Source organism: Solea solea, chromosome 4 (assembly GCF_958295425.1).
Source record: "Solea solea chromosome 4, fSolSol10.1, whole genome shotgun sequence".
In the NCBI taxonomy this organism is placed as follows: domain Eukaryota; kingdom Metazoa; phylum Chordata; class Actinopteri; order Pleuronectiformes; family Soleidae; genus Solea; species Solea solea.
Genome location: NC_081137.1, coordinates 14,953,357 through 15,241,714, shown reverse-complemented (window position 1 = coordinate 15,241,714; position 288,358 = coordinate 14,953,357). Strand labels below are relative to the sequence as shown.

Here is a 288,358-nt window from a genome sequence, read left to right as displayed (position 1 = left end):
ATTTTGTAATTTGCTCCTTTCATATTTCATAAGAAAAATTCTACATGGCAGGCACAACATCACAACACTGAATAGAGATGATTGCCCCGAGGGTGGAAACAAACAGGCTCTAAATCCAATTACATTTCACATCTTAGTGGAAAATACACTGAGACGGGAAAACTACTTAGCACACAGACAGGAAACAATTGTGCACTTAGTGAGTAATAAAACAGAAAATTGGCCACAGGGTATAGAGAGTCTTGGTAGATGTATGTATGCTGCAAGTGTTAGATAGTGATATAGTCTTCATATGTACTGCTGCAGTGGAGGATTGGGGCCAGCAGCTGGTCAGTCAGACTGCTGTATTGATCACTGCCTTCCTAACACCTACCACCTTACCTTCATCCCCAAAGTAGAGCACACCAACTCAATAATGGAGCACAGCTGGTTGCTATGGAAATACATGGCAACCAGTAACAGCATCTCTCCAAAAGAAGCAGATACGCCTGCAGCACTGTAAGGAGGAACACACACACACACACACACAAGCGAGCCAAGTGAGAAAAGACAGACTTGTCATTAATCCTGCAACTTACAGGACAGAATTTCAATCAACCGATTATGCAAGTTGCATCAACCCACACACAACCCCCACACAAGCACTGACCACACCTTCTACTAAGTCTCTAGCAATGCTAGTGCCATGATTACTGTTGTTTACCACGACCTGCTCCTATGAACAACAAACAACATTTGCATATGGGGAGTTGCATGCCTACACAGAGTGGACAGAAACACAGCTAATACACAGTATATTTGTTTGCGAGTACAAATATCAATATTGCCATGTTTAAGTTGTCACTTCAATATCCATACCAAAAAAAACAAAACATCAAAGGCATCCCAGTTTTGTAACATGGATAATGAATCCCATATTCATAGTCATTCAATGATACAATTTATGCCCATTGTCCTACACTGGTATAGGTTTCAACATTAGCTATATTTACATGGACACAAGTAATAACAATAAAAGCCTGATCAGAATAAAAATAATTAAAAGTAAACATGCCAATCGGAAAATGTCCATCCTATACACCAGCCCATTGAGAAACAAATGTATTTTGTTTACTATGAGAGTGGAAGTGAAGCTTCTTCTCCTTTTACTTCCGGAGAATTCAACAATCCAGTGCATGTCAAAATAGTGTCTTCTGACTGAACGCTTGATTCATGTGTACGCACACCACTGACAACTGGATCACTTCATTTTGTGCCCATGTAAACGATGGAATTGTAAATTTCAATTGAAAAAAATCTTTTTTGAAGGAAGACATTTTGCATCATAGCTAGTGTTTCATATAAATGACTCCTGTAATACTCAGATATATCCGAGGACAAACAAACACAATGAAAACTATTTGAACTTTTTTTGACAGGTTACAGTGTTAATCATCAAATTAATGATGGCTGGGTTCCATTTCGCCTTCTCAGTTTCAGAGTCAGGTTTTCTTACCTTTCAAAGTATTCCTCTTCTTTGATCATCCAGCTGAGCCACATGACCATCAGCTGCTCCTGCTCTGGAGTGCTGGATACAGACACACAAAGAACATCTCCAAATTCCATATAACGAAGTTTAAAATGCTAAAAGACACAGATTAGGGCTGTCATGATATTTGCAAAAATGAAATACTGTGCAAACCAGACTTTCGCAGAGGAAGGCAAAATATAGCACAACCACAAATTACTACTAATTAGTACTACTGCTCTGTACCACAAGTACAATTTTTTCAATCAGCTATAAATACACTTATTTTGTTTTGTTGTCATCACAGCCCTGTATTACAGTGAGTTGGAGGGGGGCTTGCATTAATATCGAACACCACTGTATTAAGCCACTTTAATTTACTGGGATGAAAGTTCCTTTATTGTGACAGCCCGAGTATGTATTCGCAGAAAGTGAAAATGTAAAAACAACAAAACAAGACTTCCCCTGGTGGACTTCAATAAGATTAGCTGTGTACCTGACTAGAGTAGGGAAGGCGAGCAGCTTGCAGAAGGACAGAGAGACAAAGCGAACACCTGCAGGAGTAGCTGGAGGCCTGCTGGTCATCAGCTGTAGCAGCTGTTCTGCCTCTTCATCTGTTGGTCTAGAGAAGGGTCACAGTAAGTATTTCATCTATAAGACATGAGTTTTCAGAGCTCACAATACTACTGACTGTACAACATTTTAGTTACCTGAGACCTGCGATGCCCATTAGGGCACAGTACAATCGGAGCAGAGCACTGGCCTTCACCACATGCTCCTCTCTCAGGCCAGAGTAGCATGAGCTGCCCTCCCCCTCCATGTCAACATTACTGGGCATGTGGGTGCTGCGTGAGCGTGGCAAGATGGCCACCAGCTCCAACAGCAGCTGTCTGCGCATCTGCCACAGCACGGAGCTGCCTTCTCTCTTTCGCTGGGAGAAGGCAGAAAAAGAGAGGAAATTACATTTTAAATAAGTAAATTAATTGAACAATCTGTTAATTAAAAAAGTTAAGTTGTTTAATTTACTCTGCATCAACTGATGCAGAGTCACTGATCATTACAGAACCAGCTCAGATGCAAGTTATTATGTAAATAGAAAGTATAATTTAGGATTAAACATTTCCCCAATTCTACAGAGAAGCTTTGCATTCAGCTGAAACGGGGCTTTAGTGACTAATAAATTATTTTTATTTAGGGGAAACATAAAACATTGATGACATTTTCAGTGATGGGCTTATTGTGTAAATCAGAAATGGCAGCACATGGTTAAATATCAGATTAACTTTATTTATTTTTAAATTTTGGACAGAGTAATAATAACAGGACAGAATGGAGGTGACACAAAAAAACTAGCAGAATTTAAACACATGACCTGATTAAACATAACTCTTTCTATCATTTGTTTTAACATGATGACAAACTGGTTAGATGTCATACGGTTGCACCTCAACACCTGCATTGTCACCTCACATCTGTCCTCTGCTCAACATGATGCCGATATCTTTTCATGCCTTAGCCTCTCACCTGTTGTCCATTACGAATGAACAAGCTGAACCATGTGCGGACTTTGCTGTTGGTACCCAGCAGCAGGCCGCTCACATAAGAGACCAGAGGACTGACCGCTTCATCTGCTGTATCTGGTTTATAGTCCAGAGTCAGAGCCACACCAAGGCCAGGCAGGTGGCACTCCTCCACCTGTGGACACAGGAGTCACACACACACACAGCACACTGTATTAAACGAGGGCATTTCTGCATGGGGTTTGCATGTTCTCCCTGTTTGTGCTATCTATCATCTTGTGATAGATAGAGAATAATAGTAGTGTAACTGACCACCATAGCTCTGATGTTGAGGGCCTGTGAGGGGTTCATGTGACAAAGCTGCCTTAGGGCTTCAGTTCTGCGTCGACCGCCAAGACTCTCCTCATCCTGACGCTCTCCATTCTTGATCAAACCTCTGCAAACTATAAAGACACACATGCACATTCAAGAAAAGCAGCAGGGTATAATATGTACAATTGTGGGCACTGGTTTCTTTTTTCTCTTCATTTGGTTATCTTTTCCAGGAAAAGATAACCAAATGAGCGATCATCAAGTTAATGTACATTTTTAGTTTCTTTGCAACTATTAACCTCATCAACATTTGCAAGGCAGAACCAGCAGGAGTAAAGCCATCATCCTACACTCAGTGAGAGCAGCTGTAACAGGAGAAGCTGCTCATGCTCTGACCAAGATCACTGATGCCAGGTTGTGTGCCTTTTAAAACTATTGCTATTATGGCCTTGCTTTCAAGATGTTTGGGGTCTGTTTTTTGGGAGGACTTATAACACTTGTTGGAAAGCTTTCATTGCATTTAACGCAAGGAGAAGTCAACCTGCCTCTCCTCTGATCACTTCCATACGTATGTCGGGAGAGCCTACAATCACATAGTCAGACCCTAACCCAGAGAGGAAAGAAGAGAAACCCTGCCCTACCTTCAACTACCTTCAAGCTTTTAACACTAAGCTTAAATGAAATGCACATAAATTAGGTAAACAAACAAAAGTTGGTTGTTTTATTTTTTTCATGGTAAGAAAAAAACTGAATTTCCTGGAAACACATTGAGGTTTTCCTGGTTTTCAGTATATCACACTGACTGACAGTAATAATGTATAATTACTCAAATGTCATGGCCACAGTCATCATTAATTTATTTGTCTGTAAATAAAATGTAACAACCATCACAGGACATCATTTCATACAGCTTTATCCCATTTATCCCACTGACAGCAGACAGCTTAAAAGGCCAAATATTGTCGATAAGCTGACACTGTGACTCGTACTGAAATAATATTCTCAATAATCTTATCTGTCAAAAAAGAGCCAGTTGAATTAGGGCTGACTACCAATTTGTGTTACATGTAACAGATGTGGATGCAAAGCCATTTCCCTCACATCACCCTTAGATCAAATCATTTCACATTCAACTCAACTGAACAAGATCTTTTCCACTAACTAAAAAAAGGATTCTTCAACATTGATGGCCATGTAGCACACTTGAATAAACCATTGACTTAGCTTTGACCCTTTGTATGATAAGCAGGCACAGGAAGCAGTGAGTATTGTATGAGTCCCTCAAAGCACACACTGCACTCTATGAACCAGAGCAGGACAATAATGTTCATCATCTGTCAAAGACAAATACACGCCTACTCAAACCTGTGGCAAGGCTAGAATTATGAGTGGAAGGTGAAAACATGCAATGCGAACTCAAGAACAATCAGCCTATAATTCCAATAAAACTATCACAGAAAGCTTTTTAAGTATTTTGTTTAATAAAGGTCAATTTCAGCCACAGCAGGTAAACTCTGTCACCATACAAAGCTAGTATGAGCAATTAAGCAGCAACTCTATCACACATTATTAGCTAATATTCTGTGCAGTGTTGTGACATTGGTGATTTACCTTCACTGAAGCTGTCGGGGACATTGGCGACAAGCAGACATAGAAACCAATCACCATTACGTACATGAAGCAGAGCTTCAGCCACATCCACAATGGGCAGCAGGGAGGGCAACTCTAACAAACAGACAAAAGATTGCACATTTTATAAGCACATTATAAATTAAGTGTTTGATTCCTCATACAACACTAACATTTACTTGCATATTTGTGCCTCACTAATTAGCTAAATGTATGATCTACATTCTCAGACTGCTTTCTTATTTCCACTTTTTTTCACAACTGCAAAAAATCTTTCTTATCTTTATCTAAAAATCTTATCACATGGCATGTATTTGTACGAATGTGTCAGATGCAATTTGGCAGTGAATCAGACTAAATAAAATGTAATTACCATGGCCTTAAGAGCCAAATTTGAACACAAGATCTTAAATAAGCATTCTTAAAAACAGTACAGCTGTTTGATGATGTCAATTTTCTGAGATGTAAAAACCATAATATCTACAAACATGTGCAGTACATATAATAGCCCCAATTTATTTAATTCAGCATCATGTCACTTGATTTTCCAATCTCACTTGCAAAGCACTTGTTATTAAGATTGTTTAAAAGATGAAAGGGCTCGGATACCTGCTTGTAAAATGCAGAGGACATCTGCAACCTCATCCAAGTAAACAGGGCTTTCAAAGAGTTCAGAAGACTTTAAGAAAAACTCTCCATTTGAGTCTGTCACCTGAGAAATGACACGGGGAAAAGAAACAGGCAGTGTGGTTTAATAAGACAAGTCATCATGTTCAGTGAAGTTAAAAGTACTGAACTAAAATTCCAATACAGAGGAACATTAAATTGGTCAACGTGAGAGCACCTGCCATAAATGTGAATTGTTACTGCTAAGCTTGGATCAAGGAAACTTTTTTCTTTTATGTGAGAGCAATTTCAATATACAAGATATTATTAATTATTCAGTAATTGTACTGAATCATTAATGCTTAATTATATGTATATATATATATATATATACATACATACATACATACATATACATATATATACATACATACACACACATATATATATATATATAGACAACTCTCAATTCAAGCATCAATATCTCTTTTCACTTCTCCAGCTGCTACAGTCCCTAGTTATGTAGCGACTTAGTCAGTACTACCTTTATGAATTTATAATAAGTGTTTAAATTCTGTTTGTATTTTTACAATGCAATTTCATTCATCATTAATTGCATATTCTTGTTATAATATTTTGTTTTGTAATGTATTTCTAAAGAAAATAAGTATTACAAATGTCCTGTGATTTCCTCAATAATGTCTGACTGTACCTTATTCATGATAGCCAACAGTTCACTGAGAGTCAGGCGGAGTCTCCTGAGTGGATCACTGTGTTCAAACTCCAGGGTCAGTCCATGCTGTAGCTGTGACACCAGGATGCTTTCTCCATTAGAGCCACCAGCTTTGTGCCTGGCAGAAGGAGCACATAGTATGGCTAAAATTAATTCCAAATATCCCACCCCAGACTGTGGAATTAGTAATGTAATCATGTGTGAGACAAGCTATACCTGAGCTGCTGCTCCTTCCGTGCGTCCTGCTCCAAGGCATGAAAATCAACAGACAAAAGGGCTACAATGGAGTTTACAGCCTCGACTCCAGAGAGCAGGCGAAGGATGAGCTTCTTGTCCTGTGCCCAGGACTGGCTCTGATCAGCTGGAGCACATAAAGCCATCCTCACTAGGCAGGGAAGCAGCAGCCTCAGCTCTGGGTCACTTAAGGCAGCCAGACGTACCACATCCACCTTCTGCATGGCTTCAAAAGCATAGGCGCTGACAAACTGCAGTCCTGCGTTGTATGCCATCTCTCTGCACCTGTACCTTCTGAGAACAGACAAATCTGACAGTTTAAAACGACAAAGGTAGAATGAGCATGAGAAAATGTGCTAACTAAGGGTTCAGCAAACATTAGATAAACTCCACAACACCTGGTAAGAACAGTTAATAAATAAAAATAAAAAATAAACACCTAATAATAACCAGTCACAAAGGAGTTAAATCCCAAGGTAACTACTTTTTTGCCTCTTTATATGTTTACTAATTTGCATGTTATTGTAGTTATCTGTCACAAAACTAAATGCACACATATATATAGTTTATTACAAAACAAAAGAAAGAAAAAAAAACATCAAACAGTACGTAAAAAAAAAAAAAAAAAAAAATCACACTACAGTTTCAACAGGTGAAAAAAATAAAGTTTAATCTTCTTTCAACTGCTTTTAGTGGTCACCACAGTGGATCATCTGCCTCTATATTGCTCTATCCTTTGTGTCCTTTTCTGTTACTGTCCTGGTGTCCTCCTTCACAACAAGCAAGATCCTTCTCTGCGGTCAACTCTTTTCCTCCTGGCCGACAGCTGCATCTTAAACATCTTATGTCCAGTACATTTACTATCCCTCCTCTGCACACGAACAACCATCTCAACCTTGCCTCGCTTAGATTATATCCAAACATTCAACCTGTCCCAGGTCCTGTCCATCCTGGTCACTGCCAATGAAAATCTCAGCATCTTCAGCTCCACTGCCACTGTCTGTAAGTCATACATCATGGTCTCACCCCTGACACCCATCACCATGCATACCTCCACCTCTCCAGACTGTCTTCCTCTGGTCTCCTACTCTCACTCTAGATTACAATATTATCTGCAAATTATCTGGATTGCCTTCTCCGGGTAGGGAATGACTCCTTGCCCCAGGTGAAGGAGTTCAAGTATCTCGGGGTCTTGTTCACGAGTGAGGGGACGAGGGAGCCGGAGATGGGCCGGAGAATCGGAGCGGCTGGTGCGGTACTGCATTCGCTTTACCGCACGGTTGTGACGAAAAGGGAGCTGAGCCGGAAGGCAAAGCTCTCGATCTACCGGTCAGTCTTCGTTCCTATCCTCACCTATGGTCATGAAGGTTGGTTCATGACCGAAAGAACGAGATCGCGGATACAAGCGGCCGAAATGGGATTCCTCAGGAGAGTGGCTGGCTTTTCCCTTAGAGATAGGGTGAGAAGCTCGGTCATCCGGGGGGAGCTCGGAGTAGAACCGCTGCTCCTTCACATTGAAAGGAGCCAGTTGAGGTGGTTCGGGCATCTGGTGAGGATGCCTCCTCGGCGCCTCCCGAGGGAGGTATATCAGGCACGTCCAGCTGGGAGGAGGCCTCGGGGTAGACCTAGGACAAGGTGGAGAGATTACATCTCCACTCTGGCCTGGGAACGCCTCGGGATCCCTCAGTCGGAGCTGGTCGATGCGGCTCAGGAAAAGGAAGTTTGGGGTCCCTTGCTGAAACTGCTGCCCCCGCGACCCGGCCCCGGATAAGCGGAGGATGATGATGATGATGATGATGATGAACATTGCCCATGGAGACAAGGGGCTCAGAGCTGATCCCTGTTACAATCCCACCTACACCTTCAACCCGTCTGTCAATCCAGTTGCACACTTAACCATTCATCCTCATACATGTCCTATAACACCTTTACATACTTCTCTGCTTCTCCCGACTTCCTCATACAACACCACAGTTCCTCTCTTGGCATCCAATCATACGCTTCCTCTAGATCCAAATAGACACAGTATAACTCCTTCTGACCACCTCTGTACTTCTCCATCAGCACCCACAAACATGCACACTCTCACATATGTATACATGTGTATACAGTACTTGAAGTGGGTAGGTACTGTCCAGAACGCAGTACCGGCACTTTTACTATTTGAAGCACTTTTATTTGAGTACCAGCACTTCTTACAAGATGCCGGTACTCTGTTGACATCATCTGTCCAATAACCTTTCACAAATGCTTCGTTATATTCACTGACTTCTTGCCACATTTGTGTTATGGAGAACAGCGTAATAACAGGACACCAAATAGAATAAACTGGGTGTTTGAAGTTGAAATATTTTTTTAAATATTAAGACTAATGTAAATATACACATTAGCTAAATGTGAAACAAGTCCAATTTGTATTTATTTGAGCACGTACACAAAATTTAAATAAATACATTTAGTGAACTATCATCTTGTATCTTTTATTTGCTGAAAAACTTCATAATTTAGTGATTTGGTAATAGACATAATGCGCCTCATATGGATGAAGGGTTAGGCACTTTTTACTTCCCACTTTACAGTCTGTATACGTGTGTATATTTTATAAAACACGCGTATTATCGTAAAACAGGTTAATACAAACTACTAGCCGGCTCGCTCACAATGCTTACAATCTCGACTACTTTTAGAGCGACACTTTGCCCACCGTTAACCGCTGATGCTAGGCTAGGCTAGGCTAGGCTAAGCTAAGCTAGTCTAACAATCAGACTGATACCACTGGAATATGCTGTCCGGTCCGTCTCATTCGTAAAAGCACCTGGCAGTAAATGTGCACAAATTAATCCAACAACAATTATCTTACCTCACGAATTAGGACGATGTCTTTACAAAACAAAATCACCATTGAGGCCTTGAGACCTCGGACTCGGGTGTGTAGCACCGGGCTCTACAGAGGAGTCCTAAGCCGAAGAGAGAGGGGAAAAAGGCAGTCCTGACATTTGCCTTTAAGTTTATGGATACATTTCTCAGCTTAAATATCTGAAGTGCCCTGTCTATTATAGTTTCCGCATGTCCACTGAGGTTTATCTACACTTTATCTGACTTATACACAGGGACAACTGGTCCAGTAAGTAGCATGTAGCAGCAGCAGCCGCGCTGACAGCACTGACACTACAAAGCTCCAGACCTGCCCCCAAGACTACTGCAGCTACAGCTGCAGCACTCTGTTCACAAACCACATGGACTCAGCTCGTGCTGACCTATCATACACAGTCTGCTCAAAAGGTATTAATGCTGTGAAATCATTTAAGCCGTAATCCTGTGTCTGTGCATATGAAAAGAAGCCAACTGTATGTTGGTTAACCCAACATACAGTTGGCTTCAAATAGCCCGAATGATTGATTGATTGATTGACTGATTGATTGATTGATCCATCCATCCTATTTCAACAGTATTTTAAAATAAAGGACCATCATATGAGTTTTTTAATCTGAGCAGATAGTATACAGTACTTCCATATACTTGGAAGTATTGTATACTCATCCTGCTTTGCATTCAGCAGAGTGTTTTCATCACAAGCTGTCCCTTTACTTCTCCATACTCTTCTTCCATTTATACCTTTTAGACCACCAAAATGTGAACTTTTGATTATGAATAATTTGTGAACTCTTTTCTGCACCATAGATGATAAAATAACAAAGATATCAAGTCCTTGTTGCAGGTGGTCATAGTGATTAATCACTATAATAAAGATTGATCCATCACAAAATGTACAAAATAGAACAACCGGTTGATTGTATCTATTTAGATCTCATATGCTTTAGTGCTTTAGATTTATACAAACCCCATCATCAACACATTTAAACAGTAAATTCCACTACATTTTCAAGGTTACACTGACCATTGTTGCTCTGGAAGAACAGAGCAGGACCTCTGTGAATACAAAGACTGCTGACAGATGAAAGCAGAGAATCCTCAAATGAATGAATTGCCAGCTGCTACTACATGACTCCAGGGCAATTTTGTGAGGTTATTGCAATGCTTTCCCAGCGATTGTGGTAACAAGCATGCAAACCTATAGTATAGTACAGTAGAACCAGAACCCAAAAAGAAAACATGGCACTGGACTTAAATATATTTCCAGGGGTTTATTAAATAGTCTATGTATTTATCTACACCCATAAAGATTTTATTACATTTTCCAAGCCAACATTTTTATGGCAAATAGGCAACAGCAAATTTCAATAGTCAAAAGTAGTTTTCCTCTGAACAGGAGAAATCCAGACTGTATACAAACACTGCATATCCACTGAGATGCCATCTATATTTGGGTTTAGGTTCATTAACACCACACATTTACTTTCAAATAAGTAAAATGGAATTGGTCTAAATGTATCCATAACCAATCAGAGGTGATGCCTGAAAATAATCTAACTGCTACAGTAAACTAAATGGATGACATGCTGAGAAGGACACAGCATTTCCATGTCTGCAATTAAGACATGAGTTTTGCGCTCATATATTCTTCTCATAAAAAAGAAAGAAAATCAAACCTGAGGTCAGCTACTTCCAAGAGATTCCAATAGTTCTTCCTCTCCACTACTGGTGACCTTGTCCAATTGCACTTGACAGCCCCCTCCCCAACGCAATAAACACAAGCACAGGGAAATAAGTTGACGCACTTTATTCCTAAAACAGAAGCCACACCATCAACTGCTGGCATGGTATTCATATATAATTATTTATATACATATATGTATATATGTATATATATATACATATACATATATATATATATATATATATATATACATATACATATATATATATATATACATATATACATATACATATATATATATATATATACATATATATATTGCCGTTTGGTTTTTGTGTCTAAATGTGTGGTATAAAATACTATATACAACAATGTACCTCTTTATTTGAACACAGTGAAGTTCATTGCTGTACAAGTCCTCTGTAGCTACAGCTTTGCTGTAAGTCCTTCATGCTCAAAGGCATGGAACATAATTTCCCACTCTAATTCTTCTGTACATAGTGACAATACAAATATTCTGTCTCCATTACAAAAAAATAATACTCTAAAAGCAACCTACTGGGACTTTATTTAATTTTTATGTGATTTTTTTTTCCTGGTTGTTTTTCTTAATTAAGACGATTACATATATCTTAGACCAATTGCTTTAAAGTAGGAAGGTGATATGAACCTTCTCCATTTTATATATAAAAGAGGTTAAGAAATAAGACAAATTATACATTTAAAAACTTACAATAAATAAGATAGATGCAGGCATTTCATTTGGATACTATTTCATCCAAAGCAATAAAAACAAATTTCAGGTCTTAAAACCAAAGATCCATTCTTGAGTTTTTTTTCCTTGATCAACTATGTCCCTTTTCTTCCAATAACTTTACAGACAGATTCGTCTCTCCAATACAGACTGGCCAGTGACTGTGCTGCCATGCTACATACCATAATAACCAATCTGTCATTCTCTCACGTTCATTAATTGCAACTTCTGGTTTCCCCCCCCCTCCTCTATTTTCCCTTGTCTTTATGTGCATGTCTTTAAATCACAGAGGCAGGACTGTGTGAACAGCCGCGGGGGACAGGAACGTCTAATCCCATCTCGGTGCAGGATCCAGCTCCTTGCCCGGCTTCTGCTTCTTCTTGCAGTATTCTTCAGTCTTGATAGAAACTCCCTTTTGGAGTTGTTGCTTTCCTCTTCTCTGAAATGTTTAGCCTACATCCCTCCTGTAACAGGCAGTTGGTCACAACATGTTCATGATGAAGTTGTACATCTGGTTGAGCACCACAAAGTGAATAGGCAGGCATGATCGTCGGTCCTGTGTGGCCGGGTCACACGTCAGCCAGGAGAGGGCGTTGTACTGCTCCAGCACAAATCTGTCCAGGCATACGAAACACAAGAAGCTTGTTTATTATTATTTTGACATATTTAGCAGTTGACTCACTGGGGTTTAAGTACGTATTTTACTCATCTTTGACTTGTCATGGCAGTTTTTACCAATACACTAAAGAAACTGAGTGTCCACAGAGCACTTCAGGCTAATGTTTCGTCATCATTTGTATAATATTTACATATGAATAAAAACTACAAATGCAAAATTCGCCCTGGAACATTTGATCAGTGGTGGAGTGTGTTCTTGTGCTGTTTACCTGAGTACATCTGAGGTCTGATTGGAGTCGAGGGGGTGGGAGTGTTTGCTGTGCAGCAGTTCATCTGATTGCACTGAAGACACATGGAGGTGCAAAGAGGCCTGAGAGGGGGAGCACAGGGAGACAATCGGTGTCAGTGGTATTATGATGAAGTTATTATTGCTCTGTTCACAGCAGTGTGACACCAGAGTCTATAGCTGAATTCCTGAAGCGATGGATAGCCCTGCGATTCACACTGAGTGTAGCAGTTTTCTTGTGTGTGCATATTGTTTACACCCAAGGGTTCAATTACGCCTCTGCACCTGCTGATGTTGGGTCACATAAGCAATATAAATGCTACAGAACAGATTTGCCGTTGATTAATGGTGATGTCTAACAATATTTACAACGTCCAGTGGGGACAAGCTCATGGTTTATATCTTAGGCTACATCTATACTAATATGTTTTCATTTAAAACATTTTTAGATAAAAAAAAACAAAAAAAACCAAAGGAATCTGTGGTCCATTCTAATATGCTTAAAAATGTATATAATTAACTATAAATGACAGAACCACACATCTTTTTCTCAGTTGAAACTTCGTACATTTGCAACACACAAGTTTTATGAAACATCAATAAGATACATTTCACCAGATTTAGACCCATTCATTTACTATCTAACAGGAACAGATGTGATGCGTGTGATGGAAGTGCCAGGAGACGTGTAAAGAGTAACCCTCGGCAATGACTAACACAACTGAGATGTATCTTTATGTAGATTTTATTTCCTTTTTCCTTCTTTTTCTTATTAATAAAATTAACTTAAATAGAGTATAACTCACAAACCAGATCCCCAACAAAGAACTGGAATACATTTGGGGGTAGAGGGAATTTCAATTTGATTTACCATGTTTGTTCAATGCATAGTAGTATAAACAACACTGGTGTAAAAGTACAAGAAGGGAATTTAACTGACAATATGGTGACACTGTAGCTTTTATTCACAACTGAGAGTCAAACCGTGGCTGATAAGAACCAATCAGGAAGTTAATATGGGCAACTGTGTCATTGTTTGCAAAGGTCTCTGTTTCTGCCTGTCAACACTAAAATACAGTTGCTGAGTTTTCAAACTAAAACCGAGGAGGCAGCGTTTTTAAATGTCTCCTTTTTATAGGAGCTTGAAAACACATCAGTACGTATACGGAGCAGAATTAAAGCCTTTTTAAAGTGTGTGTGTGTGTGTCGTGAATGTACTTTTGAGGAAATGCACTATACTGTTTCAGAATCAGGACTAATTTGTATACTGTGGTTGCCTTTTTATAGTTAATTTTGTATGAATCTCTCCTCATTAAGCACTTAATTGTTTCACTAATTGGTCTCGCTCTCCAACCACAAAAAACACTAACAATTATTTCAGTATGGCTTTGTCTAAAAACAAAATCATATTATGATGAAGGTGGGCCGAGTCTAGTACCTTGAGAAAGAGTGGACACTGATTCTGGGCCTGAGGACAGGCTGACCAGAACCAGTCAGGTAGTGGACCGGCTTTAGCCGTGGAGACAAAGTAGCCAAGAGCCAAAGGCTGCTGCAGGAGATTAGGGACCTCTTCATGAGACTCCATGCGGTCCGTACTCTGGCCCTGTGACAGGACAGGAAACTCAAGGTTAGCTCAGTTTATCATGTCATGTAACACACTGTACTTTTAAAGACATTTACTGTATGTGTGCATGCACACGTCTCACCTTACTGCCATCACCCCCGTGATGGTAATGAGAGCCGGGGGAGTGAACTGGTGAGGTGTTGGGTGAGATGTTAATGATGTCTGGGTCCACCAACTCATTCTCCTGGTCCAGCAGGTCAAAGATATCAGCCCCATCTGTGGAGAAGAGGAACATAATTCAGTGGCATGGATTTTATTTTTAATTTTTTTTTAGCTCACTGTGTCTCTGAAAACATGTAAAAAGCTCTTGGTATAGTTAGTATATATACAGTATCTTTTTGTGGTGATAAATTGCACATACAGTTCAGAGACTGTAGCATGGGCAGTGGCTTTAACCTTCGTTGCAATTATGGCCATAATTTATTTAGCTATTTAGTGTGTATGAAATGTGAGTGAGCATGATTCATACTCCACTGGCACCACATACATTTGCACCAGGGAAATAAGCTGAAGACACTTGAGGGTGCTGTAGGTGCACTAAGTATATAAACAGTTGTGCTACAGCAGACTCTTAATAGACTAGAAAAGTCACATCAAAAGGAAAAACATTAGTAATTGCTGCTGTTTGCTTTGACATAAGTAGGTTTGCATTAGAGCTAGAAAATAGTACGAGTCACACGTGGATTATAAACAGAAGTCGGATTCCAGGGAATGACTGAGAGATTGATGAAGGAGGGCTGCTGACCCGTGGTGGCGTTGAGGATGTCGATGTTGGTGTCGATGTTGGTGTAATTGGAGCTGGCCACTTGGACGAAGGCTGAGGTGGGGAAAACCAGGATGTGGGTGCAGGAGGTGTCCTGTGGGGTGCTCAGCTGGGACGTCTGCATGTTCAGAGTGGTGCTGCGGCCAAACACTGAGCCCGTTGACACAGAGTCTGATGGGACACACAGAGGATGGAGAGAGCGGCGGGTCAATAACACGGAAACTGAGCAGAATGAACCAATACAGGCATTTAATTTACTGTGTTTAAAGAAAACATCATTAAACTCAGGTTTGAGAAAAGTCATCTAAGAATCATGACTTCTGTCATGAATGAAATTGAATTCTTCAGAAATCAGTGCTCAGTAACATTGCATCAATCAGTTGTGATGACCACCAGTAAGACTACATGCATACTACATGGAGAAGTGGGATCAAAACAGCAACCCTGAAACCCTGACTGAAATAATGAGATCTGTCAAAAACATTTCCAGCAACCATGGACACAACAAACAGAGAGCTGTAATATATTCTTCCAACATATCCCTGACTTTAAGACTCTGTGCTCTGTGTCGAATAACATCCCAAGCCGTGGTTTGGCATGTTTGTACATGTGTGGTTAACGCTGCCTTTCTAATCCATTTCAGCTTGAAAAGCTTTTGAGGAAGGAGAGGTCCTCAGCCAGCCATCACTCAACACAATCCTGGTATGATGCACTGACGATCCCCCCACTCGTTTCCCAAAATAAACCCATTGATCTGGCTCTCCATCACACTGCATTGAGATCAATGGGCATATGAGAGATTGTGCTTTATGAGCGAAAGGTACATGATCTTGGCTGCCATCAATCTGCGCTGGACAAGGAAGGGACATGCTTTGAGATATGCTGCTGCTATCCATCACTACACACACACACACACACACAAGCCCCACTGCTGCCTTACTAGAGTAATGGGAACTATAATGAGAAATGTGTACATAAAAAAATAAGACTATTTGAAGTTTTATTCATGCGCACACACTGTACCTGGCATGATGATAAAGGATCCCTGGGGTTCCATGGCGACCAAGCACACACTGAGGATGCTGGGAGTATCTGAGGCAGAGATACCACACATTCGACACATTTCCTTCAGACGGCGACTCAGTGACTGGAGGTTTCTCCTGCTCAACAGAATACTCCAGTCTGGAACATGATAAGGGGGAGAGTTACAGGGGTGAACCAACAAGTGATACACAGCTATAGAAAACACTTCTTAAATGCTCTAATTTTTCTCATGAAAAGGCTTTTTTGGGGATGACAGTGCTCCTTACCTTTCAATTCTCCGTGCCCTATCCTGCCCAGTCGGCCAATCACCACCCTCCAGGGGACTGAAGTCATCTGCACCAATCCTAAGCACCAATCCCACAGCTTCTGTAGACCAAGACGCCGCACTGAGCCCTTTTTCCTCCGTGCCCTGTGGAACATAGACACAAAACAACAAAACAACCTTTACTTGACTTTGACAAAAATCATTTGTATGCTGCATTCTTCATCTGCAAACTGGCTCTGTCAAGCAATACTATCAGACATGACTGAGGGAGCATTTATCTGTATTTAGCAACAGGGAGGGTGGGGACATTTTGAGCAGCAGAATTTACTTCTAAATGTGAAGTTTCATGGGAGCTTCTTTGTATTTTCAGCCGTACTCGGACCTGCTTGCAGTCGTCTCGCTTTACAAGCAAAATGTTGCTGTTGCCTGTCTGTCTTGACAGAAAATGAATCACTTCCTGCCTGCAGCATGGGAATGTTGCCAGGCGACACAAGATCTAAACACTGCTGTACAGTGAAGCACAGAGAGCGCTGTGTGGAGCTGGACTCATTTGACAATGGTTTAGAATGTAAAATACATCTGTTTATATTTCAAAGTCATGTACTACTGTTTAATGTTGTATGTGTAAAAAATTGTCAGGAATGTTATATTATGCAAAAAATTGCTTGCAATTCTTTATAAGTGGGTCACCTTAGTCCAAGCTGTTTGAATTGAAGGCAAACCTTCTCTCAGAAACGTGTGGGCCTGTGCAGATTACGTATGATTGACATTTATGTGACTTCCCTCTCAAGTGCTATTTACATTTCACAGTTTTGACATCAAGCAGACACATTTTGAATATTTGCAAAAGCTGCCAAGGACCTTCTCTGAGGTCCCATACATTTGTTGTGCAGCTGTGACAGAATGTGTGATATTCACAGAAAAATATTAACCAGTCATGAGTGTGTAAAGAATGTTGCCAAGTCACTCTCAGACATCTACGGGAACAGCCAAGCAAAACATATCTGATATAAATGATGAAGCTATGTGTAATGAAACATTGCATTTAACTACTGGATGACAGAACATGTCACTAACACTTGATGACAACTTTGCATGGCTTCATTTTAACACTTTTAGTTTGACAGCTCCCAATCCAATCCAATCTAACTTTATTTGCAAAACCCTTTAAAACAACCATAGTGGCTTCTGTAATGTCATTGCAAACCTCAACCTCAAAGCATTATTAAGAAAGAAGGAAGTAGGTTAGTGGTTGTCCTACCTGTTGGGAACATCAATGTTGATGATGCAGGTCTCTAACAGTTCCCCATACAGGTCAGTGCATGTGGCCAGAAGCCAGCGTTGGTCATGGGACAGACAGTATCCTACGAACAGCACGTTGTACTTCTGCGATGCCTCCCCAAATGTCTCCCCAAGCTCTGTCTGCTTGTCCTTCACTGGTGCCAAAATGAATGGAGGCGTGTAGAGACGCGGACATTCCGGCCTCTGCAGAGAGGGAGGTGAAGATGTCAGGATTCAATGATACAGGCTCAGCATTTATAAACAAACAACTAAAACAATGTCCAGACTCCACGTGTGCTATTTGTAAACCGTTATGAATTGCTGCTGTACAATCACAGGAAATTCTTTCTTTTAATCCTAATTCCTGCGGAGTTCATATTCTATTCATATTCTATCTGCTCAAGTCAAAGCATCCTGTGTCACTCCTCCTGTCCCATTCATGTCCCAGTTCCAGGCGCAAGGCGCCACAAGGATCGCCAGTGTCTTACAAGGGGAAAAAAGGTAAGGTAGCGCTGCAAGGAAAGAAGTCAACTGAATTAGGCCCTGATCTAAAGCGCCCTTTTGTCTAAACCTGCAGTCAGGATCCCATTATAGAGGTCTCAAGGAGCTAGCCAAGCAGATAATAGAAAGAAAACTCTCAAGAAGAGGGTTATGACTTCCCTTGGTCCTGTTCCAGAGGGAAAGAAAACATGGATGTTTGGTTCTAAACTCTATATCTCATTGCCTTCTTTCTTTTTACTGGCAGAGTGAACATGGCCAGGGCAAAAGGGTGGGTCATTTCAGGTCAGGTTCATGTCTGGCTGAAGAGCTGAAAGCAACTAAAATGCTGTTGCGAGGGCCATAGTGCCAGCCTCTGTTTGTATATTGATCACAGGACAACGCAAGGGCGTGCTGATGAACTACAGAGCGGAACAGCCGATAGAACAACTGTGATTTTATATATAAAATATGCCAAAACAAATGTAAGTGGAGCTTCTACAGCTTTGCTTTGTGATGCATTTACCTCTGGGCTCTTAAGCGCGGTGTCAATGGCCAAGCCGGGGCCGAAGCCAGTCAGCGACTTGACATTGGTGGAGGTGGGCAGTGGCCGTCTACACTGAGTGAAAACAGAGAAGGCTAGGGATTTTAGATGCTGTGCGTAGATATGGCGGTCTTCTCTCCGTACTGGCTGCAGCAGATACTGGCAGGGGACAATCTGGAGGGAAAACAAAAGGAGGTGATTAGATGTGGCCAACATAAGTGATACCATTCAGTCTAAACCTTACATCATTGAGAAGTAATTGACACGATGAATCTGGACATGTAATTGATTAATTTCCACTCAGAATTAATGTTGTGACGGTAAAATACATCACAGTCAGCAGTAAAACATAAGGCTCAAGAACTTTACTTGCCTGTACAGAAATAGAATTGCGAACATGGGCGGGCAGAAACTGAAGCATTTCAAGGTAGCACCGTAGCAAACCCAGCGTCCACACACTGGACTGGGCTGGAACGGGGCCCGAGCCCCCGTCGGCTTCCTCGTAGCTGAAGGGGTCCACAATGTAAACAACGATGGCAGGTGGATACGTGATGGCGTGGGACTCCCCGTCCGTGGGCAAACCCACCTTCTCCCGTTCCAAAGTGCTGGGGATAGAACAAAATCTTTTTTTTTAAAACTTTTATAAAGCAAAGTTTTTATTTAAATGACAATAAGCTCTTTTTGTGGGATGTTCCTCAGTTATTATTTTCATAGGGCTAGTGTACATGTTACATTATAGTATAGTAAACCATACTTCATTCTCATCCTTGTTCTCTCTATCACAAGGTAGGGTGGACTTACGTATACAAGAAGGAATATCATCATAACATCTCACACTGGGAGCTTCCAAACTACCTCACATCTTCTAGTGTCTACAGAGCATAATCCAATGACTCCTTAACACTGGATATCCCTCATGTGTGCTAATGTTGGCAGGACTCATTTCAGGTACTTTGCACCATTTAAATTAAATGATCTTCAAACTGTCCTCAAAGTGGGGTGTTGCATTCACAGTGGAGATTATCTAATGTGTTTTATGATTCTTGGAGCTGTTTTCCTAAATCTCCTTTTCAGTTCTGTGTCACTTTATTTTCTTTATTTTGTTGACTGTTAATAATTGTTGTACCTACCACCCTTTAATAAAAAAAAAAACTTTTTCATTGAAATGCATACTTTGTAGTTTTATATTTATAAAGTTTCAAATACAGCAGGTCATAAAATTGTGTCACTGAACACTAAACAAAGTATTCAGTTGCTGAGCTGATGTAGTGAATGAGTTTGTGTACCTTTCTGGAGGCTCTGTAGGTGCCTGGGTCTGGCTGCTGGAGTTGTCCCCTGAGGTGCCAGTATTCTGGGAACCAGCCTGCTGTCCCAGGTGTCCACTCTGGGGGCCACCTCCCTGGCCCTGACTGCCCATATTCCCAAACGGGGGAAAAGAGCTGGGCTTGGCAGACAACAATCCGCTGGCAGACTGGCTTGAGGTCGTCACTAAGCTGTTGGATGATGTAGAGCCATTTCCAGATCCAGTGTTGCTGCTGCTGCTGCTGTTGTTGTTGTTGTTGTTGGGAACTGAGGAACCTGCAGCATTCACTGAGCCCTGCTGGCCCACTGAACCGGAGGCGGAGCTAGACAGTTGTGTGGAAGAAGACTGGCTGGACGAGGGCGCAGGACTGGGCTGTGTGAGGAGGGAACTGTCCAGTGGCTGTGATGCAAGGTATGGAGCTAAAGGCAGAAAGAGAAGCACATCTACATTAATACCACAAAGCATTCTGCAAGAAAAAAAAAAAGATTAAAAATAAATAAAGAAAGCTTATTCCACTTCAACTTGACATTGATCATTCAGCTTTTAGCATTTCAAAAGTGTGCTCTCTTTTAAGCAGTCAAGTCTCTCTAGCAGGCCTTTTCATAACAACAAAGCCAAGAGGTGTCAGAGGTGGAACTTCAGCAACAAATGTTGACACTGCACTGAGCAACTGAAAAACCTGGGGCCATGTAGGATTAAAAATGTTTGACAGTTAACTTGCAGGCTGTAAATGACACGTACCGAGGTTGTGGCGGCACACTTGTGCATAGAGTTTGAGCTTTGTGAAAGCGTCGCTGTTGCCGCTGGCAGCCTTGAGGAACCAGTCACTAACTGGCTGATCCACAAGGCTCTTGGATCCATTGCCGCCGACGAGGACAATGCCATCAGGGTAGCCTTTGGAAATGGGCCGGTGCTGGCCAAGTCGACACGACTGTGGAAGAACAGTGAGACCGTGGTGAGGACAAACATTTTATAGGAAGGTAGATCAGTGGAAATCAATATGGAAATTAGTTCAAGTCTGGAGGCCTGATTGTAGCTACACTTTTTCACGTTTCATTTTTTTTACAAGAACAAAAACTTAACATACTTTAATATGTTTCCAATAAACATTTTTCCATCTGGAGACATAATCTAGTTAGGTAATAAAGGCCCAGAAGTCCAAACTCATTGAAATTACATATTGAAATTAAGATGTGATCCATTATTTCTTGCCTTTTAATGTAATTAATTTGCGTGTTAATATTGTTAATATTGACCTTCAATATTTTTATATTATATTAATATTATGAGCAGATGTGCACAGCTGGGACTATATGGGAGCATTCTAAAATCTTCAAACTGATTGACCAATTTCAAATACCAAAAAGCAGGTCAGTGGAACAGAGTAAGCTTCTTAGGCTTTAACCTTATTTTCTCTTTCTTTTTACAAACACAATTACTGAAAACAAGCAACACGTTTAGACTCCACATTTCTTCCAATGAGGTGATTTTATTTCTCAACCTCAATGTCTTGCAGTTTTTTGCATTGTACAAATCTAACTCACTTCGAGTTAGACAGGATAAACACGTATTGCCCCCATCTGCCTCTGTGCTTTAAATGTTAAATATTGATTCCTCTCTTGTAAGTCGCTTTGGATAAAAGCATCTGCTAAATGCTTAAATGTAAATGTAATGTAAATATAATAATATATATCTTCCAACCCGAAAACAATATTACGTCTGTATGGCACAAACACTTTGCACCCTCCCTCAGAGCCCCTACCTCGTAGACAGCTGTGAGGTCTCGGAAGAAGCTCTTAGCGCCGCTCAACAGCGCCTCGTTGTCGGGACAAACCACCAGGTACCCAATGTCCCGCTGGGAACCAAAAGGATCCAACAACAGTTTCTCCCAGTAGGGCAGACCAAAAGGAGACAGTACCACAAAGTCATACTCATAACCCACCAGAAAGGTGGGGATGGGAAGGGGCTCAGGGGACTCATCTGTGCCTGTTGGAGAGAAGCGAAGGGAAGAGGAAGAAGAGGGGAGGACAGAGTACGGATGGAAGTAGAAAAACAAAAACAGAAAGAAAGAACAGTGAGTGAATGGTGTTAACAGGTAGGGTGTCAGACCTGCTTTCTTCCCCTCTCTGTCTCCGCTGTGCATCAAAATGTGAGGTCACCAAATAATGTGACAGCTCCTCCCAACAGAGGTGACATCTAGACCACAGCGGAGGGACCACACTGCTCATTGATCTGACAACATCCAGGGTTTTCCTAACTCAAGACACACACATCCCAAAATGTCATGCACAGACCAAGACCAACTATGGATTTTACTAGTAAACCTTACAGCAAACAAATATTTTTGTGGTGAAGATGAAAATAGTATTTTCGAGTTTTCCTTTTCATGGAAACACTCACTGACCCTGGGTATTAATACAGCTACACTTAACGGTGGTGAAGAATTAGTCAGAATCATGTACTGAATGGGATTATCTTCCCCAGTTTGTTCCCAGATTTACCGTAGGAGCCACGTCCAGCCATCTTGTGAAACTGCTGCCAGGTAAGAGGACCCTGAACCCCCCACGACCGCACCGTCCTCTTCTTCTGGATTGCATCCTGGAGCACAGGCTGGAGGGACATAAGTGCCCGCAGCACGTCCTGAGAGCATAACGTACTCACATCCACAGCTGCAGAACAGACAGGAAAAGGGGAAACTACAGATTAATTACAATGTGAGAAATGAACACCTCTTTTAAAACTTAAGCCTTGTTTTATCTCTACAAAAAAAGATATGAATACATATCAAAATCATGCATATTTTCTTGTTCTCACCGTTTTGTTTGCCCCAGTGGTGTAGGCATGTGCTTTTGACCAGTGCCTCATCCACCTTGCCGCCTGACATGTTATCCATGAACTGCCTGCCATGTTCCAGGGCCATGTAGCAGTCGCTGTGGTAGTCCTTCTCCTCCACCCTCACACATGGCGGTACAGCAGCTCCACTTGCTGTCCCTCGTGACACGATGTCCTGCTCCAGAACCGATATGGGTGAAAAGGGGTTGGTGCACTGGTCTTGCAGAAGAAGAATCAGCTCATCTGGGACACCGTCGCCCCTCCCGACTCCACTTCTCTCTAACGAGGAGAGCCGCAGCTCCTCAAAGCGCTTTTCTGCCTCTCGACTGACGTCCGAACCCCGGCCGATTATATCCAGCTCATCCTCAAGGAAGAGGCCCGAACCATTTCCATAACGCCGGTTGACCACGGCACTGAAACCACAGCTGCAGGGTTCCTGGGCCTCACCAATGGGATCGCTCAGGTACACGCCCACGTCGGCTCCTTTGATGTTCATGTTACACACACAGATGCAGCAGCTGTCGAAGTTGCAGTCCTTGAAGAGGTTCATGACTGACTCAGACAGGATGAGAGTGACGTAAAGACTGTGTGCCTCAGGGATGGAAGGGACTGTGGCCGGCTCCACTGAGTTGAGTGGTCGGCAGGTGGAAGGGGTGGACGCTGGCGAGTACAGATCAGAGTTCTCGTATTTGACTGAGCCTTGGACACTGGCAGGGCCCCGAGGAGTGCGCGGAGTGCGTGGCGTACGTGGTGTAGGTGCAGAGAATCGTGGGGTGGCAGGTGAAGGCAGGATGCCAGCGCCACTGTTACTTGGTGGAGCACTGTTTGACATGAAGGGTGTGTGAGTCTGAGGAGTGTATGTCTGGCTGTAGTCCTGGTCCATGGTGCTGCCCACACTGGGGATGTTACTGTAGATGAAGAGATCCAAAGACATGAATGAGAATAGGCACCACAAATAATGAAGTGATTACAGCATCATTACCAGAGGAAACACAGTCACTTTTAAGACGTCTGAAATGGGGCCAGTTGGGATAACAAACAAGGCAAAAATGTGGATGATTACAAGTGATCCTACTACAAATCACATGTTACAAAGTTGTGGTGATAAGTGAACAGTACTTATAAAAACTTGTTTTTGCCAATAATAATTAGCTGAAATTGTTATTGCAAGTGTCTGACAACATCACTAAAGCACTAGTGTCATGAAACTCTCACTCTGAGACTTGACAGTTGTAGCAGGAAGACAAAGCAGCAAATGAGAGTGAGAGCAATAACAATTTGAAACATATGAACAAAAACAAATATACTCATTAAATGAATTGACTAATAAAACTAATTGTTTTATAAATGGGTGGAGCTAGACCCACGACAGTCAGCTGATTGGCCGACAGAAAAGCGTCACACGTTCTGTACTCAAACACCATTTTATTTCCTTTAAATCACAACAATGTGCTGTTAATTTCTTCCAATCACAACACATCTATATCCAGATGTCTTACTGCATTTGTAAAGACAGAGCATGTAACAAGACTTTTCAATTGCAAAAGGAATTCAAAGAGGATTGCACACAACAAGAATGAGGTGGAGCAAAAGAGAGACCGAATGAAAAAAGTGTAAAGAAGCAGAGAGAGAGAGAGAGAGAGAGAGAGAGAGAGAGAGAGAGAGAGAGAGAGACATTCAATAAACATTTCAACAAGCGTCCCTCTGAGGTATGGTTTATTTTGGGGCAGGCAAGCAACTGTGAGGAAGCACGGAGAGTGTATGAGAGAGCAGGAGAGAGGGAGGGTGAGCACATCATGTCCCTAGCTGTACGTGGGGAACGACTCCTGGCACAGACCCATTAGGAGGAGGGAGGAAGTCCCAGCACAGTTCTCTCTCACTCTCTCTCTCCTGCAGCCAACCACATTCCAAGCAGCACCAGCAGCATATTATAAAACCTTTACCAATGACTCTTTGGACACTGGCCAACATTAGCTGAATCCAGACACGTCTCCTTCCCTACACTCTACCGTAGCTAGCTGTGGCTCTTCAATTACACACTTATAAATAATGAGGAAATAATGAGTCCCGTTATTAATATTATTGCAAATTATTTGTGTTCTGCTCTACATTCCAGTCATGTTCCAGGGCTTTTCTTATACAGACCAATGAAAAGTAAATGTTCTAGTATTTAATCCAGGCCAGTTGAAGTTCAGCTGTTTTATGTTATTATTTTTTTTAAATGTATAATAAAATTCAACAAAGACATAAAATGAGGTTGACCAGACATGAATTATCTTAAAACCTTAAAAACAAGTGAATTATGCTAAAAGTTTCTGTTCAAAATCACATGATCTGATTACTAAAAGCACCAGATTTCAAATTCATTGCTAAATGATACATAAAAAATTAAAAGTCCATACAAATGTAATAAGGGTCTACTGCTCAGATTATAGAAAACCACAAAATCAATAGAAGAAACCTGAAAAACTGAAATTCTCATGAGCACACTTAAGAAAAGCGGTGAATGTTAGATTAGAGATCGACTCCAAGCTGCAAAGAGCAGGCATGGTGGCATGGAGTCACTGTTTGGGCCCGTGTCAACACTCAAGGGATCGTCAGTCCTCATATTTAACCAAGAAAGAATCATATTTCATTTCCCTGCACTGCCTGCAGCAGTCATGCACAGGTAAGGCTGACAGCCTGCTGAGAGCGTGAGAGTGTCATCAAAACAAAAACCAGAGGGAGGATGTGTATGTGTTTCCTTGCACACAAAATGCAAACCAGCCAGCAAAGCCTTGACATGTCTTCTGCACATCTTAATTACAATGCCTCAGTGACCCTCTTCCCAGATCACCTGTGAATGAATGACTAATGCTTGGAAGTTTTTAAAATTCACAAAAACAAAAACTCAGCCATACCTGTCTTTGTTGAGGAAGGTCATCTCCCTGCCCATGGTCCAGCTCGGCCGGTAGTCCTCTGGTATTTTGATAGGCGGGAGACACTGACTGGGCAACATCTTCAAAGGCGCAAACATGGAGCAGCCGACAAACGCCTGGCACAGCTCTGGCTTATACACAAATGAATAGTCCTACATGACAGACAGGAACAATAAAATGAGTCACACTGACTTTAACTGATGCAAGATCACTAGGTAAATATTTAGGGTTTGACTTCACTAGTCGTGAAGGACAGTTTGTGTCTGGAAATGCTTGATTTAATTATCTACATGTACTGGCAATAGATTTCACCTCCTGGTTCGGTCAGTTTGTAACAGACACTGCAATTACACCTGACAGATTAAGTCTGGACCCACCTTGATCTCAGATGGCTTTGGGCTGCAGAAGCTTTCCTCCACTTCGATCTTAAAATGGCCTCCCAGAGATGAGGTGCCATCCAGCGAGGTCATGCCCGGGTTGGCATCCATGCTGCCATAGTCCTTGCTGCACATGTTCATGGGTGAGTAGCCCATGATGTGCTGCTCCAGCGAGGGAGGTGTGGGAAACATCTGGTGCAGGTCTGCTGAGCCTGGAGGGAGCAACGTGGGGCAATCAGAACATGTGGAAGATACTGTACGTTTATGGAGATAGGAGTGTAAAAGAAATGGAAAGGTCTATTTGAACTCAGTAGCCCTTATCTTACAGTTTACACTGCTAAACACGTTAATTAGATAAATGTGCATATATACACCAGTATTTTAACTGTACTAAATGTAGCACTTTGTGGCTTACATAACAATTAAGATAAAATCATTTTTTTGTATCTATATAAAAAGTAATTATATTCTAAAAGCCTGAATAGGTCAAAAATGATGAGATCAGCTGCAGCACTGGGCCTTGATACCGCTTTGAGTGGCATGTAATTATGTGACTATATGCAGCACATTCACACACATATGCATATAAGTGGAGTTAAATGTAACTCCTTTAAATAACTGTTTTGTTTTGCTGTTGTTTTCTTTCTTGTAGAGGATAGTGTATCATACACCTGGGTGGCTGGGATATTACTAAATGTAGAAAAATGGGTAAATAATATGCGCAATGTTAATGTTCATCATATTGGGCAACTGTTATAATTCCAAAATAAAAAATGATCTAACAATAAACGTTTAAATAAATCATATTGATGAGTCCACAATGTAAGATGAGGTCTGGTGAAGTTGACTAGTAAGTTAATGCAGGATTGTCAGGGGTTTTCCTAAAAATATTTCTGACTTTTGAAACAAATTCACCCCTCACACATTTTTTATGAACTATTAACAGTAAGGGGAAAGGCATGATCCAAGGTGAATGTGAATAAAATAAAGAACAGCAGACAATACACTGTCTCTAATTATCCATGGCCCTATTGAAGTGGCTCCATACCAATGTTTTAGGCTCTACTGTATGTTTTAAAACAAACACATACATATATAATAGTGTGAAGTAAGCATCAGTGTGTAAACCACTGACAAAAGTCGGCACTAGAATGAACAGGTTCAGTGCAAACATGTGCAGTGAAAATAAGGTGAATATCCAGCCTCCCAGTCTTACAATTTTATTAGGAAATATACTTCATAGTAAAAGAGCAGACACTGTGACTGAAAGTGATCTATTCATAAAACTGAGGGCAAAAACGATTGATTGGAGACCAATTTGCTTCCCAGTAAAATATGGTGTAGTGTCATTCAATTATCTTTACTTCTATATTAGTGTCCCTGAGCTCATTAAACAATACACTTCACAGAAATGGGTGGTTCAGTTGTGTTCAAAACAACACCCTGGGTGTATCAAGGCAAGATACTGGTGTTAATCTGAAGTGTCTGCTGTGTAGTTACAAGAAGACAGGACAGCAGCTACAGAATGACTCGAAGCTGTGTCAGGTTTATTACTGCCATATTCTTCACCACTAGGTGGCAAAGCCAAGTGTGAGCATTAATGACGCTTGTGGAGGTAAAATCCTTCATTTTATTTAATGGACTGAAGGAGATAATGCCTTTTTTCCTTAGCTAACACGTGTGGAGGGGAGGGTTTTATTTTAGGAAGAGTCTGGATTAACACTTGAGTCAAATCTACACTTGACATCAGTGACATCAGAGAGAGAGAGAGAGAGAGAGAGAGAGAGGAGAGAAATTAGTGGACACAAGTGTAGAGATACATACTGATGCAGGATACAGGGTCCAAAGTTGATTGCTTTGGTTCCTTGTTGCCAAATTTATCGTCAGTTCCATTCACCGGTCGCCGAGAACCAGGCTGTGGACAAAGAAAGATAATTTAGCACCTGGCCATTTTGGTAACTCAACATGTCAATTAACAACACAGCTCCACACTCATTCCTGTTATATGCCTTATGCCTTACACCCACGGGGCCTGCAAGTCAAGATAATGCACATCTTAGAGTAACTGCAGCGGTTATTGAGAACTGTCTATGAATGAATGACGGGCAGAGTGGAAACACAGCTCTGGCACGAGTGCCAGTGGAAACACACACAAACACACACTCACGATACCAGCCCACGCTTTATGTAATGAAATATGGACTGTGGTGTGAGCCAAGGTCTCTACTAACCGCCAAATCATCTTCGTCCGAGTTAAAGAGGTTGTCCAGGTCATTGATGGACACCACCAGGTCCGTCTCATGGATTAGACTGGTAGAAGCCATGCGGTTGTGAGCAGCAGCCCGCTGGGCATCTGGACAAACACACAGATATAAATATACCTCATGTTAATGCAAAAAATATCAGGTTTCCAACTGTTTTCTTCACAAGTACATTCTGGTTGCTTAAGAAATTAATGAAGAGTAAAGTCTTGCTTTGAGCTAACACATTATCCAGACTGGCTTCAATTTACTCTCCAGTCCAGCAAGCAACGGAAACAGATTTTCCTCTAAATTCAGTAATCAAAATGCATGTGGTATGACAAATTTGTTTAATGAAATATACATTTAGAAATAACTGAAAATTAATTGTGAATTAAAAAAGTAATGATTGTAGTTTCTTGAGACATATTGGAAAGATTGAATCAAGTGTTAAGTGTTTCTTTTTTCAGCAGCAAGTTACAATGTTTAGCCTCTGGCTTCACAGTCTACATTTTATGTGTTTGTGTAACAGCAAGCAAGCAAGCCACAGAAGAAGAATTAAGGGACTTCTTACCATCTGATGGACCTGTTCCTCCGTCTTCACCCTGTGGGAAAAGAGAAAGATAAGAAGGTCAGATGAAGGAAGAAATAGACACACAATCAATAACACAGTGGATATTTCATTTATCATTGCACAGACTTTTGATTTCAGACAGATAAACTGTTTAAAAAACTACAATCCCATGTCCATGAAGAAGGTCCACTTGTTAATATACTATCCATGTCTGGACAGTCTGTTTAATTTTTTGGTTAAATTGTAGGTGGTTGAAAAGTTTCTGAACTTTTAACTATGTTTATGAACTATACATATATATTAGAGTGGGCGTGAGTTGAGATATCACTCAACAAAAATGAAAATATACACTAAATAAAATCTGCAATCAAAATCGACGAACAATAGAAGTTGCTTTCTCCAATGCAAAAGAAATTCAAGAAATTACAGTAACACAATAAACAAGAAAAAGAAAAGAAAAAAAAGTGGCCAGAAATGGATGAACCTAGAAAATAAACTGCCTGTGCTGTGGCAAATGAGATTTCCAGTTGGGATCACAGTGAAATCAAGATCCTAGGAAAGGCCTCTAAGGCTCATACCAACACATCAATATCAATATCAGGACTGACCTCCTGTGTGTGTGTGTGTGAATGCTCTTATGACAAGTTGTGTGTACACTATGTGCAGAACAGTTCTAACTGGGGAACAGGAATGTTATGTTTCAGCCATTGATTTCAGAATGCTCCGGGGCTTTTCTCGGAGTAACACAGGATTTAATCTGTCTCTCTGAAGGACCAATCTTACAGCAGAGCACAACATCCGCTCCAAGGCCACAATCTATAGGTGGTAATGATGCCTTAACCCCTTATCAATAACCTGGCCTTAGGTGGGAAACTGTGTATGTGGAGTCTGAACATCCTGCAAAAAGCTTCTTCCACTCCAAGGCTGCCTGCATGAAATATACATATATATATTCCCATCTCATTTAATTGACTCGTGTGTCTGAGGCATTTTTCGTGTATATAGTGTATCTTACTTATAGTTTTGTACAGCAGATTTTTCACAATTTTAGCAGCAGACTCAATATGTCAAATTCTGATGCTTGAAGGTGCTCAAGTTCATATTCAGTCTATAATGATAATCGCTACCAATAAAAGTCACAGTAGTCTGATGAGCAAAAACCCACACTCACAAAACTATAATATCAACCTTCTATCTCAATAGAGTAAATCTAATAAGCACACAGCACATCATTCAGGTAAGAGGTCTTGTATCTTAAGATATAAACAATGACAAGGATTTTTGAGTAGTGCTTCAAAACTATGAAATCATTAGTGTAAAATCTAAGTCAGGGAGCAGAGAGAATCCACAAGTCTGCACATTGGCACACAAACAAGTGGTCAGTTCACGTAGAGCACTGAAAGCAGACAGACAGTGGCATGGCTCCATTGACTCTTTAGGGACTCTCTCCCCTCCACTGAGAGTTGCTTTCATCCTTATATTGCTAAACAGACCAGAGGCGTGCAGCTGAGCCTTCACCAGACAGAGAAGGAAAATATTTGAGTGTGCCTTTTCAGCTTAATGCTTCAGTGAGCCAGGTTTGTTGCTGTGGTTCGACTCCAGGATCCGTGAAGCCCTCTGCAAACATGCAGACCAGAACACATACACCCACCCATCCACACATCACAACTCTCCCTTTTCAAGCTCGGGGCGACTCACAGCTAACAGGTGGCTCCTGTCTGGAACCAGAGCCAACACCTTGCAGAGGCAGAGCAGAAGTACAGTGAGAAGAGGAAGGAGGCAGATCAAATAGGAAAACCAAAACAACTAAGGGAAATTGAACAGGCTGAGTATTTGGTGTTCCACTGGGCTCACGTAACAATGGAGATTCAGGGATGCCTTCCTGTTCATGTAGACTCGGGCAGTGAAAGCGGATGTACACGGAGAGCGGTCACACTGTTATTTTTAGTGTGGTATTGCTGAGGATGTTGATGTCCTATTTTAAACCTTCCCCGTTCCCTGATCTTAAAAATCACCCTAAATCTTTTCCTGATTTAAACCTGACAAAAGTTTAAATTATGCTTTAACCATCACTAAGCATTTTTTGCTAGATTGAAAGCAGCCAACTTGGAAAAGGCACTGGGCGAGGCTGATCTTTAGGAAGAGCAGAGTACTTTTCAAAGATGTTATAAGTTCACTGTGAACAGTTTTTCAGATCAACTATTCACAATAAACTCCACTGTGCAAGTATTGTGCTTCAGTAAAGGTGGCGGTGGGAGGGTTAGGGTTAGAGCAAGACATTTTGACAAAATAATGGTCAAGATTAAAGCAGAACAGGCTGAAATATCCAAGCAGTTATATTTATAATGAATATCTACTGGATTCAAATTTTTTCCAGGATAAATCTGGACACAATTGCTTAATAGATCTTTCCCGGCCCCACAGAGCCAAAGAACCTTCAGTGCAAACAGAGCTGTTTAGATATTGCAACATAATCTGAACTATGCATATGATTTATTAATCTAAGATGCAACATGAGGCTTACTTAAATTTAGTAAGCCTCAACATATTATATTATCCTATTATCTTTAATAACGCAAATTATGTGAATTTAAGGCAATTCATGAGTTGCAGTCACAAAGATCAAGATTTCATTGATCTTACATTTTAAAATGTTGAGTAAATGTCACCCATTAGAAGTGTTTAGTAGAAGTTAATTATGTGAGTTGAAGAGTTGGTATGAAACACTGGCTGGGCAATGTGGATATGTAGTTGAATCTTAAAGGAGCAAGTGAAGATAAATAAATATATACCAACAAAGAGAGGGACAGAAATGTTTTTCTTTAATTTGCATGTGTTAAAATTTCACACGGTCACATGATGATCATTAGGCTGTTTCAGTGGGTTTGTCGTTAAAAATACTTCCTTTGCTTCTCACACACACCAGCTCTATTACTATTAACAACCTTGACTCAGACATGAGTGATGATGAGCAAGCATGCTGCAACAAGACTACAAGTGCAGGCAGGGAGAAACCTTACTGAGCCAGTGAAGAGGAAAAAGTACTATTTTAAACCACAAGAGCAAATGTAGTACATGTGTTTTTAGCATGAGGGAAATTCTATACTGCATGCATGAAATGAAGGAAACGTGGCCCCAACATTGCAAGCAACTCTACACTTGTTACCAGGTCAACACCGTTTGAGCTTGCAACTTTGAAGCTGCACAACAAAAGCAAGAAACACAAAACCTTCAGTGACCCATGCACTGACCCCTACTCCCTACTTAGTTGGGAGTAATCACTTAACAGAGGAGGGTGTGACCAAATCACGTGTTGATGTCCCCAACTGAGAAAGCTGACAGTGTCAGTGTTCACGGTGGTGAAGTTAGTCTTTGTAAAACTCTGTGTCAAAATTATTGGACCATGGCCATTTTATCTGATGCCCCCAGGCAACAATGAGCACAGATTCAGGAAATTCAGACCACGTTAAAAACAGCACATATATTTAAAACTGCAAGACAAAACTGGACAAGTGATATTCTAACTAAGAATCATTCTTCACTCCTCGATTTGGGCTCTCTTACCTTATGTTTTTTGCCTGGCTCACGCTCCCCGCTCGCTTTATCCTTCTTGTTGGAGAATATGAACTTGACATCACCATCCTCAAAGGCGTAGGGGTCCACCTCCGGCTCGTGATCTCCGTCGGTTATGGCAGCGGATAAGTACTGGTTTCTCCTGGCTCGATACATCTGAACACGCTCTTCAGACACTTTTAGTGGCCATTTAGATGAGGACATGACCCTAGGAAGAGAACAATGCCGAGATGTGAGGACACCGGAGTAGATGACCATCAAAATCTATTGCTCACCGCCACTGACATCGCACAGTATGAGCACAATAAGTTGGCATATGACATTTTAAAAAGATGTCCATGTTAAATTCCGGGAGCTGGAACATTTCCTCAGCTGCGCTGTTTTGACCTGATGCTGCCTGATATCATCTGTCAGCATAGCATTGTTATCTGCAGTAACAGAAATGGCAGCCATTGCAAACAATTCTGACAGCTTTCATGCAACACAACTGATGCATCATGTTTGTTGTCAAATAATCACATCTGCAGCAGCCTGATGGAATCACAGTGACTGCTGCACTGACTGCTCGAACTCACACAGGCACATTTACCACCTGTTGCTGTGACATGGCTCATCAGAATCACTCATGTTGCTACAACGGTATCCCCCTTGTTCCTCATATGTAAAGGAACAGGGGAAGGGAGAGAGGGGAATTAATGGAGAAAAAAAACCACTGGCTGCACAGCAAGAAAGGAGGGGACTGAATGACCCTGCTCACGTGTTATCTCCACCCTTCACTGCTTCCTACATTTTCTGTGCTTGTGTCCTCTCGTCATGCCTGTCCAGCTCTGATGTGAGGTGATGGTGTGCAGTGGCCTGGGCCTGAGATTAGTGGCCATTCAGAGCTGTGGCTGGAAGGATTACAACTCACTAGAATAGTTCATACTCCATACAAGCAGTTAGACTCTTGGGATTGCACAACCTTTATGATAATTCCCACTATGGCCACACGACAGTCAGCTGCCTGTCCACATGTAACTCTCCTTTATTCTGTCCACTTGTGATCCTCTTCCCTACTTCCAGCTTCCTTTTGGTGCAAGTCTCTCTCCTGTCGCTGGCATTTCTATTAGTTTCAACTTTACTACAATAGCAAAGGTTTATCTTCTGCCATTACTCTTTCTACCGCTTACCTCCACTGTGTGTGTGTGCTTGTTGTATATCATTGTGAGGACAATTTTTATTTCTAAACCATAAGAAGCAAGAATATTTTGTGAAAGTGAGGAGATTAAGGCTGCTCCTTACTTCCTATCACACCTTAAACGGACTGTTTATGGCGGGGTATCTTAATTCTGGTCCTGGGGACCATTTGCCCTGCATGTTTTAGATATTTCCCTGTTCTAACACACCTGATACGTCTAAAACATGCAGGGCAGTGGATTAAGAAATACAATTTTATGGGATAACACCTGGTTCTGAGATTACGGGGAGGTTTAAGTTCTTGTCAGGGTTCGGCGTTAAGTTGTGATTGTTAAGTTTGGAGTAAGCGGATACAGAATGCATTACTTTATGTCCAGAAGTGCCATCACTAAGATACCTGTACAGAAATGTGCGTATGTGTGGTTTTGCGCTAGGATTCAATGAGTTGTACTGGTTCTGCAGAGTGGATATGTACGATGCCAAAAGGGCACATAGCAAGAGATTAACATACTGTGTGCAATTAAGCACAATACTGAATATTCTGAATCTGAGGGATAAGGTGGGGGATATGTAAGAGAAAAAGAGAGTAAGAGAGTATGTGTGTGTCTGTGTGTGAGAGAGAGAGAGATTAACATCAAAATGTGATACGAGTCGGCAGGTGTAACTCACTCTGTGACAGACGCCACGTTGTCCAGTGACGCCGAGGCCTCCTCTCTCAGCTTGTCCCCTGGCAGCAGTGGCGTGGACAGCTCTGCTTCTTTCCTGCGGGGTAGGTTGAATAACCGCCATGGAGCATTGGAGATGTCCTCCTCCAGGTTGACCGCTGATCCCACGTATACAGTGGGCTCAGGCGGCTCGGAGTAGACAGAGACAGGATGGGGGTGATGGGAGTGGAAGTGCTGATTTAGGCCCTCTGGTCCTCCGTGCTCCTCACCGCCACCCTTCACCCCAACCAAACAGGGCTCTGGTGGTGGCTGGTAAAAGTGTTGACTGTTGGGGGTTGACGGGTTCTTCATGCCCTCACCCGACTCCTCGCCACGCTCGCAAGGGTGGGGGCTAAGTGGTGGGGGTTGTGGGGAGTTGGCCTGGTCTGATGGCCCCGCACTGACAGCCCCACTGTGGAGCTGGGGGGCTTTTTGGATGGCAGACACATCTGCAGACCGAATACTGGGGAATCTTCCTCCGTCCTGGCTCCTCATGCCCAACCTTTGTCCTGCAGATGTCTCTGTCTCTATTGAGGCCTCTTCGCTGGTCAGGCTGCGATGATGGAAGGGTGTTTGAGGTCTTTTCTGCTGCTTGTCACCTTTCTCTGGCTTCTCTCCTCCAGCTTTGTGCTTGGTAGGAGGCTGAGAGGGCTGGCCTGCTGACTGAGGTTGGCCTGGGGTGCTGCCTGTTCGCTGCTTTACTGATTTGTGTCTGCAGGTGAGACAAGACACAAACAGGGAACATTATGTTTTTGTTGACAATAAAAAAATGGTAGCAGAGACTGTTTTACTCTGTCAACCCATGAGCTGCACACTCAGGCTGAAAAATGAATGGTAATAATTTGAAATTACAACAAAGCCGAATGCAATATCCAAATTTGAAGAAGGTGCAACCTTAATTTGCCAAAGTACACAAATATTCATCAAACATAAGCGAACAAGTTAGACCTAGGAATATAAAAATCATATCATGATAAATATTATTCCTTGTTTCTTGTAATAAAAATGAATAGTAACATCATTACTCATACCACAGTCACTTCACAACACCTAGATAATTACAATATTTTTTTAGGTTTTCATTACATTTAGCCTATGTTCTTTAATTTAGCCTATTAAAGAACACTGAGGCTTTTCTTTTTCATGTTCATGATGTGCAGTGATCTTGTGCAGCTTATGTATAATCTCCCTCTAGACTCTGCTTCTTAAAAACATCACTTACCTCAATTAATCTTATCTACAAAACGGCAGCACAACTGATTCCCCTCAAATCAATAAGCACGAAACACATACTTCAAAAAACAACTTAGGGTACTATACGTATTCACACTTTTTTATCGCTAAAGGGGAAACTACCTTTCCCTTTTCCCCCTACAGACATAACAATCACAAAAAAAAATCAACCTTTACTTGAGCCTTCATTGATGGGACACCACTCAGCCTACTGTTGTGCTTACAAATTAGGGTGCTGTTGACGAGTCTGTGCCTTTATAATGGCTGGGTTACGCACATGTTCTGACAATTAGATGTCAAGATAAGGAGACACATGGAACACTTCCATCTACTGAACAAAGCTAATGGCCATTAAAACTGGCAACGAACAGAGGTTCCATCTCTGTGTCGCCAAAGTACTGGGTGGCTTCCAACAAATTAACATGCTCCAGCTGACTGGCCCAATCCACTTTGCTCTTGCATGTGGTCCAAGTTGGCTCTCCTTTCCCTTGGCCAGTTATCCGTTTTACAGCACTGGCCCACTACTGCAAAATGTGCACATGTGCAATGTAGGTAGGTGCACTTTTCCCTTTATAAAACTATCCAGAACATATGCATGGGGATGAACCAAGGCCCACGCACAGTATATTATACTGTATAGTATGTAATGCTGTGCAGGGGCGATGATATAATTCAGGGAAAACATTTTTAAACATTAATTAACAACTTGATACAGTTCTTTGCCATTGTAAATTAGAATAACCTATCCTAAGCCATAAAAGGTAACTTATTTTGGCAGTTAACTGCAGGAGAAATACAGGGGGGGAAACAAAGAAGCCCATTTGCCCATTTGAACTTGGTTTTCACAATTACAACCATGCCATCTCACCAGGTGGTGGTCGCGATTTGTTGTGCTACTGTCTATGTCCTTCTTATAAAATCTAAATCTCTTTTTTAACTTGACTTGTTGCTGTTGTTTTTTTAACTCAGTAACTCTACATAAAAGCTGCAGTGCGTAACTTAAGGTGATATTTTTTTGTTGCTGGTGATGTCCTTGTCCTGCATCTGCTCGGTATTTGTGAACATAAACGATGGAACATAAATTTGTATGCCATATCCTTCAACTGAAAACAGGCCCTGTCAAGCAATACAATCAGACCTGGCTGAGGGAGTGTTTGAGTACATAATGGCAGTGCATGGGAGGGCTAGGGTAAGAAGAGTTTATTGTTTATAGTTTTTACAAAGTTTATAGTTTTTTTAGCAGCAGAATTCACTTCTGGAACTTTTGGTGGGTGGTTCTTTGTGTCATACTGTAACTTGTTTGCATGAGTGTCACTTTACTAGAGCTCAACTGGAACTGCAACAAATCACTTCCTGTGTGCAGTGTGGGACTGATGCTGGGCAACACGAGAGCTAAACGCTGCTATGCAGAGAAAAAAGAGAGAGTCACTTGGAGCTGATAGACTTAATCAGCAAATTGTGTGAACTCATTTGACAATGTTTTGAATGGCATAGTAATGGCATACAACTTTAATGTTACGGTGACACGTCTAATGCTGACAACTGATCTTTTACAACATTTGAGTTTGAAGACATTGTGTGCAGACACAGAAGCAGAGCAGCTTTAGCAGCCAACTGATTCGTGGGCCATTGACATACTCACAATCGATTAGATAGATCTAAGGGTCTATAGTGTCATGTAGTCTGAAGTCTTTTGTCAATTTTCACTGCATATTGGTGACTTTATGTTAAACCCATAATTCAATATAATGAAGACCTCTGCTGAGCTTTTAATTCAAATACGATATATGAGAAATGAAGACTGATGGTGACACCTAGCCAAGGTGAGGAGAGAGAGAAGGGAGAGAAAGGAACTAAACTTATCTAACTGACTATAAGTTAAAATTGATTTTATTACCTCTAGCATACTGCGCACACAAACAACCTAGGTACGACAAGTTGGGCATATCTGTGTCTGTCATTCAAGAGGTTGCTAAGGCAGCACACTAAATAGAAAGGTAGAGGTACAAAGGAACCCAATTACTCAGTAGAACCTTAGGTTTCTACTATATATGTATTGTTTTTGTGTTCTTGGGGCAGCCCATGGCCAAGTGGATAGGGAACTTGGTGAGTCCCCACCATGCCAATAAAGGGCTGGGGTACCCCTGAAGGTTGGCATACCCAACCCCCATTCCTCCCCCTGGTGCTGCTAAGTGGCTGTCCGCTGCTCCTAATTCTAGGAAGGTTTCTAGTAGAGGATGAGTTAAATGTAGAGAAGGAATTTCCCTTACAGGACTAGTTTATTTAAAAAAAATTAAGCACACTTACAGTAAATTAACTCATTCAGTTTGTTCTGAGTTCATTGCTTTCACAGCAGTACCAAGCAACACATTCTTTTTACCACTGCAGGATCCCTCAAGCAGTCTATTTGAGGCTAATCTATTTATTTCCCTCAAAATATTTCAAACAGCGCAGGAATAAAAAAGTCTGACTAACAGAAATGCACAGAGCACACAGCTGTCACTTTCACAAATAGTAAAAAAATGTGAAATATTATTAATATGCTTGTCAAAGTCTAAACTTGGGTATAACTTACAGGCATTTTGCTGACTATGGCCCCCAAGTGCCTATATTCCAAGCTCCATAGACTCTGCCTAACCTCTTTAAAGTGTCTCTTATGTTATAAGCAATACCTGCAGATACTACACATCTCCATGGACTGGGACTGACCTGGAACAGCTGCAGTATGGCCTCTGTGAAGACTCTACAAAATCCCAGGATCCTACTTTCTCCATCAGCTCCTCCTCACAGGTACCGTTGGTTGCAGCCGAGAACTTCCGCCTAAAGAAGAAAACAACACACGACTTTAAAACACAAGTCTCGCCACTTCCTCAGCTATTTTTCATGACATGTTACTCATGTTAAAAGCAAAAATACTCTTTTTGCATATATTTTCTTTCAACGCAAACGCTCAAAAATGTGCCCTCCTGGCTCGTGTTTCTTCTGTACATGGTGGCGATTGGTATAAGCTTAATGCTGTGGCGGATTTCATTGCCTTGCTCGAGGCAATAATGTTTAGGCTGACAAGCCCACAGCTAACTACAGCCGACATTCTGTGCTTGGTCAAGGGGCAAGAGATCCCAGGCTGCTCCCAATGTGTCAGATTCACTGATGTTGAATAAAACAAAAGACCAAGGGACAATACTGCAAGCTTCCTCTTACTTTAATTACTACAGAATGTCATTGCATACAGTTCTTTTTCTGGTTTATAAATAAATAATAGCGGATGGTTTTTGACTCCTAAGCCAAGTCCACACTTTCAGGGTTGGAGGATCGCTGAACATCTTACACTACACAATATACTGTCTTGTGATAAGGAGTCTTTGCAGTCATTGTGAGTTCACGCGACATGAGTGGCCGGCTTCTCTGGCTAAACAGAAGAAGTGACACAGGGAACGATGGAAGAAACCAGGCTTAATTTAATTTGGTTATATGTAACAGATCTATCAGTGAACTTGTCCTGAAGCAGTGATGGCTGAGTCCTCTGCCATGTTGTGATGTTGTATTTGTCTTCCCTTCTCCTTTGTCTTTCAGCTGTATTCCTGGTCAGGTTCAGCTGCCGTCACCCTGTCATAGTCTCTGATTGACTATGGTGGCAGGAACTGTCAAATTACCAGCATGTTGGAAGTAAGACTGGGGTCAGTGACCATCGGAAGGGCATCAGCAGGTATCTTTGTGCTTGATCTTTGAATATTTCTCAAGTTCTGGACTCATTAGGCTGAAAATCCTGTATTGTAAACGATGCTTTGTACATGAATATAGTGACCACCGTGCAGATTTGCAGTTGGATGGTGTTAGAAAAAAGGCAAAAGTGTTGATGAATACAGCAGTGGGAGGAGGGAACTTTCAGTTTTAAACGGCTTCACTTCAAATGCATCACACAGACACCCCTTGTCACACATTATTAAAAAATAAAAATAAAAAAGATAAAAATGCAGAACCAGTGCACAGCCTTGGACTAACTGAAGTACTTGGCTTATACAGTATAAATCAAAGTGATACTCCCAATAAAGTATCAAGTACTTCAGCACTGCCACACAACCTCTTTATGCTACTTATTAAGCCTAGATGTCATGTGCCCATAAAATAAGACAAAAACGTTAGTCTGGGAGATTTAGAAGCTTAAACTCTCAAGACTACGATAAAAGAACCTTCACGTGGTTAGATAATTTATTTGCTTGTTTGCATTAGATTTTATTCTTAACATAAAGATGAAATTGGCATAAAATTTGAATAATATTGGTACACATTTTAAAGAGCAATAATCATAGACATCTTAAAGGGAAAAAAGGACTTTGGGGGAGAAAAATAACCCTCAAATGATAAATCTCCAAATTTTACCATTATTATTTACCAGTATTATTATTATTATTATTATTATTATTATTATCTCTCAAGTATGACCTCTCTACAGTGTAGTTGACTTTGAAAGCTATAACTCCACATTAATCTGTGCTACTTTCCAGACAACAGCAACAGACTTACTTGTTCCGGGCTCGGTTGATATTGCACTCTTGCCATACGCGCTCCACCACCTGAGAAGCTAACCGGCGTGGAATCTTGCCTCCATGGTGACTCGTTCTGTCTATGCTGAACACATCAGATGACGAGGGCACATTTACCCACTTCTTGACCGAGTGAGAGTCCACTGGAGAGGGAAAGGACTTGGTTAACAAACCATTTCACCAAAAATTACCTTAAGACTTTATTTTCTTTCTTTTCTTGTAATATAAATGTGGTGCATGTATCACTACCTGTTTGCGCTTCCTCGGGTGATGTAGGAGGGGTGAGTGTCACCAGAGAAATGGCGGGTTCACGCTGGGAAGCAGGCACTTGGTGGCCACCCAAGTAGACGGCAGTGCAGTGGGAGGACCCCACAGGGGCCACAACGGGGATGTCTGATTGGGGCACCAGCACCAGGCAGGCCGGGTACACCATCCGCACACCACCTATACACCCACACAGTTAGGTACCAAACTTAACTGTTAAACCAAACATATAAATCTACATACTACTGAGGTAAACTCATCAACAATAACTTGATATATGATATACTGTATATTTCAAACAAAAACTGACCAACGAGGACCTCCACAGAGGCCAGAGATTCATCTTCCCAATCCATGTCCTCCGTCTTGTCCTCCGACACACCCTCCTTAGCACTGGGACCAATGGGATAGAACTGCTTCCACTCCTCAATCAGCTTCTTAGTGGGTGGGTCTGACATCTTGAATGACTGCCCGGTCAGAGTCCCATTCAGGCCGAAAGGACTCAGGATCACTAAAGGGAGGGAAAGGGTGGACAGGAGAGGAGAGGAAGAACCAAAACAGTGTTAGTTGGCAAGGGTATGTCATTTAATGTAAACACACTTACTGCTACAGAATGTATTTGTATGGCACTGACTTCAATTATTCTTTAATAATAAAAATACCAACACCACACCATCTACTTTTTTCCAGTTTCCTCAATTTCCTCACTCTGTTCTATGTGATGTCTTTCTATTCCCACCCCTCTGAAAATCTAATTCTTCTTATCATGATCATCTATCCTTTTTTACTTCTTCCTTATGCTTTCCTTACCCTGCGATTCTGTCATCTCCGACGGATTCAGCAGTGACCTTTCCAGAGCACTGCTGGACTCAGCTGGTCCCGGCTGACTCACCAAATACTTACAGAGCAATCCAGACGCCAATTATTGGCAAGCGGTGGCCTCACAGAGCCCATAAACAGAGGCTTATAAAAAAAAAAAAAGGGCCACTCCTCGGCAAACACATTTGCCTGCACAGACATGTAGGAGTCACAAAGTGAGCCCATCAGTCTGCTTACAGAACAGAGCAACAGTACATCCATCAGAGAATGGAAATTGTAGCATAAAAGTACATGCATAATTCATATATATGAGCATATGAGCACAGAAACCATATGCATATCAAGCTGACATGTATATATGAGCATAGAGCCTGTCAGCTCGTAATGCTTCCATTTTCTTCCTCCCCGTCTGTCTTCCATTTGAATGTGAGGACAGGCAATAAATGGTTCAGTGAACACGCTGGCTGGGTGGTTGGTTGGGTGTGTGAGGAAGCATTTGTTAATGTCCTCCTCTGCTCTGCTTTTCTAGTATGTCATTACTAGACTGGATGGCCTCTGTCTCCAGGTATTGATCCTAGGGCTGGACCACAGAACGGATTCCAGGATGGTAAAATGGAGGAAGACAATGAGAAGAAAATGGTAGGAAAGGGAAGACAAGATGCATTAGCAGTGTTTCAGTAAAGAGGGGTTGAGAACTGGGGAACTTTCTGACAAAAGATCCAGCAAATGGAGAGCTTCACCACCTAAATCTTCTAACAGATCCACCAGATAAGATTTAAATAAAATAAGTTTATTGGAATCCATACACAGTATTAAGAGTGCCTACTGATTCACAAGGAAAAACAAATCCAGTTCAATTTCACTTCACTACCAGCCTTACTGTTTACCCTATTTACACTGTGTAATACACAGTATTAAGTCACTGTTAATATAAACCAAACATTTCACTGCTACTGTTTCATATTTTACGTCTTTGACTGTCAAAGGGCTTTGACTGTGAGGCGGGCACACAATCTATTTGTATGGTAAACAAGCAGCTTTTTCCGCAGAATTCTTCAAAGTCAAGAACATGTGCGTGATCTGATCGCAGAGAACATTATACGCAAGAGGAAATCTGTCCTCACATGACTGCTACACATGCAAAAATGCTGCCCCGATAGAGTGGGGCTGTGACGAACACAAGCTCAACCCTCCGTGCACGCTCGCAAATGCATCAAAACAACACTCACTGTGCTCAGATTTTGCTCAGACCAATTAAATGCCATAGTAAGGAGAAAAGACAGGAGTAGACACAGTGAAGGTGACAGGCTCCATACCTCCACCTTTTCTGCAAGGTAACCAACTTCACTGTGCAGTGCAATTGTACTTCTGCCAAAATAGCTCCTCAAGGAGTGTTTTTCTGTGCTTGCCGTTACCATGGTAACCAAGAGTGTCAAGCCTTCGAACCATCAAGTTTGGAGACTACTCCTCTGAAGGAAAAATGTGACTTGTGGTTGTGTTAAGGTTGTGGTTGACAGGTAGCAGTTAAGGCTAAGTAACACAATATCAGCACAACTGAGCATTAGCAGGCAGCGTTAGAGATAATATTTTAACTAATGAGGCATTTTTAAATCTAAAACAAGAAACGGGTCCTACATGCCCTTAACCACGATGCCTAACCTTAACCTACTGCACTTTACACCACTATCTCAGCAAAACATCTCATCAGAGAGAGAACAAAGGGTTGTTCAAGCTGCAGTTCACCGCAACATCCAGCCATGGCCAATCATATTAACCTTAATTAAATTTAACCCCAATCCTTTTTCCTTTCATTTTTGCATTTCTTAAACCTGAGGTCAGTTACAGAGGAGATCAAATTCAGCACAATTATGAAAATGGTTTACCATTTTTCTCATGTCACCACTCCCTCCCCTCACTCCATCCCTTCTGCCTCTCTCTGCCTGTGAGTCTATCTCAGGCTCCCTGAAGACATGTCAAATGTGTTCAGATCAGTGTAATGGGCTGAGAGTTCATTACATTCACTCTGCGCCCTTTTATGAGGTCACATCCTAGAGAGGTCTGCCCGCCGGAGCGCTCTGCCGCACAGTAAACCAAGCTTGGCAGAGGTAAGGGGAGGCGCAGAGGGGAGGAAGGTTGTTAGGAAGCTAGAGATGTGCTGTCATGGTGAAAACACACACCAGCTGACAAACACACAACATACTGAGGTGGAATTCACCAAACATATTCACATTTCTTCACTTAAGAATCAATGTTCTCATCATGGGTTGCGGGTGCCTCCAAGATCCCCACATCAAAATAAGAATACATTTAATTTTAATAATTCAGTGACAATACAACTCACTGGAATTTAGCACACAAGCAATTTAACTGAAAATAAAATGCAATCTCATAACAGGCAAGGAGGGGGTTGGTGGTTGGTGATTGGTGATGAGGGAGCAGTTTCATCACCTTGAACAACAAGCAATAGCCATCATCATCATCCCAAAAGGAATTTTTAGGATCCAATAATTGTTTTATTTCTATCAAAAGCAATAGACAGGACATTATGAGCACTGCTGAGGAGAGCTGTATCGCCAGGAGGAGATGTGGAGAGAGGAGTGTATCACATCAAACTACCTGTACATGAGAAGGTTAAAGGAGTAAAACTTTTCCTCATGTGACACTCAAAGCAATTTTTTCAGGCAAAGATTAATTTTTCAGTCTCTATTCAAGAGTCCTGCTTTGCCAAATTTCATAGCAGCACTCTTTTTTTATTTAGCAAGCAAAACATCTTTAATTGGGCTCAGGTGGTATCTTTTTATTTAGTTACAGAATAGGTTTATTTATCTAACTACAGGCAGGAATGCTCATGGGACATTAAAAAAACAGTACGGTGTACCGCAGGGTAATGCTTGATGCAATTATACATGGCTTAATACCAACTGGATATGTGTGTGATATCACTTTGATGTAGTTATGTTTTCCAGGAGAAAATTAAGATAAGATGATAAATGTCTATTACAGTCATTGCGTGAGGGGGGATGTTTTGGGTTTTAAACAGTGTTTGGCTTGGTTTGGGTCGGGACAATAAATTTAGAGCCAATGATGGAATATCATTAGAGCCACAGACTTTTATATCGGCGGTACACTGTAATTTAAAGTGACTACAGAGGCTTTTCTTCATAACTGGCGGGAAGCCAGTGTAATGAAAGACAGCCTGACAGAAGGGTTGTAAATGCATTATCTTGGCAACAGCACCCAACACAACATACACCAAGCTTATTAATACATTTCATTCATAAAAAATTACACTACACTGATTTTTAACATTTTGTATTAGGGGAAGAATATGAAGCACACTTATGAAAGCATATTTCCATTATATGCTCTTGTATACACCTTGTCCAACACTGAGCTTAATGACACCTTTAAATGCTTATGGTGTACCTGTATGGACGAGGCCTTCTGTCACTCTAATTATGTTCAGTAAGGATGCAACAAATACACATCCTTTAAATCCTAATACAGACACTGTTACTTAGAAATATTGGGTCATTTTGAAAGTGTATATTAGCCCTATTGTTATTGATCCGATTAAGCCATCTTTGCTGGTAACAATGGCACAGCTAGATTATATTCAGTTTAAATTTTAATTTGTTGAAAATGGGCTTAGGTGTAGCTCCTCAAAGGTCTTTCAGTTCATGCAGGCTTGAACCTTTTTCTACCTGGCAACCTTAAATCTCTGGGGGGGGGGGTGGAGTTACATATCTTACAGTAGGCTACGGATTACGGATAAAGAAAGACACATAAATCAAGGAAATAAATAAAAGAATGTAACATGAATGTGACTTACAGCTATTGATCACATTTTCAGGAAACATGAGAATATTGACTCACACTGAACTGAACAAGATGAACAGGATGATGTGACACACAGGTTTTAGCTGTGTTGGCGAGAACAGTACCTTTGTGGGCAGCACAGGATTCATTGCTATAAGCTAAAAGGTGTTTCTGACCCACCTTGGAAGGGACTGGATGCTTGCTGAGCCAGAGTGAGGTGCTCCTCCGTCAGGTGGTAGACGGGCTGGTGCTGGTTGATCTCCACACTGGTGCACACATTGCTCTCACCGTGCAAGAAGAAGGTAAAGGCGCAGGACAGGTGCTCACTGTGTGGAAGAAGAGAGAAGGAGATGAGTCGTGTGGAATTGCACTGCTTTGAAAGGTCCAATAGAGTGAGAGTGACTGCTGTAGAACAATGGAGCAAATCAGATGTACTGGTTCACGTAGAAAAGGGAAGATACAGACAGAAAGTATGATGATTAAAGACACTGCCTTTTTGTAAAAGGCTGCAATGCAAACTTAACTCTTCTCTCACGCATTCAGCTTCAACATGACATGACTTAATAGGAAGAAGGAAGCTAGAGACAGATAAAAGGCAGAACTAATCCTTGCACCCCCTGGTCATATAAAATCCCTTATGTGCTTGCATCAAATTGATCTGTCAGCTGGCCAGTTATTTACTAAATAAATTCTTTACTGATAATTGAGGATCTCATGCATCTCTAAACTACAACCATTAATAGCCATAAACAGCACTCCAGGATTGACCTTCAGGAAGAAAGTCAGCAACACAGAGCTAACAGGTGCTTTGTGTATGTGATTGTTTTTGTGCATCTGTCTGTCTAGTGTGGATAGTGCTGTAAATAAAACACAAGGACAAACACCCTCGGCTACAACTGTAACTTCACCACTCAGCCACGTAGCTTATAATGATTCCTGTCTGTGACAGTCTGACCTCAGCAGTGCACAACAAAAGTTGTACAAGAAACGAAAAACAAGGACAAGGCAGATGGAAGACGGCAAGGCAGAGCAAAATGCAGACCCTCGTCTGTCGAGTCTCCTCTCTCTTTGAGTCTGGTCGCATCCAATGCATATGCCCACAAATACACACAAAGACACACATACGGGACACACAAATACAGAGAGAGCAAGAGAAAGCACAAATGACCAGTGACCCGGCGAAGGGGTGACTTTGGAAGTGGATCAAAGACAGCTACATTCTCAGAGGGTCTGCTTCAGCAAATATCAGCTTTCTTGTCCCATCTTTGTCTGGCACACCTAGTCTACAGAGGATTAAAGAAAAGGAGCAAAGATGGCAAGAGAGAGAGGGCACACTTCAATATTACCGCCAATCTGTGGTTGACATTTATTTTAAACTTAATTTTGGATCAGATAATGGAGTGCTTGTTAGTGTATAACTAAGTCAAAGCAACAGAGATTTAGATTTCAGCAGTTCAGAACTGGTGGTTGGACTGCAGCTGCCATTAAGAATAAAGGACACGTTTCATACAATTCCTCATGCTCCAATACAACAAGTGAATTATTGGTCAATGTTATGATATTAAAGCTTTGCAGGCTAGATTCAAGCTGAGGCAGCTGTGTGCAATTGTAAAGAGGGGACACAGACATACAGATATAAACTTCACTACAATGTCAGTGGTGGGCCAAAGCCGGCCATCCTCCTCCTTTGAAAAACTCAGCCACGCTGCTGTAAAGCTTAAGCAGCCTGACTCACTCGCCACTGAGACAGCAAAAGACCCCAGTTTGATTGAAGCTACAATAAAGACTTCATGAGCTGGAGCCACACAAATCAAGTTAGCCATCTTCCAAATCTTTTTAGAATTAAATTCCATCTGTTTACACAGTCCATTTTTGCTCAGCAAAAGGGGAAACAGAAAGGATTTTGTACAATAAAGACCAACTTTGACTGACTTCTTGATTTGTCTGAGGCTGCACTCAAAAGACATCGGCACTGTTGGGATTAAATGCATTTTCCTTATCAATTCCAATAATGCCACCACACTGATACTTTGTGGGAACTAAGACGGAAGGCCCCTGAAAAACGCAGGATTTTGCCAGAATAGCAGAATAGGGCTCTCACTGTATTGATTTTTTTCCCACAGTACAAATTTGCAAAGCCATTGACACAGCTGTGATAATGGCCATGCTGTTAAAATAAGAAGCACTGAGTTTCTCTGACATGCTGACAGATGACAATACAATCTATTTGTCAGACAAGACAATACATTTGTCTTTGTGTCTGTCCATGCATACATAGCTGTTGCACGAGGGAAGACAAACTCACAGAACCATCATGTTCCTTAAGACCTATGTCCTCTCATGGTGAGAAAATACACAGAAGAAAGCTGACTGCAGTATGTATTTATAGTGCCACCAGCAAACAATCTTTGTGGAAAAAAAGGATTATTATCTATAATCAATAAAAGATATTTGGAGATTCCCTTGTGCACGTCAATATTTTTTATTTTATTTTTGCAGTGGTGCAACAGTGCATTTTATTCCATGGAGCGCATTATAAGATGGTATGACTGCTGTCCTGACATAACTGCAACGATTCAAGTGTGTAGTAACATTATTCTATGTTTTCTTGTTTGTTTTTTTTTTACATACTAACAAGTACAGCTAGTCAGCTTCCTTCAACCGTTTAATAAAAGAAAAACTGACAGGTGAAATGACACAACACACGCTTACATACCCCCAATGACAGGTACACAGAGAGGGCTGATGCGGAGACAAGCCCAGTAAAAACAGTGAACACTCTACTGAACGAAAACCACTGACCCAGCCAAATGCTATTAAATTGTCAGATAGACATGGGAAGATGTGAAAACTGTGGTTGGAGTCCTTTCACTACAGAGTTTGTATCCGCGTGATTATTCACAAAAGCCTGACTGATTACTGAGAACAGATGCTTGCAGCAGTCACCAGCAGGAGAAGCAGTGGATAAATGCAAACAGAAGGGGAAAAAAACCACTGGTGAGCAGCCAGGTGAGGTTGTGAATGGAGGACAAGGGAATTTGGCCACATGCTGGCACAGAGAGCAAAGACACTGTTGTAAGAAAATGTAATATGACTGCATTGGTGCTGGAGTTGTATATTAGACTTGTCTTCTTAAGTTCAATTTACACAGCCTCTTCAGTGCATGTATCATGTTAATAAAAAGAACAGGGAAAGTGGAGACATCATTGTTCCAACTTGTTCCAAATGCAGAAATAGTCACAGAGTTAGTCACAGAGATAGATTGACTTCTGAGTAAAGAGAAGGGGCCAATATGGTGGGAGTAATTCCAGAATGTTGGCATATTACCGTAAAGGCAGCATAATGAGAGGTCTTCAAGACAGTTCAGCACTACACCAAACCTTCTGGACAGTGAGTGAGGAAAAAACAGCAAAGAAATAAGATTGTAGTTGAATGTAAGGCAGACACGGGTCCTTCTTATTATCAAAGTATGTAGCAAAATAATGGAAGATAATAGGGAGTGGTGGTGGGGTCATTTGAGGATCTGTTTTTTTCTTTCTGTGCCAACAGGAAAAGACGGGAACTGGCCAAAAAGCAACAAAGGGGAGGAAAGAGAAAGCAAACATGAGATAAACAGCAGTGGAGAGGAACTACATGTGTCGCTGTGTTCTCCAGACATCCACAGAACTGCAGTGTATCATTCACCTCACACATGCAGAGAAAACCTTACACTACACATTTCCACACATCTGTGCTTCTAGGATGTAAGCTTGAGGTAGAGGGCTGCCATCTGTGGCTCAGGAGGCAGAAGTACAACAAAACTTGCTTACTTTCTTTCATTCTCTTGGTATCGCACCAGATTCAAATTCATTCTTCATGTACGTATGTGACGTCACAGATTGCTCCACCAGTGTCAACCCATCCATTACTTGTATTATCTGACATGTCAGCTGTCTCATACGAGCTGATTACATTGAATCCCAATTAGTTGTTTTAGGTCATTCTGCATGAACATATGAACATAATACTGAAACAAGATTTCATACATCTAGTCCAGTGGAGGGTAAAATCTGTTTCTACTTTCCACATACATGACTTTTCGAGGACGACAGGTAATCGCGGGCTTTACTCAACAGGTGCTTTTTTTAGCACTTGGCCGAGCAAGAACTGTGACATCAACACAAACATGGCCACATGACACATTCCCTCATCACCAAGTCTCTCGCTGACACACACAAAAGCAATGGGATTTAGTGAAGCTTAGGCTATGACAAAATGCAGCACAAAACGGGGAACCTTTGTGTGTGTGGCATCAATCCAAGTTCAATTCTTCTGCAAACATCCACAGCCTGTTAGTGCAACAAACACAACCACTTCAGTGTGTGGGCTTGACACACACCTGCAAACATCAGCCGTTAACCATGGCAGGGTGAGTGAATGTGGCAGCTAAAAAGAGGACAGCAGGTCAAATGTAGGCACAGACAAGCCACATCAATGTATTTGTTTTCCTTTACATGATTACACAAAATAGAAATGCACATAAAGGACTGTGGGTCTATGTCAGTGCAATGTTCCATGCATGCATGCTAGGGCTTTGTTTAAAAAATAGATTTTATGATGCATAATGATATTTATTTTGAAGATGCTATATTGACTGATAACATTTTTCAATCAATCTTTTAAAATATGCCATTTCCTGTATCCTCTTACACCATGGTTCTCAGTGGTATGCAAGCTTCCTCTGGTGGTACATAGAGGAAAACAGAAATACTGTACAGTATATACCAGGATATGTGATAGTAGTGGAGCTAAGGAACTTTGACTGGAGTGCATAGAAAGTGAAACAAATGAGTGAATTAAAAGTGAATTAATTAAATAAATAATAATAATAATAATCAGTCACGTTATCTCTTGCTTATCTCCATCTTCATCTAAATCGACTAAACCAGTGTCTGAAGTATATGTGAGGAAGAGGTGGGTGATGAGAGAGCAAATTATCTTATTGGGAATAAATCTGCCTCCTGTGAAATTGTCCTGTAGTCCTGTTGGGCCTCACAGATGTGGAAAGTATGACCTGGGCCTTAAGGTGCATCCAGTGGCCTGATGGTTGTCCATGGTTTAGTTTCAGGCTGGGACTTTTGTTTCTCTCTCATTTCCTCTCTGTATTGTAAACTGTCCTGTAGAGGCTAAATTCAGAAAACGAAAGACAGAACACTGGTAGAAATAGTTTGACACTTTAAGAAATATACATGATGTCAAGATGAGAAAATGAACTCATACTCTCACTGTTGTATGGTGAAGTAAATCTACAGACAGGTGGGCTGGAGAAAGGCTAGCCTGGCCCCATCGTAGATTAACAGAATATGCCTGTCAGCACCTCCTTTGACCTTTCACAGAATGTTTAATATATTTTTTCCTGTTAGAAAAATGTAAGTTTTCGATTTTAGGTGGCAGCAAGTCTAACACCATTCCTTAACCAGGTGCAGTGACTTCCTGAAGACTTTCTTTAACTGAAGAGAAAAATCCCTGAAACAGTCCCTTGTGTGCTTGACCTCTAAATTAAATCCTAATGAAATTATGATTTCATTTGAAAACTATTTCTTACTTTGCCTCAGGAACCCCCTGAAGGAGCCCTCAGGGGCTTTATGCTATGACACATTGAGTTGATAAAGTCTGTCGATCCTGTCTCAAGACTCAGTTGTCAGGGATTTTAGAATGTCATCTCCCCTGCAGCGAGATACTGTGAGCAATTGAAAAAAAGGGGAACCAAAACTTGAGGCCAGTGTTGAGAACCAGAGAAAATTGGGCACCTGTATGATTTGAACTCCACCTGTCAGCAGCAAATGTACATGAACCAACACAGACAGAAATGCCTTTTAAACAACTTAATGTTTCTCATCCCGTTTTTGTTTGCTCTATCATTATTGTATCCAGCAGGCTGTATCCAAAGACTTAGTCCACCATCCTCCAGAAAGAGCAGATACTTGCCGGATATTAATTCATTAACTAGATTTGTGGGCTCGCTCGATCTCTCAGTCATGTTGAGAGCGCATGAAGGAGGGAGGGCTACTGTTGTAGCCTGACAAAAAGCCACAAGATCTTTTAATCATCTGTTCTACCTCTCTCTGTCTCCACGTTTTCCCCCACTCTCTTCTGCTCTGCTGTTAATTTAATGACTGGCAAATAGATAGTGCTTCTTACTGATATGCTCTCTCCTTTCCCTCTTCTTGCCGTGTGCTTGCTCACATTGCCCCTCTAAATATCCACAAAGGCACTCCCTGCTCCACCTCTCACATGCAAATGGCCCGGTGGCTTTTGCCTTGGTACGAGGACAATAAGACAATCTAGTATGGATTTGGAGCAGGGCCACATACAAAGGAGGGCAGGTGGGCACATTTGCCTTCAGCTAGCATGCCATGGAAAATAAGGTGCCAAAGGCCAGCGGCGACAGCAAGGGGAGACCAGTGGGAAGGAGTGAGCCACACACGGCTGACCGTCTTGCTCACAGTCACAGGGGTGGTCTGCTGTGAGGCACACAAACAGCTGATCACCACCATTTAACTTCTATATGACCTCTATGTGTTTACATAAACTGAGAAGCTATTATTTTTACATAAAACGGGCAGTCCACCCCAACTCAATTTGGAAAAAAACAGTAGATTAATGTCTTGATTAAATAATTACTCGAAAAACAATGTGACAGCTTACATTTTTGAAGGCATCATGTTTAATCTCCGTTTGCACTAAACTGCACCTAAACAACAACAACAACAACAACAAAACACTGACTGTTTCTCAGAGTAAAACATCTCATTATCTTATATGTTGTCTGCATTAAGGCTTGCCAGCAGATAAATGGGTGGCTTGTTGTTACAGCAAATGTTCACCAATGTAGTCCTAAAAGGGGAGCGAGCATCCAAATTCATTCCATGACAGTTCGAGCTTTGTGAATTAATGTGCTTGGAAATTTTTGTATCTATCATGGGATTATGGTGTTCCTGCCAAATTTTCATGCATTAGTGACTCTGTCATTGCATTTAATTTTCCAAGGCCCATCAATTTTTGTGACACTATGTGGTTTTGTTGTTAAGTAATTGTTAACCAACAAAGCTGTACCCCCAGAGTGACATGATTATTATCAGAATTTTGTTTTCGGGATGGTAATCTTTCGTTTGCTTTATAAGTAATTAAACAGGTTAAACCCACTGTGAAAGTATGAAAAGAAAAAGTATAATATTTATTACACCATTGTTTTATTGTTATTGGATTATTGTCATTTATTCACTGTTTTTGCAGACAATATAAAACAAATGGTGAGAAAACCATAAAAGAGGAGAGGAATCTGTCACTGACCATTAGCTGAGTCTCTCTCTCTCTCTCTCTCTCTCAAACACAAAATGCCACACGCAAAAATTTGATAGGACCACCCAGAATGTCCTCACAATACGTGATTCGAACCAGAAGCTGTTCTCACAACAATGGTCCGTGCAGGCTCACATACTCACTCACATAAGGTTGCACAGATAATATGGAACCTGGTTTGAGGTGAATCATCATCAGAGGCCATGGAGTCTGAGGTGGTGAGAACAGTTCAGAGGATCAAGAGGGGACAAGAGGGAAGGATGCTGCAGGGCTGTGACATTCCATAGATGTTTGTTGGGCTTAAATGGTCGTGCACTCTGAAGTGAGCTTCCGTTTGGCTGACGTACAGTTCCCCAGAACAACAACAACAACAACAACATTAACAACAGCAGCAGCAGCAAGTGTGCTTTCCAATGGGATACTCTCTTCCATCTCTGGGCATGCAGCTGTCACCTCTGGTGTATCATGGATGTCTGCCATTTTTAGCAGCTTGTTATAATAATTTGGAACATGTAAACATGTTTTGACTAGTCGTGTGACGGGACATACTGGCATTGACAGTTTCTGACACAGCATTAATAAATAATGTTTCAGGAATACGGGCTCACAATAACAATCAAACACCATGAGTAAAAAGGATAGAATTAACTGTTTTGACTACAGTTGACGCAAGAGAGATTTACCAACTCACACTTTCCATCAAAACATGGTTAGTCATTAATTTCTTTCTTTGGAGGAGCAGTGTGTGGTAGAATTGGTTACACAATGCCTGGTACATAAAAGGACAATGCTAAATTTGTATTAGCCATGTTAGGATCACACACAGGACCATGGCAAAGTGTAAATAATTATCAACAAAACCTTGAGGACATTAAATAAAAAATAAACAAGTTAGAGAGCACATATGATCTCCACTATTGTCTGGCCACCTGACCACTGGGAAACAACAGGACTGACTACTGCAAATGAAACACAGACACACAAAGCTCTGAAAGAAGCACAAGCTTTGGCTTTAGCACACATTTCACACTAGAGAAGTAGGAACTAAAACTTAAGGCCAGTGCACACAAACACGCACAAAAAGCTCTATTACTTCAAATTGATTTCTTCTGCCGCAAATGGAGAAGAAGTTGAGACTCTTTGTACTTGTCAGATCAAACTTGGAAGGGAGAGAGAGAAATGGAAAGAGGTGGAACGACGTGTCCATAAAAAGAGGAGAAATCTGATCGTCTCCAAGTGTGTGACAGACACAGATACAGCCAGAGCCAACTAAAGATAATGCTGACATAACCCTGACATCAAGTTGGGTTCCAGCTCCCTCCACGTTTAGTCTACAGATTACACACAAAAGCAGACATGTACACTCACATGTGCACACCAGGGTTCCTCTAATATACCTCCTGTCAGCGAAAAAAAAAAACCATCATTCTAAATCTGCACCACATCCCTTTACTCTTCAGGAAAAATGTTTTTATTAATTATACTCATTACCATGTTCACATAATCACTCCGCAGCTGCATCCTAATTGTAATGTGACATCTGTTTCTTCCTCAGGAAAAGGTACTTGTGTATCCCTGCAGAGTAATATACATTTAATTGTTAAAGTTTTGTATTCAAAGTATTCACAAAAACCACTTACTTTTTAACACATCTACACACCTGTGGGTTGAAAACTCAATATGTTATGCTAGTATGTAATGAGGACTGTATTTTAAGCCTGTTTGAAGACATTAGGCCATGCCATTAGTAATATAAGTTGTGCAGTTGTTATAATAAAGCTTAATTACCCAGAGCCATGGCCAATTAGTCAGCCTCATCCTGTATTAACGCTGTGTGTCTCCAGTTACACCACAAAAGGAATGTGCCACTCTTGCCCTTTTTTCTTTCAAATTAGCAGAAATGCTTGTTTAAAATCATGTTTTAGTTACTGTGGTTTGAAAGTCTGCCGGCTGCGAGCTGCAACACATTCTGTACAGAAATATTAATACGCTCTGTGGCCACATTTGTGGGCTTTATTGAATGTAATCCAGATGAATGAGGACAGGTTAACAGAAGGACATGGGCTCTTTGTTTGACTGAACAAGTGTATTAACTCGCATGATTTGATGTGTGAATAAATATCAGATGAATGGTGAATAACCGCAGAGGAATTTGACTTCATTATCAGGTTGCCACCTCAACTATGAGTATTTGACCTAGTGTAACACAGCCAGAATGACTAATCAGGAGTAGGCATGTGCTGACAACTGATAACAAACAGGTGCCAGAACTAAATTGGTAAAATGATGCACTGATAAGATCTGATGTTATTGATCCTAGTCTATGTAGTGGGGAAAGGAAGTTCCTAGAGGGGTTTGGACATTTCTCATATTTCTCATATGCCCCAGCAGCAATTTCCTGCAAAACACAAACTCGCACACACAAATTAACTTGTAATGTATGTTCAAAAACCTATTATTAATACCCATAAATGAACTTTCAAACTAAATTTGAAACTAAGCCAACTTTGAAAATCAAGGATGAATTTAAATGTTTTATCTGATGCCTCAGAGTGACATCTATAAAAGAAAAGGAAAGGGCAGGATCAGTTACAACTCCTTAATCCTGGGCTCTTTGTGTGAATTGGATGTGCTGTAAACGCCAAATGCAACTAAATAATTCTTAAACTGCATCACGAGCCTAAACAGTGAATTTAGAATGAATTACTAATACTAATAACTGATGTTTCAGTGCATGATTATTTTCTTGGAAATCTTTTTAGACTGGGTCAGTTTACAATGCAACCTGCTTCTACTCTAACAGTGATGAGGGGAAATGTCTAATACCATATTAGGGATTATCTTTAAATTATGGCCATCTGTCTAAACCTCTGGATTATAGACAGGCCAGCAGTTAGTTGGAAAAAGACAGAAAGTGGAGGTAGGGGCCAGGGTAGAAGTGACAGATAACAGATTAACTATAGGAGGACTACAACATACACTTGGCCCCATACTCTTCCATAGCCTCTGGACTCATGGGAAAATGGGAGGAATGGGAGGAATGCAGACTGCACTGGCAGACGAGGTGGTAGTTCACAGAGAACAGGGGAAATGAGACGGTGCCGACAGGGGATTCCCTCCATGAAAACTGTTTGTGATGCTACCCTTGAATGCCACTGTTGATACAAGTATGGCTTCTCACTGCTACAGTAAATGAAAAGACAAAGATGTCTCTTACTTTGGTAATGACAGAGTTCTTTGTTCTTAAGGGGCCTCTAGCTGGCACTGGGGGAAATGAGGGACGCATTCAGGGAGTGGAAATTTGGCGGAATAAACTTGCAGCGAGGTGCGACAAGTTTCTGATGGTGTCTCGTTTCTTCACACTCGTTGAAACACTCTAGGCGCTTTGCTTGTTTAACTCACAGTGTCATGAAAGCTAAATCATATTCATATTTGCTTCTATTACCTCATTCCCTTGCTCATGCTGTATTTTGTTCACGACCAAGATAGAAGATCATAATAAATTCTTGTAAATTGAGTGGTACAAATTTGTTTGCTGAATTGCTTTACTGTATTTCCTTCAGGCAATAAATTTATATATAAATACCGCTTAACCAGTTCTATCAACATAAATGACTTGCCTGGAGCATGTCAGATCAAATATAGCTAGTAATTAAAACTGTGTATGTGTGGACAGCTACAAATTGTAGGGTCTCTGAAAGGTCAATGGAACAAAGGACTTTGCTTTAAATGGTACCACAAGATAATGTAATGGCAAATGGACTATTAATAATGTGTGAATGTGCAGCAATTAAGGAGGTGATCCATACAAATGAAAAACCATGGCATTTTTCTTTAAGATCCATATTTGTCTTCTGGGCAGTACTCTCTAGTAACATGATATATCCAGAGCGCTGGGTCACATGGTCCCATAGCCCAGTCTCCCTGGACTTCTTGTTGCTAGAGAGACTGATTAAGTACAGGGAACAGTAAAGGGTCAAGTTTTAAGGTTATGCAATGTGCGGTAGATTTGTATCTAAATCAGCACTCTATGTGCACACTTAACGTTACATTTACAGCAGCTCTCTCCTTTTGTTTAACTCCATTAATAAAAAAACAGTGTGCTCACTCGCCGACTGCCCCCAGTGTGGACTGGCTCACATGCCGACTGTTGACAAGTGTGTTTGTACACCCATGTCCCTGTGTGTTTGAGTTGTGCTGGGAGCAGCGAGGGGATAAATTTAGCGCTTTAGCCCCAGACTGGAGGCAGTGGCCCTTTATCCTGCACTGTCCTACTTAACAGAGAGCTGCTCTCTGCTTCCGCCTGCTACAGCGCACCACAGCTCACACGTTCACCTCCTACTGTCAGGCCAAAACAATGGACAAAGAATGTGCTCAGCCATATATCACACAGTCATGCAGAAAAGTGCAGTCGCATTAGATTATGCAGGCATTTAAGTCATTGTACAAATTTGCATTCAGTCATTCTTCGATTACGACTTGCTGCACACTGGCTTAATTTCATAACAGCCTGATTTGTTAACAATGCTTTCAGTCTCAACACACAACAGACAATATATTCACAGTCGAGTAGTGATCTAATATTCTTTTATAGCACAGCTGGTTTATACTGTACACCCTGCACATGCTGCTTCAAATACAGAGTGCACACCAAGCAGATGAAAAAAAAACGATATCCCCTTTGTCCTGATCACACTGAAACATCAAAGATTTAATGTTGCACTGAATTTCGGTGACGCAGCCAATTAGAAGCAAGTCAACCAGTTAGCTGACCAATCGAGCACAAGCATCCCACTTCACCTTGGAAACACTCAATCCCAGGGTGCATTTCCCTGCTGCCATGACAACCAAAAGGAGCTCTCCCTTGCTCGACCCCTCGCTCCCCTTCCATCCTCCTACCCTCCCTTGTGTTTTTTTGCTCTCTCTCCCTCTCTCTCTGTTTCCTGAAGCAGCCAGTCTACCTCGCAGCAAAAGGTTCTCAGAAACACCCAGGCTGCAAAACATGCAGCCGTCTGTCCTCCAGACAAAGAGAACTCCTGTCAGCTGTATCAACACTTACTGCTGCATTTGCAGGTCGTGTTAAAAACAAGAGAGACTACACAATCAACGTGTGCTCATTTTGTTTTCACAGTTTTATTTAAATAAGAGTATTTATTTTACTTGTCGATTCACACAAAAAATGACATCCCCTGAGATGAAAAGAGTTCATAGACAGTTCATCATTCAGAGTGTATAGTGTTGTGGAAAGAAGGTGATACTAGCAACTGGACACACGAGACAGGTAATCATTATTAAAGATTCTGAAAATTCTGTTTGCAGCCTGCTGCTTACCACACACATCAGGCTAAAATGAGACAGGAGGGAGGGGGAGAGAGATGATGTAAGCATTTCAACACAGGCTGAGGTCTGGGGTTATGAACACTGTGAGCTAGCAACAGCCTCCACCAACTGGAGACTGTAGATGCTGCACAGGATTGATCCAATGATCAGAGGGAGAATTCAGTGTTTCCCCTTCTGTGCCGATTTGTGCAGAGAAACCAAAAAAAAGATCTTGTAGAATTTATCATTACTATCTTTATTTATTTATTATTCATTATTCAAAAAGTGTATTTGTTAGGGCAGATGACTGATGAGGATAAGTGCGGTATGAAATCATGTACAGCTACAACAATTACCTAATTGACTTATCAATTTATAGAATATATAATTTTTCATTAACAATAATTAATTTAAAGCTGCAATAATTATTTGCATGTTCAGGTAATATGAAGTCATGTTTCTAGTAAATTGTTCAGTTGAACCCCAAAAAATGTTAACTGGACAAAATAGTAGAATCTTTTGCAGAGTTGCCAAATCACATAATAGACTATGAGTGCCAAAAAAAAATGTTAAAAACTGAAGCTGAACAGGGATCTGTGAGTAAAACCAGGAGGTGTTAGTCAATGGCAGGATCCCACAAAGTCCTCTAAGAAAAAGTGGATTTATAAAACCTAAATTATCAAATACCTTGACAAATTCATACAAATGCTAATAACAGTTCAACTCTTGGAAGTGATTTGTAGCATATTTAAACTTTATCTACTGGGTCAAAGTAACACATTTGTATTTTTTACAAGATTTAATATGTTCAACCCAGACTACTTTATTCATTTCAAAGTTCAATTTGGAAAGGCTTACAGAGCAATTTTCACTAAATTGAGTCATTTTCTGGTTGACCTACAAACTGAATTATGATTTGATTTGTACAGGAAAGAAAACAGACAAGAAAGCAGACTGATCAATATTTTTTGTTTTCTGGCAGCATCTCTGAAAACTATTTTTGTTTGATGTGATAAATCCTAGTTCAATCCAAATCCTAGTTCTTTAACTCTTTTATTATCTTGATGGTACAATAAATAAACTCTCAGTGAACGGTGTGGTATTTCCTGGATATAATGTTTGTATGACAACACCTCTTTTTTTTTACATTTTCTTAAGAGAACTACAGTATTTTATATTACAAATATACTTCATGAGAATTGAATGGTCATGCTAGAGAGATGATATGGCTTTGCACACAGTTATGCTTTTTCTTAATCCACTTGTGATTGAGAAGGGTAAACAATCCTAAATAGTGCCTGACCTACTAAACCTGATGAAAAGTGAATAAGGTGCTTAGCAGAGGCAGATGAGAAGATGTGTTAGCAAACCTTGTTAACTAATATGTTTATTGTTGTGTTTCTGTATTCGGGAAAGGAAGGAAACATATCTAACAATGGCAACAATGAAACAATGTACAGTTAGCTACAGTATTCTCAGGACAATACGAGTGGGAATTCCCTGGAACTTTTTCATCCTTGTGGAATCAGCTTATCTCTAAAAAGAAGGTAAGTTGTCAGTGTGGATATAAAAATCACTACACCGCCCATGAGAATTCAGTGTCCCTGTGGGGGTGAACATTCAGTTTGCTGTCAAAGTACTGACAGGACAGAGCTGAGCGTCTCTCAATTAAAGGACATAAAGATGCTAGGCGTGCTGGATCACATGCAAGCATAAGGACCAATTACTCTGTACACAGAATGTTTTTATCATGCAGAGGAATGAAAGCGTCTAAAGAGTGTTTCATCAGAGACGGTGACAATGAACAAAAAAGCTTCACTGTCAGATCAGCTGGTCCTGAAGCAGTAGCAACATAACACAAACACACAAAACAGTTCCAGTAAACAGTTTGAGGTGCTTTGTTTGTCAAAATCCCAGCATAGCCGGGGCACAGCGAACACACCAAAAGGGAGAAGAAAAACATCCTTGACGACAACTAAGATTCAGGGTGGTTGCACCACTATTTATAACCTGCCCAGTCTGCTCTGTGACAGCAGAGGGGGACGGAGGGGAGGGGAGGAAGAGAGAGCAAAAATGAGAGAGAGCAGAACGAGGCAGACAGAGACAGAGGGGGGCATGTGGATTTCAGACAAGAGGAAAGGACCATTGTTATTTCCTCTACACTGAGGCTCTCTGTGTTTAGCATACTAGGTAAGGACGCAATTGAGTTAAAAAGAAGGCATCCCTATAGCTTAGGTTCTCCCACATTATTCCATCAGATGTGAGATACTATCAACAAATACAAAGAGTCTGTATTAAAGCTGGCAATTGTGATCTGCCACTGCTGAAATGAATATGGTCAAGCTGAAAAGCAGACAGAGTTCTGACCATTTCTAACACATCTGGCCATCAAACAAACAAACAAACAAACAAACACAGACTTTCACGTGTCTGTGTGCACACAAGATTATGTCACTGCATTTTACCGTGGTCACCTGACTGGAAAAGCTGGTGGCAACACGAAAACAACTACAAAAACAATACAACACAGACACCTACACATGTCATAGAGTAGAAGGTTCCATAGCTGTTAACTGACTAATAAAGCTTCTTCACAATTTAGAGGCTGCTATCGCTTTGGTAAATGCTCCGCAGTTGTTGCACATACACCAGCATTAAATCTGTCGCATCACACACTACAAGTGCAATTCAAGAGGACCAAAATTTAGAGAGGCCTCTATGTGAGCTGTCAAACACCAGCAGCCTGTCTCACTTTCACCACGTCTCCATCTCTTATCAATAAACCCAGACACAGACGGTAAGAAATCCAGCTCAGCAGATAGTGAAGAGGAGGTGGTGGATGTTTCACTCACACATAAATACACTTGAGGGGAGAGAGAGGGAGAGAGAGAGGGGGGGGGGCAAACAGACAAACAGTGCTGGCACTTGGCAATGGCACCCCTTTCAGTCCTCTTTAAAACTCTTATATCACAGCAGTTATGTAGTGTATTATATGGGGATGCCTCAAGTTGATCCGCAGGATCAGGATAGGGGCCACTTACAGAAATCTGATACATCAGCTGTGATATATAAAGCTGGATCCTTTTACAAGCCTTTGTTTGGTTCCCTTGTCACAGTTCAGCAGGTGTCAAACGTGTGGTTCTCTGTTTAAAAACAAACTGCAAGCAGTGACCTGCAAAATAACTGCGGGGCATTCCAAATAAATAAACAACAGCAGCAGTAGCAGTTTATCTATCGGTTACAGGTAAACACCTACACTGACTGCTACTGTTGGCTGAGAACTGCATTTGAACATCAGCATTGTGTTGAAGCAAGTGATAAAGAATCCCACAAGAGTTCAATGCCAGTTTTCTATGAATGGTTTCCTGATTTGTTTATCTCATGCATGCAACAAGGACACAGACTACTGTGCGAGGGGATTTGTATGTAAATATGCTGGTACAAATTGGTTTGTTTTAAAATATTTTGCCCCTTTTTTACTTGACTTCTGTTTGAAAACGCTTTAAAAAAATGCTTGTGGAGGACAAAAATTCACTTGATAAGTTTGATAGGGGTGTCAACTTTTTAGTATTTTATACTATTTTGAACATTTACCTTTAGCTACCTTTCAATCCACGTGTCATTTTGTCCCTTGACAAAATTAAATAAATAAATAAAAAAATAAAAAATAAACAAATGTGTGCTTTGTGTCCAGTTATAAACATTAATACAAATGTAAAAGTTTTTCCCATCAGTGCAGTATGTATGGCTTCAATCTACACGCGTTTGAAAGGTGACATATGTTGTCAACACATGACATTAACCAACATTTAGCCAAACAATGACATTCATAACAGTGGCTTAAAGCTTTTGCTTTTTTACGTGGAGCACCTGATTTGGCCCAAGAGCCAGTATTCATCCATTAATGCTTTCAAATAAGCACACACTGTGCAGCTTAACTTTAGGAAAGAACAAGCATAGATGTGTTCAAACAAATATTGTATTGAACACAGTATAAATCATTTCAACTAGGATCCGTGGCAAAAAAAAGGGGAGATCGCTGATAGAATAAATGCTATACAATATCTACCCCTGTCAAACAACCACATGAGTGTGTACTTGTGTCAAGCATGTGGCCAGTGGGAATTAGAAGCCCTAACTGTGTTGGTTCAATAGACTACACACTGAATAACACATGAAAACTGTAACCGTGTATCAGTGGGAGCAGTCCTAAACCGCTGCGCTGCGCCAGACCATAGCTCAGCCAGCAACAACAAAAAACCAAGACAAGAGAGGATAAAATAGCCTTTCCACAGTGCAGGTACATGTGCAGGAAACTGCCATAGAGGAGCGAAAACCTCTGGACAGGAATTGGACTTAACAGGTGGGACCAGCATACCTTTTATTGATGGGCTTCTCATCCTTCTCGTACGGTTTGACAAACCACTTCCCGATGCGAACAAAGCTGCGATTCATGAGGCAGCGCTCCAGCAAGTTGTGGATGGCTTTGAACAGCAATGTACGACACTCGTAGGAAAGGCCGTTCTCCCACAGCCCATCATCCTCGGCTGAAAAAAAAGACAGAGAGAAAAATGTGAGTGGTGTCATTTTTGAAAAACCAGTAAGCACCCTTTGTGACTTTACAAAAAAATTAATTTGAAGATACAGTGAAAACCGAGCGTATCACAGCTGTGGCTGGCAGAGGCAAAGCAGCCTTGAACTTGATCAGATGGCACAGTCACTAATAGGGATATTCATCAGTGTTTGCAAGATTAAGTGCGGGAGCACAAGCTGTCAAACCCAATATAGTGTCACATTATATTTTATCAGCAATGTCAACCTTTGAATTGGAAAAGTTTTTGTCACCATGCTTTACCCTATTTGAGGTGAGAATGGGACTCATAAAAGGTCAAAGGAAGGAAATTTCATTTGAGAAAATAGCCACATTCCAACATACTACACATAAACCTTTCCTGACTACACACACTCCTGTATTGGTGGATGAAAATGAATCACTTTGCAATAACAATATATGAGAACTTTCAAGAAATGTGTATATAGCTGTCACCAACTATATCAACTTATCAAACATGAAGGTAACTCAGGAGAGGAATCCGGTGCATTCACAGTGCACATGATCCCCTACAATCCTAACACTGTGATAAGGCTACTCTGTGAGCATAAGGAGCCATTTTCAAGAATGGTAACACGCAACACCCTGAAACAGAGAATTTCACGTTTCCTGGAATGCAAAACAGACAGTCATATCTGAAGTGACATCTGAAAATCACATCACATAAATATGACAAACAGGACATGTGAATGCAAACAGGGCTGTGCTCGCTGTGACAGAGAGAGGTGAAACAGAAACCTGCTGCTGCTGCTGCTCTAAGGCTGTACAAGTTTCAGGTGCCTGGTGCACATATTGAGTTTTAATGCCAGTGTTTAGGAGTGTGACGGTACACAAATTCCCAGCCCCGGTTTTATTTTCAGTTTCGCTTTATTTTCGGCACAGCAGGGGAAACCAGGATTTAATTTCTTGTTGTTGTGTTGTAAAAGGTAATGCACGCAAACATTTGCCATCTGTCACTATTTGGCATTGCAAAAACAAGACTATGCACAAGTAGAAATGTTGTATCATAGCTCACACAATTCGAACATACAACACATAATTAGGGCTGGGCAATAGTTCAATTAGAACACATTATGAATTGTTAAATCACGTTCTTTTCCAATGATATGAAGTGAACAAAAGATAATAGAGATAGGACATATTTAATAATTTTAACAGTTTGACCTGACAGTTTGTTTGTTGTTTTCTGCACATAGTGACATTTAAAACCACAATTAACTGATTACCTCAAATTTAGCTCTGGAACAAAAATCCATATTTTATTGTCCGACAATCTTGAGAATTAATTATAAATATTGACAATTTCAAACGTTTGTATCGTGACACAAATTGCCTGATAGCTACTGAATTTCTTATTTATTGTGATAACATTTTTTATCACATTTTTAGCCTTGTATAAATATCATGTCATTTATGTATTTGACTTATTCTTATCTGGTAACACAGCACATCTACTGCAGTAATCTTATGTGTGACATGACATCACTACTGCAATCTCAGTGTTGTTTGTGTGAGCAGTTGCTTCAACTCTGTGGAGTAAAGTACTTGTAAATCTCCTTCAGTCACAGATATACCTGGGCAAATGAGATAACCTATATAAAGATAAAACTACTTCCAAAATCAAACACTATGCTTCCTAACTTGGCTGATCAAAGGAGATGCTCAGTTTCTGTCCATTTCCCAAACTTGAGACACAGCAATCAATAATTGTTAAGGTGATGCTTTTGCCTTGTTATAGTCTGAAGAGGTTTGTTGAGATTGCATTGTTGAGATAACAGTGACAAACACTTACACTTACTTACAAAGTGTTTTTTATGTGTTTTCATTCAACACATGTAAGCAGTACACCTGTAGTCTAACAGCTCTATAATTATGGAGTTCAAGTGATGTACCAAACAAAAACAACTGACATATTGAAAATGGTATCAAGCTGTTCAGGATGAAGCTTTTGTTAAACCCATATCAGAGTTGCTTTCTGAATCACATTCTGCGCTGGCCTGGATGCTGGTTTAATCTCATTAACAGCCACTGCTCACATCTTACAGGACTTAAGCTCCTTTCTGTCAAGTGTACAGCAAACATCTCTCCAAGTGTACAGCCTCTGCCTGAGAACAGACAAAATAAAGCCGGCTGTGACCCACTCTTTGTGTCAACTTGGCATGTGCCAGCTAAGCACAATCAAGCCCAGAGGCAAGTTAATCAAATTTTATTGAATTATTAAGTGAACCCTTGGAATGTGAGGAAGGATAAAGATATTTTAAATATAGATGATCCTAAGGCTATCAAAATAGGAAATTACATTGATTTCCTTCCTTGAACAATAGAGCCACCCATGGCCGTGTGCCAGCCTGCTGGGTTTTAGAAGGTTGTTTAAGGTGATGCTGAGCACTTACAATACTTTTCCCAAATTTAAGCAATCAGCCATGTTGCAAGGGTGCAATTATGAACATCTGCTGGAAAATAAAAAGTGAGTGTCAACTTTAATTCCAAAAAGGGAAAAAAGGTATCCCAGCCACATCAAATCCAATTTTAAATGCCACAGCTCTAAAAGACACTCCCTGTTCAGCTGGCCTTTAAAACATTACATCAACCAAAGAAAAACAGCTTCAGGGTAGCCGCCAAGTAAAGGGGGTTACATGCTTGGTGATTTTAAGAGCAACACACTAATTCATCAGGTGCGCATACATCTTGAGAGATAAGATCAGGAGCACAGAAACAGGGCAATGGCAGGAAAGAGGAGGGATAACAGCAATTTCCTATTAAAAATGAAGTGCAAGCGCAGAATAAAAAAACAAATCAACATTCAAGAAAAGGTGTTGAGTGAGAGAGAGAATGCATGGCTTCATGTATGTTTTTTTTTTTATGAAGTCTGAAAAAGACTTGGCATGGGGAAAAACTAAATGGGATTTAGGCCAAACTCCCAACGCCAAACAACATATGAAAGACAGGAAAGAAGAAAAAACACCACATTTTGAAACTGAAACCTGGAGCTCTGCTTCAGCCCTCTGTTGAATGCGATGCTAAGACGGGCAGAAAACTTTCCTCCACCTTATTTTATATCAACCATCATGGCAATCTCATCTACTCCCCTCTGCCAAAAGCACATCTGCCCCATACCTCCTCATCACTGTCGCTCATTCATCCTCTCTCTCTCCCTCTAGCCCCAAGCAACTCGATAACAGGCATCTGTTTTCCATCAAGTGTTCCTGAAGACTCCATCTTCATCGTGTAATACGTGCCACAACACTCCCCGTTTTACACAGACATAATGTTTAGTCATAATTTAGCGTTCCATACAATGTGAGCTATATGATGCTGCGTGCAAAAATGGCAATGCAACATTTTAAAACCAGTTTTCACAACAAAAGCAGCTGGACCATGGTAACAACATCAGACTGCAGTCAATTTTCATCATGTACAAAATAGAAAAGCATGACTTGAATGAGTGAGATATCTTAAAGAGAATCTAAAAGAGAAGCATCTCAGAAGGTTGCTCTAAACAGACATCTCAAAGATATTTTGCATATCCAGTGGGTGGTGAACTAAAAAAAGCATGACACTTGATCTTTGTACAGTCATGTTATTTTCATGAGTCATTTAACTGCCAGTAATTTCCTTGATTAAATGACTGATTGTTTAATATGTAAATAATGGGAACATAATTTAGTCGTAATTTCTCAGAGCCCCAAGAGGCATTTTAAATCTGTTTGTAGGATTGCACAACTGGTCAAAGATAATTCAGTTTACTCTGTTGTTGACAAAAAAAAAAGCATAAAATTCTCCCAACACAAACTCTCACAAGTGCAGTTAAATCAGACACTGGCAAGTGTCGACATGGTTAACACACTGGCACACACATGAACAATCAAGACCCTTCAGAGAATGTGATTTCACTTTGGTCCACACAAACTCTAGACTGGTTCCTGTAGCTAGGTGTGCTTTGTATTCTGGGATGTAGCAGGGCATGCAAACTCCAGGCAGCCATTTCCTGGTAGTGGGAGCAGCTCCACATAAAATTATTACACGGCAATGTTTCTTAAAAGAACATGCAACAGTACACTGGAACTCCTTCCTGTATTTACTTTCTTGTTTCCGTTTCAGAGACATCTGAACAAGTGGGACAAGCTTGAATTTTCCTGTGTTGAACTTAACAAGCTAAAAACTCTGTAAGAGTGTAAATTTGTACCAGAGCGGAAAACATGAAAAACAGATAAACTACCAAAAACAGTTGCTGATTAATGTCATTCAACTGTGTCGATTCAGCTGCATGTGCATATTACATTTATCTCCTGTTTCAGTGTGTCTTGACCTAGTGTGTCTAGTGTGGTAAATAATAACATAGAATGCATGTACCACAGGATGCTTAAAAGAGGTATTGTCTAATAAAAGATGTCAACCAAAAATGGGTGCAAGTGCATAATGCTTAGAGTATGTTTAGGAGGGTGGGTCATGGTGTGTGGCAGTCGGTACATGGGGCAAAAAAATGAGTGGCCTCATTTAGACAAAGATTTATGGGCTCAGCTCTTGGTTAAGACACCTTCATGTCCCTGCCTCATGTGCAGCAGGCCCAGATGAGCTGACCTTTGTAAGAGATCTTTCGTGGATGCACAGCAGTTCTGTCACCAACACGCATACAGCTCTCATAAGTAGACAATTTTGACGTGAATGCACACAAACACTTTTCCTTGAACATCAATATACAGCTCAGCTAGAGTCACCAATCTAAAAAAACAAACAAACAAAGAGCCCACACAAGAATGCGCAAAAAAACAAATCACAAAATTGCATGTGGGTGTTTCCGAGGTCCATGAAAAATGTGGAAAAAGCCCCACCTACCCAACCCCACCCTTCTGTGTGTAAGCAATTAGAGCAGCAGTCAGTCATTGAACAGCAGGATTAATGCTTTGTGATCAACTGTGCTCAAGGGGATTCTACCAAGCCTGGCCAGAGGGTTCTCTCCTCTCTTCCTCTTCCCTCCTTATCTGCAAGGGCGGAGAGTGAGAACCAGCAGTGCTCTGTAAAGTCTCCATTACTAATTAATGACTATTTCTTGAGCAGAGAGGGAAAAGAGAGACAGATAGAGAAGAGAGGGAGACGTTACACGTGGGCCAGAGCTGCATGCATGGCTGAGTTCCTGCACTGTGCCAGCCAGTGGAGATCCATCATAGAGAGTGCTGGAGAGAGATGGAGCAGGGGGAAAAGGGGAAAGCAGAGGGTGGTTCACAGGCAGGAGATAAGCCCTCAAAAATTGATCCCAAAGTACAAAGCCATTGGCCTCCTCTCCTCGTTTCCTCCTCAGAGCTTGTCTGGATTTATCTCTCCATCATCCTCTGCATCACTCACTGGAGTGAAGAACTATTTTTCAAAGAAAAAAAGCTTAACCAAGTCTATCACTAAATAATTATCTTTGATGCAAACCCACAATCGTGTGAATACACTGCTGATTACCAAAAAACCTATACCTTAAGTGGTAAATTCAAAGGTTATCTAATATATTAAGATGAGAATAAGCCATTGGCTGGGATCCATGCAGATGAAATATAGTTTCCTGCCCCAATTATGTATTGTATGCAATTTTCTCCACCGCAAACACTTAATGAATTGAACTTTTTGGTCACAGTTTCAAACCTTGGACTCACTTTGTCCATGTGTATCGCATCAGTGTGGAGTTTTCAGTTTTTCTCAGTCAAAGATTCTGTTTGACTTCGGAGCCTGTCCAAGTCAGTAACATTTAGAAAATTCTAAAGAGTGAGTGGCATTTCTCCTTTCTGAATCCTTGCCTGGGGCATTTTACTGGGCTACAGTGCTTGCAATGGGCCTTACATCATTGTGAGACTAAACATGTATCACAGTCATTTTGTTGTGACATCATTCGTGTCACAGTATAAATATACCATTACTATCTTTTGAATATGATCGCAAGTGCTAAATCAAATAATCACGGCATACGTTTAGATATTTTACTTTAGGAATATGTCTGTTCTTAAGGGTCTTCAGGCTTAAACAAGTACCAGGAAAGCAGTCAAATTTAGATATCAGTAGACACCAATTAAAAAAAGATGAATTATTGAAGTTTTAAAATCACAGTCATCTAACTGAGATTACTAAAGATGTCACACAACCAATACATCAACCGAGTCCCTTTAAAAGGCCACTTTTCACCAACTGCGCCATGCTTTAGTCACATGGAAAAGATCCTTTTGCATTTCTAAAAGAGTATGATTGAATTAATCTGCAGCAGTTTTAGAGTTTCCTGTATTGATATAAAGGGACAGGAAGAGTCTTATGAGTATTTGGAAAGCAGGAAATGGATATGTCCATTCTCACCACAGGCTCACTCATGATCAATGCAAGCTTGTACCACAAAATGTCTAAGCATCCCAAAATGCCCATAAGCCAGCCATCCTTTGATGGGGGTTTTTTAACAACAGCCATCCTTTGATGGGGTTTTTTTTAACAACATCCTTCCCCTTTTATGAATATTTGTTGTCACTGGACTTTTTTTGAACTGCAGGTACTGCTACAAACAGCGTCTTTCATTGATGTGAGGGCACTTCAACAATTTTGAGGTTGGGATGTTTTTCTCAAAGGACAGGAAAAAAGACACTGACAGAGAAGAAAATGTAAGTTTCAGTCAATACATCGTTGACATCCTACTAAAATATGCTCTTTGGAGCTGAATAATCTGCCCTGAGGTGCAAAGAATGGTTGTTTTTATTTCACCTTTAATTCAAGTAGGCATGAAGGACAGGGGTCAGACAAGAACAAAAATCCTCTGAAGTTGGCAAAGCTAGAAAAATTCCAAGAATTACTGCATACCAGCAGAAACAAAGAGGACTGTCAGAAGATCACTGTCAACACAAGAAAGCTACTAAACTGAGCTATTCTTGTCATCATCAAGTGGCGATGGAAATTTTTCAATGACCTCTTTCTCCACCACTTCTTTTCATAATTTAATAATACCAATCTGACCAAATACCCAAAAAAGAATAGATGTGTGAGCTTCGACGGGATGTCTTGTTGATAAACTATTCTGGACAGCAGATGACAAACTATTAGCTGTTACCTTGCCGCTCAAAGACAGGAACATACAAGAATAGATGTTCAACATACGAGACAGAAACAATTCAACATATTAATCAAATCAGAAAATAAGATCCCAGAAATGTCATATAACTGTCTTCGTGATTTGTTTCCTCCTCAACTTGATTGTAAAGGTAATATGGGCCTTAAACGTGTAGTCCAACCCTCTAGAGGGAACAATGAGCTCCAGCAAAATCCTATGAAGGCATTGTGATGCAGTGAAAGCCTCATGGGGATTTGCAGTGCAGGAAGAGGGACCCAGGGAAAATATCAAGGTTACGTCCACACTAATGTTTTCATTTTAAAACAATCTCCATCCGGGCCACACGGTGGTGTAGTGGTTAGCACTCTCGCCTTGCAGCGAGAAGACCCGGGTTCGAGCCCCGGTTGGAACAAGGGCCTTTCTGCATGGAGTTTGCATGTTCTCCCCGTGTGTGCGTGGGTTCTCTCCGGGTTCTCCGGCTTCCTCCCACAGTCCAAAAACATGCAATGTGGGGATAGGTAAATTGAACACTCTAAATTGACCATAGGAGTGAGTGTGAGAGTGAATGGTTGTTTGTCTCTATCTGTGTGTGGCCCTGCGATGGACTGGCGAACTGTCCAGGGTGTACCCCGCCTATCGCCCGATGTAGCTGAGATTGGCACAGCACCCCCCGCGACCCTCTGGTGGAGGATGAAGCGGTAGATGATGACTGACTGACTGACTGACAATCTCCATCCAGCCTTGTGTAACAGCTATATCAGAAATATTCTTAATCCATGCTGGCACATTCACAACACGTGACCATTGACATACAGTGGCAGGCACATGCCCACAGGAACTCTTACAAGTTTAAGTAATAGCTCCCTTCTGAGCCTTATGAAGTGCAGAAATCCACTGCGCCAATGTGATAGAAAAGAGCACAACTTAGAGCCAAACATCATTTCAAGTCTTGTGGGCTTAAAAAATTCCAAAAATTTTGATAATCCAAAAATGCAAGCATAGGGTACTATGACAGGTGCGGAAATATTGAGATGTTTAGATGTTTTCATCACAGACGAGTGATGAACAGTACATGCTGCAATGGCAGGCGCTCACATCAAAAGGCCTAGAACAAGATCTTCTCTCGGATCGTCACATGACTGAGACTGAAGTTCATTTTGTGATGTTGTGGGACACTACACTCACACATTGGTTTGGACATATTAGTACAAATGGCAGCAAGCATATGCGTTATCAGCGTTGGACAATTTACTTCCTTGTAAGAGGTCCCTGGTCCCAAAAAGTTTAAAGTACCCCTTGCATAAGTGAAGTGTAAAACTAAAACACATGAGTGTGGCTGTAGCTTTGGGCTTATGGAGAAATGTACCATAGAGCAGTTACCCTCATTAATGACACCGTACAGTATAGTTCTTTTAGGATGCAACTCGTTAGGAGACCCCACTCCCGCATGTGAAGGGAGAGGGCAATGAGGCGAGTGGGGGATTTGCATTAAAATATATGTCTATAGTCGACAAATTGAAGAGGAACGCAAGCAGTTCATTTAGCAAATACATTCTTTTGTTGAGAAAAATATCTGTACATGTCCAGGAGAAGATTAGAATTGGTTTTCTCATTGTGTTATGAGCAAGGGCGGTTTCCAAGAGTGTAGAAAAGGGACTTGGTGGTTAGTTACCCTTACATCTCTTCAATGGTGATTAAGTGCCAGACCCTCAAGTTTTCTGCCCTTCACAACTCTCATCTCTCGAGCTCACTCCTTTTCCCCTCATCTCCTTAGAGTGAAGGGATTACTGGAACGCTGGTATACAGAAATGGCACTTGCTCAAAATTAAAAGACTTTCACAGGCTGCTAATCTAATGAGGATGGAAGAGGGCGTGGGGGTAAATGAGCAAGCACCATTTCAGCTGACAAAATGAAAGGAAAAGAGTAGATTTTCATGTTTACCACCAACACTGAACTAAAGACTACAAAGAAGCTGAAAAAATAAAAGTAAAGCAAGCTTTTCACAATTCCCAAGACAGACTGGGACCAAAAGGCAAAATAATAAATCGATCTAGTGGCAAAAAGGGCAGAGGTTAAAAGGCAACAGCAGTTCTGACATTCTAGCTGAGTGAGGCTGGTCCTGCCATGGTCTTCCCTGCCACTGCAACATGGTATTTGTTGATTCACCTTTCTCCACATGCAGAGCCCCTCCAAGAGTCCAAAAACACAGCAGTCTGTGGATCATTCTACTTCAGTGGCTACACAAAGCCTGCCAGAACAGTGATCTCCAATCCTGGTGCCTGACCTCTATTGTAATGGAAACACAACCAAAACCATGTAGGATCGAGCCGCGCTGAGGCGAGGTGAGCTGGACCATGTAGTGGAGACACAGCATAAGTTAACCCTGGCTCTTTTTTTAAATCACAGTCATCTAAAGTGACAGCCATAACAAGAGGTAGGTAGGTATCCTGACATTGTTCTATCCCTGTTTCAGGTCTTAGATGTCAGGACAGGCCATCCAAATTGAGACTGATGAGCAGCTGTAGATCAGAGGTTGGTGGAAGGAGCCCTCCAGCTGATTTCAGATCCATCTAGTGAGGTTGCACAGCCTCATCTCACCAGCAGAGAATCGCAGCAGCTACAGTAGGGGGAAATATGTCTTATAGTTAAAAGAAGGGAGCCGCACCCTCCAAAATAGGAAATAAGTTCATGGCACTGTCCACCTGCCACCGACAGAGACAGGGAATAGAGATAACCTGCATCATGCATCAGAACAAATTAGGGGAACACAATCTAAAATAATACCCGACAAGTGTCAATGTGAATCATCCAGTATTTCCAGTATAAAACATACACACTGTTTGTTTGTGTGCACATGACACAAGCACAAAGAATCCACAAGCGGGAAACACCTCAGAAGAGAGCAGTTATGTACCATACAAATGTGGTTGAGCACAAGCTTGGAGCTGCTCAAAATTCACTTGCTCAGTGTGTTGACATCTGAAGGATGAGACAGTAGCTGCCATCCCTGCTCTTTTGATTTACTGAACATGACTTCTGATTGGTCATTAGGTTTGATCGCTGACGAGCAAAACATCTTGTTCCACACTACAGACATCCAGTCCAGTCTGCCACAACAGTACGACATGGAACATCAAAACATCCATCCATCTGTGCATCCCCGTAACAGGCATACAGTTCTCACCAAGCAGGGAGACCTCAGCATCAACACGTGTACCTGTCTATTGTCACTATACATTTAAATCAAATCAAATGTTTTTACTGATAACTCTATATATTATGACAAGTATGTGGCTTTAAAGTTGTGGCTTATCTTTGAATAACCATGGCTTGTTTTTTTTAAATTGTATTTTGGTTTTATACAATTGTATTTTGTAGGTTCAGTTATTCTCCATATCTTTATGACTCGATTAAGTAAAAATAAACTGATCTGCCACATGAGGAAAGCCAGTTATCATTAGAAAGTGTGGGACCATTTGTAATACCACCACCAACAAAACAACAATAATAGAAATTGTAATAATCAAGAAAAAAAAAAGCTCAGAAAGTCTAGAAACGAAGAGAAGCGTAATATCTAGAAACTAATTTGGGAAACCTGAACAGGCTGACCAGACGATAAGCTATATTTGCGTCTAATATGTCCAGGCCTATGCTGCCATGGCATCAGAAGCAGTGATATATTTAGCTAATGAAGAAGGAGATATAGAAAAGGAGAGCAGGAAAATACAGAGGCAAGACTGACTGGAAACAGAGAGAGCTGTATCCAGTTATTTATCTGTGGAAAAACTACAGTTACAAAGTTTTTGTTTCTTTATCATTTATTTCACAAGGCCTTCCCACCCTCAGCTACCAACACAAGACCTGCGTAGGAACACAGCAGTGGCAACAAAAATCCCAAACATAGATTCTCCATACCATCCATACTCCTACTTGAAATGTAGCACACTCCATTAGAGGGCCTGTGCCAGATGCTTCAGGTTATTATCAAGACCCGTTAGGCCTGAGTGAGCTGCCCATCATAGCCTTCAGCTCGCATTTTGAGCCCACTTCAACCACAATGTCCCATAATGAAGGAGGGTCACAAAAAGACTGTGCTTGGCTCAGACACCAAAGTTCAATCTACATGGCAAAGAGCATTAAAAAGGATGGTCTTTTTTCATCTTCCACCACAAATATCACTATGACTGAAGAGGGAAAAGGAGAAAATGGGGGGGGGTGGATGAATTTGCCTAATTTCTGCTTGGTTGTCCCTGCACACTGTGCTTCTTGCTCAAGTTATTTTAAGACTGAACTCAGTTTCTTTCACCTTAATCCCTCTGTAGTTCATCCACTTCAAATGATTACCATGTGGGTTTAGTTTTTCCTCACCAAAAATAAAATGCAAGGTACTGATCTGCTGCAATTATTACAATATGATAACACTCAGACTCACATACAATAATAAGACAGTTCCCACTGCCTCCAGGGTAAGGGAGTTTCCTTACAGGTGTTGGCACTACCAGCCTTCCTGGCTCACTGATCAGCCTGTATCAGATTACACTGATATTGTCACTTGGTGATCCTTGCCTGACAATGACTATGAAGACTATGCCATTCATGTTATTATCCATTGTACAATCAATACAACATCTTTTGTGATGTCGTATTGTGATCTACGAGTCCTCTACACTTCCCATTATCTTTTACGGTCCTCCTTTAAGCTACAGTATCAAACCTTGAGTGAATTAACAAAAGGTGCATATATGCGTATGTCATAGGTGCCCTACCTGCAAGTTCATGGTGGATGAGATCTGCAAAGTTAGGGTCATCCCCCCACCAGAAAAGCCAAAGCTCCCTTCGGCCCGGCCGTTGACTCCGCCGCCATACACTTAGAACGTCGGCTTTCAGGCAGCGGCTGAAGCTGCATAGGATGGGATCCTCCTCTGTCACAGGGAAAAGGATGGGTGCAGAGGTGGGCCCCTGCCACACAAACCTCTTCCATTTGATCCCTGTCAATTCAGCCTGCAACACAAAGGAGGAGAGAAAGAGAGCGTTATGTGTGCGCAGTTGCTGTTTCAGGATCCACTCGGCAGCATCTCAGCATAAAAATGCTGAGCAGCGTGTCAAGAGTTTGTACTAAACCTCCCTTTACACTCTGCCCCTGAAACTCTTTGTGCCAAGAACTGTACGCTTATGCTTCAGGTACTTCCAATATCAACATGAACAACATGTTCAATACATAATATGAAAAGTAGTGCCAGTAAATGAGGTCTCGCCACCTTAATCCTCATTATTGGAGAGTACTCTGGGGATGTGAGTACTTCGCCTTTCAATAAACACTGTGTGCCTTTTATAGAGAGAACAAAACACATAGGAAAAAGCCTTGTAGGCAGTAAATTACTAATAGGGCTGTTAAGTGTTAAAGCATTACACTCCACGGTTAGTAGCTACCACTGGTGCCTATCAGCTGAACACTAACAGACTACATAGCAACCTACAACGTCAACCCAGAACACTCACTGACACACACACACACACACACACAAAAACGGATGCTGCAGTGATGTTCATAGTCTGATACAACTGTCGGAAATGCCTCTGGATCCAGCCGAAGATGCCAAATCAGGCTCCAGCAAGGACAAAAATCTATGAAATAATCCAATATCATGCCTTATAAGTATATAAAAACTGAAATAAAACAGGATTCCCCCCCAATCTCCTCTTCCCCCACATCAATCCTTCTTAACAGCTCCAAAACAGTTGTATCACTGGCAATCAGAAGTGTATGCAAGATGTTCTGTGACTTAAGTATTTTATTTTTCTAAAATGCTTTTTTAAATGCATTGGAATTTATTCCTATTTTTTTTTTTTTTCATTTGCAATTGCACTGTTTTAAACTGTTCTGCTTAAACTTTAAACTCTATATAACAATGACCATGAATTTTTTTGCATTGTTATATTGGAATGGTACACACTATCAGCTAATACAAATCTCAGGTATCAGTATCAGGAAGTAAAGATGGAATGGAAAAAATGTCACAATGTCTGCTAGTCTACTTTGTTATCCAAAAGAATAAGTCCACACTAAAAATGAAATGAATGAAAAATGAAACTTCAAGGTCTTAGAAACATTTTTAAAAGCAGCAGATACACTTGGCGAAAAAAGATTTATCAAAGTTTCTACACTATTTCTAGGTCGACAATAACATTTGTGACAATTTAACTCTTATGTACAAAAAGGGCAACATCAAGACAAACGTCAGGAGGATTTGATTTTCTCAAAAGAGACCGCATTAAGTAAATCAACCTGATGCCAGTGTTCACCTGTTATACCTGAGGCTGCATGCCTGTGCCTCAAACCTTTAGCACATCATTAGTCACTGAGTGGCATAATGACTGAGAAATGGCAAAGGGAAAGTGTCAGACAGCTGAAATGACAGATGCAATTTAGGTTTCTAAAGAACACTAAAACAGAAACAGATCAAATCTATACAGAGTGCCTATCAGGAGATTAATATGCATAGGTTAGTCCACAAAGAGACAGAAAACCACCTTCATAACAGAGGGCTATAAATTAATATATCTATATAAAAAGGTTGTACATTTCCCCATTGGGGGATTAAATATTTTATCTCAGATACAGATTTTGCTAAAGGAAAACACAAAGCTTTACAAGAACTAAATCAAGATCAAAGAAGATCAAATTAGTCTTGAATCGGATGTCCCTCCTCAAGTCACCTAACTTTATTGATTATAATTTAAAGGGAAACTGGCACACCTAAAAATCTAGGCCATCTAGTCCTGTGCTAAAAAATCAATTCAACAGTATATTGTGAGGTACTCCATGCTGATGCATTTAACAATCAATTAGATTTTACTGAATTGATTCAGCAGCAAATGCTGTGACGGTAGTCTTGGGATGTAAACATCACCGAAGGTGTGGTGTGGAATAAAGCCAGTGGGAGGCAGCAGAGGTCAACTGACATGATGCAAAAATCTCAAACACCCCGAGCTGTTAAAGGTAACTAAAGCTGCAGCTGTGGTAAATTCTGTGTAGGATATCAAATCATGCTGATGTACTATGGGATGTTGGATGTTGTCCAAACTTGTGGAACTCATGCCAGCTTAGGTGAATGCCACCATGAAATTCAAAAGGGACTTCAACAATTAAACCAAGTTATTATTTATAACGAAAAATAACAGAGAAGAGTAAAATAAAATAACTGGTAGAAATGTAAGTAATATATGTAACAGATCAGTAATCTGTGTAATCTAATCATTTTTATGTCATCTATTCATTTAGTCAGGCTGAGGTGGCAAGCTGTACCTCTGTATATTCAATCAACTAATCCATTACGGTTCAGGAGATATCTTAACCCGAGTTCAGATGCACTGGGCCTGAACAAGTGATTACGCATGGTGGTGGCAAAGCGGTGGTCTTTCGCCTCACTAGGGATAAGCTGAGAGATTTGTGGAGTTATTTGTGATGGTGTTGAGGGTAGGGAGTAGGCTGGGGTTTGTCAAAACAGAGCATTGTGTGGTGTCAGCAGGAGCAGAACTGGATCACAACAACAAGTTAGACATATTGGCCTCACACAGGTTGACAAATCAGTAAAAATCTGAGGTTAAAAAGAGTTTACAGTACATGTATGGCTCTTGTATAAATCCAAGTAATACATCAGCAGTATGCAAGAGGGTGTTATTTTGCAAATTAGTATACACCGTGTGCTTCATCAGTAAACATAAAGCATGCATTTAATTTGTTCTCCACCACTAACTCAAGCAAAGCCATGCCTGGCAAGCTTATAAACGCCCAATATTGCAAGATAGTGTCAGCACATCAGGATGTATGATCAAAACATCATGACAACTAATGAACAGTGTGGCTTGTAAGGAACACAAAAGCTGTTCCACATGCTGAGAACAAATTCCAAGGTGCAACTAGCAGAACTATAGTTAGTAGCTACGCTTGTTTGTAACGACAGAGCTGCAGCAGTAGCAGCAGTGAGGCTTCTCCTTCCTGCTGGAGTCAGTGTGAGAAACACTACATCACACCTGCATCTTGCTCGGAAACATCTGTGCACACAATGCAAAAGGAAAGGTTGGGACAACGGTTAACTGTGAAACCAGATCATAAGCAGTGTAGAGAGGCAATTAGCAAAGGAACACCCCCATCTTCTTACTGACCATGGTGAGTTCCCAGAAGTATTAGAAGTGTGTTTCACTGTATGAAAGGTTCTGCTCATAAGTGCCTGACAGATTTCATTGAAGCCCCCCACTCCTCTACATAGATATTGGTTATAGACTTTCAGACATGATTATGTGCTGCTCAGAGTTATCCAGGCATCAAGCTGTTCACAGGGGACTAACACTTTGAAGTAACTCTTATTCAAATGAGTGTTTCACTACCTGTTGCTTATGGTAACTGTTTTTTGTTTCTGGGTTTTTTTCCATTTGCATTTGATGGCGAAAAACTTTCTCACCTGTTTTGTGTGAGTTCAAAATGATGTATTTATCACCCCGATCATGAAAAAACAACAACACAGAGTCATGTGTTGTCTTGACATGGTTTACCAGTTTAATTAACAGTGTGCCTGGAATCAGCTGACTTCTAAAATGGCACGCAGAGAAAACACTGACATGCTTCTTGTTATTATCTATACCAGCTGCACTGCAACTGTTCATAAGAGGGAAAGTGAACTAACTGACTACATCCTGTGACCACTGAAACTTTGACCTGGTTTGCATCTCCAGTTTAGCGACTGCAGTGTCACTAAACGGCTAAAAATGTGATGAATGGTGCCGCAAGAATGAAATAGAGCAGTCTGCAAGATGTACAAGAGCAGAAGGCTGAAGTCTTCATCTTACATCACAGTTCTATCCATCACATTCTCACCAACTGTTTCTGTTACTATCAAGACGTGAGCAAACAAATTCTCAACAGCAACCTGCGTGTACGGGGAAAGAATTACTAAATGCTGAAAAAGCAATTACCGACAATAATAAATGACACATTGTGTTTTATACTTGATTCTACTTCAATCTCAACATCAAACCTATTCAAAAACGGGAAAGGTTATTTGAACGATGCACATTCTCTTACAATATTGAAAAAATATTCTTAAATCTAAGGCTGCAACAATTTATCAACAATCAATCACATATTAACTACTATACAAACTGACAGCTACTCTAATTAATTGTAATGTATCTGATGTCTGCTTTTTAAATGTGAATTTGTTTGTTTAATCAATCCTCTATGACAGTGAGCTGAATTATTCCTGTTTCAACAAAGCAAGACATTTAAGGGTGTTCCCATTTTGACGTTTGGGAGGTACCATTAAACATTTTATGAACCAAAAAACTAACCTATTACTGAAAAAAATAAATAACAGAATTCTCAATAATAAAAAAATCAGTAAACTGTCTGCAGCTCTTCTAAAATTACATGTGGCCAAATATTGACCATAAACTCCCACTCACACTGACTGCACTGACTCATTTAAAAAGTTGAGGAATGTTACGTGACACACATAAACACCAAACAGCAGCTCAGTGGGAAGATATATTAAGATTATTTACAACACATACCTCAAACTGTGTGAGGTATTAAAACCCACATTTATCACCAAGATTATTTAACAAGAGTATATTAAAGGAATTCTATGAATATATCAAACAGGTGCATCAGTGGTTGAGGCAGACACATTCTTGTGTACGTTATGACTTTGTGATGATGTGATAAAGCATTGCTTGGGTATTACTGTCTGGTCACATGTTGCCTCATTTCATCTACATTTTTGGCAGTGAAACAGATAATCTAACTAATCTCTGTCTGTCCGTTTGTTTGTCCTTCCTTTTGTTACTTTGACAACTGCTCATCTGTTTAACTTTAAACCTAAACTTTGTATTGGTGGGGACTCAAGGAAGAGCAGTGTTGCTAATCAGGTTTAGGTTTTTTTGGATAAGCAGTTCTTGAGCAAATGATGGCTGTGTTAGGGCTTGGTACAAGGCATTAACAAAACAAACGTCATTGATTATGCAGGAAAGCAGTTCCAAAACTTAACACAGCATAAAAAGCAAGAGTATTTTAGAAAGAGACATAAGCTCTGTCGATTGCCGAAGGCTTATCACAGCAGTACAACAACCATGCACGGTCACTTGGAGTGAAAGCATCCCGGAGCGCTTCATTTAAGATGTAGTGGCAAGCGAACAGTATAGGTCTGTTTACAGTTTGCCTGCCACTGAGACAATATATATTAGGATTCCTAATAGTAAGTGCATTCAATTTAAAAAATGAATCATACAACAATGGAATGGTAGTCAGCTATGGCATATTTTCTGTTTCCTTCAACGTCTATGAGAAAATTAAAAACGGCTCAAACTTTCACCATTTCAAACATTTTCCTCACTCTTACAAAAAAAACTTTTGCTAGTGATTTTCTTAATTGCATATTACTCTAGTGATTAAATAAATCCATGTCATTACAGTTTTAAGTCTTAAGTAGTACTACAATTAAACTACACATTCTCTACTTCACAGAAGGGGTTGTATGACACACAGTCATTAAAAGTGTCTACACTCAGTCGACAGTTTAGTCGGTACACCTACATTATGTTATTATAGAAAAGTAAATTTATATTGAATCTGTTTAAGAATATGTTGATTTATTAAAATGGTCATTTTTGGAGGATAAATATTTAGCACTGTTGAACTACACTGGATGGTACTGAGACCTGCAATGTTTTTCTATTCAATTTATATAAATAAGAATATTAGGAACACTTAAAAATATAAATCCCAGTACCACTAAATACAGTCAAGACAGTTATCACTGCAGTAAAACAACATCTCTCCAGCGACAGTGGCTGAGTGGTAGAGCGATTCGTCTTTAAACATGAAGGTCGAAGGTTTGACTCCAGACTCCACTAGACTACATGCCTATGTGTCCCTGGACACTTAAGACACTTAACCTCAAGTTGCTCCTGACGGCTGTGGGTAGTGAATGGGTATGAAAGATGTGTGATAGAAAAAGTAGTAAATAGATGCGTTGTATTAATGTGTGAGTGAATCGGTGAATGGCAAAACTGTTGTGTACAGCAGCTTTAAGTGAAGAAAGGCACTACATTAATACAGACATTTACCATTCACTCTTTCAAACAGATTCAATAAAAAAAATATTGTTGATATTGTTATTGTACACTCTTACTAAACTAAATATTGTTGTGCATTGCTATTATTGCAATAAAATAACAGCAGTGACATGAAAATTAGATGATTAGATTATTGAATAAAACATTGGTCTGTTAATGAGATAATAAGCATTATAGTGTATTGAACAGCGACTACACTTTAAAAGGACTGTTGTTGTATGGATAACTGACACAGATACTATTAACAACAGAATAAGAGGTGCATGCCGTCCAATAAAATCAAGTAATATTTGTATACTGTATAAAAAGTAATGGACACAATGCCAGGCGAAAGGCAGTAATGGACATAATGACATAATGAATGTAATGACAATTTTATAATATTGACCACCTGCGGTGTGTAGTTAACAAGTGTCTACTAACATTTATGTTCATTTTTTGTCTTCTGCATAGCTTAGCTGTCAGAAAGCACTTAAACAAAAACACTGCTGTTGTGATGCTGAGCTCAGTACTGAGGATGTTGTGACAATGTGTCACATTGCAACTTTCTACATTTAAAAGAATCAAGACTTGACTTTTAGTCGGGGAATTGTTCTTACTCAACACAGACCACTACCAGGTTTTAACTGAGAACTTGAAACAGCTCTAGAGTTGAAACAGACAGTACAAACACTGCATAACCTTTAAACATAATGTTAAAGGCTTTTTAAGTGTCTACTTCTGAAACAGGTAATGTCTACTTCTGCATAGATGAGCAGCAGCCTATATTATTAAGGAATTAACATGTGTCTTGAATTCAATTTGCAGTAGCATTACAAAGTTACACAGTCACATATTACACAAAATGCATGTGAGCAAATGAAAGCAAACTGTGCGCTGATTCTTGTCACAGCTATTCATATGAATATTTACTTATATCTCTACATACTGAGCTTGAGATGGCATAACTGAACAGTCCCTATGTCAACGATTAGAGACATCAGCATTCCACTCCTCATCAAGGATAAATGTGCACCCTGCTGCTGTTCTGTATGTCCTTTCAAAATAAATTGCAAGCAGTCAACGTGCAAAAACAGAGGGGGCCAATGATAGCTGTATTTCCCTCCAACTTGTGTTACACAGTCTGCATGTGTAACACAAGTAAGAGGGAGCCCAGGATATCTGTGTATTTCCCTCTAACTTGTGTTGCACATGCAGGCTGTGCGCACAACAGTGCCTTAAACACTGTGTGCACTACTGTTAATCTGCTAAGAGTTCTCTCTTTCTGTGACTTAGTAAATGCAGGACCAGCAATGTGGGCCATGGGAAGTTTTATCTTTCATATGCTAAAGCCAAAACTCACACTGCTTCTGTGGGAGGGAATCTAGATATGGGCAAGAACTCTTGATGCAATGATGCGTACTTGGGTGGGGTTATGACCCCCGATTATGCCAGCTGCTCACCTTCCCTCCGGCCACTTCTGGTTCTGGGTCTCAATAGGGAACACTGTTTTCGAGCAGCTGCCTTCCTGCCTTTTTAAAACATGAGACCAGTAACAGGTGAAGCTGCTCAAATCATGTCGCAGATAAGTCGCTACCAAGTCTCTGTCACTTTCCTGTCTGACACCACTCCCTGTCATGGAGCAAACACGAAAGTAACAAGTGCCTGTTTCCATTTTTTGGTTGAAAAGTAATGTAAATTCAATGATTAATTTGAAGTAATTTAAACATTCTTCTCAGTGATTTATTGTACAATGCTAACACCAAACAGAAGTGCATTTATAAAAGGTTGGAACCCACTCCGACATGGACATGAACGGCAGCCAAAAACTACAAATTTCAACCCAGCTGCATACGTTCATAATAACACAGGAGCACATAAACTAAACTTTCACTCCACGTTGATTCCAACAAACCCTTGCCTTAACATACTAAAAAAAAAGTATGCAACAAGTAGTATCATACTCCAGAAAGGACTATTGGCTGGAAAACGGAGAGGGGGGGAAGTGCCACAATGTGTTCACATTCTTTCACCATAAAACCACAAAGTGGAGTCTGTTCAGTGAGTGAGTCATAACAGCAGTGGTGTTATGCTTAGTCTCACTGTGCAGGAAAATGTCAGCCAGACAGGCACAGCACCACAACTACCAGCCTAACCCTCGCCTGTCCACTGTAGCCAGAGCTGCCTCCAAGTGCTGTCATAAACATTGTAATTATGAGTTCAGCACATACAATTGATCCAAAAGCATGGTACTGAGAGTGGGGATTTTCTGCAATGAGATGTTGCCTTTAGGGGGCGGACAGCTATGAAGCTGCATCAGTTTGTGATGAAAGCAAAGTAGTATTTTACTGTATTATTATTATTATACTGGATTTTATGTCAATTGCTACTAAAATTCACAAAGACGTATTAAGAAATCAATCCCCACGCTATACACTGCAACACTAACTGATTCTGTGTCATTTAATCTATAAAATAATCCGCTTTTTCCTGAAGTGTTACCTTTCAGCACTTGACAAATCATATTAACAACTTCCCAACTGTGGAGGCAAGACGTTAAAATGAGCACATTACAGCGGCAAGTGTAATACTTGGCGGCTGCGCCTTCAAGTGAAACTGTAGTTAAGCCTGCTGACAAGCCACTTAACTGCAACAACAAACACATTCAGACCATGTTGTTGATTATCTGGCCAGAGGAGGGACTGTTCACCTGAGCTCCACCTGGACATTCACTCTAGTGTCAAAGACTCTGGTGTGGACAACACAGTGGGGGCTCACTGAGCTGCACTTAGATCAAAACAATACTTGTGAACTTCAAGTGGTTTGATGCACAACCGCACGCAGACTAGTGGAGTCTGGATAATCTGAACTGCCCACAAGTGACAGCGTGATAATGAAAAAGATTCTCACACGCAGACAAACAAGGAAACACGTTACACGCTTCCTTTCAATCTACACTGTAGCCTATAGAAGCAGACACATGCAGCTGAGATTTGCAGCCACCTCTTATATTTGTAATGTCCAGGAATGCATGCATGCCACAGATTATATAATTCAGCCTAGGGCCTGTGTCCTTGTTGGTGTGTGAAGATGATAAAATTAAGTCCTTGGAGATCAGAGTCAATCACTGACAAACAAGATGATGACACATTAGCGTCTGCAAACAAATACGGTTACAAACAGTCTCGTTTCATGCTTGTTAGTGAAAAGAGCTGTCTAGGCAAAACACACGAGGAGTGTGTGCAAGTTAGACACTGACATTCGTCCATCCTAGAGTCACTTGTCACTTAGATATATACAAAAGAATAGTGAGCAGTAAACGCACCACGCTCTCAGGACTCCCTAAAACTTAGGGCTGAAAAGTGAAGTGCATTTAGTGGGGTTTTGTTCGGGACACTCGCCACTTGATAAAAACGTAAGCGGAAACGTCACGAGAAGCAGATAGTAAGTTTATAAACAAGCGAAGAGGGGAACTACAACTACAAACTCAAGTGGGAAACACCAATGCAGTCAAGCATTCAATGAATAGTTCTTTCCGTGGTCATGTCAAATAAGTGGCATCTTACAACGAGCGAGTGGAGTAGAAAGGAAAACAAAAAGTAAATGCGGTGCCGGAAATAACGTTTGTAAACATGTTACAACTACGTGACAAAGTGTTGTAACACTAACGAGCTGGGATAGCTTGTCCTGAGAAGATGTCAGCTCGACAGGGCCGTAAGCCTATAGCTAAGCTACTATCAACTGATGCCTCAGTGGCTAACGTTAGCTTAGCCCCTCTTCAGCTAGTTAAAAATGGCTGCTTTCCTTTAGTTTTAAATCTCTTACCAGACAGAATAGATTGGAATGGCAATCCTCCAAGCTGGCCCCGTTTGGTACAAAACAAGAACTCATCCTTCTTCACTGCGAGATCCAACTCTCCATCATTTCACGTCCCGGGAAATAAAGAACAATTCGCGGATTTTTGTGTTTTCTTGGGATGTGCAGGCTTAAATCAAACGAGAAATATTTTTTGTAACATTTGGCTGGAGGATAGTTAATTCAACAACCTTCCCAATGCAGTTCCCCCGCCGAAAGCGGATAAAAGAAACTGTGAGGTCTTTAAGTCCACATGTCAAAAACACACAGTGGAAACAAATAGTGGGAAGCGACAAATGTTCATAAAACAAAAAGAAAAGGAGAGCAAAGAAGCAACTCTCCCCCTCCCCCTTAGCCCCAAAACGGTCTCTGCTTAAAAAAATAAAAACGTCCTGTCTCACTCCTCCATCGCACAATCCGGTCTAAAAACCAAATACATCCTGTAAAAACCCATCGAAATCCGACATCGGCCTATATTTCAACGATTATTACGATCATTTTTTTTCAGCCTCGGTTCCTGTTGGTTTCCATTTGAATTCATGGATTCCTTTCTTTAATGGCGGCCACAGGGACAACTCTGCCTTCCACAGCCTATTGGCTCATTCGTGGTCAAAGCTTTGTCAAGTTACAATAAGAGACACACACACACATCAAACAGCAGACAGCGTTTCCGGAAAAGTTAAAATACAACACTTTGTTTCTAAATATGAAGACTTGCTACACAGATACTTTACAAATAAAATAAAATAAAATAATACAAATAAAATACTTATATTTTACATGTAATAACTGAACGGTTTGATTACTGTTTTTTTTTATCTATCATTTTAAAATAATATATAGTTTTAAACAAGTATTATCAGGATCAGAATCAGTGTTATTGTCATGAAGTTTTTAAATACAACTAATTTGCAGCATAACAATGTTGATAAGCTCTAAACTTTTTTTTTCCTCGAGTGCCCAGAGAGGCGCCTCCAAATAAAATTTATTATTATTATTATTATTATTATTATTATTATGATTATTATTATTATTATTATTATTAATCGGTAAACATTAAGGTAAATTAATTTAAGCAGATCTTTTTTATTATTATGAAAGAATGAGCCAGAAAGATATTTATCATTTTAATATTTATGTTATTTATTATCAAACTGTCAATTACACTGAATAACTTTAAATGGTTATTATATTTACTGTATTATATTTATTGTGTCTTAATTTATATTTTACTATTACTTTTAAAAACAAATGTCACACATTCATTACTTTTATTATGGAATCACGCTTCTCTGAAAGGTACTGCAACGTTTGTATGTTTTATTTTGAGAGTGATGGCTTTAAACTTCCGGCTTGTACTGCAGCCAACTTGACACTGTCGTGGTCATGAGGGCTGTAATAACACAAGACTGATAGGTATTGCCGCTAGGCCAAGCGCAAGTGGCGCTACTGAGCAACAGATTTTGTTACTAATGATCAACCCCCTATAAACTTGCTCACTTACACAGTGCACCACCTAGCGCATGTGATGTTGCACTTGCAATTGAAATGTACAGCCATGATGCACTGATTCGCCCTTTCTTTTGTGTTGTTTCAAACCAAATACATTCACTTCGCCTCACTTCACCTGAGTGTGCAGTAAGTGACACAAGGAAAGCAGCAAACATCAAACATTTATAAGGTGCAAGGCTGCAAGAATAAAGCATGCATAGTATTGAGGGGGGATATACAGAGCATGTTATATCAAGAGCATGTCTATTTGCAGCCAATGCTGGGATAACAGAGGAGGGACCGGTGTGCAGCAAAGCCTGACAATAAGTACAAATCATGTTTTTGGAGCTGAGGCGAAATAGGACCAAAGCAAATGTATTGCAAAACAGGCAGTTTAACATCAGTAAGGCCAAGCCAAGTTTAATCTTCACCAAATGATTCTCCAACATTTATGAGCTGCATTTACAAAGGGCTCAATCCATATGTGAATCTTATAATGGACATGAACTTGTTGCTCTGAGGGAGTTCAGGGTGGTGAAAACAGAGGTAACATAAAAACGAAGCAGTGCATAAATATTAAAGCATGTTGTAAAGGTTGGCTCATGATTTAAGGGAAGCAGCACCAGAGCAGAGCATGACCTCCCCGTGTCATCACTTTGGAGGATACAAGTTCTGTTCTGTGGAAGTCTTCAACATTACTGCCTGTTTTAGATTTTATTCCAGGTTTTGGCTGCAGCTTGCATTTCCCTCTAAGTAATCCCTGACTGTATGATTTTTGCCCCTATAAAGAGTCCTATATTGTATAGAATCATCTGGAATATTGTAAAATCCTGCACAACTGAGCGCTGCACCTCTGAACTTACGCAGCCAGCATCCAAGCTGAGGATGGGCCAAACCAAAAGGCTTAATTTTGATCAACATGTAAGAGAAATGTGGCAAACAAACAAATAAAAAACTTTCTCCATCTGCATTACCCATTAAATGTAATATTCTGGTTTGTACAATCATCCCTTCAGGTACTTCAGAGATTTTAGTCCTTTCACCATTATTGTGCAACACCTAGTAATTGTAATATAATGTGTTCCTTTTTAGAAAACCTTGTTATTCTGTGATTCATTAATGAGTATTACATTCCTAAAAGTGGAACTATTGATCTATTTTTAATGTTTATATTATATTCAGCCGTCGTAAGTGACTCTGAATATTTTTGCCATGTAATCCTGCTACATATATGAAGTCACTGCTGCCGTGTCGTTTCCTTTTAAATACAGTGCAACTATCTAGTTGTGTGTACATAAATCAGAATTACGCAACAGTCGGACAGTTCTTTTTTTTTCTCTCTTGCACAGGATGAGCAGAGGTAACGCTTCCCAATTGTAATGTTTAAAGAGCTTAGGAAAACCAGGTCATAAAGTCGGTGATGACAGCTGGGCCTGAGGCCAAAAAACAGCTTGCCGTTCCTGCAACACTGATGGATTCATAAAGGTGTGGTAGCCTGAAGAGTAACAACACAGTACCGAACAGCAACATGTGAGAAAATGTGATTGTTCCAGGGATAAGAACACTTACATCAGGCATCAAAAAACACCACTTGCCCTCTCAAATGTCTCATTATTGCACCCATTTGTGCTGGGTTTGAACAAGAAGTGGTGATTATAGTTTAAACGGCTCCCAAGCCAAAGAAGCACCTGGTCCTCACATGGAACAACACGGGCCACGTACACTATTATAGATGCAGAATCAGTGTATCACAATATTTTGTGCTTGTTGTGTTGAGTCTTAGGGGCCTAATCATTTACCTGTGTGTCTTTCTTATCTCAAACGACCGAGCACCTTCCTCAACCTTAAATCTCACCATATGAATGAATGATGATCTCACATTCAGTGCTTCCCACGCTTTATCATCACTCTTCTTGATACAAAAAAACAACGGTGTCATGATACCATCTATATAGGATTGTTTCACACACACAAAAAAAACATTTAATAGCTCAGCCAATGAGCAGAGTTGTCAAAGCAGCGTAACCGGATTGTTATCATTTCTGCTGATGGCTTTCTCTCACTTATCTCATGCTCCTTCTTATCTAATCCCACAGAGACACCCTGTCATATATATTCTATCACAGCAGCACTCTGAAATATTAGGGGACATGAAAGTGTGTAAAATGTGGGCTTATACAGTAGCCTTAGACATGACACATGAAGCGGGAGGAAAGGCTCCTGCTACTGAGAGAGCACAGGAATCACGTGACATATTTGAAAAGCTTTCTGTGGATCAATAAAATTGACCACACATGCAGAAAAGGTTTTCTCTTCACCGGTAGACAGATCTGCAGCATTCAGCAGTTAAGAGAGCAACGCCGAGGTCCACAGTTCAACAGTGTAACTTGTGTTTACAGAGGCTAAGTGGTAATATCCCCCTCTTGGCCTCTGCAGAGTAGGAATAGCTATGGAGAGGTCAACGAGCGTGCCATGTTCAAATAAAGTAGCCATCCTCCCAGCGCCCGCGTTAAAGCACACAGAGATTTGCTTTATTGTCTATTGTATATGCTTTTCCTCTTACCCTTATGTACACATAAATAAACAAATGCTTATCGAGGACCCGCAAACGCATCTACAAAGACAGAGCAGAGATTTTTAATTCTACTGGATACTTTAGTTTTAATTCATTCACATGGCAGCACTTGGCACAGACTGTAAATTAGTTTATGCGTGAATCACAATATTATGTTAATTACCATGGCCAATCTGAAATGTAAAAAAGACAATTACAGTATTTGTTTGATATTCTCTGGTTGGTAATTACCCATGTTGTAAACAGTGAGTGAAAGCTGAAAGTAAATATCCCACTCAGTGCTTTTTGTCCTGTGGCACAACCACATTAGTTCAAAGTGTAAGGTGGATTCCCTTTAAAAGAAGGAACCTAAGAACACATAAAAATAAAAGCTTATCAGCACTAAAGTCTGCTGAAGAAGCTGCATCTGGGAAAGGGCAAGAATGACTCAAACTTGTGTTGCAACATAAAACATGTTGATGCAGTTTGCCAGAAAGCTGGACATAAAACGGGATGCACAGCATGAAAATGTCTCGCTTGGCTTGGGTTCAGGCATTTTCAAACTTTTATTACATCAGTTTTCAAGGAGACCAATAAAAAAGTGAAATTATCACTGTATAACTAAGTCATCATTGCATTCTGGAATTGTGCTGTGTTCACAATGACTCAATTTAGCATTTTAAATTAGAAACATGGAGAAACATATACTGTAGTCATATCTTCGTAATGATCAATGCAGAGTAGGCGTTGGTTTGCTTGAATAGTCATTTAACAGGGGATCCCATCATAGGTGAATGACTGGAGGGTTGGTTGGGAGTGCTTTGCTGTGATTGTCTGATCTTGGTCTGTTGATTGTCAGGTGCTCAGAGAAAACTTAGAATCTTTTAAAATTTGTATGGGGTGAAAAAAGGAAATCCATCATCCACCCTTCCATTTTCTACTGCTTTATCCTCCACATGAGGGTCGCAGGGGGTGCTGTGCCAATCTCAGCTGACACAGGGCAACAACTGGGGTACAACCCTGGACAGACCGCCAATCCATCACTGGGCCACATGGAGATAAACAACTATTCACTCTCACATTCACATCTATGGTCAGTTTAGAGTGTCCATGCAGAAAATGTTTACTCATCATTAAAATCATACGCAATTCTCCTGGCAGAAACAGCTGACATGACCTTAACTTGAATTGGGAATCTTCCACATACTGAGCTACAACCAAAAAAATATATTTTGTCCTGCAAGTCAACAAAGTATCATGGAGTAAATAAATAAATACAGCTGTCCGCTGTCACCACGCCTAATGGGGAATGAATAAAGCTTCAGTTTTTCTCTTTTTTTCAGCTGACACCTGCTGAAATCTAACTCTACAACCTGTTTTGTGCAGGGCCAGTGTGCTACAACACGAGTCTCTTCAGAGCGACGTCAAACAGTGTTATTCAGAAGCAGTTAGGCAGAGAGCTGCTCTTTGTTGAATCACTCCTGTTGTTAAATAGTGTGAAGTGCTTGTCAGCCCCGTTGTTGCAACAGTGCTTTGCTTCTCCATCTGGGGTGAGGTCTGGCTGAGGTTAACCCTATATGTTCTCTGCCTTGATGGAGCTGAGGGTGAGCTGTTCAGGAGCCGGCCCTGTGCATACAGCAACATTCCAGGCACTCAAATAAAGCCATAGCTGTGCTTTTGTTGCAGTGCTGACTAGACAAGGGCCTTTCTGCAGGGCTGCTGCCTTTAAAAAGACGAAGTCGTGCATCCCCGCTGGTAAATGATCTGACACACTTTTTCCTGCTGCAGTCTTTTCACAAGCCCTTGTTGTTAGGCTGTCGTTGTTATGCTCTCCTCTCCCTTCCCGCCTTCTTGGTTCCTTTGCTACCCTCCACCCCCCAACTCCCTCCGCCCCTCTCACTTTTGCTCACACACATTGTGAGCAGATGGAGGAAAAAGGTGTCTGTATCGAAAGATATTTTCCCCTTCTTAAGCAGCCTTTCAACCCACAGAACCAGCATGGGATTAATAAATTCAATATGAATTGAAAGCTAATGAAATGTGCAACCACCCCCCCCCCCCCCACACCTCTCCCTCCTGACTGCCAGCCACTCAGGAAGGCTGCACACAAAGCTCCTTGAGAGCAGCAGTGAGAGGGGGAGAGAGAGAGGGAGAGAGAGAGAGAGAGAATGAGATCATTGTCACAATTACACTATCAAAAGCAGCTGTCAGCAAAACCGTAAAACTGGCCTGCAGTCAGGAGTCTGACCTGAGTGACTGGCTACAACATGCCCAGCATTCCTCTGTGACATGGTGCTTTGTCATTTTCTTCACAGTGACTCTGTTAGGAATAGGACACATCCATGAAAACTACATTTACTCAACGACTTTCTTCGTGGCATAACTGTTCAGCCTCTACAACGCTGTGTTGTCAGTTAGTCACAGCAGTTTGTCAAGAGGGAGCTTTGTATGTTTGAAAAACAACTCATGCAGGAGGCTTCACCCATGTGCGAGTGTGCATACATGTATGCGCACGCAGATAGTGGTACAGCGCAATCCCCAATCTGTGCAGTCCGTGGATTACGGCAGCTTGCACCATAATAAAGGACACAGCAACCACGGGAAATACATGCAGGTTTGCAGACCCTGCAGTTTTCCCACCATCCACATGGACTGCTGCAATTAGATCATAGAGAGAGTGAGTGAGTGAGTGAGTGAGTGAGTGAGTGAGTGAGTGAGTGAGTGGGGGTATTGGGACATTAGAGTTCAATTCAAGGGCATACAGTATGATGGCTGAAGGGCTGTGGTAGAGGCCCTTCCCTGTGCAGCAGGTCCAGCTATGTTTCCAATTAGAGCCGCCTTGGCCCCTAATTGTTTAATTGGAGGCTGTGTGTGGGACAGAGGAGGCTCCAGAGGCCGTGTGTTCACCTCTCCTCCTCATGTGATTGACATGGAGGTCTATTAACCACCCCGTTGGCCTCTCCTCCGCTCTTCATGATTACATTGGATTGAAACACTTATCAACAAGCCCCACCCCCACCTTAGCTTCTTACATTGCACTCATTACATTAGTTGATCGTACTGTAAAAAAAAAAATTGCAACACTTGCAGAAATGCTGGAATTGAAGTAGTGATGTGACTGATGGTTATCGCCAACCTGTCATTTCAAGCAAACAACAGATGTGAGACATGGTGACAGTTGTTTGAGTCACTTAACTCATTCAATTTTCAGCTCATTAATGTTAAGGTCTCAGCTCCGCTTTGGTGACCCAAGTCAAGGCAACTCACAAGCTGATTAGAAAACGAGTCTTGATGTCATGTATTACGTATGTTATACACACGATAAAAGTGACTATGATATGACTGTTTTATGAATTGTAAATGCTTTAAAAGGGGATCAGAATGCAATACTGATGCAGTCAGAAATGATATGTATCTTCATATTTCTTCCCTATATCTCCGGTGTATTGCTGATAATTTATAGACATTTCTACGACCTTGTAAATCAACGCTTCAACTGAAATATTGATCTACATTCTCCTACTTTTTGACATTTGATTATAAACAGTTCAAGTGATGGGGAACGTGTTCTCTAATCTGAGAAAATTGAACTGATTTAACCTAAATGATTACAGGAGATGCATAATGAAATCCATTTATATGAAACTGGAAAAAGTTATTCGACATCTCGGTGAGAAGTGTAACTTTAACTTTAAGAAACACATTGGAATCAATTGGGTCTGTAAATGAAAATCTCATTTGAAATAAATAACAAACTGCTGAACCATGAAATGATGAAAACAATTGAAGTTTTACTGCAGGTTTGGGAGGCTGTTTCAAAAATAATGCCATCACCAGGTCCTAGCCATACTCTCTCTGACCACAACTTGCCAGGCTGAATGACTTTTTATATTCAGGTGTTTTGTTTTTTACAGATAAAGATTCTAGCGATCATGAAAATACATCTTTAAAAAGTTTTATCTACATCCACAGGAAAACAAACAACACACCAAGGATCCTGCACGGCACACTTATCAATATTTGATGGGACACTGGTCAATATTCATGAGCAGAGTTTATTTGAACAAGCTAGTTACTGTCAATAAGTTTGCCAAGTGCAGCATCCAAGGTCTGTGCAAATAGACTCATCCCAATAGAGAATACTGACAAATACAATATCCCTCTCTGCTCTGTAATCAATACATGTATTACAACAAACCTGTTGTAAGTCCGTATGTAAAGAACAGCACAGGCAAGGCCTCTCACTATTTACACTGAATAATATTGACACAATCTAGGGAGGTCTGTGGTTTCCACTTCTATTAATGCATCCAGTAAGACTCTGTGCATGTCATTACCTGCTCTGTGTAAGCTGAGCAGGTAGTGAGGTACAGGTTAAGAGCTGCAAAAGAAGACATCCGTCTGTGCTGCCCGCAGAGACAAGACTGTTCAGTGCATGTCTACAGGCGTGGTGTGTGTCTGTGTGTGTGTGTGCGTGTGTGTGTTTGGATTCATTATTCACAGTACAATATGCCATAAATACTCTCGACATAGCACACTCACGTCGCAACGTGGAGACTCGCTCAGCCCTCATGCATAATGCATGTCTGCATCTGTGTCTTACATTTTCTGTGTGGAGTGTCTTTTTTTGTCGAGGGGCAATCTGGTTAGGATCATGTGTGTGATCAGATTGTTTAGCATGGAAAAATACAGCAAGATTGAGGCAGCAAATCTCTTTTTTTTTTTTTCCTTGAATGAAAAACGTGTCATTCTGTCACTTTCTACAGCTTGTGGCAGAAGGCAAAAGCCTGTATACAAATTGTAAGTGATATCATGTTTTGTTTTAACACTGAGGGTATTTTGGTTTTGCAGATCAGATATGCCCTTACAAGTGCTGTCATGATACCACTGTACAAAGCCTGGGAAGAACACACCCTCCTGATGTGGCCTCATTATCCTCACCACAGCTTTGACTGGACCACTGCCACCAACTCTCAAAGCTGTCCGGTCAATTGACTGCTGGATCTTTTACTCCTCACAACAGGTAGTGCAGACAACACCAGTATATTTACTGGAGCCACGCTGTCATAGATGACAGATGATAATACGTTGCTATAATCTCTTTGTGTTCATATTGATTAGAGATAAACATCTGCCCAGTGGTATCAGCCTCAGACACTCAGCATTGATGTGGTTTTGAGGACATATTAAATCCTTTCATTGCACTCCTGCACACACACACACACACACACACACACACACACACATACACGATTCACTCTGGCATTTTCTCTCTGATTCATGGGCCAGTGTCTGACCTGATGAGTCAGAGTTGGCCATATGGGGGCTAAAGCTGGTTAACTTTTGTCACTGGCCTTTAATCCTGACAACAGCAACATGAGAGCATGTCGTCCAACTTTGCTGTATAGTGGAAGTTAAATGATACAATATGCACCGCATTCCAAATTATTATGCAAATGATATTGTTCTCTGATTTTCCTAAATAGGAACGCGGTGTATGACTATACTGACATATTATGTGCTTATTGTTTTGTGTAAAGAAAGACTTTCAAAAGTAAGAATTTCCCTGCCTGTTCTGAACCACTGTGTTTTCACTGAGTATATGACAATATGCTTGTTGAATCTTGACGCTATTGCACAGTTTTCCTCAGATGTTTGTCTTTTTAAGAAGTCCTTTCATGTTAGTCAGCATGCTGAGTTATGAAATTTACCATGTTGCTGCAGCGTCACCTATAGGTTAAATGCCATCACATTTTTATAGGATCACTCAGTGTGGACATACTGTGCAAGTAAATGTTTGTACACTTGTAGCATGTAAAAGAAGAATAAAAGCAAAAAGAAATCACTACTTGTGTGTTATCTGATTTTGAGTGAAAGCCAAAAATAAAAAAAACAAGACGTTAACTGTTCTTATACTTTGACGCAGGGGTTTTCATTACACTCCTTTGCTAGATCACAGTGGCAGGGAGGGGGAGGACAGCAGCCTTTAGAAAGTGTGTGAATGCAATTTCCATGTTTCTCTTACCATCAGTAACAACAGGGGGTCCACTGGACGCCCACCACCTGTGTTCACCAGGCTGAGTTCCTGCCTGAACCAAGCTCACAATTAACCCTTCTCATAGAGCAGAAAGTGGCCTTTTAAAGGCTGAATTAAAAAATTCTTACTCACTCACTGGCCTTTTTGTCCACCTTTGTATACGACTGGTAATGACAAGTGTAATATTGTTGTTCAATAAACTGGGGGATCCAGCCTTATAAGACATTCTAAGCAATTCCTTAATTGATTATTCTTATTCATAATATATGAGTAATAATAAAGGTTACCTGGCATCTTCTTCAGTAACATATTGTTCAGGCATTTATAAAGGTGGATCCATATGATTTTAGTGCACATCTTAGCATGTTAAAAAACATAACACAAAACAATTGAACTCTACCGAACATCAAAATGCAAACATTTTCTTTGCGAGCTCCTATGCTGGCATTACATCAACAATTTCAACCTGTTGCTATCAGCTGTTGTTTTACATTCAGCCCCAGTGGGTATAGAAATAGCTCAGCGAGGAGAGGCAGGTGTGAAGCACTTTTTTTTTTTTTTTTTTTTTTTTTTTTAAATAAGGTAAAAATGGAGGTGAGCTTGCTTCTCTGAAGAAAGTATGTCTTGCAGTTTTTATTTCTTGTAACAACTGAGGCTGCTGCTGTTACGTCTTTATGTGTGGCTGATGAATACTGATGCATAATGATATGGAAAGGGATTTCTATTACATACATTCTTGGGCAGCTTTGAAGGAAAGTGACAGACAAACATGTGTTTTTGCAGTGGTGCACATAATTAAGAGGTTATGTAAACCTCTTACTCGTCATCGTAGCACCTTTGTACTGTGTGAACAGGTAAATGAAACACCGGCTGTCAAGTCCCACTGGAAATAGCCTCACTGTTAAGCTTACAAGTTCAATTTAGAATACTATAATTAGGCTCAGATATTAATGAGTGTTAGTAGTGTAGCTAAATGTGTAATCTTAGCTGTCAAACATGCTCTAGTTATTTCACTTCTGGAACAGTAGCTTCAATTTCGCTGTCAGTGAAAGAAAAGAAAAACCCAGACGATCAGAGGCTGCATTTGGTTAACAACGCTCCCAGTCACATTTCAGGCTCGCTGTCACTGTTTACAGATGGGTTATTGCACATTTGCTCATTGCACATTCGATTAAAGGTACATTAACTGGTTTGTCGACTGTCTTTTGCCTCGGGCTCTTTCCTGTCTTCCTGCCATGTTCCTCCAACTACACAATAAATGATCTAAATATACACTCGATAAATATGAAACTGGCCTTTTTCAATCTCACCCATTTAACTTGTGTCACCACTCCACCTTCATGAGACTAATGTCCCATCCCGCTTCATCACTCCACACTAAAAGCCAAACGGTGAACAAAAACCTTGCGCACTTGCCTGTGTGTTTTACAAGTGAAGGTTTCTGCAGCAGGAGTGTACGTATGGGTTAAATTAGATTTGCAGTGTGCCTTTATTTATTTATTTGCCTTTCAACATCTGATTAGTCTCTTGTGGCCCCGGCGTTTCATGCTAGACTTAGCATTTCAATTCAGCACACATCTAGTTTTATCCTGGAGCCAAATAAGTGTCTGTCTCCACTGGGAGTTTCAGCCCACAAGAGCGCAACCACTTCTGTATTGGTGGAGGGGTGGGTGGAGTGGGTGGAGAGGGGGGAGGCACTGCATGCTCACTCGCAAAGATGAAATATGACAATGAGTGAGGGGAACGAGATCCTCTGGTGTCAACGGCATGGCAATTACAACGGCAAACTGGACAAGACATTAACACCCCTTCTCCTCTCTTCTCTTCTTCCTTCTCCTCTGCTCTCTACAACACAGGCCCAGAAGCAGCAGCAGCAGCAGCAGCAGCAGCAGCAGCAGCAGCAGCACAACAACTAAGGGGGCTATTTGTAACAGGAAAACACCTTACCAGTACATCTTAATGACAGGTGACAAATGAGCCTCAAGTTCAACTGGGTTATTCCCTGTTCATAAATCAAGACAAACTGCAGACTGGGGTGTATGTAAGAAGATTGGTTTACTCACTGCACCAGAACAAACCTAAATGACACCAATGAAGCAAGCAATCTAGATCACAGATGTAGGCACGGGGAGGTAAAAATTCTGCCTGCAAGCACTTTGTCACATCGACAGTAGCTCACCTTTTACAGCCTAAAGAGTGCAGGCCCAAGTAAAACACACTATTGTACCAGTGAAATGTTCTAATCAGTGGACTGCTGCCAGTACAATTTCAGGCTTCTATTCAAACTCCAAAAGTGTGACCATGGGAATTTAAGGGAAAAGAAAAGTGTTTTTCAAGTTACTAAACATGAATCCCTTCTGAATCATCCAAGAAGTTGTCCTTTTAATCACCACGTTTGCCTGCATCGATGATGAACCTCTGGAACACACATCTCTCATAATTGCCAAGACTAAACAGGCTAAAGAAAACCTCGCTTGTGATTTGGGCCCAGTTCATTTTGTCATTTATTCTCCCAGAGCTCCATTTTTACTCTTTCCTTGTCCTCTTACTCCAGGCTGTGTTGCATGAGACGAATGCTTTTTGCTGGACTTTTCATTTGCCAGTGAGCTTGGCACAGGAATAATTACCTGTCTCTATGATCAAGTACCTGATTACTCACCAGAGACACGCAAGATGTCTGGAGAGCAAAGCCTGGGCCTGTGCTGTGGTGGAGGACGGGAACTGCTGCTGCACTGCCTGATCAGTGCACATACAGCGCAGACACACAAACACAGACACAGTAGATGGATTAATATGTCTGCAATGTATGCATACAAAAATTAATAGATAAGACAGTAAAGATAGACACACTCACACAGGGATGATCTCATTTTTGTTCTCCTGGCAGCGAAGCATCTGACAGCATCAAGGACACGCTGACTGATGAGCTATTGAAAACACAAGGAAATCATTAAGAACGATCCTGAAGCACAAAATGGAAAGAAAGCATCCCAGTGTGAGGCAAAAATAATCCCCTTAAACTGCCTTGTTATAATTGAGATATGTTTGCCTAAGAGAAATACATGAGGAGAGGATAAGCTGTAAAAATGAAGCACTAGATGATGATGCTATGTGATACTGGGATATTATCCCCATGGTCCGAATAAACATTTGCGTCAGATACTCATTGTGTTGTGCAAGGCCCCCTCATTGTAGTCCTCATGACATACAGCCTGACCTCTAAATAAAAAAAATAGATACACAGCTTCTAAAGAGTGATCATCCACAGACAGGAGCATGACGTGCCCTCTATCCACCGCAATGTCACATCTAATCCCACACATGGCACACTCAGGTAACTTTATCTCATGCTTGGCTGTGAAGAATACATGTGCAGAGACTTTCCCTTAAGCCACCAAGACGGAATATTTATTTGTTCACAGTTCATATATTTGTGTTCTGCTCAGCATGTGACACAACTCTTACTCGCACAATAAAATATCAATAACAATCTGGCCTTTCTCTGAGGGGATCACATTATACCATGTTTTGGGTTAAGCATTAGTGTACCAGCACGGGTGAAGTCAGTTGCTGATTTTCATGTTCAAACATCAAACATGACCGTGACTAAGTGTCCAGCAAACAGGAATCACCACAACAAGGTGTTCTTGTTACATTTCATCTGCCTCCTCAGCAGTGGAACAGCCTAAAAGTGACAGTTTGTCAGTGGGTCCATTTTTTGGACGTTTGTTGGTGTGTTATGACAAGTAAGAGACATGAGTGAATAATCTGTGTTTATGTAGAGCTTATAAAGTCTTGACACATTCATATACATTCAAACATCTATGTGCAGCACTATTATCTATCACACATCTATAACAGCCACTAGGAGCAATTCAGGGTGACACGTCTTGCACAAGGACACTTAGAGCAGAGTAGATGAGCCAGGATCAAACCTCCATCCTTCTGTTTAGAGGATGACCTTATACCTACTGATCCACAGCCGCAGAGAGTGTTCATTTTAAAATGCTGCAGTACTTTGGCAATAACACCTGTTATCTCTTTACCCCAAAACTAAGTCGAACATTAAAGGAGTTCAAACAGATCTTTGAAAACATTTTAGACAAAGTGCAGGGTCACTCTTTGACTTGTGTTTTCTCTTTTGTTTGGTCGCCGTTTCTTTTTTTTAATGTAAATGCTGCTTTTATTTTGTTTGAATGAATAAACCGAACTAAAACTAAAACTCAGTCAACTGAGAGGCAATGGAAGCTTCAGCAAAGCCCTCTTATGTAATCACTCCTGGAGGAAACACAGTATCCTGAATAACTGAATCAATATTACTCCTGATTCCTAAAAAAGAGGAGCTAATGATGAATCAATACTTGAGAAGTCTCTTATATGATATAAAAGAAACCGTTGCTCAGATATACTGCATCTAATAAATTTGGTCACACAGACAAACATCTGCTCAGGTCAAAACTATGAATAGCTCTGTTGGGTAATGCAGAGTGAAAACCTTGAAGACGACTGCTTTCATCAAATACCAACTCTGAGTGGCAGAAAAATACACATACTCCCCCATGGTCGTTTCCTCTCCTCAAGCAGACGCCATATTATCATAATGTTGTCTGCTTGAATTCCTTTGTCTCCTCACAATTACGGCTCCCCACTTAGTCTCGTATGCTACTCAATAAAGCCACGGCAGCGAGTCACAGCCAGTCTCTGTGGCTCACGGATATGCAGATGTTATGATTCAGAGGTTCACTTACTTCCCTCTGTGGAAGAAGCCATTGACCTTTTGCAGTCCCTCCATGTGTCACTGTAAATAACAACAAAGCAGCAGCGCTACACAGAGGCACCGTGACCCAGACATCATCATTTATGTTCCACTCAGGAATAGATCATAGAGAAAGTACTGTCAGGTATATGAAGACAGGGGAGAGGAAGGTGTTATAAAAATGAAAACAAAAATCATTGAGATGTCTGCAGTGAACCCTGGAACCAAACACAGCCTCTGGGTAAGAGAGCAGCTTCATAGCCTGCAGGTTGCTGGTTCATTTCTGAGGCCCAGCCGTAAAGAAATGGTTTGGTTTTGAAAAAGTGAATGAATAAAATGTGCTTTGCCCTCTCAGAAAATATGTGCAAGGATGGCTTTAAATACAACAGTGAAGCTGCTCATTCAATCAACTGTAGAAATTCTCCAGCCATTTTACTGACATACAGTAAATTGAGCTTGTTAATTGTTAAGCCTTTACATTAAAAAAAAAAAAATGTATCAGAGGCACGAAAAAAAGTCACAATCCCACATACCACCACTTATTCATACTTAACAAATGATGTACATAAGTGAAATAGACGACTTCTTAATTAGAAATAATAACGCTGATTAATGACTTATTAACCTTCATCACCGCTGGTTGTGATTGACAGCTGAGAGTGGTCGGACGAATAATGATCCGGCAACCACATGATTTGACTACTATTGCTGAAGTCTCATATTAATCTAATATAAGAGGCAGATATTTCTTCAGGCACAAAGACAGGAATGATAACTCTTGCAAATAAATGAGTATTGTATTTAGATGGACAAACCTATCCTTTAATATCTTCAGAAGTTGAAGCTAAACTCCTGAAACTCCTGACACGATCCACAACAATCAAATAGTGAAGGAATCTTGGTGTGGATGGTGCGCAGCTCTTCAACTGTCTCTTTATAAAGGTCATCCTGTAAGAGACAATGGACAATTCATCATAGGAGAGAGCCGAATAAACACCATCCAACCTCAAAGTCTATTTTGGTTTTATTATGACTCATTATGACTGTATTCAGTAATTACATGATGCTTTCTTATAAAGTAGCACCAAAAAATATTTCACCTTACAGAGTGATGCCTTTCAAGATAAAAAAAAAAAGGCAGAGTGGATGTCTTAACCACCAGACTTCCCCCCATGTCTTCCCCATTGGAACATCAGCACTATCCCAGCACCTATAACTTAAATGAGAGTTATTTTATATAAAGAAATCCCTGCTTCCCAAAGAGCTGTATGGCTGTCAAAAGCCTGTAGAGTGGGTGGTTACTATTACTATTCACCACACAGTAATTACAGATCTTTCACTACTAAGCCTCTCTACGGCTACTCTACCTTTCTTTAGAGAGAGCATATTTCCAGACAGCTCTTTTGATCACGCAACACAAACACACCGAAGAATCATTTCTGCATGTCGGCTACTATTATCATTTTAAACCCGGCAGCGCTGCACATTTTCTAAATGCAAGCTGTTCTGTCGTATTTTTTATTTTTTTTTTTGCTTTTATGACAAGCTGAATTTCACTACATCTTAAACATTTCCCCCACCTCCTCTCTTGCAACCTCGCAGTAAAGCATGTGTCTAATAATCGTCAGGATGGGTAGCGTTATAGTAATGGATGCTGTGTGAGTCATTGCAGTTCCACAGTGAAGGTGGTGATGCTTAATTATACAGAGACCCGGGAAGAGGTGAGGGAGTGATGTTTGGCGCCTGTTCCATTGCACGCTGCATGCTTTCCTGGGAGCTGTCCGCCTTCTTTGACTCCTGACACTGTGTGTGTGTATGTGTGTGTGTGTGTGTGTGTGTGTGTGAGATGCCAACGGGAGAGGGAGGTGGAGTCAGGAGGGAAACAGAGGGGCGGGGGTGAAGGAAATGGTAGTTAGAGATGCAGGTAGAGAGTGTGAAGACAGGCAGAGATAACAAAGCGGTGGAACACCTCCTGATGTGGCGAGGCTCACTAATCACTTAATTTGATATATAAAAAAAAAAGATCTTACTGTCACATTGATTAACACCTCTACAGGGATCAGCGTCTGAAGAAAGAAATTGTCACTGATTCATAAAAAAAAAAATTAGTCCAACATCTGCTGGATAAGCTTCCACTAAATATCATACAAGCTATTGGGTTAGGCAAATATTACATGTTTAAATATGATGTTTGAAAAGATGTGGGCATAGTTTCATGTGTTTATAAAAGGGTTTGAGAGCAAATAATGATGAGGAGGAATGAGCACTTACCAATGCAAACCTTGCAACAAGATTAATATGAACTTAAACACCTTTACTGGTAACTGGCCCTTAAGAATTACACATAAACTCTTTTTTGTGAGTGGTTTGTATTTATTTTTAGTTTTGTGTTCCCTTTTTACAGTTGCACCCCATTCCCACTGGTCAAAAAAACCTGTTTAATCCCAGGTTAAGTGCTAATGAGCAAATTGTAATCTAAGAGTTTAACTAATTTAAAGTGTTTATGTGTGTGTTGTTGTTGTTGTTGGGTTTTTTTGGGTGGGGGGGCAGTTTGGTCTGGAGGACAAGACAGTTAAGGACTGTTAGCACAAACATACAGGCAGCTGCACAGACAGATTTCCCCCCTGGCACTGTTGGTTCTGCCTGATTATTTAACAGGGGGCAACTGGAAGTGGTTGACATGGTTTCATGGGCTTTGTGCAGTGCACACTCCTCAATTATGGATGGGAAAAGTGACACTGTGACAGCTGTAGCTCTCAGGGGGTCGGCGAGAGAGCGGCAAAGTGAGAGACAGATAGAGAAAGGAGGAGGAGAGAGAGAGAGTGAGTGTATGCAAGGAATAATTCCTTCCTCCTCAAGCGGGAAGGCAGAAGACAAGTCTTCGGTGCAGACATCACATGCACACATACACACACACACACACACACACACACACACACACACACACACAAACATAAGCCCTCTTCTTGTTAAATTAAATATGCCCTGAAAATGACGGAAGGGGTGGGGGTAATGAGGAAATTATTCACAATCCTTGACATGCTTTAAATCAGATTATACTCTCTGCCTGCTTCACCAGACTAAAGACAGTCCAATCCATTCCTTGCTTAAGGCACACCACCTCCTACACACACGTACATTGAAAGGTACAGAAAACCTCATCTGCATCCATCTCAGCCAAAGACAGAGGGAGAGAGGGGAAGTTAATTATCCACAGCTTGCTTTGTGACTGGATGCAAAGTGGAAAGTATAGGCTTGGACCTGCTGCCATCTTGGGGGAATTATTACACCTGATCCTGGAGGGAGTCGCTCTGCTGCAAGAAGAGGGGACGCACCACGAGGGCACGGTTCCCCGACAGCAGGCTGTCTAATGAAATGCATATTAACCAGCTGAAAGGGAGGGAGGAAGACAGGGGTAGGGGAAAAGGGGGGTGAGGGAGATGTCACTGGCTGCAGCCCACTCCCCTTTTCACCAGCTCACATGCCATCACAGTACATACCTCCGCAGAGGGGCCCATTGTTGAGCATTTGGGGCTCTTATACTAGGAGACACATCTTTGCCAGTGCACCCTGCAATTATGTGGTAATGAGACCTGTGCATTTCACAAGTCTCCCAGAGCGGTTACAGTAGGTATATGCAAGGATAGCAGCATTTAGTGCTATAGAGTGTCACAACATCTCCACTGGCTGCTCATGAAATAAGTCAAGGCCACACAATAGCACCTGTTATCCTCCCATTTAAGTAAGAGGCAGTGGTTCAGCAGTGACCTTGCAAGAAGCCTCAACATGTATGATCTATGGTAATGTATGTAAATTGAGACCAGTGATTGCATAAATTAGAGCACAGGGCATGTGTGTGTATGTGATGTTGCTGTGGGCGCATCTTAGGTTAAAGCCTATACAGCTATAGGCACTGGATGAGCCAGGTCTCAGAGGCAACAACAATCAGCTTATACAAACAAAGCGAGGCGGAACACACGCACACACACACACACACACACACACACACACACACACACAGGTGTAAATACAAATGCATGTTTAAGTTCACATACCTCGCTTCATTTTTGCTGCGTGGGCTCATTTGCAAACACACACACACACAACCTCAGCCGACATACACAGTGCATTGCTTCTGTGCCGAAAGTACAGGTGGTGTATTTCTTTACACAACCCACACTGAAGTGTTACCCTCACTCTTTTGTTAATGGGATGGTTCTCAGGTCTGTTGAAATTAATGTGATTCATCTTAAGCCACACCAACAGTAATGCTTACAATCCTGTTCACCAGTGTTTTCTCAGCCTGTGTTTGTCTCCAAGGATTGAGGCGGAGAAATAAGGTAAGCTGTTATCTCAACAATATCTACCACCACAGCTGAGACCAAGAGCAATATCAACAACTGTGATGGAAAGGATGGTATAGACAGAGAGGGACTGAAGGATGGGGATAAATAGATGATACAACTAGTAGAGATGTTGGAAAGATAAGACTTTGGATGTACAGGTGTAACAGGGAACACATGGCTTGTTTTTTGAGGGGAGGTTAATACAGAAATCAGGTAAAAAAAGGTAAAAATGATAACAATCCATTCAACCTTTAAGACTTTGGGGTAACAAAGAGTCACATTTTTAAGGGTAATCTTGATTTACAAGAACATATAGAGAAAGAAAAGTAGAGAAAGTGCTCAAAGTGCATAACCCTAAACCAAGGCTGCTCCGTTTCTTAAAGGATAAGACTGTTTTTAATCTGGAGCCATATCACAAACAGAATAATTCTCAGATTCCAATATGTCAAACTGACATTAGTGTAAAATTCGAAAAAAAATATTAATATGTTGTTGCAGCCAACCCATCATTTGAAAATAATCACTATTTCGGTGCAAAAATCCTGAAGCACTGATAAAGAAAATGAAGTGGACATACTGTATATGTATGTGTATGAGAGCAGAGCAAAATAATTGGTGACCTTTTTTCTATTTAGCCTTTATTTCACTAGGAAAATGTGCCACTGACAGTAAAAACCTCTTTTTCAAAAGGAAGACTTGGCCAAGAACAGGCACAAATAAGACATCACGTTGCCGACGTAAAGGACAAGAGAAAGAATCCATAAATATTTCAGTATATCAATTTTATAATTTGCTCTGCTAAAAACACTAACATCTCAGGGAATCCAACTTTCAGTTCTTTCACACCAAGTTAAAAGCATTTTGAGATGAACTGACTAAGCTTCAAGTGCTTCTGCAGCTCATTCCACGACAGTCCTGAGAACACAAATAACATTTACCAGTACTTTTCTGCAAAAGTGAAAAAAATAAAACAAAACAAAAAACATGTCAGTGACTGAGCCCACGTGTGGCCAAAAGAGGCCAACCTATCCTCGACTATAACGCACAGTGACGAGTCAGAGCTGTGATAAATTATGAATAATAATGAAAGATATACAGTACGTGAAGGATTTTTAACAGTGGTGATGAAATGGCGCGGCAAACACTGGTCCCCTGACACCACTCAATCATTGTTTCAATGCCACAGTCTGTCTGGGTACTGCTGCTGACCGTGTTCAGTCAAACATCGCAATGACCTCCACGTTCTTTGGACTGGATCTAGCGTAACACCTTGGCAGCATGGTATGTGTGAATGTGCAGCTGACAAATGTGCAGAAATGATGTCACCCAATGTCAGCTGGGACGGACTCCAGCTCTGCCCACGACCCTCAAGTTACATCAACATGGATGATCATGATCATGTGGAGACTGTGCCAAGGGAATTATGTTCTCCTTAGCTGAACTACACTCAGTGTATTTGAGTGTTCATGTCATGTCTTTACAGCTCGACTTGAATGCATAAGTGACCGTTAGTGTATCATCGCCCTCCTTTATTCGATCTGTCCATTTCTTGTATAGCTGCTTCTGGTATGATTAGATGCCGTTCCCAATATTATCATTTTTGCAAGCCAGTGAGAGTAGTGTGCAGTAATATACGCTGCACAAGGACAGGGTCATATTTAAGAGCTGACATAAAGCATGAAGGATCTTATGCTTCAGATAAAGGGCTGAATCACAAGGCTTTAGCAATAAAGGCATTGACTTTAAGAGTGAGGGCAGAAAAATGTCCTCTTTAAATCTAAGTATTAAAACTCTCAATCTTTTTTTATTCTGATGTATCTGTTTAACATCATATAACATATAGAACCATGCAGTAAAATGTGAGGGTGCTTTAAAAAAAAAAATAAAAAATCATAAATATCCCGTCAATAACCAGCAGCTTGGGGAAAAATAAGGTTTTACATCTCCAATATGCTGCCCTCGTGTCATGTTGCGTTACATTATCTGTGCAGTCATAAATAATTGTCATATTTCAGCCTCTGAGCACAAAGGTCCTGTGGGTTCAGCTTAGAAATTAATTTACTTTTCTCTCTCTTTCCAGTCCGCATAGTTGATAAGCGGTTTTGAATAAAAAGGTATTCTCTCTCTCCTTGGAAACCATATTTGTGACAAGAAGAAAATAAGGAGAGGGCGCCAGCAGGGGTGCTTCACTGAACATTCTTCAGCTCTTTCAACAATCATTGTTTTCTTCTACACTGCGCACAAAACTCCAGCAGTGGCTACTGTAATTAGCGTTTGGCAATCAGCACAAGATTATTGGTTTAATGACTGGGAAAAACAAATGGAATCAATCCTACTGGTGGAGGAGCTTCACAGCGATCAGACTCACAGCATCACAATGAGGCCTGCATGCTTTACACTTCAAATTAGCATGATGTACCTCAGAGATAATTAAGCTGAGGTGGTGGTTAGGCTGACTGGAGATTTGTGAACAAATAATTGCACTTGCTTATTAATAAACAATTAGCAATCATCCAAACTTTAATACTGCATACCGAGATGACCTATTAGTGCTAGAGAAACTGATTTGATTTTAGAAAATAAAAACATTCAAATTCAATCTACTTTGGGGTGTAACCTTGGTAACACGTTTGATAATACATTTGGAGTAGAGAAGTAATGTTATCGTCATTGGTAATCATCAAATAATGGCCTGGTCAAAACAATAGAAAAATGTGTTTGGGACAGAAAGGAGGATAACATTAACTTAATAATATGCTAATGTTAAGGTATTACACTGATTGTAGCCTATAAAAATCTCATTAGCAAGTCATTACATGGATATTATGACTAGAGATGAGCCAATTCGATACTCGTATCTGTCTGATATTGATCAAAATGACTGGGTCGGATATCGAACAGATAAAAGTAAAAAATCCTATTTACTATGTAACATGTACAGACTGTAAATATGTAAATAAAATCAGTAACAGCATTTAAGCTGAGTCATGCTGTGGGCTGTTTATTTGTTCTCATAACAGCTGGAAAATTGTTTTGAAAAAGCTTGAAATGACACAGCGGACCTAATTTCAGTATTGGCAGATACTGGACTTTGTGACATCGGTATCGGACATCATGTCATCCCTAATTATGACAGGGTATTATTACCATCTTCTCTCTTTAATACCACACTATTACCAAGCTGTAAATTGCATTAGAAATAAGATGGTATACTACCATAATGCTCCTATTTAAAGATTATTACAACACTTATCTATATTTTTACTGCATGTGTGTCTTGTTAATTGTTACCTGTGTCCTGGGACAGCCTCCAAAAAAATGATTAAATAGACAATTACTGGTGATCAGTGGTGTAACAAAGGCACTGTGTGTGGATGTATGTGACCTCAGGACCTTGAGATAGATGTGACAAGAAGACACAGTAGGATTGTAGGAGTGTGTTAGTGAGAGACAGAGTTGGTGTCTGGGTGTATACAGAGAGTATTCCAGAGAGAGCACAGCCTCATTTGCATTCACTACAGACTGACAGTGGTGGCACAAGCCCACCATCACCACCATACCCCAAGGGATGGTTGCTCTTGCTCCTGCTGCTGCTGCTGCTGCTGCTGCTGCTCCTCTTGCCCAGAAAGAGGAGCCGCCCGGCCTCCTCTGCTGATGAGCAAGCATGATTTTATTAAACCAAAACACAGAGATGGGGAAAGGCTAATGACAGACGGGGGGCGGGGGGGAGTTATATCTGGGGGTGCATTTTGTTTTTGTAATGCTGAGGACATGAGCTCCACTGGTCATGTACCATCTGGATATCTATGTACAGTTTTCACACTTGTGTTAGTGTTGCTGTCTAATGTCGTCATCCTCCTGTTGTTGCAGACACACAGTATGGAGAACATACCACACTTTATATAGTATCAGTTTAACCATAGTGCACCTTATACTATTAATATAAATTTTGCATTTATGTTAAGACTTTTTGGATTCACTGTCAAGTTTGCCCATGGACACATCAGCATGTAGATGAGTGGAGCCGGGGATCGGACACCCTACGTTCCGTTTGGAAGACGACCTGCTCTATGACTGATCCAAAGGTGAGTCACTGTTCTGCATAACATTGGTCCCAAGTACATTAATCTGTAACAATTAGTGTTAACACTGTTGCCTCAATATGCTCAATAAGTAGCCTGTGACTGATGGCCATTTGCTTTTTATTTAAGGGGCTAACTGCTACAAACACCCAGATGACATTTAAACTAGACCTTAAATTATTGGCCATTTCAGGCAAATTCTTAATCTGAAACATTAAGAGGAACTATAGTTGTCACATGCAGAGAATGCTGTGCAGTGAAATATAGTTGAGTACAAAAATATAAAGTAGAATATGAAATGGAAAATCAAGAACCTCAAAATTATACTTAGGTACAGAGGAAATGTTCTCATATGTTCCACTACTGCCCTGTTGTAGATTTAAATCCCTGATGTTGTGTCTTAGCTCAGCTGAACCAGTCATGACACCTATTCCAGACATATTCCAGAACTCTGCCTACAATCCAGTCAAATCCCTTCAATCCACTCAAGTTGTGCAGAATTTTCATTTCATAAACATACTGTTCTTATTTAATTATAATGAGTTCAAACCATGGTGTATCTGGGCTCAGTTCATGAGGTCAAACACTGGGATTTGTGGAATTAAGGTGAAAAAAAAAAATCTGGCTACTTCACATAGACAGGAAGGCATTGAGTCAAGTCTTGGCTCCGATTCATTCACTGTGGGTAGAGGTGTTTTGTAGAAGTCAAGCACAGTTCTGGATCCTTCCATTCCTGCAGACTCCTGCTGGGTCACACAACATCCATCTACTGCAGTAATTAAACAGGACCCCCAAGTAAACAGTCACTCACACACACGCATGCATGCACTAATTGCAGGCAGGAGGCATCCTAATCATTGCAGACCAAATTAAAGCAATCAATTGAAACTAGAGACCAGCAGAGAGGAATTCATTCACGGGGGCTTGATCTCTGCAAAGACCACACAGGCTGCGTCAGCTCCACTAAACAGCTAGACACAACTACCGTCTTCACAGTGGGATGCCCTTATAAAGAGATGCATATAGACATTTAACAAATTCAATTTTATAAGAAGCCCATTTTACGATGTAGAATTGTGTTCTTTTATGTCCCAACAACAAAAAAAGTCTCTTGGCTGACACAAGTGGTTACATTGCTCCACACATCTGTAAGGCATTTACTTGTCCAGTGCCTCAGAGTTCTCCCTCTCTTTTCATGCTTTTGCCTTCTCCAACATAAATACACTCACACTAGAGGGGGATCAAAGTGACGAACATCATGGGGAAAAAAACAATTGTGGCAGGTAGGATGGTGTTTTCTGTTTGTTTCTGTGTTCGGCACAGGACGCCGGGGAAAATGAACACATCTGCCAAAATCAGCCTCTGCATCTCTACGCAGGCTCGCTTAAGGGAGTGCAAGAGTGTGAGCGTATCCAATTCCAACATTCCCCATGTTTTTACAAACACATCATGCTCATGTCACTAGGGAGGCACCCCCCCTTTCACTTCTCTCCTCCCCCTCCCCACCAGCCAGGCCAACTGTTGCTCCATCTCCCAGGCAGATTAGGGGAAGTGCTGGCTCCTGAAAAATGCACGCCTGCTGCTGCTGCCGCCGCCACTCTCAACTGAGGATTTATTGGCACTGGCGTGGCGGCCCAGGCTTTCGGCCTCAAGCTAGCAGGCAAGAGAGTGGTGTAAGAGGAGGACCTCTGCTGAGGAATTACATGCCATCAATTGAAAACATCACGGTGCCTCTTAAAAGGAGAGCAGCAGCTTTTTTTAAGCCTGCTTTTGAAATCATTCTGATGTGTTAAGTTGGAATGTCTGGGTCTCGCACTGGGTTTCAAAACAGGACCTTAAATTTAAAAACAACCAATCCATTACGAGCTACTTTGATTACGTATTCATAAAGTGAAGGCAGCTAAATGCTGCACTTCAGCTCTGGTCGTGATGACACTGAACAAATGTACCTGACGGGGACAACGTGAACATGTAAATGGTCTGAGCTGCAATAACAAAACAATTACACGACAACACAAACAAGATGAGAGCAGTGATGTGGATCCATGGTGAATAATCTATCAGACTGACAATTAAGAGCTTGTGTCGTGGTTTTGATAAGGCTGCTTTTTTTCCAGGAGGAAACACATCTTTTAAGATGAAAAGTAAAATAATTGTGTAGCTGTGCAAGTGTCATTGGGGAAAAACGGAAGCTGTAGCTACCGGGCCTGAAGAGATGTGGTGTGGAGGTGGGGGCAGGGAATGTGGGGCATATTCTAAACAAGCAGCAGTGCACAGAGGTCGCCGTGAGACGATTCTTTTCACCTTGGTGGCCACCGTGTGCTGCAAGGATGCGCAAACAGAGAAGCCTAACATGTATCTTGACTTCTCCCTAGAGCTAATATTAGGAATCTATCCAGTTTCAATAACCTGTAAAATATGATCAAGTAAATGTTGATGACTTGTGATGGCAAAGGTCAAGAAACCTCCGATTATAAGAAGAAACATCCAAACAATACACCAGTGCAGGCCAACACTGTTTTTAGCTATAGTTAACCTTCAAATAACCAGCTGTAAATTAAGTCAATCATTTCAATAATAACTATTTTGTGGCAGCAGTTGTGAAATACTGAGTGGCACAGAGAGAATAACTCATCTGTACAAAGACTACACAGCCTGTCATTGCTTGTCATACAGCACCACCTGCTGGAGATTAAGACAATTGTGACCAATAAGAGGCTTGTGTTGAGTATCAGAGTGAGAGTCTGTCCTTCTGTGTCTTTGATGCTCTGCAGCTCAGCATTTATGATGCTTACATTAGAAGTGGAAGGTCTGATGTAATATTTGCAGCTGCCTGAACACAATGACACTGCCTTTTATGTCTGTATGCAATGCTATAAAAATCCCTTTAGAAATAGTGTTGGATAAAGAGTTGTGCTGCTGAACACCTGCTATTGTAATTCAAGGGTCATTTTTACATATTAGATTAGTGTCAATACATCCCCTATTTCTCAAAGTTAACAATCAATTTAAAAAAAATGAAATCCTGAATTTGGATCACCACCAAAATATCATCCACTCTGAAGGCCATAACCTACAGCTCCAGAAAACTTGGCTCCAGCTGCTCAACAGATGTAGCTGGAATCATAATATCTCTTTATGTCATGAAGAGTTTTAAATGACTTGAAAGGTGAACTATGTAGAGAAGCAAAAACAAAAGAAATGTTTCACTCAGGTTCTTTCACTTCTGTTCCAATAAAAAGTGTTGGCCAAACAGAATAAGATGATTATTGAGAGAATCAAATAATACATTTAACAAGCTAATTTACAGAAACTTGTTCCAGAGACCAAGAACATTCGATCACTCTCACATCTACTTTAATGCTTAAATAAATGAAAATGCATTAATAACCTCACTGTTTGAAACATAAAGGGCTTTTCATGACATTTTGTCAGGTCACAGTTGGGAAAAGCTTGGCTGCAAATCCTCAAATTGATGATGGCTGTGTTCCATTTAGCTTCCTCAGTTTCAGGGTTCACGCTGGCTCACTGTCACACTCTTGGGACTGATTTGACCTGAACAGAGCCATTGTTACTTTGATCAATGACAGCAGTGCATTCCCTGTTCATAAACGTCAAAATGTCTGCTGTAAAAACTGACAATTAGACATCAATTAGCGTAATATTGATTTTCCAGAAGCTACTATTCCAGGCCAACAAATTCCACTTTTCCCACTAGGACAGTGACCTGCTCTATGACGTGTGTGTTATTATAAAGGCCCTGGTATGCTTAGAAATCATGCGATATAGTAGATAACTGCAACACGTGTACAGTAATATCACATAGAGAACACAGATGGTGAAATATTAGATAAACACAAGTGAACCAGCAGTTAAACAATGAATTACTGTGATGTATCCAAATGCATGCATGAGTGGGAATGCTTCTTACAAATGCAGTACCAGAGTTGAGACATCAGAGGAAGCAGCAGCTGGCACAGTGTGCAGAGAAAGAAAAGCAGAGATGACAGGAAATATACGGAGTCTGTCAGAAGCAATGTCAGGTCACTGTTCTCCTCGTCTGCTCTTTGGCAAACTACATTCATCTTGGCAGATAGCAATTTATATGTCGAGTTAACCTCCCTCCACAGACTCTGCTCTGATATCCTGACTGGGGCAGTACAAGTCTACTGACAATTCTATAGTAGTAGCAATAACACAATTACAGGGCAAGGGGTAGAGCCAGAGAACAGCTATGACAGCAATAGTACATTAACCTCCTTTCACCATTATCGCTGACTTCATACAACGTCTAGGCAATGCCAGGACAGACTCTGAAGAAAATAACCCTCTTTAACAGAAATGGGTCAAAGCACTCCTGTTGAAAAAACTATCAAAAGGCTTCAGAACAAACTGTGAAAAATGAACTGGTAATACTGGATGATTTGTAGGTCATGTTTCTTTGTTGATATTCTTCTGAGGCGGTCCCTCAGATTCCTGAGGTAGTCACATGAGATTGAAACCTAATTGAAAACAGGTTTTTCAATTGACAGGTGTGCTTTGTCAAGAGTTCATTTGATATCTTGCCTTCTTAATGTGTTCACGACCATCAATTGTGTTATGCAGCGGTAGAATTGAAACACAGGGCTTCTGTTTTAAGTCATATTATGGCAAGAACCACTCAACTATCAATCAGGAAAATTTCAAGAACTTATGCGAAAACCATCAAAAACAAAAGGCTGAAACTGGCTCTCATGCGGCTTGTCACAGGAAAGTAAAACCAACAGTAACCTCTGTTGCAGAGGACAACCCTCAGAACCTCAAAGTAGAGCCCTTAATTGAGTTCACATAGCAGACAAGACTGCATGAATCAGGCTATATGTATATATATATATATATATATATATATATATATATATATATATACATACATATATGTATATATGTATATATATATATATATACATACATACATATATATATATATATACATATACATACACACACACACACACACATATATATATACACACACATATATACACACACACATACATATATTTATATATATATATATATACATATATACACACACTTTGTAGTATAAAAAACCCAATTGCTTAATACTATTTATTTAATAATTTACATATACACTTCCAAAATATGTAGCTATGTTTAGACAATATAATATAAAAATGATTTACACAATCATGAGACAATAGATCAAAGACAAGAAAAACAACTAGACAAAATGATGACCTCAAACAAAAACATGATCAAGGAGTGACCAAATAAATGACTGTAATTACATTCTCCTCCCTTTACACTATTACAGCATTTTAAATGAGTGTGACACGAGACCCTTTATACATTTACACTGTGCTACATTACTACTAACATTAACAGAGAACATCCTGTTATTTATGAAGTGTGTAAAACACCTTCCTGCTAAAGCACCTGCATGTGATTGAATAATTAGTGGAATTAGGAGTGAGCAGGTTCACAATTTTCATATACGTTACCTATAACTGCATTAACAAGGAAATACAGTACTCACTCTTTTTTCCTTCAGCAACAAAGAACTTGGAATGAAGTTCCACACACCTGTAGATCATCACAGGTGTAAATAATGAAATTAATTAACATTATAATGGCTGCTGTGCAAAAAAACATTAACCCATATTTAACAGATACCTAACAGAATAGTTGACATAACATCATGGTGTGAGCAAAAATACATATACTTAAACATACATCTGACATTATGGCCCACTTTGTCCCCTTTACGGTTTGAAATATTTTAAGAGTCATCAAAGTCATCGAAGGCGACTGCATATGAGGTGAGGCGAGGAAGATGAGCGCGTCAGTTTTACTGCTATGCCATTGACCGCGAGTCATTTGGAAGTCTACCAGTAGATGGCACCATTGCAGCGTTTAACGCCAGACACTCCGTGTATAATCTAACAGAAGAAGTTAGTGACGTCGACTGTCGCAAACACCGTAAAGATGTCTGAATGAGCAGCTTATGGCTTAGCCTGAACGCTAACAACTTGCTTTTCTTTTTAGTTTATATTTACTTTTGTTTCCTTTAGCAGCGCGAACACTGTATTACATGGGGACCAAGAGTTTACCATGAAACTCCGGGCGCAGAATGACAGGTGAGCGGACGCTTTTACAGCCGGAAGTGTGACCTGGTAGAAAAAAATTGCTAGATGCTAATGCTAACGAGATTCCACCTCTACTGTCTAATATTACTGTTTATTGCCTGAAAATGACGATTAGTTTAACTGACGATAATAACCCCGCAACAATTGTGTAATGCTCAGGAGAACGGAATGTGTCCGTCTGTTAGTGATTGTCTGTTAGTCATTGTAAACAAAACTCCGTCTAACTCAACAACAATGTCTCTGTTGAATCTATTTTAATACGTACAATGTAAATAAATGAGGTTCACATTGTCAGTTTAACTTAAATAATGTTATAAGTGACAACTCTATTTCCTGTCAGCTTATGTCCTCAGATTGCTGCACAGTCTTGCAGTCATAATAAGTAAGTTCTATGAATGTATGTGTGTATGTGCATATTTAGTGGTCGTGGTCCGTAATGTTGCATCACTGCCTTGTTTTGAATTTAATCAATTATTTATTTCTTTGTTCTTTTTTTCTCTTAACCTGTCTTTGAGCTATGGAATGACAATATAAACCTTTGAGTCCCGAGACAGAACAAAATCAATCTTCTCCTGTGTGAGAAATTCACTTTTTGCTCTGGACTCTTTACCTGAATATAGGAAAAAAGAGGTTGGATTCAGAATGGATGATTAAATTCAGAGGAATGCCGCAATTCAGCATAGATAACAACTGTAGTAGAACACCACTGAAGAATTCTTACATTTGCTGTTTTTATCAGTTAACTGACTAAAATCAGGCATGTTGATACAGATGTTATTGGACACATTTTGCCTGAGGCCTCAAAAACTTTTTTTTCTTGTCAAAGGAGTGATTCCAGAAGAGCGCTGAAACTGAGGGAGTCTCCTACTGTAATGCAGCCTAAATCAAGTGAGCAGGACGACCATGTAGTCAATGGTTTATCCCTAACTCTGGAACCAGTGCTTCTCACCAGGACACCAGCCTCTGGTGCAGCAGCTGCTAACCCTGAGAGTAATGAGGTGCGAGTGCCCATGACAAGTGGGCCTGGGGAGTCCAGTGGAGGTGCATCATCCAGGAGGTCCAGAGTCGGTTCCCACAGCCACTCACATTCACATTCACATTCACATGGACACAATCAGAATCCGCATCACTCCAGTTCAGAGCCTGAGCTTGACCTGTCAGACTCTGATCTGGACTCAGGAGAACCCAGCACCTCCTTATCGGAGCTTCGCTGTCTGTTCCGCTGGCTCCAAAAGAGTCTTCCTTTCCTAATCATACTGGGTGCTAAACTGGTCACCCAACATACTCTTGGTAAATATGAGTTATGCAGAGAGCATTTTAACAAGCAGGAAACACAACCTATTAATTGTTCTCTTAATTCTTAGGTCTAGCAGTTGGGGTTGGCCTCTTCATGACTTTTTTATATGTGAATAAAAACATTCAAAAACAGGTTTTCCTTCAGGTAAGTCAATTACATGAAAGTCATGATTCATGCTGCACATCATCATTGCTGGTAAATGCCTGAACCGTGTTTTTACTTGTGTGCATCCTCAGGATCGTCACTCAAAACTAGAGTGCGTGTGGCTGCTTCTCTTCCTGATTTCTTCCACCGTTCTGCTTTACTACACTTTTCTTACTGAGACACTTTACCATTGGTAAGGTTCAGTTCATCACCTCTCAGTAGAGCAGGATTGTCTAATTGTTACTTTTTTTGGATTATATGATGCTGTTTGTGTTTGTGGGCTGAGGAAGACGACAGAGCTGCTTCCTGGGTGACTTGACTACAAGACTTAAATTGAGTGCATTGCATCATGAAAAAAAAATATGTCTATACTTGTACAATTAACATTTGATCAATATGTAGTGTGGTATATTGGCCACTGTGTGCTTAAATATGCTGCTTACATATATTAAGCTATTAAATAAACCATGGTTTGAGAAGCAGGGACCGAGATTGTGCCACTTGATCGAAATGTCATCTTCCCTTCAGCCTCATCTTCCTCAGCCCAACCATTGAGCAGCTGGGTTTCTGGGAGGTTCTATGGGCAGTTGGCATCACCAACTTCATAATAAAGTTCCTCTTTATGGGGATCAAGTGCCTTATTCTGCTGCTGCCATCTTCATGGGTGACCTACAGAACCCAGGTAAGACTGGTGGATTTCTTCCTGACCTTGATAATTTAAGACATTATCGCCACAATTAAATCTCTGTGATTTTATGTCTCCAGGGAAGGTGGCTGATGCTGACTGAGGAGCTGTGTCAGGTGCACCAGGCCATGGCTCCAGTTTCACTGTGGTTTCAATACCTAGTCATCCACCAGGAGGCTGATGGCACCCTTGGACTCACACTTGGGGTCCTGCTGGCTTTGCTCTACCTCATACTGAAGGTGTGATCATGGAAACGTAACTGTCACAGATCTAAGTAGTAATGTTGAAAACTGCCACTTAAGTAAAAAATAATGTTCTGTCTTTCAGCTTTTAGCATTGTATGGACAGTGGACATCTTTACTGAAAACTGTGAGGCAATGTCTAAAGGGAGAGGTGAGTTCTGAACCATTTAAAAAAAAAAAAAAAAAAAAAGTTCTGTTCAGGATCAGTAATCCGCTGTATTGAGGTGTTTTTGTTTTTCCTTTGTTTCTCAGCTCACAGGCACAGCGGCCACTAGGAGTCAGTGCAGCATGGCCGGAGATGTCTGCCCCATCTGTCGGGGAGAGTACAGAGAGCCTCGGGCTCTTCTCTGTCAGGTAAAACCACATCACAACAAGCCTGTCATAGTGTAACTTTACTCAGGCTTTGTAGTTAGTAGGAATTTTCCCCAATGTTCCGTTTGGCAACAGGAGGCAGATAAAAATCCTCAAGGCATCTGTCAGGCTGGCATGTCTCCCCTCTTCATCTCTGTGCTGTTGAGTCACAGCACACGATGAAAGCAGGCTCGTAGTCACTGAGCAGGAGCATTAACTCTTAAAAGACCACATTTGAGTAGCACACAAACTAAAAATACCAAAATATCCTATAATTAACACTTCTCTTTTTTTCCCTCAATTCATGTACATGACCCACTGACATGCTATTGTGTTTCTATTGTACAGCACATTTTCTGTGACAAATGCATCGCTCTGTGGTTTAACCGTGAGAAGAGCTGCCCGCTGTGCCGCACTGTGATCACAGAAAAAGTCTACCAATGGAGGGACGGCGCCACATCTCCACACTTGCAGATTTATTAATCGATAAGTCATATATTGGGAGCGTTGGAGTGAGGGACATTGGTATTACTTTATACTGAATATGTGATTTTCTATGGCTGTCAAACCCCACTGACAAATAATGTTGTACACACTGTTTCATTGATCAGCTAAGGGCTGTAGCCACTGTGGGCTGAGATCAGTAAAGGCACACAATGTTCACCTACAGAAGGCATGTTTCTGGATCATTAACCAGTAGCATCCCTACTTGTCACTCTTGACAGACAATTGAAAGATGATTTTCATGCCCATTAAGTGTTTTTTTTAATTTGCATTTTTTTTGTCTTTTCCCATTTTAAGTTGTTTTCCCTTGTTGCTTTTACTTACCTTAAATGTTAATATAAACTTTCTCTGTGTGGCAGCAAACGGTTCTACTACTCGGTTTTCTTCTACTTGTAAATATGGGAAGATAAAGAAATATTTTCACAAAGTATTTTAAACAGGTTTTTCTTCTGTGGTTCATTTGAACAAACAAACAAAGGAAATGCATCAATCCTGTCTTAAACCCAGTGTTTCTTCCGTCTGTGGACACGACGTACCTGATTTGTAACAATATTTGTTGAGCAGCTGCAAACTTCTGCTCAGGTAAAAGAATGTGACATTTGGGGGCTGACATCTACCAAACAAACTTTTCACAATAATGTTTCATGGTCCAGTTATGGCCAGAATAAAAAAAAAAAAACTATTTCTACTAAATGCTACTAAGCTTGTGAGATTAATTAACACAGAAAATTATTTTTCTATGGAGGTGTCTGAGTCTCGTTTTTGTACAAACCAAAGACTGGGGAAAAACATCTATTTTATTGTGTCCCAAAATAATTTCACTGTGTTATTTTGTACTCATTAAGATTCATGAACTGAACCTGAATAAAGTTCCACATTTGAATGTCTTGCTTGCATCATGAAATACAACGAAAATCCCTGTCATAAAACATGTTGCATTTGCTTGTTTTAAAAGATACTTTTCTGAAGTTGCAGATTAACACCTCAGTGCTTATTTTTCTAATCTAAACATCAAATTAGTTCATACACTGCAGAGTAAAGTGGATTATCAGCTCCATGCGACTGTTTCTCAGTGAAGAATTGTTTTGAATCTGATGTTGCCCAGGAAATGAATTGTTGATGTAGGTAAGGCGGTAGCACGACGGCTACGTTATAGTAATAAAGCAAGATGCCTGCAAAAGGCAAAAGAGGATAGCCAACAACGCTTAAATGGGCCCACAAATTATTTTTAAAGTGTATCCTATTGCTAAAAAACCTGGACATTTAAGCAGTTTGATGGAATAAATACTTTGTTTTTGGCGCGCAGGTACAACATCACCTGATGACACGGCCATCAGGCACAGCACACATCCGATTGCTTATCGCTGTCGTTATTTAGGATTGTTTGCCAGGCAAACATATTTGTTTTATTTTAATTAAATTTTTTTTCACACCTACGGAGAAGCCTCCCCAATTTCATTGTGTTTTTACCTGCAAAAAGACAAATAAAGTCTATTCTATTCTATTCCGCCTACCAAGTAAAGGTACTATTCTCAGTCCAAACACAAGGCTGACCAAGGGCTTTACCATTCCAAACCGTACTGTACTGCACCATGATGGAAACACGGCTTGAGACAAACATTGTGTAGAGGTACCAGCAGTGTTTTAGGTATTACTGTGTATTACTCACAATTTCCTTGCCAGGGCGACAGAAGTTACACGCTGGAGCTCCCTAGGCTGTAACATCAACAGAAATGTGAAACACCCTTTTATACAAAGATAGTGTTTATCACCTGAAGTCAGCTTGATCACAGAGGTTGTTCTGTTCTCAAACATCTAAATGTGGAGGATGCTTCTCAAACATACCTGGATCGAAGCAATAGTATCGATGCTAGTCTCCCCACCCAGCTCACAAACCTGACAGAGTCAGATAATATGTGTTAGTGTCAAGCAAAGAAATAAACAATCTTGAGATCTAACAGTATGTGAACTTTATGGATCAACTTTCAGCCTTTTCCACAAACACAATATACAGCATACTGTATCCACATACACAGTGTACTTAAAAGGCACAACGCTAATCTCATTGGTTTTTGCATCAGTTTTATCCACAATAAACAGCTCTCATGGTAAGCACTGCAAAAAGTCTAGCAAGAAAACCCCAAATGATGATTAACAATAAATACTGTAAAACATTGTCAACATCCTCAATTTAAGAATAAAAAAAAGCTGCTTCTGAAGTTGCTGTAAGAAAGAAAATCATACTCTACATGCTTGCAAAATATTCCAAAAATAAAAATGCAAAATAAGATGACCACATAATCTGCAACATAATAAATACTAGATAGCATAATATGAAAAATGTAGTGGTAAACGGGTGCTTTAAATAAATATAAACAAAGAAACCAAATGGAATAAAAAAATGGAATGAGCAACAAGATAAATCACTTGTGCGTAACATAATGAATATGAATATTAAAACTTAACACCTATGTAGAAAAAATATGGACTATAACCTAATGAAACATTAAAATGTATCCCAGTTTCAATGTGGGAAAATAACATATGATGAAGAACGTATGAGGAAAAAACAGGTTTACTTTTGAACCTTCTGTCGAGACAAAAATCATTTGGTTCAATAACAGTTTCATCGGTCAATTGAAAACATCAAGTATTTAAAATGCAAGAGACTCCTCTCCATGTGTTTAATTTTCAATTTCTATAACTACATCGGATACGGTGTTTAGGCTGCAAACTTGTTTAGGATGTAGCACGAACAGGTCAAACATATCATTTAAAAAACATCTTAGAAGCTGTTTCACTCATGAGTCTGGGTTTAACACCATGACAGACAGCTGTGTGACTAGTGTCTGGGCACAAAGAGCACACGTGAGAAACAGAAGACATGAACGCATCCTCAAGTAAAAGGCAGTGATATAAATCTAACCAGACCTATTCTGTGTCAGTGACCGTTGGTCTCTGTGACTGTGACAAGGCTGCATCTGTACTGGAGGTAAAAATTAAGCTGAATCGCAACTTAACGTGTTAAAAGGCATTAAAAGTGTGTTTACATTCAGCTCAAAGTAACTGTACAGTGCTTCTGGACAGGCTAACTACAGGAGACCTTCCATTCTGCAAAAATAAAAAAGCGTTGCCAGAATTTGTAATCGGTAGCGGTAGAAGACCTCCAAAGGCAAAGTGATTTTCTTCCTCAAACATACAGGAATGCTTGTGTTCACTGGAATTTTTATGTCGTTATTTTACTTAATCTAAACTGTAAATTCTTATCACAGGGTGGTCATTAAACAAAAATAAATCTGGCATGTTGAGGAAAACAATAAAAGCCCATAGAACCCAAATCTCTTGTGGTGGAGGCAACAAGTCATAAACACTAAAAGGTAACATTGTCCAGACATGAGGATAGAAGAGCACCAGTAATACATATTATAATGCCAGTATATCACACTGAAACAGACCCAGCACCCTCATTTGCTGGAATTACTCAACTTGATGTCAACAGACATGTTGGCTGCGTAATTCCTCTCTCGCAACACCAAGCCTGTCAAACCATGTGGCAGATTTTTGTGATTTTCAAAATCTATAATGTGATCTACAACCTGTAAACATCCAAGTGAGAAACAAACTGAAGCCATTTAGGAACAAAAGAAAATACACCTGATAATAACCTGGGTGGAAAAAAAAACTGTGTTGAGGTAACCTTTTGATTTTAAGTAGAGCACTCAGTCTATTTTTGGTTTGCGGTCTGTCAGCTGTCAGATTGTAGGGGGTGTCTCCTCTGCACTGTCCTCTTCGGGTCATCCCAGAGATTTCCCACTCCATATCTTTCACTCATCAGTGCTTCAGAAGCAATTATTAGAGGGTATAAACACTGACTTACTGTATGTATTATGTTATTTTACCTAAATGGTTTCAATTTGAGTTTCACATTTACATGAGGGTATAGTTCATACTTAGGTTAGAAAAAAATTCAGAAATGATTCATCTATCACAGAAACCTGCCTTTTTAACAGACATGTGAAGACTAACGGGCTTTTCCACTACATGGTCCCAGCGTGACTCGCCTCGCCTCTGCACAGCTATTTTGCGTTTCCATTAGCGATAGTACCTGGTTCTTTTTTCAGTACCTGCTCTGGCGAGTTTCCAAGCGAGCATGAGGCAATATTACGTGTGCCGTCACTGGAAGAGGCAGGAGCATGACGTCCCACACTAGAATCAAACCGAACAATGCCGAACTGTAGATCAGTTAAAAAGACTTAGACAGAAATGTCTAAAATCTCAATATTTAACAGGCGAATCTTTAGCAACAGCACTGCTGAAAGCCAGCGATCAAGAGCGACGAGCCGCATCACAAACCCTACCGCTGTATTTTAGTACTGTGACTGTGTCAGACGGAGTCTGTACCCCGGTCATGCAGGAACAGCTGAACTAATCTTTTTAATTAACGGATTCTAATGATTCAGAAAATCGTAAACAATTGCTTTACAAGTCACTAGTTTGTGTGTCTCGTGTATAAAACGAAGTCACGGCTGCTGTGATGACTCCGCCCATGCTGAGGTGACGGCGGGACCATGTAGTGGAAAAGCAGCATAAGGTAACAGCTGATTATCTGTGACAGGCTGAGGAGGTCAAGCTGAATCGGTGAATATCGTAGGCCAAAGAGAAGAAGGCGCTGCTGGAAGAGCTGGTGATCGGCGTTGACAGCATCAGTCAATTTTTAAAATTTCTACAAGTCTTTAAAAAAAGAAAAGAAAAAAAAGGTTAAAGGGAAGGGGAAATTGGAAGGAATCCTAATGTTCGCAGGAAAGCCAAGCGTCATAGATTCATGCGTAGATGTTCAGGTCGCTTGGAGTTCATGGGGTAGGCCTGCTTCTTGTAAAGCCCAGCATTCATGCCTGAAGGGTGCCTGATGGGAAGTGGTGCAGAGGCCTCGGAGGCGCCGCTGCTGCTGCTCGTGTCCATTTGCTCCACAGCGGAACCGTCCATCTGTTGCTCTCCAGAGGCTGGTGACAGCAGGGATGAGCTGCCCATCAGTGTGGGTCCCCTGGGCCAACAGTCTCCTCTCGCAAACTTCACCGGACTGTCGGAGAGGGAGATGAATGAAACTTGGACAATTCTGTGCTTTAGGCCAGTTCTTCTGTGTAAACACTGGATGTTATTAATCATCAAAAATCTGGGAAATTAATTGAGCTAAACTATTTGCATGCCATCAAAGTTTTCCCTCCTTATATCTCAAATTGTTTTTCTTCAACTGACTGTGATCACTTATTTTTTAAGCTCTCAGAGTTTTACTGTTGTGGCAATGGAAAGAAGCCTTTATTTACACTGGATAAGTTTATTTAAGCCAAGTAGGCTACGTTTACAAGGTCAGCAAATGAGTCATCAATGTGGGTATGACTCACTGTGAGAGAAATCTGCAAACGACCAATGGCATTTAGTGGAACTGGAGACAAAAACAACTTGCCGTTACCTCACAGGTGTTCTTGGGCTTCCTGGGAACTTCCGTGGTGAGCGGACTTTGGGTTCGAACGAGAACTTCTCTTTGACGTTTTCCAGCACAGATGGGGCTACATATGTGAAACCCTGGGGAACGGGTGGGAGACAAAAACAGAGGGAGATCTGAGTCCACCTCTTCCTTTCTGAAAACAACCCACAGCTGATGATGAGAAATAAAATGCTGAGCAAACCATATCATGCAATGTGGTGGAACAGTGACTGAAGCTTCCAGGAAAACAAACAGCACTAAACCAGATGGGACACATTTACTGATTCTCACAAGACTTGCTTTTGAAAATAAAAGAACAACAAAAAGAAAAAAATATGTTTTGGATGGTCAGAAAACACAAACTGTAAAAGGGCAAGTACATGCCACATCTTTCTATTAAAAACCCTCATCAAACCAAAAATAACACATTATCCCAGCTGTCAATGCTGCACTTAAATTCAGTGTAATTCAATAATTAAAAAAAAGATTGATTAATGAACACTAAATGCTCTGAGCTTCGCAACATTTTTACTACATTCAAATTCATTGACTGGGTTAAGCTCAAGATGCAACCTCATGATCTTATGTTCTTTATTGAACCTCATGATCTTATGTTCTTTATTGAACATAATACACAAATATAGCAGTTACTCTCCTGGTTACTGCTATAAAAAACACATTTAATCCAGGACAGAAAAAAGATGAAACGAACAAAAAAAAACCTACCAGGAAGATTTGATTGGCACTTTCACTGAGTGTGGAGTCATCAGGGCTGTCTACTGGAGTCTGGCTGGTGAACTTGGAGTCAAACTGGCTGACGTCATCAGCCGATTGCTGCCAAAAGAAGTAGGTCAGTTAATCATGTTGCATTAACGGGTCACATTGCTGCATGAAAAAAAACAAAAAAACCTTACCAGGAAAGGTTTAAATGGAGGCTCTACTTTGCGAGCAAGGAGGTCATCCCAATTTATGTGTCGGAAGAACGCGTGAGCCTAGGAAAGTTAATAAAAACATTAATATTTCATAATTACACACAGGTTTACCATTAAAAAGTCCTCATTTCCTGATTCTTGTTGAGGTAGAGGAGTGTGAAGACAAACTAGCCCTTCAAACAAGGAGTTTTTTGGTCACACAGCTGACAGCAGCCTCTTTAAGGGTGAAAACTTGTTGAATCGAGTTTACATGATGACGTGTCACATGAAGGGGTGTACCATTTCGTCAGGGTAGATTTTAACCACTACCACTTGTAAGTGAGTTAGGGATTGATTCTTCTCACCTGGACCTCAGCAGCATCACCAGGTCCAGCTCCGAGTCTCATTGAGGCGTTTCGTTTCAGCAGCTGAAAGACAAAGTGTGAAGCCTCTTTTTCTTTCTGCCTCTTCATATCATTCTGAAGAAACGACTAAGCCAGTGATGCATCAAGGATGTATAATGATGGATTTTTAGAACTCACCTTTTTCAGAAGGTCCCTGGCTTCTTGTGTGAGGTAAGGTGGGAGATTAAGTTTGCATTTCAAGATTTTGTCAATTGTCTTCTTTCGGTTTTCCCCAGTGAATGGTGGCTGTGAAAGAGAAGTGCATCAGGGACGACAGTCAAAACAAACCCATAATCCAAAACAGCAACTGTAATGTGATCAAGTGGTGTGCACTTACTGCGCCTGTTAGCATGTCATACATGAGAGCTCCCAGACTCCACCAGTCCACTGCCCGGTTGTGTCCACTCCTCATTAGGATCTCTGGAGCCCTGAAGAAGGAGACAGAATGCAAAAGCTGATAAGGAAGATGCACAATACAGTTTCTCTGTCTTCAAATCTGAGTCCAAATTCTGCGTGATGAATGACTGTGACGTACATGTATTCAATAGTTCCACAGAAGGTGTGGGTGACTGTTCCGTCATGGATGGACTCTTTGCATAGACCAAAGTCTGTCAACTTCACATGCCCTTAAAACAAAAAAGGAACCACAGCAAGAAGATGAGGGGGAAACTGCACATTACATTGTACACAGCATTTAAGTATCAGATAAACCAGACATAGATACTGTATACGTAGGTAGATAAATAGGTGTTTTATTCATCCCATTGGGAAATTCAAGTCCTGAAATAAGTGTCAAAATGAACAATGGAATCATCGCACTGAACTAAACTAAAATCTAAAAGTTGTCTGCCTTTACTGAGGAACAATTCAAGTTTATGTACCGTTGTTGTTGAGCATGATGTTCTCAGGTTTCAGGTCTCTGTAGATGATGCCCTTCTGGTGCAAGTGACCCAGTGCCATCGAGATCTCAGCCAGGTAAAAACTTTCAAGGGAAACAAGGAAGTGGAGTCATCGTGATAATCTATTTCTGTACCATCTCTTATTTTCTTTTCCATCTGTAAATGTTCCACCATAATAATGTTCAACATTACTCACTGCTCCCATGGGTGTTGTTCTCCACCTCACATAGGTTATTCATAATATTACACACCCTTATTTAATCAGCAGCTTAGGACATGTAATCACCGTTTTCAGCTACAGGCATTACTGTAACTGAACAACATGTGCGGGAAGAGTCTGCGACTGACGTCCTGATCCTGCCTGAGATAAACTGACCATATACCTGACCTGTTTTCAACAAACTAAAGGTTTTTACTTCTTCACTAAATATCAGTGTCAGGAAACAGTTGTCATCCTCAGTTTCTTTAAAGATTACAAAATTTGGGCAGAACAAGCCAAAGATCAGGCCTTCAACACCGTGTTTTATCGTTCCTACATGTTCTTACCATGCTGTGTCTTCCATAAAGATGCCCTCTCTTTCCAGTTGCATGAACAGCTCTCCTCCTGTCACAAAGAAAAAAAATCTGAAATGCGGAGCCGTATTTCACTACTCACACGTCATCAAACACAGCATGTTAAGATCTGCTCCATGCTTGAGTGTACGTCAATATGCTCACCGCTCAGATACTCCAGAATGAGGTACAACTTTCCACCTGTCTGGAAGGCATAGATAAGGTCCACAATAAAAGGATGCTTCACCTCCTCCAGGATGTTCCTCTCAGCTTTGGTGTGTGCTGTGTCCTTAGCATTACGTACGATCATGGCCTTGGCAAGAAACCAAGAAGTACAAATAGTCAGAGTGTGAAAATATTCAGGCCATAACTGAAACCATAATGGCTCATCATGTCAACAAGTGCAGAGGTGGAGCGGGAATCTGAACGTCAGGATGGTTGCTACAGTTAAAGAAAAAAACAACAGAACCTCTAGCTTCGGGGAATATGAGCTGGCTTTCCAAGCAAAGTCAGACATGTGTCAACTGCAGAGAGTTGGCCAAGCTGAACCCAAGCATCAGCTCTGGGAATTCTTAGGAAAAAGCCTGTTGTCGTTAGTTTGGGTGGTCTACACTTCTTTTGTAGCTAGAGAGCTGAATGAACCAGTTTGTCACAATAGGACACATGGTAACATACAGTGTATGTGAATTACAATACACTGTTCAGCTGCATAAAGCAGTCAATTGAGTGCCTATTAAACATTTGGATTAGATCAGTGTTTCCCAACCTTTGTATGTTGGGACCCACTTTTTGAAATGCTAATCTATCATGACTCACTTCCCAATAAATCTTGAAAGGGCAAAATATTAAGTTTCTGACTTCTTTTTTTTCTATTTCTGTAACAACTAATATTATTTTGAATAGCCGTTCCCAAAACACACAAGGAAGGTCAATCAGTTTCATTTTATGCATGTTATTTAAAAGGTTATTGTCAAATTTAGTTACACAATACAGATGAAGCCCATCAGCTCCACGTGACTCTCTCTGTGTTTCTCAGTGTAGTGATGTTTAGCTCTTGTGGCCGATATGACTGTGTTGCAGAGGAAGTGAATGGTTTTATGTCAAGACAGACTGAGGCAACGGCAACATTGTCCTCGTAAAGCAAGACAGTTGCAGACAGATTGATGGAGCAGATTGACAGGATAAATGCTTCTTGCCCCTGCCCGCCTCTGCGCTGTCGCTGTATATTGCTTGACAGAAATTAAGGACACAGCATACAAATAATGTCACACCATTGCTGTGTCCCAAGTCCAAACAGGGGTAAAAAAAAAAAAAATCAGCAAAAAAGATAATCATTAAACTACTCTGTGTGTACACATTTAATAAGCATTACACTTAACAGTATTTCAATGCTAATATAAGATTAAATAATAAAGACATTTGGCCAACCCTAAGAGACACAGATTCACTCACCTTCTTCAAAACTTTCATTGCAAAGATCTTCCCAGACGTTGCACCAGATACCTTTCGAACTTGAAACACCTGTAAAAGTTGACATCTTATAAAGCAAAAAACAATAACACAGGCTACATGCAGGGTAAATACATTTACAACCCTTTTAATACCACAGATTACCAATACTACCTTTTCACAGTCATTCTGGCTGATGAAAAGTATGACAAGAAATTTATGCTTTTAATAAATACATTTTCTTTAGTCACTTTTTATTAAAAGTCCAGTTAATTGCCTACACTAAAATTTATAAAAACACTCAACTGCTGGATAAATCAAAATTTACTTCAATAAGAAGATTCCATGATTTATTAATGAAAAAACACATTATTTGTTGTATATTTAAATTTCAGACTTAAGTGAGACATTACATTATGTATTCTCAAATGTTTGACTGGGTAGTCAAACTGTAGGTTACATGCAAAGGGCTGCAGCCAATCACAGTTCAATTATGTTTCATGTTGGGGTTTGGGTTAAGCAGGAGATGGTTCCAGGTCTTTGATCTTATTTTTTTCCCTATGCTTTTTCAGGGAAAAATATTTTTGAAGACAACATTTTTCAATTTTAATTGTAATAAGCCTTAGCCAACCCATTGAAAATCAAAAACTCACACAGTTTTAGTGCCTACTATGTCAGTCAGTGAAATACATAAGCACCAGCCTCAAAATCTAAATTTCAAGTTAAGTCACAGAGGAATATAGGGTTAGGTGAAATGTTCTCATTAGCCATCATCAACCCACCAACTGGCAATAATGTAGATTAATTATACATGTATGCAGGTGTTTCTCTGATAAGAAAAACAGGGAAGGGTCTATTTGGAAACTAAAGTTCCAGCATCTAAATTAATCTAGACGTACACCGTTTCTGTTCATGAGGACTAAATGTTGTTTTTACACAGTCTGACTTTACAGATGTGTCCAATTACACAAAAAAAGTACATTTGTAGGTGAAAGGCATCATCTAAATGAATGTGAAATGTTAATTATGGATTTCTAGCAAAAATGCTACTTGAGTATTCAATGGCATTATTTGTCAAATATTTCGAACTCCAGTAGCTGGAGTTTAGCTCATGAGAGCTAGTGAAAGTAATGCAGTGGTCATGGCATGTTGAACTAACCGGAGCAGCTAACCAAATGCATTTAAAAACCCTGGTAAATTTCATCACTTCTGTGGGATCTACAGCATGCTGAGATTAGAGGAGCAGCTCCAAGAGGCATTCAAGAAATCTTTTAAATGTCATCACTTCTGCAAACACACATGAAGTCCACTTACTAAATATTTGCTGCCACCTTGTGATAATAGATGCCCCACAAATTAGGTAGTAATTGGAGTAGGAAAAAAATGTGTTTATAAATGCAATCATTTAATAAAACATTTGTTTTGTATATTTTTAATATGTTACAAATAGTCACAGTAACTGAGCAACTTTTTTTTATAAGCAAATAATCAAATACTCATGCCCATCCTAATCACTCAATCACTCCCTAGTACAGAAAAAGGTGTTGGGTAAAGGACCCAAATCATCATAAAGAATCACTTGACTCACCTTTCCATAGCCACCTTTTCCCAAAACTTTCAGCAGCTCAAAGCATTCAGGCCTGATCTGCTCTGTTCCCTTGTTCACGCTGTTCTCTGAAATTTCAAACTTCTCACAGTCATCCATGTTACTGGCAAAACAAAGAATAAAGAAAATAAATAATAAATAAACATTCACAATGTTCAACTCAACGAGTTTATAATTTTCAAGACAGGCAGCAGCATTATAAATTAGTGTGACAACATTTGGAATTTATACAAAGACATGGATAAAGGGATAAATGTGTACTGATCAACTGGATGCTTTAAAATAGATAAGGTTAGAAATAGATCCAGGTTGGGGGAGGGACATTTTTATACATTAGCATATCAGGATACTCAACAGTTTAGTATTTTTTTTAAAAATGCAGAATTTTATATCAGTCAATTAATTGATTCATGAAACAATCCCTCAACTATTCCATAAAATCAGTAAAAGTCCTTATTGATCAATGTTTGATGCAGTTTTGGAGTCCTGTTTTGGTACTTGAGGATTCACAGTATTGGCATATATACTCACAAGTCAAAGCCAGTGCACTGGTCCATGTACTCACTGAGCTGGCCCTGAAAATACAACAACAGGACACAAGAGGGAGGGAATGTTTACAAATCAGCATGGGACAAAGTGCATCAAGATTATCATCCTGCCCAAAATAGTTGCTATTCATGACATGATTGCTATTTATATATAAAATACACTTTAAAATAATTTTAAGATTTGTAAACAGAAGTGAACAGAGGCTTCTGTCCATACTCTGCCCTCATTTGGTTTGTATCCTCAAAGGGATAGTTTGGGTTTTTGAACATTAAGTTGCATGACACAGACCCCAGGATTAGAGTGGATGCAATGTTGTTAAATAATTTAAGGAGTCTCTGGTTCAGAGCCGAGAAAACTAGTGCTGGGAGAGAGTTTGGGACACATAACTAATGGGTTTTAAATCACAGATATGCATGCATATGTTATGTTAACATGTATGAACAATAAAACCGCTGCCCATCAGTATGTCAGATTTGGCACTATTTCCATAACCTCCCTGCTGCCTACAATGGCCTGCAGCCTGACTTATATTGTAAGGGTGACATCATGTGTGTTTCCATATGTCTCAGGGTAAACACCAGTGGTTTGAATTCCACCCACCATTACCGAGCAGTAAGTGGCAAGCAGCAAGGCTGTGAAGGTATGGAATCAGAAAATATCAACAAATGACTGACTGCTTTAGTGTGCATCTTGTTTCTGAGTAAAATTCTGTCACCGCTTTGGCCTGAGCCTAGGATGAGACTGCAGTTCGAGTTTGGCCACATGTGTCGATCCCTGTTGTTTTTGGAAATTATGTTTAGATCGGTTAAATACAGCCATAATAAATAATGGGGTTCTGGAATGAATGCAGAGCATGGCTGACTCTCATTCAACCATGAAATATTAATAATTTCACCATTAAACAGATAATGGAAATACACCATGATCAACTTATTGTGAGTGCTGATGTTAATGCAACCCACAACAATATCGTGTATTGTCCCATCGCCATTGACCAAAAGCCTATGCCAATCTTTTTTTTAGAAATATTATGGACAATGTGGCCTATATTTGCGTGGTTGTTTATTTTCTACTTAAATATCTCTGCACTCTGATCTAAATTATCTGTTGACTAAATAATTCACTGAAAGACATTTTGCTGCAGTGAAATCCCAAGTTGAATGTATATATATGTGTATATATATATATATACACACACACACATACATATATGTATATATATATATATATATATACATATTATACATGTATATATACACACACACACACACATATATATATATATATATATATATATATATGTGTGTGTGTGTGTGTACATAAAGCTCCAGGATATTTGAGAACGCTAACATACAATATATATCCCGGTCGCAGCTTGTTGGTGGCCAACTTTACATTAAGTTAATCAATATTCAACTTATTGCCAACTTTTGTGTTTTTCAGGGCAAGCCTACATGTGTCGTTCATAGTATTGGCTGCGTGGGGAGGTATTTCCATAACACAGACGAATACCCATCCATAGCATGTAGCCAGTTACGATATGAGTCCATCATCGGACGCTCCACAACATCACATTCGTTTACGTTCTGCTCTCGTTGTCGCGGTTTCACGGCAGTTTTGCAGTTTTAACCGGGTAACCCTTTGTTTGCCGACTCTGTCGCGTATATGTTCGCCGTCTGTTTCGTGAATAACAGAACATTTAATAACAGTGAGAAAGAGCGGTGTCCAGGTTTACTTCAGCAGGTATAACAACAACCTGTCAGCCGGTAACACTGTTAATCTGATGAAAATGTTTGTCTCGTTGGGCGATGAAACTGACTGTAAGCTAAAGCTCGTGGGTTTATACTCCGAAAATGAGACAGAAACCTATGAAAACACGGACCGCTGGTTGTTCAATTCTGAGTCACCAGAATCCGCGGGAAAATGTCAAACGAGGACATGTCCGATAATGAATACCTGGTTAGCAACGCGGGCCCCGTAGCAGCGGCTAGCGTATTGCTAACTAGCTAACAGAGGAAGCGGTAGAATTAGCCTAAACGTTAACGTCCACTCACCCCGTCCTCAAGTTCGTCGTCAGAGACTTTCTCATCCGGTTGATCCAAATCGATGTCGAAAACCCCGGCCATGACCACGGCACTTCAGTTTGCGTCTAACGAGTAAACACACCCGCTCCCCCACCTCATGGGAGAACCGTTCCCGCTACAACCGGGTATAGCGGAGCAGAACGCGTGGCCTCACATCCAGCAAACCAAAACAAGACGAAAAGAGATGATGGAGAAGCAGAAGAAGCCTCTAGTGTTCACCACTGGCACTGCTCACTATAGTCTACCATTCATCAACATAGTGAAGAACAAAGTTTAAAGCGGATAGAATGCGTTTTGCACACATCTCCTCTTGTAAAAGACTACATTCTGCATGTAAAAGTTAATTCAATTATAAAAAATATTACTAATTCAATTTAAATGTGTCTGTTTAATGGATTTAATTATAACATACATTTTATTTTGAAATTCTATGAAATATCGTAATGAAAACCAATTTAACAATATAAATATGGAATGCCTTGACTGAGTGGCCCCCGGGTCATTTGAGTTGACGATGTAAACAGATGACACTGAAATTACAAGAATTTAATACATTGTAAAAAAAAAAATGGCATTGTGAATTCTGGAAATATTCAAAATGGAAAAGCTGACACATAAGACAAATTATATCCATAAATCCCCAGACCACAATAAATCATTTCAAAACTTCTTCCACCTTAATGTGACCTATGTGTACAATTCAATTGAAAAACATACAAACAATAATATATAAAAATATAGGATCCAAAATAATGTTTTTGTATATTTTGTTTTTTGTTCTGAATGAATAAGGTGTAATTGGTAACTCTGGGGCGTGGTTTCATCTACATTGTTCATTTCTTTAGAAGCTTTAGGTGGAATAAAGAGGGTGAGCTCTCAGTCCACATATTTTCTTTTGTTGTTAATGTTTTGTCTTTTGTGTGATGAATGTTAAGTTTCTTTTTGTTAAAATAAAAGTCTTTTAATGTGGCACGGACAAGAGCCTATTCAGTCTCATATTCGACCGTTTGTTTATGGATCAAAGTCGCTGGTTGCATAAGTGTGCACACCCTTAAACTAATACTTTGTTGAAGCACCTTTTGATTTAATTACAGCATTCAGTCTTCTTTGGTACACACCTGACATCAATTAAAGAGACTCTGATTAACCCTGAATAAAATGTCCTAGTCAGACTTTCCTGACATTTACTCAGTTTTATACTACAGTTAGAGCCATGGTTTGCAGAGAGCTTACAAAGCATTAAAGGGATCTCATTGTTGAAAGGTATCAGTCAGGAGAAGTGTACAAAAAAAAACTCATTAAAGGAGCTACAGGTATTTCTGGCAAGTACTGGTTGTGTTGTACATGTGACAACAATCTCCCAACTCCCAATTCCAAAAGGTAGTGTCATACTTTTCTTCAGCTGGAACTGGGGGTGGAGGGGATTATGAACACTTTTGGCCCAAAACCTAGAAAGCTGAAGATGAAGAGGAGTTTCACCTCTCAACACGACAATAACCCCAAGCATACATCCAAATTCACCAGAGGAAAATACATTTTTTTTGGAATGGCCCTGCCAGAGCCCAGACTTAAATCCAATAAAAAAATCTGTGTGGGGGGGGGGACATGAAGAGCAGGGCTGTGCACAAGAGATGCCCTCGCAATCTGACAGATTTGGAACGCTTTTGCAAGCAAGAGTGGGCATGATAGACTCCTACCCAAGGAGACTGAATGCCGTGATTAAATCAAAAGGTGTTTCAACAAAGTATTAGTTTAAGGGTGTGCACACTTGTGCAACTGGCTTATTGTATGTTTTGTATTTTTCCCCTAACAGATTTGTTTGTTTTTCAGTTGAATTGTACACGTGGTAGGAAATGTTTTGAAATGATTTATTGTGGTATAATTTAAAATTTTTTTTTTTACATCATATCATTTTCCTATCAGCGCCTTTTGTTTAAATGCATATAATCAATAAGTTTGTAGGTTGTATGCATGTGGGGAAGTGAGAGAACAGAGATGTGTTTGCGCGTGTGTCAAACCTTTACAAGGACACATTCTCCTTAAACTCAAGGTCGGGAGGTTTTGTCGAGGACTCAGCTATTGCACTCAAGCACTCTGACTCTTGGATATTTTCTGTCTGCATATTCATGTTTTGTTTCGCAGAAAAACTGGAACATTGCTGCATGTAAAATAATAAGCAGTTACTTTTTGTATATTCAAAAAAAGCGTGTGTTTACATATAAATATAACATATCATTACTATGGGAGCACGTTTGCGCCACTTGGGAAAAAAAGAAGGCACACCCAAGTCATAATCATGAGATTCTAAGTCATAACAATGAGATATTAAGTCATAATATGAGTCACTAATACATTATTATGCGATTGTATCTCATAGTTATATCGAGTCATTATGAGATCCTATCTCATATACTGTATATAAGATGTTAAGTCATTATTATGACATACTGTCATCGTTTTGAAATAGTATCTCATTGTTCGTGTGATATTATCTCAAAAGAAGAACTTTTCCGTTTCCGTTAGTTTCAATTGTAATATTGATGCAATATGTCTTTATGAAAACTGAAATTCCTCCAAAGTTCTAGCATTACGGTGCACACAGTTGTCTTTGTTCTGTGGTGTCAAAGGAAAGACCTTTCACATGAGCTTTATGGCATTTTAAGTGGCAGCAGCACTGAGTCTATTTCGGAAAAGTGGATCTCTTGAAATGGTTCCAGTGATTCACTGGATCAAATGTGAATCACTTAATGTCCAACTCCTTGTACTCGTGGACATCACGATGTGAGTGTGTGGCAGCACACATCAACGAGCTGTTGGTCTCGCTCGCTTCATCTGGTTTCCTTCTCCTACAGTGTTTTAGTGTCGACAGTCATATTCATATTCTGCCAAGTCAAAAATCTGAAAGGGATTGTGCAGTATGTGGTTCTATAGGACGCAGTCTCAGGTTACGGTTTTGGTCACTTTACATAAAGAAACGTCAACATCCTCTTGTCTGCTCTTTATTTTACGTCTTGACATATTCATGTAGATAAAGCGTATCTTATCCCAGGCCAATAGGAAAACATTCAGTATATACTACAGTATACAATACACTACACAGAGGAACTTATTTATATTTAATATCTAACCAATGTAGTCATCTGGTGTCATAATTATCAAGTTCTCACAAACACACGTGTATCTGGTTACTACATGTTTGACACAGTTTGACGTATTTCTGGCACGGAACTACAACAAAAATGGTGATGACTAAAACTCCACAACAAGAACAATAGCAGCTACGTGCTGTAGCATAATGCATTAGTTAAGCGGACACGTGAAGAGATTCATAATGTGTCTTTGGGAAGATAAACACACACGTGTCTCCTGCCATTAAAGGTGGAGAAAATTCTGCTGTGAAAAATGAAATGCCTTTTAGAGGCTCTGTGCTACAAGTTTCTTGCTGCAGTGAGTTCCACCCAAAAATAATCAGATTACAGTATCCCTGTGATTCACTGCAGAGTCTGAATACAAGCGTGTTTTCTCACCAGTAGGTGGCAGTAACCAAATGAAGATCTTTTCCAATGTGTGGTCCCAGTTTTTCATTCATCTGTGCATCGCTACACCGTGTTGAACAATTTCAATCCAATCAAAGATCCTCCACGACTTGTGTTAATGCAACGGCCACTCCGATGACACCGTGTTATATTAGGAGAATTGTTTTGAACACTTTCTTGTGAGACTGACAGAGAGAAACAGATGCTCCCTCATCAAAACCCTCTGTTCTGGAATTTGCTGGAAAATGTGCGAAAGTGTCTAAGTTTGGATTGTGTTTGAATACAAATCTGTTTGTGATATTTTGTGAGCTGTTAATAATGTTAAATAATGCAAAAACAAAAATGTAAGGTTTGGTGTCATTTGAGGAATCTAAGAAAAAAGACACCTCTCAGATACAAAGCAAATCTTTTCTTTTGAAAGAAACACTTTTAAAATCTTGAATCGCAGCCAAATGATCGCAGCCATGATCATTTTCAATCCATTATTTAGAAATAAAAACAAGATACAAAAATCAAATTACTTTGGCAGTTCATTCCATCGCTGAAAACATGGAATCTTTTAGTTAAAGTGCTTCAAACAAGCTCAACTTCACTGAAAAGTCTATTTTTTCCCCCCACATCTCCCATGTGTACGTTGCACATCGAGCCATTTCTGGCGATGGGACTACAGTTGTGGCGTCAGTAATCATACTCGCATGTACTGTATGTATGTGTTAAAGTGATTTAAGATGAGCACAGAGAAATTCTGCCCCTCCAGCAGATGACTATGAAAACAAGTCTTCTCTCTCTCTCAAAGGCTTTATTCTGCACAGTCAAGCGTTCAAGTGAATGAACAATACTAGACGCATATTCTGTGTGACGGAGATCTTAAAAAAAGTTAATTCAGCACAGACAGGACAAACTCATTTCAAACAACAACACATGATCTGCCGTGACAGCACAAGAATTTCAGCTACAAATGCCATGAAACGCGCCGTCCACTGGATTTATGTTTTTCCCCCTCTCTGGTTTACGTCAGCAAACAGGTTGTTTGGTGTTTTTCTGAACCTGATGACATGATTACTCAAAATGGCGATGAGGTAAACAGGAGAGTCTGTTTGAAGTGCAAATAAAATAAATACACTGATTCTTCAAAAAGTCCCTGCTCTCTGCCTCCCATCACTACAGCAGATATAAAAACAGTCAGCAGGCTGTCCCAGCTGCTTCTTGAGTACTAACACTCCACCACATTTGACCAGAACTACATAAAATGACAGCGGTCACTGATGAAATTCCCAGTAAATCCTCTGTGTAGAAAGTCAATCTCTGACCCTGTTCAGATCTGTCCTGTGTGATCCAGTTACATCCAGATCCGACTAAGTGTGGGTCTGCATGTTCCCAATTTGTCCAGAAAACACGTTCAGAGAAGTCCACATCGTTCACATGTCCTCATCGTTCACATGTCCTCATCATTCACCTGTCGTCATTGTTCACCTGTCCACATCATTCACATGTCCTCATCGTTCACCTGTCCACATCATTCACCTGTCCTCATCCTTCACCTGTCCACATCGTTCACATGTCCTCATCGTTCACCTGTCCACATTGTTCACATGTCCTCATCGTTCACCTGTCCACATCGTTCACATGTCCTCATCGTTTACCTGTCTTCATTGTTCACCTGTCCTCATCGTTCACCTGTCTTATCGTTCGCCTGTCCTCATCGTTCACCTGTCCACATCGTTCACATGTCCTCATCGTTTACCTGTCCTCATCGTTCACCTGTCTTCATCGTTCGCCTGTCCTCATCATTCACCTGTCCACATCACTCACATGTCCACATCGTTCACATGTCCTCATCGTTCGCCTGTCCTCATCATTCACCTGTCTTCATCGTTCGCCTGTCCACCTAATTCACCTGTCCTCATCATTCCCTGCCAAAGTTTCCAGTGCATGATTTATTTATTTATTTCCAAAATTTAGGCCAACATTTCTTTTACTCAGTAACAGATGTGATTAAAAGTAAAGTACTTCCAAAAAAAAAACATACTTCAGTAAAAGTAATATTACAAATTAAAAAAATTACTTTAAAAGAGAAAAAAACATATATGTGATGCAAAATACATCTAAAATTAAGTAAATACTGGACAACTGTAATAAAAACGCTAAACAAGCTTGTGAGAATGTGAGACAACACATGATATTAAGTGGTGGGCTGCATGTGGCCTGCGGGCCGCCAGTTTGACACCTCTGACATAGACATTTGTACATCCAGATTTGAGAAAAACAGTAATGACGTCAGTGTGTATTTGGATAATGGGGGGGGGGGGGTCACCAGATATGATCAAATGTGCATCTTAACACCAGAATGTGTCCAGTCCACATGTGATCACTGAACATGGATGTCAATACCAGATCTGATCAGGGGCCACAGTTGTTGTGTGGATGTCAGTCTCACAGGAAATGCCCCCTGCAGGACACAGCCTCAGTTCCAGCTCTTGGTTTGTTTTATTTTGATTGCCCGGTGATCAGTACCAGCTGCAATCGGTTACAAAATATGTTTTCTGCATGTGTGTGTTCTCTTGTTTTGTTTAGCTTTGTTTATGTTTTCAAAAGAACAGACGGGACACTGGTAGAAAGTCACAGAGCTCTGTTGTGGGTCTTTGCATATCAACTGACCGCGTTATGTTTTGGACTTTGAGAATATGGAAGGTTATTCATTTGAAGTGGAGAGAGAAAGCTGTCAACATCTCTCCCTGTTCCATTGCAATCTGAACGTTTTCATGTGGACAATAAATACCAATAACGTGAGAAAACAGGGCTGTATCTGTTTTTAATGAGGCTCAATCAGCCTGCAAATGCTACTTAACCGTTTAAATGGCAGGTGTTCCCCTTTAATTGTACAGCAACTTGTATTTGACTGGAATTTCCACAGTATGAACGCGCTTTCTGATCAAAGCCGAGTCCACACGGCGACCTTCAGTGAAAGGATGATCACAAAATTTACTGTAACACACAGGAGGAGCTGTGTGGTTATTTTCCAAAAGAGAGCGGAGCCACACACCGAGTTTTGAGAGCTAAATATTTAAGTATCCGGTAAAGTCATCCCTGTAAACCCTGTGTATTATGTTTATTTTGTGCAAACGGCCACTATATTCTTGTGGGCTCTGCTAAAATGTGCACATCAGCTCAGATGTGTGTCCGAGTAATTAAACGCTGAACTATATTTGAAATGTTGAAAACAAGCGCATGTGTAATTTGAATTTTTCAACATAAAATAAACAGCAGTATGGAGTTACAATAGCTTTAGAGTGGGCTGTGACAAAACGTTTTTCTGGGTTGACAATGTCCGTTCTACGTGCCTTTTAAAAGTAGAATTTGATTCATGAAAACACAACAAATGTACAACGGATGTTAACAATGAAGATGACAAAAATGGAATGTAATGGAAATTCATAGGGCTCTTTGTTCAAACACTGACCTATATCAGAATGTCCTTTGGAGAAATCTGTGCAGCATCTTCTCTCATCTCAACTCCTTTCATCTGCAAAAAGCAGCAGCACGACAATCAGCGAGCCTGGACTAAACTATACGTTGAAATGCGGTGGCAATATGAGATCAGATAACATACAGTGGAGGCGAAAGATCACGCAGGAAACAAAAATGTGTGTGTTGACATTTGAATGCTGAGAAAAACACTGATAAGTGAGTGTATACAGTTTTCTGTGGCAACAAACCACAAACCTGAAGGCCATTTTTACACGGAAACTGGAGACTTTAAATATTAAATAACTTTAAAAAAAAAAACCAGATTATATAACTCTGACCAGTGCTTGGTCAGAGTTATATAATATGGTTCAACATTGCTTGCTAATGGAGACTTGAAAGAGGAGAAACCTATTTTGGTCAGGAACAGAAAAAGATTACGTAAGATTGCAATCTTAACAACAAGTTAGAACATGGTTTACTTTCCGTAGCATTATTTTTTAAATTACATTCGTACCTGACTTGCCATTTCTGTCAGGTACGAATGTAAATGTTCAACCTTTAAACAGTTCCGATTAAAAGATGAAATGAAGTGCTGATATACTTCGATAATTCAGGAATTTCCGTGGCATTGTTCCAAAATGAGCATATGTAACCAATATAGACGACCTCCTGTTAGAAGTAGTTTCCTTCTGAAAGGATGGAGGCTGTGTCGACTGCAGCAGATGAAGATGTAAAGGAGAGTATGACAGATAGATCCTACTATGTTAACTGTTGTCGCCAACATAAAGAAACAGGAAAAGGGTATGAAACCATTTGGAGCTCAGGTGAGGCTGTTGTTGGAGCAGTTCAAGCCTTTTTTGGTGGAACATCAGAGCAGAGAAGCTGCGAGCACAGTGTGTTTGTTGTGTCGTCTGACATGGAGGCTTCTGGTTTTGTTTGCTCTTTGTGGCTGTGCACGGCACGTTGATGGGGCATGCTGCATACGACCGCAGTGCATGCGGTAAACAGGCCTCATGCAGAGTATGTGGACCAGACTAAAATTAGCCCTGATTGCAGAGCCATAAAGGCTGAGCACTGCAATTGGTAAAGTCATATGTTTTTAATGCTGGGGTTCAGAGGAAGAGAATATGAGGGGCGTGTCTAATAGATATCCAAAATTACAAAAGAGGCTCTTTTTTTTTTGTTTCTGAAGGTCTACGATTCACTGTTGTCATGTCACTGTTATGACACAGGTCTGACATGTGAGGGGAGAATCACACTCACCATGAGGTTTGACATTTTCGTGTTTTAGTAAAGTGTATCAATCACTTAAAGGTACAGTGTGTATTTATTTTTATTTGTGAATACCCTTCCCTTCCAAGTGCCTTGGAGAACATGCAGTATTCTGTTAACATCAAAACTCTGCAAAATGATTGTAAAAACATGGCTGTCTTTACTGACATACTGGAAAACAATTATTCATACAAAAAAACTATTATTAGTATACTTATTTTATCTTCAATTTTTTTTTTCATATGAAAATCATTTTAAATTTTAACGGACAAAACCAGGGGGATAAATATAAAATATATATCATATTTATTATATATGACATGGTTACTATAATCCTAATTCAAACACCGTGGACAAGAGCGTTGGTTGTCAAAGATTGTGAAACAAGGAAACGCAGCGGTGCACCTGGTGTGACACTGTGTTCATCTTCTATTTCTATAAACATTCAATTTAATTAATTTTCGTGAGTCAGCAACAGTTACAGGAGATTGAAAGTCTAAGTGAGTCACAGCAGTCATGTGATTAAATATCCACCCAAAATGTGTATGAGAAAGAGGAAAGGAATTTTTCAAAAGCAATTTGTTCGTGACAGACACATTCCCAGAACTATGAACGATGAACAGACATGTAGTGTCCTCTCCACTTTCACTCTACACATCTCCCCTGCAGACCCTAGTTTTTTCCTCCTCAGGTCTTGACGTTTTTGAGAGGAGTAGTGAGGCTTTTTCAGACCTATAGCAGTTTTATTAGTGAACATGTTTCCTTAATCTCTAATGACATGGTCGTTTCGTTTCATGACGATATTTTTTTTATATCACCCCCTTAAATGTGAAGCTGTAAAGTCAGCATGTTCCCCACAAGTAAAGGATATGTGTCATGTTTCCAAAAGCACCCACAAAACTTCAAAACTTTGCGTGCATGTGCATCTGTTGGTAGTTTTTCCGGTACATTCTAGTGCCGCCTATAAGTTGAACAACGGAAAAGATCCGACCACACATTCCCAGCTTTGGTATGCTTGGAAGTCAGCGTGAGACATTCCTGAGTAATATTTCTGAGATGGCATCATGTCATGACACAGAAACCTGCAGTGACATGTAAAGCCGTGCTCAGTGCCAAAGGACAAAATCTGCTGCCGAGGAGAGTCCATACCGTCGGATTTCTAACATTCCAAAGGTTGACTCAATAAAGTCTTCCCACGTTAAAGGGGTGTGTTGTCTCTGACTCGCTCTGTGTGTCATTAGGTGCATTTCTACAATTTCTAACACCCACTCTGCCGTTAAGCAGGCTGCTGCTTTATTGTTCTTACACCGGCAGTCTTGTCCCCTGAGTATTTATGACACACCTGAATGACGCAGTTTCTGTGGGACACAAAAGGCAGGAAAACAGAGACGCACGACAAGACATTATGCAACAGCCACGGCTAAGTCATTTAAAGCAAATGTTCCTATCTATCTATCTATCTATCTATCTACGTATCCATCTATCTATCTGTTCAGCAGCAAAAGCATAAATGGGTAAGAGTATTAACGCCTTGAGAAAGAGGCAGGCGGAAGAGCTACAGATGTGTGTGTGTGTGTGTGTGTGTGTGTGTGTGTGTTCCGGGATAGTGCCCCGTCATTGCCACCTGGCAGCAGCCATTAGGCTGCCTGCCATGTTGGCACAGTGAGTGCGGGGAGCCCCAGCAGATGCTCCTGCTTTAACTACTTTCTGTTAAAATACCCACACATCATTTTAGTTGAACACGGCGCAGGAAGACGCGTGTATTGTTGTGTCAACGTGAAGGCGAGGAACAGTACATCAACAGATTGTTAATGTTCAAATGATGCATTTGAATAATTGTAAATCACACGACAACAGAGGCCCGGGCCAAGTGCCTGTTGATAAGTTGAGGTAGACACTCAATCACTGCGAATTGAGTGAGCGATCAAGTGAGAGCAATAATATCTCCCCTCTCAGATGGAGTGAATTACGAACGGGTCTGAAGCCGCTGATAAGCTTGTTTGATCTTGGCACGCTAAAACCACAATAAAGGACACAAAGGCCTTTGGAGCTGGGGCTTAGCAGTAACCACAGTTATGGTGAGTGTGTGTAAAAAGATATCCACACACAGTTCTGTACGACACAGATGAAACCTACAGTGTGGCATGTAGTTCAGACACAGAGGGAAGTTTATTTCAAAAAAGGTCTACCTACATACATGACATACACAAAAACAAGATTTTATTTGTGCACTTATTTTTATTAGCATTTCATTGATTGCATGCAAAGGAAATTCACTTGTTACAGCAACAAATACAAAATAGATACAGACAGAAAATACAAAAAAATACAAAGTTAGTGTGGAAAAATGTGAATTTTTACAGTTGATAACTATGTTTCGAAAGGTTCTCAGTTAAAAAAATCTAATATTTATTATTACAAATACTGATAGTAAATGTTTAGCCTTGTATTTTTAAAAGTAAAATAACTGTTTAATTTTCGTGTGCCGATAAGCCACAGTAATTACACACATGACTGGTTTTAATGTTGAGGCAGTCTGTGTTTTTTTTGTCTTTATCAAGCCTTTAAAGTTTTGGAGAATTACTGAAAGTTAACCAAAACGTTTAAATGACAATAGAGATAGTTAAGCATGAACTCCTTGTAAAACTGGACACAAACTCTGCCATAACAACAGCTGAAACGGTTCCATGTTTTATTGTAGTGATCGTGTATTTTGGCATTTCAGGACCTTTTCACTGCCAGTGAATAACAATTATTATTATTCCAATGTTATTTGTAAATCTTGAAGGCACATCTACAATCGCCTTGTTCCAAAACAAATAAATATCAATGACGCCCATATTGGTTTAGTAAATGTGTTGTCCTCATCTAGTCCTGGTGCTTACTATTACTAAGAGCTGAGCAATATGATATGACCAAAAACATTATCACATAAAAAAGACATTTAAATATACAGTATTGACAATTATCCCAATAAAATGCCAAATAATAAAGATTAAGTTTTGCTTACGACTGACAGTTCAATTATTACCAGTTAATTTGCTTTTACATTTATATACACACATTACAGAAATGAATTTCACACTATGAACGTGTTAGTATTGAGTGAATCTTTGTTTTTTTGATATTTTGATATTGAAGAAAACTGCCACAATATTACTAATAATTACAACTAAGGTGAATTGTAAGCCGAGTTCTGAATCTTTTTCTTTGCAGTAATGAAACCACATCATCATCAATGTAATACAGCACAGTTCTGTATGATAATGTACTGTATCTACACTGTACTGTCCCTCGTTCTTTAAACTAAACAGTAGGCGATCCTGGACATGCAGTACAACATACTCAGGAATTACAATTTTCCTCCAGACACCTTTTTTCGGATCATTGACTCACTCCACTCTCACCATGTGAAGCACAAAGCACCTTAATGTGATTTTGAATGAAAAAAAGAGAAACAAAGCAAGAAAGAAATCCACTTGGTCAGCATAATTTAATGAGACAGAGTGTGAAAGGAACTAAGTGGATAACCAAATGCAGAGTGGGCCTGTGGGTGGGTGTTGGATGAAGTCAGTGATATTTCAGCATCCCTCAGTGGTTAGTCTGCTGACAAGGAGGGGGAAAAAAACCTGAGGAGTGAGAGACAGCGAGGGAGGTAGTGTGTGTGTGAGGGAGGGGCTGCGTCACTGTATTATAGTGTAGTATATACAGCATGTACAGCATATGAGCGAGAGAGAGAGAGAGAGAGAGAGGAAGAGAGCAAAAGATAAAAGCTGTGTCATTATCTGAACATCAGTGCCCCTGCCTGTTTGGACAGGCAGGATTTGCATGTTGGGTTTTCAGCCGGAGCCTCGGGGCAGGGTGGGGTGGGGTGGGTAGAGCGTGGTGGGGTGGGTGGAAATAGTCATCTTCATGGTGTTCTGGGTGTGGCCACTCTGGGAACAGGACTTCTCTTGACAGGGGTCTCGCAGCTCAGGTCACTCGCCTGACATCGGGACATAAGATCATGCGGTGTCCGCACACACACCAGTGTCAGGTTTCTTCTTCTTTTTTACACTCTTCATGCCACAAAGAACTGAACCGAGGTCCGAAACGCCTACATTGTGCAAATTTAGTACACACTATTGTAACACGCGTATGTTAACTGATACATTTAATTTATTTATTTTTATTGCGTCGTATTGTATAAACTTTATTGCATTTAATATTACATTTAGTTATAGTTAACATTCTCATATGGTTTATTTCTTAAGAAAATGCATTAAAAAAAATCTAATGATTATGATTTACTGGCACAAACAACACAGCAAAGGCATAATGTGGAAGGTGAAATGAATCTTTGTGTGAGAGAGCAAATCTGAAATGTGATAACTGTTTGGATGTGAAACACTAGACGTAGAAATCAGGGTTGTGATGGACTCAGTATCCTCCTTGTCCCTCTTTCTCGGCTGACATGTGAGATTCTTTGGAGGCCTGTGGGTCAACACTGGCCCAGTGTGGTCGAGACTTATCACAGAATGAACAGAACACCGATCTTCTTTCTGACCAACTTTATTTATAGTTCAAGAAGAAGAAGGAAAAAAAAAACTCTGCATACACATTTAAAATAACCCAGTTACAGACATCTATCAGACAAGAAATACAGGCACTTACACACAGAAGTATAAACAGAATTTCTCCACACACACACATTCAGACAGGCATGCCAAAAGGGGGCTCCCTTATGGAACAGGACATCCTGAAACTGCCAAGAAAAACACTTGCTAAGCCAGCAAGCCATTCCAGTGTTATCCAGTGTTTTTACTTTTATGACCAGGAAAAAGTTTTACACTTTTGCACAACAACAGAGGAATCTAAAATAAAACTAGAGGCAGTGTTGGAGCAAAAGTATCCACTGGTCAAGTAGTGATTTTAAGCTTTGTATAATTACCAATTTGTGGCTCTTAGAAGAAAAAAAAAAAAAAAAAAAAAACGCCCCCTCAAAAGAGTTGTTCCAATAAAATGCAGCCTTATACAAAAAATGTGCATATTGAGCAACAGAAGAAAGTTCTCAGTAAAAGAGGGAAGTGTAAAAGGGAAGAAGGGAACTGTGTGAGCACTGTGTGTACCATACGTAGGACTGGGTGTCACAATGTGATGTGTTGCAATAAGGTGTGTACAGTCTGGATTCTCTGGAAATTCAAGAGAACAGAGCCAACTCACACATACGCACACTGACACGCACACAAATACAGAAGCACACAATTGACATCACTACATTTGCAAAACCTGTTAAAAAACCCCAAAAAAAAAACCAAAGCACAGTTCCCCACATTAAACCACATAAAACTCTCGGGGGCGTCAGTGTGGTGGATATAAACATTAGAGTCGAGTCTCTGACGTTTCACAAGCAGTTGGGATAAAGGGAAGTGACATCGCCGACGCACATCTCTAAATGGGAACTGATGCTAACTGAGACAATGACAGTAACAGAGGGAGGACAAAACAGGATGCTGGTCAGATGAAAGAGCCCGAAATGTCAGACAGCCTACAGACTGTTGTCGCCTTGCAATCTTAACAGCCAACACCAGTCTGATAAGCTATCTGATAGGCCGAGAGTGACGGAGACGTACACATGTACAAAAACAACAATGAAAAAAAAAAAAACACAACATCATAATAATAATAATAATTAAAAAATTAAAACAAAAGAATCCTAATCCTACTTACCACTGACAGGAGAAAAGAGGCGATGTGAGTGCTCTGACTAGAGCTGGTGCAGAGCGCAGCCTTCAGCCTGCTCAACAGTGCCTCTCTGTTTTGAATCTACTCGAGTGATTCGTCTCCTGGCTCCATGACTGGGGCAGTGCAACGAGTTCATTTGAAGGTTCAGCTGAGGTAACGGCACAGACGCTTTTCACTGTGCGCTTGAGGCTTTTTTTTTTCTCCCCCCTCCTGCCTGTGCCTGCTCTAGCGCCCACTGCGCTCAGTCCAGCGTAGCACAGCAGCGGTACACAGAGGGAGAAGAAAATAGCACAATTCACGGGCAATTACAGAAAGAAAGAAGCGGTTGCATATATTGAGAGCCAGCTGACGTTACCCGATGAACAGAAGATGTTTTAAAAAGACGCAAATATGAAGACTGATCACATACAATTCAGAGATTTGATTTAAAAGCTGCTCGTGTGATATCAAACATGAGCATTCAACCCTCATCACGGGGTAAGAATGATTTTTTTTAAAAAAGCTCAGTGGACAAGTGCAGACAAAGGGAAAACACTTACCACGACACAGATCGTCTCTGAGCTAAAGCGAAAAGCTTCAATCTGACATACTACAACTCCCAAGCAGACTCCACGTCTATTAGTGGAGCACAATCTGCTCTAATCCATAAAAGATAAAAGAGAGCAACAAATGTGGCAACCATGCAAACACAACCTAGTATCTCTGTCTGTCTCACTGCGTGTCTCAAACACAGCCACGCACGCACACGCTTGTAGATCTGATTCAATATACGGCTGCATCTGGTAAAGTAGCTCCAGGCTGACTCATGTGCTCTCTTCCTGGAAGCAGAACAATAAGGGCAGACAAAGGGACCAGCAGGGTGATTCATGGCCGATTTATCATTTCTCATCCGAAACTACGAAAAATTTGTTTTACTGCCTCTCACAGAAAACGAGGTCATCCGACACGGAAACATTCATTCACTCAACTACTAATAAACCTGGGGACTCAATCATTTACTGTCCATTTAGCGGTCTTGTCAATCCACAACTGATGCTGCACGACAAATCTTTACAGTAATAAATATCCCACATCTTACATCATAAACTCTTTTATCATAAAATAAAATATAAACCACATATTAACATGCTGCTGAACAAGTAGCGCACTGGACTCGCGTAAATCCTAGTTTAAAACAAAATCAAGGGCGTTCTGGTGACTGAAACTCAAATAGTGCAGCTTAAGCCTCACTAAATACAATTATTACCAGCAGCTTCTTCTCAAATGACCAGGAGTTGCTCGGAGCTCCAACTACATAGGAGACACTTTAACATCACAACGGCTTACACACAATCACGTAACCCAACAAGCACCTACCTTACAGAGTACGGCTGCAGAAATCACTACCAAATGCAAAAATGTTTTAAACGCAAGTAAATGAAGTCCAAGTTCAACATGAACATGTTGCTACAATAACAAAAGAGAAACCAGATGGGGGCTGATATTAAGCTTCATATAATGGTGGGGTATCAGCCAGGAGGCAGAGCAGTGATGAGGAAAGGAGTGGTGGGAGCTTCTGAAGTTGATGGCACTGCTGTCACTCTGCCTTGTCCTGCGCTTGGCGAAGCTCTGGGCCATGAAGTTGACAATGGAGCAGACAAAGAAGCATACCATCATGACCACAACCTTCTCAAAGAGCCACGACATCCAGTCCTCCTCCTGCCAGGAACCACAGAGAGAACAGAAAAAAGGGAGAAGAGCTTGGTCAGTAAAGTGAGGGCCACCCCTCTCCTTCTTCTCCTCCTCCTCCTCCCCCACCTCCTTAACCCGACACCCTGCTCTCCCCTCTGCTCCTGATGCTGTAGGCTAGGTGGGGATCCAGCTCCATGTGCTGGACAGATAGAGATCAGGGGTAATAAAACACGCAGCAGCCCCCACCGTCCTCCCCCCTAACGCCCCCACTGACCCCAGCCTGCAGCCTGCCTCCACCAAGTTAAATTGGCTTGCTTCTCTCCTGTAACTGCAGGAGGCTCAAGTTACAAGAAAAAAAGGAACATTGTTCTAGAAATGCCTTAATCTGTCCTTGTGCAACTCAAAGTCTATCCTTTTTTTTTTCCCCTTCACTCTACTCGTCAGCACATAAAAAAGAGAAAACGATTTCAATGAATCACTCGGAGTAAGACGGAGAATGAGGCAAAGAGAGAAAGAGAGAATCCTTTGAAAGAGAAACAGGCTACAGCTACAACTGGCTCTTTTTGTTCTACACTGGGGGGTTTTGATGGATTGTCACTGACGGGGGGTGAGGGTGGGAGGGGGGGAGTTGGCCCCCGCCTCGATCTACAGTCATCGCTGGGTTCAGGCGGAGCAATGAGTGCAAGTGTGTGTGTGAGACACATAGGGGAGTGACCACATTCACACACACTCCCAATTGGTAAGATGGAGCATGAGTCAGCACGCCCCGCGCTACAATAGTACAGTTCAATACAGCGAGTGGAGCCAGACCCCACACTGGCCCTCTTCTCCTCTCCCCCCCCCCCACCTTTCTCTCTCTCCACCCTCCCCTCCTGCCCGCCCAGTGCAGCGCTAACCCACACTGTCACTCTGGCCCGAAACAAGTCTCTGTAATCTACTGTATTATTACAACAGATTACAGTAAAATATACTAACTCAATGACTCTCCTTTAAACCAAAATTGAAATGTAAATTATTATTATTATTTATGTTGTTAATGTCAAAACAAAGGGCACAGGTGAGAGGTGTGAGAAAAGAGAGTTAACTGTTTCAGGAGAGAAAATGGGTCACAGATATAAAGGAAGGCTTAGATAAAGAGAAGACAAGAACACAATAAAAGTGGAGGGAGAAGGAGTGAAAGAGGCAAAAGTAAGGGGGCCACATTCTTTTCTTGGCGCGCAGACACATGTGAATGAATAGAGACTGTGAGCTCGGGGCTGAGGCCCCTGTACTTACAGTTGGGATCCCCTCTACAGCGTGATGGTGCAGTTTGGCCTTCTGGGCCTCCAAGTGCTCCCTGAAGGGCTTCTGCAGTGCCGCACCCAGCAGTGGAACAGATCTGCCTCCTCCAACACACACACAGAGGGTGGGAGGAAAAGGAGGGAAAGAGGGAGGGAAGGAAGAAGAGAGAAAGAGGGAGGAGGGGGAGGCATGGAGGAAGAACAGGAGTGGGAGGGGGGTGGGGGGGTGAGGGGGCACAAATCACGTCACATCATTGTTACTCACCAGCCCAAGGGCAGCAACAAAGGGAGGCATGCTGTCCTATCTCCTGTACTGTGTCGGTCTCTCCTGCTTCCTCTCCGAGAAGAGAGAAAGACAGAGAGAGCAACGAGTGCAAGCCCTTCACTGGACATCCCCACAACACACACTCGTATAAACACACACAAAAACACACAGAAAACACAGGGGAAAAATTTAAAGTACAGACTGTGTCACAGTCACAGGAAAGAGTGGCGTTCAAAAACCAAAAAGTAAAAAGAAAATAAAAGACACAAAAGGAGGAAAAAAGTTGGCTGGTCCTCATACAACAGCCGCGGCATCAGTAGTCACCCACATTCTCCCGCTCTGCTCTTCTCTCCTCTCCTCTCCTCTCACACACATACTCGGCTTCCTCTCCCTCCCGCACGCACGCACACATCGGTGAACCCGTTCAACTCCCCTGCAGTGCCTCCTCTGCCGCTGCAGCGCGGAGAAATGAATGACTTCTCAGAACTCTCACATTTATCACAGGCGGTTCCTGTAAGAACTGGTTTCAGCCAATTAATGAGGAAGTGAGTCGTACCCGAGCTGTGTCATCACTGGCTGAGACCTGGGGGGGATGGCCCACAGGGGGAGGGAGCTCCTATAAGACGGCCCATATTAGGAAACCCTTTACAAGATTTAGCCACCAACTACAAGAACACTACTGAAACCCCCCCCCCCCCCCCCCCCCCCACTTCCACACACACACACACACACACAGTCAAAGAAAAAAAAACGTGAGAGACTGCAGAGAATGCCCGAGAAGAGCGAATCAGTGGCCCATCCCTAGGCTGGAGTTAGTGATTAATCACTAAACAAATACATACTAAAGACCTTCACTTATTCTCTTTGGTTGCTATACACTGATAATTACATCCCCAGAGTCATTGTTGCAAAGCCATCTTTCTGCCCCATATTTGTTCGTGTTCGGGTACATCATCAAAGCTCAGAGACGCATGAAATATCTGATGGCAGGTCTGCGTGGGCAGCCATGTCACATACGGTTGAGTTTAGAGCTGGTTACTTTCTCTGAAGGAGGCAAAGTAATTTCCGTCTTTACCCACCTACACACACACACACACACACACACGCTGTGGTAAAAAACAAAGAACAGATCATGTTCAATGATTGAGTTTACAACAAAGAAACCTTTTAGTAATGATTAACTTTATACCAGGTAATGATATCTTTCATGTGACGGGACATAAAGCAGACAGGAAGTCTAACCATTGGGTCATTCTTAAAATTAGACAAAAGAAAATGGTTAAGATGTACAGTATCAAAAATCTAGCTACTTTTTTTGGAGGGAAAAAAAAAGCTTCTCCTATTCCCATCCCCCTCTTCTCAAAAATCCAGGCATCTCTACACTTACAGAAAATTAACAAACGAATTTAAAACCACACAAGCAGGGTGAAAAACCAACGGTGGGTTCAGGCATGAAAAGGACATTTTAGAAAAATGTGAGAAACACACTGCTTCAGCAGATGAAAGCAAACAGGCAAGAACAAAGAGTGAGAGAAACTGTTTTTCAGAAATGGCGGGCAAACCATCTCCTACACGATGAGCAATACTGAGTCATGAGCCTGAGCAAATCCACCAACAAAGACGCTCAGAGTTAGTAGTCAAACACGTTTTTAATGCCTCATAGTCAGGACGCTCTTTCCATAAAAATACTGAGTTTATGCTTTTTTGGGAATATTCCTTTTTCACTTTCTACACCACATGTGAAACTGTTGGATTTGAGAATTTCTACTTTTAAGTGCTTATAATTTACCCGTGAGTACCTGTGCCTGCCAAAGATCTTTTTAAATGTGTATGTAAGTGAAAAAAGTTTAGAAGATTATCTTTGTTAGACTGAGATGACTTTCGCTGGATTAATTGAGAAATGTATGTTACTTGTGCAGAAGTTAAATATGTGTAATAAAAATGTGTTATATTGTACAGATAATGTTGAAAAAGTTAATCTTGATTTTGAGTCCAATTTTAGAAATTTAAAATCTTACTTTCTTTGCCTTTTACCTTACTTTGCACTTAGAGCGGGAGTTGGAATTTATAATACACATGAGAAAAACATAAAATGATAAAAAAAATCATGTGTCAAGTGACAACAAAAGGAAATCTTGAACCTTTTTCCCTCAGTGAAAACACTGTGGCCTTGAGAAAAATGGAAATAAATCAGAATTTTCTAAAATGTACACTCAGACACAAAACACACAAAAAAGGCTCTTGAGAGTTTTCCTTGCAAACTATAAAGACTCAATTTATGGCAAGGGTTTTTTTTGTCAAAAAAAAAAAAAGCATTTGAGAACAGCAAACAAAGTTCTAAATTCTGATATAATTCAAAAAAGCTAACCTAATTAAATGTATAAAATGTACCCTAAACTCCTGATGAAAATAAGTTCATAGGTTTATGTCTCTAAATTTATTTAATCAGCAGCAACAGAAATAACACAAACATGCCTAAAATAACATTACATTTAAAATAGCATTTATGTAAAAATAATGCTGTAAATTAATTACAGTGAGGAATTCTGACAGGCATTTCATACGATAAGTCTTTTATTTGTGAGCAAGTAGTAAAAAAAAAGGAAAGAAGAAAAATCACTGCAGTTAAACCTAACAGATCAATAAAAATGGGACCTTGCTCACTTTCGTCCTCTTTAGAGAAAGATATGGGAGATTTAAAAAGGATAACAATGTAAATTCTTAAAATGTAGGTGGTTTCACAACTATAAAAGCCTGCATGTGTGCATCCTGCTTTACAGCGTTAGAACAGTTGTTCTCCTATTGATTAAATTACTTCCAGAAGCTGTGCAGAAAACATAAGCTTAATTTGTTTGGGTTATGATTCCTAATATACTGAACACATACAATACTTCTGCAAGTGTATATTATAAACTGCTAATATTCATAAATAAATAAGCTGTGCGAGAGAATTTCAATTAATTAATCATCGTATAGGTAACATCAACGTTTCCTGATATGAGTATCAGGTGAATGTAGCTGCATCTAATGATTTCCATTAAGTCACTAACTGAATCAATAAGTTAACAAAGAAATGATATATATACGTGTGTGTGTGTGTAAATAATTTGTATGAGATTGTGTGTGGACAGAGAACCACAGCAGCTGAGTTTAGTGTTCTGTTGAAAGTGGAAGAAAAATCCTTTGAATATATAATTCAAATGTTCAAATGAAAGAAAAGACATGTTGACATGGTCCGTCCAAATACACCTTTGTTGAAACGAACAATACATAAGGCTAAACAGAGTTTGACCAGTATTTTTTTGGGGACTAGCAGCTCTGGTGGAAAGATAGTGGAGAAACCAAACTACCACCACTGCCCTTTAATGCCAGACAACCATTCACTTTTTCCATTTTTCCAAATCCTCCCCACTGTGGTGATTCAGTACCTCTGCACAACATAAACATTTGAACAAGACAAAAGTGTTTGACAATTTGGTTTCACATTGTTAGGTTAAATTCCACGGTGCTACCTTTAAGTTACTTAAGCATTTAAAGTCAATTTAAGATAAGTGCTTTAAAAAAAAAGAAGAAGAAAAAAGGCGGCACTAAATTGGCTCTATGTGACCAGCCTTTCTGGGAGAAATACACATTTTTAAATAACATGTAACATTGTGTATTTGCACCTTTGAGTAAAATCTTTTTTTACTGGGCCAAAGAAAAGGCTTAAATAATACCAACACCTTCTTCAATTTTAAATAACCTTTAAAAATATATTAAGTATCAAATGCTTCATATCTGTTTGGGTAATGATGGATGGAAAACTATCCCTGTGATCAGAATTCCAACTTCAACAATCAGTGCTCAAAACTGAGCCCTATCTGCAGATTAACTTTAATGAATTTTTATGAAAAGAGAAGATATAATTAGTCACAAAATGGGAAAATCCCACATATTTCTCAGTTTCCTGCTTCCTTATTCTCACAGTGAAGGGTAAATGTGTGTGTGTGTCATCTCAGCATCTTATTTTTTCTTTTCTTTTTGATAAACTTTTATTTCCTGCTGCTGTTCATTATGTGTATTTAGGCATCCTGTGTCTATTTTATAAAAAAAAAACTAAATTCCACACTCCATGAGTCAGTGGTGGCCTTTGACCTCTGTCCATTCTGAAGGCAGTCACCCTTTAATGGCACTTAAACACACACGCACACACACACACACACAGACGAGAAATTCTTATTCACTATTACAATGAAATTCTAAGACGCATAAGATCATACCAGTAGGCGCTTATACACACACTTTTATACACACACTTACACGTGTGCCTTGGCGTTCCAGGCAGGGGATGATAGAGAACAACGGCTCACATGACAGATAAATCCTGGCCAGGTCCAATGGGTTACAACATCATCACAACAACTGGCTTAGGCAATCACTAGTATTACCCAATGCTCCACAGGGCCACAGTTCACACCTAACATAACAGCAGAGACACTTTAAGAATCACAAACACACACACTGGGGCTGGGCAGCCCTCTGACCTGAGGTACTGAAACTTTGACCTCTACACCAGCTCTGTGAAAAACATTGATGATCACACTCATTTTTTTGTTATCAGTTAAAAGCTTAATAAAACACTACAGGTCCATTTTGATTTTATAGGGTGTTTGAATAATACCATAGTGGAATAAAGGGAGGGGGAGTGTGTGTCACTTGAGTGTAAGCAAAATTTTGATTCATGCGGATATGTTGTAAGGTAATCTGTGTGAGTGTGTATGTGTGTTCCTCCTCCGGTTCAACTGGGCTTTTTCCCAGTGACTTCACTGCTAAAACACGGAGCCCACTCCTCAATGGAGATCCCCCTGTCGTGGGTGTTTATCACATCCCTACTTCACAGCCATCTGTGTGAGTCAATACACACACACACACACACATACACACGCACACACACAGGCTATCCTCTCGGGTGCCCACAGTGCTGCCAGGAAATCAGGGACACCAATTATAGCAGTCTATTATTCCTCTCACTTCCCAGACAGGCACATAAAATAGCCCTCCAACCCCTACGTTGACATGCCCACACAGACCCTCTTGATCTGGGTGTGGAGGTGAGTGGAGCTGCTGGGTCACTGTGTAAGCTGAACCTGGACCCTTCCACTAGTGAGAAAGAGTTGTTCAATGAGTCAGATGTGAGCGGAGACACATGAAGACGAGTCACACTGCTACTTGTAGAGTGGCAGTGAGAGATGAAGAGGTGGTGTGGGTCACTGGACTACACTAAGAGTCTCCATCCATGTACTGTGATGTCATGTTAGGAGGAAAAACTTTGGTATGGGTGGGACAATATTAAACCCTCTTTTCAGTGAACACTCAATTACTGGGTGATAACTGCAACTACTGATTTTTTATATTTTATTGGCCCCAAATGTGAAACTTTGCAACATGTCACAAAAGTACAAAAAAAAAAAAAGATTGTTAAATAAACACATTAGGACATGTTATATGAACGTGAAAGGCAGAAATGCCACAGGAACACTGTCATGAGCTGGAAAATTAATGACACGTGGAATAAATGAGAACTTGATGCCGTTTAAAGCTTTTCTGTCAAATTAACACCATGTATGTTGCTAATCCAACACAGCAGGTATATCAAGTGAGCACAAAAGTGAGCATGGGACTATTTCAATATACAGAGGGACTGTATGGAGTCTATGTGGTTCATATACACGATGCCATGCTCCTCAGACAACCACATAGGTTACTACGTACTTGTCAAAAGCCACAACATGCTGTATGCCTTCCGCTTTAAAAAGTTCTACTTTGGCTTCTGTATAAGAGTTAACAAACAAAGATGTGGAACTTAGTGCAAAGACAGACAACAAGGTCATTTTAATCTGCTGATTTTTGTGACGGGGAGTACATGCCAGATTTGAAAAAGAAAACAGAGATTATAATCATCTGATATACTTCTCGATAACCCATACATACTGTATACATTGTAGATTTGCATATAGCAGAGATTGTGGTTTAGAAGCAGACAAGTGAAAGTACTGATGTCTGCAGGAGAGTAAGAAGCTCTCAGTGCTCAGATTGAAAAGCACTAAATGAATGTAAAAAAAAAAAATACACAATTTCCCACTACAGCAATTATGTATGAATGTGATCTCATACCAATAAATTCTGTTTCTTTGAAGTGTAAGATTTATTTGTCTGGGACAGAACTAATTAAACACAGCCTCTGCATAATTAAGATTCATGACTGCTCCCTTTATCAGGATAAACACAGATTATTTACAACTGGACAACACTGAGCATTTTAACAATAGGAATTATCCCAGACAATACTCCTTTTTATCGCTGACTCTTCACAACATGTCACTGTTGAGAACAAAGTGTCTGTTTTGACTGAGGTATGGTGGGGGCACAGCGGGGCAGCATGGTTCAGGATGGCTGGTTGACTGGCATGAGTCAGGGTCCTGTCTGAGAAGACTCTTCACAGACAGAATACAGACACACATACATACATACACACACACACACACACACAAGTGGTGAAATTGTAGTCCACATTACGATGTTCATGGGATTTACAAAACAATACACTTCAGAGAATGATGCTGATTAAGAGCTAAAGGTCACGTCGTGTTCCCCCAATAAATGAGCTGCTCTAAAAATGAATCAATGGCATACTGTTTCCTAAAACAACATACAGGCTGGTTGCCATCCTGATGAATTAATACATTAGCAATTTCACAGCCTTGGTCTGAACTTGTGAAGGGATGACTTGATGAGCGACTATGTGTGTGTGGTGTGGAACAGAGTGTGAGACTGAAGACCAATACAATGAATCAGAGATGAATAAAGTCTTGGAATACACAGTGTGCCTGAGAGGCACATATGACACCAAACCTGGAACACACCTCTCCCTCTCTTTGTGTCTGTCCTTCTTTCTGTCCATGTCTGTCTGTCTCTCTCTCGCTCTCTCTCACACACACACCAAAGCTACAATTACATTTAGATCATTGTGCACCCGTTCATTGAGGAACTCAGTGTGCCACTCAACATAAAAAATACACCTACAGTACACAATCTGAACAATAAGTCTTCTTAAGCGACTGAATATTATTCTAAATGGCCGTGGTAAGACCCTTTGGCTTAAAGAGTCAAACTTCTCTCTGACTCTTACGACCTCTGTATTTCTGTCAGAGCTCAGAGGCCAACGTAATCAGAACGGACATGGGTGAAATGAGAAAACGGAAACCCTGCAGAGCCTTGCATTAAATTTTATGATGCTGTATAAAAAGAGCGTGGGCTATGACACGCCGCACCATCCCTCATTCTCAGCAGGGGTGTCGTAATTGGTGCCCCCCCACCAATTACGATGCCCCCCGGTTGACTACCTAGGACTGGAGTAGGAAATAACACACCAAAAAACCTAAAAGAGGCATGATTTTGTCATTTTCTATTTATTTGTAATAATTGTCAGTCCGTAAACTCAAATACTATTAATTGTTTCAGAGACTGAGCTCTGTAATTTAAAAAAACAAACAAAAAGAAAGGACAAGGCTCTGTGAGGTCCCACTTATTCCTTCTAAAATGTGCAAAGTTATTTTGTCTGCCTGACTTCACCTGCTCAACTATTAAGTCAGTGAACTGAGCTGAGCAACTGCTGATGCCGGAGCACCTGTTGTTCCAGAGAGAGCAAAATCAGGTTAACAAAAATTAGCAAGAGAAAGGGAATGGCAGCAAACAAAGGGGACATTTTCTGTTGATTAATTTCTTTGAGAAATAAAGTGAGGTAGGTAGGTATCCAGCATGGAGCGTACAATCATAGCATATCCTAAATTTATCAGCATACCAGCTACAATTTCATATAGCAACTCATTTAGCATGACAGTGAATTCAAGGAACAGTGGCGTCTGAAAGTTATTACAATCATTTTATATCAAGGGTTCGCAGATGTCTGTAAAGGCAGTTCAAATGTGATATTTAGCCTTTCCCGGTAAACTAGCATCGCACATTTGGGATAAATGGATATACTGCAACAGCAAAATTCTTATGATAACATTAGTTTCATGCTGGCTTATAACTGAGACCGCAACGGCTTTCAAAACACAAGACACGTTAATTCCAGATGATCCACTAGCTCTTTCACAGTGTTGGAAGAATATAAGATCACAGTACATTTAAAATCTAACAAATGGTTCTATTCTTCACTTGTAAATTGTAAAAAAAATTATGATAGAAACAAGCCTAAACGAGACATATTCATTTAAAAATCTTACCTTATATTTCACCTTTGCCCAGGATGTTGTTTTTGGTGTTGTTAGATTGTTGGTCATACTCAAATAAAATTTTGGTTGGCAAGGAAGAACATTTTGAAGCAGAGCATATACAGAAGTATTTTTCCACTTTCTTAAACATTGGAAGATAATGGCATTTTAAAGGTCCAGTGTGTAGAATTCATGCTATTTAGAATAATGGGAAAGCAGATTGTAAAAAAATTACAGACTGCACTGCTTTCCTCTGCCTTTCCCAAGCATGTCAGGGAAGTATGGTGACCTTTGAATACAGGAAAGGATGTTGTTGTTGAGTCTGACAAATTGTGTGATCATTGGAATTTGGATTGGAATGGACTGAAAGTTGGTCTTATATATGCGCAAACTGACGATGAGTTGAACTCATGCAACATGTGTATGTGATGCTCAAGCATGTCTTGAATAACCCTGGTGTAAACAGACCATTTTCACAGCAGATATTTGTTGACATTAAAAAAGTAGAACAAACAGAGGTTTTACCAGAAACATTAATAAGGATGCCACTGCAGGTTTAAGAGAGCCAGAGTCATGCTATTGTTCAAGTGTAAGGGTTGGTCACAATATATACTTGACACTTTAACCTGTGAAAACTGTTTTTACTCTCATTATTTTAAAAATGCATACATGTATCCTGTATTTCCTGGATGTGTTCCAATAAAGTGACCTGAAAATAATTATACTGTATGGTCTTGATATTTGCATGGTATTGTACTTATGGCTAATGTATTTAATTTTCTGCCAATAAACCATGTTTACAACACACTGGTTTATTGTGTAAGTGTTGTCTGAGGTAATATTGAAGCACCTTCTACTTTTTAATGGGTTTCTAGTACATTATGGTCATCATTTTTATTTTTTTACTTCTTATTAAAAAAAGTGAAAAGATTTGATCATCAATTCTTTTAGAGACAAAATCAATAATAGTCAAAAAGGTAAAATTATCTTAAATTGATCACAGCAACGCCTTTTAATATTATCTATAAATATTACAAAGTGTGACATCATTAATCATGTTGGTAGCAATGTTGCTGATGATATGAGACAAGGGGAGTTAATCTAGAAGAAACAAAAATATATTCTGACCATTAATTTACAGGGAGCATTATCTGAAAGGAGCTCAGCCTGTGCCTGTCCTCTAGCTTGTAGAAGGTTCTGTCCATGTTGTATTGTTGGATTTTTTCATAAATAATACCAACTGGGATGTTTACTCTTAGATTGTTGTATTTGTCCTGTTAATCAAGAGACAATCACTGATTGAACATGTCTGCCTTTTCATTCATCATATAGATGTAAAAGTAGACTTGAGCTGTGTATGGGGAAACTATTACAGCTGCAACGATTCTTTGACTATAAATGTGTTACTAATACTAGTCGTACAAACTATTTTGATTCGGTTTTAGAGTTTTTGAAATAATTAAAACAAGCTTTCTGATTTTTCAGCTTCTTACTGTAAATGTGAATATTTTCCAGTTTCATTGCTCCACTTGACAAATAAATCATTAAAACCGATACATTTAGATCATAATTTTGAGGTTTGGGGAACACCCATCAATATTTTTCAACATTTTCTGACATTTTATGGACCATGAACAAATACTCCATTAATCGACAGATGACAATTATGAAAATAATTGTAGCTGCTCTAGAAACTATTAACTGGCTTTTAGGTAAGGTTTTTCATTGTGTTTGGACCAAAGGAGACAAGGGCAGGTTGCACATGGACTGATCAATGCCATCTTTGACAGTGACAATGATGAAAAAAGGAGAGAAATATTTGATTCCTGTAAATTGCTCTGCAGGAAGGCTTTTACTCACAAAAACCTCAAGGGAGGATATTTATATTAGCAGGGATGGGACCAAGATATAAAGAATCAAATAAAAACAGTAATATTTGGTTAATTAATTAGCTTACAAGCTTTGTAAAAACATCATGCAAAACATCACCACAAGCTGATAAACTGGAGTACCGACTGCACTCCTTGTAAAATAATGTGCTAATATTTTACACAGATGTACACTAAATGGAGTCAAAGAAGAAAAACTGCTCCATAGTAAGTTTCTAAATGAGCTGAGGGGATGTCTGTTCAAAATAGGTAAAATTCAAAAAGAAAGAAGTCGTCACAGACTTTTCTCAGAAAGGGAAATATTATAGTAAATGTACACGGACAGAAATAACTGAACTACTGAAAAATACCAAGAATAATTCAACTCCTCTCAGCATTTTCACATATTCACCGCCTCTGGTTTACTTGAGTCACTCTTAAGTATTTCTTCATGTTATTTTTGACAGGAAAGCTTTTTCTCAAGAAGCAGTTTCTCCCTCAAGAAACAGACCAAGTAATGTAGAAACATATCCCAATTTATTAATTAATGACTACTTTAACTTTACTTTAACAACTGAAGTGTATATGGTTAAAATGACCTTATCGTCTTATTATAGTAGCATCATTGCAGTGCATACGCAAATGCTGACTGATCTGGAAAGTTCCATTCAGATCCAGTCTCATACAACCCCTGGCTGCCCTGCTCTGACCTGTGGCTTTCCCCTGGCCTCCCCCTGAGCACAGTCTCATGCTATGATCCTCTAATGCCAACACCCGTGTGTGGCAGGAACAGTCATCTGCAAACTCATTGTACTGGTAATGTACTCCTGCTGTAGAGATGGACTCAGATGGTAATGGTGTATTCTCATGGAGATGTGCAAGGATACCCCCAAAAACCCTGGCACACCGGTTTCTACTGGATTACCTTCAAGTCTCAACTCTTCCACTCTGCATCTCAATTGCTTTCTCCACGAGAGGCTGACAGCGATAATCCCTCCCTTGACGTGAGTCTGAAGGATCTGCCGAAGTCAGTACAAGACATGGAGAGGAGCAGAGTCAGTCAAGATGATGGATGACTAAGTCCCAACAGTCTTATAAAATATCACTGTGAGAAACTCAGGTGAAGTAGAATATCTTTTTCTTGTCTTTTCCATATTCTTACAAACATAACCTCTCACACCTTGTCCATACCCAGATCTCTACAGAAGCAGAACCCAGGCTAATTCAACAATTTAGTTTCAGAACACATTTTGTTTGCTATGTTTATGCCTGTTATTGACACCAACTGGCAGTTTTTGAAGTCCTACAAAGCATAGATACAACATAAAATATAAAAACACTACTAAAATAATGTTGTATAAAAATACGACTTGAGAATGACCTTACATCTGACATGGAGCTCAAAACCTCATCTGAACCAAGACTTTGTTTTGAAATAAAAAAAAAAGTGCTTCATTCTCATCACAGTCACCACTGACAAACAGTAAATGTACTGAGGTCCTGCACACTCATCACCACTTCAATGCCAAATGCACCAAATTACCCCATCCCTACAGCTGCTCTCATAATTACAGAAGACGTTTTCCTGTTCACATATCATCACATACAAATGGCTCTTGAAAGAGTGGCCTGAATCAGTTTGCAATTCCAGCCTAATCACAGTGACTCACAACAGATCAGACAAGTAGAGGGGTAGAGGACTGGAGGCCCAATCTGCAAGTCAAACACAGGAAAGCTCCATGTTACCTTTCTGCATGCACTCAGTAATCTTAAGCTTTTCCTGCTGTAAATCAACACCTCACTGTGTGGAAAGCCCCAGCTGAGGTAAGATAAATGAGGATTGTGGAGACTTAGGCACATATAAGATTCATCTATTGTCCTTCATTTCTTGTACGTCCAGCCTAACAGCAGTGGCATCATCTTTCTCTGAAGTTCCTCTTGGGTTATTGACCTCACTTAGAATTTGAATTCTAAGAAATTAAAAGAAAGAAAATCTACATGTTCTGAGAAAAGGCAGGATGCTAGTCATAAAGAATAATAATTTTATTCGTTTTTTGAGATCTGTGGAAAACTGCTTGAGTTAATTTAATACAAATGTCATTTGTATTAAATAGTAATAGTCATTTCTAAAAATTTATGATTTCTATCTATAAAAATCTATAAACTTTAAACACTTTTTAAAAGATGTTCCGTACGTCTTAAAAAAACTATTCAGTATGAAGCCTCTTCAGATATTGATCAAAGCCTCAGTGTTAGAATTCTCAAACAATGCCCAGGTTTGACACATGGTTTGTATTGAAAAGAAGACATTTGCACGTTAGTCATAGGACGTAAGAAATCTAACAAGTCTGATCAGACACACAGCTCCATCTGACCTGGTTATCAGTTTTTGTTATCAGCCCAAAGACATCGAAGGAGAAGTTTACTGTGACTTTGGCAGTTCAAAGGAAAACTGTCTTTATTACTGCCCTACTAGTGCAGACAGAAGGTTGTAGGTTTAACCTTTGCATGGTGAGAAAACAAGAGTGAAGCCCATCTACCAGAGAATCGGTTTCACACTTATACACACAAAGAACTAATACATCAACTGTGAAATGTCCTAAACACACAGTGATTTGAAAAGCAGTTGAAAAAGGAAAAATAATATCCTTGATCAAAGAACTTATTTTCCACTGTTTTAGTCCAGCTCTAAAAAGCAATATCAGAAACTCAGAGATGCATAATGGAAACTTTAAGCCACTTAAGTGCAAAATGTCCTAAAAAGGTAATCTGCAGTTTGTCTACATTATATTTCCAGCAATTAAAAAAAACTCTCAGGTGTTACTCATTTTTTTACAGGGGTGACGGAAATGGCTGCTGACATTTTAGAGCCTTGTGACGTTTGAGCCTCACATAAAAAACCCTTCTGTCAAACAAAATTTCAGGAAACACGCTGTTGGCTATTTGTCATCCAGTGATTAGTGTTTAAAAAGTATTTTAAAAAAAGAAAGAAATGTAGATAATTTTAAAAATTAGCGGAGTCAGACATAATAACTACTTATGATGCACAACTCAGGTTGTATCAAACCTTAATGAAACTTAATGGAAGAATTTGGGGGCACTCCCTGTTCCATCAATGGGATTATCAACATGTGTTATGATTACAAGACTAACTGAGTTACATATTAACCAAAAGATACCAAGGCACTGAGGTTTTTAAGTATTTTTTTATCTTCAGTTACTCAAATGTGCTTTGAAAAAGCAAAGGCCTGCTAAATACACACACACACATACACTCATACAGACAAAGAGAGAGAGAGAGAGATCTAGTCACCAGATGTATGCTTTGTGTCACTATAAAATCCATGGTCTTTTAAAAAATAATAATAAAAAAAAAAAAAAGAAAAGAAAAATACAGGTTACACCTCAACATGTGATTCAGTGTATTCACAGGTTAGGGAGATCAAAAATAGTAAAACATACTCAACATTATGACATTTTCAGTATGTAATCATTGTATATTTCAAATTCCTTTATTACAGTAGGTAACAAGTTCTGTAAGGCCTTCCACTCAGAGAGGTCACAGTCACTGCTGTGAGTGTGTGTGTTTTTCCGTGTGTACCAAATACCTGACTGGCAAAAGGCAGGAAAATTAATTGTGTAGTATTTTATTATGTCACGTGAGACTGAAATCCTCACAGCCAAAGTCCAACAGTTACTTCAGTCGCTCATAAAGACAAACACTATTCTGTCGGAGGCCTCCTGAAGTAGCAAACACAGACTCAGCCTAAATATTAAAAAACTGTTTGTATTTTCATTAAAGTAAAAACACAGAGCTCAAGAAAAACGGCTGGTAAATGTTGATTACGTTCAAAACATTTCACAAGGATCAATCAAAAACAGCAATTATTTTATAAAAGGATGAGACTAAAAAACAACAACAATTAAAGTAAGACACTTCAAAACAATCAACAGTTTTGTAGACTGTCAACTGTAGAGATGTATGAACAAATTAGAAATTCACAAAAAGATGATTTGATAAACTGTAGTCCAATTAATTAATGGATGAATTGATGAATAAATAAATGTATGAACAAATAACTGTATAAATAAAATGAGTAAATATTTTTCACTGCAATTCCTACAATTTTCAAGCACATTTTTAATTGAGTGAAAAAACGAGTGAAAGGCATGGTTTTGAAAATGTGTAGCACCTTAAATGTAACAGCAACTTTGTCAGCCACTGTTCATTCAGGGCATGGACAGGAACTGTGTGTGTGTGCGTGTGTGTTCAGTGCAGTGGGTGGGGACAGCTGCAGGTGTCTGAAATTAAGATTATTTTTGAACACCTGCTCAGTTAACGCTGGTGTGAAGGGTTAAAAATGAAAGACTGTCACCCATTCATAAGGTGAGTGAAAGTGAGAGTGAGAGTGAGGGAGGCACAGAATGAGAGGTGACAGTGGAAAGACCTCAGTGAGGAAGGAAGCTGACGGTTGACAAGTTGGGGGAAACTTCCTTTAGAAGAAGCGGGCAGCGAGTCAAACTGAAACCTGTCAATAACCAATGATGTGCTGCTCTGAGTGTGCAGCTCAATGAACAGTGACTGCAAGAGGGGACAGGTCTTTCACAACACACGCATGCACACACAGGTTTGTACAGCTAACCTAAACCTAACCACAATTCAAATCTAGAAAACCAAATCTAATGGTCCTCATTAGGACCAGGTTTTGGTCTCCGTGAGGATTAGTGGTCCTGACAAGATCAGTGTTTATGCCAGAAAAGGAAGTAACACATGCACATACACAATACTCCTTATACATTTTAATAATAAACTTATTCTCGTTTGTAGCAGAAAAGCTATGAAAGAATCACACTCTAAAAATGTTATACCGTAAAAATGAATATGTAAAAGTTGATTTAAACATCATTTTTGACTGAATACTTTTGTCATAATTTATTTTAGAGACAAAGTAAATATCAAAACAGGCAAGACAGTAAATATCCAAACAGGCAAGATGGCATTGAAGAGAGCTGATGCAATCTCATCGCCTTATTTCAACAAGTGTGTGACAGCGAGAGAACAAGAGCGCATGAGTGTGAACATGAATGTGTGTGTGTGTGTGTGTGTGTACGTGGGTGAGTGAGCGTTGTAAATGGCACTCCCACCGGCAGGTGTGCTGAGGGCAGTTTCCAGCTGCAGCCCCTGGCATCTCTACAAGGACACCCATCGTGGCACTCATCAGCTCCCACACCCAACACACACCAAGGCTCTTTCACATCTTCTATTACATCCAGCACTTATTTAAAATAAAAAGCCTAGAGGCTATATGTGAGTGCAGATCTTACATTTTGCATTTTTCTTGAAAAAGTTTTAGTGGTTTTACAGTTTCAAAAAAGTCTGTATTTTCACTCCATGATAAATGCAATCTTACAAGCTTAAATCTTAATGTGGTGTATACATATACATGTATCTTCAACACTGCACTAAGCTATACAATGATGATGTTCCAGCCGGACCTGAGAAAACACTGACAAATCAATTTCCATTTTCCTCAAAAACACAATTTCTCTTTCCCCCTTAGAGCTCCCAGGCCGGACACATGAAAAACCTTTTTTTATCAAAAAGATAAAAGTCTCATCTACACACCCAGAAGCAGCCCTTTCTTTTGGCTTGTACTCCCTATGAGATCAGATAGACAGTTAATAACTGTCTATGTCCATGCTAAATCAAAGATAGAGCAGAGAGGAGGTTTCTATGATAGACAAGAGTTCATCTTGTCCTGTGAAGCAGCCAGAACATGTTCATGCCCATAGTCATCCAGTGGAAAAATCCCTGCCATTAATCACTGTGTAGACTACAGCAGAATAAGGAGCCAAAATGAGAACAAAGTGGGACAAAACCTTTGTTACACACAAACCATTTAAACTACAAATCATCTTTAAAAGTTGCCATGTTTAATTCAAAGCCCCACTGACTCTGTGTGACTGTCATCACAGTCTGAAAAAGCAGGAGGCAGATTTCACACAAAGGAATATAAATGACCTTAACAGCACATGACCACCCAAAAGGTCCCTCAATTGTAAAATCCTCTGTCACGCTCACAACAGACACTGACAGGTACACACATACGTACACACCCGTTGAGATTACTCACCCAATGAGAGAGACCATCTGCACTTTGTGTCTGCTCAAGGTGACGATCACAAACAGTTTCTGTATGACAAAGACAGAGAAAGATCAAGTCAGTTACTGAACCATGAGGTCAAAGCAGTGTGTGCATCATAGTTTCATCAGTAACACACACACACACACACACACACACACACACACACACACACACACACACACACACACACACACACACACACACACACACATCATATACCAAATATCATCATTTCCAAAAGCCATGCCATGCACCACACAGACCAGTTTGGTCTTAGCAGCCACAAAGACCCCCCTTTGTCATGACAGGCAAGAAAATTAAAGCCCTAGGTTCTATGACACACCACTGACACAGTACACTAGGTCAGCATATCACACTGGCTGTCATCATCAAGTGTGTGTGTGAAGGATGGATGATAAAGGAGTGGAGAAATCAAAGGAGATGTGTCATTGCTTCACAGGAGGCCTGGACGTTGGCTCCGGTCTGGTCTGATTCCTGCTTAGTCACTAGGCCAGAGAGGATAGACAGCTATTCTGGCTCTGTTGGCCTTATGAAGCAGGAGCATGTGCCAACAAATGGACCAGATTTTTCAAGGTCCTTTACTTGCCCTCTGAATTGTTGTAGGCTAGTTTATCCTTATAAACAAACACATTATTGCAAGCAAAAAAAAGTGGGTTGATCCGGGAACATCTAGGTTGCCTTCAACATGCCATTAGAAAAGGCTTAACCCAACAGAGCTTTTGGCGGGTCCATCATTACAAACTTGTGTTGTGCAGAAAAGGATTGTTCAAACCCACAGAACCTTATTTTAAATTCTAGTCCAGATCCCAAGGCTTCCAAAGACACTAAATATATACTACTGAATTACAGGGAAAAGTGTATAAAATGATACACAAGACATCTAGAATTTTCCATTTTATGTAATGATGGAGCCATAAAAATGTCATCTTAGATATGAATATTTTACTCAATAAGAATGCATAGCTTCAATTAGGGCAGTGGGGCACCAGCAGAACATATTGTATATTATGTTAAACATTGTTTTATAGCATAGGGTTGGCTTAAGATGCTTTTGCAAAATGCTTAATGTATTAGATGAAATGAAATGCTTCTATGTGACAAGAAGATCATATCTTTACTTTTACAATTACTGGCATTCAATACTATAGAGATTTATTCAGTGTGTAAAATTCTCTGATTTGTCTGGATTATGGAAGTGTAATATTCACAAGATACAGATTTGTTCCAACATAATTGGAAGATATATATAAAATAAAATTTAAACTTAACCAATAAATGTGTTATTGGACTATATATTATAGGCTACAATAAAAATGTGCAGGCCTCATTTTTATATGGTTATACTGCACTATTGTGATATGCAGACACTGCACTAAGATATCACAACGGATACATTATTAATCTCATTAAAACTGTGACAGGGCCTTTTAACAGTAATAGTGTTGATGTTAGGAAAACCCGTCATGTGGTCATCCATATTGTACACTGCTTGACTAAGGTGGGTGTTCACATCAAATCTGTCTCCTTTCAATAAGACCTATTATCTGTGTCTTACACATAAATACAAACACTGATTCATTTGCACCCACATCTCCTTAATACACACATGCAACTTAACTATCCAGAGACAACAAAATGGCTAATAGAAAAGAAAAGATGACTTATGCGTCTGCCTGGAAGCTAATGATGACACAGCGTGGACTTGGTGAATTCATTTTCAAGCCGATACGAGTGACACACATACCTGTCATCACCACTTTGTCACACATACACACGAGGGGGGAACATGACATCAGTTCTCATAGTTATTTACACAATATAAGAACTACGAGCTGCACTGGAGAATTTACGGTGAAATAGAAGTGACAGCACCCTGCTTTAAAATTGGATAATACAGTCATTCATGTCAAAGGGTGTTCTCTTATTTCACTCTTGCAAAATAAAGGTCTACTTTCTCTGCCACACCTCTACTCCTATCTCAAAAGCCTGAAATGAGTATTTCCATGGCAACAGCCAGAATCTAACAATGACAAGCTGCATTACAAACCAGCTGATGTCAACATTCAAGAGCTTGAAAGACATACTAGGTGGAAACAGCCCATAATTGAAAGAGTGATGAGAATACACCTGAAGCGCAGGTGCAAACTCTGCTCTCTCTTAAACCCCTTTTGTTCCATCTTAGCTCATGAAAGAGAACATCACCTACTGTTTATGAGCTTTCATCTTATACTTGTTGTTTTCTGCTCACTCTTAACTACTAAGCTACTGAATAATTTGCATTATGAATGAAATGTGAGGCTGAAGAAAATGAAACCAGGAGGGACTGGGGGGCCCAGACATGCCGGAGGGTCCGGTGAAGTCTTTCTGTGGCATAGGGAGGAAGGCACCTCTGTCAGAAGAGGCCCCTGGGACTCCATGGGTATAATCTGGTCCTGTGTGTGTGACTGTGTTGGCCATGCCTGCAACCCCCACTCCCCTACACCCCATCTCTCCTTCTCTCTTTCTACATCACCTCCCACAGACAATGTTTATCTGCTTTAGCTCACACTCACTAGGTTCACTGCTAACCCCTCCACCTTTTTCCTAGTGTGGTGCAGGACAATGCATTTTGCGTATGGTAAGGAACGAGGCCGAGTGGAAAAAAAGCTTAGCGTTTAACCCTTCCTCTCTGTGTCACAATGAGCAAACTCCAGCTTTTGCTTAGAAAACAGAAAGTTGAGCCCCTGACGGTAATCACAGACATACTGCAAATTCCTGGACGCAAATTGAGGATTTTCCAGGATTAGAAGAAACGTTTTTTGATGCCAAGTCTCTTAACAGCAGTTTCTTATTCAAGGGTTAGGATGGATGTCTCACTTTCCTATAAATTCTCAGTGAGCTGTCGTCTGACCAGTCTACTGTACAATGCACTGAGGCTGCAGCAGCTGCAGTCACAAAATGGTTGACTCTCCCTACTATGCCTCCACAAAATGGCCTCCTCACTACAAGCTGAGAATAGTAGGAGAGATGCTGTTCATGAGTGTGATTCATTATTAATTACACAGATCCCACTGAACACTGAAGATGCAAACCTTTAACTTTCACACACAAAAAACTTTCTCTGCAGCAATAAAGAGAAAACATGGAAGACAGAAGAGTACTACATACTGTACATACTGTGCTGTCACACCCTGCTTCACCACATCTAAGTAAAACATTTTTAAATTAATATTAAATATGTTTTTATATTCTTTAATGCAGCTTACCTGGATGTGCATGTTAATTTGCCAATGAGAGAAGCAAAAAAAGAAAGAAAAAAGAATCCAGAACAGGACCAGAAAATGTCCACAATATTCCTTCCAAGACCAAGAAAGGATATGGTTTCTGTTGAAAACAAAGTGGACCATTTTAATAGTATAATATTATAATATAATATGTTTAATACATTTTTAAATACATGCAGTATTTTCTTTTATTAAGTAGCATTCTCATCTCACTACCTAGGTATCCATTTGGCTAGTTACCGACAATGCCACAAGAAAAAGTACAATTATTATTAGTTTAATTATTCTTTGTTCATACTGTACTGAATAATTACTTCTAATTCCCTCTGACTTGTGAATACATGTAAATATAGGTTATGTTTAGACAGGAAAAAAATATTAAGGCTGCTAAACATCATTGGTGGAGTGAAGATTATTTTATGGGGGGGATAATGATTTTACTCACAGAGGCATAGGCCATAATTCCAAGAAACCCAAAATTGTGGACACATCTCTGCACTCATCAGCAATTTTACTCTGGAGGCAAAGTCCTGAAAAAAATGACAAAATGTGATTAAACTTTCACCACAACCTTGATGTTAAGCTGGTACAGGTCACATAGATAACATTAACTATACAGTAAATATGTTATACACAGGACACATCACAGATCTACTTTGTATACTTTCACAAAATGGCAAATTACAAAAAGCTATTATTTTCTTAAATTTTACTGCTGCAGTGCCTCTTTGACACGTCTTTTTAAATATTTGATTATGTCTGAGAGATAAGCTACAGTTTGAAAAGATTGACTGTATTTCAAATGTATTCATTTCTAGTAGATTTCAGACAGATAAGGGAAATCAGTCATTTGTATTGTGAGCCATTTATTAAACAACAAATTAGAGTTTAAATTAAAAGTTTTTCCCCCCAAGTGTTTTCCAAGCATGTATGAGAAATGGGGAATATCACAGAGTGTGTGTGTGTGTGTGTTTGAGGGAGAGAGAGAGAGAGCGTGTGTATGTGTGTGTGAAAGAAATGTGTGGAACAAGCTCAAATGTTGTTTTTGAAGGGATTTTAGTAAATTATTTTAAACCCATGCACATGTCTTGCCAAAACAAATGCCAAACAACTTGATTTGAGAGAACATCACATAACGGGAATCTGCTCTTAGAATGTCTCCCTCATCTGAGTGTTGTTTTCAGTTTGTTTACTCATTTCTAGGTGTGCACTGATATTGAGTCTTTCCATTTTTTATCTAAAAACATGTTTGTGTTTGGAAGAAACGAAAAATGTTAGAAAAAAGTATTTTCTTCATCTGTGCCAATTTCTAAAAGAGTTCAAAGGAGCAGCAGCTGTGACAGACGCTCTCCCTATTTCATGTCCTGAGCAAAACAGTTGAATTAATTATTAAATAAGCTAGCATCTGACAAAACAAATGCTTCCCTCAGAAAATACATATATAGCAGAGCAAACTTATAAACTTCATTATTTTATTCAATTTTATTTTAATATAATGGGCATCAAAATGTGTTTCATCAAGTGAATTGTTCAATATCAGTCTCTAAATCTTTCTGAACATATTTTCAAAAGATAATATCTTTAAAACCAAGTATTCAAACATTATTTTTGTACAGCATTCACACAGATTTCATTCTAATTTAATAATGTTGTGCTAAATAAATGTGAAACGTACAAGTGACGATAAAATGGTGGGAAATGACTGATAACATTTATGACACAAAAAAAACAATAACTAAATAACAACCTTTTACAGATTTGATACACATTTAAATATGTGAATGAAAAATATCAGTTTCAATGTCCCTTTTAACCAATAATTTATAGCAGAAAATGCAGATTCACCTGCCATATAATGTAACATAATTACAAGGCGTATCTCTATAAACTGCCTCTTCATTGTAAACTATAAATTACAAACTAGTTTTAGTGTGAATGTTCCTAAACTCTGGTGCAAGTTATTTATTCCATTGTCACTGGGAACGTGAGATAAAGACAACAGACTGTTGTGACTCATAGATTCTTACATTTTTTCTGCAGGTCTTGCTCTATCCTTCCTGACAGCTCCACAAAAGCCTCTTTTCAAAGCATTGACACAGATTTTTTTCCAAATAACTTTTCTGGAAGGAGGATTAACCTCAGTTCGAGTTCTGGGAATATAGAAGGAATGCAGCGGGGGGAAACCCCTGATATAGGACTTTTCATATTTTTGGAAGACATATGTAGGTAAATAAATAAATAATTATTGTTTTCCATAGATTTGCCATTGTAAAATTAAACTGTTTAATTATTAAGTATTTTTCAAAGTAATTGTTTGATTCAGGGCTGATATAACTTTAAATGTATAACATTGTTTTATTTCCAGGCCTTGAAATGTTACAACATTGATCATTTGGGAGCAGATAAAATAGACAATGGCATTTATTCTTAATTATTATTGTTATTATTTCTAGATTTGTTTGAGCTTATATTTAACTCTTTAACCATGAAAAACAATACGATGTTTGTGGAATTATTGTTGCACAATTTATTTTTTGATACATCTTATACTGCATAACATTTACTGCCTCGTTTTAAATACCTTCGATAATATGTTGCATATAAAGACAAATGTGTTTAATGCATTCTGACATATTTTCTATATTTCAGCACTCAAATTGTATTATATATGGGATGCTTTAATTTATGTATTTATTGTGTGCATTAAGAACATGAAATATACATATTCTTTATTAATATCAACTTTTTGTGCCTTTTGTATTAAACTTCAAAACTTATTGCCTAGAACATTTTAATGTAAAAAAAATATTGTATTGATTTTCTTAACTACATGATTTGGCAGGCATTTGTTCCAAAGAGAGACAGCCTCTAAAGAACATACACACTTTTAAAGTAATTCCTGATACATTTTGTTTGTAATAATGACCTCAAGATTTTTATAAAGCTGTCTCCAGTTTAGTAGTTTTTATCCTGTTTTTTTGATTCTTTTTGTGCAGACAAGTTTGCACAAAATATCAATGAACTGTATATTTGAATTAAAACCTTTCAAAATAATTAATTGTCAGTAGACAGTGGATAGTTTAATTGTTGTAAATGTAAATATCCTCAATTCCTGTTTGTGAAAGCATCATAATTTACCAGAAATTTGAGTGATAAAGAATACTAAGAAAAATGTAAAACTAGTTTAATCCAAAAGACAAAAAAAATGGTTTTCTTGTAGAAAGTAAGGCCTCTGTTTCTGAAACACTGTTCTACTTAGAAACGATGAGAGAATCAGAAGGGGGCTGGCAATACACGATCATACCTAATATGGTCAACAACACCAGTACAGTTTTGATGACATTCTTTATGGGGTGCAACCCAGTGGACAGGAAATTTGAGAGACATGGGAGGTCCCCTAATAAGGTGATGGTGGGGGGAGCAAAAGGACACAGAATCTGATTGGTTCATGATTTGAATTTCTGCCTTCCCCGATGTCCAATCATGATGGTTTCTCCTTGGACAAGCCTGTAGATTTAATTCTAGTCAATCCCTCAGTGTGTGTGTTAGAGAGGGAAAGAAATAAAAAGTTGCTCAGCTGGAGGGAGACGGGGAGGAATGTGTATTACTAGTTCACAGCTGAACCGTTGGGGACTGTGTCTGAACCGGGGACATGGGACATGATCACAGACAGAACCAATCAGTGCCATGGAAACAGCCTGCTACTCCCATTCATTTAATGACATCATGACATGCATTGTTTACATTAATATAATATAGACAAGCTTTTGGCTTATGCAGTGAGAGCAAGCATGAACATATCACCACAGTGTGAACAAAGGGTCCCCGAGGAGGTAAAGGGGAGGGTGTAACAGTGTGTGTTTGTGTTTATGAACTTGCCAAGGGCTGCCTGCCACTTCCCGAACCCCCACCCCGCCTCCATCCCATCACTGGTGGCCTGTAGGGCTTGGCTAAGCGGCAATTACATTTGATAAGATCTTGTCAAGGGTGCAGCATCATTAAAACCATGGAGGTTTAGGTTCCAGGATTGGCTGCTCGAGCACAGATGCTTTACTCAGCAGTCTGCACAGTCACCCCCCATGGAGCCGACCTCTGTGGGGAATACTATTCAAATTTGATGTGATATCCCTTTGGATTTATGATTGGAGTGGCCACATTCTTAACGTTCAGTCTCTTACCAACAGCAGAGTGACTCCTCAGTTCCACCCTTGTTGAAATTTCTTCCTCTGGTTTTATCTTGTTTCACCGATTGGCTACACTGCCCCCCCGTGATTCTTGGTGGTAATGCTCTGTACGTTTGTTCTGCCCTCATATATGATAAATTAACATTCGAAAACATAAGAAATACAGGGGTATTCATGATGAGATTAGCATTAAAGAAATTATGTAATATTAAAAATATTAAATTATCTGGTAAATGGCCAAAAAATGTGTCCTAGAGGGAAATTTGTGAAGACGAACTGCAGTGAGTTTTACATTTATTATGATGATTTGAAGGTCTGTTTCCAGATTTCAGGTGACGACAGTTAATCTAAGAAATAGTTTTTCACCCCAAAGCATTAACCATTTCTAAATTTTAAGCAGCATTCTTTTTTTATATTGGTGTATGTTGATACACTGAATGTAAACAGGGTCAGTTCCAAGCATTCAGATTTTAATTTAACTATGGCAGTGGAGTTTGGTCTCTGCCCGTTTTTCATCTTAAATAGATTATTGCATTATGTGACATGATATCTGTTTATTATGGATTTTCATTGTGAACAAGTTGGCAAAGGAAGCATGTTCAGTATGGCTTTGAATGAACTGGCAGGGTACAGCGTTCGAATAACAGACAAAAAGCAGGCAGTGACAAGGCATCGCTCTCCATGTGGAAAAAAGTGTCAGCGAAGGAAAAATCTATGCATAGCCTATACACAAGTCAACACCCACACACATTTTTTTCTCTGCTGCTCTCTGCTTTCTTTTTTTCTCAATGAAAGTCTTTCACACTGAAGACACACAGCTCCGGAGTGGCCATGAGCCCCACGACATGAAGACGGTTAAAGTTCATCTCATTAACTCCTGACAAGCCCGCGCCTGCGCTCTCTGACATAAGTGGAGTGATTACGGAGTCCTGATGTATTCAAAGCTACAGTCGTTTTTCAAGAAAAGAAAAGCTACGCATTCATTTTATCTGGCACGCGCACACACGCACTCGTGCACACACATACACACAAAATGCAAAAAAATGCACCCCTGAGTCCACGTTGACAAATTCTTTAACAAGCTGTGGTTAAAGGGAAGCTGGTTTTACTCTGACTCACCCCCTCCTTTCAAACAGTTTACTGGAAATAAAGAGGGAGGAGGAGGGAGGGGGCACTTTCAGAGAAGTCACATGACGGGGCCGGGCAAACCACAGCACAGAGAGCCTTTGAGTGCAGTAGGCCAGGGGGGAAGGCAGGCATACGCCCAGCGCAGATGGCCCTGATTTGAGTTACAGGAGATACGATCCTGGGAGTTGGCAATCAAGAATTCACAGCCTGTTAACCCTTTGTGTTACAAGTGGAGGTTACAAGCAGTCATGGACTTGATCCATGCAGGATGCTTTACTGAAGATTCCGGTCCAGCACAATGAGTGCTCTGGTACTGAGCTAAAGATCTGAGAGGGGAAAAAAAAGCTGATGTTCATGACATCAGCGTCTGGAGCCGTTAGAAAAGGCATGACTTCATTATTCTTGAATAGCTCTGTTGAATGAATGAGAAAAAAACCCTGGGTGCTCTGGTACTGTGCATCACGTGCGCTTGTGGCAGGAAGTTGGCACATGCTCTCATAGACTGTGAGAAATTCCACTGGGTTTAAGTCAAACTGCTGGCACCTAAAACCCTCTGAGGATGTAGTCTGCCTCTTGATCCAGCTGTGATCTTACAGAGTGGAAAGAGGTATATGTGTGTGTTTGTGGGGGGTGTTGAAGAACAGATCACAGCCCTAAAATTAACTGCTTCCTGTCAAAGCTCAATTATCCGATAGCAAAGTTTCACCAATCCAAGCTCAGTTTATCAAATCCAATTCCGATGAAGACGGTTTCTACTTTTCATCTACTACAAACTGATTTTCAGCTCTTAATCACAAACTCAAATTCACAGCGAATGAATGACTCCTTGTCTACCTTAACAAGATGTAAAAGAAACAAAAAAAAGGTCAAAAGTGGATTCGTGAAAATCAGGACGGGGTTGCGGGATGTCCTGAAGTGAAAGAAGGAACCCTGAGAACATCCAAGAAATAGTAAAAGCTCTGCAAGAGTGAAAAAAAATGTTTCCGTGTGTGGCAGGTCCTCGCTGGTGCAAGCAACCTGTCTCCAGATGCAATCCAATCACACAAGCACACATTACATACATACATACACATGGTTGCCAGACATCACCAGAGAGCGCAAGAGAGAGAGGGAGAGGGAGAGAGAGAGAGAGAGACACTTAAGAGTGGGAGAAAAACAGTGCGAGAGAGAATAATAAGAGAGACAAAAAGAGATGATGTCAGAGAGAGAGAGAGAGAGTGAGAATAAGGCAGAGACAGCAGCATGCAGCTTCAATTCTAATCTGCCCTCACATGGATGTGAGGCTAATAGGCGATGCTCCTCCTGCATAACACTTGATTTGTTTGGGAAAAAACACGTGGGAACTCTACAATGCTGAGATGATCATTTAAACAGACACTACAATTCCTTACACTGCCAATTTCTTATGATATTCTATTATATCGGTTATTTTCTCACAGTTTCGGGGGGAAGTGCTAATTTATCAGTCGGTGATGTCAGAGCTCCATTCTTACAATTGTGATCTCAACACCAATGCTGCAGTGGTGTGGCTGCCAACCTACCCAGCCGCCCACAGCATTACCAACAGACTAACCTTACAGAAGGTGCTGCACCCTCTCCCCTGTTAACTAGCAGAACAGATTTTTTTGTTGTATTTTTTTGTTTGTGACTTTCTTGAATCTATTTCAGTATTGGTGTTTTCTCCACAGGTTTATGTTAAGCTCTGATCATGTAACATGTAGGTTGTTCCCTCAGTTATTGTTACACTGATGTCACACTGAGCCTGCCCAGTCACAGACAGGGAAGTTGTAGTGGTGGCAGGCGCTGAGGGCAAGAAACATGAGAGAAAACAGCAGGATCAAGGAAAGGAAAGAGGAAGAGACCAAGCAGTGGAGGAATGTTACAGAAACAGGACATTCACAAGGTTAAAGTTTACTCACAGTTGCGACTTCTTTGGCTCTTTAGCTTTCATGTTGGAAGTGAGAACAGGATAGACACTACTGACATGCGCTACGCTAAAATATAAACTAAGATATATATATATATATATATATATATACACATACACACACATAAATATATACACACAGTACATATATACATACAGTATGTATGTTAAAACAGGACAAAGCATTTATGTGCTTTATATAGATATACATACATATACACACACACATATATACGTATATATGTATGTATATGTATATAGAGAACATAAATGCTTTGTCCTGTTTCAACATACATGCGACAGGGAAATCAACAGTGGAAACAAGACAAATGCTGCCTCCAATGTCTGTAATAAAATGTAATAACCATTACCCTTGTTTAACAAGTTCTTAAAAAAACAGGTTGTTTAAACAGAATGTAACAAAGAAAAAAAGTGGTCAGTGTGACATAAATGAAAACTGGCTGGCTGGGTTGCTCATAAATCCATAACCACATAGTAAAATAAACATTTATCTCTTCCTTTTAACATGTGCCTAAGTTATGCATTCGTTATACATAGATTTTTCGTTAAACCTTATAGAAAGATCATGGCATTTCAAAAGAAATGCAAGTAATTTAGAGGCATTTTCTAACGGTAAAATTAAAAGAACAAAACCTGGATGGACTTACAAAGGTAGTTTTTATATGGTGTAACCAGAGCTTATGCCTGTTGGAGTTTCAAAATTATCACAGAACCCATGGCAGTGCTGAATGGTTCATGTCTAAACATAGTTGGACTGTTACTAATCCTGTATACATGGTGAAAAATGAAATACTGTATATACTGTGAACAAATGGAAACATTCATGTGAATCACTCCGCAATCCTTGACTTTATAGGATTCAGATATTAAACAAATACAGGCGGTCATATTTGAATAAATTCTGATACCACCTGGAATTGTTTATTTGCAAATACAACAGGGAGTAAGCCTGTTGTGAAGTTCAAAGCCATTTATGGATGCAGTTGTTCCAGTATATTTGACCTGTCTGACGGTTTGACCCACACTGCTAGAAAGAGAAAAGCATTCCCGTGTCAGGACAGGCAGCTCTGATGAAAAGCCTTGACAAAACCACACGTGTATTTCCCCCAAAACTCTCCTCCTCCATTCATAATCACAAGAGGTAAGGGCAATAAATATTTACACTGAGCTGTGAGATGTTATTGAAATATTTTTGGGGATATGAAAATAATATTTTTTATTCAACGTTTTACTCAAGTGCATCATAGTTGATCTCTTAGTCATACCACAAACATACACACCTTACAAATTCGACTCCATTCCATTGTGCTGTATTGTCCTGTCAATAACGTGCAGTTGTCCATGCGGTAGGGCTAACAATTTTCCTCTACAATCCCATTAAAATTCCATTCTTTATTTTCAATTAAATTTGTAATACATTTTAACTGAATATCATGTGGTATCATGATAATATCACCTGCATCACTGGCGGCCTGCAGGTGCCTCTCGACGGCGTTAATATAATAGCCGCTGTCCATGGTGACGGAGAGCACTGACTCGCGTTCTACCCTCCCAAGTTTGTTGTCAATGCATCTGGCAACGTTTTCAGCAGTGTGGCTTGCCTGAGCTTCAGTCATTTTGAGAATTATATCTTTCAGCTCCCACTCCTCGTCTATGAAATGTGTGTATGCCTCCGTGGCAACTCTGTTGCTGATGGTCGCGCAACTAAGAGCCGTGTACCTTGGCTCAAGCTCTTGGATGAAGTCTTTGAAACCAGACCCCTGCGATGTTAATCAGTCTCATGTCTTTGTAAATAAAGCGTACCAGTTTGTCCGTAATAGCATTCTGACGAGCAGCTGTAAACCCTGCGATGTGGAGGGAGGCAAAAAAGATGGAATTTTTGCCTTCTCGGACTTAAAAAGTGGTGATCTCTGTGGTTTTATCGCCGTCGGCCATTTCTGACTGTACATGAGATTGTGATTCAGAAAACTTTATTGTTCTGCAAGAGTCGTACGTGACCAAAGCATTTTGTTTTTCACACAGAGGAAAGAGGGCTGGGCTTCCGTTTCCACATTTTAACATGTGTATTAAAAAAAAAATACACATTCGAATAGTAATTACAGCATTCGATTAGCATTGATTTTTTAAATTTTCAAATTATATTTGACTCCTGCAATTCGTTTGAACATCCCTACCATGGGCACCCATTTTTTTTGGGTTGTACATGGATGGCCCCATACTGCTGTGGGCATTGGTCAACAACAACATTAACATTGTGCAGACCATAGCATACATCAACATACATTACCTTAATGGAACTTAAATCTAAAGATAAATGTGCTGAGAGTGAGGTGAGGCAGGTTAAAGAAAAAGTTACAGCTTAACAAGTATTGTGGGAATGTGGTAGCAGAATAATGTGGAATGAAAACGTTTAGGTCACAGAGGGTGATGAATTGATGAGGGTGATAGAGTAGAGTGTCACCTGTGCCGTCAGGCTGTTGTCAAGCAAGCCCTCAAAATTCTGGTAGGCATCGCCTTCAGGGTCAACAACCGACAGCTGCACACCCCGTGCCATGAAGTAAGCAGGAATTCTCCTATATAGCAGTACCTTCACCCTGCTCCCATGCACAAAAACACACAAAAAGAGAGAGAAGGTTATTATCATGACTCAACTCTTCATGTTTACAGTTCTCTAATATGCTTTTGTGTGTTGTTTATTTGTATCAAATTAATTAAATTATTGCACTGTGGTAGAAATTTTAATTGAAATATCAAAGTATCTTTTTGAAATATGATGCTCATGTCTTGAATTCTGTGATCAGATTGCTAACGGGAATAAAATGGAAAGGATTTATGAGAATGAAAATCCCATAGATTATTAAACAATCAAAGACGGACAGACCAGACCAGAAAACAGAAAAAAGAAAATCAGGAACCACCTCAAAACATTACATCAACAAACTAACATATCCTCCTCAAATCTACTCTGTTCATACGTAATCCAGTGTTTCTGGAAAATCTAAGAAGTGCTAATGAGCTCAGCTGCGGTCGAAAGGAACCAAGATACCAATATCTAACAGCTAAAAGGAGCTTGTACCTATAAAGCACTGGAGCCTGTGTGATTGAGAGAGGCTTAACAGGCAAAAAGCGGAAGTGATTTGAGGGAAATAAATTCTCAGCACTTGGTCGGTTCACCAAGTTCACTCTGCCAAAACATGAGGATGAAGAGGGGGTGGGGGAGTGAGGGGTGAAGGCTAAAGACTTAATTAACACAATGAAAACAGCCGCCAAGAAATGTGGTGTTTTAGGAGCTGCTCACAGCTCATTACTTTAATGTTTCCAGGCACAGAGTAAAAGTAGGTGTGCAAGGGGGTAACAGAGGATGTTGTGGATGTAGATAGGGTAAGTTAGAATCACTAGGTGCATATGGGTGATTTCAAGCCCCATCATCCTGAAATGTATGGACAGCGGCAAAAGTCTCCCTTTCTTAGATGAACATGACTGACTAATCGCAGTCACATTACTTGCACGTAGCTGGATGGTTGGGCCAGCAGATGATTAGTGGGTAGTTAGCAACCATGGCAGCGACAACAAGCCCAAACAATCATTCTCAGGAGGCGGTGCCAACTCGAAACCTGGCATCTTTCTGGACACCCTCTTCTCCTGTTAGCACTGCAGTCTTTGATGAAATCTGCCAGTTTTTTTCTCATAATGGAGACATGCCTTGATCTCTCTGGCAGCTGCTCCATTCAATAGCTCTGCCTCTGTTTGTGAGCCTGCATGTGTCTTCTGTGTGTACATGAGTGTGTCCAGGGTGTAGTGAAAGACATCCACCTGCACAGTGGTGTTTGAAGTGGAACACTTCAGGCAGAGGCTGCAGTAGACAGAGAGGTTTCAAGAGGTGACAAAAATGCACACAGAAGAGAAAAGAGAAAGGAGAGAGGAGAGGGAGAAGTGGGACTGGCAGTGGTGGTGGTAATAGCTGGGAGGGGAATGTCATTTCTCATCACCATTGGGAGGCTGGCGGAGAGAGGGTGAATGCTGGCAGGGGTGCTTTGAAACTGTGGGCACAACAGGTGTCTCCAACTGTAGAGCTGACAAGCCTCAGCCTCAGCCATGCCAGGGTGAGGTTACAGGGCAAGAGTGGTGACTGGGCGGTGTTGAATCCAAAGGGATTAGGTAGCACACACACACCCACAATCAGAGACTCCTATATCATCCAGCAACCCCCCCCCCACACACACACACACACCAGATGGAGTAGTGATATAAGGCAGGGTGTGCCTTTGCAACAGCATTTAACATTATTTTAAAAGTCATAACAGTGGGGATCATAATGTCACATTATTCTTCAATTATATTTTTTACAAGATTTAGTTATGCAGATGAAGTTCGGTTAAAGGTGACATAGACTGGAAGCTCCAATTAACGCTGCGTTTGTGTGTGTATCTGCGTCATTATCTCGTTTATGAAACCCTAAAGTTTCAGAACAAAAAGTTCAGCCACTGCTGAGAAAATAGTGTTGTATTGTTTTCCTGGGCTCTGCGAAGCGGATCGACACTTCCTTAATTTGATGTCGTCATCAGAAATCCTCACCACCGTAGCGCCTCCCGGTGCGGGCACTAGTCCGGGCACATCCGGTTGCGTACATTCAACCGCAGAAGAAGAAGAAGAACTAGTCTCGTTGTAGCTGCTGAGATGCAGAGCATCCACCGTGCCAGAGGGGGAGCTGTGTATCTGAGAGCTGGCCTATCTATTACGTCACTTCCAGGTACCTGGCCAATCACAGGACAGTAGGAAAGCTCTCGTTGGCTGGCCAATCACAGCAACTGTTTGGTCTGAAACAGCGCGGCTGACGAGAGCGTCAGTGAGGAGATATTTTGATCGGCTCGTTTGCAGCGATTAGGAGGATTTTAATCATGAAAACAAGTTAATATATGTAAGTAGACCTCCATAACTAACATATATGTGTGATACAAGCATTCTATGTCGCCTTTAAGGAAAGAAGTGAAGATCAGCGAGCAGCATTATGGTTTCATGCCGAAAAGAGTAACACAGATGAGATTTTTGCTTTGAGAGTGTTGATGAAGAAGTATAGAGAAGGCCAGAAGGAGTTGTACTTTGTCTTTGTGGATCTAGGGAAAGCTTAGGATTGGGTGCTGAGAGAGTGTGGTACTGTATAAGGAAGTTGGGAGTGGCAGAAAAGTATGCAGGACAATGGCTGAGGACGGTGAGACAGTGTTGAGGTGTGCTGTTGGAGTGACAGATGAGTCCCTTCTTGTTTGCAGTGGTGATGGACAGGTTGATAGATGAGGTCAGGCAGAAGCCTCAATGGACTATGTTTGCAGATGATACTGTAAAGTGTAGTGATAGTAGGGGAAAGTTGGAAGAGAGCCTGGAGAGGTGGAGGTAGTGGAGAGAAGAGGAATGAAGGTTAGTAGGAGCAAGACTGTATACCTGTGTGAATGACAGTAAAACAGGTGGTATGGTAAAGATGTAAAGGGTGGAGTGGGTGGAGACAAGTGCCGGGTGATGTGTGGACAGAAGGATAGCAGTAAAAGTGAAAGGGAAGATCCACAAGATGGTAGCAAGACCTGCTATGATGCAAGGATTGGAGACAGTGGCACTGTTTCAATGACAGGAATGGGATCTGGATCTGGCAGAGCTGAAGATGCTGTGATTTTCATCAGAAGTGACCAGGATGGACAGGATTAGAAGAGTCAAGGTTAAGATGGTTTGGTCAATTGCAGAGGAGGGATAGTGACTTTTTTGGACCATAAACGCTGAAGATCGAGCCGTCAGGCAGGAGGAAAAGAGGAAGACCACAGAAAAGGTTTGTGAATGTTGTGGAGGACTTGAGAACAGTTGGTCTAACAGAGGAGGACACAAGGGATAAGTCCAACCAGTTTGACTTACTTTGTCACTTACTATTTCTCCCCATTGTGGTAACAATATACAGTATTTCTCTCTGTAGTGCAGTACTTCGCTGATGCATCAGAAGGTTTAGTAACAAAGTTTGTTCCCACGCAGATATTAACACAGATGTGTTATTTATCAACAACAGTTGGGAAACTGAATTAAATTGCATTAGCTTTAACTGCTGCAAGTTAAGAATTGCTTAACTGCTGGAGTTAAAGAATTTCTCAGTCCTTGAAAATAATGTCTATGAAATACTCAAAATGTTTCAGTTTGGTGACAAATATTGTTGTCTTTGGGAAGTTTATTTAGTGATATACTATATATCATTTAGGGTTATACACTGACTTGAAATGCTTACATTTCGGAAAAACGGGATTGATATAAACCTTTGACCAGTAGTGTGTGTGTAGTTAATGTATTACAAACAGTAAGGAAACGGAAGGGTAATTACAGGATATAGAGATGGTTACGGAAAACCTGCCAGGTTCCTGTAAAGCTCCTAGTAATGAAGAAGTAGCAGAGAACATATTTCCCCCCGTCACCTCAGCACCTTCCACATTAAGCAGAACAGGGAAACAGATAAGAGAGAATGATAAAACTCAGACAGTGTGTTAGAGACCAACTTCTCTTTTCTCAGTGTTCAGGAGTTCTGCCTTCTCACAGTGTAAGGAAAAGGAAATTGACAACAATGAGGGACATTAAACAATAATGACCATTATGAAGTGTGATATCTAGATCACTGTGCCACATATCTGTTGTGTTTCTCCTTTTCCTGTGTGTGTGTGTGTGTGTGTGTTTAACAGTAGCACAAGCCACTGCTGGTGCTTTCATAAAAACTTTAGGGTTACGTTGGTTTATCAATGACACATTCATGTCTTAAACTGGACTGGAAGTTTGGTCTTTATAAAAATTGTGTAAAAAGTCCGTACATACATAATAATCTCTCTTACAATGTCTAACCATTCACTAAGCTTGCAAGTGATGGTGGATACCCACGTAAGTGGTGGCTACTGACTCTTTTCCCCCCAACCCACAGTGCACAGAGGAGCGGAAATCAAATGAGCACTTTTGTGAACCAGCACCACTGGTCTTCTGCATTTACAGCATCTGCCACCTTCAGTTTTTTGGCATTAGCGATGATGACACTGTATATATTTTTCCGCCTCAATTTCTGATTGTGTGAAATTCCTGTTCTTCTCTCTACATTTGCCATAACTTTCCCGCCACTCCCAATGAATCTTAGAATATTAAATTCATCGGCAAGTATAACTATTACCTGAATCTCACAAAAGCTGCGTTGAATTGCGAATGGTGATATATAAAGGGCAATAGGTGCGGGACGTGCGTGTGTATGGTTTTATAAATCAAATAAATTACGTGTGTAAAAATGTTGTGTTTCCTACATACACCATGTTTTATACATGAGGCCCCAAATAAATGTCAATGCAAGACCCAAAGAAGAACAGTTGCTAAAACCTACCGCATTTTTTGTGTGTGTGCGCACGTGTGATAAGATATCTCTTCTAGCGCTGATAAAAATGTCAAGTGCAAAACATTTAATCTTTCTCTGGAGACACAAGAGTGGTTAGATGTGTAAAACCACTGACACTGCATTGGGGAAAATCGTGGTAAGGAGCTGGGGGTTTCCAGGCAACGAGTTGTCGATGAGTATATTTTCAGTGTTCATGCAAATTTGCAGTATCTCCACCAGTTAAGATTAGCTTTCACAGGTGGGGGTATTGCAAATATCAATAAGCAATCACTCTGTGGACAACTGTGACAATAGCGTGTTGTACACAGACTGTTCAAAGCTAGATTGCTGTCCCTTTTGTTCCAATTCACTATTCTGTATTAAGTCCAGTCCATTTGCAGCTATCAATCACTTATCATATGATAAACTGCATGTTCTAATTAGTTTGATCAGTTGTCTACAGAAAAGGCTGATCAGAAGAGATATTCAGACGATGCAAAACCTGTGAGACAATTCTCCACACAGTTACAAGTACTAGTGGCTTGACTGGTCTGGTTTTACTGGTCAGGTTTACCTGGTGTCTGAAAGAATTCAGTTTGCAGGTTGCTCTCTATGTTTTAAGGAAATCTCTGATAAAGAAAACTAACCAAAATATTGTTAACCCAATGAATTTCAGAGATCTAAAAGGTTGGTTATGTTAAATAGTTATTGTTTCAAGCTAGACACAGTTTTCTGCGTGAGAAAACTGCATTCAAATCCCTCACATCCCTGTATGTTTGTGGTCTAGGTATTACTAATCTGTTCGCACATTGCACATGACGACCTTAAGCTGACAAAAAGCGCGCCACTGCAATTCTGTTGAGAGCTGCAATGATTCATCAATTAACTGATTCGTCATCAATAACATCATTTATCATCAAGTATTTGATTAACTTTTAAATAAGGAAAAAACAAGTTCTCAGATTTTATTCATTTCCTTAACTGTGAATATTTTCTTTCTTGTTTGATTCAAATAAAAAATAAATGATTAAAACGGAAACATTTTGGTGTGGATAAGCAACAACAATAAAAACTGATCCAAACACCCCTAGTATAAAGGTAGGAAATACAGAAATTACATGTTTACATCAGCACTATAGGAAGCCAAAGATAATTGTCTTTGTATATGGGGGAGCCAGCTTGGTGGGTTAGGACACAGTTGGTGTTGGCTAACATGTCACACCTCTTAATTTGACAACACTAGTGTGCCATCAACAGTCACACGCTGATAACTCAAAGACTTAAAAGATCTTTCTATGTAAATGTTAACAGGCAGAGCATACACATAGATCTGTTACTGCACCATAAACTGCATGCTTGCTAAGAAAAAAAATTGTAGCTTGATTTGTGCATCCAATTTGGAGTCCTTGGCATACAAATTCCTTGAACTTGGAAAACTATGTCTCTAAAAGCCCTCAATTCTGGTAATTTCCATGTTTCTACCAGACTCTGTGTAGTGACAAAAACCCACTGGAAACATTAAAAAAATGCATGGTGGTTAATCTGAGGACAAGACTGTATTTCTTCGTTTCTGAGAAACTTGCATCTGGGAGATATGAGGGTTTCACCTGACAGCAACAATATTTCAAAGCACTCTCTCTGAATACTGGTCAAAGCTGTGGTGAATGTGCAAGGTCGTGGCAAACTGTGACCAATACTGAGCCATGAGGAATCTTTTTAAAAGCTTTGCTTTGTGCAGATCCTGCAACTGCCTGCTCTTTTACTCTTCCGGTCTACAGTATGCACAACCAGTGTATGACAGATACTCACCCAAATCTAAGCTTCCAGACGGACTTTGGAAATGATGGTCCAAAGAAAAGCGCTTCTCAGGGCGGTGTCTAACTCCACACCCACCTGCTAAGCATCAGAGCCTAGCAAGGTACATGATCATGGGGACAGATGAACAGATGACTTGGTGTGGATGGGGTGGTTTGGGGAACTCCCGAGCTGCATCACAGATGCAATGTATGGTTCCTGAGAAAAAGAGGTTGACAGAAACAGAAAGGAAGATAAAGAGAAAAAAGAGAACAAGGAGTGAATCCACCTGCTGGGTTTTGAGTCAGAGGAAGAACCCCTCTTTATTACCATAGAGAAAGAGTGAGAGCAATGAGTCAAATACTGAATAAAGATAGCCGTGGGCCAGGTTCTTCTGTAGTTTTTTTTTTTTGCTACATAAATCAAATAGAAAGGCCGAAAAACAAGTTATTTAATTGTACAAAAGGAATAAAATAAATCCGCAGGATAATTAAGGCCCCATGGCGGCCAAAGTCAGGCCACAGAAACTGGCATACTCACATTTGTTTACCCATGCAAAATAAAAAAGTAATACATGCATAATATGCTGTGTTTCATTAACATGGAGGTTTTAAAACCTGATTCTCTCCACTGCTGTCAGAGCAGAAGCATGCTCTAATTTCAGACTCTCTTTAGACAATGTATGTTTGACTCTTCCCACAGTAAAAATAAGACGTTAGCATACTAAAGGAGTTAGTGTGTTTGATAAGGCCTGGTCTGGTTTACATTTCTGACTGTTTCCTTTGCTCATTTTGAAAAGGCTTCCAGATAGAAAACAAAGGAATCAAACGAATGAAGAGAAGTGCAGGTTGGATTTCTGCTGCATGTTGAAAATTACGACATCTGCCAGCTTTTTACTCTTTAATCCGAACAAGTCATCCCAATATCCACAATGCTGTTTCACTGAGAGACTCTAGAGGCCACACACATTCAAATCAAATGCAATCACTCAGGAAAACCTAAATGAAATATATCAAAAGGGGAAATTTCACCACACTCCTGGCATTTTGAAATAAAGCACCAACATTACTCATTTGATGTCTTTCCACTTTCCACTGCCGCCTCACAATGGGGTTTATGGTCAAATGGCTCAAGTTCATTTAAAAACACACCTGGTTTGAAGAGGATTTAAGCAGTCCCTGTGAAATCTGCTTTTGCTGCTATTCCTGCAGGGTCACTTTATTTATCGAATATGTTGTCTGAGAGGAACATAGTACCATGGCCATTATAACAGTCAAGGTGAACAATAATTTTCAGAGCACAATATCGACCAAGTAGTAGTTGTAGTCCAATAAAAAAGGCCATGTGACTCTGCATTTCCTCTAGTTGAATGCATGTGACCTACTGAGCAATCATCAAGCTGGATATGAAATGACAGCTCTGTATACTCGGTGTGTATTCCATGTGTTTACATGCATGCGTATGTGTGTAGGAAGGGTGCTCCCTGTGACGCACTGGGGCAGTTGGGCATTACGCAATGTAGCACCACTGCAATCTCACAGGCCTGGGGTGGGGCTGGAACTTCCGGTGCTTTATTGGACAAGGCAGGATGGGACAAGACGAGACGTGGGAGGGCAGGACAGTGGTGTGTGAGGCAACAGGAAACAGCAAAGCTTTCTCAGTTAACTCCCTATAGATGACACAGACTTGTTTCTACACACAGCATTAGTAAGGATGCTCAATAGCTTTTACATTTACTACATCAACAGGAAAAAAAAAAAACACCTACACACTTCATTTCTGAGTGAGTAAACATTATAACATGCTAAGTAAATTGGGGGGGGGATTTTCAGTGACCCAGAGAGCGAAGTCAAGAAACTCCCAACACTGACCCAGTCAGACTGGATTCTCCATGGCCTCAAATACTCCCCACCAACTCCAGTGAGATCACACTGCCCTGAAATCCACACACACACATTTCATTTACCTACAGACAAATGTTTGTCAGGCCAAGAAAGACTATTCCTGTTGCTCACACTTTCCAACTCTATCTCAGGTAATGTGTGTTTACTAAACACACACACAGAAAGCCTGCCAACAGCAAGTGTTGCGTGACTTGGAGTATCTGCTCTCTCTGCTCTCTCTCTCTCGCTCTCTGCTTAATGCTGTGTCATTGCTTCTCCATTTACACAAAAGCCCAGTCCTCTCATGTTGTACAGGTGACTCACCATTAATCTGCAAATCAGCCCACAATAGCCAGGTAACTGCCTTATGTCTCATTGTGTTCACAGCTTGATGACACATTTGGATAAACAGGCAAAAAAACACCCTCCTGTACAAGTAGGACACAATAAAAGATGAATAATGATAATAATGATGGTAAAGGTTATATTGTTTTTATCTAGAATAGACAGCAACAGTTCATCTAATACATCTTATTCAGGCAGGGTTGTTTTGTGTGTGTGTGTGTGTGTGTGTGTGTGTGTCGAGATAACTAGTCCACGTCCTACCTGCATCTATTTTAAGTTCTGCCAAAGGTTTAAATTCACATCCGCGCCGAGACAAATTTACTCCCTCTGACCCTGTGGGGTCTTTAGTAGAGGCAACATTGTTGGCATTCCTGTGGCGACCTGCACAGAACGTCTCTCGGCCTCGCAAAACGAGTGGAATCCCCACATGAGCACATGAGGAGTAACACACAGTTTGGACTTGGTAATTAAGTGTGTAGGTTAGTCCAAATGTGTTTTCATGTATGTTGACAGAGCACAGCACATGCCAGAGGGAGGACATAGTCAAAGTAAAAATCTACCGACAAATAACCAAAGTAAGAGTTTGAGCATAAGATATTTTAAAGTATGATCTATAAAATTTAGTCAGGCTGTCATATAAAGCCCCCTTCAGACTGGATTTATTTCTCTAGGGGAGGTGGTGATTTAAACATTACAAGTTTATTTGGTGATTTTAATCCCATCTGGAGTGTTAATGTGGGTAATTTTTCTCCCCCACCCCAATAACTACCACAGCCTACTGTTCTTCATTAAGCGTGCTGCTATGCCCGTAATTAAAATCCCACCTGGAGCTACTGTGCATCCTTGTGTTTTAAAGCAGATCCCTGAGTTTAGGCCATGGGAAGAAATTACTCAATCTGAAATGTGTTTTTCATAAATAATGTTAACCATCATACAGTTTAAAATCAATCTATTTTTGAAGCAGTACAGCAATTAAAAACATTAAGGCTATCAAGAAATGTAGTTAATATGGACAGTTGAAAACACAACCACAGATTAATACTGGAATTCTCTTCTGAACAGTTTCATTAAATGTTGATTACAGGACCACATCCTGTGATTTCCCAAATTGTTAAAATGTTGGTTGGAACAAGGGCCTCTCTGCATGGAGTTTGCATGTTGTCCCTGTGTGTGCTTGGGTTTTCTCCGGGTTCTTCGGCTTCCTCCCACAGTCCAAAAATTAAAGGATTAGGTAATGTGGTCACTCTATATTGACCGTAGGTGTGAATATGAGAGTGAATTGTTATGTGTCTTTATATGTGGCCCTGCGATCTGTCCAGGGTGCACCCCGCCTATTGCCCTATGTCAGCTGAGATTGGCACAGCACCCCCCTGCGACCCACCAGTGGAGGATAAAGCAGTAGATAATGGATGGATGGATGGATTATCAAAGGCCATCTCCCAACAGAAAAGGTATTTAACTAAATGGTCCCACTGGTTTGTGTTTGACCGCTCTTCCCACTCTAGAGCATTATATATGCCCCATCTTGTTGGCATTATGCACATGGATCAACATAATGAAGGTAAACTAATATCTTTTGACATGTAGTAAATGTATCCATCTATCCTGGACATGGGATCTGCCACATGCACTGCAGCACATGAGCGGAAAAGGAGCTTCCTCTCAGTGCCACAGTGAGAACAAAGAGTACATCAGTGTGTCCATTGAAGGAGGATGTGAAAGCTGGCAGGTCATAGCTGCTGCCAGGAAGAAGCACTGACAGAGTGTCAAACACCATCTCTGCTACACAGGATCCAGCATCATTGTTTTAGCAGTCTTGAATTGTTTAACAATGTTTCCCTGTGTATCACTGTGACAGTGTAATTTGTATCAGCTCAGTAGACACTATGTTAACATTATTATTTAATAATAGGTTTGATGATCCAAGTGCACTGCATAATTTTTTCATTTGAATGATTATATTACATGTCTTCTCTCTAGTATTCAGTCATATGCAGTGGAATGAATGCACTCGTGATACATTTTACAACATTTCACACAATCAAAAGCAGTGACACAATCAAATATTTTGAGTGTGGGAAAAGTTACACTGGATTACTTTTCCACTGAATGTTTTTCAAAAACTTAATCTTGGCCATGATCCAGTTGATTAAAAATCTAATAGGAAGGGAAAATTCTCCAATGTTTATATTATTAATGTGGGACCCTAGACGAAGGATCCCATAATCACCCAAGCCACCAGTTGTGGCATTGCAATTTCTTCTTAGTTTATGGTAGCAAATGTATTTGTTTCCAAATCCCCAAACCAAATATTAAAAGGGTGACCAGAAACTGACCAGTTCTCAGTGACCACGGCCACAGGACAGTCCAGTCATTAACAGGTCGCTGTGGTTGTCAAGGACCATTTAAGCACATCAGACATGGTCCGGCTAGCATAACCTGTTAACCACTTCTTGCAGTGAGAAGCTGCTGGAGGCGAAACAGGACAAACATTTGAGGTTAGTTTGTTATGAAGAAGCCCAGGTCAGGATCTTGGGGGGAGGCTTGAGAAAGCTGGACCGAGGTCAGTGATTGAGCACAGACAGAGGGGCAGGGGTGGATAGATGTGGGTAGTGAATGTGTGTGGGTGCACATACACACTCACACACACAGATGTTGCAGGGGTAAAGGGGTTGAACCATATTGCCATATGTTCAGAAACCTGTCGATGATGACACACTCACTCTGACCACCTCTGATGGATTATACACTTTATATCAATCAAAATGACTGAAAGCTGATATTAAACCTTACATTACTAAAAGGGAAAATGAATGTCTACATGTTTCTGGAATCAAATTACTAAGTATTGTTGTATACTTAGTATATAATTTATATAATTGTTATAACATTTTGCTTTTTACTGTTATGCCATAATCCACAATCCTCTATAATTAAAAAACAACTTTTTTTTTAGTATCCAACACATCATGAATACTGTTTAATTTAAGTAACAAATGGAACATAAGACCTAACTCACACATGAACATATTGATTATTTTTAAATCTATTAATTTAAAATATTGTTAAAAAAATACAAATTTTCCAATTTATTACAATCATCTTTCCTTAATCTTTAGATCTGAAATAATCATAACTGATTAAAGGTTAATTGTTAAATAAAGCATTTTACAAAACATATGGAAAGTAAGCAATTTGAAGACATTGCTGAACTTTGGGACTTTGTGATGGACTTTTTCACAATTATACAAAATTATTATTCATGCACGGAAAAATGGCACATTAAACACAAAGACTAGCGTCAGCTCAAATCACGAAAAATAAAAGTATAAAACCAAAGCTACTACAGGGAAATAAAATGTTACTTTCCACAATTGAAAAAAGAGCTGACATAGGAACACATCCACCAAAAGGTTTGCAGTGGTATGATGACCTTTATAGAGAATTTCATAACAAAACTATGGTTAAAAAAACACCTTCAGTTTGCCAGCAGCGCTCTGGCTCTGGTCTGGTCAGGTTCTGGCAGAGTTGTTGATGCCATTCCAGACTGGCTGCACACAAGGGGCATTTTGGTGGCAGCCGCAGGATTAGCTTCCTGTGGCTTCTCACTGTGTGCGTTTCTGAGCAAATGGTAATTGTATTCAGTATTAGCATGACTCCTGTGCCCTCAAACACACAGAAAGACTGAGGTGTGACAGTTAAGACTGAAAAGCCATTATAAACATCATACACACAAAGACACAAAAGCTTCCATTTACACAGCTCTATGGTATTTGTCTTTGAAGATGATTGGAGAAGATGAGTAAGTCACAAGACGTAGGGGGAGATGCTAGTCTCCATCCTTATAAGGGAGGAAATTAATTACTTAAAAATTATGAATGAAAGCATTTGTGGCACTTGTATTTTTTCTTCTTTTTTGCCAAAGACGTGAAACCAAAATTGTGACAATTACCAGCATAAAATTTGAACTTAATGGTATGTAACTAATACTGAGGCAGGATAAAACCAAGCGATACATTTCTGACACTCTATCTAGATGTTGTTAAAAATGAATGGCTTCAAATTGAATTCAAGAGGTGTTGAAGTTTAAGTGAGAGATCCATTACTGCCAGCCAGTGGTGAGTCAAGAGCAGCTTTTCAGCTTGTCAAAGAACTACTGAAACTGATCCTGATGCGTCACTCATGTTCCGGGTAACATGTATGCAATAACGAACAGGAGAACAATTATGCTGTGATGAGTCACATTTGACAACAGGATCATATGTAGTGAGATAAAGAAAATTCAAAGTTTGTGAAGAGTCATTAAGTTTAAATTTAGAAACCACATGAAACAAAAATAATGATTTAAAAGTGATGATCACATTTAATTAACAATTAAATGATTAAAATCACAAAGCGGCAGGAGTGTGTGACTCACAACTCAAAGCAGGTTTCTGTGTACATAAATGTGAAGGTGTGAGTTGCTCTGCTAGGATGGTGACTGTAAAAGCCTCACATGGGTCAGGTGAGCAAATTTCCGGCACGTTATTGTCAAACTGCATATGTGTGGGCACAGTGCCCTTAACTGTATAATGACATCTGAGCAGCACGACTTTTAGGACCATACCACAGTGTTGGTAACAACTGTGCATGGAGAGTGTGTGGAAGCCACACTCTCAGACCTGCTCAGCCCTGCCTGCGATAGTTGGCACTAATTAAAGCCGTGCTCCTGGTAATTGCCAACAGCCAAAACTTAATGTTAGGGGGTTTGCTGGGGAAAATCTGTATATTCTACACAAACCTCCACTGCAACCTGTAATTTAGCAATCCTAAAAGAAACTGAGTGTAGAAAACTACAGAATGTTCCTTTATTTAGATGAGCCACTGGTTTACTTTTTGAAAGACAAGGGACTGTAAATCATGAGTCATAAACACGCTAGAAACCTTATCCCAGAGGATCAGTATTGTTTTTTCCCTAGTGGCTGCTGACATTTATGCTCTCAGAGGGACGCAACATGTTACACCTCTCACTCATAAAACAGCTCAAGGCCAAGAGAGAGAGAGAAAAAAAAAAAGAAGTCTACCCTAGTTGCTATTATGTAAACAGTAACATGCGCGGCTTCAATTATAATGACTTTAATTCTTTGTTGCTGTTGATTTAACTTTGAGCACAACAATTTTCATGCTGCCCATAATGACTTAATGGCAAAAGCCATTACTGAAAGTAATTTAATGGTGGATGACTCAGATGAGCTCTCCTCTAAAATATTTACAACATTCCCAAGCTTTCAAGAGTCACACTCATTGCTAACCTCGTCTCATTTAAAAGAGGATTATGGAGGTCAGTTGTCACTGGAAAAGGAAAGCTTAAAAACTTAAGTGGGGATGAAAGACTGTCCCACTCACAGTTGTGATCTTCGCAGTCATTATGGCGAACAACATGTGCAGGTGCAGGACTCGCACCAAGCATTCGTGTGCTTGTACCAATCCTCGCCTCCACAACCTCTGCCGAAATTAGATCCCTCCAGTGTTCCTGTGATTTTATTGTTTTCATGGTCTGTATTGTAAGCACCCACCCACTACCTCCTCCCTCAGAGCAGCTGGATAAAATACACTTGATGGTGTGCCAAGAAGTTTACTTTTTTTTCCTCTTCTCTACGCCTGAGTTGCAGGGTTTTATCTTTCTCCATTAAACAGTTCTGTCCATGTACAATAATCTCCCGCAGTCTCAGCAGGATGCGAACACAGAGGAGACACAGGGCAGCAATTGCCCATGTCAGGGAACAGGAGAGCTGCCACTTCTGCTCTGCTCTGCTTTCATTAACCAGGGTGTTAAACATGTTACTAGTTCTGCAACCCCCTCTGCTGGTGACTCAAGTACTTTCATAATCTAACTTAAACAACACCAATCACAATGGGTGTGTGCTGTGGTCATTTATTTTAATACTCCCATTATCTGTGAAATTTGTTATGTAGCTTTAAAAAAGGTAAATTTGGCAATGCCCAGGAGAACTCCAGTAGCTTACAACAATAAATCCCATCATGCAACAATCGGAATCAAAACAATTCCCATTTTGGCAGGAAGTTGCACTTTCCATAGCCATATCGTCAGCATGTATACAAGGCAGTCGGTTAGGCAAGTCAACTTTTTGCCAGCTGTAATCATAAAAAGTGAAGATGGGAAGAAGCTGTTATCTTACAGGATCACAAAAACCTAGAAAGGCAATGTTGGTGGATCACTGTCATACAGTAAAACAAGCTCAATGCGAGCATAGAAAACGAGGAAGACATCACTTGTGTAGTGATCACTTCATATCAGGTACATAATCCAACAGTAACTAACATTAATGATTTAACTAAATTAGTTGTTCATGTGATGTGAGATCAATAAAATATTGAGCTCTCAAAGTAACACCATTATCACAAATATCAAAATAAATAGGCCGATCAAAGTCAGCTACAGACTTTTCACAGGAGGCAGATTTATTCCCAATAAGAAAATTTGCTCTCATCATCCTCACATATACTTAAAATATGATCATATTTTTGTTTGTTTTGTTATTTGTTTCATTCTCTAGCTCATCACATACCCCGATATATACAGTAGAACAGTTTCTCAGATTTTCCTCCAAGTACCACCAGAGGAAGCTTGCAGACCACTGGTGGTACACGTACCACAGTTTGAGAAGCATGGTTCTAAGCTTTTCCAGAGTAGAATGAGGGAAAATTTATCAGAAAGATAAAATGTTATAAAAAGTCAAATGAAAGATAAGATGTCAGAATACTACAAGTCTGAAATAATAACCAGTCTCGCTCTGGCTGTTTTCATACTCGAATAGCATTGTGTGGGTATTAAAAGGGTCAGTTATAGTCAGTCTGTCCAATATATTGCTCGATCACCATGGATTTAAGTGCACAGTGCACTCCGGCGGCTTGACACCATTCATTTTTGGAGAGGCTTTCCTGCCACCATGTCAGTGTTAACAAATGGGGTCATGACATCCAGAGCTCTATTCAGTGAAAGAACACAAAATTAAATAATTAGCTTTAACTGAGAAGAAAGGTCTTTTAAAATGAAAGAAATGCAGATGCATAATGACATGACATACCACAGTTACATGGTGTCATGTGAAAATAGTACTTCCTGTTACCTTTGTAGTTAAGAGACGTGCCACTTCTGAAGACTAACATGTCAGGTTTTCGTTTTTTTTCCAAAAGTAGAAATATTTTGAAATATTTAATAGAATTAATAGAAAACACAACTAAAACTGCTTTCAAGGTCTCTTGTGTTTTCTAGAGCTTCATTTTCAGACAATACATTTCTCTAATAATATTATCTATAATTTTCAGGCTAATCTTAAGATCTTAAGATCACTGGTACCCTCTACTGACTGTTCATGGCAATGACCTCAGTTTTTGTCTTTAATAATATGAATCCAATGTTATTTATAAAACTTGGTTCAACAAATGTTCTTCATAAAATGGTTTCTAGCCAAACGCTAAGTTCCAATCTTTGTCCCTAGCTAATAAAATGTAATTATATACATACATAAATACATACATACATACATACATACATACATACACACACACACACACATATATATATATATACACATATACACACACACACATACTGTATATATAAAACATAACATCAAGTTTACATACTGACAGCAAATTGAACATTTGTGAACAGCTGTGTATGTTTTATGTTTAAATGTATAACTAGTGTATTTATCAATTAATATATTTTTTTACAATTGGAAAGTCTCCATATTTGAAAACCTGACACCTGGGTTTATTCTATTTGCTTAGTCGCTTGAAAAATTCCAATTCAGCACTTAAATATCAAAGTTACATTCTCTCAATACTATAATTATGTTATCAGTCTTTTGATATACAACATATCCACCACTTCTTCCTGTTAGCAAAAGGTGACATCTTTAAATCTTAGTCTTGTTTTGCACAACCAACTGTGCAAACTCCAAAGAATCTGAGACTAATAAGAGTAAGATAACCAGAGAACATTCAATTTCTTCATTGCCTGTATGAAAATATGGATATATTTTCAAAACTTTTGCCATAAAATTTGTGGGCCATCTAATCAACCAATCAACTAATTGCTCAAGGTCTGTTAGGTTGCTCAAAGTCAGGCAGTTTCCTGAAGAGAAAAAGCATTGAGTTGTTTTACCGAACTGCAGTAAAAATTCACTCCACTAAGCTCCACTAAGCTGCTGTATATCTCGAGTGGTGCACTTGTATACCACTTACATAATACTTGTGGTGGTGTTCTTTCCAAATGTTGACATGGGCATAAATCAAAGTCAAGACCTGGTAAACACCCGGGCCCACTTCAGTTTTTATTTCTAGCATATTATTAAGTCTTATGGAAAGGACAAAAACCAGGCAAGGAAGGTCGAACTGCAAGTGTTAAGAATCTTTAATTAGTGGCGACATCTAAGCAAGTGTTCTGTTTGACCCATTTATAGTCACTGACCCAGTCGTAGTTCCTGAAAACGGAACAACATGTCTGCTGGCACTCACCACAGTCCACTTACCACAAAAATTCTTAAACTTTTTTACCATCAGAAAACAGAAATATCTCATCAGGACCCAGAAATCTACAAAATCACTGAGGAATCTCACTCCCTTCTTTAAAGAGTGTTTCTACAGAAAAGAAGATATATCATTATAATTCTCCGAGGTCAGTTTTGTGCTTCTTACTTGTGGTATAGGCTCACAGTTGAAGAGAGGAAACAGATACGAGATCAGACAGAGTTTCTTATAAAAACAAATATGGTTAGCGCAATAACATGGGGCCAATATAGAGGCAGCCCAGTAGTCTAATGGTTAAAGCACAGACACATGACCACAACATCCGCAGCTTGACTACTGTTCAGAGGCTTGCTCTGCCTCTACAAGAATGAAAATAGACAGAAATGACAAAAGTTCAAACAAAAAGCAACTCAGTTGAATATTACACTACATTTCTAAAATCCAATTAATTCTTTTAAATTTTCTTTCAAAGTGTCCCACCAGATCATTTATTTCACCAAGCACAAATGATCTGGTTAATCAGTCTGTTCATACAATGTGTATATATCTCAAGGCTTACATTCTGTTTCATACTATGTTTCCATTCTATAAGTCCAATTGGTGGGAAACCCGAACATTTTTTTTAATTATTTACAAGCAAGTGAAATTTATAACTTTTTTAATTCAACATTTAGTATTTATAAAAGCATTTATTAGTGAACTAAATAAACATGTTCACTAGTATTACTTTTTAAAATAAACTATCAGTCAAACTCTATAAGAATAAAATGCCCAATGGCAGCTCCAGCAAGGAGCACCAAGTTCTGTCATGAACTCAATGACACCACAACCTGCTGTAGCAGTTACTCTCAACTAGATGGCGACATCCCATATTAAACCTTCTATAAAAATTAGATGAGCCACTGGGGAAGAGTAGAAAAATCTCTCAAATTACATTTTGCAGCACCACAGTCTGGCTTTTAAAAACAGGAGAATGGAGGACATGCACTTCAAAGTTTCCAGTTCAGCTCCACTGGGCAAGCCACATGAGTATGTCAGTGGACCCGATGACAGATGGACTCAGAGCAGTGAACACAAGCAGATGTTTTTTAAACCATGATCTGATCAGCAGCAGAGACCCAACACCTCCCTACGCTCTGGACAGAGCAAACACAGGGAGGAGAAACTTGAAAACATGCAGAAACACACATAAAAGGGGGGACTAAGAAAGGGAAAGACATAAAAAGGAACAAACTAGTAAGGGGAGGGAGTGTAAGAGAAAGTGAGAGTGAGCGACTCAGTGGGGAGCAGGGGAGAGGGGAGAAAGGAGAGAGAAAGAACTAGAAAGGGGGAGGGAGAATGTTTTTATCCTCATGTGCACTCAGTCAGAGGGGTCAGTGAGTGCGATTGTTCCTGGACTGCCTGTCAAAACAGTGTGGCTACCACAGCCTCTATTCATCTCCAACCCACTCTGAAATGCACGCGAATATGCATGTGCAAGTGCACGAGGAGCCTGCGAAAGCTTTTAATAACGCCCGAATTAAAGCCTTAGCAACAACCCAACAACAGCATCAACACAGCCTTTTGAGACCTGCGTCACTCCACCACCATCATCCGCTGTGTTTGCATTTCAGCTCCGTCATAAACATGCAGAGGCAAATGAATAACTGCAGTGTGGAAGTGAGGGACAACGTGTTGTGGAGAAACACAGAGAAAACTGTTGTCTTACCTGCTAAAGGAGGAAGGTGTGCAGACCAGTGCCAAGACCCACCGAGGAGAGGATGCCCAGGTTGACCCAGTAGAGGTGCACCCCAGCGTCTTTCTCTCCATATATCGCACATACTGCGGATGCAAGAGAGTGGGGCAGTCAACCACATGGCAGAGACACATGCATAGAGTGTGAGAAAAACAAGAAGTGTTGGGGAGAGGAGGGGAGGGACAGACTCATACAGAGAGAGATGGTACGAGAATGAAAGTGTGCAACACAGAGGGCACTTTGGAGGGTGGGAGAGGGCAAGTGTTGTAGAGAAAGAGAGGGAGGAGAAGAGAAAGAGAGAGAGACAGAGGTTGTTGTTGAGTTGAGAGGACAGAGCCGTAGGGTAGGAATGCTCTTACACAACTAGTAAAGTTCGGTAAGCCAAGATCTCTTTCTCTCTCTTTCCACTATTATCGCTCCATCTATCACTCTGTTTTTACACACCCTTCCTTGAGCCAAGGCAGGTTGTTTTCAGGAAGAGGCACAGAAAGTGTAGATTACGGGAAGAAGGCAGCAGAGGGGTGGAAGGGATTGACAAGTGGGGAAATATGGGGAAGGGGGGGTCTCTGACCAAAGACTCCATTTCCCAGGAAACCTGACAAAAACAAAAACAGTACAAACTGCACCTCTATTTGCTGAAAGAATGCTGGTAAGTGAGGTGCCAGCATTGAGAGATTACACATAGTTACTGAGTACTGATTATGCAACTCTTTCAGTTTGTGTATAACATTTAAAAAAATAGAAAACATTTTGTGGCTGTGGGTTTCAAAATATTACAGCTCATGACAGGAAACACACAAGAAGTGGGAAAATGGAAAGGGAAAGGGTTTCAGTTAGGTCCATAGCAAAGTCTGTTGTGGTTTACCCAGAACTTTGACATGTGCACATAGGAGATTAATATATGAAATTAAACATGGGGAAATGTGTAGCACGTATGAACACAAACACTCACTAGATATGCCATTAATTTGGTTAGTCCTCTCTCCTGCAGGGTAAATCCCGATCTGTGAGCTACCAAAAAAAAGAAGAAAAAAGTCATTATAATCAAACTTGATCACACATGCCACTGCACAAATAAATGGACTATAGTTGAATGGCATATGTATCAACTGTAAGCCAAGCTCTAACCTGCCATGCTATGTAATGTTGTCACTTGTCCAACCTCTAAAGCCTTGGCTTCACAAAATAAGTACATAATATTCAGAGTTTTAAAAAGACAGTACAAAAGTATACTTCAGCAAGGGTGGGAAAACTGACAATGTTTAGGGGGCAACAAACAAATTTCACATCCCCATAAGTTCCTGTTTGTTGTAAAGACTGAGTAGTAGCAGGAAACAAAGTGCTTTACCTACAAGATGGTGTTGTATAACACTACCACAGAATAGCTCCTTAATAGTTCCTTCATGTTATTTTGGTCATCATTTGTGTGTCCCATTGGGTAAAAGAATATGCTGAAATCAAGTCTTACATCAATATCAATATAATCAATCAATATAAATGTGGATGGTGTCATTTTCCTGTCACCATTTCATTGTGCAATCAACTTTAACATCATAATGACAAGTTTAAGTCAACAACCTGTCTATTCTAGCTTTAATTAATTTTCATCTCATAGACAAGACATTTACACTGTGCCATGTAGTCACACACTACTTTTGGAAGCCAACAGAATGACTGCTGACTATACTGTTCTGAATGACCACATTAAATCCCATGTCCTTAGCAAAGGGTGTCTTTCATGCATGCATGGCATAGGGTGGGGGGGGGGGAAGAATTAAGGCGCAACTGAGTGAAGGTACTGGCTCCATAACACACTTATGCATAGTTTAATATGATAATAAACAATATAAAATGTGTGTGTGTGTATATATATATATATATATATATATATATATATATATATATGGTGTTTTTTTATGTCAACTTTCAGACCACATGACAGTGTGCTATGAACCCTCAGGATCCCGATTTGAAAGACAATACTCTATGGGGGCCCTGGCTTTTTCAGTGGTGGTTCTTTAAAAACATCTGCAAGTGTGCTTTGACCAACTTTAATTTAACATAATTTTAAATGTTCTTTTTCAATGTTCTGAACTCTGTTGATTCTTTTTTTGTTGTTTTCAATAGTTATATAGTTCTTTGACCTTGTTGCTGCATACTAGGTATATTACAGTTATCATATATTGAGTACACATATTTTGCCTTATTAGTAGTCCATCTATGTTAACTGGAACACAGCCTATGCTGTTTTCCCTATCTTGTCGTTTTTATTTCTTTGTTTCTTAATTACTTTCTTGTCTGTGTATATTCCATCAGCCTGCCTGTGGACTATAGATGTAAATTAGCCAATGGATACCTATCTATCTAGTTTAAGTGTTGATACTCAAAGAGTTACAGTACATCATATTATGGTAGTTCCTTCAGCCTTAAACTGCTTCTCATACAATATTGCATGCAACTAGCTTGCATATACTAGCTAGTTATTAATTCCAAAAATAAACATGTAAACCAACTTTTATTTGAATGAATTAAGAAGGAAATAGTCTCTTGACAGTTTTATGCTGCTGCTTTCTTTTCACTGTCACCTTCAGTTGCGTTTTTGTTGTAAATTAACACAAGCTGCGTATATGTTTGCCAATTAGCTAGCTAACCAGCTAGCTCAGTCGTTCCATGAGTAAGATGGCGCGCAATGATACAAACGAGTTGATTACTTGGACGCATATTATAAGATTTTTATAATTATTGATTAAACCTATGCCTAATTAAAAATTTCCACACCTTCAACTGACTCACCTGAAGTCTTTTTCACTTCAGCGGCGCCTAACAGAGGGAGTCATCACGCTCTCCAAGCAGAACAAGCACAGGTGTTACTAATCACGTTAACTGGAGCTAAGTCAGAACAGACAGAGGCGAACCTAGACTCTGAGGCGCCCCAGGCAAATTGAAGCTAATTAGGGACCTTCACCATCACTCCCCACCCTCATCACCTAGACACCCAAGCCCTAATAACAATGTGTTGCTTTTGTGCCTTTTTGCAGCAAATGCTGCCATCAAATCTTTGAAATAATTGGACATTTATCCAGGGGCCCTTTTCTATGGGGCCCTACGTATTTGACTGTTAGGCTTGTCCTGTCTCACCCATCATTAATTACATCATTACACCGATGATTTTTCCTACTGTGACTTGTCAAAATGGCTGCTGTGCAAAGGGACCATTATAATATTTATTATCATAACCATATTCAAAACATCTATGTGCATATCCATGCAAACAACATGTAACATTTGAGAAAAAAAAACATGAATTAAAAATGAACCTTTATTGTGTGGGTTTTATGTTTGAGGCATGGCACTCTTTGAAAATGCTCAGACACTGTTCACAGATTAGACTTTAGTTATCAAAGGTCTGCTCACGGTTCTTACATCACAGTGGAAAAGAAAGAAACTTCTATTTTACTACTTTTTTAAGACGTTGGCATCCACTTAGTTCTCATGACATCCCTACAAACTAATTTGTTGACAACCAGTGAGCCAAGTTTGCAGGGACATGGTTGCAATGATTAAGAAAATGAGATTTAAATTCTGTGCGTCATTATAGTCATTACAAAAACATGCACAGAAGACTTAACAGGTTTTTTCCCCCTTTTTTAAAGACTTCATGAAAAGTAAACCAAACTAACAAAACTCATTTACTGTGCTTTTGTTACGTGAAGCCAGCCTGTGTGTCTGATGACCTGCACACCAGCCAGTCACGCAGTGGACGCATTTAAGAGAAGACGAGCCAAACAGATGTGTCTGTACAAGTCATATTCGAGCTGTTTCAAACACCACGCAAACACTTTCACTACTTTAATACAGCCCATGAGGTGTGTGAAAACAAAATGTGTAATAAAAAACAACAACAAAGGTTATATTGTTTGGATCAGCCTACTTAACGTCTGGAGCAGGTATTCCATAACATTTTTATATCATCATATGCTAACACTGAGTACACATTTCTGACCACTCAGTAAAAGTATTATACAACACAGAACATAGGGAATTATCTATTTTAATGTAACTGCTATAAGCTGCCTTCCTGCTTATCCACAGAAGTTTCTTTGTACATCCCCCAGTGGGTGGGAGCCTATTAACACATGGTGAACATAAACACCTCAAAATCTCCCCGTAGGTCTCACCATCAGCAAAGGTCTGCGCATCAGTGCCACACTCAAATGGAAACAAGGTTTTTATTGAGCTGCAAATCACAGTATATCCAACAACCTCAAGCTCTGCTCAACCTCAATGAGCTGCACATCCAGAAATGATTCCCATTCTGATGTAAGCTATTTTTTTTAAATCTCGAAATTCCTCGAAAGCCATCTGCGGGTAGCCGTATCATCACTACCATGTGACATGCCCAAAAATAGTGCAATTTCTTTCACAGTAGAGGTTATTGAGATATCTGTTTAATTATATATTGTGGCCTATGAATAATGTTACAAAAGATTAAAATATCCATTGACAGGAAAGTCTCCTCAATCAACAAAACTATGCTGTAGATAACGATACAATAAATCAACAGTGTCATGAGTGCATGGACTGCACCTGCTTACAGTAAGAAAGACATATTCACAGAATGAACCGAGTGCACCACCAGGTTGAGCTCTTGTTATGTATTATAACACCAGAACCACAACTCTGAACAGTACAGCATGTTGCCCTCAGGACTCCACATACACATGATGTAAATTACAAACCACTTCTATCGGGATTCAGGATGAGTCTCTTTGTACTCTCGCACACTGAGCAGTAATGTGGTTGCGTTTGTCCCTCTGCAGCATTTACAAACACCATGTGTTTTGAGTGTCTGTGAACAGCAGCTTCTCTCAGTCAAAACACTGCTCTCGGTGCTTGCGGCTCACCACATCCTCTTGTAGTTTAGAAAATAAACACATTGTCCTCACACACTTAACCACAAAGGCCTCACAGGGAGTACACGCTGACCTTCTTTTGAGCTCCCGGAGACAAAGATTACGTGTGTAACATACATGTTTTTCAATATGTGTGTGCTGGGGGGGAGGGGGGCTTTGTCATGTCAAGTTTGCTCTAATACAGCCTATAGTTTACGTGACAAGACTTTGTCACCTCCAGCAGCAGTAAGGACGAGAAGACGCGAGGAGATAGAAGAAAAGCAAATCCTGTGATGTATCTTCTAGCAGCATTAGGGTCTGCTGTGTGAAATTAATTTGATTTGGCAGAAATTGAAGGTAAAATAACTGTTTATTTTATTATAACGATTAATTATAGGGCCACACGGTGGCCTCACTCGTCTCCTAGTCTGGACTTTCTGTGTGGTGGGTTTTCTCCAGTTTTCTCCCACATGTCCAAAAACGAGCAGGGGCTGATTGGACACTTGAAATTGCCCAAACGTGCGAGCATGTGAGTGAATGGTTGTTTCGTCTCTATATGTTGCCCCTGCGATGGACTGGCGACCCGTCCAGGGTGTACCCGGTCTTTTGCTGCACCAGCAGCCCTGCAACCCCTCTTATGGAGGATAAAGTGGTTGACAATAGATAGATAGATAATTAATTATAATTTAATACATACTGTAATATAACATACAATTATCATTAGCCCAGAGTGAGCATTTTATATTTACATCAGGAGCTGGGTCAGCTCTACACAAGCTGCCATTTTGGACCACAACAATAGCCCACAAAGGACAAAACTAAACATCTTTTGAGTTAGGTTCACCAACACACCAATACATTTTACACACTGTTCCTTTAAAGGCTTGGCTTGGCTTCTGAACGAAGACTAAACACAGACAGCCTCTCAGGCTGATAGCAGTGAGAAAATCACCTCCCGTCTGGGGTTATTACACGTGTGTGTGTGTTTGGACTTTCATGCTTCTCTGAGGAGGAGAGTGTCTAACGCTTCACACCCACCTCACTCTCTTGTTGATGACATGCAACACTAACCTTCATAAATAAAACAAACATCAAACACTGTTCAGCTGTGCTACGCGGACATCAGCACATGAAAATGCTGAAATTACTCTCTTTTCCGGTTTTCAAATTTAATAGCATGACTTAATAAAGCGGGCCACACGGTTGGTGTAGTGGTTAGTACTCTTGCCTTTGCAGCAAGAAGACCCATGTTCGTGCCCCGGTCAGAACAAGGGCCTTTCTGCATGTTCTCCCCATGTGTGCGTGGGTTTTCTCTGGGTTCTCCGGTTTCCTCCCACAGTCCAAAGACGTGCAGATTTGGGGATTAAGTAAACTGGACACTTTAAATTGACCGTAGGTGTGAATGTGAGAGTGAATTGTTGTGTGTCTCTATATGTGGCCCTGTGATGGACTGGCGACCTATCCGGGGTGTACCCTGCCTATCGCCCTGTCAGCTGAGATTGGCACGGCACCCCCCGCAACCCTCATGTAGAAGATGGATGGATGTTATATCAACAGTGTTATATACTTAAAGTATATAATACCCAAGTTTTGTTTTTCTTTAACTTGCTTTTACCAGTTTGACCACATGGACGTTTTGTAAACCAAACAATATAGTTCCATATCTCTTAATTCAGGGGTAAACTATTGTTGACCAATCATTTACAGGCAGTCAAATGTAAAACGGAAGAAATACGTCAAGCGCAATTCTGCAGAAAAGAGATAAACCAGCCTGGGCCTTACCTCTAGATCCACTCTTGAATTGTGATGAGCAGCTCCAGACTGAATAATAGAGTAGTGGAGATTTCTTCCATAACACCAATGTAAAAAAAGAAAGAAGAAAAAGCAAAATACTGTTATTGGAGATAAAGATATAAGAGATCAAAGCTATGATGAAGTCACTGAGGAGCACAAGGAGCAGTGAACAAACAAAGTGACACTGAACAGAGGGAGCAGACTCTAACAAGACACAGGTGAAACACATGAGGGCAGGAAGCAAAGCTGGGAAAAGACACGCTGACAAGAACCCACCAAAATAAACCAGGAACTCAATCAAGAAATGAAACACAAGGGAATAAACCACAATGTAAAACAAATGAAATCCCATCTTCCATGAAAAGATTAAACAAAGCAAAAAAAAACACAAACTCCAAACCAAACCACCAAACGTCCAAACAGAATCACAGTGAGTCCCAAAGATCATGATAATTGCAGTGCTGACGTGCTTTGATCTGCTGATCGACTGTATGTTGGGTTTCAATTTTTTTTTACCTCTCAGCTCTCCAGTTATATGGTCCTCGACACCAAGACGCCTCTGAGTGAGTTCACCTCTTGCACCTTTAGCTCGCACTCCGCCGTCTCCTTCACCAGGATGGCCTTGCTGCAGAGGAAAAGAACAAGATGAGACGAATCTCCAGCACACCATCATCAACACAGACCCAAAACACAACAGCCCCACCCAAAACACTCTCCACACACAAGCATGTCTGCACACACTCACACACACACCGGTGTTTTCATGCTGCTTCATCCTGCAGATTACCGATGATCCATTTAGGCCTAAATAAATATATAAAGTCCACCTTAATTTGTGACCAAGAGACTCGACATTGTGGCAGGAACAAAGATAAAAGAAGAAACAATGGATAAAAGAGTATAAGACAATATCTAACATTGTATGGCTGCTCTAACAGCTAAACTGTTTCCATCCATCCTTCCATTTTCTACCACTTTATCCTCCACATGAGGGTCACGGGGGGTGCTGTACCAATCTCAGCTGACAGCAAGGTACACAATTTAGAGTGTCCAATTTACCTAATGCCCCCATATTGCATGTTTTTGGACTGTGGGAGGAAACCGGAGAACCTGGAGAAAACCCACACACACACAGGGAGAACATGCAAACTCCATGCCCAAAGACGCTTGTTCCGACCCGGTCTTCTTGCTGCAAAGGCAAGAGTTCTAACCACTACACCAACTGTGTAATATGAGCGTCTTCAAATCATAGATGCAGGGACTTGCAATTGAATAGAATCAGACTGAAGCAAACTTTTTGCGCATCAATCCATCCCTACCTATCCATCGGTCTGTCTGTTCCTCAGAGAAGATGCACACATCTTCCTTCATGCACAAGCCAAAAAGAGTAACATGCTGCAGAGCCTTGGGCCTCTTAGGAGTGAACAGTGAGACAGGGACACTAAGACAGAGGTATGCAGCGCACCATCTGGTAGAATTGTCCAAGTTGCACACACACACACACGTTTCTTGTTGCCCAGGGTCTGGACCTCTGGCTCATGTTTCCATACATTCACACACTGTACAGCACTGATATCACAGAGAAATCACGTGGTACCTTTTTGTACCTTGATGGAAATGATTCACTCTGAGGTTTTCGAGAAAATGCTTTGATATCCCCCTCTCTCCCGCTGTCATGACAGATTGTTTCTAAAATAGCAGTCAAATTCTCAATATTTAGATTTGTTTTGTCAAACACATTGTGAGCACTGAACAGTGAGGCTATGACAACACTGTGGTCTGAGTCTTCGTAATTGAATGTTCACACAGAGAGAAGAATACGTCAATACGGCTTGAAAGGTGTTCAGAGAGCCACAACCACACGACCTGAAAAAAAAGAGCTGAAACCTTAACCAGACACGAGAGGCTTTGTGCCAAGTCTTTATGCACTATAGTATCAAATAAACATGTCTTGTACTTGTTTACAGGAGCACAAACTGGAACAAACAAAAATCACCTGCACCTCAGCTGCAAGTACACAAATATGTACTTTATTCAATAATATTAATGAATCCAATATGAATCAAATTTCAAAAGATTTTTCACAGCTAATACTTGGTAAACAGTTTCATAACAACGTGACTGCGTGCGACACAGTAGCCCAGCGCTGCAACAGTGTGTGATTGCGCAATAGCTTCTACCAAAACATCCCAGACCTGTTGAGTAACTCTTCACGGGACAACAAGAAACTCAACACGGGGCACTTCCACCATAGGATCAGAAACTTGATGAGCTGTTTCCACATATTAAAACAAATAAACACACTATCATTTGTCAGTGAAAAGCACAGCTGGGCTGTAAAGTTACAGACTACTATTTTTAACAACACATCACAAAGAGAAAGTAAACTCACTGTTCAGATGACGTCAAAGCCACATCCAGACCTGGGGCTCAAATGAAATCTGTGGAGGAGCTGCAGTGGCAATGCAAGGCATAAAGTACGCTACCCAGGAGCTGCATCATAACTTGAGTATAGGGTGTGGTGATGGAGGGGGCCAGTGAGGGATAGAGAACTGATATAGGGTTGCCGGGGGAGGGGAGAGCAGGCGGACAGAAGGGAGACACAGGGAGAGGAAGAGATTCCATCATTTGCTTGGTGGAACCTCCAGAGAGCAAGTCTAATTACATGCCTATAAATAAATGACTGTCTTTCCTGGAGCACATTTCTAGCACTTCTCAGTCCTCTGAGCGATTGATACAATGGCATCATTTGGGCAAAGAGAACTCAGCTCATTCAGGTCATAACCAGAAACACAAGACCTTGGTGGTATTTTCATGTTTGAATCTAGGCATTGCCTTGTTTATCATCATGGGAGGAGTGTTTTGTTGCCCTTTCTGGCGATTGTTCTCTCACAGGTGCACGCTGTTCCCACTGTGGAACTCGTCTGTGATTGGACATGGGCACAATGCAGAGATTTTGGGTTACTGTCTCTAGGGGAGGTGTAGCTGGAGGAGAAGGTGACCTGTGTCACGTACCGATTCCCGCTGTGAATGACTGTATCAACTCTGCACAGTGACATTTGCTCTAGACAGGTTGTCATAAAATCTAACTACTTACATGAAAGCAGAATCTGTTACGTCCCAGTAGTTATACTACTGGCTATTTCTAACATAGTCAGTAACATGATGGGCCTTTTCAGATTGTTGAAATTAAGTGTGTGCCTCAAAAAATCAGTTAATTGTGAGCTGCCACTGTGGATGTAAAGAAGTCAAGACAAATAGCATGATACCAAATGTGTATCTCAAGACAATATATAGATGTAGACTTTATCCTCAGACTTTTTGTCTGATCTTTTGTCAGTAGTACATGTATGCTTTGTACTATGGTTTGAATTTAAACCACAAACATCTTCCCCTTGTCCCGATAAAAAGGATAAGTTGTACATTATAGAGGAAGAAGTCAGAGGGGAAATGGCTCTGCTTAAAGCAGCTACAGACAGAAGAGGGAGCTCTACTACCATATAGCAGCAGTACCAGTGTTGTAATGTAACAAAGTACAAATATTTTGTTACTCTAATTAAGTACAACATTTTTATTATTTCATTTATCATTATTTATATTAACTTTTACTTCACAACATTTCCAATACATTTCAATAAATTGTGTACTTTTACGCCACTACACTTCACACCCATAAATATCTTTACTTGTTAATACCAAATAAAATCAGAAGAAGAGTTGGTAATGGTCTGTATTTACAGAGAGCTTTTCTTTGTCTCGATGAGTTGCTTTACACGATAGTTTTTCCATTCACCCATTCACACGCTTCAACATGGGGTAAAGTGTCTTGCTCAAGGACACATATAGACTAGTAGGGCCAGGAATCAAACCCACAACCTTCAGTTGAAAGACAACTCATCCTACTGCTGAGCTACCATGGCTCAATCCTAACTCCTCACTTTTTTTAAAACCTTTACTTCTAAAACTGAAATACATTTTATATCAGAAAATTACTTTTGCTACTTAAGCACAGTAAATGCAATGCTATTTTTTAATGACGCATTGAGTGACTGTAAGACAGTCGTTCCTACATGACTGCAGGCGAAAGAGGATAGATTTACACTGTGGCATTGCTTGGTTTAGAGCACGATGCAAAACATACAGATGAGATAACATTAAAAAAAATCTTGACATTTCCTCACAACAAGGGTGGATTATGAATAAAGTGCTCCTCGATTCCTATAGTTCCTGACTTGATTTAAATGAATGAAGTATGGTTTGTGTGTTCAATGTCTTTTGCTAATAAAATCAGAATTATAAAAAACAAAAACATAACACAGTGCAAAGTATTTCAATACATCAACAATAAGGAAGGTTCTATTTTGTGTGACGTTGTCGTGACGTCATCAGTAGGCGCGCGTGAACAGGAACACCCGGCTCATGCCGCCAGTTCGTCAACGCGACTCAGGTACGAGATAAAAAAAACAAAACAGTGAAACTAGACCAAAGGACACGCTTTGTGCAGCGCTGTGTGTGTACTCAGTTTGGCCATTTAACGTACGAACACTAAACGGTTGGAGAAATGCTATATACTGAAGTGAGGCGGGGTTTTTTGGAGAGGAAGCGCCGCGGTCCTGCTGCTTCTTTAGCCCAAAAGCTAATGTAACAGAGAAGTTAACACTAATAACTAGTTTTCAGGAGCGGTTTATACTGTTACACCCACACCTCCCTCTTTAGGAACTGAACATTCTGTCAACGTCTGTCTTTAAATTAATATAAAACATACAAAAGACGCGCTTTTAAGTGCTAATCAAAGCAGTAAAAGAATCGAATACGAGGCTTTGAACTATCTTCGAACTGTGGAGGGCAGCATTTTTTAACTCTCTGTGACCAGCTTGTCTGGATGTATTGAAAGTATCGAATCACTTTTCTTTCGTGTCCATTTCCGGCAAAGTTATTAATTAACTCCAGTGCAGAACTTCTGTCGCCCCCTTGAGGACGCACTCGCAGAGAGAGACAAAACTCTTACCTTCTGGAGTACAAGACGTAAGAGTTTTGTTTCCATTTCCATCTCTTGTGTTTGTCTTTGAAATCGTCCAGACTGCATCCAGTAAACTTGGAGCTGCTTGGTGCATGAACAGCAGCAGCTGTGTTATGCAGGCATGTAGTTAGGGTACATTTGATTTACATTTCTGGACAACTGTGAGTACATTATGATTGTGATTTCAGACTGAACGTCCAGGTTCATTTGTAACAGTGGAAGTGACTCCTGAAAGTTTTCATGGCTGAGTCTGTATTCTATTTTGTTTTTGTTGCAGGTTGAAATATGGACTTCCAACCATTGCCATTGGGCCTGGGAATTGTAGCAGGACTGGGCTGTGGGCTCCTCTTCGGTTGGCACCTTCGCGGACGCCTTGGCACTGCGTCCACTGAGGATGAGGATGAGGATGCAAGTGTGATGGGAGAAGGGGGCGAAATGAAGATGGTTCTGGTCGTCCGTAATGACCTGAAGATGGGCAAAGGCAAGGTTGCTGCCCAGTGCTCCCATGCTGCTGTGTCTGCGTACAAGCAGGTTCAGCGCAGGAAACCCGACCTGCTCAAACAGTGGGAGTACTGTGGCCAGCCCAAAGTGGTGCTGAAGGCCCCCGATGAGGACACCTTGATTGATCTGCTGAGCCGTGCTAAAGAAGTTGGGCTTCCTGTGAGTCTGATCCAGGATGCAGGAAGGACACAGATTGCACCTGGCTCACGCACGGTGCTGGGAATCGGACCAGGCCCGGCTGATCTGATTGATAGTGTCAGTGGAGACCTAAAGCTCTACTAGACCACCAGCCTGCACCTGTGGGACTTTCTTTGTTGACAAAACATTTGCAATGTACTAAGATGAGTTACCATGAAATTATACATTTTGTACATAATAGACTCTGATGTCACCTGCTTGAATTTATTGTCATGAGTCTTTATTTTACTAATGCCTTGAGCCTTAAATAGCAAAAACACAGTGAAACACAGTCAAGTGTTAATGTTTTATTCCACCACACCAACTACTTAAAGATGAATGGATTCTGTGTGACTACAAACATTGTAGTTGTTGAACTACTGAATTTAGAGAAATAATCACTGACTTATGTTCTCAATCATTTTACAAATTAATTCTGACATTAGATGCAATTTGATGTTAAGTATTTAAGAATGAAGAGGTCATTACATTGAGCATGACCATTTGTGATATGACAAATGTCATTAGGACTTAAAATCAGTCATATAAGATTTCCATTTGTCTGAGTTATAGGTATATGACTGTCCTGTCTGTATCCACTTCACTTCAAAAACATATAGCAATTTTCAAGTTGATGTGAGATGAGCTGAAGAACAACAACAACTCAACAGACTGGTTTACATGTACAGTAGCACACCATTAGAGGGTGCTAGAACTACATCACACAACTGCATGAATTTGAATTAGAAATGCAGTAGAATTGTAGACCATGTGCTTCTACAGTCCAAGTAACAGGAGCGAGCAGCACTGAGTCAAATTCAACACCAGAGAACAACCTGAAAATGACAAGATGGGAACGGTCTCAGATTTAGACAACTGGGTGGTTTTGAAGTACAGTACAATAAGAGGCATGTTCAAAAAATAAGGCCTTAAAGTGAGAACCAGTCAAGCGGTGTACACTCCAATACTGGATTCCATCAAAACAATTATTGCAATATAACTTTCTTCAATAAAGTAAATTTATTTCAACACACACTGAAATACAACACATTGTCTTAATGTTGAAGAGTTTGTTTTCAGTCCACATAAAATTAAAGCCACAATTACTCTTAAGAGCACAGATCAATCTTCAGCTGTCTGATACGTATTGTAATTAGGTTTGACTGATCATATAACTCCACCTCACATTTGTTTAAACTGAAAGCTGCATAAAAATCAATGTTTTCCCTGTGATCTTTTGTCTTGTGTGGACTTTAGGTTCACCTTTGTCCTGTTGACTCATGTGCCTGGAAAAAAAGAAATTGGAAATACTGATACAGTGCCTATTTAAATTGATAAGTAATTAATCTAGAAGTGTGTTCCGTGTATAATCGTACTTTGGACTACAAACAGCATATCCTCCTACACACACAACCTATGATTGCTCTGCTCACAAGCACTCATTTAAGGGCATGACATCACTTCCCCTTTCTTGGAACTTGGCATGCAGTAGGTTCATTGGTCGGAAATTAACACACTCATGCTGTATATGCAGGACACAACCAGACTGTTCTTGACAAACAAGAAGCCTTTATTTTGTTAAGTGGAAAACAAAACCGCTGTTTCATTCATTATGATCCTGATTATGCACAATCAAGTCGTTTTAAGTGCACAACTTAAATCTAAAGGTAATTTAGATAAGAATATAAGTTCAAAGGAGTTAATGATTGATTTCTTGTATACACGCAAGCCTTTGATAAAAACTTCAAATTACCACAAGTCTGTGATATTAATTGTGAAGAACACGATGAGCGGGTGAAAACTGAAAAGGTAAAAGGCAAAACCCTCGACAGGATATGAGGAGCAGAATGTTTGAAAAATCACTCCTGTACACTCAAATAACAGATATCCAGCAGAAACAAACTGCAGCACAAAGAGGGGGCATGGGGCAAGTTTGTCAAACAGGTCTGCAGTACCTCCTGAGGTGGAATGGTCCCTCCCATGTTGGAGCAGTATTTAAAGCACATGGTAATAATCACGTCTGACTGCAGATTTGTTTGGAGAGTCCTGCATAGGCTTTGTTGGAAAAGAGCATTCCTGAAAATCATATGTAAAACACTCCTTTTGGATTTTCTTCAAGAAAAAGCCCTGAAGTGTGAGTCTGGGGACTGGACAGGTACAACGTAGTGTTTCACGACTGTGGTCAATGGAAGCGGCAGTTTCATGTTCAGATACAGAAGAACACAGTAGCAGTATGTGTGTCTGAATGTACAATAATTAAATGCATTTTACAGTCGGACAGAAGAAGCTGCTCACACACATCAAAAGGAAAAAAAAGAGGTTCTACATTAATTAATGTCTTCTCATTACAGAGTGCAAATCAGATGCTTCACAACAGACCTTTTTTCTTTTCTTTTTTTTACTCAGAAGAGGTCTAGCTCTTCTCACAAGCCCCCCGTTGTACATATACCACTTCCCATTCAATAAAATAGACAAAAGAAAAAATTTACCTAACTCTACACGGAATGTGAGAAAATTAAACTTTGTGATTCAATCTTTTCTTTGACAACAAATAAGAGTCCTTCATGATGGTTTAAAATGGGGATAGAAAGAAAAAAACAAACAAACAAAGAAGTGAAAGAAAGGTTTGTTATCTCAAGCTCCACACAGAGGGCAGAGACAGAAATGGTCTGGTGAAGGACTGTGGGAGATGGATGGATGGATGGTGGCTCCGGCCTACATGTGGACAGATAGGGGTTTGGGGACTTTACATGCCATAGCCAAAGCCTGGCTGAGGTGCTGGCTGACCATATGCTGCAGGTGGTGCCTGGTAGCCGTACCCATACGGCTGCGGTGGTGCCACAGGAACACTGGGGCCCGCTGTCAGCATCAGCTGAGGTGTGCCTGCGAGAAGAACACAGATAAGCTTCCAGACGTGATGCATAAGGCTTTTTCCTTCTAATTATTCCTCTTTAATGGAAGATGAGTCTACTTAGATCATCCTTATCCGTTATGCGGCAAATTTTTTTTTACTGTCTGGTCCACAAGTTCTTTAATCAACTGCAGCAAGTTTACTGTGATAAGACCTAAACCTCAGTGACAAGTTTGATGATGAACATATGAGGGACCAAAAAAAGTGTCATGTGAGGAAGAAGACTGCTGCCTTTGTATCTGATCACAGTGAGATACACATTAAATATGTGATTAGAGGACAGTTACCATAGACAATAGGTTGTGTCTCTGTTGCCTGCTCCTCCTCTTTCCTTAGGGACTCTGAGGTTTCTAGTTTATCGACCTGCAGGGAGAAGAAAAGAGTACATTTAGAACAAAGCAAATGAACAAAGTAACTGAGTAAAATAACGTGTTATTCAAGTTTTTGTTAGAAGTACTATTGTATGACAAAAGCCTCTTTCAATGAAAAGCAGGACAAAACAAAACCCACAGGATTGAATCCGAACAGCTTGTACTGAAAAGCAGCAATAATGCAAGTTTTTTCCAGTATCTTAAATATAAATCATACTTGTAATGCTAAGTAAGGGGGGGAAGCAAAAACAAACAAAAAAAGTATAGTTGGGGCTGCAACAATTAATCTGCTCCTCGTCGTTAATAAGTTCAGTAACACAAATCTGTTTTTTTGACTTTACAGACCAAATATTGAATCCAATAATTTAGAAAACAACAGATAGATTGATAATGAAATGAATCAAGGGTTGAAGTCCTAATAATATTAAAACAATTTGCAAAATCAAAAAGACAAAAAAACTCAGGCAGGAAGTCAGATGCAGGCGCACGCACACACACATCAGTTTTCAAGTAGCAGCAACTGGATGCAGATTATTCCCAAAGCTAACAGTAAGAGCTCACTCAGCAGTGCCTTTAATAAATGCATCATTCATTTCCTTCATGCCTCTTCTGATGGACAGCACACAAGTTCAACAAACTGAAGCACTGCCGTCACCATGCTCTGTGTGTTCCAGTGCTGGTCGTAAAAAAAAAAAAGAAGGGGACTTAGGCTCCTGTATTCATCTCTATAACCAGGCAAGAGACAAGATTTTGGGGCCTCCTGGTTACCGTTTCTAGTTCGACCAATCGTGTCTGAGCAGGTTTTAGTAGCCTGCAGGTAAACATTCAGTGTAGAGAACAAAAGAAGCAGAACACATTGACAGAAATGCATTGGCGATTGGCTTTCTGCATTTGTACGTTGACAGCTGTTAATAGAGATAAGCCTAACACTCATTACCTGTGGAAAACCTGCAACTCCATTCCTGTGCCAGTTGGAATTTATACACTATACACTAGATATCTGATGTCTAAACGGGAAACCCCAAAATATTGGCTCTTGTCCCTGCAGGTGAACGTATTTCTAGATGATACAGCGATCGACTCCCAATGCTCGTGGCTTTCTACAGAAAACCAGACACAATAAACTGCCTGCTGCTACGTTATCAGCAATCGTTAAACACATGCATATGCCAGTCATCAGCTAATACATAAAGACACATCAAACTTTAAAATATACATCTTCATTTTATGCAGTGCAGTGTTATTAAGTATAAAGAAATACACTTTTGGCAATAAATTCCATTTTTTCGGCAATGGTGACCAGAAAATATTTTCATGAAGAAAGAAAATTAGAATATAAAACAACCATGTTTTCTCCTCTCCCCCCCAAAATGCAACATTTAAATAAAAATATAAATATTTTGTATTTGTGATGTTAGTCAGTTGCCTGTCACGTTTGAAAAATCAGCATGTTTCTGAGGACTTAACTGTGAATACTGTAAATGTGCTACCTTTCAAACATTTTTCTTTTACCAATGGGGTTTATCATAAATGTAGATTATTTTGTTTTGATTAAGACCTTAACAGTCTTTCTTTTTGACTCAATGAAATAACTACTTGACATAACTATACTGAAAAAAGCAGACTGCATAAAAGATGTCTCAGTCACTACTGAAGTGCAGCACATGGTGGAACTAAAACCATGCACACATAAGGCTGCAGTCTTGCAAGTTAAATACTGAGATTGGAGAAAAAAAAAAGAGCTTTCAACGTTCACCTGATCGGTTACTGCATCAACCTGGAAGAGAAAATGTGCAGCACAGCAGAAGAAAATTAAAATTTTAAACCCATAAAGAAGGCTGGTATAAAGGTGTTTTGATTGTTTCTTTGATCAAATGAAAACTATTTTTTTAGGTGTGTAATCACTTTTTCTCTGACCCATGTTTTGATCATTAGCTAACCTGAGCATAACTATATGGCCTGCATTTCTATTAAGACCCTTTCATTCCTCTCACCTTGCTGAGGTACTCCCTCATGACCTGAATGAAGTATGGCATAGAAAAGTCCATGATGTTGTGCCTCCAGGACGTCTCCAGCACCACGTCAGGTCGCAGCAGGTCATAGCAGGTAAAGAGGCAGGCGGCGAAACACTCTCTCTTGTCCTCCTGCAAGAACCAGGACAGCAGCTCCTCTGCCAGCTCTGTGTCCTTAGATTCTGACGCATACTGCATTGCATCCTGCGGGAGAGATGCAGCACAAGCAGCTTCAGCAATGGCCTCATTCAATTAGTGCATATTTTTCCTGACATATCCACTAAGAAAGAAAAGGTGAGTGACGCATGAGTGGATAATGGAAATGGCACCTTATAGAGCTTATCCTTCTTGCAGAGTTCCACACTCTGTTTCCAGCGGTTGTTGCCCTTGAAGAGGTAGGCAGCAATTCTCCTGAACTCAATCAGCTCGTGCTTCTCCAAGCGTTGGGCCAGTGAGATGTTGTCAAAGTTGTCATAGGCATCTATTGATGTTCTCAGTGCCTAACATGAGTAAGATACATATTAAATGAAACACTGATCACATTTCTTTAAAAAATAAATAAATAAATAAATTAATTAATAAAATAAGAAAAGAAAGAAAGAGCTCTAACCTGATAATCCTCCTCTGTGATAAATAGGTTGTTAAGTGCCTCATTGACTGATTTGTTGTTGTGGTTCTGTACTGACCGCAGGTAAGGTTTGACCAGAGGCAGCTGTTTAACCTATGGACACACAATCAGTGCAATCATTACATGAATCATGCCAAAGAAAGGGCATTTCAGTCATCCTCAATCAGTATCATTTTAAAGTGTACCTTGCTGAAGAAGTTGACAGCACGGGAGTGGTCCAGTCTGGGAGAAAGCACTATGAGCAAATCATTCAGTAACAATGGCTTAAACTCCAGATAGAACTGGGTGGCTTTGTAGTAGAGTTCCACATTGGCCACCTACATGAGATGCAGAGGAAAACAAAGTGTTAAACACTGGGTCAGGAAATAGCAGTGCCATATGAGATGTGCCAATAAGAATTTTTTGTAATATTGTATTATGAAAAGTATGTATAAGTCATGACAAAAACAATTAAGATTGGCTGTAGCAACATAAAAGCCCCACCATGGGTTTTAATTGAGATATTACAATTCTGATTCTGACATTACATTAATCCCTACCTTAGTGATGATGTCTTTGAACTGTCCCTCTTTCCAGGCATCTGTTGGGTGATTCATCATGGTGATGATGGCGTTGTCAAACTCCTCATACTTGTCGTACAAGAAGACAAGCTCGGCCCACAGATGAGCCTGCTCTGCTGCTCTCAGGACCTTTGGTATGTTGACTCTAGACCAGAAGAGCTCCAGATGCTCCCTCATCTTCTGTGGCTTGAACTTGGAGTAGAGGATGGCCAGCTCCGTGAACATACCCATGTGAGCGCGCTCCAAGCCCAGGGCGGCCTCCAGCATCGTGATTAGCTCCTCAAAGTAGCCACGGTCCTGACGGAGAAGAGAGAGGATGGGATTTGGTAAATGACCGCTTGCATGTGAGTTGTTAAAGTGGCAAACAACAACGCCTTTGTGTTCATCTTACTTGGTAGTAGTTGATCAGCTCTTCCAGCTCATCAGCGTGCACCACAATGTGAAGCCCACACATCTGGGCCAGTCTGAACTCCTCTCCATCCACACAAGCAAAGCACACCTCTTTCCAGGTGCGGGTGCTGTTGGCCTTACGGGCGCCATCCACAGCAGCCTGGTACTCCCCGAGGTGCACCAGAGTCGAAGCCAAACGACCAAAGTTGGATACATTGTTGTATAGCAGTTTAGCTGCATCATACATTTTCTCATCATAGCAGCGATCGCCGACCTGTAAGAGTGTCAAGTCAGACATATGGTTTAATATTACTGGCCTAAAGGCTAATTCACAGATGACTGTATGGGAATTAGGCGAACCTGCTGGATGTGAGCATTGTTGGGTCCATTAATGAACTCTTCCAGTTCTGCCAGGCGGTTGGTTTTGGCCAAAGCAAAGATGAGCTCCGTTTCTACATAAGACTCACGGGCCTTCTTACGAGCCATCTGAAGAAATTTGACCAAGTCCTCCCAGTTACCTGAAATAAGTGAAAATTAATAGTAATATAAAGTGGTTAGTCTGTTCTTACGTGCAACCTTTTTTAGACAGACATAATATTGCCTCAACTGTATTGTATACCAACAATAATAAAATTCAATAAATCTGTACTGATCTAAATGGCACTGGCAAACAACCTACACCTTTCTATAAAATTCTGCCTTTTCTTTTCTTGCGTGAGCAAGTCTCCTTACCACTCTGATCTGCAGCCTGCACCACCTCCATGTATGCAGAGGGGTCATCGGCTTTGATGTAGGAGTCAATGGCCTCCTTAACCAGGCCCTTCTGCAGCTGAGCCTTGGCCAGCTGACTCCACACAGCTGGCTCATTGCAGCGTTCGGCAAACTCATAGGCCCTGTCCAGGTTGCCAATGTGCTCGATCAGCACCTAGAGTGGAGGAGAGAAAACAAGGAACAATGAGAAATTGTTCAATCAAAAAGCATTAGAATACCTGTTCAAGAGCAAATGGCTGACCTGCACAGCAGAGGTGTTGACATCAAACTTCTTAAAGATGGCAAAGGCCTCCTCAAATAATTCATTGCTGATGGCGATGTTTGCGATATCAGGAGCATCATAGTTATCAAGCCTGCTGATGTACTCCATCACACGAGTGCGGTCAGCTTTGATTGCTGTCAGGATCAGCAGATTCTGCAGATTTCTATGAGAATGATAAGACAGAGTTCAAACCACACTTTCAAACTTCTCTATGAAACCTGAAAAACAAACAAACAAACATAAAACAGGACATTACTGATAAACACCTGTGTTCACTAAAAACGGAGTTGTCCAGTACAATCTTCTCCAGGAGCTCAATGAGCTCGTTGGGCAAATCTGCAGTCATGAAGGCCTTGACTGTGACCGACACTTCCTCTGGGTCCTGGGTTTCTGACAATGCAGTCTGTACCACCTGAGAGCAAGTACAGGGGAACAGAATGTTAGAAAAACAACCAGCTCTTTGTATTAATAAGAAGAAACTTAATTTATGTATACTTCACCTGGTCAATCAGGGGTCGTCTGAAGGGGTTGCTCTCCAGCAGCACACTAGCCCACAGATCGGCATCTTTGCGACGGACCAAGTAGCGAGACAGGCTCTTGAAAAGGGAGTTCTCGTTGCAGACCTGAAGTTAAAACAAACAACAAATATTACAATAGCAAAGGCAGTTAAATGCACTAGGGCATTTGGATTTACAGTAAGAGGCAGGGCTCACATTGATCAGCTCCTGGTCACACTGTCCTCTTTCATATGCCACACAGGCCAGGTGAGGGTCTCTTTTCTCACAGTACTTTCCCACCACACGGCTATCATAGTATGGGTTTTCTCTCAGGAAGCGCTCTGGGTTGTTATTGCTGTCGATGTAGATCTTGGCCAGGGCATTATGGGTGGCGGGCTCCTCACAACCTTCATGAATTCGAGACTCGAGCCAGGGCAGCAGCAGCTTCAGTCTGTGAGACAAAGAAATTTACACTGGTTGCTCAGATCTGAATGACGTTAGGTTCAATTTCATACGACTCTCCACTTAAGGTCAATTTTATATACTAAATTTAGAGTGCTCTGAGTTATTAAATTTGTACTGCAATGTGTACTGATGGAAAGTGCAGCACCTGTTCCGCTTTTCCACCTCAGCAACCAGTTCATCAGTTGAGAACTGTCCCCTGACAACCAAGATCAGGCTCTTAATTACATCCTCTGAGCAGTCCACATCTAAGAGACCGCCTATCACAACAGGCAGACGGCTAGGGTTCACCTGAAACACAAAACAGTCTTATTAGATCATGTCTGAAATGGATGGCTGTTGTGCAATAGAAATTTCAATATTTTTTGCAAGGAACTTTACCTTCTGAACATAGATCTCGATGTATTTCTGCAGGTTGTTGCGGTACAGGTAGAGGACCAGGTCATGGACAAAGTCAAAGCGGTCACATACGATGATGAGGGGCAACTGGTCGGTGAGCTTGGCTTCCTGTTTGCCACACAGAGTGAAGGAAGACAGAGTCAGTCTACAGTCAGAAAGACACACTTAACCCAAAATAAAAACACATTTTCTAAACCTGATGCACTAGGGGATTTGCTTTACCACTGCATTTATTACATGTTATGTAAAAGAATAAAACTTAATTTTAGTGTATATTTCTTACTCATTAACAGGATCTCCTCCTGTTAATGTGCTGCTGCGAGTTGTCAGGTCACCACCAGGCAACACTGACCACTAGACATCTGTACCTCAATGCACTTGTCTGCATTGCCGTCCGCACAAAAACAGGACCAACAAACTGTGATTTTGCAACTTGTCAATATTACTGAAAACATGCTGCATAGACTACAGGCTCTGTTACAGAACTGAACACTAAACATACAGACACCTGGAATACCTCACAATTTAAAGTCCTATCATTTCTATTAGTTGCACATACAAACTTGTACAAACCATAAACTAAATTGCTTTACTTATTTTTAACTCTAACAACAGCACTGCCACATCCTAGTAGTGCATGGTTATTACAAGTATTGCAATGCAAGTTATTGTATAAGAACATTCAGTCTATGCCACCATACAAATACAATACAAATCAATCTTATGTCTAACGTAAAGGATCAAGGATGAGAGAAAATAAACCCACAATACATGGTCCTGTACTGTGAAGAGGGATAGATTTACCTCATACAAGTCCTGCCATTCCAAAGACAAATTGGAAAAGCAGAAAAGATAATTGGCTGCCATAAGGCTAGTTGGTTGAACATTTCTAACCAATAAAATTACTAGGAATCTGCTGGTATTCATTCTTTTCTAATCTATCAGAAGGGGCCAACCTGTTAATGTGACATTTAATGTTTTTAATCATTTTAATATAATTGAATCTTTTACTAACATGTTGCATTTCAAAGTTTTTATATACAACATTTACTGCCAATGAATGCTGCATTAGCACCAGCTAATAGCACCAGCATTCTCACTTCCTGGTGTTGCATGTTTTGAGAAGCCAGGTAAATATGCCTGCAACATGCAAATACAGTGACTAAATTTACCCAGTGACTACCTCTGTGAAAGCCAGTAGGAAAACACGCTCAAACTAGTCAGTGTCTGGTCCAAGTATGACATGCTTGAGTATTAAATATCTCCTTTTGAAACTTAATTTGGGCCTGCTGCATGGCAGCCAACATGTGGTAAGTTATGGCTAGCATTTAAGACTATAAACACTGTTATGCCAGTTCATAAACTACAGAAGAAGTGTAGCTCCAGCATTTCTGGAAAAAAAGCACAGTGGTGGGCAGGTGACAGGTGTGTTTACAATGTGTGTTTGTTCTAAAAGATGTCACACAGAGAAAATGAGTGTTGCCCCCAAAGGGTCATGTTACATCAGTGCTGATTGCAGCACCAATGCTTTTCTATTGTGAGGAGCCCTACCCGTTTCATAAAGAGTGCCACACTATACATACATTCCTAGAAGGGTTATCAAAACCCCAAAAGATCTAAGATCATAACCATGCAAAGCGTCTGACTTTTGGACTGACACCATTACTCTGCTTTATCAACAAATGAAATGGTAGTTAGCTACCAACTTGAATCTCATAATAAACAACCTTTAAAAAATGGATAGAAACTCCTAGGAATATGTGACATGAATGACGACAGACCTGATCTCTACAAAGGATTACTTTGCATTAAATTCTGAAAACCTGTTATAAGTTAAGAAAGGACAAGATGTAAAAACAAATAAGGGAAAAAGTAGTTCAGGAACAAAAACATACTAAAAGAAAAGGAGAGGGAAAAGTGAGAGAAAAGATTAGTTATAGGATGGAGGCTGTTGTGGCAGTGTGTGATTAGAGCTGTCCCTGAAGCTTTACCTTGAGGAAGTTCTTGACACGCTCAGGGTCATAACAGTTGCTCTCTCTACAGATCCTCTCCACCTCTTTAATCTGGCCCGTTTTACAGGCAGCCTGAATGTATTTGAAGTGAACATCAGGGTCCTGACTGAAGTTGACAATTGAGCCGAGGAAGTAGAACAGACCTGAGAGACAAAGAAACATGCAAGTCTTTAGTTCACCAATATAATGATATCACCATGGGGCCCCTAATACACACTGAAAATAATCTTAAAAGAAATATTTCTCTTCATCATATGGCTTGCTTAATCTTCAAGTTCCATTACTTCATCAATAATACAGAAGTGGCATTAATTCACCTCCAGTACAGTCCATCTAGGATTGTCCTGCTTCTGCTCTGACCTATTTGTCTAACTGACAGCTGGAAAAAATCTGTGTCAGTGCATGAGCAGAAAAAAAGAGGTGAATTTACCCATTTTACAAAACATTTTTATTGAATCGCGTGTCTTTGAACTTCAAAACACTGTATTGTGGGATTACGGATTGCAGATGGCAATATTATATATAATTATTAAATGAAGCAGCATGTCGTCACAAAGTTTGAGATTTTACCTTCAAAGCTCTTGAAAGACTCAAAGAGCTCAGTGAGAGATTGTGTGGTGAGCTGCTCATGGTACTTGGAAGCCACCTGGACGCAAATCTGCAGGTTCTGGCGGATGTTGGCTGACAACATGGCCCTGAGGCACTCCAGAGAGTCTTCCACTGACAGTGAGCCAAAGAAGTTCACCAGCCACTGAAAGTGAAAGAAGAAAAGTTTGTTGATAATGCCTGAAGTTTCGATAGTAAGTTAATGACTAACTTGTCAAAATCTGAGGATATGTCCATTCATTTTAATTAAATTTCCCTTCAGTTGGTGACTGAATACTACCTCTGGGTTGAGCAGATGTGTATGAACCACAGCACGCTTGATGTCATACAGGTCAGTGTAGTGCTCCAGTGCCCTTTGCAGGAGTCCAGCCTTCTCACACAGCTGGGCGATGTGGGCACGATCATAGTTGGTGAACATCTGGTTGCCTAAGATAGCATCAGCAACCTGCACCGATGAAAGCAAGGGGGAAAAAAAAAAAAGTTAGAAAACTGGTCCTCAGCTTTATTAATTGAATTTCTCTCAATAAAGTACAGTATGTGTCCACCTGTGGAGCATGCATGAGGTTCATCTCCAGCAGCCGAGTCTGCAGTGGTCCTTCTGAGGGTCTGTTGTTCTTTAAAGCATCCAGGAGGAATGACGTGCACTGCTGGATCAGGTTGTACTCCATGAACACATCCACGATCTGGACAGACAACGAAACAGAAACACATTGCAACAAAACTCTAGAAAGGGAAGGGAGACCATGTGTAAAAGCTACAACTCCCACAGGAGTTCAACTTGTCAAAACCTATTTGTACAAAATTAAATCTCCCACCAAAATGAATACAAGTGCTACTAATGCAGCACTGACATAATTAAACCTATGAAGACCACATACTTCCATAACATTTTAGACCAGTTAGACTGTCAAGTAAGTTGGCTGAACACAAATCATTTCCTCTTAACGATCGAAGACAGTCTCTGATGCAATGTGTGTTATTCTTGAAATTCTTGTTAGCTGCCAATACAGCACTTTAGGCAATACAGAAAACTGTGTCAGCAGAACAGAGAGACTGCAGAGGCAGGAAGCAAAGGAAGAGCTGCAGTTCCTTTAAATTATCAGATCATTGAGTTCCACAGATGCTCACATGTCATGTGACTTGGTCAAATACTATTTCCCCCTGAAAAATGCTGGGTTTATTTGTAAATCGCAAAAGGGTGTGATTTTCCTCCCCAAATAATCCTAAATCTTTAACTGAAACTTTAACACAGCCCATTCCGTTTTTCATGGTGTCTTTTCCTTCCACGATAATATCGGTTAGATTGAACAGAGCAAGGTATAAATTAAGAAATACCTCTTCTACTCTTATGCTCCAGGAGCCAACAGCAAAGATTCATTCATTTAAAAAAATCACAATCACAATCCAATCCATGTTTTTTTATGATCACTGGAAATCTCTCTTCAATTCCTCTAACCTGCGTGATGTCAGCCAGTGGCTCTTCATCCTGAACCAGCATCTGAGCAAACTGCAAGCCTTGCTCTGGGTTGATCCGCATCACATTCCTCAGCAGAAAGATCCAATCTGGAGTGTAGCCCACCTGGGAAAAGAGCATGGATATTACAATAAGTGTCTAATTACACTTTTCAGATACACACACACATAAGTAGTTATGGTTCTCTGTACTCAGTTCACTTTTTCATTTTGGGAATAATCAGCACTGAAAGGGATTTAATAGACATACATACCTTCTTGGCGTACAGGACAATCTTTGGGAACTGACCAGTCTCTGCAAAGCACTGAATGACCTTGTTGGGGACATTGGCCCTCAGGTAGACACTGAGAGCCAAGGTGGGATCCACTGCCTTGACCAGGTCACCAAGCTCCTCTGAACACTCCAACTATAAAGTAGGACAAGTAACAACAGTTCCGATGTTAAAGTCAGACATTTCACAAGTCCAAGGAAAACTGTGTCTGTATCAACACAAAGGAACTGTGCCTTAAAAAGAGCTGTCGGAACCTCTGAAATGTTGTGATGCTTCACTATACAGGCACCTCCATCAGCCTTCTACCAAACATTTTTGTTGTTTTAATTTTATTAACAACATTATGCTTGAAAGCTATAAGACAGAAACATCATTTTCATTTGTGGAACTGATTCAGATTTAATGATTACTTTGTGTTTGAACAATCAAACTAAAAAATATTCACATTTAAGAAGCAGAAACAAAACCCAGAAAGCTAATTTTAGTTATTGAAAAAACACTACAATCAATTTAAAAAATAGTTGCCGATTAATTTCGTAATCAATTAATAATTGATTCATCAAAGAATTGTTGCAGCCCTCAGGAAATATCATTAGACCAAAAACACCCTGTTATACTAGACCTCAAAAAAGAAGCATGACAGAGTATAGATGAAACTATTTAGAAACACGTCTACTTCTTCGGATGGAGTGGATACAATAGCAATGCTGTTTTTTAAATACTATATCTGTATTGTTATATTATAGAATATGAAAGATATATAAATGCACGTTTAAAAAAACAAACAACCAGTATGCTAATCTAGACAATGAATCCTCAATATAATATACAAAATACTAACATATGTTGAAAATACATTGTAAGAAAAACTTCACACACTCCTTACATAACAATGCTCTGCAAGGTCCTAGATAATAGCAAAGTCTTTATAAACAAATTGTCAGCTCAGGAAGAGGCTGAGATAGAGATCTCCAATACCTTGTCTTCCTTCAGCCACTTTTCCAGAAGCTGCTTCCGTCCCTGCTGGAGGACAGGTCTGCAAAGCTCCAGGGACTCAAACTTGTTGAGCTGGCCCTGGTCCAACAGGATACCAAAATACTGCAGCAAGGGAGAGGTCTGACCTGGCTGAGCTGGAACGCTCTGGAAACGACGGATGGTGTCTGGGGTACGTAGGATACCCTGAGGGGAGAAAAGGTCAACAGAGGGTGAGACCAAATCCAAACAACTGATAAATGTCCCACAAAAATACAACAATATTAATCTTAGATTCCATTCCTGGGCTGGGCAACAATTGACGAACAATATATATTGCAATAAAACATTCTTCATTCGTAATATAACAAAAGGTTCAATATGTATCGATGTTCACGAATAGCCCAAACACACTTTGAAGTATGACACATGTTTGATGTTGTTTTGTGTCCATATAAATGTGTAATACCACAATTTACAGGTTTCTTTAACAGAGCAAAAAGGTTATTGTTACCAAGTCATATGAAAAGGTTTTTCAAGATAAACATTTTGATCATATCGTCCAGCCCAAGTTCAGACTATATCAAACACCTGTTGATTAACTCAACGTTAAAATCATGGGTACCTTTGGTGCATTGGCAGCCATTTTGGCAGCCTCAGAGTAGTTGCCAGCAGCAAACAGGTTGTTGAACTTGCGTGCAAAAAGTTCTTCAGCACCAGCGAGGTTGTTGCGGACAGCTAAGCGGAGAGCCAGATCTGGATTCTGGAGTACATTGGTGATGTAGGGGATGATGTTCTCCTCTTCCACGCACACAGACAGCACCTTTATTACAGAGAAATGCAGGGAATGATTGAGTATAGCACACTAGAGCCCAAAATGGAAATTATTTTATCCTCTTTCTTAAAAACAAACATGATAATGGGGTATCAGTTTTACTGACATGTTGAAGTAGAAAAGCACACATTAATAAAAGAGCAGAGACATTATACAGTAACGCCTGGGTTTTTCTTACTGTGACAAGTCAAAATACCTGCTGTGAAAAAGCCTCTGAACTCATCTTTGACACATGTAGACCACAAAGATACACAGAACACATTCCTCAGTCTCATCCTGTGAGTGAGCCAGCTCAGCTGAAATTTACTAAGGGCAATTCCATTAATCTCTATTAAACTCTGTCTAGCCTTAGGTTGTGGCTGCTGAATGCAAATGTATTATTAGTAGGTCAGTGTAATGCATGGCCTTTGTGAGAGGTCTGGCAAAAAGAGAGAGGGGAACAAGTTGAATGAAAGAGCAGGATGGAGAAAAGGGGAGGGGGGTGAAGGAGAAAGACTGCTAGTGTTGGTCCCTCTACAAACAAGTCCAGCAGGTCAGTACCACAGCTTTTAACATGGGTGAATAGATCTCATTCTTCCTGCAACTAAAGCAGGGTCACTTACTATAATGTGGGGGGACTAATTGATGGTAGTTCAATTTGGACACAAATTGGACATAAAAGGAGTAAAACAAGTGGAGACTCTGGCTTACACATGGAGGTGTTGCCTTATTTTCTGCTTATTTTAAGATTTGGGTCAGTACCAACATAATGTGTTTACATTTCTTACAACATTTAAAATGTTATCTTCTATTTAAATGCATGGATCAGTCCAGTGAAAAAACAAGACTGTTCTCAGTAAGAGAGCACCAAGTGTCAAGATGATACATGAGCTGTAGTATCAAGTGATGCACTAGCCCAGACACCAACACACGCACACACACAATAGTGAAATTGCAGTACTGGCATCAAAGGTCTCCATCTGATTAGTTAGAGGTTTTGATTGGATGAGAACACCAGCAGTAAGAGGACTGCGGGGCATCAGGCTGTGCCTTTTGTGGATCATCTTTATTGAAATCGTGATTCCAGTGAAAATCCACAGCTCTAGTGTGGGGCTCTATTACCCCTCTCTGGCTATGTCCCATTCTCTCAATCGTTTCCCTCCTCTGCCTCAATCTAGTTTTGGCAGCTATCATTACATTTCTATGAGGTCATTGTTGATATGTTAATTTTTCCATTCCTACAGTGACAGGACATGGCAACTGTCACTATTTATTGCCCCAAGAAAAAAGGTCTATCAATGTCCCTGCACATGATGGTCCTAATAACTTAGTGAGAGAGGTGCATTTATTTGTTTTCAGACGGGTTGCTTAAAAATAACTTGATTGAAATTAATAATGATTTCAACAGTAACTTTTTGAGCAGCATATAGCTGCAGTCAGCCCTCTCTGATGAAGTCTTGTCTAGTGAGCCCTGTACGATCAACCCAGATACAAAAATAGAACCAATAAAACTTCCCTGTATCCCATCAGCTTTCCTTTGTACAAGCGTGTTGATGAATTGCAGCAGAAGATTAAAAATAAATATAAAGGCTAAATCATTGAGGCAATCTATTTCTTTTTAACATGTTACCAATATTTTTGGTATAATCCACCTGAGCAGAGACACAGAGCGACCTAGAATGTGGCTCTTAGAACACTGTTCTGTATGTGTTGTGTGCATGTAATATACACGCACACGCACAATCACATGCACTTCACTGCCACAGCAAGATCCCTCACTGCTTCAGATCAGCTTTCCACTCTTCACTCAATAATTCATGCAGTGTGTGTGGCCTGGCTGGAACAGTATTCATCAGCTGGATGGATCCAGTTCTCTTTTCTGGTTCAGCTTAACAAAAGCAGTAAGATACAACCCTCTCCCCTCTCTGTGTGTGTGAAACGGTACACTCTGGATTATTTATAATGCCTGCTGGCAGAGTCTGGGCTTGCCTGATGATGACAGGACACAAGAAGAAAATTGCCATCCTGTGTTTGATGTTGTGCTTGTTTACATTTGTAAGCTTGTGTCATATTTAGCTGGACACATGATGCTGACATAAGGAGTACAGTAGATAATAATGAAGTGGTTCTGCACTGGTTTCATAAGAAACGTTTTACTCTGACATTAAGACAACTGAACAGCCATGGAGAAGATCAATGCAACTTCCTTGAGCACATAAAGTAAGTACAGGTTGACATTATTACCTGTCCTTTCCTGTTGACCCCAATGATGCCTGAGGTGGCCTCATGTGGAGCAGTGACAAAGATGGTCTCTCCACTGATGCGGTTCATGTAGATGCAGGTGCCTGTCTCCAAGTCATACAAGTGGATGTATCCATATTTGGTAATAAGGAAAACTACATCATGTTTGGCGCTTATCTGTTAAAGATCGGGAAAAAACATTTAGTAAAAAACTGAAATCAGATACAAATTTTCACATTACTTTGAATCACCCCAAAGGCTACTTCAGTGACTAATTGGGAAAATGTTTAACTGAACATGAATAGAGGAAAGCAAATAAGATTTACTCTCAGGAAATACAGGTTGGCTGAGATTAGCACTGTTTTAAAAAGTGAAGATTCACAATGTACTGTGAGGGAAACACATAGTCAATATGCATGATTTACATGGTAATGTGGACTTTATGAAGGGCAGCTTATTTTTACAAAACATATGTGCTATGAGAATCTTTCAGACTAGAAATTCTTTGCTTTCCCAGAGCCACAAGCCTAACAACAGAAACACACCTGCATGGCCACAGGGAAGTCATTTTGGGCTTCTGGAGGAAAAAACACATCCACTGCTTTCTTTGGAAAAGGCTGGTTGCCTGTTGGTGGGGTCCCCACTTCAATGATGTGCAACTAAATAATAGAGAAAAAGACACAAGTGACTTAGTCATTTTGTCTACAATAGTGCAAATGTAACTTGTTCCTCCTCTCCTATAATATATTTAACATCCACTACCTTTCCTCCAGCCTGGCCTCTGACAGCGAAGCAGAACAAAGTGGACTCCTCTGCATTTCCCTCCATCTTGAACTGGGCAAAGCTGGCAGCATGGCCTTCAATAGGCTGAGAAACTTTTCTGTCAACAGAGTAGAGCTGCATGGCCCCCACCACCCGATTTTGCTGAAAAGGCAAATCAGTACACATAAATATGTGAAATATAAATAGGTCTAAACAAGCTAAAGTCAGTGCATATAACTGATTATTTATGAATGCAAATACACTACTTTATATGAAAACATGTTTCTGGTGACACAAATTTCTGACCTCACATGAGCAGAGAATTACCTGGGCTGAGATGCCGATAAGAAGGAGCCATTTCTGCTTGGCATCAGTGCGGTAGTTGATGATCTGGCAGCCTGCCAGGCTGGAGTGGCGGTCAAAGACTTTCACAGGCTGTGAGTCACCCTCCATGCTCCAGTGGTAGACAGCATTGTCAGTCACAAGTGCAACTGTGTTTAGGGAGATCCACTTCCAGAAGGTAACATCATCAGTCATGGTGTGTGCCTTCATCTTGCTCTTCATCTCAATGTTGAAAATCTGAAGAGTTTTGGCAGCTAGAGTAGGAAGGAGGGAGAAAAGGGGCAGGAGCCAGGCCCAAGAAGAAAGTTATAATTTCTGACAGGATGTCTTCAACAGACATACATTCACTGGGAATGAACATGTCAAATTTTAATAGAAAGGAAGATTAAAATTTGAAATATCGGTAGTCATGGCAAACAGCTCAACAGGCAACGATGCCATGACGGATTGGATAGAGGCTGCCAAACATGCTGTAGTCAGAAATTGTGTCATATGAAGTAAGTGTAATAAGGTAGGCATAGAAAAAATGGTAACACATGACACTGACACTGTGCCTTGAATTATGTGTACTTTAAGCAAGTAATATTTTTCTTTTTTCACACTCAACTTCAAGGCCAATAAAAACAAATGTGTATTGTTGCCAATTACTGGGTGAAATGCAATTTAGGGAATAATGAGGAAACTTATTTACGTGTATTAATTTAATGAATCAAAAGGGATTACTCATGCTCTGAGAGTGAGAATGAGCATTTGTAAACCTCCTCCTTATCAGAGCTATTGAAATATGTCAAGCATATACATGATGTGTTATGCATCATAATATCCGACTACAAGGCCTACCCCATCAAATGAACAGCCCTTAGAGAGAAACTAAGCAGACAGAAGGTAGAGGTAAGAAACAAAACAACTCACAAAAAAGGTAAACACATCTGCATCTGAGCCAAATTGTCAAAAGGGTGGAGTATGAACATTTACACATACACAGAAAGGACAATTAGGATGAAGCGGTCTTTACGGACAACAGTGACAAAGGTTTTCCAATTATGATTGTGGTTTGTTATTTACAAAAGAAAAGAAATACGTTTTGGAATGTCTGGATAAAATACCAAGGACTAAACGTTTAAAAAAAACACTCACCTGCATTTTTTGTGTAATTTGTTAGTGCTAATTTTGTGAGCTATAGCTTCATTATTAGGCAGTGTGACTTCCTTGTTTGTTCATTATTCAAAAGTCATTAACAAGGTGAGAAAAAGCAAAGACCAATGCATTAGTACAACTGTCAAAATCATTTTGCCATCACTAAGCCATTGAATCAGAGAACAATCAGTGTGGCCAATGGACCACTTTAAGCAGCCAAATTTTAGCAAGCAAAGGGATTTTTAATTGAATAATGATCAAGTGTTGGAGGTGTGTTTGTGCATTGTGTCCATCTTTCAGACATGGTTACATGAAGCAGTCAAAGATTCATACTGTGTCATAAGACAAGGTAGGCTGAGATGCATTAATATGGTAAACTGAGCAGGGAAGAGAGTTGGGGTGGACAGAAGGCGGCGTAGTCTATGCTGACCCTATGTTTAACTGAGTAATGACCATCTCAGTGCTATAAGTGGAACCAAAATAAATAACTAGCTCTCCAGTTACCTGCTCCATACTTCCTCTCCATAAATAACAATTGGTAATTTAAAGGAGAAAAAGGGGCTGAGGAAAAGAAGGCAGTGATGCAACAAAGCAGATTTCAACTGCTGTAAAATGCCAATCACAACAAACTGTACATAGCTGAAGTGCTCCCATTGCCCCAGAGACATTTTTCTGAGCTGTCCTAATCAGAAGAGGACCACATTCATTTTAAACTGTAGTAAAAAGTATTTTTGTTCCAAGTTTCAAAAAATGGTAAAACAGTAGGGCCTTATGCATTTAATGTGTAACATTTAACTAGGCAACAATGCACAGTGTAATGCAGCTATTATGATGCACACTCCTTCTTATGTCTGCTTGTCACATGTCTGTCAGCAATGAGTGAGAACTCTATAAAAAAGATATAACGCTTCAGCACACAATTAAAAAGTGCACATTGCACCACATCCTCGGACGAGAGGACAGTCAGCAAATAACAGATGATGTATATCATTATCTCAAGCAGTGCCAATTTAACTTTAAAACTCAATGAAAACTTTAACTATTAATATCTCAGTATCAGCACTTGAAAAATTCCCAGTTACAACTTCTGATTACAAAACATAATTAACAAGAACAATTAAGAGAGAAAAGCCATGTGACCATGTCAATGCCCAAAGGACCATTTTAGGCAAATCATTAGAATAAGCTAAAAATCCTTCAATACAAGTTTGGTTCATAAAATATTGGATGGGGCAAGGCCAAGCTCCAACACACAGATGGATACACAAGGGTATTCCTGAATCTACTAAAAAAAATAAAGTGCTCCTTAACTTCTACTGGTCATCAAATCTAAACTTACTTTTCTAGTTTTACACCATAACAAAAACCTTCACAGGCTTGTAGTGACAGAAGACTGTAACTTCACAAACAATTGAAATCAAATCAACCTAGATTACAAGTCACTCCTTAGTGTAGGAAACTATTGGTAAGACGTAACTAAATTAATAAAGATGAAAACACAGAAGGGAAACAAGTGAAACAACAGGATAGGGTAATTAAAAAACTTCACACAGATGAAGGAAAACATGGATTTCAAAATGAATATTGAGACGGAATGTGTAATTAAAATGACACATTTTACCCCTAGCATTACCACATGTAAAATGGGTTCTAAATCACTTGTACATATAATAAAAATGATGGAATGCCAGCAAGCTATAATGCTGTGAAAGCTAAATCCTGTTTATGAAGAACAATTTTTTTATGGGGAAAGTTTAAAAAAATTACCCAGAGGACATTCTTAAACATACAGGAAACATTGATAGCCAGGTCATGAGTCTTTAAGAGCATGTACCAATTCAGTTCAATTTAAACCAAACCAGAACCTGATGGTAGATCATGTCAACTTTAATTAATATAGTCTGTATACTTTTTTTGTTAAAAGGTGAAAGCAGTACTGAATGTGATCATTTCAAAAGGTGCATTTTGTCCATAAATATCTTGAAAACAGGATTTTACTTTCACAGTTAAGTAGTTAAATTTCAACTCACCGTCTGCAAACACATAAGAAAGCAGTAAAGTAAAAAAAAAAAAAAAAGAACAGAGAAGACAAAAACAAAAACAACAAAAAAGTCAAAGCAATCATGGATGCTACACAAAAATAATAAAAATGTGCTATTTTTAGTATTTACAGGACAAATGTGTGGGGGAAAAATACGTTGGCCAGTAAAACTACTTAGTAGTGAAAAACTAAAAGGCTGAATATGTACAGACAAATATATGGAAATCATTTTAAATACTCTACTACTGTCCATTTTACTATTATTAAATGGACAATGTTGCTAAATTAAACAAACCTGTCAGAACTCAAGGCTTCATGGGGCTGATTAAAATATAACACTGATGTATTACAATGTAATTCTTCTCTATTTTGTTCTTTTAACACCAAAATGTGCCTTCTGTAATTCAAACACACTCCCATACCTTTAAGTGCGATGACTTTGCTAGCTGGATTCATTATGGCGCTGTCAGCTGAGATGGGTCTGCGGATAGGTGAGTTTGGGTCGGCCATGTCAATGATCACCACCTGACATTGCTCGCCAACCTTCTCCCGCACACAGATGAACTTGTCAGACTCCATGGTGAGGGTGCTGAATCCTATGTTGGCTGGATTGATACCTATGTTTTGGAGCTGTGAAAAAAGGAGGGTGAGTAAGAGGAGGAAATTAGTTTTTAAAACACAATCTAGTATTGAGATCATTCTTGGGAGGGGGGGGGCTGTTAGTACCAGTTACTTTGTAAATACTGTCCTTAGCAGTGCTGATTTTGAATAGTAAAATTAATTCCTGTTGAATAAGTGTTAATAGTGTAAAATTAAAAGAATCTCTGCTTAGCTGCTCTGCACAACTACAGCCAATAGTCTGCACACATGACATACAGCAGCTTTGTTGACACATGGAGCTCATCACAACAGTCAAATGGGCTGGGTGAAGAGCTCATCCAAAAATTCTTTAAGAATGGACCATAGAGGAAACTAAAAACCATATTACACAACAATACAGACCCACTACACTGCAAGCAACTGCTTTGACTTTGTGCAGTTTAGTGCATTTGGATGGGATGTTATTTGTGAAGACTACACAAAGACAACCAATATGAACTATATTGACAATCACGTATACCTTCACTCTGTGATGTAACCCTGATGCAATAAACAACACATAATACCAGAGTTCAGCAGTGTCACAGGGGTTTCTGCAATATAGAATATACAGTAAAGATGTTTAACCTGCATGAAATGCTTAGGAAAAAGGTGCACTGCTTTGCAGTCAATAATGTCAGCAAACTCTGCAGCACAGTTTGCTGCCAAGGCAGAGAACAGGGCACACTGCCTCACACTAACTCAGACACAGCACAGGCTGCTGGGGGCAACAACACTGATGGCTCTGCCAGAAAAGCTTTATGTAGTGTCAAGACAAACCAATTCTACAGTAACATCAGTCTAACAAAATTAAAGCTTAACAATGAAAAGGTCATTAAAAATGCATTTTGTACAAAGATATTTCTAGTGTTTTCCTCTGCAAACTGAAATGTTATTGTGATGCAAGCCTAGCGGAATTGAAACTACCAGAAACACTTCCCATAGGCCACATATTTCTGTTGCAACTTCCTCTACTTTTGCAACCTTTCAATAATGCACTGCACTCAAACAAATGTCACGTAATTCCTTGAGGCTAGGATTTCCTGTTTAAACTCTTCCCTGTGTAGATTAACAATTTTGTAAATTGTGTGGTCAATCATTTATTTGTATCTTTGTTTAAATATAACTTCCAGTATGCCACAAACCTGATACATGTAACCAAGTTCAGTGTTCAAAGTTTCTGGTTGTTTTTAAGTCTTGACAAACAAAAAAGGGACAATGAAATAAAATTAATTTGCCATCATAAAACACTGTAAATGTAGTTAGTCCACTTTAAACATGAACACAGTAGTATTAAACTTCATGCAAATCTGCAGAGGCACAAACTGACATTATATCTTTAGTAGACAACAACACGTAGATGCTTACTGATGAAAACTGATCATAGTAAAAACAACTATATGATGAAATGTCTACTACGAATACCATTAGCTCATTCCATTACAATGATTTGTGTCTTAATGGTGATTATTAATATCAATTTTACTTGGCCTGCCATAAAAGGAGATTCATTACTTTTGGCTCCCTGGTATAATTTTTCTAATGTCAAGAGCAGTTTTGTGAACACGTGTTGGTTCTTTGCCAAGGAGCCTATTAAGCTTGCTAGCCCCACCTACAACCAAGCCCTCTTTGGTGATGAGTGACTTCAAGGCTTGAAAATGATAAAAAAAAAAGTTTCTCCACTGTTCAGAACTTGCCACAGTTAAGTCCTAATCAGCAAAGACAAACCACAGTTCTTGGAATTGGTACCACCTTTTATCAACGACAGCCCACAGCCATGCCCCACCCACATTCTTTCATTGATGAGTAACCCGTTTCGCTTTCAATGCTACAGTGATAAATGACCTTAGAGAAGTGTTACGGCCAGCAAGGAGGAAAGACATAAAACCAATCTAGATTAAGCTTTCACCATAGTCCAGTGGCATCACCCAGTAACATCATCATAGCTCCCATGCCTCTTATTGTTGCCATTGTCCAGTGTGGAAGTTGTGTTTACTAAGGAAAAAGTTATTCTCACACCAGACAAAAGAAAGGGCTAACAGAGAGAATAAACGTTAGACCCTCTACTTTCAGTAATAACTGCTAACAGCAACTATAAAACCATATTTAATGAAAGGGACACACTAATATTGGGTTAATATTTATATTGTACCTGGCTTAAAATATACAGCATATTGTATATTATGAGAATTTTCTTTTTAACAATATCAAAAGATGCCATGTTCTGAGATCTAGGACTGTGTATTTAACTGCCTAACTTTCTTGAATAGGCTCTCTAATGTCTGGAAACCAGTTCATACATAAAACACATAATTCACGAAAAGAAAGTTATTCCTCTGTTACTACTAAATAGTTTTCGAGTCAGTATGTGTCTAGAAACTCATTCTCCGTCTCTACCATCTGGCATCTATTCTGGGATCAGCAGGAAGTAATTTCATTCACAATAAAACAATATTTTTTTTAAACAGGAAATAGCAGTGGGGCCTTATCACAAAGACTATGTTAACTCTGTTTCTTGAAACAAAGTACAACTGATTTAGATATATACTGCCCTGCCGGAAGACAACACACCTCAATGTGGTCTGTCAAACTGGTTTTTTATGTGAAGCTTATAGTAAAACTGCTGTGGGCTACTGTGTAATGCTCCTGTGACATCAGTGAGCAGGAATTTGGGAGAAAGCAGGTCAGTCGAGTGAAGCCACTACCAATTTGGAAAATCATGCAATCATTACTGTTCCCTTCCTGACTTGGCTATGTGCTACTGTGTTTCACCTTGTAGTTAGCACAACAGGCAGGTAAGGTAGAGGTTACATTTGACAGGGGAGCAATAGCATTGTTATACTCCTCTGAAAATAAACACAATAACATGGTCACTGAACTCCTCATGGAAATATGAGGAGCTACTTGTCAATAGAAATCATACTGTGAAAGACAACAGAGAATCCATTAAATCAATAGTTTAAAATTGTACCTGAAGACTACTGTTACCAACACCCACCTAGCCACTGCAATGGCAACACCAGACTGCCAATAAGATTCATAAATGACTCACAATTACATAAACTGCTATCACTAGTTCCCAGAAAAATCATGAACTGCTCCGTTTTAATCACTTTCATTTACATCCTCAATATTAGGACATGTCCAAATTTGGTGTCTCTGCCAGGCAAAATTTTTGGAACAGAAAAGCTACCTTAAACTCAAATAAACTTCGAAGGTTAATGTCAATCAATAAATAAGAAAGCTTGCTAGGTACCCTGGGATTTTATCATGACAGTGTTGATGAATGCCATCTATTATGACCTCAGAGTATTTTAATTGAGGATTTACTGCAGCTACAGTAATCAGACATATTCACTATAGGTCACCAGACTTTGTCTATCACTTTAGTGTATTTATGTTTCAAACTGGCTTGAATGGCAACACAATATTTCAATTTAAATATGACAAAGGGATTATATAACTGGACATAATATTTCAGGAAAATAACTGGTATTTTCTTTAAACTTAAGCATTCAAGTAAAAATGACAAGACCTATAACTGAACTATAGTGTTGGAGCATTTAATCTGGGTAAACATTCAGATGTTGTACAGTACAGTAATTTCAAGACTTAGTTGTGGGGGCAGGTGTCTGGAGAGGTCATGTGATCTTGTAGGCCAGCTAGTGGTCATGTGACACTGAAACCTGCTCACTGTTGATCAAGGAGGGCTTCTGCTGCACGCATTCAAGAAATGTGTGGAGTTTCAGTGCATGTTTCATAAGTCAATTTGCATATCTTTAAAACAGTATTATCTTAGACAATATATGTTGCCCACCTCTATTTATTTCATTATGTGGACCCTTGAGAGTTTCCTGGCAACTGGTACAATATATCGGGTATACATCTGATATGGCTACCAAAATCAATGGCATTATTTTCATGTGGCTCTTGCTCAATACAAATAACTGATACATCATGTACTGTAGCTTTAGTAAAGATGTTTTTCTACTCGTGTACATTCTTCCACAGACCAACACTCAGCTCAAAATGTCTTAAATGACTATGCTCTCTAGTAAGGAAGCTATGTTAAACTTAATTTCATTTCTATAAATAGCCACACATTTGAGCTCACAGTTGCTGCTGAAGTCTACAAAAGGTAAAACAAATATTCAGCAGTTTTAAACTACACTTAATGACCCAAAGGGAATCCCATCTGTTGATTTAACCTGTGTGCTCTTCCTTCAAAGGAAAGCAGCATCTTGGTCAGCATAAAAAGCTATGTGTCCCACACATGTTAAGTTCAAGGCAAGGCAGTGCAGGGAAGGATGTGCTATGTAATGTGCTGAGGGTTGCAGCACTTCACTGCCGCGCTCCACAACAGGAAACCAGGAACCCATTGTCTACTAGGACTGAAACAACAGGCTTGCCCACTGCTGCCTCCTCCAATACCATGTGACACCGAAAGGGGACATGTGACTTGCCCAGGGGTGAGAAGAAGGAGGGCAGCCTTTACAGATAAACAGACAGGAGGAGAAAAAAAGGAAGGACTGCATGGATTTCTCAAGCCCATCCATCTCCACTCCAGGCAAGTTCTGCTGAGGTGGTTTTGGGACAACAGTTTCCTTCTTCTCCCACATGTACACTTTATCTTACATTTTAACAGAGCTGCAGAATGTCAAGTTTTCAGCAGATCTGTTTCCTCACCAGCCTGTCACGAGATCTCAGCTGGTCAGTTACAAGCAAAGTTCAAAGTGTACCTTGCAAATCTTGTAGAGTGGTATTTAAGGAGCATGGCAACAAAACTGCATACAGTAAGAGTAGACGCTACAAACATATTAAAACCACTGAAATAAATCCAAATAATATGTCTTTAGTCTGCCAGCCTAAGTCCCATCTTTTTGCCTATACAAGCAACTGAATCCTTTTACAGAACACAAACATCTTTTTTCACACAACCAGCAACACTGATTTAAATAAACATCGACAAACTCCCACCCCAAACTGCATTCTGCAAAACGATTGGGGGCCCCTGCCTACATATTACACATTTACCAAAAACATTCTTGGTGTTTTGTATTTGCTTTAGCAGAGAGATTTAACTAATGACATATTTTGTAAACTGAAGAACGGCTGTGTACAGAAGTGTTTAGGAAACATCTGTGTATGTATACTTGTAATTATGGAATAATATGTGTCAATAACAGTCATCAGCATTGTCTCCTCTGAATGGTCAAACCCATAAAACAAATATGCACCTGGGTGGTAGGTGATGCTAATATCACTTGAACTTCATTCATTAATTTGATAGTTAATTGTATATAAGAACTATAGCAGACATTTTCAGCGTTGCATTTTAACTGCTGTCCCAAGATCATATTTGATAAATTCTGGTACATTAATAAATTTGTTCCTACTCCAAGGGAGCTGAAAATAAATGTGGTGCCAAGATGAATGCATTTTACGTGACACTGGGGTTTAAGCTTCACCATATAAATGGATGATATATAAAATGCAAGCTATGCAAGTTGACCAGGTGACAGAAGACACTCAACTGCAGAGCTTTAAGGAAAGGGAGGGACAAAAAGAGAGAGAGAAGACTGAGGTACATGCTTGCCATGTATCTCTGTACATTAGCGCTCAACAACATAAATCAAAGTTGTGGGATACAACACAAATGCTTATTAGTATTACTGTAATTTTAAGTCATGTGTCACAATTTTATTTTATCAGTGGCTTAAGCGGACAGTAAACATAACACCCTGCAGTAATTATTTCTCTGGGGTTATCCAAAATTTCAAAGATGGACAGCTTCAGATTGGATTTGCTCTGATATTGTCTAACATTAGCTTTTCTTCCCCAAGTTAATTTATGAAAGTGTAGACAAATTAGAGACCACCTACTCCACTGAGATCTATTAAGACTTTCAACTTCATATTTTTTTAGGTCCATGATCAAATGTGTGTTTAGAAGGATGAGGTGATGAGATAGTGAAAAAAAAACAGGCAACCTGATTTGATGAATGTGCAGGGTGTGAGAAATCCTTAAAGTATCGTAGAAGAACCCACAAGCTCAGGTCAATAAAGATCATTCCAGGATCATGTGACTCTATTGCTCCAATAACATCCTTCCTACTCCCTGGGTGCTCTTGTGAGGAGCTTTGTAAGCATCTTATCATGTCTCACAAAAAGACAGTCGACAGAATAATCCAGACAATCCTCAGGATGAACATGTCAGAAATGTGCAAATCCAAAAGAGATGCATTTAGTATTTAATAAGGCAAATGGGATAAATTGTCTTAATGAATATTTTAGGTAATTATGTCTCCAATATTTTGCATGAACTGCTTAAGTGATGCATACTGTAAAACATGCATGAAACATATGCAGGTCATGCATTAGTAAAAATTTGCTGGATATCACATGTGAAAATGACCTTGTCACATGCCATTGACACAAAATCAGGGAAAGCACTTTTAAATCACAGCTTAACCTTACACGACTGAAATGCTGAGCAGTGGAGGAAATTTGAACAAATGATTATATTATCATACAAATAGGTTACATAAAATGAGTTCCAAGCTAAATTCATCACTGTTGTGTTTTCTTTTCACTCTCACAACTAAATTCAATCAAAATGATTTAACAAAGCCATATTAACTCCCATAATTTATTTGTAACTGCACAGACAAAAGACCTCAACAAAGCTTTAATAATATTACTTGTGACAGACCAATATGTTAACTCACTGACAAACATTTGACAAAATTTAAATTAAAGGCACTGTAATGGACCTCGCTTTTCTAGCAATATATATTAGAGTTATAGCTTCTACCAGGGCCAGCTGATCAGGAAAAAAAAACATCCTCCCTGTCACTGACCAATACTATATGTCAGCATCAACTAAAATGGTTCTGTCCTTGACCTCTGACCTCACTTGAGGGATCAATGTCACAGCACTGTAGCTATTACTAAGTGCTCATAAGACACAGAACCTGTTAAAATATGTGGAAAACTAAAGAAACATCACAAACTACTTAGATTACAAGTAAAGGATTGAGCCAAACACATCTGTCACTTTATGCTATTTTGAGGAACAAAGCTTTTTTAATAAAGTTAAAGATGGAAAAAGAAATACAAAGGCTGAATAGGGAAATTATTTTCTTTAAGCTGAGAGGTAGGCAGATCCTATTCCTAATTTGAAACTTGACTGAAACTATGACTTATTAATTACATCTTGAGAGCCAACACTAGACTGAATTTATTAGCATCATGCCCTACACCTAACCAACCTGTACTTTTAATGAGTCTATGGTAAATGCTGTAGGCATAATCACACTTGTACAACAATATGAGATAACCCCGTCTTTACAGCCAAATCAATAGCAAAGCAATAGTTTGCCTTTCATATAACAGGCACAGGAGTCAGTCTCAGTGAATGTTTGAACCACGGCCAAACTTATTCAACATAGGTCGTCAGATTGCTTTGTGACAGGCCAGTACACCACATGACCATTCTACAACCTTTAAAAATGACAATCTCCTGAGCCGGGCAATCACTTTAAAGTCATCTAACGATATACATTTTAAGGTATGTCAACGCCACACAAGAAATAACTCGGCTGAGAAAGTCAAAATATGTTTTCACTTATTTAGCAGCTCTGTTGTGTGATGTAAAGTGTGCAGAGATACTTTTTTTTTTAAATGAATTACGTTAGCACAGGTAGTGTTAATTTACGGCTGTTCTATCAATATCCACTTTGCACTACAGCAGCGTACCAAGAAAATGAACTAAGAATGTTTCCATGGTCAAACTTGGCTTTAGAATATGTTCCTTCAGCATAGTGTTTAAGAATGTGAATTATTCGAAACGTGTAAAAACGTGTAGTTTTGAAGAGTGGACATTCGTCATTTAAATAATGAACGAGGGTGGCTAGTCAGACTTAGCAAGACGGCTAGATGCTAACTGTGATAAACGTCATCCACCCTGCAAAGCTAGTTAGCATAGCTCGCGAAAGCTAACTTAGCTTGTTAAGACTTTGAAAAGTCTCTGGAACAACCGAGACTCTGGTGGAAATTCAGCCCGGGAGACGAAATATACCTGACCATTTAATCATTCATTCATACGTGAATGAATAGTTAAATTGTCGGTCACATACCTGCAGGTGCTCCTGAAAACGAATAGGCAGGATCTGAGCCATGGCGGTTCCTCTGTCACTCTCCTCTGGTTCCTTCTTATGCTAACAAACTACGTCTGCTTCTCTCAGATGCTAGTCGGACAGCCAGGGAGCCTCTATGCCTAAAGTCCGAATTAATGTATTGTAAACCTTATTCAAATCGCGCTGTCGGTGTGACGGTTCTTTTAGATTCGTCCCTTAGATGTTTACTTTCGGGCTTCCCCTAGCTAACGACTAACTGCCACTACACCGACTCCCTGGACCTGCAATGGCGATGGAGGCTGGTCAGCAGAGAAAACATCCCGGAAATGGAAGTGCACTCAACAGGGCGGATGGATATCGTGTCACTTATTTTAAAATAAGCTATGTCGTGTGTATTGCCCAGTTCTTTGGCATATTTACTACATTTAATGTTCTGTGTGAAATACATAACAACCCCATACGACTCCGACATACAAAGTATCATAAAAACAAATGTACGGGGGGAACTATTTTGTTCTATTCGCCCTATGATTTTTGCCACATCATTCGTCTTTGTAAATTAACGTCACTCCTACGTGTTTGTACACTTGTTCCTCTCAGCCAATTGGATCACTCTGCAGAAAAGCCTGGAGCTTTCGCATCTATTCATATAATCACAACACTTATATATATACTTATCAATTATTGGATTAAAATTGGATCCCTCAACACGTGTTCAAATATGAAATTAATTATTTTACTTTTATCATATCATTGATACATTTTGAGAATGATAAATTTTTTAAGGACATACATTTGTCAGAGTGCATAAAATACGTTTTATAATGTATAAAACAATTTTATCTTCATAGAAGCCATATGCAGGATTTTTTGTCAGCATCATGCAATATGTGATGGGTGGGGTGAGCACCCCAGTAATCATTTCCCTTTTTTACGTGCACAGTTTGCAGAGGATGTAGTCATTGCTCAATGTAAAGCTGAGTGCTGGAAAAAAAAAAGACGTTTTTCAAATGAACTGAACTTTTGGCAGATATTTACTTTGTTGAGTCAGCAGTAATTGCATCTGACGAATAGTGTGGTCTCAGGTAAATTAGACTAGTACATGGTATTTGTTCACCACACATCACAATGCACCAGGAATGCACATGGAGTTCATTCATGGGACACCATAATAGGTGGTAATCTACTAAATAATAGTATTAAAATAAAAATTTGTGTCAGCCAACTGACAGGACCAGATCAGTGCCGAAACTCAACTCTAAGCAAAACAATTATATGTTTAACACGAACAAGAACAAACATGACACATGAACAAGAAAATCAGTCTTGCACAATCCAAAATATCACATCGGCCTTTAATTGCTGACAGAGAATCATTACACATCATAACATCACTGGATTTCTTCACAGCATGCTTAAGTACTTACGCCTAAGTATCAGGGTGATTTCACATAAGACATTTCTGAACATCAAAAAACATCTGGACTATGATTCTGTCCAAAAGGATCTGCTGACTGAAGCTGCTCAAAGCATTTCTCAATCCGAGGTTGAGAGGATGTGTTGGGGAGGAACAAAATTAATTAATTCATTCATTCATTCATTCATTCATTCATTCATTCATCTTCTACTGCTTTATCCTCCAATGTTAAAAAGCCACTCCATGCTCTTGAAAGGCCCTTGTTTTCCAGATATTTTTTACTGCAAGGCAAGAGCACTAACCACTACCTAACCATGTGGCTTCAATGTGAACATATACTGGCCAAATTTAAATAATGTTCAATATAATCCAAGGATAATGACTATTTGATTTGAAACTCAACAACATTGGTTTACTATATTGATTTAATATTTCATGAGTATGCACCACCATAAAAATTAAACATATCTGAAAACAATCTCTGTAACATTTGAGTGCAACAGTCATGAATCCTTCTCAAATCACTGATTGAATAAATTACTTCAGGCTTGAGATGAGAGAAAATGGAACATATTAATTTAGGTTTCATTATTTCCCTGCTTCGACCACAGGTGTTTTGATCAAAGCATCTTTGCAAGTTGTTTATAGATCGACAGTATATTTTCAGAGGCATAGTTTTCTAGGGGTCCTGAATGGACCATTCACGCTGCTGTTGCCATGGATTCACTGACCAAGGAAACACAAGACAGACGCTCACAGAGAAGCAATGTGTGTCATGGTGAAAGAGTGGCCTTCGGATTCTCTGCACAGAAGCCACACAGGCCCATATGAGGCTGAAATTAGCTTCAGGCTCATGCAAAATGACAAGCAACACTGGTGGTTCTGCAGCTTTGTCTTCCTCATAGACCCTCCAGGTTCCTTATCCCTGTAGGGTCATCTACTGATTCTCAGTAACCACTAAAGTGAGGTCAACAGAACAGCTGTCATATGAGATATGTAAAGCAAATGGAAGAAGCTTACGCAAGGTAACTTTCAATTCAACAGTGTTTTGGTCACTATTACAGTCCAGTGTTTTGGCAATGATTTAGGCACAGATGGGAGCTCAGTGTCTTCCTGTTGCTGGGAGGATCCCATCAGGAATGATTCCGACTAAGAGGGGAGGAAGCTTGGCTCCAGACCCAGGCCTGAAAAGTCCCATAGAAACCCTGCTGCCTCTCTCTCTCTCTCTCTCTCTCTCTCTCTCTCTCCCTCCCTCTCTCGCTATTTCAGGAAGGTCAAGGTAAAGACCACACTAACACAAGATACACAAAGTCTTTTATGTTTTTGTCATTTTACAAATGTATACAAATCCCCCGTCACCAACTCTTTCACCATCACCTAAGAATGCCATGTGTTGTCCATCTCTGTGCCAACTTAAACTGCATCACATCATGAAGTGAAATGGACAATGTAAAGTCTCACTTCATTTTCAAAAGTACTGTGCCAGTGACATGCAACGTAGCCTAACCTTTGAATGGCAGCTGAGGTGAAGTTACTAATTGACTGTGTGGGCCTTTGCTCCCACGAGAAAGAATGCACATGCTGGTCAAGCAAATAAAATAATTTCAGACCAGCAAAGTCAAATGGATGGGGATTTGCCCAAATGCGCTCTATACACAGGGCCGTTGTTTTCTTTGATTTTGTTTGGATTATCAAGTAGAGTTTGCTGTCCTAATCCCTGCATTAAAATAGTGATGCCAATCTCCACTGCCAGTATACAAACATACACACAGGTCTTGTCATAAATGTGCCAGTAAAAATAATTCACAACAAATATAATTCTATTTGCTTGTTCAAAATGTCAGTAAAACGATACAGCTGTTGAATTTGTTGCCATCTAGTGGAGATATTTGCTGACTTCACTTTGCCCACAACACTGTTCAATGTGCAAGTCAAATGATCAATGAGTTTTAGTGTAGTTAAAAACACGATTCATGAATTAATTTTAATTTTAAGTTTAAGTGTTCAAAGTGTGGTTTGACATTATTATGTTACATTTTTGGTGGTTTTGGGTCTTTTCACATGTCCTCGATGGTGTCAAAGTGAGACCTGACAGTGTAACAGTGAAACAGCACAAACAACACCAGCAGACCCTGAAACTGAAGCATGTCACACAAGCACACTTTGAGGTACACATGGAACTGATTTGAATGTTTTACCTCAGATGTGTTATATTTGTTTTCTGCTAATAAAGAGAGTTAAAACCATAACTATCTTGTTTTCTTATTACATTTTCACTCAACTTTCTCTAATCATTTGACATGTATCACAATAATTGTCGCTATGGACTGATTGGAACATTTTTGATATATTTGGTGCAGTCCTATCTTAATATCATCACTTTAATCTCACATTACTTGAAACAATTCATCCAGAGAAATTTGAGGTGTTTTGCTACTAAATTGTGGCCTTGAACAGCAACATCTGGGTGTCAACAGGCACAAACCCAGTACACACACATTCACAGATGGTTGCAAGTCAGAAACAAAGTAATTTATTGAGATGGAACAGTACATAATATCTTGTTTGGGGTACTACACGTGGTGGTGTGTATAATACTTTTCCCACACAGTTTAAACATTCATTTTGGTGCCCCCCTCATGGGGAGGAGTCTCTCTGTGGTCAGAATAAATGTTTGGTTGTGAGCAAATCCATTTGCTGCCTCCCTCTTTGTCGCTGACTGCTGACCTGATGGGGAAGAGACACAACATGAGATCGAGTTCAGGTATTAGATCTAAACCTTTAAAATGTTCCATGTGTTTCATATGTGTGTTTATGTTCCACTGTGCTGCAATTTGGATTTGTAATAGAACGCCTTATACTTTGTCTAACTGAGCAGAATTTATTCAACTGGTTGTGTGGACACTGTTAATTTAAAAAACAACAACAACACTTTTTAAACTGTGATAATCAGCAGACCCTGCTGAGCGTCAGCTGTTTGTCTTTGTGTGTGTCTGGAGGTCCACTGCGTCCTAGGACATTTGAAAAGAAGGTTTATGGCATGGAAAAGCAAACAGTGATCCATTAGTGCCTGTGGTATATAGGCTGTTGAGTAGAGGAGGCTATTTGGCCACAGAGATGTTAAATGATGAAATGGCAAAGATTTCTCTCTCTCTCTCACTCTCTGTGTGTAGGCTTATTAATGACCTCATATGACCTTTTCGGGACCAGTAGTCCCGGTCCTAAAGAGGCAGAACCTCAGTTCTGTGGAACAGGTTAAGTTTAGGACTAAGATTGAATTAGGGTTATGTTGTGATTAGAGTTAGTCATTAACTGGTTGTGGTTAAGGTTAGGGATTAGGCTTTGGTTAGGATGTAAAAATTAATGGAAGTCTATGCAGAGTCCTAAAAAGAATAGCTGTACAGCTGTACAACGCTGTGTGTGTCTGTTTGTGTGTGCGTGCGTATCACTCAACCATTTGTTTTGATTTCATTGGATGTTCCTGTATCAAAGCAGCAAGGACTCTGTGAGGGTGACATGATGAATCACACAGATAAGCAGTTTCACACAGTGAAGGACACAGTGATGGTTGAGTGTGTAAACTGTCCCATGTTGGAGAGACTCATTAACCACAAGTTAATCATGAATTCATTTTATTTACATTTTGTTCAAGCTTTTTAAATAACAACATTTGTTATGTTGCTATATGATGAAGAATTGTAATTGAATGTGTCACAGAATATTTTGTATTTGAACATAATGTCAATGTCAATGATATAATGTCATCCTTGCATTCGATTTATGTGAAAACGTTCAGGTAAACTCAGTCTGTAGTTGCCACATTTTTTTGTCACAACTTAAAAAGTGTTAAAGTTGTTGATCTCCCTCCCCCTTTAGTGAGGCCAAAGACTAAAGGTAATCACATAAAGTCAAACCTAGTTTTATGATTCTTCTGCTGATAGTCGTCGTCAACAGATACGGGATCCACTGCTCAGCTCAACTCACAGTCTCAGTTTAGCAGACAAAACTATACACAGATGTTTACAGAGCTGCAAGTTCAGATTAACATACCATATTGTGTTCTGTATGTTGATTCATTGTGCATTGTTTGTGTTCTGTTAAATTTAAAATGTCCAAATCTTATTTGGAGTGTACGGTATTGTAGATTGAAAATTAGAATGGTAAAAGCATCACATATTGTGTGACTGTATGGTGGCAGATACAGTACAAGTGAAAGTACAGAAGTGTGCAGTTACGCCATTAACTTAATATAATTTCTGTTTTCAAGGTTTGGTGAAAATCTTCAAGTAAGTCTGCTTTTATTTAATTGTTTGCACCAATGAAAATTAAAACCCCCTCATTGTTTTGATGTCATTTCAAACCTCAAAGTGAAAAGTGTTCTATTGCAAAAGTCAGAGTGTTTATGTTTCTCCAAACAACTCATTATTTGACCTAATGTTTTATCTTTTGTAGCAGAAACATCTGATGACACCAAGATAAGGCCAACAGACAAATGCTGTTGTTATTATTATGATAATGGTGATGTGCATGTCATATAATATATTCAAAATTTAGAAAATTAAAATAAGCATTTCCTGTCCGAAGTGTCAGTTGAGGTTTAGAGGGCCATGAATAGAAAGATAGTGTACTTTGTTTACAAAGCTTGCTAGATAATGAAATCTAAATGTCAGTAAGGTCCAAAGTCTCCCATCTCCTCTGCAGAAAATTTTCATTTAATCCAAAAGAGGGAATAGACAACCCGGTGATGGTCATCACAGATGATGCAGGTATCTGTCATACAGCAGTTCTAACTACAACTATCCAAACATGAGGAAAGTCTTCTCCGTATAAAAACACTTTTCTGTTTCGTCCTGCACAGACTCTGCGCCGCCACCCCGTCCACGTCTGTGTGTCCTAAAACGAGAGGAAGGGGAATCCTACGGATTTCATTTGAGAGTGGAGAGGGGGCGTCAGGGTCACATAATCAGAAATGTGGTCTCAGTTGGAGTGGCTGGGTACAGTGGCCTTCAAGATGGAGACCGGCTTCTGGAAGTCAACAACTGCTATGTTGATGATCTTCCCCATCCTGAGGTGAGATGAGAGTCAGACATTATTGAATGGAAGGAAACCTCACAGAGGTGTATATACTGGCTTTGCAGTGGATTTACTGTGTTTCTCATTTATGAAAAAGGTGTCCAGGAAGATAAAGCTAAGTGGACACCACTTGTGTTTATTAGTGTTCAACGAGGAGGCCTATGAGCAGGCTGTGTCACAAGGCCAAGACCTCAGAGATCTGGCCAGAGCTCACATGGGCAAATACACCAAACCACCAAGACTTTGCCACATCACCAGGCATCCTGTCTCAGGACTGGGCATCAGCTTCACACCTGTGGAAGGTAATGCTCCTTTTTGCAATCACAGTAAGCTCAAGGATTAAAGTTAAACAAGGAAGGGATTTTCAGTTGGATTTTAAGCAGTATTATTCAGTCGCTCCTCCTGTTTTTGCCCTGCAGGAGAAAAAGGCCACTTCTCTGTGAGTCTGGTGACAGGAGGCGCAGCTGAGAAGGCAGGAGTGTGTAAGGGAGATCGCCTGGTATGGATGAACGGAGCAACAGTGTCTGACCTTTCACCCTCTGCACTCAACAGGATGGTACATAGTCAACCTGTTACCTTTAGAAGAATTGTATTTAAATGGTTTTGTTCTAATTGAATATGTATTAAGTATGTCTCATGGTGCACAGTTTAAATAAAACCATGTCTCATTAAATGTTAACAAAGCGAAGTGATATTGTTTTATTACTATAATTATTACATAAACTCATTTATCAGAGGCTTTTATGACAACTGAGAGACAGCCGTAGAGCTTGAACTTGAACTAAGCACTAAATCTGTAGTATATCATGTGAATAAATGCACCAAAGTACATGCTTTTTAGGCACATTAGGGTGTTTTAGGTGTCAGGAGATGAAATGATCTATAACCAAACACAATATTCTGTATACTCAGGCTGATGAAAAGTTTTTCCTGTAGATGAAGAAATGTGGCAATCACATCACCATCTTAGTGATTGACAGTGAGAGTGAGAAGAACTACCTGCAACACAAGATGCCAATTCTACCCAGCATGGCTGTTCCACACAAGCTGCCTTTTATGGCCAGAAAACTCCACCTGGTCTCTGGGCCTGATGGCTATGGCTTCATCCTTCGTCTGGAGAGGACACAATCAAGACGCACACGTAAGAGACAAAAAAAAAAGGGTAGAAAGACACATTCTAAGTATTTTAAAATAATGTTGGTGTATTTTTAAACAACAGACCACGTTCTGCGTAAAATGGACAGAGACAGTCCAGCGGAACGGGCAGGTATGCAGGATGGAGACCTGCTGCTGGAGATTAATGGAGAGTCAGCTGAGACACTGACCCATGAAGACATTGTGAATAGAGTGAAACACAGTGGACAACAGGTTTCCCTCACCACCATCACTTCCCAGGGCCTGGAGTTTTACACACAGGTTGGGAGCACTTAACCATCGACATTTTTCTGGTCCAAAAGTGCTTCATCAGCTGCAGGACAATACACAGCACAACAGAGACAACAAACAGCAAACAAAGGACGTACTGTATAATTCACAGACATCACAGAATGAATGTTGCAAGTATAGAATACATTAAAACGAGTAAAACCTGACAATAACACACAAAACACACCTTTAAAAACAAGTCATTAAAACCAGCAACAACAGTGCAAAATGTGCAAGAATAAAGTTCCATACTACCGTAAATTGACAGTGCTTATTGTGATGCATGACTGATTTAACCTGATTTAACCATCTTGGGATAAGAGAGAGTCTGTGATGTATGGTTTTACCTTTGCTCGCTCTATAACATCTGCCTGAATAACAGATTATATTACTCAAGCTGAGGTATAACATAGATCACAATCAGTAGCTCTCCAAACTAATACAAAAGTTACATTCTTATCAACATAGTACTACTATACATACATACTACTGCTACTACTACTACTGATCATAATCATAAGTCATATAAGTCAACATAGTGATTATCTAGACAAGGCTCAGTGTTTGTTTTTTATTATTTTTTTATTTTATTTTATTTTATTTTATTATTATTTTTTAATATTTCTGCAGTTTGGTCTGTCACCTCTTCTCTTCTGTGAGGACGCTGCCACTGACAAAGTAAAGGAGAGCAGAGGAGCAGGTTCTGAAGAAGAGACGTCTTCCCAGAGGGAAACAGATGGCTCATGTAAACCCAGACTCTGTTCTCTTTGCAAAGGACCTTTGGGGTTTGGCTTCAATCTGGGTGGTGTCCCACAGAGTCCTGGGACCTTTGTCAGCCAGGTGGGTGATAGTTACACAGCTTAAAAACAACCTTATCACTAAAGCACACAAAGCAGTAGGCGATATAGTGTTTTTTTTAATTTATAAAAATTTGCCATTTTCTCCTGTAGGTGGCTTTTGGTGGCTCGGGGCAGAGTAAGGGACTGCTTGTGGGAGACGTGGTGATAGAAGTGAATGGCCAAAATGTGGAGGATAAATATCTAGAAGATGTTATTATGCTTGTGAAAGAAGGAGGACATTTTCTTTCCTTATCAGTCATGGATAAGATAAGCTATCACAAGATGAAGCAGACTGACTCCAGAGATGTCACTGAGGTGAATGAAATACTGTAACCTACATTTCTAATCTGCTCGCACATTCATCACTTTAATGGCAGCCACTTTCTTAACCATGTTGTCTCACTTTTATCTTAGCAGGAGGAAGAAGACGACTATGAACGGTCATCTTTGTGACCAACCAAGATACATCATTCTGAACGTTTTCCAACCTGGACTAGAAACATTTAAGATTATCACATTATCACAGGATTTCACAAAAGAAAACCAAAAGACAAAACAGTCAGTACACGGAGAAGTTAAGCATTTGTCTGAGTCAGCATCTGTCTTATGTCGTCTTAGTCACATGGAATGCAGAATAAATGAATTGCAGAACTATAAACTCAATCTGTTTAATACAAATAACTTGCTGTGTGAACATGTAAAACGAAATGGGATTGTTTTCTTTTTGATAAAAAATGTATATCCTGTATGAGTAATCTGCTGTCCTTTGGAGAAGGAACATGTAAAGTATACAGGATAAATGTATTTTATTGGGTATGTGTTTTAAGTACATGATACAAATGAAATAAATGTCTGCTCTTGATTACAAATATGAATCATTTGGAAACATTTTTATTTCCATAAATGACTGAGTGAAAAATTGTGTGGAACGATGACAAAATGTGTACTGGAAAGCTGTAGTTTACCTTAAATGGCTCTCACTAATCCTCTTGGTGAAAATCCAGTGTTGAGATTCATGGGAAAAAGGTGGTGGTTTGCTTGAGAACGGTCTTTATTTTGACAGATTCAAGATGGTGCTCTTAAAGAACAATATGAACACACAAGAGAGAAAAAAAACTTCAGGCACTCTTGTATGGAGCAGGAACAAAACTACTTGAATGTGGATTTAATAGGCTTTATTCAAATATGGCTAAGTACAGGGAAATAAAACACCAACTGGTTTCGACCTTGAAGGACTTAACAAGGGCACACAATGGTCAACAACCATCAACCAAACATTTTCAAAAACTTTGTAAGGGGCATCATCCAAATCATGATTGAGTGAATACAGGTGGTGATTTCAGTGGGTCACAATTGGAGTCATGTGGAAGGTGACACACCTTCAAGTGTTAAAAAGAACACTCCACATAACAACAGAGAAATAAACAAAACCTATATGCTGTGATAAAATGTTATACTGAATAACAGCCACATTTCTCCAATTTCCTTATTCATGATTATGCCATATCAGTTTCTGTAATGTGGCTCACTGCACCCTCTGCTGGCCGCATGACAAAACTGTAGCTTGTGCATCAGCAGTTAACCTTTAATTAGCTTTCAACTGTTTTATATACATAAAGTCTACGATTACCCGCTGTAGGGAGAGTATATATTGAATAATATCGAATAATATTTACCTCGTGGAAATGTTAAAAGGCCGCACGCCACGTTAACGTGACATTTTCAAATGCGAACTAACTATGTAATAATCCCAGTTTGGATGTTTCTGTACAGGCAGTTGTGTGGTCAGCTAGCTGCGTTCTTGGGTCCTTCTGGGGGTGACATTCAGTCGGCTAGCAGAAACAGCAACAGCGGTTAGCATCGACAAATACTTGAACATGGCACAGGCAGTGCAAAGGCTGGTCGCTAAAGTACCGACAATGGTCGGCGGTGAGTTAATTTTGTTATTTTATGACACAGTCCTACATATGGGTCTAGTAATAAGAAACTATGACGTAGATTTTGTGTTATCTCATACGACTTAATGTAGCGAGGCCGACGCTGTCAGTTTCACCGTGACCTGGTCACAAACTAAATGAAGTGGACTCGGTGTTTGCTCAATGACTCTAGTAGAAATTTGCAAAACTACATTTGAGCATGAAAACTGTATGAGGTTTCTGTCTGGTTAGCTACCTCATTATTTGTGTTGGATACACTCATTGAACATTTGCCATGTAGCTAAACAGCTAATGCTGATGGAGCTCAATGCTAAATCAGTAGCAGTAGAACAGTGCAGGTTGGTACTTATTGTCATTGCATATTCCTACTCAATGAATGATATTCTGTTTTGCGACCATCACCAACTTAGCAGCATAGTAAGACATACATAAATCAATCAAAACAATCCCCAACAATGGAAGCATTTGTTTTTGTGTTTTATTTATTTTATCTTATTATGCTGCTGTCATTATTTCACATTGTTATCTCTCTTCTAGCCGCTGTAACCTATTCCAAACCTCGGCTAGCAACCTTCTGGCATTACGCCCGTGTTGAGCTTGTGCCCCCTAGCCCTGCTGAAATCCCCAAGGCCATTGAGGGAGCCAAAGACCTCGTCAAGGGTTTCCAGACAGGACGTCTCGGTCAAACCACAGTGAAGGTATGTTCAAGTGTTTTAGACAAACGATGTGCAAATGTAATGTCCAGTAGCATCTGTTTGTGTACAAGTATTTCACATTGTCTGTAGGACTGCAATGGCTAATTCATTACCAAATTAACCGTCAACTCTTTGGATCATTGATAAATCTGTCTGATTTGTTTTTTAAATGAAACAAAACCTCAGATTTGTCAGATTCTTCAATGTGAATATTTTCTGGTTTAAAAAAACTGCTTGTGGTGAAAACAAAACATTAAAGAATATACTCCTTTAAAGGTTTGGATGGGAAGCACCTATGAACATTTACAACAACTAATCAGATATTCAAGAAACTGACAGATTATTTAATGAGAAATACCAATACAAGTGGTCAGTTTGTTTGTATATCTCTAGACTTCACAGATAATCACAGCATTCAGTGGCTAATGCAGTATTTTGATTTTCTCACAGGATGCTCTCAGGAATGGACTGGTGGCCACCGAAGTGTTGATGTGGTTCTACATTGGCGAGTGCATTGGCAAAGGAGGCCTCGTTGGCTACAATGTTTGAATTTTGGACTGTCATGCTTTTTTTTTCTTGAGCGTTATATGTTCAACTTCCAGCAACAATCCTGGTATATAATAAATGGATGTATGTTGAAAAAAACAAAACACATTTTCTGTGACTCAATGCTTTCTTTGTAATAAGGATTGTTTGTTTGATCGTGAGTTGTCTGTATATTTATCACAGACTTTATCATATTGTATGCATACAACTGACACTCCACCAGTTTCCTTTTCCTCTTGTTTTTTCTCTGGTTTCCTCTCATAGTCCAGAAACATGCAGATTTAGGGATTGCCTAATAAAATTGGGCACTAAATTCACCATAGGTATGAGAGGTTATGGTTGTTTGTCTCTCAATGTGGCTCTGTGATGGACTGGCAACCTGTCCAGGGTGTACCCCGCATTTCATGCTACGTCAGCAGGGACCTGCGACCCTCATGTGGAGGATAAAGCGGTAGAAGATGAGGACTGATTTATAGCATACAATACACTTTTAATGATGGTTTAAACAGTCTTGTTAATATTTCAGCAGCTGGAGGATTGATTTTGGCCATGTTTGTGATGAGCATCAAATCTTTTTGGGAAGTAGGTTGTGACCCAAGGAAGATATAACTAGATTTTGGTGGTGATAATTCGGGATTGTTTTAAGACATTTGCCAACCTTTTGAGATAGGGGACTGGATGACTCCATGGCAATTGAGTGGCCTTGAAGGAGGTTTGTGCTTTCTATAGTCACACCTCTGTGGACATAATGCGGTTGTAATATCAGTTTCCATAATCAACCAGCAGAGGGAGCCAGGAGCACTGTCAATGTAATAAACATTTTGAACAGTATTAACAGTGTACTGTTCAAAATGTATTTCAGGGAAGGTAATTGGCTGATTCATAATCATGTGGCTATAAAGGGGATGGTTCACAAAACAAAACAAAATCGTATTTTTAAATTTGATATTACTGAAACATACCTTTTGTTAAACATGACTGCAAATGAAATACAGAATGCCCTATCCTCATGTATAAAACAACCATTATAGAAATCAACAATCCATTCATTCATGTAGCTCTTTATTCTGAACCATACATGAATCATTTTGTTACAAAACAAGATTTTTATGGGTAATAGTTATGATCTGGTTGGCCATTATATAAGTAAACATACACAACATTAAATAAAGGTTAGTTCAAGGTGAAAAATAAAACTGCTAGATATCAAAACATGACAAAATGAAATGAAAATGAAATATTCTGAATGTACTGAAACCATGATAATACCTTAATGCACCAATATGAACGTTGTTGAAATACTCATACATTTGTTTGATATATTTAACATGTATTATTCAATAATAGTGGCCTACAGCGTCATGACATAAGTAAATATACCTTGGGTTATCAAAAGGGTACAGTCATTTTGAACAATAAGTACATCATTACAATATGTCATACATGACATTTATTACATACATGTGACATGTTATAATATTATCCAGACTGTAATGTCAGGTGCTTAATACTTTTCTTAAGTTTCAACTGGTGTGATAAGGACTTAATTATCCATTTCACTTACAGTAGGTTTTTAGAAAACTAACATTATTGTATGATTTGACAGCATAATGCAACATGTGATATATGATGTGCAGGGCAAATATATATATACACCATTAAAAAAGCCTTCTTATAAAAAAAAATAGCAAAAAAGTTAAGTTATGTGGTTTGGTACAATTTTACAATATAGCAAAAATATATATCCCAAAAGCATTTCCATTTAGTGTAAGAAACAAGTGGTGAATATTTTTAGATTTTCGAATGAGCGCTCAAATATTGACAATCACTTGACATTGCAGATCTTGACTGAGGTTCCAACTCCAAAGCCTGGATAGAGGGGCTCAACGAATGTGGTCTCAAACCTGTACAGCAGGGTCATGGTGTTGCCTATGCTGTAAAATGCCAGCACACCTGCAGTGTGATCCAGGTACACGCCAATTCTTGGGGAGTGCGGGCCGCTGACAGGTTTGTCTACCCTGTTGTGCCAGGCGGAGTAACCTGTATCGGAACAAAGGAGACTCCAGGATTTGTCGTTGTAGCCCAGGAGACACAGCGAGCCTTTGCCCTTTCTGCTGATGCTCTTGTAGGCCACTCCAATGGAGAACTCTCCATTCCACTCAATCTCCCAGTAGAAGCGGCCTCCAGAGAGAGCCTCCCGGCACAGCACCTGAGCAAAGCTGTCAAACCGCTCTGCGTTGTCTCCGTAGGGCTGCAGGTCCCGGGTGCGGATGACCTTTCTGCTGCTTTCAGAGATGAACAGCTCCTTGTAGGCGGTGATCGGGTCCAGTCTGAGTTGGCAGAAGTCTAGTGTGGAGAGGAATAAAACCATTTACACCGTGTTTATTTTGTAAATGAATTGACCAGTACTGTCACTCCTCCCATCAATACACTTACATTTCACAAAATCTGCCCTGCTCCTTGGCTCTGAAGGAGGAAGGTTGTTCACGATCATTTCTTTGCCTGCAGATGAGGAAGCACTGATTAGACCGAACTGAACACACACCCACACACACACACATGCCTTCAATTCTTTTGTCATAGTTATTTTAGTTTGCTTGTAACAGAGGAATGTATGATGCAAGTGCTGTGTGGTTTACATGCAACACCTGAGGGTGACTACACTGTCAACATGGACAATAATTAACCTCCTACAGTGTTGTATTGCCATAGGATGTGTTAGTGCTCACCTCTGCTCTTTCTGTCCAATGTTCGACTTTCTGTGGTGTAGACTGGAACCTCACTCACTGTAAGACATTTGACATTCATATTTAGCATACGGAGGCTGTTGATATTTAATGCCCATGATATAAAAGTGGTATGTTTCTGCTGGTAACGTCAGACCTGACTTGGAGATCTTGAGCAGCTCCTCTCTGCCAAACTCTTCCAGACGATCCTTAATCTCAGCCACAGCTTTCCTCACAGCGCCAAAGGAAAAGTCGGGGTTTACAGTAACTTTAGGAATGAAGCCGTCATCAGTGGGAGTGCAAAGGTAGTTAAAGTTCTGAGGGGAAAGAAAGACAAACGTTGATGAGCATGAATAATACTTGATTAAATGGGATCAAACATTTACACTCAAACCCATGTGGAAATATAAAGATTCATAAAACCTCAACATTTTAGAGCCATAAACATACTGGAGACTATATCCAAACACTGATGGTGATATTTAATGCATCATACTTTGCACTTGTAATAACTCAAATAATTATCATGATCCTGACGCCATAATAAGAAATGAAATCCTCCCATAGTCCAAAAACATGCAGATTTGGGGTTTGGGCAAATTGGACACTTTAAATTGACCATAGGTGTGAGTGTGAATGATTGTTTGTCTCTATGTGGATGTGATGGACTGGCGACCTGTCCAGGGTGAACCCCGCCCTTTGCCCTGGGATTTGCACCAGCACCCTCACAAGCCTCATGTGGAGGATAAAGTGGTCGAAGACGAAGATTTTATGTGCAGGATGACAGCCTCAAGAAAACTGTATTATTCAGGCCATAATCCACCCTGTCCTTCTTCAGTGAAATGAACTGTAATGTATGTGTATTATGCATTCACATATATATACATACCGTCTATGAAAGTGAACTTTTTTGGTCTTAAATAAAGTCTATAATAATAGTTATTCTTATTATAGTGCTTCACTTGAGAGTAAATCCACATATTCCAAATTATTATTATCCAAATATTCATGTCACCTGCAAAAAGTGGATGTGGTCCTCAGTGCTGTACAGCTGCTTGAGCCCCGTCTCCTTTTTCTTCAGCTCATCGATCTCCTGTTCCAGACGCTCGACCAAAGCCTCGGCCTGGTTGAAAGCGGCCTTCTCGTTGATACCGATCAACTTGGTCACCTCAGACCTCATCCTGTCGATGGAGCGGATCATGTCCTCAAACATCTTCTGGCTCTCCACCATGGCTCTCTGGGCTGAATTCTGCACAGAATACACAGGTGAGCTACAACAACCACCAGTTGATGACTTTTTGTGTGTGGCGGTTCATGGTCATCTAGGTCGTTGTGTCTTTGGGGGTTTGGGGGTAAAGTGTGACCAAAACAAACAAACAAACAAACAGAAACGGTGACAAATGAAGATGTTCCACACACTCATGATGAGGAGAAGCCCAATAATGTGTCGTCCAACACTAATTCACAGGCTGTTTTTGTTTTTTGCACTTTTTAGCACGAGATGAGAGCAAAGTAGCAGCCGCACACTACAAATGGACTTTGAGACTTACCTAAAATGTCCAGTTGCCTAAATCTACAGTAAATGCCTGAAGTCAGGTGCTCTCTCCTGCTTTAATCAGATGCAGCTGGTTTGCAGAAAGAAACAGAATGTTTTTAACAAAATGTCCTCACCTTCAGTGAATCCACTGATGTCTTCAGTTCCTCCAACTCCTTCACCCTCTCCTGGCATTTTTGTCTAATCTCAGCTTGGGAGACTCCCAACAGTTTCTGCAGAATAAAGGAGTGTTAGTCAACCATCTGTTTCACTGTTGTTTTTTTTGTTTTTTTTTTTGTTTTAGCTGAACTTGCTTCTTTTACGTTACAGACTTATGCAGCGCTACAATTTTTATTCATTTTATTAAATCAAACATCGCTGAATTATGTCTAATAGAGCTTGATATTTGTTGGCTCTGTGAAAACATTCTTTTTCATCAAAAAATATCTGGGGAGGCCCTTTGGCATGTCTAATAAACCCAACTCAAAGAATCAGCTTAATACAACCAGCTTTTTATCTCAGAGGGAGGGAGCTGGGCTGCTGCTTTGGTGGAATTCTGCCAGGAATGTGAATCTACCCCTGGCCGACTTTTAAAGAGATGTTTCAAGGTGCACACGGCACTGACACGCAGAATAGAGGGCTTCTAATTCAGCTTTTACTCAAGCCCACCGACCCATTCTTCAAGATAAGCTCGAGGAATGTGGGGAATCTCGGGGGGGGGGGGGGGGGGGGGGGGGGGTGTAAGGGAGTGAGGGGTGAGCATGAGAAGGGGGAGGGGATGGAGTGAGATGTGTGGGATTCAGGCTGTAAATCTTTGGATGAGAGAAACCAGACTTGTGATGTTATAAAGAGAACAACAAGGATGAATTATTACTTCACCCTGCCCTAAAAAGATGTAAGCTGATATTCATAGTTGCCATTAAAAAAAACCCCTCTTTCTGCATAATTCATGTAAAACCACTATGCTCCACTGCTCTCAACAAAGCTGATTTACACTGCGGTGTCTGGTGGTAGTGTTATATGCGCCACATCGTTTTACGGGCTGTTACATTTGAATGTGGTTTCAACACTGTCACTTGTTGATCATGTGGTGTGGAAAGCTTTGACTCACTGACAGTCCAGTATCAGTACACATCCACTCCCACAGGTGGGAACCAGAGCAGCAGATGGAAGTGGACAGTTTCTGTGTATCTATCTCACTGCTGGAACACCACATTCTGTGAAAAGCGGCTCTCGGGGGAGATAACAAAACGACACTCCCCCATCCTTCATGCACGCAGCTAATCAGAGAGCTGGACTTGTTTTGGCGGTGAATGCCAGGCTAGCTGATAGCACTGGGGAAATGGGTCAAAGTCCAACCACCACTTGTAGCACAGCAGCAGGAGTTGGTCAAAACAATCTGTTTGGTTTATTATTTTTGACATGTCAAGGACTTCAGCTTGTGGTCTCTCATGCAGCTACTTATCGTTAGGTTTTAAGTATTTCTAGGCTGACAGAAAGTGATGAACAATAATAATAATAATAATAATAACTATTAAAAGAAGTCACCAGCAGAGACAGTAGGATTTTCTTACCTGTTTCTCACCTCTCTCTGCCTCAGCAGAGACAATGTCATGGCCCCTGTGTTCACTGACTGTGCAGATAGCACAAATACACATCTGGTCTGTCCGACAGAACAGCTCCAGGGACTTCTGGTGCTGTGGGCAGATCTTCCGGTCCAGGTTTCCCAGCTCGTCCACCAGTTTGTGCCTTTTGAATGTGGCTGATTCATAGTGAGGCTTCAGGTGCTTCTCACAATAGGACGCCAGACAGTTCAGACAGGACTTAACAGCCTTTAATTTCTTCCCAGAACAAAAGTCACAGGGGACATCAGCTGGTCCGGCGAAGATATTCCCCTGGGACGTGTTGAGGTTGAGGTTCAGGCCGCTCTTTTTGATCTTCTCAGCCACCATGTTCAGAGTGGCATTGGGGCGAAGCACAGGCCTCTGGGTGAATGTGATCTTGCACTGGGGACAAATGTAAATCCCTGTGTAATCAGCCTCGTTCCAGTAGCCACTGATGCAGTCCATGCAGAAACTGTGTCCACAGGGAATCGCCACAGGGTCCCTGAGAAGGTTCAGACACAGGGAGCAGCTGAAGTAATCTGGAGAACTGTGGTCGGCCATTGTGATGGACCTGGAACACAGTCAGACCTGTGGAAGGAGACAGAGAGAATGCTGAGAAGTGGATGAAGTTTTCGTCGACTGTGCCTGGGAGCCCGCCCTCAAGAGTTTGGTACAGCCTGCCAGGGACAGGACCTACTTGTATTTCTGAATTCCAGAGGTTATTGATTGAAAGCAGACAAGGCCCTCCCCCTGTGCTGGGAGTATATTGAGCCCTGCCCAGTTTAGATAAGCAGGTTGAGCAAGGACGGGGAGAGAGAGAGAGAGAGAGAGAGAGAGAGAGAGAGAGAGAGTGAGAAAACAGTGAAAGAGAATGAATGAAATGTGAAAAGCAATGAGGTGTCAACAATGTGGAAGAAACTGCTTCCATTTTCCCTGCTGCTTCCTTTTCTCTCTGAAACTCCTCATGTGGCTCATCTGTAGATGAATTGCGCACACACTTCTCGGCAGCTGCATTTCCACCTATTGTTGTCAGACAGAATCGCCATTGTCTTAGACCGGTTACAGTCCGACAAACATCAATGTGGACGAAGGTACTGTAGGAATTTAAGGGACCGCCCAATAAACAAACATCCCTGCTTTGTGACTTCTATCACCAAAAAACATGCTGAAAAGTTTAACTTGCTGGTGGCTGTTTGACTGGGAGCAGAATGCAGATCTGTCATGTTGACACAGTGACCAGTCAAACCAGTTTGGACACTTGTGCGAGTTAATTTGTCAACTGTATTGTATCCGTTTGCACAACAGTGAGGAAATGTCACCACTGCGTCACACAGGCATGCATACTTTGTTCTCAAACAAATGTTTTCTGTCCGCTCCAGGTGTGCTGGTGCAATGGATGTTTTACATATTTTTGTGCATTCTTCACCATGAACTCTTCTGTATCATGAGGTGTCATCGTAGTTTTTTCTCTACAAGTATCCGCCTGCTGCTCACAATTACTTTAAAAATAATGCAACTGCAAATAAATAAAATACTTTGAAATAAAAGCCTTCTAATGTACTCTGTTTTTCAAACCTGATCCAGAATTGTGTTGGAGAGAAATAAACGTTAATATAAGGTTGTAAAGACTACATCGGCCCCACCTTGACTTCATTTTGTGCCTTAGTTCACACACTACACAGTTTCACCTCTCCATATTTGGTCAGGTTTCTGATAAGCCAGTTTTCCTTCCTTCCTCCAGAGTAAAGGGAGCGCTGTGTGCTTACAGATTAACTACGTGTCACAGGAAGAGACAGTCAGCAATGAACTTGATTTATATGAGCATTAAAATCACATGATAGACAGATGAAGAGGGTGCATGAAAAAAGAAAGTGGGAAATTTTACATGTGTAGCATGATAATGTCTTGCATATAAAACATTTTTAATTACAATCTGCGTAAAAGTGGCACATGTTCAAGTTCTAGTGTTTTGTGATGAAACTACTCTACAGTCCTTTGAAGTTGAGTTCAAGTTCAAGGTGAAACGGCAACCTCTATTAATGTGAAGCGAATGTGCTCTCTGCACAGGAGAATGCACGTGGATATATGAGCAAAGGAAAATGTGGACTTGACTCACTCACTGAGAGTGAGTAATAAAAACAGGAAGCTACGAGATTCAAATGTGTAGCGGGAAAACAGTGCCCACATGCGTTTGTGTTCATAGATGGCTAAAAATTAAAATGAATGAAACACCCACGGGCCGAAAGTAAATGAAAAATGTACATAGCTTGCAAATGTTGCTGTTGTCATGACAAAACAGGATTAAAACACCAAATTCTACTGGAGCATAAAAAAAAGAATATTTTTCAAGGTTGCCATTACAAGGATTTTAGATATAAAATACAAAATGAAATTGTAGATTATGTGACTACATAACTTAGTGAAAATATTTGTTCAACAAAGTTGTTGAACTTTACATGATAAGTAAATAAATTAGTCACGAGACAAACTGAAACTTAAAAATAAAACCTCGAGGTAGGAATGTATGGATTTGTTTTGTAACACAGGTTTCTAAGTGTAAAGGCGTTGTAAAAGTAGTAACATTTCATTGCGTTCTATGAAACAGATTCTTATGCTTAAGGGTTTTCAGTATGTGCAAAGGTTCATAAATATGAACTGTAGTAAGTGAAGACCTACAGGTCATTCTTCCCCATAAAAACTACATTTTTGTTTTTACGAAGCAAAGTCCATCCTCTGGCATTGGACAGTTAGAGGGTTATTTGAGGTGGTAGAACAAAGTCCAAAAATGTATTTCAATAATAATATACCGTTTTTGAACTGAGACCATGTTTACTGTCTGTTCAGAGCAGCCAGTCCCGAGGTCCACGCCCAAACCTTGAAACACGACTCTGATCAACACACGAGACTAGACTCAATAATTCCCACATATATTATTGTTTTGATGTGAACATGGGACACAAACATTGCAGATTAATTCAACACATGGATGTGGTTATTACAGCTGGGCTTCATCTAATATTTGAAAGGTTTCCCTTCACAACAAAGTGCTCAGTCTCAAAGTGCATAATTATCCATCAACATAAATACAGTTTTATTAATTAAAATTCAAAAATTAACAGTGAGTGCAACTACTGACATATATGGTCTGTAGGCTGACTGGCTGACATTGGATAATTATACATAAAATGTTACAATATTGCTATACATATATATATATATATAAAGATACAGTATATACTGTATATGTATATATATACATATATAATATAATAACACCTACATAATAACAATATAATATATAATAATATATAATATAATAACACCTACTTTTAAACATCAAGTATTTCTTAAAATCTATCGTACATATTTTACAGCAATAAAAATAAAATTCAAAACATTTATTTATTTCATGGCCCACCTGCAGTACCACCCACATTTCACTCGTTTAGAAGATTCATGCAATTGTGTATGTTGCTCGTAGGATTAACAGCATACAAATCAGTCAACTTCACCTGTGCTTTTCTGAAACATTTGTCATCTTGGGATGACACTTCAAATGTAAACAGCAGCAGTTCATAAACTATCATGCCAGAGAGCTTTAGCAGGGATGAAGCATGGACGTGTGTCTGTGTTTACTTTCTACAGCTTGTTTGAATGTAACAGCTGTTAAACTAAACATAATAAACAGAATAATACACTGCCTGCTCAATTTCTGACTGCCTTCATCTTAAATTATGACATGCATGCATTCACCATGGCAATATTAAGATAAGCTTCACAGCATCTATTGTTGCTTGACAGGTGATTTACTAAAGGCGCCAGTGTGTGCAGTGCTGACTTTGATGTTGTTTGGATATGAAATGCAAGAGATACCTGTAAGAAAACAGGCAAACGTTGAATGGGTAAAACGCTAGATTATCTTAATCCACCGTTGTGCAAAATTCCCACCAAGATTGTACTGTTGTATTTGTGATGGAGTTTGACGGTTGTGTTAAGTCTAGTCCAGCAAAGACTCTCAGTGGGGTTAAGGTCTGGACTCTATGGTGGCCAATCCCTCTGTGAAACTGATGAGTCATGCTTGTCTTTCAAAATTTCAACCCAATGACTCCTGGCATTGTCATCTTGGACTTGCCAGAAAAACCTGGTCATTCAGTATATTTACTTAGTCAGGTGACCTTATTGTGTTTGGTTACATAATGGTTCATAATATTGTGAACAACTGGACCAACCCAAAATTATTACACTGTCCCAACAGGTTTGTACGATAGGCACTAAGTGAAATACTGGTGCACATAGGTCTCTCAACCACTGCAGCTATCTTGTGACAACAAAAAAACCTTTGAATAAATGTTTAAAATGAATTAAAAACATCACCTCAAATCACCTCAAATGTCACCTCAAATGATACGGTCATTACTCTCCAACTGTGTGTGTTTGCCGTCTTTTATTCGGTGAGGCAGATACTCTGACATGTGCCCATTACTAGAACCTCATACAATAACATACATAAACATGTCTTTATGTAGACTTTACAGTAGCCATAAAGGCACGTTAACAGTAATAGTACCAATTACAATTATAATTCAGCATGGGCCAAATATTTGTGTCTGGCCTGTGGGCTGCCATTTGGGAGCAGTTGTTATAGGCAGCCACGTTCACCTCAGGTTCAGAAAGGCACTGGATGCCAGATGCCAACAAAAAGAAAGTTGCAGGGAGATTTTGCACCACTGATCCTCACAATAAGAGGCAGGTAACATCTATTTTCACGTTATATTTCATAACAGTGACAGGATCCCAGTTTAGACACTCAAAGGGAGGGAAGGAGGAAACGAAAGCCAAGAAGAATTCTATTTTTGACTGACAACATTGCGTGCAGACTTCCAGACTTTCTTGAGCAGGATTCCATGACAGCTGCTAATGATACACTCACATACAGATTTACATTATGTGAATGACAAGCGGCAAACCTCAGCTATCTGCAAAACTCCTTCCTCAGCAGCATGCGTCATGTACATATGCTACCATTTATTTCTCTAGTGCAACTGCATGTATTTCGAGATACGTCTTAGAGTATTATTCATCGTTGTACATCACAGGGTCTTTGTTGTAGTCCCCTTCAAAACAACTGGACGCAGGTGCGGACCCAGGGGTGTCTCAAAGTTATCCCTGATGGATAACCACAAAATCCCAATAGCGATAGTGATAGATTGGAAAGGGTAGAGTCAAAAAAACAACAAAACTGTATAGAGTCACTACAGGCTTCCTTAATGAAATAAAACACTAAAATTAGCTAAAGCACCGCCGCCAAGCGACTGAATCAAAACAAATATTGTCTAGGAGAACCAGAAAACAGGAAACGAAAGGCAAAGGCTGCCCGGAAGACCTTTGATGACCCAATAGACTGAGGTCACAACAAACTCTCCAGCACCACAAGTTATACACTGGGAAACAAGCAATTGACATCAAACACACACAAAATTCAGAGTCGTGTTTATAGATACACCGACAACTTAAGAAGCCACAGCGAGAACCGCTCACTACCCCTGAAGGCGACACAATGAGTCAGCACAGAGCACTGGAGACTCAGGGTATATGAACACTCCCCACACCTGGGCTTAATCAACACCAATCAGTGCCACACACACCTGACTGCAGTGACTTGATTCTCCCACCACTCTCACAGAGCTGGAAGATTGAGTGCCCTCACATAAAGTGCACCAATAAGTCATGAAAAGTATTTATTTGTTGCTCGACTGCAGCCGGGTGAACAGGCTGTGACAGGGGACTAGTATAAATAAGCCTGGACTTCATTACAGGCAGTTGTTTGTCCTGTCATTGTGCTGCTACTGTGTGTTTTTGCTCTCAGTAGCATCACAACATTTTGGCTCTTCTATTCAACAGTCCAGATACACCCAGAAAATACTTTAAGAAGTTGCCAACTGCTGGAGAACAGATGTCTCCCCCCTCTCTACACCACCCTCTGAAGATGGATTGTAAACCTAATCATTGCGGATTCACTGTTATGCTGGTGTCATGATGTCAAGTGGTTGTTACTGCATAACAGTATGTCTTCGCTTCTTCCCCAAATGATGAACTATATGTTTGATTACAACCGCAGGTCAAACATCAAACAGAAATGTGTCTTTAACCCCGGTTCACTGAGTGTCAGCTTGTTATTGCAGTGGACATAAAACTACACAATGTGTTGAGTATCAGGGCACTTAATTTTAATGATCTGGGCCCTTATTTTTAATGATTGTTAATGACATGACATATTTATTAAAGAAAGATGTACTTCCAAAACACTTTTAAAAAAAAATCCATCTTCCTTTCTCAAAAACTTCCCTAATGCTTACTCTCCAGGTTAGTCCAGTTACTTTAGCCTACATTTGATGAATATATCATGTGTAAAGAGTGTTGGAGGAAATAGACTAAAGGCCTCATTCAGACCTGTTACTGCTGACTCTCTCTCACCAGACACACACACTGACTCAACAGAAACATAACTTTTTTCTTGCAAAAAATGACGTCATCATCATCAGTGTGTAACTGAATTTAATCACATGGTCACAGGAGTCCCATTGTCATGCCAGGTGTGAACAATCCTACTTAAGGTTGTGCACTTTTGATTAGATATTCAGGACAGATGTGAAACACAAGGTCAGCTGACAACATAGCTTCTCATTTGCATTTCAACTGGGCCTTTTGTCCACTGGTTTCCACCAATACTCTTGCCCTATTATAGTACTGAAGTATCAGTCTGCTGCACAAGATTATTCTTTCTAGTGTGCTCTGCATTTGTGGCCCAATCAAGAATCACGTTGGAGACAACAAAAAGTTAATTTGAGGTCATAAAAATACATTGGCCACACCTTGACTCCATTTTGTGCCTTACTTCATACACTAGGCAGTTTCATCTCTCCCTATTTGGTGAGCTCTCTGATAAGCAAGCTTTCCTTCCTTCTTCCAGAGTGAAGGGAGCAATGTGTGTTTACAGATAAACTACTTGTTACTGGGAGACAAGACCGACAACAAACTTGATTTATATGAGTGTTTATCACAGGACAGATAAATGAAGATAATGCATGTTTGTCAATAAAGAAATCAGGAAAGGATATAAGACATTTAAATTATAATCTTTGAGCCCCAGTGTTTTATGATGAAACTACACAGTTTTTTGGCAAATGAGATCAAGCATAAGGTGAAATGTCAACCGCCATTAACGTGCATGCTTTCTGCAGAACGAGTGTGGGAGAAAGCAGACAGATATTTTTTGATCAAAGGAAACGTGGGACTCGCTGAGTAATGAAAACAGGAAACTACGACATGCAATGATGTTATGAGAAAACAATGCACGCATATGTTGATGCTGGTAGATGAATGAAGATTAAAAGGGATAAAACACTCAGGCTGGAAGTGAACGAAAAAGCTTGTGAATGTTACTGTCGTCACGTTGACCACAACCAGTATAGGAGCAAAACAGCAAGTCCTGGATAATAAGAAATTAAAAGTCTCTCTGTTCTCTGTGCATATATTTGTTTTGGAGGTAAAATCGTTCTCACAATTCTGCCTCACGTTAAGAAAAATGTTTCAGAAAAATTCAGAGTAAAGAAGAAGAAGTAAAGAAGAAACTTTTTGTGCATGGTTCTTCAATATCAGTGAGCTGTCGTAAATGAAAGCCTACAGATGCTTCCTCCTCATAAAAACTTTATGAAGCAAAGTCCATGCTCTGGCACCAACAGAGTTCAGAGGTTATTTGAGTTGGTAGAACAAAGTAAACTTTTGCAAGACAGTAATTAAATGTTGCTACTGAACCAAGACTACAAATTTTACATCGTTACATCAAGACGGGTGCTTTGGTGATAACGAAAATCAACCGAAATAAAGAACTGGACAAAATGTATCAAGTGAAGGTAACCACTCGAATTTGGCCGCATCAGTGGAATTTTTTGTCAAATATGATGCTACATGAAGTGTTGCATGTCAGCTGTAGTTACCGTTGTTGACGGACAACAGACCCTACGATGCCTGGCAATCTGCTTGGGTCCCGCTGGCTCCAATACAATGGAATCCTTTGAGCAAGCTTTCTCAGCCCTCCTGTTATCTGGGCTATCAAGTGTAGTTGCATTCCTATCTCCATTTCAGCAGCACTGAAACTCCATCTTGGCAGAGAGGTGTGTTCACTGTAAGATGAAATATTCAGAGGACATTTTTTTTAGCAAGGAAGAATAAACTTTCTTATGATTGCTGAGGGTTTGTGGAATTTATTTTGCGATAGTATATGCGATAGTACGTGTGTGTACCGTGTGTCATGTCAAAGTAAAAGTAAAATGGGTTGATAATTAACTGGTTGCATGTAAGTTGAAGGTCAACTTCTCACTGGATCATGAAGGCCAAAACAACTCTATCTGGCCAAAGTCAACAAAAATACAGGGAAAGCAAAGAAAACTGTAATATTGTTGTCAGTTATAGCAGAGAAAATAATCTGTATAGTTCATTGTGGCTTGAGTGGGTATCATAATTTGTCCACAGGGAACAGTCTGTCACCATCAATCCGTGACACTCAGCAATTAGAGTACATGCAACAGTGTAGTAAGTGTGACACGCCTGTGGTTGCCTCACTTTGCATTGTTGCATTGAAGACTTGTAACAAACTTTCCCCCCCATTACTCACCTACTGTATTTGTGATACAAACAATATTATTAATATTATGCTATGCTCTTCTTCCATTTGCAGCTCAAACACGAGTAAATGTAGAAGTTGCTTTATTTTTAGAATGTTTATATGAATTTAAAACACACACACAGGGAAAATGCACCTGTGCTCTCAATGCCAAACCTTGTATCTTGTAATCACACATTTCATTCATTCTCTTTGCACTCTGTAATGACTGGTGGAGGCATTTATTGTCCTTTACTTGCCCCGCCTTTGTTTTACTGGTTTCGGCTTAACCAGTTTAACCTCCCTCTCTGTTTACGCTATATAAACCTTGCCCGTAGTACCTGTGTGATCACTTTGCAACTGTGCTGACACAAGTCACTGGCTAATTTTTGGAGCCTCTTCACTGTACTAAAGGGAACAGCACCAAGTTGTCTTCATGTCATCTGACCAGGATAGCTGCTACCTGTGTAAGGAATACCTCAGGGATCCCGTGTCCATCCCATGTGGCCATGTTTTCTGCTCTATTTGCCTGAAAACATACTGGGACCACGCTGACCACACAGGCTCCTTCCTCTGCCCACAGTGCAGAGTCAGCTACAGCAAGAGGCCCACACCAAGACGCATGGCGGGCTCACGGCACTCCACCAACCAACGCAACTCCGAAGCCTTTCCACCGCCGCCCCCGTCTCCTGATTACAACTACGCAGGACCCCAGGATGTCGGGTGTGACATCTGCATTGGCAAAAAGCACAGAGCCGTTAAGACCTGCCTGATGTGTCTGGCCTCATACTGCGAGAAGCACCTCAAGCCTCACTTCGAGTCTGCCACTTTCAAAAGGCACAAGCTGGTGGATGAGATTGGCCACCTGGACAGGCAGATCTGTCCCCAGCATCAGAAGGGTCTGGAGCTGTTCTGTCGCACGGACCAGATGTGCATCTGTGTGCTGTGTACAGTGAAAGAACACAAAGGTCACGACATGGTGTCTGCTGAGCAGGAGAGAGCTGAGGAGCAGGTTGGTAACCTTTTCATTTAAAGTGACAGCACAGATTTTCAAACTATTACTGCCTGTAGTTGTTATAGTGCCAGAAAGTACTTTGCTCAACATGGTGGATCTTATCATACCGTATGTAAATGAACAGTGTGTCATTGGTTAATCAGTACTCACAGTCACATATTATGGGTCATTGCACAAGCAGCACATTGGCAGGTAATGCATGAAAGAGCAGTATACAGTACATGAAACAAGGTAATAAAACTAATTTGCAGTCATTTGAAACTCAGTCTGCTGGCTGCAAGTGTTGAGTTGCGTTTTCCCTGAGTTTGTCTAAAATCGGTTTAAGTTTTATAAAATAGTGGCGAGATTATTTAGTCGAAAATAACTGGTGTCATAAGTGTAAACAATGTCTGTTGTTCTCTTCTTAGCAACGACTGGGCTCCACCCAGGCTGAGATCCAGGAGAAGATTCATGACCGGCTCAAGCAGATGGAGGAACTAAAACAAGCAGTAGACTCACTTAAGGTTTGTGCCAACATCATTCATCATGTAGATAGGACCAGATTAACTACTGCATGCTGAAAAGAAAGTTATGATAAATCAACTAAACAACACAGACAACATTCCTCCATGTATGGCTGATGACAGCTTCCCTTCAACGTGCTTGACAAACCAGTGTGACACCCAGTTGATTCACTGCATACCTCTATGTTTCCTGCGCAGAACTCGGCGCAGAGAGCGCTGCAGGAATGTGAGAAAATGTTCGGCGACATGATGCGCTCCATCGAGAGGATGCAGCAAGAGATGGCAAAGCTCATCACCTCCAACAAGAGGGCAGCACTCAACAACGCAGAGGGCCACTTGGAGCGTCTGAGCCACGAGATTGCTGACCTAAAGAGGAGAGACAATGAGATCACCCAGCTGTCCCGCACTGAGGACCACATCCACTTCATCCAGGTAAATGACTGACCGCTACTATTTAAGTAGGTGTGTAATGTGTTGAGTTCGATACTATAGGAGGCCACAATACAACCATCCATGATGATACAAGCACACTTACGAAACATAATTAATATACCATATAACATCGAGTTAAGTCCTCCAGCTGTCTTTAGTTTTCATTACATTTCAACTCTAAATATCAAATAGAGTGCACAATTTCAAAGCATACATAACCGTCATGATATTCTGTTTTCTCCTTATTAGAGCTATCACATGCTGATCGCTCAGACAGCAGCTGAGGAGCTGCCCACAGTCACCGTCAACCCCTACTTCACCTTCGGCCCGGTAAATAAGGCCGTCTCTGAGATGAAGCAGCACTTGAATGAATTTGGCAATGAAGAGCTGGTCAAGGTAGCCAAGACAGGTGAGTGTGGAGCCGGCATCAAGACAACATGCAGAAAAATACAAAATTTTTGGTTGGATATTATTTCTGTCCTAAACATACTGTATTATCGCTGCAACCATTTTAATATAATTTCCTTGTTTGCAGTCAACAAGATGACCTTCTGCCAACTGGATGAGTCCAAAAAGAGACGGTCAACAAAACACGAGTCAATAAAAAGTAAGTAAGCCCTTCTAAAGAGATACCTTTTCTATTGCTGATTTTATGTTGGCATCAAAGTTGGGAGTAGTAATATGAGTTCCTCCAGCCCTGACAAGGGGAGAGTCAAACACATTCACTCGCCGCTTTGTACTCCTTTGTGCTGTCCTGTTTGATGTGCAGTCACGGCTGCAGCTTATATTCATGAGAGGAAAGTCTCAGGTCACGTGATTAAATGTTTACTTTAATTATCTATTATCATTCATCATATATATTTCTCCGATATATATATAAAAAAACAAGTTGCATATTGTTTTGATTGATATAATTTGAGGTATCATTTACTGTCAGTCTGGCTAAAATCACATTCACTGTACAATAATGCTGTTTAGTAACACAGTGTAATAAAAAGTAAGTCTGTATAAAAGTGCTTCACTGATATACTGTACAATGTTTCCTTCCGCAGGTGATGAAGCTGCCATGTACAAGTCTGTTCCAGTGCAGGAACCTCAGTACAGGGAGGATTTCCTGAAATGTGAGTCCCAGCTTCTCTGAAACAGTTTCCTGTAGAGACACACTTCACTGCTCTCTCTGCTTATTTCACTGGAAACACACATGATGAGGTTTCCTTGGTCAGTCCCTGTGGCTGACCACAAAAATCACTACTGAGTAACTACTGTGTTTAGAGCTTTGTAGTTTTAGCATAACATCCTTTAACTGGGTGTGAAAAAAGCTAATGCTTACTAACCAGTCAGCTTACAGTAAAACATGCGATAGTTTTAAAATGAAACTCTATTTATCTGTTTGCCAGTTTTTCTTGTATCTTGGGGGTCAGGGGAAAAATGGCCTCATCTTTAAGGTCACTCTGTAACATGCTCAAAGGTCATGGGTGTCACTCTACAGTTTAAAATGCACTTTCTTAGATGCACCTATGTCGGTGGTCAAACTCACAAACAGTGTTGATACCTCTGGCATTCCAGATAATAAGCCGGGCCGATCTAACCGAGGCCACCGGGTGTCCCACCAGCTGTGACCTGCAGACAGCAGGCAGGTGATATCTAACCCCTGGGTTTATTCTGATTAGGGGGTCTCCCACTTTTGTTTAACAGCAAATCATTGCAGAAGTTAAACATCTAACAGAACTAAAAATTGTAGTCTCCTTCTGCTAACATCTGCAGCCTTGCAGCTGGCGGTGAAATGGTGAGGGGGGTGCTCTAGTTGTTGTGAAAAAGTGACTTCTTGGATTTCCTCAAAAAGATGTAATCCAAGCAAATGACGTTAAAACTTCTGTCTCCTCCTAGATGCTTGCCAGCTCACTCTGGACTCAAACACAGCTTACAGACAGCTCTCCTTGTCTCGAGGAAACCGGAAAGCTACCCTCAAGAGAGACCCCCAGAACTATGGTGACAATCCTGCCAGGTTTGACTCCCTGCCCCAGGTCCTGTGTAAGGAGCCCCTTTCAGGTGGTGCCTACTACTGGGAGATTGACTGGAGTGGGGAGGGGGCTGCCATCGGTGTCACCTTCAAAGGCATCAAGAGGTCCGGCTATGGAGACAGCTGCCGCATCGGATACAACCGCAAATCTTGGAGCCTCTTCTGTTCTGATTCCAGCTACTCAGCCCGTCACAGCAAGGATCAGATAGAGGTCAACGCACCCTACTCCTCTCGCATCGGCGTGTTCCTTGACCACGCTGGTGGTACCCTCTCTTTCTACACTGTAGGAGACACCATGTCTCTCATCCATCGCTTCAAGGCCTCTTTCAGTGAAGCTGTCTATCCAGGCTTCTGGGTTTGGTACGAGTCGGCCATCACCATCATCCAGTTGTAATTAAATATCACCCTTATATACACTGCTAATCAATGTACAACAGTGATTCAGTGATGTTGTTCATGTACAGAACAAAGCTATTACTTACTCTGTAATGACATGTTATAATCTCTCTGCTATGTTCTTTTTTTCTTACAATACAAAATGTGTTGAGTATCAGGGGACTTGGTTTTGATGACTGTGAATATTCTGCAAATTACCATGTGTGGAATCTAAACTCTGGTGTATGAAGTTAATGATCATTCGTATTATTTAAAAATAATTAAAGCTGTACTTGATTGAAATATTCAATGGGACCATTTATACGACTAGGATATGCTTTTAATGAATATATTTTTTAATCAATAAATTTTTTTAGAACAAGATTGTGGTTTTAATCTATCCTCATACTCTCAGAAACGTCCTTATGCTTTTGCCCTCCAGGTTGATGAATGAATCTGAACCTACTTTATCAGGGACACATTATCTCCATGGTCCAGCTGCCTGTCAGATCAAGAACTACATATTTTCTCTGAAGTATATTCAAATAAATAATTGTTGACATAATATTAATTTCGTTCATGAATCAATTTGAGAGACAAAGGTGGACAGTGTGTGTTATGACTGGTGCTTTGAGAGTGAACAGCAGTGTTGGTTTTGTGGAAGTCTGAGAGCTTTGGGAGAAACTGTACAGAAGGAGGTGAGGTGTAACGGAGAGCTCCTGAATTAACGCATGGTCGAAACTCGCCAAGCAGCAGCTTTCGTAGTTTGTGCTATGCTTAACTAAGGTATGGCCCAGTGTAATAATACAGATCGTTATCATCTAGTTATTCATTAAAGATCTGGATTCAGGTGATAGTTTTCTTTATGAAAACAACTCAACAGAAGAAATGAAATTCAGGGAGGCACTTGAGCATGTCTATTGACAAATCCTGTTTTTTTTCTTCTTTTTTTTCTTTTCAAACAAATACCAGTGATAACACTTCACAACAACAGTTTGTAACTTCCAGTATCGCCCTCCTGTCCCTGTATGAGAAAAGTAGATTGTGGAATCCTAAAACTGTGGCCTGAAGGGAAAACTTTGAGGATATTACATAAAGGATATGAAAGTCTCCCCCTAGGATCCTGGAAACCTTTATTTAAATATTTTCTAAACTTTTCCAGTTTTCCCAGAATGGAAAAACACCTTCAGGCTTAAACTACTAAGTATTTGACACTTCGTAGGTATTTAATCAGGAAAAAGGAGACAAACAAATACCCCTCAAATCCCATATATTTGCCATTAACAGGTGATGGGGATCACTACTAAGTGTTAACCACAATCAGTAGGCATAGAAAAAGGCATATTAAATAAAACAAACTCAAAATGTTGGGCCTGGTCTTTCTTTTCTGATTTCACTAAAACTTGTTAAGGATGGTATTGAGGTTGGTTGTCATTAAATATATTAGCTTAAAGAAATGAGGAAAACATGGATATAAGAAGCATCTAAAAGTTAACAGTTGTTGTTGTAATATTGTTGTTTTTCGTAGGCATACATACCTATAAAATCTCCAGAATCCATGCTCCCTCTAGTGGAGAAACGTGTGCAGTACTTGGCGAGCCTACCATTACCACAAACTCAGTCCTGGGAGACTGAGTGGCAAGAAGTTTCACTGTTTGAGATACAGTAAATGAATGAATTAATGAATGAAAGGATAATAAATTAATTAAAAACTTAAATAGTGCTAGTAAGGTAAAAAATAAAATAAATGTATCTGCCGTCTTTGCACAGCGACCATTTTGACAGGTTCAGATAGAAATGAACAGAGATCAAAGGCAACGGTGTGACTATCTTAGTTATCATTATCGTGAAAAAATAAAAGGACAGCTACGGTATGCAATGTATACAAGAAAAAAGCTCATGTGGATATGCCTTATTTAATGTTATCAATATTCCAAACTTTATTTTCTTTCGGCTTTTCCTGGTAAAACATGTAACATATACCTATCGTTTTACTCCTTTTCGTCAGTTTCCAGATACAGGTAGTTTTAATTTGAGAATAACACTGCTCAAAAGCAACAGGGTTATAGTATTCTGAATGTATGGTTGTATGGCGGTTTGACTTGCCGAGTAATTTAACAATTATTCAACATTTTACCTGTCTTTTCTCTGCCGCCGCCATGTTCACAGAGGGTAAACCGGAACACATCTTTGCACAACAACTCGTTTCTCTCCGGACACATTTACACTGCGCACCTTCAGAAAGAAGCGCCGCATTCTCACATTTTCACAAGTGTGGCTGCAGAGGTGAGTGTATTTTTAACGGAAAATCACATAAATCCTGTACATTTTGATAGTGTGCGAACATATTGGCTAATCCTCACACAAGTGGCAGCTTTACGTCAACATCAGGGTGTAGGAGTTGTTACAAAAGACAGAAACTTATGAATGGACCTAGCTTGTACGCTAACACAACATTAGCTAGCGTTAGCATTGCGTTTCGTTATACTAATGCTGTTGAGAAGATGGAGCTCAGAGTTTGGCTTCCATAGACCATTTAAGTCACGTTGAGATTGCAGACACGCCAATGTTTTGTTATTAATACATTACAAATAATTGACCACAGGTACATAGGTAACACAACGGTCGAACCAGTAGTGTTGTCTGTCTCTATGACAACCGGGTGGACAGGACAGGTTTTTCTAGGTCACCAACGTCTTTTGAAAATAAATTAATTGGTTTAATACATGACATGTTTACAGGTGGTTGCGGCTCTTGCTTAGCTATGTTTTTAATACAGAGATTGTGAAAGGTAGAAACAATTGTGATGAGTGTTTGCTGTCGCTGCTGGTTTCAATTGAAATGAATTGAATTGAGTTTAATTCATCCAGAAAAACAAAAACAAGTTGTCTTCTTATCCCTCAATGCAGATGGCGACTACAAAGGTTCCAGAGGTTCGCGATATAATGCGAATCGAGAGAATTGGTAAGACATGTCTTACAACAACATATATAACATTTAATAATATCTACACTGACTGCAAAGCTGTCAGTGGATATAGATGAATAATAACTTGATGTGAAAATAGGTAGCCTTTCCCATTTAGAACTAGACTTGACTCTCACCACTTGTATCTTTTGTTCAGGTGCACACTCTCACATCCGAGGCCTTGGTTTGGATGATGCTTTGGAGCCGAGACAGGTAGAGTTAATGATTGTGTCATAACATTTGTGGATTTGAATTTCAGTTTATTTAGTGTAGTCAAGGTAAGTCTAAGCAGGAATGTTCTGAATTTAAAGTCTATGTTTGAATACAACAAAGGGAAAAGGTGTAGATGTGCACCAATATGTCTTGAATTTGGACTCATCTTGTTTCTGTTCACCTGCAGGTGTCTCAGGGGATGGTTGGCCAGCTGGCCTCCCGTCGAGCTGCTGGCATCATTCTGGAGATCATCAAAGATGGCCAAATCGCTGGCAGGGCAGTCCTGATTGCTGGTCAACCTGGCACAGGAAAGACTGCCATTGCTATGGGTAAGTGTTACACAGGAAGCTCTCCAGACTGCAGTGTCAGTTCGTTATCATGGAACTAATATTGTTGCTTTGAGTTAATTTGTTAATATCTTTACATGTCATTTGGCTTTTTTTATCTTCAGTTATATTGAATATCTTTGAATTAAGAATCCCTGTTCACAGATTAATTGATGGTGTGTGGGTTCATTTAGAATGTTCTTGTTTATGCAGGCATCGCCCAGTCTCTTGGCTCTGATACACCGTTCACAGCCTTGGCTGGTAGTGAGATCTTCTCTCTTGAGATGAGCAAAACCGAGGCACTCAGTCAAGCTTTTAGAAAAGCCATTGGAGTGAGAATTAAGTGAGTGAAACACAGTAATCATAAATCATAATTCTTATTATTTTAAATAAATTGCTGTTTAATTATTTTTGTTTTTGGTTACAGAGAAGAAACAGAGATTATTGAAGGAGAGGTGGTGGAAATCCAGATTGATAGACCAGCCACTGGAACGGTAGGCGGTTTACACAGTTGCCTGCTTTGGAAAATATTTGAACAAACAATCTTTTTGGATTATCATGTTACTGACAGTATTTATTTTCTATCAGGGTGCCAAGGTAGGAAAGCTGACTCTAAAGACTACTGAGATGGAGACAATATATGATTTAGGCAACAAGATGATTGAAAGTCTTAGTAAAGAGAAGGTTCAAGCAGGGTAAGTCAATCCCCACTTTATGTATATTTAAAAGATCAGTATGCAACCTCCAATTTCACAACCTTTGGGTCTGTGATTCAGTCGTTTTTAATTTAAATAACGTTTTACACTGATATCTTTCAGAGATGTTATTACCATTGACAAAGCCACTGGAAAGATCAGCAAACTGGGCCGCTCCTTCACCAGAGCCAGAGACTATGATGCCATGGGAGCTCAGGTATGCTGACACATCACTAAAATCTTTGGAGAGCAACTAAATGTTCTTTGGTCACCTTGTATAGACATGGCATAGACATTTTGTATGTCTGTGCCTTGGACTTTTAACTTCCCCAATGTCCGCCTGGTAAACTTGTGTTTTCTATCTGCAATGCCAGAACTCGCACCCAAGCATGGATGACGTCTTGGTCAAAGCCAATGAAAGACAGGGCTAATCAAAGCAATTGACACTTTAAAAAGCCTTCAAAAAAAAAACTTTAAAATAATTCCTGTACACTACTCCCTGTGTGTGTGCAACAATAGATGACTGGTGTACTCAACACAGTTTTTTGACAGAACTTGCACTCAAGCAATTTATTTTTGCAAATAAAAGGTGAAGATGATGATGATTTTTGTCGGAAAAATAACTCAATATAATAGAAATCACCACGCGCATGCTGTTTTTGTAGGGAATAGCACGGGTGGTCTGGGTGCTTTGTATGTATGTCTTTTTTTAATGTGACTGGAGCCAGTAACATCATTACACCATTTAGCTTAAGTATACTTTAAATGTTTTCTATTTGAATTGCAATTTGAATTGTGCATGAACGCATAAATGTTTAAAATGCATTAGAAAATGGTGGAAAAAAATCCACGAGCTGAAGCTTCTACAATAGGTACTGTAACAGGGTCCATTCTTTTTGAAATGTGCCTTTGCAGACACAGTTTGTACAGTGTCCAGAGGGAGAGCTGCAGAAGAGGAAAGAGGTGGTCCACACAGTGTCCCTCCATGAGATCGACGTCATCAACAGCCGTACACAAGGATTCCTGGCTCTTTTCTCCGGAGACACCGGAGAGATAAAGTCGGAAGTCCGTGAGCAGATTAATGCTAAAGTGTGCGAGTGGAGGGAAGAGGGAAAAGCAGAGATCATTCCAGGGGTAGGTCCAAGTGTGTAAGTGTGCATGTGTTTCATCTGTGTGATTAGCACATGACTGATTTTCCATGTCTGTGGCTCCAGGTGTTATTTATTGACGAGGTCCATATGCTGGATATGGAGTGCTTTTCTTTCCTGAACCGTGCCCTCGAGAGTGACCTGTCCCCTGTTCTCATTATGGCCACCAACAGAGGCATCACTCGGTATTGTTTACATCTGTCTTCAACTCATATCTAGTTTAGAATTTTCACAAATTGTCACAAAAATCTTTATTTTATGTTGGATTTTCATAAATGATTCAATACTACATAAAAAATATTGAGTATAAGAAGTAAAGTGTCATCACATAATCCTGAACATCCTCCTGTTCAGTATCCGTGGCACAAACTACCAGAGCCCTCATGGAATCCCCATCGACCTGCTCGATCGCCTGCTCATCATCGCCACCTCGCCATACACCGAGAAAGAGACGAGGCAGATCCTCAAGATCCGGTGAGAGTCTGCTCTCATCATCCCATCATCAAACTTTGTTTCCATCTCTGCTGAGTAGAAATGAAGTAAAACCTGGATGTTTATTTCAGGTGTGAGGAGGAGGATGTGGAGCTGAGCGAGGAAGCTCACACTGTCCTGACTCGCATTGGTATGGAGACATCACTGCGTTACGCCATTCAGCTGATCAGCACTGCAGGACTGGTGTGTCGCAAACGCAAGGTAAGCTCAGTCAGTTTAGTTGCTGTACATAGAGGTCACGCTGCAAGTGGCAGGATTGCTAAAAAACTGTTGTTTCATGAGTAAGATGCTAAAATAGTAATGTTTTGGGGTTATGTTTTTCTGTCCTCAGCTCCTTGTCAAAGACAGACACAGACAGGACATTTATTGTATGTTCACAGTGTAGGCAGCTGTTGCAGGTGGCAAAGGAGCAGTTTCAAAGGAATATTACATGACATACTTATATTTGGAAGCTTGAACAGATCTTTATGGTTGGAATGGATGTCTGAATGGATACATTTCAGATAAATTGTGACAACCCTAATGTAAAATATCCAGTAGGAGTGGCTTCTCTCTGACGTGCTTGGATTGGTTAGTCTCCCGGGACGGGCTAGATTTAGCAAAAGCTGTAAACAGAGCCCAGAGGAGTTGGAGAGATGCAATTCTCTTTACTTGATTTATGTTATGTTGAAAGTTTATTGTGGGGGTTGCTGATCACAACTACAAAAAACATCCTGCCTGCTGTAAAACTACAGTTAACCCCCCCCCCGTCGCATGTATTCCTGATTGCTAGTTGCCTTCTCTTGCTGAGGTAATCTTTGTGTTGTGGCTTCTCTAGGGGACAGAAGTGCAGGTGGACGACATTAAGCGGGTCTACTCTTTGTTCCTGGATGAGGCCAGATCCTCTCAATACATGAAGGAGTATCAGGATTCCTTCCTCTTTAATGAAACACGTGAGTTCATCCTTGGTCTCTTATCAGTTCAATCAAAATGTCAACAGTACATCACATTGTCTAAACGCCCCATTCCATTCTTAGTATGTGAATTGTAAGATGATCAGTGAAACTAAATAATGACTCGTACATTATATATTGTAAAATAATAAATTTAAATTCTGTTCTTGCATTTCAGAAAAAGCTCCGATGGACACCTCGTAATAAAGATGACTGCCTCGTTTTTTTTTATGTTGTCGATCCTCTGGAGTTGGAATCTTCTGGATTATGATTTTGCTTAAATTTGAATTCAATCAATTATAAATCATGATAGAATTCAGATGTCGTAAATTCCCTTCATGTTGTGTTCTCAGTTGAACTCTTATTTGGTGTCATTCTGGATTTAGCACAGTTCTGTTCATCACCGAGGCCTTGTGGCAGGAATTACCATTCCTTCTGTGTTTTTCCCCTCCTTTTTTTTTTGCTTACTTTAATGGTTTATTTTTTATGAAAAATATTAAACAGGCTTTTATTAGCAAACTCTTGGCTCTGTTTTTGTGGCTTAGTCTTAAATGCTAGAAGACCACCCTGGTTTTAAATAATTTGTGCCCATCCACTTTAGTTTATATAATACAAATGAACCAAGGTGCTGTGAAATATATCAGTCTGTGACTTTTGCAAATTTATATACATAAATCTAAAAAGAACATTTAATTCACCTTATAAAAATTACATAACAATTTGACATAGACAAATTATTAGTCTCATGGTTGTAAACAAAAAAAAATAGGTGCTATGATTTAAAGCCCCAGTGTGCATTCAATATCGCCCCCCTGTGGGCTTTTGAGTAATTACAAGAACGATATAGTCTCACCTACTTTTGTGGTGTTATTCAAAATGGCGTAACTTGTATGGCTTTACTCTTCTAATCATTCCTGGCAGGCTGTACACTGAGAGGTGCAATGCTGCCCTCCACAGGAAAATCTCATGCTGCATAATTGTCCAACCTCACCTGCTAAGTTGTGACTCAATATGCGTCACTGTGGAGCGCGGCAATGTCGCCACAGACATGAAAATGGAAAGCTGCTAAATAAAGAGAGAGTCATGTGGAGTTGATGATCCTTGTGTGAATGATTTGAATATAGCAGACAAGTGTTTGTATTTAAATGTTTCAGCTTTATACTGACTTTTCCGAACTTGTCATAAACTTCACGTTGCTAATATGCAGTTCATCACAGCTGTTGATATCACATCCAAATATATATGATATACAGTTGTATGGTTTAAAGCCATGGTTCTCAAACTATTGTATGTGCACCACCAGAGCTGGTGATCCTGTTCTACTGTATATGCCAGGGTATGAGAACCGAGTGGAGCGGAGGAATTTTGACCAGTTTGCATAGAAAATGAAACAAATAACTATTTTTTAACAAGAGTCACTTTATCTCTCACTCCATCTTTATCTAATTTGACTATACCAGTGTCAGAAGTATATGTGAGGAAGAGGATCATGATGAGAGAGCAAATTATCTTAAAGGGAATGTATCTGCCTCCTGTGAAAAATCAGGTGGTATAGGCGTTTGAGACCCACTGGTTTAAAGGGAAATATAACACATTTTAAAATGCATGAACATTTCGTGAAGCAAGTAAAAAGTGATCCCCCCTGTTTAAGTCCACTCTGACAGCTGTTGTGGCAACTGTGTTTTCTGAAATAGTGAAGTGTGTACAGAGAAATATGTGCAGCGTAGCCAATAGTAAGAATAAAACCACCATAGCTGTGGATGATAAATGAGCCACTGACAAGTATATGATACAGTTTGTCACCACAGGGTGGAGCCCAAAGATCTCTTGTGTGTGTAATTTCAGTTTGCAGACTGTGGCGACATAAACATGAGCTACTACCTGCTACCATCATTTCTAGTAAGCAAGTGCACGGCATTGCTCAGAGCCTAAAAAAAGACCCTCTTGTCTAAACATTAGACTTATCAAAGCCGTCATCATGTTTGAGTGTGAGCTTGTGGTGTAAATGACCACACGTCAGCATCACACCCAGTCTGTTGCATGTGCAGGTGCTATCCTCATGATTCTCATGATTATTAGTCTTACTAATCCCATTCTCTATCATTCACTGGGAATATGAAGTGTTTGCCTCCCCAGTTATAGTCATAGTAAACTGATAACATAACTGGTAATAAACAGTGCCAGTAAACCAATAGTATATCTGTCCAACTTGCACAGTAAATCACACTTTTCACATTATGAAAACCCCTTGGACGAGTAAGCAATTTGATAAACCACCTTTAAAAATGTTGTTTTACCTGCACAGAGTATGAGAATAGCAGAGATATGTGGAAATGAATATTTTATGCTTGGTGCTGGTGTGAGAGAGGACTGCGTATATTACCCACCCTGCTGCCTACATCCCATAAATCCCCCCTCAGTCCCACGAGAATGCTGTTGGCTTCTGCCTACGCCTGCATCTGATGAATTCACTGGTTGGATTGAAGCTAAGGATAAACGTCATGTGGGTTTAGTTATTTGTATGATAAACAACAGGGTGTGTGCGTGTTTGTCAGAGACACTTCTCTCTTGGGATAATTAAACCCCTTTCTTAACATGCACAACAGTCACTCTCATCCTTTTAAATGTTTTTTTTAAACATACATAAAGTAGTTAGTGAGAGCTGCAGTTGCTTTGTTATTAACTGGCAGTTATTTATGCCTTGTGCTTTGTTCTTCATCCTATACTGTATGATGCTGCTAAGTGACTCTGTCTTGGTTCGAAAAAGAGATTTTAATCTCACTGTGGCTTCTTAGTAACATAAATGTTATATTTAATCAGCCAGTATATAACGGTCTTTATGTTTTGCCACACCCAGGAGTTTAGTCTACATAGGATCGGAAAAGCCTCACTACCTATCTCTGGTAATTTGGTTCGATCTAACCTGAAGATATTTATTTATCTTCCGACTCCAAAGCATTGTTTGAAGACATCATTTGCGAGTGAGTTTTCTTGGACTGATTCCGACTCCTTGTCTCCACACCCCGGTCACAGGCAACAAGGCAGCACAGCACGCCAACACACTGTGGCACTTTGCCCACTGCACAGATTAGGGTTCCCCTTTTCTCTCGTATACATCAGTTATGGCAGGATGCTTCAACTCCATAGGTACGACAGAAAATCAGTGACGACAGAGCCAGACTGATGACTTTCACCCTGCATGGGTCACAGTGACAGGCAGGATTGACTGATGTCGGAGTTCACCGGTCTCAGAATCTAAAAGGCTTTCAGTACGAATGTCATCAGCTAAATGTCAGAATCAGAATCACTGCCATCATCGCTGAAAGGAAATCGGCACCTCGATCAATTGAATTGATCAGAGATATTGTTAGTGAAAAGGTGGGATGAGAAAATAGATTTGCAAGTCATGTTGGCTTTGTGACCCGAACAGAACGGCCAGAACAGCCAAGCGATCAGTCCTGCTGAGATTCAGACCATCACAACATGCCAGTCTCCACTGGGTTTAATTATTTCTGTCATCACCTCATGATGCAGCTTTTGTTTATGTCAGAAAGACACTGGGGCTCAGTGACCAGTCTACAGGGGACTAACAGGAGCCAGTGTCTCTGTAACTTTAGCCCGGAGTCTGGCCCTCACTGTGTTCCCCCCAGCATACGGATAATATAATTGATTTTTTACAAAGATATGGTGCTGATATAAGAGGCTGAACCAATATAATGTGGCTCAGCATTTTAGTTATGTGCCTTGGAATGATATCCACCCATATACTAAAGCAAAATGTCCAACACTGGGGCACAGTAGGCAAGATTCCTTTGGCATTACTGAAAAAAATAATTTCATAAAAACCTTTCAGCACAATGTCAATCACCAACACTTCTGGCGTCTGCACCTCCTTTTGTCCTTTTGTTCACGGCCTCACGACTACATCGTAGCACCATGGGAGGATTTGACCAATCAGAGCACAGACAGTAGGCCTACAGCCAATACCAACAAAAAACACTCCAAAGAAAAGAGAAACAGAAGAAAAAGATCAAGGTTAAAAAAGAGTCAGACAGTAAAGGCAATGAAAAACATTGGCAGAGAGCTTCAGAGATGGAGAGATGGCCTCGGGTCATCTGTTGTGCATAAATCAAGTGTGTAACTGTGCTCATATCACGAGAGGACGGAAATGTGAGGATTTTAATAACCTGGGCCTACTTTATTTGGTCATTGGTCAGCAAAAACACGAGCCCCAGCCCTGCCACCCTCCAAAAACGAGTCTATTACTGCCATTAAAACTCATCATTTTCTAGACTTTGTAGGCATCAGAGAAGATTTTCTCCACTCATTTAGGTTGGTTGGTTAACACATTTGTTTTTTTCTGACAGAAACCAGAATATTTAGGTTTATTTCTTATGTGTGCAGCTCTTTATTTAAGCCTTTTTAGAGCATGATTAACCAAACGAAGGCTACGTACATACAGATTACCAGACTGAATCTGCTGATGGGACTCAGATCAGATTATTGTGGCTGTGTGTAGTATAGAAACAGACATTTGATCATCAATTCTGGATTCAATGGATTGATTAGCCTGAATTATGCTCAACTGTCTCATGTGATCCTGTGAAATAGGCAGCCTATTCTAACACCAATATATAATAAACCAGTAAATAAGTATGATTTTATGATCATTTTGGATTTCACATTCCCACATCTTGCACACACAGTGTACGTAAAAACAGACTCAGACTCCCAATAATTAAGTCACAAAGAATAATTTATGTTCATCCTGTTTCCGCCCCGTCAGCATGTGATCTACACTACCATACTGTTCTACTTATTGTGTCTGTCCTGGCACATTTCTTTTATCATGTCACATTCCTTCAAATGGGATTTGGGGATTTCAACACCATTTGAAGTATGGTTCTCATGAATGGACAGTATTTGAGTCCATTTCCTGAGGTTTTTCAGGAAAAATAAATCCTCATCCGCTCGTTCTCACGGCCACATGTGGAAGGCGGGCAGCGTGAAGTTCCTGTGGTCAAAGAATGAGCTCATTTCGAACCATATCATACTGTGTTTTCACATATGGTATAGAGAATGTGTGTATTATTTGACAAAATCTAAAACAGGATCAAACGACAACAAATAAGTTGAAAAGAAATAAATAATTGAATGTGAACGTATCATACAAATGATATAGTCAATGACCTTGAAAGATATTAGATTGAACCCTTTCGCCAAAAATCATTTTGTAGATTTCCTGATGAGATGCCAATCCTAATATTTTAAATTAGACTTCTTTAGTCACCACTGGGAAATCTGTCATAAAGAGCATTATTGCACTGTTGGATGCAAAGAGTTTATTTTTGAATGGACTTTGTAAAGTAGGTTGCAGCATGCATTCACTTTGAACATCATTGTTCAGTATGCAGGTCACCTGACCTCTTGAATAATCAATCCTGTTTACCATGTCTGATTGTGTTAGAGGGTGAGGAAAGGGAGAGAAGCTCAGAGTTTGAAAACACACCGGAGGCAAATCAGATATGTGATATGGCAAAAAGTTTGTCTTGATGAAACATTTTAAAATTTGTCATCGTTAATTTTCACAAATAAGGATTGATCTCTGCTTCTGGACTTCTGAAAGTTGAAGAAACCACTTAACTGTGGTTTTAAAACGTATTTATGGACGAAAACAAACACTTGTTAAAAAGAGAGGTATTTCATTAATCTGAGGTCCAACATTTAAACCAATTATATGTCTCCGAGGGTGTTTGTTTTGTTTTCTGTCATCGATTATTTTCTCAATTAACTGAGTAATCGCTTGGTCCATGTGAGAAAATGTTGAAAGATGTTGATCAGTCTTTCTCAAAAAAGCTGGAAATGATGATGTTTAATTATTTTTGGGCAAAAACCAAAAATAATTCAGTTTGAATGATTTATTTATTATATGAAGCAAAGAACAATTATTTTAAATTCTTTAAAAAGCAAACCGATTAATTGATTATGAAAATAGTTGAACAGTAATTGTTTCAGCCCTATTCGACATATATATGTGTTGATAATATCTGATATTACAGAGACTTTATTTTAGAACTTGAACCAGTAGTTCATAGGTTCATTCATTATTCAATAGTTAGATCTTAGTAAAACAAAAAAAGTTAGTTGAGAAAATGTAGAAAAATGACATTGTTTATTATATATTTACACTCACTGTGGACCTTATGTATGGAAATGACCTCATTGTGTCTCTACAGTGTAGCCTCACATGTACAAGTACATTTAGTCTTTATGTGGATGTATATAGACTAAATTCACAAAATGATCAGTTTTAGCTGATATTGCTGGGTTAGCAAAGACTCTGGAGCCTCGTGTGCACCTTGATTAACTGCACCAAAAGTTATATGGCAACATTTTTTCCAGCAGTTATTCAGTACTCACTGATTTTGACAGACGGGGAGTTTTGCAAACAGGTCTTCAGACTTGTTCCTGTGAAACATGAGAGTCTAACTGGTTCAACCCAGTTAGGTAGCACTCAATTACACAGGAAAGAGAAATAATAACTGCATGTGTCATGGAATTTTTGGGTTGAGGCACTTTTACTGACATCGATCCAAGTTTGATGATGACTGATACTAAAATGCCAAACTGAAATAGAATCATTTGAACTTGTAAGTTTGTAGAAGAGTAAACATTGATTCTGTACACGGTGCACCAGTGTGTGTTTGTGTTGTCTCTGCTGTACACACCTTTGTACAACCTTTTTGTTATGAATGTAGGTGTGTACATGCTGTATGTATTTATACCCTATAACCTGCTCTTCTACTCCTCCATTCACGCTGTGCTGTTGCCATTGACTGTGTTAGTGCACTGTGCACACAAGCCATTCACAAAGCCGCCTCTCGGCTGCTGCTTCACGTGTGTAACACATGAATGCGTATGATGCCATGTACACTATAGGCACATGCATTAATAGCCTTTAGAGGTTTTTCTGAATCAGTTTATGCTGCAGTGGAAACTCTAAATATAGAATCACGAGAGCTAAAAACAGCAACTAAAGCCTAACAACATCATTCAAGCTTTGCCAAGTCAAGTATAAGCTCATGTTTAATTCAGAGAACTCTGCTATTCATAACTCCCCTCTCGCTGCACCCATGACACTGAACCCACTGCAGCACGTAACAGGCACAGTAACACTATTCCACTGTCAATTTACATTACATCCTTGTTAGTGAGCATGCAAATCAAATTAATCCCTCATCGCGTTTGGGACCTCACTGGCACAGTTTGAAGTGGAGCCACCGCTTCAAGGCGAGATGCGAAACAAGGAGTGATCATTAGAACTTGCTGGAGGGTAATGACGTCTTCTGCTGCTTGCAGCTTCAGTGACAGCAGCCCGGACCCTTACTTGCCATCTATGTCTTCTTGAATCGTCTGCGTCGGTTCCTTCATTGACATTGCTCAGCCCACCATGAAGCACATCGCTTATTTATTCCACATGGGCTGACAGCAAAGAGGAAGAGGAGATCTGAACATGTGTCAGCTCCTTTAATGACCGTTATACATGCAGAGCCGTGCATTAATGCAGACTCTGACGGTCAAGGTTAAATGGCTCCTCTGGCCTGAACCTTCCATCGACACATGAAAGCAGTGATGCTCAACACTGGGAAAGGAAGTCGAAGAGGGAAATCTCTCAAGGTGCATGAAGGGAACCAACTCTAGACTATAATAAATGCCAGTGTTTCGTGTTATTGTCAACTGTTTTGGTGTTTTTCATTTCATACACGTATGGAAATTCACTTACAAACATGTTGGTAATTCGACATAATCTACGAACAAGAACATCTGTTTTTGCTTTATTTTAGAACAGCAAACATAATGTGTGGTGTACCTCAAGGAATGATTCTAGGACCACTTATTCTCTCCTACAAAAAAGCAGTATAAGCGTAATCCTTATTTGCATTTTTCATTTTGTTTGGCTTAATGTGCACAGCTTTCGCTTTGTTGTTGTTGTGAGTGTGACATACAAAAATATGAATGAAACAACAAATATGTGTAAATAAATATGTTGGCACAAATTAGACGAGGCATGGATAACATTTGATCAAGAGGAGTTTGAGAACATTCCGATAAGCCAAGCTGATTGTTTCTGAAGTATTACAATACAGATATTTACTTTGGGATATACAGTGATTAAAGTTAAACACCTTTTTTCATTTCTCCCGTTACTGTTCAGTGCGCTTTAGAGGGCTTTTTTATGGCTATCACTTGCTATATATGAAGGTCATCTAGTCATTTGCTTGACTGTTTTCTCTTGTAATGACAGTGGTTACAAACACGAGCATTTCCCCGCCTCAAGTGTAGCTCTAATGGAGCGAAGCACTATTCTTGTCTTTTCCCCTTAATTGCACATACAGCCTGGAGAGCCATTTGTTGTTCTTCATTCCTTGTTGCTCATTGTGTTCCTCCTATGTCCAGTCTTGTTTGTGCAAAGATATGGTCAGTGGGTGACTCAGTTTGTCACTTTCCATCTTTGTCCTCACATGGTGCAGTGTGTACCGGAGTCAGCATTCATTTATTCGTACATTACTTTTGTGGAATAAAAAAAAAAGTGAGGAACACATCAAAAGCAAAGACATTCCAAATAATAATCAAAACTGCCTGTGGAAAATAGATTCTGGATCTCATATTCACATCCACATGAAACAGTTTCACATTAATGGCAAATTTCATCAGGAGATGACGTCTGTTATGTTTCCATCTCACTTGTCTAAGTGAAAGCGACTCTTTCTTTGTTGTGGAGTAGCTTGGAAAAGTCGGTAGGGTGTTAGCAGGGGGAGGTGAGAGATTCACAGTCGAGGTGTGATTCTGCAAACTGTTGCAAGTTTTCTTTCCTACAGTTGGTCTATTCTGGTGCTGCGGGATACATATCTGTGTTCTATTCTCCAACCATCAGTGTCAGGATTGCAAAGAGGAAGGACCCAAATGCAGGACTGTGTAATTAACAAATCAGTCTTTGATAAAATAAACGACACACTTCCAAGACAGAAAGAGATGGTGTAAGGAAAACCCTGGGATTAAAATACATTCAGACATGGAAACAGAACAGGATGAACAGTCAAACAGAGACTGAATACACTAGGGAGGCAGGGGCAATCAAACACAGGTGAAACTCATTAGACACAGGTGAATCACGTCAGGGAGGGGCAGACAATCATTCCAGAGGGAAAACACAGGAGGTAAGATGAACGTACACAGGGCCAAAGCAAGACAACTAAATAAAAACAGGAAGCAAAATAGACATAACCTATGTGAAGGACAATTGTAAAAGTTAAAATGAAATATAAAATGATCCAAAAGTTGTGAGATATTCCTAAAGCTATTCTCTCAACCTGAAATCACTGGGTAGCATATTTTCTGGCTGAAACTTGAGAAAATAAGTGATTTCAACTTAATGTTTACAACAAAAGTCCTCCTCCAAAAATGGAATAAAGTCTCATTGCAGGCAGAGCAGTCAGCAGAGTTTCATTGTCAGGTAAAAGCAACAAAAACAACAACATAAACAAAAGTAAAAGAAAAGGAGACACAGGTGACACATGTGACATGAGAAAACAGGTGTGACTAATTCTTCCAGGGAATGGCAAAGTGGACATACAACTCAAAAACAAGAAGAGAAACCCTGAACAAAAGCCATGTGTCATGTTTTTGACACATTGTTTTAACGCCTTTCCATGTAACCGGCCACTGAATTAGACAGTGGTTTTTACCACAACATAAACCTATTGTGTCCTACTGTATTTCCGGTAGTGTTTTCTTTTAGAAGCCACAGTAGCTCTTTAATTTAAGCCTAAACATTTTATCAACTTGTCAACACTCATCATTCCCCCAGGGATCCTTTGTGATCACCTGATGAGAATCACAGGGATATTATTATTATTATGTAATTATAACACTTAGAGGAAGTATAAATGGCAACAGCTATACCACAAAAAAGGAACTAGTTTAACTACAAAGTTATTGATTTTCTCTGCACGCACACACAAACACACTCTGGAGGCGTCCTTATTTGTTTCTTGGAATGTGTACGTTTATGTACATTCTCCATCCCCTTGCCCTCCTATTTTTAAATATCTCTCATAATTCAATAAGAATTTATTGTACGCCTTTTACAAAGAGTGAAAGTGTGGGACATAAAGTTTTCTAAACTGCACAAGTAGACCCATCTTATGATCTTGAAATATTTGAACTGACCACATAAACAGCCCTTTCTGTGAATAGTAGGAGTCAGACACCATGGTAATCTTTTAAAAAGCTCAAACATTCAATATGTCCGGGTAAAAACATTACAACATTCAAGAATAACGTTGCATTTTGCAAGTATAACATTTGCTTTACTTCTGAAAGCATTCCAAATCAAAGGTATGCTTCTGCTTGAACTGAAAGCTGACTTTATGCTTCATGGACAAATGAGTACTTTTACAAACAACAGGGCACTGTGATTGAATATGTGTGGTATAATGTGCACTTTTAAACCCCAGACAGGCTGACATTTTGAAGCTCCACATTCACCGGTGGCTATTTTTCAACCTGAATTTACCCAGCGTGTTTCACAAAGTTTGTCCTCTGTGCGTCTAAGTGCAAATGGAAATTCCAGCGCTGACTAGAATGGCTCCCCTTTTCCTGTCTACGCCCCAGTGTTTCCTGCCCGCTGCATGACTAGGTGTGTTGACTTTGAGATTGGAGCATTTGACTTTGGGGTACATATTGGTTTAACTGTGGAAAAGGGTGGGAGTTTCTGTGGGTCAGCCACCCACCAAACACCAATTCTCCACTTTGAGCTTCCTCCGGCTCCTATATAATCTTCTCCTCTTCAATCCAAGGGCATGTCGGATACAAGTATCTGTTGAAGATGTAGCTCCGCCTAATTAGAGGCCTCAGAGGCTACATCTCAAGTCTTCTTTTGTCCAAATGCAGTGTATACTTACTCCCTGCATGTGCTTGTGCTGC

The 288,358-nt window shown here is 40.1% G+C and overlaps 12 protein-coding genes and 2 long non-coding RNA genes across 30 annotated transcripts in view; 7 read left to right on the top strand and 7 right to left on the bottom strand.

The window, feature by feature from the left end:
• The window catches only part of ints2 (integrator complex subunit 2), a 20,141-nt gene extending 10,397 nt beyond the window's left edge, over positions 1-9,744 (bottom strand). The window contains exons 1-11 of the mRNA XM_058628047.1: positions 9,402-9,744; positions 6,524-6,835; positions 6,287-6,425; positions 5,578-5,680; positions 4,951-5,064; positions 3,340-3,470; positions 3,032-3,202; positions 2,218-2,438; positions 2,004-2,129; positions 1,496-1,567; positions 382-496 (exon numbers count right to left, since the gene is read on the bottom strand). Of these exons, the coding sequence (XP_058484030.1) occupies positions 382-496; positions 1,496-1,567; positions 2,004-2,129; positions 2,218-2,438; positions 3,032-3,202; positions 3,340-3,470; positions 4,951-5,064; positions 5,578-5,680; positions 6,287-6,425; positions 6,524-6,816 (1,485 nt within the window). The 5' untranslated portion in view covers positions 6,817-6,835; positions 9,402-9,744. The remainder of the gene's footprint in view (positions 1-381; positions 497-1,495; positions 1,568-2,003; positions 2,130-2,217; positions 2,439-3,031; positions 3,203-3,339; positions 3,471-4,950; positions 5,065-5,577; positions 5,681-6,286; positions 6,426-6,523; positions 6,836-9,401) is intronic.
• A 1,463-nt stretch (positions 9,745-11,207) lies between these two features.
• On the bottom strand, positions 11,208-85,020 carry med13a (mediator complex subunit 13a). Its single transcript, XM_058626995.1, has 30 exons — positions 84,408-85,020; positions 74,237-74,471; positions 62,170-62,338; positions 45,312-45,457; positions 40,804-41,004; positions 40,479-40,673; positions 40,210-40,372; positions 38,395-38,505; positions 34,418-35,164; positions 32,564-32,780; positions 29,000-29,030; positions 28,417-28,538; positions 28,010-28,100; positions 26,186-26,397; positions 25,791-25,960; positions 22,873-23,798; positions 22,560-22,727; positions 21,821-22,044; positions 20,800-20,989; positions 20,042-20,477; positions 19,129-19,360; positions 18,738-18,929; positions 17,715-17,938; positions 16,455-16,597; positions 16,168-16,326; positions 15,127-15,315; positions 14,464-14,597; positions 14,196-14,360; positions 12,741-12,841; positions 11,208-12,467 (listed from the first exon to the last, which is right to left on the bottom strand). Exons 1-30 carry the CDS (start codon positions 84,471-84,473, stop codon positions 12,335-12,337), a joined length of 6,492 nt encoding a protein of 2,163 aa, XP_058482978.1. The 5' UTR covers positions 84,474-85,020; the 3' UTR covers positions 11,208-12,334.
• LOC131458168 (uncharacterized) lies at positions 68,911-73,184 on the top strand. The gene is made up of 3 exons (XR_009240067.1): positions 68,911-69,026; positions 71,653-71,812; positions 71,944-73,184. It is a non-coding gene; the product is annotated as an uncharacterized LOC131458168 (long non-coding RNA).
• Positions 85,021-97,137: 12,117 nt separating the features above from the next.
• Positions 97,138-113,398, bottom strand: LOC131458862 (uncharacterized). Its single transcript, XR_009240137.1, has 3 exons — positions 113,240-113,398; positions 97,374-97,446; positions 97,138-97,255 (listed from the first exon to the last, which is right to left on the bottom strand). It is a non-coding gene; the product is annotated as an uncharacterized LOC131458862 (long non-coding RNA).
• Positions 113,399-113,564: 166 nt separating this feature from the next.
• On the top strand, positions 113,565-117,959 carry rnft1 (ring finger protein, transmembrane 1). Of its 2 annotated transcripts, XM_058628421.1 has the most exons (10): positions 113,565-113,840; positions 114,190-114,231; positions 114,676-115,139; positions 115,214-115,290; positions 115,383-115,483; positions 115,819-115,972; positions 116,056-116,214; positions 116,303-116,368; positions 116,470-116,571; positions 116,917-117,959. In XM_058628421.1, the coding sequence occupies exons 1-10, from the start codon at positions 113,815-113,817 to the stop codon at positions 117,049-117,051; spliced, it is 1,326 nt and encodes a 441-aa protein (XP_058484404.1). In that variant the 5' UTR covers positions 113,565-113,814; the 3' UTR covers positions 117,052-117,959. The 2 variants fall into 2 exon arrangements, with proteins under 2 accessions (XP_058484404.1, XP_058484405.1); XM_058628422.1 differs by lacking the exon at positions 114,190-114,231 and having other exon boundaries at positions 113,567-113,840.
• A 1,060-nt stretch (positions 117,960-119,019) lies between these two features.
• rps6kb1a (ribosomal protein S6 kinase b, polypeptide 1a) lies at positions 119,020-131,196 on the bottom strand. Of its 3 annotated transcripts, none has more exons than XM_058627963.1 (15): positions 130,979-131,194; positions 128,907-128,950; positions 128,358-128,478; positions 126,773-126,841; positions 125,486-125,633; positions 125,315-125,372; positions 124,751-124,851; positions 124,405-124,495; positions 124,207-124,297; positions 124,008-124,115; positions 123,831-123,893; positions 123,469-123,546; positions 123,281-123,388; positions 122,540-122,652; positions 119,020-122,149 (listed from the first exon to the last, which is right to left on the bottom strand). In XM_058627963.1, exons 1-15 carry the CDS (start codon positions 131,048-131,050, stop codon positions 121,885-121,887), a joined length of 1,530 nt encoding a protein of 509 aa, XP_058483946.1. In that variant the 5' UTR covers positions 131,051-131,194; the 3' UTR covers positions 119,020-121,884. The 3 variants fall into 3 exon arrangements, 2 of the variants coding, with proteins under 2 accessions (XP_058483946.1, XP_058483947.1); XM_058627964.1 differs by having other exon boundaries at positions 128,358-128,443; positions 130,979-131,066; XR_009240121.1 differs by having other exon boundaries at positions 122,013-122,149; positions 122,540-122,708; positions 130,979-131,196.
• A 12,623-nt stretch (positions 131,197-143,819) lies between these two features.
• On the bottom strand, positions 143,820-205,865 carry LOC131458514 (vacuole membrane protein 1-like). Of its 9 annotated transcripts, none has more exons than XR_009240099.1 (12): positions 205,780-205,865; positions 203,904-204,012; positions 203,376-203,439; positions 197,654-197,712; positions 196,675-196,787; positions 184,216-184,419; positions 177,499-177,634; positions 168,223-168,307; positions 167,760-167,877; positions 164,482-164,540; positions 147,955-148,057; positions 143,820-146,706 (listed from the first exon to the last, which is right to left on the bottom strand). XR_009240099.1 is itself a non-coding variant. In XM_058627669.1 (3 exons), exons 1-3 carry the CDS (start codon positions 148,597-148,599, stop codon positions 146,455-146,457), a joined length of 402 nt encoding a protein of 133 aa, XP_058483652.1. In that variant the 5' UTR covers positions 148,600-148,849; the 3' UTR covers positions 143,820-146,454. The 9 variants fall into 9 exon arrangements, 1 of the variants encoding a protein (XP_058483652.1); XR_009240098.1 differs by having other exon boundaries at positions 177,499-177,631; XR_009240100.1 differs by lacking the exon at positions 203,376-203,439 and having other exon boundaries at positions 177,499-177,631.
• Positions 205,866-207,768: 1,903 nt separating this feature from the next.
• ptrh2 (peptidyl-tRNA hydrolase 2) lies at positions 207,769-209,309 on the top strand. 4 transcript variants are annotated; one of them, XM_058626473.1, is made up of 2 exons: positions 207,769-207,834; positions 208,685-209,309. In XM_058626473.1, exon 2 carries the CDS (start codon positions 208,693-208,695, stop codon positions 209,188-209,190), a length of 498 nt encoding a protein of 165 aa, XP_058482456.1. In that variant the 5' UTR covers positions 207,769-207,834; positions 208,685-208,692; the 3' UTR covers positions 209,191-209,309. The 4 variants fall into 4 exon arrangements, with proteins under 4 accessions (XP_058482456.1, XP_058482458.1, XP_058482459.1 ...); XM_058626475.1 differs by lacking the exon at positions 207,769-207,834 and adding an exon at positions 207,899-207,923; XM_058626476.1 differs by lacking the exon at positions 207,769-207,834 and adding an exon at positions 208,004-208,028.
• Positions 209,310-210,634: 1,325 nt separating this feature from the next.
• On the bottom strand, positions 210,635-240,110 carry cltca (clathrin, heavy chain a (Hc)). Its single transcript, XM_058626471.1, has 30 exons — positions 239,797-240,110; positions 231,443-231,650; positions 227,828-228,096; positions 227,501-227,662; positions 227,284-227,397; positions 226,742-226,915; positions 224,309-224,506; positions 223,690-223,890; positions 222,694-222,846; positions 222,423-222,545; positions 221,512-221,649; positions 221,247-221,411; positions 220,931-221,111; positions 220,340-220,503; positions 218,331-218,456; positions 218,098-218,240; positions 217,704-217,938; positions 217,491-217,613; positions 217,257-217,402; positions 216,970-217,153; positions 216,690-216,882; positions 216,318-216,475; positions 215,959-216,231; positions 215,547-215,864; positions 215,193-215,324; positions 214,990-215,100; positions 214,709-214,879; positions 214,362-214,583; positions 212,284-212,359; positions 210,635-211,968 (listed from the first exon to the last, which is right to left on the bottom strand). The coding sequence occupies exons 1-30, from the start codon at positions 239,836-239,838 to the stop codon at positions 211,832-211,834; spliced, it is 5,040 nt and encodes a 1,679-aa protein (XP_058482454.1). The 5' UTR covers positions 239,839-240,110; the 3' UTR covers positions 210,635-211,831.
• A 3,754-nt stretch (positions 240,111-243,864) lies between these two features.
• nherf4b (NHERF family PDZ scaffold protein 4b) lies at positions 243,865-249,425 on the top strand. Of its 3 annotated transcripts, none has more exons than XM_058628436.1 (11): positions 243,865-243,977; positions 245,481-245,499; positions 245,915-245,979; positions 246,072-246,283; positions 246,384-246,588; positions 246,706-246,842; positions 247,223-247,427; positions 247,506-247,702; positions 248,342-248,551; positions 248,662-248,865; positions 248,968-249,425. In XM_058628436.1, the coding sequence occupies exons 1-11, from the start codon at positions 243,884-243,886 to the stop codon at positions 249,001-249,003; spliced, it is 1,584 nt and encodes a 527-aa protein (XP_058484419.1). In that variant the 5' UTR covers positions 243,865-243,883; the 3' UTR covers positions 249,004-249,425. The 3 variants fall into 3 exon arrangements, with proteins under 3 accessions (XP_058484419.1, XP_058484418.1, XP_058484420.1); XM_058628435.1 differs by having other exon boundaries at positions 248,965-249,425; XM_058628437.1 differs by lacking the exon at positions 245,481-245,499 and having other exon boundaries at positions 243,910-243,977; positions 248,965-249,425.
• Positions 249,426-250,333: 908 nt separating this feature from the next.
• atp5l (ATP synthase, H+ transporting, mitochondrial F0 complex, subunit g) lies at positions 250,334-251,832 on the top strand. The gene is made up of 3 exons (XM_058628438.1): positions 250,334-250,479; positions 251,025-251,185; positions 251,633-251,832. Exons 1-3 carry the CDS (start codon positions 250,428-250,430, stop codon positions 251,729-251,731), a joined length of 312 nt encoding a protein of 103 aa, XP_058484421.1. The 5' UTR covers positions 250,334-250,427; the 3' UTR covers positions 251,732-251,832.
• Positions 251,833-252,773: 941 nt separating this feature from the next.
• ftr82 (finTRIM family, member 82) lies at positions 252,774-266,168 on the bottom strand. The gene is made up of 8 exons (XM_058626933.1): positions 265,590-266,168; positions 257,563-258,180; positions 256,126-256,221; positions 255,470-255,703; positions 254,612-254,771; positions 254,458-254,514; positions 254,165-254,230; positions 252,774-254,074 (listed from the first exon to the last, which is right to left on the bottom strand). The coding sequence occupies exons 2-8, from the start codon at positions 258,151-258,153 to the stop codon at positions 253,554-253,556; spliced, it is 1,725 nt and encodes a 574-aa protein (XP_058482916.1). The 5' UTR covers positions 258,154-258,180; positions 265,590-266,168; the 3' UTR covers positions 252,774-253,553.
• Positions 266,169-266,616: 448 nt separating this feature from the next.
• ftr83 (finTRIM family, member 83) lies at positions 266,617-270,777 on the top strand. The gene is made up of 7 exons (XM_058626932.1): positions 266,617-267,266; positions 267,677-267,772; positions 267,971-268,204; positions 268,454-268,613; positions 268,740-268,811; positions 269,257-269,325; positions 270,092-270,777. The coding sequence occupies exons 1-7, from the start codon at positions 266,691-266,693 to the stop codon at positions 270,616-270,618; spliced, it is 1,734 nt and encodes a 577-aa protein (XP_058482915.1). The 5' UTR covers positions 266,617-266,690; the 3' UTR covers positions 270,619-270,777.
• Positions 270,778-272,607: 1,830 nt separating this feature from the next.
• Positions 272,608-277,891, top strand: ruvbl2 (RuvB-like AAA ATPase 2). Its single transcript, XM_058626931.1, has 15 exons — positions 272,608-272,620; positions 272,769-272,885; positions 273,509-273,563; positions 273,724-273,779; positions 273,967-274,108; positions 274,319-274,448; positions 274,533-274,599; positions 274,694-274,800; positions 274,924-275,017; positions 275,716-275,934; positions 276,015-276,133; positions 276,303-276,422; positions 276,512-276,641; positions 277,258-277,372; positions 277,551-277,891. The coding sequence occupies exons 3-15, from the start codon at positions 273,509-273,511 to the stop codon at positions 277,574-277,576; spliced, it is 1,380 nt and encodes a 459-aa protein (XP_058482914.1). The 5' UTR covers positions 272,608-272,620; positions 272,769-272,885; the 3' UTR covers positions 277,577-277,891.
• The last annotated feature ends 10,467 nt before the right edge of the window (positions 277,892-288,358 follow it).

What these genes read in the sequence shown, in the direction of transcription:
- med13a (XM_058626995.1), bottom strand. Translation starts at nt 84,473, where the DNA reads ATGAGTTCTTGTTTTGTACCAAACGGGGCCAGCTTGGAGGATTGCCAT. An exon ending in GAGAAGCCCATCAATAAAAG is followed by an intron (nt 45,458 to 62,169) that starts GTATGCTGGTCC and finishes TCTTCCACACAG; the next exon opens with TGAGCACCTGTCCTGCGCCT. An exon ending in CAGACCTCAGATGTACTCAG is followed by an intron (nt 12,468 to 12,740) that starts GTAAACAGCACA and finishes ATGCCTGGACAG; the next exon opens with ATTTGTGCTGGAGCAGTACA.
- rnft1 (XM_058628421.1), top strand. Translation starts at nt 113,815, where the DNA reads ATGAAACTCCGGGCGCAGAATGACAG. An exon ending in CAGTCTTGCAGTCATAATAA is followed by an intron (nt 114,232 to 114,675) that starts GTAAGTTCTATG and finishes TTCTTGTCAAAG; the next exon opens with GAGTGATTCCAGAAGAGCGC. An exon ending in TGCTCTACCTCATACTGAAG is followed by an intron (nt 116,215 to 116,302) that starts GTGTGATCATGG and finishes TCTGTCTTTCAG; the next exon opens with CTTTTAGCATTGTATGGACA.
- rps6kb1a (XM_058627963.1), bottom strand. Translation starts at nt 131,050, where the DNA reads ATGGCCGGGGTTTTCGACATCGATTTGGATCAACCGGATGAGAAAGTC. An exon ending in CAGTGCACTGGCTTTGACTT is followed by an intron (nt 128,479 to 128,906) that starts GTGAGTATATAT and finishes TTGTTTTGCCAG; the next exon opens with TAACATGGATGACTGTGAGA. An exon ending in GTGATGCTGCTGAGGTCCAG is followed by an intron (nt 123,547 to 123,830) that starts GTGAGAAGAATC and finishes TAACTTTCCTAG; the next exon opens with GCTCACGCGTTCTTCCGACA.
- LOC131458514 (XM_058627669.1), bottom strand. Translation starts at nt 148,599, where the DNA reads ATGTGTGTGAGAGGAGAGGAGAGGAGAGAAGAGCAGAGCGGGAGAAT. An exon ending in GAAGAGCAGAGCGGGAGAAT is followed by an intron (nt 148,058 to 148,552) that starts GTGGGTGACTAC and finishes TGGAGGAGGCAG; the next exon opens with ATCTGTTCCACTGCTGGGTG. An exon ending in CTGTAGAGGGGATCCCAACT is followed by an intron (nt 146,707 to 147,954) that starts GTAAGTACAGGG and finishes GGTTCCTGGCAG; the next exon opens with GAGGAGGACTGGATGTCGTG.
- ptrh2 (XM_058626473.1), top strand. Translation starts at nt 208,693, where the DNA reads ATGGACTTCCAACCATTGCCATTGGGCCTGGGAATTGTAGCAGGACTG.
- cltca (XM_058626471.1), bottom strand. Translation starts at nt 239,838, where the DNA reads ATGGCTCAGATCCTGCCTATTCGTTTTCAGGAGCACCTGCAG. An exon ending in CAAAGTCATCGCACTTAAAG is followed by an intron (nt 228,097 to 231,442) that starts GTATGGGAGTGT and finishes TTCCTACTCTAG; the next exon opens with CTGCCAAAACTCTTCAGATT. An exon ending in AGTGGCTGAAGGAAGACAAG is followed by an intron (nt 222,847 to 223,689) that starts GTATTGGAGATC and finishes CCTACTTTATAG; the next exon opens with TTGGAGTGTTCAGAGGAGCT.
- nherf4b (XM_058628435.1), top strand. Translation starts at nt 243,884, where the DNA reads ATGTTTGGTTGTGAGCAAATCCATTTGCTGCCTCCCTCTTTGTCGCTG. An exon ending in ATGATCTTCCCCATCCTGAG is followed by an intron (nt 246,284 to 246,383) that starts GTGAGATGAGAG and finishes TTTATGAAAAAG; the next exon opens with GTGTCCAGGAAGATAAAGCT. An exon ending in CCTCTGCACTCAACAGGATG is followed by an intron (nt 246,843 to 247,222) that starts GTACATAGTCAA and finishes TTTTTCCTGTAG; the next exon opens with ATGAAGAAATGTGGCAATCA.
- atp5l (XM_058628438.1), top strand. Translation starts at nt 250,428, where the DNA reads ATGGCACAGGCAGTGCAAAGGCTGGTCGCTAAAGTACCGACAATGGTC. An exon ending in AGTACCGACAATGGTCGGCG is followed by an intron (nt 250,480 to 251,024) that starts GTGAGTTAATTT and finishes TCTCTCTTCTAG; the next exon opens with CCGCTGTAACCTATTCCAAA. An exon ending in TCGGTCAAACCACAGTGAAG is followed by an intron (nt 251,186 to 251,632) that starts GTATGTTCAAGT and finishes ATTTTCTCACAG; the next exon opens with GATGCTCTCAGGAATGGACT.
- ftr82 (XM_058626933.1), bottom strand. Translation starts at nt 258,153, where the DNA reads ATGGCCGACCACAGTTCTCCAGATTACTTCAGCTGCTCCCTGTGTCTG. An exon ending in CAGAGAGAGGTGAGAAACAG is followed by an intron (nt 256,222 to 257,562) that starts GTAAGAAAATCC and finishes TTTATTCTGCAG; the next exon opens with AAACTGTTGGGAGTCTCCCA. An exon ending in GCTCAAGATCTCCAAGTCAG is followed by an intron (nt 254,515 to 254,611) that starts GTCTGACGTTAC and finishes AATGTCTTACAG; the next exon opens with TGAGTGAGGTTCCAGTCTAC.
- ftr83 (XM_058626932.1), top strand. Translation starts at nt 266,691, where the DNA reads ATGTCATCTGACCAGGATAGCTGCTACCTGTGTAAGGAATACCTCAGG. An exon ending in AGGAGAGAGCTGAGGAGCAG is followed by an intron (nt 267,267 to 267,676) that starts GTTGGTAACCTT and finishes TTCTCTTCTTAG; the next exon opens with CAACGACTGGGCTCCACCCA. An exon ending in AAGCAGTAGACTCACTTAAG is followed by an intron (nt 267,773 to 267,970) that starts GTTTGTGCCAAC and finishes TTTCCTGCGCAG; the next exon opens with AACTCGGCGCAGAGAGCGCT.
- ruvbl2 (XM_058626931.1), top strand. Translation starts at nt 273,509, where the DNA reads ATGGCGACTACAAAGGTTCCAGAGGTTCGCGATATAATGCGAATCGAG. An exon ending in ATGATGCCATGGGAGCTCAG is followed by an intron (nt 275,018 to 275,715) that starts GTATGCTGACAC and finishes GTGCCTTTGCAG; the next exon opens with ACACAGTTTGTACAGTGTCC. An exon ending in CTTCCTCTTTAATGAAACAC is followed by an intron (nt 277,373 to 277,550) that starts GTGAGTTCATCC and finishes CTTGCATTTCAG; the next exon opens with AAAAAGCTCCGATGGACACC.